General features: G+C 45.9%; 4 protein-coding genes across 8 annotated transcripts; 2 read left to right on the forward strand and 2 right to left on the reverse strand.

Moving 5' to 3' along the window:
- Positions 1–68,029: 68,029 nt before the first annotated feature.
- Positions 68,030–146,902, reverse strand: ADCK1 (aarF domain containing kinase 1). Of its 3 annotated transcripts, none has more exons than XM_080395270.1 (11): positions 146,208–146,338; positions 143,133–143,270; positions 138,712–138,795; positions 115,204–115,407; positions 92,401–92,559; positions 88,563–88,721; positions 85,223–85,339; positions 75,399–75,548; positions 74,951–75,148; positions 70,458–70,651; positions 68,030–69,054 (listed from the first exon to the last, which is right to left on the reverse strand). In XM_080395270.1, the coding sequence occupies exons 2-11, from the start codon at positions 143,256–143,258 to the stop codon at positions 68,883–68,885; spliced, it is 1,563 nt and encodes a 520-aa protein (XP_080251396.1). In that variant the 5' UTR covers positions 143,259–143,270; positions 146,208–146,338; the 3' UTR covers positions 68,030–68,882. The 3 variants fall into 3 exon arrangements, with proteins under 3 accessions (XP_080251396.1, XP_080251394.1, XP_080251395.1); XM_080395268.1 differs by lacking the exon at positions 146,208–146,338 and adding an exon at positions 145,552–145,690; XM_080395269.1 differs by lacking the exon at positions 115,204–115,407 and having other exon boundaries at positions 146,208–146,902.
- Positions 146,903–155,522: 8,620 nt separating this feature from the next.
- Positions 155,523–173,589, forward strand: SNW1 (SNW domain containing 1). The gene is made up of 14 exons (XM_080395267.1): positions 155,523–155,704; positions 156,670–156,823; positions 159,279–159,440; positions 164,817–164,912; positions 165,004–165,110; positions 165,962–166,066; positions 166,159–166,228; positions 166,900–166,965; positions 168,212–168,328; positions 168,680–168,821; positions 170,526–170,622; positions 171,431–171,548; positions 172,576–172,739; positions 172,818–173,589. Exons 1-14 carry the CDS (start codon positions 155,538–155,540, stop codon positions 173,020–173,022), a joined length of 1,770 nt encoding a protein of 589 aa, XP_080251393.1. The 5' UTR covers positions 155,523–155,537; the 3' UTR covers positions 173,023–173,589.
- Positions 173,522–177,652, reverse strand: SLIRP (SRA stem-loop interacting RNA binding protein). The gene is made up of 4 exons (XM_080395284.1): positions 177,523–177,652; positions 177,317–177,375; positions 175,436–175,543; positions 173,522–173,646 (listed from the first exon to the last, which is right to left on the reverse strand). Exons 1-4 carry the CDS (start codon positions 177,611–177,613, stop codon positions 173,587–173,589), a joined length of 318 nt encoding a protein of 105 aa, XP_080251410.1. The 5' UTR covers positions 177,614–177,652; the 3' UTR covers positions 173,522–173,586.
- A 35-nt stretch (positions 177,653–177,687) lies between these two features.
- ALKBH1 (alkB homolog 1, histone H2A dioxygenase) lies at positions 177,688–191,981 on the forward strand (the record flags this gene model as incomplete). Of its 3 annotated transcripts, XM_080395282.1 has the most annotated exons (7): positions 177,695–177,820; positions 178,427–178,492; positions 180,353–180,461; positions 184,888–185,050; positions 188,508–188,598; positions 189,736–189,929; positions 190,469–191,981. In XM_080395282.1, 7 exons carry the CDS (start codon positions 177,695–177,697, stop codon positions 190,890–190,892), a joined length of 1,173 nt encoding a protein of 390 aa, XP_080251408.1. In that variant the 3' UTR covers positions 190,893–191,981. The 3 variants fall into 3 exon arrangements, with proteins under 3 accessions (XP_080251409.1, XP_080251408.1, XP_080251407.1); XM_080395283.1 differs by lacking the exon at positions 178,427–178,492 and having other exon boundaries at positions 177,688–177,820; XM_080395281.1 differs by lacking the exons at positions 177,695–177,820; positions 178,427–178,492 and adding an exon at positions 179,780–179,934.
- Positions 191,982–211,204: the final 19,223 nt, after the last annotated feature.

Genomic DNA, 211,204 nt, shown 5'->3' on the forward strand with positions numbered 1-211,204 from the left:
CCTCTCCTGCCTCCGGCCCCGCCAGCCTCCCTCTCCTCGGGAGCTGCCTCGCCGGCACGGCACGGCCGTATTTTTGCCCCTCTGCTCCCAGCACGGGGTGACGGGAGATACAGCTTGTTTTTACCTTCTAGAGTTTGCCAACACTACCCAAGCAAGCAGGGAGCTGCCCTCTGAGCAGCAGGTAACGCCTTCCTCTTGCGATCCCCACAACACTTAAAGTCCACAAAGATTTTTTTTCTCTCCTAGCTCAGAGTTTGACCCAAACCTACCGGTTGTCTCAGGTCGATTTATACACTGCCCGGCTCATTTAAACCGGCCACTAAGCTTCCCTGTTACCTTGCACAAACCTCTCGAACTTTTTATCCACTCGCTTCCTCACTTGTGAAAGTAGAGACAATAGCACCGACGGGCACCGTTGACTGTGCTGGCACCAGCATTTCATTCAGGCTGTATATCCTAAACACTGTTATTTATCATTTTATCACCATTGGCACTTAGCACAGTTAACAACATAATTCTGAGTGCCTTCCGCGGGGAACTATGTAAAGTTTTTCAATGTGTTATCATGCTGCAAGTCCACCTCAAAAAAGACTAGCAGGCAGGAACATCATGTACATGAAGCATACACAAAACCAAACATGAGAAATCTGATCTTCTGGCCCCTCTCTCCAGACCTTACCATCTTGTAAAGTTTGTGTACAATGCTCACACTGCAATGCCAGACACTTAGAAATGCATCTGCCCTAGGGACAGACTGGAGAGCTATTTGCCTTTCCTTCCTCTTCTGATCATGTATTCAAAGGTTTTTGTCTTTTTCTACATTTCGTATAGCAGACAGCCTACTCACAGCACTCGATAAATAATAAATAATAATTATTTTATACAGTATGTATTGATCACTTTGCCCACTATCAAAATGCAGCTGTGTCTGAGGTGGATAATAGCCACACAGAAACACTAAATAATAGTTTCAAGTAGTGTTAGGAGCCCCCTGGGAAGTTTCTCTGGAAAACACAGTCCTTCGCATCCCCTAACAAATTCAGATACATGCACAGAGAGGGTAATGGAGACCTATTTCAACAAGGTGACAATGGTCCTGCAAAGAGGCATCTTCCAGACTCAAAATCAGCATCCCCAAGAGCAAGAATTTATCCCTTTAGATGTCTGTGCAAAGGCCAGTTATTGTTAAGCTTCCTGTTTTGTATGGACAATATAACAGCAGTGAGAACTATCAATCCCTCCTCAGGGCATGGGATTAGATCCCAGTCTCAATTACTGTGAAGAAAATCAGGTATTACTTCATTTACTTCAATAGTTAACTCCAGATTTAAAATGTGCAACTGGCAATAAAATCTGGCTTCTAGTACGTTTCTTCCCCTGCTGATAGTTCTGGCAATCTAGTATTTTGTAGCTTGCAGTTTATCAAAGTAATGATTTGATGAGGTAGTCATCTGAAACTGCACCACCACTGGCCCTTCAGTCTCTGAGGTCTTCTAAGACCATGTACGTGCTTGCATCATATTTTCATCTGGCTGCCTATCATCAGAGCATCTTCCATGTAAAATCAATGGCAACAGCAGTCTCCACTTCTAGTTCCAACCTAAACCTCTTCAGTTTAGCAGACAGAAAGCAGCATGTACCCTGAGACAAAAACAAACTAGCAATGGCAGCTTACAGCCTGCTTAATCACAAAGGATGAAGTGAGCCCAAGAAGATTTGGGGAAAACAAGCTAGTTTTCATCCACACACCGTTCTTTCAACTTGAAAAAAAAAAAAAAAACCTAGGACCCCCACATACAAAATAGTTGTAAATCAGAAAGAAGCACAGAAGACTTCATCTAACTGAGGAACTTCTGTTCAGAGTGCTATATATGAACCAAAGAAGATAATAACTACTTTGGGAAAAAACCTTAATGTGCATAACTCGGACACACAGACCTCTATTTCTGAAAAATTGTTACAGTTCGGCACCAAAATAGCAGACATTTTATAAATAGGTAGAGAGTAGTGAGAAAATATTAGAAGAGCAAGGAAGTTTCTTTAAGGTTGCAAGGCACATCTTTGCTAGAGCGTGGAGCTAAGTGGAATGAAGAGGAAACCAGTGCAGTATAAGGAGAAGTTCTTTGTCCAGGAAGCAATACTCTAATTGCTCAATAGGGGAGTGGATTTTTCTGACTAATTGCTCTAATTCTTTCTTTCACATCTCTAGCTCTAGCCCTGCAGTTTGCAAACAAATTGTGTGGAGAGAAAGGAAAAAAAAAATTGTTACCAGTGAGACGAGCACCAGCCCCCTCTGATACTCCTCCCCTCCGCTGCACGTGCCCTGGCATTCCAGTGAGACTTTCAAAAATGTGTGACACGCTCTAGATAAAGTATTTTATCCCCATATTTAAGATGATCAGTAGATACATCAGCCTTTTCTGGTGTTTTCATTAAGAAGTTCCCTTTCCAAGGGGCCTTGTAAATTAGTGTCACAGATTTATACACTTGGACACCTGGCCACTGCCTCCTGACATAGGCGCTGTGCTTTCTGCTCCCACCACCAGAGAGAAGAGGCAAAAGGCAAGAATGCACAGGCACAGACACGTTATTAATCTTCTTTTGCTGGTTCCCTTCAAAATGAATTTCCAAAACTTTTTACCACGCTCACATGTTTGTTTTAACTAAAAGATGTAATACTGTCAATAACCCGGGGCAGTTCAGTTCATACAATTTTCAATAAATAGCTAAGTGGGAATGTTCATCTTCAAGGTACTTATCCTACTCTGAGATCTGAGCTTGCTAATTCAGGACAGCAGCTGTAGTACCCACAAGACATAGCTTTTGCTTACATCTTGCTGGAGCAGTGATCTGGCTCACAGGAGCTACCTAACTCCCTGATGCACTAGAAACTATGTGTACCATTTTCATCAGTTCCAGATCCCCCCCTTTTCTGTTAAGCAGGGATGATGAGAGAGATCGAGATCAGAGCCTAGAATAGGCTCTGGAGACAGAACAGGCAGGAGTTAGAGGCATCATCCATCATGCCAGGATGTCCAAATGCTGCAACACAAGACCTAGAAGATTCCATCTAATAATGCCCCAAGTATGGCATCAGGGGATGGGAACAAAGGCTGCACTGCAATATTGTCCCATGGAATGTAATCTCCTGGGCTTTTTCCTCAGGTTCTCGGAATGGTATTGACCAAATAAGGCTCAAGGGGAATTTGCCATTGAAACAGTGGCAGGGAATTCTGTGCGACAAGGCAAGAAGGCAATTTATCTCTGGCTTTTTTTCTCCCCCCCCCCCTTTTTTTTTTTTTTTTTTTTTGCCATGTTAGCACTTTCAGTGTCTTTTTGCCCGAAGTTAATACCCAAGGTGAATTTAGAAGCTGCAGTCCAAACTGCGATCAGACCATCTTGGTTGTGCCAAACGAAACTGATGTTATCTCACTGGTGACCTTATCCTACTTGAGCAAGCAAAACTCATTACAATAATAAGAAATAACAGAGATGGGAAAAGAGTAATCATGACAGTGCCTGGTCAGAACTCCCTTTACCATCATTCCAGAGGATTAGTTCTAAGTCCTTCTCCTGCAAACGCCATTTTTCACTCCAGTGGAAGGTTCAACCTCCAAAGTTATTCTGGCCATTTGCAGGACGTATCTGTTTATTCTTGATTCACAGACCTTTTCTTCCTCCTAGCATGTTCCATTGCATTTATTTAATAGCTACAGAGAAACTCTATACAGTGTACGCAGGAAGCGATTTTCTGAGCACCGCTTTTTTTAGCTGAGTGTACAGGGGACAGAAACTACACACACGCGCACATTTGTGTGTGTGGCAGTGTATGAATAGAAGAGCATATGTCAAAAAAACCTGATGTGTTTACCCAGAGGATTCCTTGTAGGAGTATGTAAGAGGACTTAAGTAAGAGTGGTGTGCATGCAAACACTGCAGGGGTATGTTCAGGGCAAAACATGTAGGGAAATGGAATATGTTTCATTACACCAACTAATATATTTGGGGAAAAAATAATGCAAACCTTTCTCCAAGTCATGGACAGTGTTTTCCGCTATCTCTAAGAGTGTCATTGTGAAAGGCTGTCTTGTACATGTGTGTTTATACTTAGGAATACATAAGCATAACAACAACAGATGAGACAGATGCGTGTGCACACTTAAGTGTGCAAGGGAAGAAGAAAAAAAAAAGCTGTACATTCTTTCAGCCAGCAATATAAAATTTGATGGTTGTCACATTGGCTCTATGACCCACACTACCACTTATTACATTAGACACATATCTACATCTCATTCTAAGACAGAAAAAACATCCATTACTATCTGTCATTATCAACAATCCCACTGTGACCCTGACTGGCCCAAAAGGAAGAGACCACTTCTACAGGCAGCAGGTAGCATCCAGTGAAATGGTCAAAACCAAAGCGACAGTTCAGAGTTAATGCACAAACCTTCCAACAAGTATTTCCATCAGCTTTGAACTCCACCCTTTCCTGCTTCTTAAGTCTTCTAACTCTGTGGGATCACTCCAGTTTCTGAGATGTTATCAACCCCCTTTGCAGTAAGACTCAGCAGATCCTTATTACTTTCTACATCTTCCACTTGAACTCTGCCTCCTCTTCTTGTTTCTGAATCCTCAGATGGATCCATGAAAATGAAATAATGACATCACAGTGTGCTTCCCTGCTGACAACATACCGTATCATACCTGCTTGTCCATCAGCAGGATTGGGCAAGAATAGAAATTGATGAGTACTAAGAGAGCAAGAGTATGGATAAGCCTGTGATCAGAAAAGCTGAATTTAACATGACTGAAAGATATAAACCTCTCTTTAATAAGATGCTCAGCCAATGCATTTACAGGAGCTACTGCTTGAAGAGCTCCAGCAAGTCCTCAAAATTAATTACCATTTCCACTTTGCCCTTGACCCCTTCAGTGACCCCGAAGTACATACACCTAGATTGCTCAAGGCCAGCGGTACAAGATAGGGACAGTTCCTGCTGTAACCACTAGATAACACTCCTAACAATGCAGGAAACACGGTTTGGGATTTTGTACCTAAAGTTGTGTTCATTCTTCAGAACAATCCCTGGCAATCCCATGTCAAACACTTACCTGTAGCTGGCTGCTTATCCACACAAGACAGAAACCCTCCCCAGCCAACACGAGCAGGTGAAATAAGGACATCAGTGCTGGACAGGACAGGCTCCCTTCTCTTCCTCTCAAAAAGCAGCCCCTCACACCCACTATAGCACCCAACTCATGACTGAGATCAGATCTGCTCCACAGTCACTGCTTTTCCCAGTTTCTGTCACTCACAAGTTTTCCCAGGAGAATTCCTGAGCTCCTGAAAAATGCTTGCATCTTTATAACTAACTGATCAGCTGGGAACCTCTCAGGACAAGGAGCAACTGCTGCAGCCAGTGCCCTTCTAATGTTTGGGCCATCTCATTTTTAAACCTTATATATAATTTTGGATAAAGACGATTAAATGAAACAATCTGTTATTTTCTCTACTCACACACAAAGCGAACACAGCGCCATCAAAGATCGTTCTGCCCATGCGAGGAAGTACTTCTCATTCACAATCAGATTACAATAGACATCTTATTTTTGCACGAGTCTATAACTTGAAGTTTTAAGGTGAGATGGTGAACCCCAAACAGGACTCCAATAAAACTGAGTCAAGGGGAAAAGTTCTCTCCCTGCTGCTATAAAACACTGGGGAATGGGAATTTTCTAGCATAAGCAAAATTCTCCAATGAGCAAAACATACCTTCTTTCCACTTAGTGAACACTATTTTTGACAAAAGCCTTTTAGCCTGCATTTAATGATAGGTGTGGCGTATCTCCAGGGCAAGCTTAAAGTATTGTTTTTGACCTTTAAAGCACTATATGCTCCTTTTTCAAAGTTAATAGGCATTAGATTTCCATGCTATTTAAGTACTTTCTGAAAATTATACTGGACATCTATCTTGGAAAATCCAACACTGAGTTTTGAAAACCCAACCCAAAGTGGCTTGGGTCTCATATCACCTGTTTTCTCAAAGGAGGTTAAGCCAGTACTGACTCCCAATCACACAAACATGACCATAAAGAACTAATAGCCAGGACTCTGCCCTCCAACACTGCTTGCAGCACTGTGTCCTCCTACGTGTCTCCCCTCCTCACCTACTGGAAGGCTCTGACTGATGCCGTGAGCCTGGCAGCAGGCCTCTTTTGTCCAGTTACAGGTTCTGCACCCATCACTGTGTATCAAAGCATATTCTTGCATTTCCTGGGCTCAGTCTAAGCTTTAAGACAGGCAAGTTGGAAAGCTAGACAAATGCATATATTCGAAAAAGGGACAGCAAGAAAATGGAGAGCAGTTCCTCTTCTATAGCCTGGCCCCTGTGTCCCAGAGCAAATACAAAGCTTGCTTTAGGGCACCATATAAATTGGTATTATAAATTCAGATGGTGCACCAGGGAGTGCCTCATTCTGTATGATTGGAGTCATTCTCAGGAGCAGTTCAGGCACTCAGCCTGCCACATGCGACTGCTGCCCCAAGGGCTGCCATTACAGATGCATTATTACAAAGCGCTGCAATAAAGCATGAACTAAAACAACTTCATTGAAATGAAGATTAATACGGAACATGTGCTCACCTCCGTACACTCAGAAGGAACAGTCCAGCAAACACAAGCACCACAGCGCTGAAGCTGATGGGCTAGGGGAGCAACAGAACTGGCCAACCACCGCTATTGCTGAAGGCAAGCAATACATTTCCATAGCATCTTTTAAGTGTCCACGGATGGATTTAATGCAGCAGCTGTGAGGCAGAGTGAAGCAAGCAAAACGTGGAGTGATGAAACATGCAGAAAAGTGAGCTGTGTCTAAGGCAGAGAACAGAGAGGGTTGCCTCAAACCTACAGAAGCAATACCACTAGCATAACAATGCAGAATGATCCATGCCCTTAGTTATCACAGATTTCAACAGATATTGATGGATATTCTCAGCACTTCAAAGTGTCATATCCACGTCAGAGTTACAGGTGAGAATGATCAGCCAAGGTGATAGTTCATCCATTCCCCTCACAATCAGAACAGGATTATTGCCTGAGATCTCTATTTGTTGGTGCCATTGCCTCCTCACTTAAACTCTCCCATGCAATACAACACTGTCTACCTCCCCCTTCTGATACCCTTTCAGAGCGTCATACGTTTCACCATTGGCATAAACCGAGGGGCCATTACTTCTATGTATTTCCCTGCTCAAATTAAACTCATGATACCCTGTTATGGTTTAATGGCCCAACTTTCATGCTTCCTTTTCCTGCTGCAGGCTTTTCATTCTTCTTTTCCTTGAAAACAGTATAAGACCCCTATCAAAAACTGGCTGGGACTACTGACTGCAGCCCCCAGTGCATTCCTTTCTTCATTCTATCAACCAAGTCAGCCCTGAAGTTATAGTAGTAAGCATAAAGGCATCCAGGATCGACAGGATCCATCATGTCCAGAATAAATAAATGACTCAGGCCTGGAATGTACTGAATACTCCTAGATCCCTTTGAAGTGTCTCAGACATGATCCTGTATGAAGGCATTGAGGGTGAAAAGCAGCACATCAGGTCTTCTTACTAAGAGGAAAAAAAAGGGGGAGGGCGACATGGCATTTCATGACAGAAAACAAAGGGTTGGAGGTGTAATATAGCAACCAAAGTAATAGATTCATGATTAATTTGCATGATGTTTTTTGGCACTTAAAAGAAAATGCAACAATCTTCCCTGAGGGCACACCTCACCAAACACAAACTTTGACCCTTGGGAACCAACTGCATGCAAAAGCTTTTATCTTTTAGCAGTGCTTTAGACCTCGGAGATGGTCGGTCTGTCTTTGGCTTCACACACAGATAGGTAAGTTGTAATGGATGACAGAGGTAGGTGGTGGGGTTTTTTTTGGTTTTTGGTTTTTTTTAAAAAAAGAAGTCATGCATCTCTGTATATGAGCTGGAAGTGAGTGGGGGAAAAGGACTAATTAAAAGTAGAGAACAGATGCCCCCGTGATGCTGGCATCTCTATTGCTTTCTGTTTCTGGAATGAAAAAAATCATTTGTCATAAAAATAAATGAACTGACATCAAATATTTAAATTAAAAAAAAAGAAAAAAACATTGAAGGGGAGATAAAAATACACAGTAAACAAGCAAAAGCTCCAGTTAGCAGGTTTGCCTTTCCTCCCCAAGCTGACTGGCACTGCATCAATGCAACTCAGAGAGAACAAGATCTGCTGCATGCAAACGATTCCTAGCAGAGCTGGAACTCTGCACTGAACGTGGATGAGCAAAGGTTGGGCAGTTGCCTTTAGACAAGGCTGCCATGTCACTGCCCATTCAAAGGGCAATACTGTAAAGAAATAGGTATGAATTATATTATTTCACAGCAAGGTGCCATCCATTCCTCCTTGCACTGCAATTTCATATCCCAAAAATAGAGTAGCCTTCACAGCCCTCCCACAGCGCACCTCTCACACCACCACAAATACAGCTCTGTAACAGTCCACTGCCATCAATATTCCCCTGACTAAAGATGACTTAATAAAACATTCTTAGAAGCCAATCAACATGGCTTATAATTAAAAAGGAGCCAATGTTAAGCTCTGTTGAATTATTGCTTGCTCTCAGCTCTCTACACCTCTACTAAAACAGACATCATGCTACATCCCAGGATGGATCTATGCTATGTCTAGCTCTCAGTGGAGAGCTCTGTGTATCTCTAAAGTGACAGTTTCTTCTATGATCTTAAAACACAGCTTCAGACCTACAGATCTCTTTGATTTAGACCACAGAGAGAACCCAAAGCTCCATATGTTGATGTCTAAATGCCTGCATAGACCCGATTCCCATCATGCAGAAAGGTATGTGAATCCTTATGCAGGGTTAATGCAGAATGCTCATTAGATATCTCTTAACAATCAGGTTCCTACCACGCAAAATGCTGTTTTGATGCCTATACTTAGCGTTGGAGGCACTGAAACTTTCTGCTCTTCAAATCTAGGTTTATGATGTGAACTGCAACAAAACAATGGGTGTACCTGGTTAAATGGTGAAGCAGTGCCTCTCAGCATTGGCTTCTTGCAAAAAGAAGTCAGAATCATCCTATAGGAACTGATCCCTCAGCTGAAGTGCAGAAATAAAGTCAGATGAGCCACTGGGTCTGCAGTTGCTATATTTCATATTTCCATTGTAATAAAAGAGAAGGTTTCCAACAGGTTCTAATTAACGAAGTTCTGCCTAGCCTGTCAATGTCTTCAGCAAGGGGCCCCAGAGGTTAAGTGTAGGGGACTATTACAACCTGGACACAGCTAGGCAAGTCAGTCACAGCTGAACTGCAGTGTCTTGAACATACCGTGCCCAACTCTATGCAAAGAGCCAGTGATCATAAGCATGATTTATATGATCACCCCATGCACAGGCAAATTCATAACAACAGAAGACTCCATCCTTCCCCCATCCAGCTACAAACCACAGCTGACTGTTAAGATACTGACCTGCAGACAGAAGACATTGATTATCTTGTCCCTTTTTTTCAGGCAGAATCCTAGGGCTATAGCTCAACCTACTTGTGGCACTACACAGAAGCAGCCATGTCGTCTCCGAGTTCATCACAATATCTGCAAGGATGATGCAGAAGTAGTGCATCACAACGAAATTATTCTAGGTTTTGTCTGAAATGGAGTTTTACTGGGATTATCAATATAACTTCAAAAATCTTGTTAAACAAGCAAATGTTATAATTCCCTGTATAGATGCTTGCTGCAGAACAGGAGCTGCTTTTTTGTTTTCCTTAGCTTAAGCTCCTTCCAAAGTGGTGCAAGCTGACCTGTGAAACGTTATTTTATAAAGAAACAATTAAGTTATAGTAGCATATCAATTTCAGTTCACACTTCTACACACGCGTATCACTTCTCCAGACAGACAATGTATTAGATAAGGGACTTTCATAGCATTATCAACAGCAAAATGGAAAGAAGCTACATCAGATACCAGTACTGACAGAGAATTGGGGTCATCATCTGGGTCTCGTCTCCTACCTCTGGAAGGAGAGAGTGGTTTGGTGTCAAGCTGAAATGACTGAGAGCTGGAACCTGACAGTCCAGACACCTGCAACCATGTCTATAAGCCAGTCTCCTTCTCTGTGCCTCATCTTATTCAACTGTAAAATGAAAAGCACCTCACCAATGCCTTCTGATGTATTTTACAGAGGTTAACTATTTAATACTGAAGACAGCCTCTACAAACAAAACTTAATGGAATGCTATATGTGAAAAAATCTTTTGAGAAGATGTATAAGTTGCTACTCTGACCACCAGGTTTTTTTAGTTTTCTTTTTCAAAGAAGTTACTTACAGATATATGCACCAGTTTTACATGTTCTGGGCTCTTTGGCAGTTTTGGAGCCAGAAACCTGACTACATTCCATCTCTAAACACCTCCCGTGTTAATAAAAGTTTCCCTACTGTAAAATATTCTTCTCTCTCCCATTGTCTCAGGAAAAAAAAAGAAAAAAAAGAAAGAAAAAAGAAAAAGAAAAAAAAAGGCTCTTGCAAGGGGTTAAGATGCATCTTTAATGATGGAGCCGAGAGAAGCGCCTGCCATACAAAGAAGCTAATCAGTCAATCAAGAGCCAGCTCACCAGACAGAAGCCGTCAGTGCCTAACTGCTCTGTCTCCACCTGTCCAGGGGAACAACAAAACAGCATGGGACATGCCTGACAATTGAGTGCAAAATAGTACACATATTTATATATATCTAAGCATTAAAGGGGCAAGTTGTTGCTGCAAATTAATGTTTTCAAAAATATGAATAACAAACCCAGCACCACACATGTACTGATGTCCATTTGAAATAAGGCCAGTGACTCTCTTAGCTTTTTGAAAACAGCAGCAATCGTCAGGATACAGAAGGGCAGTAGGTGAGAATTGGTATAATTAGTCTAGCTGGAAAATATTTTGCCATGAGCTTGCCAACCTAGATCAGTTAAGCAAATGGTAGTTTCAAGAAAGAAATACATCTCTTAAAAGCAAAATGGACAGACCTATAGGAGCTGTGTGGCTTTGCATTAGTGAGAGCATAAAAGGTCAATAGTCTTTATTTCCCAGGTCCAATACAGGCTGAGGCAAACCACATTATCCTTATCTGCCTCAGTTTCCCCAACTACAGAAGGATAATGGACCCTACCTAGATTATAAAGGGATGATTGGTTTTGCAGCTGGCTTCATTAATATTCATTAAGTGCTTGGAGACCCTTGCATGAAAAGTGCTGCCCAAGTAGCGACTGTTAAGCTTGCCATTTTGCTGAGTGCTCTCGTAAAGAATTTCGAATTTTTTTTTCCAGTTCTCTTCAGACAGGTGGGTGTTTCGCAAGCACTCGGCATACAAAGAGTTTATAAAAGCATCAAGGGGCTTAAAATAACCGGCGCGTTACCCGGCGGTGGCGTGCGAGCCGGGGGCAGCGCGGCGGCGCGGCGGGCGGGCGGTGCCGCTCTCCGTGGTGCTGAACCCTACCGGGCTGCGGCGCGCCCCCTCCCCGCCGCGCTCCGGGGCTCCCCGCGGCGCCACCGCCCTAACGGGAATCCGCTCCGCCTTACGTGCTGGCCGGGCTGCACCGCAGAGACCCTGCGAATAGCTCCGCGATGTGTTCTTGGATTATTTCAACAGGCAAACCTGAGCTGGGAGTCTAGATCCTGTTGCTTGATAAAGTGCGCTCCAGCCTGCCCTCACCCGCTGGCCTGACGGCCCCCTGATGAGGGGCAGCTCAGGTTATAACTGACCCGTGCTCCCACCGGACTTCACGGTATGGGCATCGTTCCTTCCACTTCAGTCACAGAGTTCTGTGCCGGCACGGGTCTAAATCTTTCCGGGTATGGAAAACCACTGTGGAGTACTTTGAACCCAGCATTACGCACCCTTGAAGTGTGGTCTTGCTTAAAACCTTACTCATTGTCCATTCCTACAACAGGGAAAGGCAAGAGGAATAACTGTGTGCTCTGGGTTGCAAAATAAAAACATAATAATAAAAAATACTACCTGGAGACAGGGAACAGAGAGGGATCTCTGTCCCTAGCTTACCTGCCTTTTCTTTTTGTTCTGGGTCACCACCTATCTAATTATTTCTATGATCACAGGAGCCTGGGGCAGCAGCAGGCCTCAAGGAAACTGTGCAGCTGTTCTACGGGAAATAGTCTGAAAAAACGGGGAAGGGAATGCATTTCATCTCTTTCATCAAAAAGCAACACTTGGGTGAAAGGAAGCGCAGGCTTTCCATGTGCACTCCACAGGTAGGGCTCACATAACAGGAAAACCAACCTGAGCAGAGAATCCTACTGTCAGCCAGGAGGAAGAGAGGACAGACCAGCTGCCTAACATACAATACCCTCTACAAGAACAAACAGTATTTGGTCATTAAATATACAGTGATTGGTCCCTCATTCTGCCCATTCTCTGCACTCATTGTGAGCAAGAACAGCAGTGAGGGGAAATGCTCTCTTTCCCACCAAGTCTTTTGAGGCTCATTAAATTACCAATCGTTTCCTAACCTGAATATTTATGCCCTCTCCTTGTGGAAAAGGACAGCAACTAAAACTGTAGTCCCCAGTGCAAGGAACAAACCAAACCTCCCCAATCTCATACTTCTCCCAGGGACCACTTCCAGGCATGAAAAGGCAGCTGGGAAAGTACTTCCCAGCCTCACAGAGGTGATATTAGACTAAATTCATTCATGTTTGTAACACTTAGATATTACAAGAATGCAGGTCATAGAAAAAGCATATAAAGAAAATGAAATACAAGGTCCTCAGTGCCTACCTCTAATCTTAGGAACTCTCAGGACGGGGAAAGAGATAAATAAAATCATACTTGCTCTGAGGGCTAATTCAGTGTCATGGCTAAAATCCAAATTGAGTAATTACATTCTGTCTCCTGAGTGTGCCCTTGAAGTTTCTGCTAAGCATGTGACTTCACTTCCTGTTGCCAAGTTCTGTGACGTGTGCCTAAGTGTCAGCTGTACCCACCCATATGACCTGACTCATGCTGCAGGAAAAGGAAGGTTTTGTTCATCCGCCACTCTGAAATCTTTTGATGAAAGGTCTTGTTGCACTTACATACCTCACTTGAGTTCCAAAGGCATTTTGCTAGGGCTGTTTCACTACTAGCAGCAATACCATATTTGCTCCATAGCACATTTTATAAATACCCTTTCCCAGCAACAGCAGTACCATAAACGTGCCAAGCCTCTAATACCTACAGCACACCCTTTATACTCCCTTATTTCACAGAGATGCTGAATAGGCTGAGAACACGCCAGCTGTTTGTTTTCGTCATGGGGTTTAAAGGTAAAGTTTGGCATCACAGTCATTCCCTGAACTACAGCAAGGGCCTATAGAAAGCCAAGACAAAAGTCTCCTTGTGATACTAACACAGCCATGAATTGTCTCTCACAGACACTTTTATACATCTGTTTATTGTATATTTACTTAGGCTTCCTACTTCACAGCACATTTTCTCCTAACGGGAAACATGTTTTATACCCCTCCAACATTACTCCAGAGAAGCCAGGATGAAGACGAAGCAAAGACAGCACCTACTTCTCACAGGCTGCTTTATTTTCCTGGAATACATCCTAACCTTAGAAATGCTGGGAAGGCAATTGTGGTTAGGGTCTGCTCAGATCAGGAATCTAGGAACAAAGAATCCTTAATCCATGAGATTTTAAAATGCTACAGGGAGGGGCAGACAGGGACACTACACACAGGCACTGCAAACAAAACTTGCTTCCCCCAGCTAGATCTCAGATCTTAAGGATATACAGGTACCTTATTCAAACTGAAATAGATTACAGTTGGCCACTTGAATATTCAAAAATCTGGGCCCCAAAGGCTCTACTCCCTTTTTCACTTGACATCCTGGACCCTGCTAGCCAAGATACAATATCATCTTCAAAAATCATGAGACTCGCAAGCAGAAAGCTTCCAAAAGATCCCAAAACACATACATCCAAACAGACTACCGGTATTTCCTGGAGGCTGCAAAGCAACAGACCTTCATTCTGAAGTTAAATCAATTACCAAAGCCCTTTTTTTTTTTTTTTTTTTTAAATCTAATATTAAGCAGCAAGTGGGAAAGGTAGCTTTTCACTACCTGAAAAAATAATAACAAATAATGAAGTCTAGTTCTTATAAATGTTTTCCATCCACACATTCAGTAACCTCCATTAACAGAATCGAGGTCTGTCTTATAATATGGCATTCCAAAGTGCTGAAAACCTGCAGCTCCATTTAGCTTTAATAAAAGCCATGGGCAACAAAACAAAAATTAGACCAGAGCTGTCTGATAGTATTTTGCTATACTGGGGGTAAGTAATTGCCTTCATCCATACCTGAAAAGAAGCCAACTGCCATATGTAACTTGGCATCCCAAATGACTTCAAGCTTGAGGTACACAGAAGGATGCTCACCTGCTCTTGAAGGAGCAAGATGAAAAAGGCACTTGAAATCCACCCTTCTGAACACAGGCAGAGCAACAGCTGCAAAAGACCAATCATCACGTTTGAATTTCTTACTTGCAGGAACAGCTACGAAGGAAGAAGAGGCAGCTAGTCCTCTGTGGCTCTTGGAAGTCTTCAACTGAAACCAGTCAAGAGAGGCACTATCTGGACTGTTTAGCATTTATGGTGTGCACTCACTTAGTGACTGGAAGACGGATACTGATAGTGACTAACCACAGTGATTCAGGAGATACATAGACAGCTGACTCCAACGCCTCAGCAGGAAGTCCTACTCCTCTGAATCGTACCTACTTTTTAATAACTTCACCCCCAGGTCACGATGCATGTTTATGCGATCCAGACCCAACGCTGTCATCTGTAAAAATTAAAAACATCTCCCTAGGAAATGCTGGAGATGTCCCACACAGCTGAAATCCTTTGGCAGTGAGAGTAGACGTGCTCAGCTGTTCTAGGACTATAAAGCACAATGACAACAGAGACTGACATGGAACACTCTCTCTCCGAGAGAGCATTTTGCTGCTTTGCAACTTTTTTTCCTATTTGCAATACAACCCACATTCTGTAATCTCAGTAAATGGCCATTTTCCATGCTTGACTCAGACTAGCTACAAAAATGAAAAGGCAGGAGCTACATAACGTAGTGACATAAGCGAATGAGCCATCTGATGACTGCTTACTGAAAGAGAGCAAGGAACCTTGTGATCTCCCCCCACCCCCCAGTTTTGTCACTGTACTATATGGAATGATAGGACAATAGTGTCATAGAACTGCACACTCAGAGGATTAATGTAAAATCCTGCAAGACATCATATAGTCTGTTCATACAGGATAGCTCTCTAACTAGCTTAAAATGGGCTTCAACCTTGCTTTGTTTCCCTGTGTTGCCTCATCTCCCCTGCTGGACTGTGCTTTGCCTCAGTGAACTCCCATTGTTCACAGCAGAACACAAAGGTTGATGAATTTATCCTCACATTACTCTCTGGAAGGCAGAGAAGTGTCAACTTCTCATCTGCAAAAGGGTGATAATTAAATGCTGAGAGAATAAATGACTTGCACAAGGTCACTTGAGAAGTATGTGGCAGAGCTGAAAATTAAATGCAGATCTCCAGAGCTGCAGGTCAAGGCCCAGAACGCAAAATCTTTCTGCCCTGCTGGCACAGTGGTGATCAGACTCCCAGCACATCATAAGGCACTCTGTAGGAATGCGTGTGTTACAGGACATGAACTGAATTTCTTGTGCAGTTTGTCTATAGGAAGAATTGGATAAATTTCAAAGAATCAGGTAAATATCAGAGATCAAAGAAACAGGAAAGCAACACAGAATCTACCTGAAGAGCTAGGAAATGCCTTTTTGACATCTTGTATAAGACAAAGATGCCCTTGTAGGCTTCTTCTATTTGGCGTATTAGTAGCCCAGAGGAAGATCTGACATTAAGACCGTGTTTAGTATACAGAAGTCACAAAATGCAGCCATGGAGTTATCTTTCCAATTTAACATAAGGCTTGTTAACAGATTAAAGATTTTGGTAGTGCTACACTTTGTGTCACAGTTACAGTATAATAACTATTTATCTACAACTTCTTGTCTTCTTGCTTGCTATGCAAACTCCTGCCAAGCACCCCCTTTTAACCTTCCCTCTCTTCTTTCATTTGCAGATGCTTCCCACTGATCCACATGATCAGATTTATGCCCATGCATGTAGCATGTTTCCTTCATTTCTCTGCCTAAAAAGCTTTCTATTCCTAAGGCTTTCAAAAGGAAACAATCATCTTAGCTGGGAGTTAAGCCTGTCCTTCTTGTGTTTTTTGAAGCTAGGAGTGACACAACACGCATTCCCACTGCATCCAAAGAACTATAGAGGAAATGTAGGGGCACTATAACCCATAAAATCTCCTTAGGAAAGCAATACGATGTCAGGAAGATGACCAGGCAGCAGCAGAGGACTGAGCTGCTATGAAAGTGGTGCTGGGCAGGGCGAATGAGTTTTTGAAGGCACCAAGAAGAGAGCAGGTAAAAGAAACAGTAGACAGCTGGGAGAGGAAAGGAGAAACTCACCCACCTGGAAACCTGCACAGCTGGATTCCAGTCTCATTTTTGATTTCAGAGCAACCAGGCACAGCATAACACTATTCTGTAATTCTCTGATTGTTGGTGCTGCTTTTTGAAAGGTATCAGTACCACGATGGATTTTAGTGGCCCTGCCCATCACTAATCCCAGGTGTATGCCTCATCTCAGCAGTGAATCTTGCTCATGTCTAATGCATGTACCTACACTGCTTGGCTGCTGCCTGAACTCTGCTGTGAAGTCCCAGCATGGCCTTTGTTCTTAATGTGTGCACAAAAGAAAGCAGATGGGTAAAGCTTAACTGACAATAATAATAATAGTTGGGGTAATAGTAATAAATCAAATGCTGTCCTCACAGTTCTGGCAAATTTCTACCGATTTCATAAAATTTGTGTTTGTATTAAAAAAAATCCTAACCTCAAATCACAGAGTTGCGGCATTAATTGCCATCTTCGCCTGGACAGCTCAGCTTTTCATATTACACCCCAGTTTCTACATAATTTCAAGGTGTTTCATCAGACAAAATATTTGGAAAAAAATTCTAGCTATAATATTTTTGTTCCAAACATACTCCACCATCCAAATAAGTGGCCATTTGTTTTGTTTTTTTAAAGCAATATAAGCATTTATGGTCAGGAGAAGTATCAGGAGTAAAGAAAAAGATCAAATGGCTGTAAATTATAGCCCAAAGGAGATCTCAACAACTGCAGTTCAATTTTCCTAGTAAATTAAAGTATTGAGGAAAATTTCCACCTTGAAACAATGCATTTATTGCTCTAAAATAACTGAAGAAAACAAATTTTAATGTTCCTGGACTTTTTTTTTAAAACTGTTGCTTAATACTCTTAACCCGGTCACTAGAGGGTGTCAAATTACAGCTTTGGAAATATGATCAAGTTAAGATCATCCCAAAGGCTTAATTCATCCTAAAGAGCATCCCCAGATGATACACCCAACTGTTCTGTACAACACTTCACCCTCTATGCGCGTGTGAATATTGCAGAGTGTCCGTAGACAAAACTCTGCTTTACTGCCAGGGAAGAGTACATGCTGCTGTCACATAGAGGTTTTGGTTAAAATGAATATAAACAAAGTCAATATCCCTAAAGCTTTTCTTGCCCCGTTCTTGGGGGATGTATATGCTGGTACACGAGGATAATCTCAGATATTTTTATTAATGTTTCAGCAGTACAGCACTGCATCCCTGTCAGTTCTACGTAACCACTGCACACTGACTCCAACTGACTACACCTGTTCACAGAGCCTATACACAGAAAACTTTATAGATCTTACAGACAAGAACAGCCAACAGCCCAAAGGTGATCGGTGGATTTTGCTGTTAGAATCAAAGCCACAAACCCCCTTTACAGTAACATCTCTACTAATAAGAAAGGTAAGAGAGGCTCACCAAGCTGGTAGCATTAGGGAACACGTGCCCTGCCCCGCCCCCCCCGCCCCTTAACAAATATTTCCTTTTTGTCCTTTCTTCTCCTCCAAATCCACTGCCCTTAGCCCAAAGAGACAAATTTCTATAAGCCTCCACATAATAGCTATCCAAAATTAATAGGAAAAGCTAAAGCCAGTAAGTCTTGGTCAGCAGCTAGGTCAGGAGTAAACCTCCATGTAAGAAGAAAACTAAATTATTTTCAGTATTGGTAGGGCAACTGGGAGTAAGGACCACTGGTAAGGGCTCAGGTGCAGTAGATCTCTGTGCGTAAGTCACAAATGACAGCTCTGGTTACCCACTGCAGACACTACCCCAGTGGATCTTACAGCCGTGACTGACAATAATAATGAAACAGGACATCCCTCCCTGCAGGCTGCTACTTCAACTGTCCTAACAACAGTATGCCTACCATAATGGGACAGCATAAACATTAACAAGAGAGGAGCTGTGGGAGACAAGCTGAACGCAGGCATATGCTGCCTGAGAGACCACCAGATGCAATGCAATGAAGGGTCCTGCTCGGTTCAGAAAGAAGTGTTCCCAAGCATGTGAAACAGACCCAGAAATGGACACAGCCTCATGCACGCGCTGATTTTGTGCCCATGAACACATTTGCACTGTGATAAAAGGAGGGAGATACTGCAGAGACAGTAAACAAAGTCTCCACATTTCCATGGAACATTGGTTTGAGGGGTCCCACAGGCAAGCCTGCATCATTTTCAACCTGTCAACCCCAAACATGGAAAGCATTGGGTGATAGAGACCCAAAACCAGGCATATAAAAATGATTAACTTTCAAATCCTGGGGGTTTCTCCCTTTGGTGTAAACAGGTCTTCAATTGCTGCAGCTTCATTATTCTTTGCTTTCAAGGGAAACAGATTTTGATGACTCCAGTGGAAGAACACCAAACTTTGAACGGGAGTCAGAGCTTTGAAACCAAAGTGAGCAATGCCCTTGCAAAATGAGGTACATCTGAGAAGCACAGGCACAGTCACAGCCCCCTTTTCTTTTGCAATTTCACCTTAAAGTGCTCACCCTTTCCAGAGAGGAGGGAAGGTGCACAACCATGGCATCACCATGGCCTTGCTGGGATTAGCAGCTTCACGCTACAAGAATACCACCTTCCTCTCTCCTTGATCTTTCACTTAGCACCATTCAGTTAAACACCATCCCTGCTCTCCCCACCACTTTCCCTCTCAGTTGCACTTCGCCATCTCAGCCTTTTCCTTACCTTCTGCCCTCCATGCAAACCCATTCCCAGCCCTACTCAGCCACTCTCATCCACACAGTTCTTTGCTCACCTCCTCTTCAGCCTTAATCCCTCTCTTTCTAACCCTTTACCCCTAACACCTTTCTCCGCTCTCCTCACACCTACAGTTGTAATCCCCTTGTCTGACCTCCTCCTCCCATCAGCTTTACTCCACTCCTCAGCCCCTGTTCCCTGCCCCACACCTCGCTTTCCCTCCACAGTTCCCATGCAGGTGTTCCTCAGGCTCTCCCCACTTCACTCTGGGATCATCCCTCCCACCAGGCCCAGCATGTCACCTTTTGTTTACACAGAGTCAGGTCTTCCCTTCCCAGCTTTGCTTCTAGATCTGCCACATTTAGAGAGTCACCATGACCTACTTAAGCTCCCTGACCTAGTTATAACAGAAATACCAACTCTAAACACTCAAGAAAAAAGGGCAGCAGGAGGAAGGAAATACTATCATTATTGTTTGGAATGAAAACAAACCCACCAGCGCAGGGCTGCTGAGTTATTCCAGATCTGGCCATTTCCCAAGGAAGCAAGATCAGCAGTTCACTTGATAATGCAATACCAGCATGGCCATGGATAACACAGGTCTAGAAATTACCTGGGAAAATGGCCTTTGGCCTTTTGCCAGCATCCCATTTTCTTCTCTTTTCCTTATTCCAACCTCTTTCTACCTGGCTTTGCTCACCCAGGTATTCCACAGCAAATCTGATTTTACCCACTACTCCCACCAGTCCTCCTGGCCTGTGAATCCAGGCTACAGCAGCACCCATTTGCTTAAGAACACCATTTCTGCAGCTGAGCTTCATTTAGAAATCAAGCAATGCTCTGCATCTGTTTGGCTGACCTCCTGAGCCCTTCTATTCTACTTCAGCTATTGCCACAGCTGTCTTCTCCCTTCCCCTCCAACCTGTGCTATTCAAACACCTTGCTTCGCTTACCTGGCTTGGTGTTGCAGTGCTGTCTCCTCTTTTCTTTACGAGCTCTGGAGGTGGTGTCAGCAGTGTCAACACTGACACTGAGCTAGTAAAGCTGACTAGAAATAGCAAATGTTCTCCAGAACTAGCCAGGGGTCTTTGGGTTAGCAATGCCCATTCACTTGAGTGCTGTGTACTGGGCTCATGGCTTAGAAGACAGGAACCACTGCTCTGTGACAGCTGGTCCTGTGATTCACACTCAGCTCAGCTTTTATTTTAGTCATTGTTAATAGATTCTCCCATAGCATTTGTGTTTTAGGAATCATGTTGGCCCCATAGTTCCATGGATGAGTTCACTAAATCGAATTATGTCTCCATACAGCTGATATTTTGTGGTGCTGAACCCCCCTGTATAGGGCCAGTATCGTGACTGACACTGGAAGCAGCATGCTTTGCACCCCGAGCTCACATGGTACTCCTACCACCACTGCTTAAAACCCTGCCAAGTGGTCCAGCAGAGGCTCCCCCTCCATAGCCAAAGTCCCATCAGAAAAATGTAGCTGAGTGTACTGTAGCCCTCCCACAATTTCACCAGAAATATTTATACAGACATGAGAGTGGTCATTCTGCATCCATTTACTGTGATTTTGTACCTGTTTGCCAGCTTCAGCATAAAACATACTTTTTGGCTATTGATTTCCTGGGTCACATGCTAATCTACTGTGCAAATGGCTTTGGAAATTTACTGTGGAGCCCCCAAATCCCTATGTTGTCATCAACCACTGCCTGCTAAATGTGCACTTGTGCATATACTAAACTGCAGCTTTAGCTCCTGTATTTCCTTTGTAACTGATTTCTCAGATCTGTCCCCCTCCCATTGGTTTTCCACTCCTCCCTGTGCTGTCTACGCTTGGGCATGGTCCTACAAAGACACTGCTAACCCACAGTCACTTCAACCACCCTCCGTTTTGACTAACAGCATCACTTGCCTCTCTGCTGTATCTTCCCATACAGCTGTGCTCTCCCAGCCAGCCCAGACACAGCCCTCCACACTGCTCTGATAATGCCTCAGTCCCCTGACCTGCATCACATCACGTTTAGTCAGATCAGGACTGAATTCTTCTAGCATGCAGGGCTGATATGTAAGGTCTGTGATTTCAGCAAGTCCTGGATCCTGAATACACTGAGAAAGTGCCTCACACTTACAGCCATGGGCATGAACACCTTGCGTTAGCATCACCCCCTACCTCCATTTATAAGTACCGAGAAGTGGTAAGAGGACTGGAAAAGGACAAAGTTGTGCCTGCACAAGCTATGTGCGGAGGATCCCTGGCAGCTTCTCAAGACAATATAAACCCAATGAATTAAGACAATTCCAGACATGCTGATTACATTTGCCGTTTCAATTTCTGATGGGATTTTCAGATGTCTCTGAACATTCTCTACCTGGCATGTGTCAGCCACACTTCACTGCTGCTTTTACGTTATTAGTATTGACAGCCACTCAGTTTAAATGCAGGTTAGGATTGAAATCCTGTCTGTTTGCTTATCACTGCCTTTTTATCTTGTTTGTTTCCATTCATTATGGAGAAATCCTCCTTTTCATAAAGCTCCTTTGAATACCTCAGCAAACATGCAAACACAATGCTAAATGGATTAACTGGGAGGTACTGGGGTCTGAAGCCTGCCTGAATAAATGCTTCTGGATCGATCAGTTCTGCATACAAATGCTAATGGTCCAAGTTTCTCATGATATTTCTGGGGGTTCAGCACAGGTCCAGTGGCATGTTGGGGATAACTCTTCCCTTTCAGGAAAGGCAGAAGGGGAGAAGAACATCTGGTCTGTAAGAGAGAGCTAGTTACTCAGGAACATTATGAACCACTGCAGGATTTTAACACATGGCAAGAGAGTGGGTGTGTCACGACTGCAGATTATTATGCCAAATTTTATCACCTCACTTTTACCTTGTCCTCTCCCCCATTTTCTGGTTAATAGCCACATGCTGGGACCTGTCATATTGTTCTTTTGAAAGGTGTTTGGGGCAGGGACTTCCTTTCTTTTATGTGCATACAGGGAGCTTAGCACAGTGGCACTCAGGTCCTAGAATGAGACCTCTGAGACGTTACTGCAATATCAATAACAGCAATATCGCTCTTCCATCTTTAGGTCCTTACAGCATGTTTTCCAGACATGAATTTAGCCTCCAAACATCCCCTGTCTGTTGCTGTTATTGTCATAATATCCATCTATATTATACCATTTACTTTAGTATCTAGTTCATTGTAAAGCTGAGACACCCGAGGCAGAGAGATGCTAAGGCATCCCTATACCACAGCACTCTGCACAGCCAGAAAACTCTGTGTCTGTGCTGGCACCAAGCACAGGCTCGGACGTCCAGCTGGCTGGGAGGTCTTAGAGCTGGGCTGCAGTGCCCTCCACAGAGCTGTTCTGTGCCCCAGCCCAAGCAGCACAGGCTGGCAGCGCTGTTGGTGGCTCTACAGCCCGCACAGCAAAGAACTGCTCTCAAAGACTCCCACGCAGACTGGCAGCAAACAGCAGAGGCAAGGGGAGGCATTTTGATTCAGGCCTCAGAGATGGGTGGTGGGATCACCTCTGCTACTTGAAATTTTCTCTGTGGACTAAAAGTGGTAAGGGACAGAGCATCTAAATTTTCTTTATGGCAATGGAAACCCTACAGAACCAGCAGCAAGGTCTATGCAGCCCCTTTTTATCTTTGCTAATACGGACAAGGAGGTACATTGCACCGGTTTGTGAGGGCTTTGACACACTGGACACACAATGAGACACCTCTCCATCAGCTGGCTCCTGAACCAGTCATGCATTCTGATGGAGTCTACAATAAGAGCTGGGCCAAGGCTTGCCTCAGCACATGCTGCCCCTGTTTCTTGTGAGGACATAGTAAGGATGGAAACCCTCACCAGAGCCACTAGGTTAAGCATACAGTCACACTTTATCTATGGTGGGTGACAGATCAGAAATTCAGCTTTTCAGGGAAAGGAAAGAGAACAATATCACTGGTTTGCTCATCACAATGATGTTAAGTCAGATACCAGATGCCTACTGTGGCTGGTAGCATATTCCACCTTCTGAATGCCCACACATGATGCTATCAGCCCTAGCAGAAAACAATTTTGCCTCAAAATACACAAAAGGAGATGGTTAATGACAGAGAATAAAACAACCCATTACAAGGAAGTATGCTTGCACTTAGACTGCTTAAGAGCTATACAAAGGGTCAAAGATTAAGTACAAGGCCAGCATAGGTACTTCTATCTAAACAAACCTCCTCTCTAAACAAAAGACTTGATCTAAACCAAAGCTACATTAATGTTGATGCTCTCTAGGTCTTTGATTACTACCAAACACCAATTATGCACCAACCTGTCCAGATTGCAGGTGAATCTCTTTTAGGTTTTAAAGCTAACAACTTTCTGTAAGTCAGAATAAGGCACAGACCACCCACTCCAGGAACCCAAACCACTGGATGTGACAGTCCACTGCATATTTTTTTCTAAAGCATGGGTTAAGCAGGCAAAGTGTTAATTTAGTGCTTACAGTAATATAACTCATGAATGCTATCTGCAGGCTCACCCAGCAACACAGAACTTGCTTGCTTTCTTCCAGCAGCTGAATATGCACATCTGTCTCTGAAAGACTGGTACATGCCAAAAAAACTATAAACTGCATTGAATGAAAACTGTCAGCACATCACTTAATGCCACAGGCCAACTCGTGTGAACCACAACTCGTGTACACCCCTGCCTGGAGCAGGCAACTGGATGTAAGGAGAGCAGTTCCAGGTAATACGAAAGTCATGTAACAAAGCAAAAACATGTGGCATTCAGGATATAGACACACTGCAGCTGTCGGCCAAGTGAAATGCCCCCAAAGCTTTCTTGCTACAACACCTATTTAAAAGCCCAAGAAAGGCAACACAATTAGAAACATGCCATTCACAATTCAAAGTGTTTAATGAGGGCCTGGTAATGAGCACCGAAGCTGCCTAGGGGCATGGGAACAGAATAACCAAACTGGAGATCTTGAATCATCTTTTAGAAGAGTAGACATAACAAAGCTGATACAAGAAGAGGGGTTTACTCAAACAGGAATGAAACACGCAAGTGTAGGAAAACACAGATGATGATCTGTGAGCTCTAGGAGGAGCTACAGAACACAGAAGACTCAGCCATGGTTACTCATCAGAGCACAGCATTTCCTAGCTTTGACATATTAGATGGGTTGTGAAGGAAGGACACAAAAAGCGGTTGTTTGTACTCTGTACAAGCAGTAATTGTTGAGGTGTGTGGTCAGGCTAGAAGATGTGACCTTGCATTTCAAAAGCAACCAGGACAGACACAGGCCACCTTGGATTTTACCTTGAGTAGTCCCTCCAACCTTGATCAGCTATTTTGATTGTTCTTGAAGTTCTCTTTCTTCTACATGTTAGCGTCTTGATGATGAAAAGTGACAAGCTGTCTGATGAACAAAAGCAAGAGTAGATCCCGTCAGAGCAGAAGGAAGATGCCTGTTAAATGCCCATTTCCTATGTCTGAGGGTAAAAACCCGTCCCTGAAGTGTTTGATTTCTGTCCGCTAATAGACACATTTTGTTATTGCGGGCAAAAAGAGTTTACTGATTTGCGGGGTGGGTGGGGTGGGATTTTCAACCAATTTAATTTACTGCCAATGAACAAAGTTCCAGTTGTTGATTCTGGTACCAGAATAAAAAGGCACACAGCAAAGACGCTCCTTGCCTCTTCCAAACCTCTCCTCCTTACTTTTTGCTTCCCAGTGCCCTCCCCACACATTATACTCTTGTCTCCCTGACAGGGACTGCCCCTGAGCCCAGGGGCAATGCAGGAAAATGGGGTCAGTGCCTCGCGCCTCCTCCAACAGCAGCAGCAGCCACTTCAGAGCCGTACCCGCCAGCCGCAGCCCAGCCTGCCTGCTCAGGGCTGCTCGCCTCCCCCCGCCTGCTCCGGCGCGGTCCTTGGCTCTTCTGTCCCCTCCCGCTCCAGCCTCCCTGCCCCCAGAGCTTGGCACTTACCACCCTTTCTAAAATATGCTTTCACAGAGCTGCCACCGCCTCTGCTGAGCGCCTAGCCTTGTCCTGCCCGGGCACTACCTCAGAGCTGGCTGGGACCGGCTGGAGCCGGCTGGAACCGGCTGGAAGCGGCACAGGGCGGCCCCAGCCTCCACCCACAGGGGCGCCCTGCAGCCCCGCCCCACGCTGAGGGGTGGGCCCCGCGGGGCTGAGGAGCCGCTCTCCTGAGCCCTTAGCAAGGCCGAGCGGGGGTCCCTGTGGGGAGCCACCAGCCCCCCGCGGACCCACTCCCCTCTTCCCTGGGGCCTCGCAGCCCCTGGCCCCCCACAGCCGCCCGCGGGGGTGGATTTCAGGAGCAGCCCTCTGGGCCGCTGGTCACTCCTGCTTTGACTGATACATACATTTTCTGCCTATTATATGTATATATTGGTTTTCAGGGGGAAAAGCATTTATTGCTTTTAGCACACTTAGGAGTTTAAATAAAAACAAATATATCTATATTGACTGTAGTTATTATGCTTGGTTTCATACAGCATAAGTGGTTCAAATAAAAATAGATTGGTTGGAGTGAACGTGCATCAGTTCCAATAATAACACAGGCAGCTTCAAGAAGCATAGAAGTTTCATTTAATGTGCACTGGGCTTACAAAGAAGAGGGAAGAAACATTGGTTTAGAGCAGCTTTTAGTCTACATTTTCTGTCTAAAGGCTTCTGTATTTACCAGATTTCTGGAACTGAATGGAGTCCATGAACAAGTGGTGAGAGAGGTTTATTAGGAAGCCCAGAGGGGTATTACAAAGGGAGAAAGTGATCTACAATAAAACATGGCTCTGAGGTAAAAATTCCCAACTACATTACCTCTCAACAGTTAGTCCCCTATCTGTGGTGTTATCTCCCCCCTGGAAGGCTGGGCTTCAAGCTGGAGCAAACAACGCAGCACCACAAAGGATTGCAGTTTTTGAGAAAACCGCACTAGCCGAGGGCTACTGTTCAAAGGGAGAATGAAGAACAAATAGGAACAGGGAACGTAACAGTCTTGTTGGGTCTAGGCCATATACTTCAAGAAAAGGCTACAGGAAACTAGCGTAGAGGAGGAGAGGGGGTGCCTTGGGTAGGATGCAGCCAGAAACTTTCTGTCCCAGCTGTTAGGAATCCAGCAGCTACTATGATCATAGTAGCTCCAGAAACAGAAAAGACATCTCTTTGAGATATCAGATGTTCTATGGAAAGCATCTAGGAAACCATCTCGGAGGCAGTGATTCATTTCCAGGAATGTGTGCTGATGGTGAAAGAATCAGTTCAACCCTGCACCTCTGTTCCCCGAGATGATAAGAGAGCAAAGCTGGGACTGTAACTTAAGGGCAAATATTGAAACAAAGCTTGTTCAGATCAGAGTTGACTCACAACAGTCTCTTCAAGCCATGGATTTACACCCCAGTCTCCAATCATGATGGAGATCTGCAATGGTCTTATCCTGGGTAGTGCAGGAGGCATATTTGGGGGCAAGAAACAGTTTGGGAGGTACCAAAGGAAAAAGCCCTCATTTCATGGTCTTTGAGTCTTTGTATTTTACCTATTTCCCTCTTCACTCTTCAGATTTCTTGTATGTCCAGCAGAAAGGAGGACACTGCCTGTATGTTGGACCCCCCTACTTCAGCATGGGCTATGGCGGTGACCTACGTGCTCACACCTGATAGCAATGAAGAGGGATTTTTCATGCAGTTAGAAATGTACTAGAGGAGAATGCTCTCACTGTGCCTTTAGGATGGGCCTTTGAGGTTCAAAGGATGGGATCCCATCTCCCTCCAAAAGCCCTTGGAAGTTCCCAACTCTGGGGCCATCTGTCCTCCATGGGACCATCTGTTCCCAGTGAGCAACACCCCAGAAGAGCGTGTTTATTAAGAGTAGCAGATTGAAGCTTGGCAGGGTCTGCAAGAAAGCAATAGGAGGCCTTTAAATGCAGACTTTCTATTTGCAGTATGTGAAGCGTGCATGTGTGTGTTTCCTTCAACCACCCATATTCCACAGGGGAAAGCATTCAAAAACAGGACCCAAAAATAGAAGAAACTGTGTGACTCACAGCCCTGCCACCCTGAGTTGTACACTCACCAGAAATCCCAAGCAAAGCAGTGTTAGGTGTTACACATCCTCCACGCTCATAGCTGCAAGTGACCCCAAAGGAAAACTTACACTATATACATATAACGAGTCATCATGTGCTAAAGCATCTTGCCTCCAAAGGGGTGCTGCTCCAACACCACACCAAGAAGGTTTGGTTCTGCTGGCTTCACAGGTCTGGTAAGAAATTGCTGAGAGAACCAGCCCCCCCTGTGCAAAGTGCAGGCCTGGCTGCCTCCAAGGATTAAGGCACGACACATAAATATAGAAATATTAATACCACTGTCCTCGGCCACATTTCTATTTCCCTGGGATTTTCAACTAAGAAAGTTATTCTTTGCTTCTGCTTTTAAAACATGTTGTGTTCAATAGTCACCATAGTCCTTCCACAGATGTTCACATTTCAGAGGTAACTGAAGTGGGTTTTTGTCTAGAGACAAAAAGGTACATGAGAATTACCAGGTTTTGCCTGGGTTATATCCACTTGCTCATGAGATTAACAGCAACCAGCTGAAAATTTTCTCTAGAAATATATTACTAATAAAAATATTTTTGTTAAGTTCCTTGATTTTTTTTGTAAGACTGTCCAATATTCGAATATATTTTGGCTTCTACTGAAAGAACTATAAACAATAGAACAATATTTTTTTAAAGCAAGAATGAGAAAAATGAGGATTTTTCTTTGTCAAAACAAGAAAGTCTTGAAGATAAGCATCAGTCTGAAAAGAGAAGTAAAAATTTTAGTATGGGGAAAAAGCTCATCTCATGGTCAGCTCCAGCCATTCCCTTTTGCACCATGTTGGCCAGGTGGGCTGTGTGGTACAAATAGCAAACAGGTTCTCTGTGTGTACTCATGTCTCTCTCTAGTGGAAAGCCCTCATCACTACACAAATACAGATAAGAGACACGGGATCTTCGGTTCAAGCGTGGGAGACCTGCTCCCCACCAATGCCCTGCATCTCGGGGGCTGATCCTGCCCTGTGGCTGGGACAGAGCTTTCCTGCCCTGCACAGCAACCCATTGCCCCCAGGCAGGGCTATGCTAAGGTTTAACATAACCACAGTATTTTGGAGAAGGGGAGATTTTAGCATTGCACCCGGAGCTAAATTGGTACCCAAAAAGTGTTGGCATTAAGCCATATCCATTTGCACTGTGAAGAAGGACAATAATTAAGAAATCTTCAAATGCCTCATTAAATGCATTTCCAGGTAGGAGCTACCCCACAGAAAGAGAGAGGCATCATCCAGATTTTCGTGGCATGCCCTTGGAAATATAGCCAAACACCCTGCCAGCTACCAGCCCACTCTGCCTAACTCCTCCTAATCCCTAGGGACAGGGAGGAGACATGTCCCAGGAGGGCCCACTGGCCTCAGTTTGCCAGTCCCTACTCACATTCCTCCACAGCCACCTGGAGGCTTTGCTCTAGGCTTGGTTGCAGCAGTTCGGAGCCCACTGGTGGGAGGCACATGCACCCCTGACTCTTATTGCACTGCAGCCAGCGCTGCAGCAGAGCACCCAGGGCAAGTGGTGCAGGGTCCAGCAAACAGCATTGTGCTATATGCTGGCAAGTGCCAAGCAGAGGCAGCCCGCTGAGCAGATGTCACACTTGGACATGGCTGGGTTTTCCTTTCCATGGTGACAAATAAGCACCATTAGACTGGTGGAGATGAGAGCTGTACAGCATGGAGAAGGTGGATCCAACTTTGCCTCCTCCCTCTGCAGAGCTGGGGTAAGCCAGGTGCTCTCTTCTTGCCAGGGAATTGCTCCCTGCACTGCTGCCCTCAGCTCAAACATGCTGCCCCCGTTTATTCACAAAGGGGCCAGCAGCTGCATTTGCACAGGATGACTGTAGAGCACTATTGATCTGGAAGCCATAGAGCCAGCAGAAGGCATCCAGGGGCCCTATGGGCAGCCTGCGTTTGGACTGGCCACAGATTGCTTTTTGACACCCAGGGATTTTCTCGATGGCAGCACTGGGGTCCATCCCTGTGTTGTGCTGGGATGGAGAGCACTGTTCCAGAGAAACCAGGGGATGGCCAGAGGCTGCAGGAATCGGCAAGGGCTTAGCCACACAGCTGGGGTGAGCAGATGTCCTGATGACCCAGGTTTCCTTAGGAGTACCAAGTCACCCAAGGTTTCCCTGCTGCCACGTAGTGCAAACAGGCTATTCTGTCCTGGAGGCTTCCAAAAAGCTGTACATCTCCTGCAGCATTGCCTTTGTTTCACAGAGGTGGAAGCTGAGAGGTGCTGAATGCAGAAAACCTCCATTATAACTGCGAGATGCCTAACTGCAAGCTGACTTGATGAGCAGTTGTGCAGAGCCTTGCTAGATCCTGCTGAGGGAGGGACATTTGCAGGTACTCCACACTTGGGTTGTCACTAATGTGGCACTCCAAATGGCTGGGCAGTTTTGAAAAATCTGGCCTAAATGATGTGCCTGGGGTGGCAAGGCATGTGCGAGGTATAGCTGGAAGCAGCAGCAGCCTTCAGGCAGTTTCCCAGGTCTAACCCCTTTTCCTTTAGCCTTCTTTTCCTGTGAATCCACCTTTGACTGAAGACCCTGTTATCAGTGGTTTCCATGCTTACACTAATCTCCATTTTAATTCTATATAAATATATTAACACAGATTTCACGATAGAGATCAGTATTATGTTCCTAAGTAATTGTACGGATTTCTAAGTATTTGATATATGTTGGGAAGAGGGCAGGGGGTGCAAATGGGTAGTACAGGCACCAAGGCCCTTGAACAAAGCAGCACCCATAACGCCCTCTGCTTACACCCAGCAAAGCTGAAGACTAATATGTTTTACATGGAAGAGATGGCTGTCACAAATCAAACATGAGCTTTGCATCAGGGAGTAACAGGCATAAAGCTATTTTACTCATTTCATTTGAGATATAACATCAAGGGGCTACTCAAAACAAAAATATTTCAGAGAAGTCTTGAAACTCCTCTTGCCTCATCTGTCAAAAATTGGCAGAAAATCTAAGTAGTGCCTTTGATTGCTTAATTTGTAATATGCCCCTAACATAGGATGACAGCAGTGACTGTCAAGGTAAGTGCCTCTTTTTTTTTGTCTTTTACTAATAAGCTAATTGAGCTTGGCTGTTGGAAGCCCTGAGTTTTGTCCACAAGGAACCCTGTATGTATTCAATACCTATCAGCTAGAGGTCAAAAATGAAAGGTATTTTGTCTCCTCTTTTCCTTCCCAGTCAGAACAATTTTGAAGTGATGGGTTTAAAGGCCCACATCAATTCTATTCGCTAAACAATGTTTTCCCCACATTCTTTCAGTTACACTTTCCTATCTCCAGCAGGATCTAAGAGCCTGACTTTAAATCTCACCCAGCCCTAGCTTTCCCTGTGGCCACAGAAGGAAATCTTTTGTGCCAGCCGCTCTGCCGCTCCACCTCCTGACACAATATTGTTTCATCATAACCTGTCCACCGAGCAAATTGCCTCTTTGGCCCCCTCGCCGTCTCTGCACGGGGCTGGGCTATTGATTGTGACAGTGTGCCGGTGTGCACGGGGCGATTCCTGGAGAGGAGGGGTCGATGGCAGCATAATTGCTACCTCACCAGCAGTGATCAGGACAGGGGGCTGAAGCACAGCTCAGCGGCAGAAAAAAGCTGACGCTGCTGCTGGAGCATCTTCCTTCTGGCTGTGGGGTGTTGGAGTACCTGCCACGGGGCAGGAGACACAGCTACGCTGCTGCCAAAGGAACAGGCAGCGGTTATTCCCACAGCAGTGGTTTTGCAGCCACTTATTGAGAAGCAGAGAACGGCAGGCAAGGGGAGAGAATGGATGAGGGCTTTGCATCCAGAAAGAAGGGAAAGGGTTGGTGGAGAATGACGTGAAGCTGCAGGTTGGTTATTCCACTAAGGTGCATTGCATTGTCACTACAGAAATTAGGTCTGGAAGGGAGACTTCAAGCATTATCCATCCCCCTGCCCCAAGGCATGACTGACTGTACTTACACCATTGCAAGGTGGCAACCCTGGCTTAGGACAGCACAGAATATAAAATGGACCAGAAACCAGCACTCTCACTTTTAAGAAAAGACCGTAAGCTTCAAAGACTGTAGCATACAGTGACCAAAATCATGACAACATACTACATGTTGGAGCGATTCATTTTATAGGCAGCACCTCTGCATTAAAGAACACACAGGAATCTTCATATCTAATGGGTCCATTGGTTCGTGTTATTCATACCTTCTATGTTTGTAAATATCAGATGCTTCAGAGGAAACTTCATCAAGTAAAGAATAACTGTTTAACAAGGTGCCTATCAGGAAATTCTTAACACTAAACAACAGCTAACCAATGAATATTTTTAATATACTGTGACTGCTAATATTTCCATTATCCAGATAGGCAACTAGCACCTTTCAGTATTCTGCTAAAATCTTGCTCAGACCTTTCATAGCAAAGCAGCTGAATGTCACCAACACAAAACTGGCCTGGAGTATAAAATAAGGAATAATTTTCTGATGACTTGGAAGATGAGGAATCCATAGTGCTGATCAGAGCAGTGACAGTGACTCAGTGGGTAATGCCAGGGGCCTTATTTCTCCACTCTGTGCCTCAGTTTCTCCACCAAGTAAAGAGGAAAACCAGCACTTATCAGTTAAAAGGAAATACCCCAAATGGTTAAGTTCTAATAAACACAAAAGGCTCATACTTCCTGATTTTACTATCCAAATTAATATAGATGACCATAGATTTTTCTAGAACGGCCTGACATGTGACATCAGCCAAAGAAGGAGCTGATTTAATCCTGGATATGGCTGTATTACAACACACCAGAAAGAAATTCTACTCAAGGGGAAGTGAGCAGCCTTTGGAAAAGACTACTTTTCCTTGTGTAGTAGGTATCACAAGCTAGTTAAGAGAAAATGTTGGCTGGGTTTTAATTTTTCTCATATCTTGTCATATCTATCCTCTTAATTTTCATTCCTGCCTATCAACAGAAGACTCTCACTCAATAAATAACAATAACATTAAACATTTACTATAGAACTGTCAAAGTCCATCATATTAATAGACAGTGTCTTATTCTCGCCATCGGCCAAATAGGGAAACTAAGACATGCATAGAGGGGAAATATCCATTTGGCGGCAGAGGCAAGCATGGAGTTCAACAATGCAGGGAGATTTATTTGAACAATACTTCTGAACTGGTATGAAGATGAAAAGTCCTAGATGCTATCTTTTTTTGTTTGATGCTTGGCTCGCTGGCTTCAGATTCAAAGGCTTTTGAGAAGGCAGGCTTGCAAGCAGTGGTTCCTGCACTCTGCACCACTGCCACCTCTGCTGAGCTTTCCAAACACAGACACAAACTCAGACCTGCCAAACACGTCAAACTCTGGACAAACTTAGCTACAGCCAACTCCAGCATATCCCCTACCTCAGAGACACCGGCTGTGGCAGCCACGACTGATAGCTTCTCCTCCCCATTTAACACCTTTCCACATGTTGGCTTGGACGTTACTAAAGCTTAAGAAGAAAATTTGACATGGTGCTCTCATTGTATCCATATTTGTGGGTGACTCTCCATCACTGACAGAGCCTCCTGTTCCAATTCCAGCTTTACAGACTCATCCAGGGAGTAAATGCAGGTGATTTATTGTCTGAACACCTGGTGACAGCTGGGTGCCCTCATGCACTAACACAGCCAGGGATGGAGTATTTTGTCTCACCTCCAATCAATCAACAAAAATCTCTGTTGCAGGCTTGCACCAGTGATGCCCAGACAGGAGCAATGGTGGTGCAGAACAGGGCAGCCCGGTACAAGTAGGATTATGAAAATCACTTCTCGCTCAGCGTAGTCCTGCAGCAAGGAGTGATTGAGGCACAGTGTGGACTCAAAGGCATCCTGAAAATTAGATTTCCTGAGACCAAAATAAAGCTGAATTCAAACTTCTTCAGCATACAGTGTTAGATTTGGGGATCCAAACTTGGCCTGTTTTTGGCAGCGCTTACAGTCATTAGATTTTTGATTGCAAACACCAGGGCATTTCCACATCAGGAAGTCCCCTCTCAAGCTGCTGCTATTTTCAGAGCCTGAGTGGAACACCTTAAAGACTTTGCCTCAGAGATAGGTGTAAGCCCAGGGGAGCTTCCACTGGAAGCAGAGCCTTGCAGAATCGAAGCCTGTTTTCAAAACTTGGGCACACTGGGCTAGCCCACTTCCTTTGTTTTCAATTCCATTGCAACGTCACAAATTCATTTCTGCCACACTGATGATGCAAAATCATGGTATTAGTAGCACAATGCCAAAACTCTGAGGCCAGACCATTGTAGCAGCTCTCAAATCTGTATGGAAAACCATGTCTTCAAAACTCAACAGTGACCTCATGCCAGCAAGCAGACATCCAGCTGGCCAAGGGCCTGAGGTGACAGCCCTTTTTTCTTCCAGTTCACATTACTGCTTTTCTCACGAGTACTATCCCAACTTTTCAGAGCGCCACGTATTGCAAAAGCCAACATTTGCTCTAAGTGCTGCCTCTGTTTCCCTGGCAGGGACTGGGTGGGAGAGAGCCAACACACTGCTGGTACCTCCAGCTCCACCTGGAAGTGGCAGCACCAGCAGTCCTGCCATGGAGTGTCAGGCTTGGCAGAGAGCAGGAAAGCCGTGTTGGGCTCTAACCACCCGTGGCAGGAGACACAGAAGAAGCTAAGCCAGGAAGGCCAGTACTGAAACAGCAGCAGGGGGCTGAAGGAAAGCACCAAAGCCCAGCTTTTTTCCAACATAATGTGCAGCAAGCACTGAAGAAAACAGGAGCCAGCTGAACCTGAGCTCTGCCATCCCTCTGCTGGAGAGCCTGTCTGCAGTACAGCTCGCTCCACATACACTGGGAAAGAAAGACAGAAATTGCACATGGTCTCTTGTGTGAGGTTTAGAGATCTTTTGTCTCATCACTTGTCACGTGATGTATCCCCATACATGGAGATGCAAAGTCACTTGCTAAAAAAGAATTCTTAACTCCACAACTTCCCCAAGCTTCATCTATGTCTGGCAGCAGGGAGGGGAAGGAGGCAGGCATGCCAGTTCATGTTTTGATCAAAGATTCGAATTTGTTATTGCTTCATCCAAGCCCATTTACGTCCTCCTACCCCTGAACTATTCCCAGCATCACTGACTGTCTCCAGTACTTAAACATCAAGCTAAAGAAATTCCTCCTCAAAACTCTGTGCTGTGAGAAAGCAAAAGCAATGTATCGCTCTGAGAAGCTCCATCTTTTCCATCACACACTGGCCTTCTGCCTTCAGGCTCAGCTTGCAGCAGAGAACAACTTTGTCATCACTTGTAAACGAAGTGCTTTAATGTAGATATCACCGAGGGAGAATAAACACAAACCACAGTGCTGTTTCACAGTTACATCTCTGATGTTCCCAACAGAATGTAGCACTTACGTGGTGCTTTGTCTCCTAAGATCTCAAGGCAGCAGACTTGCTGTCAACTTGATGGTAAAAAGGGCTTCTCCCCACACCTCAGTCCCGGAATGAGATTAACAGCTTAGAATGGGCTTCGGAAAAGAGCAATCAGTGATGATGGGACTAAAGCAGCTGATTTCTAAGTTGAAATAAAATGAGCTTGAAATAGCTATAAAGCTCATTTGGTGTACCCATGCTACAAGATATTTGTGATAGCAGTTAATAATATTACCATTAGCTAACCATGCATTATAACCATATGATAGAAGAATGGAAAGACAATCTTCTTCAAATCTTGGCAGGCTCTCTGAAGAGATAAGTTGTTATAAGAGGGTAAATCTAAATGGAAAATAACAAAAAGGTCATAAAATAAACCTAGGATGAATATTACCATATATTTATTAGAAATTAATCTAGTCCAGTAATCAGAACTGGAGCACTTGTTTCCTTTATCTGCTACAAATACTTGTAGTTTCTGAAGCTAAATCCAGAGGAAGATGCCCATGGTGAAACAACTGCCCATGCTGGAGGGGACTGTATGCTTCACCTATTAATGGGGTGACCAAGCTGCATCGGTCTTCTAGAGAAACCAAGCATAATTCTTCATGGACATTTGGAAGTGATCTCATACTCAATATCACATCAAGTTTAGAGAAAAAAATCCAAATTGATTGCTATTCATATATCAGATGGGCAAACAGACACCAGCTGCAGTGTCGCCCACTTACTCTGAATTAGCAACGACTGTATTGCAATTCAGCCTTTGAGCTTTTCTAAAATACAAGCAGGGAGAGACCATCATAATGTCTGTGATAATGACTGGGTGTGTGGATCATGGAGCTGAAAATTATTTCTCCTAAACTCCTTTCTTAGAAGAGGACATGTGTTCAGATTTGGCTGGTTGGTCTGAAACCGTGCGTGTGTTCATTCATCTCTGCTACATATCCAGTTTGTTCACTGGGACATATCACAATGCTGATTTCAGTTTGACAATATCGCATCAAAGAGATAAAAATCACACCATAACCTTAAACTAACCTTCCACTGCTACATTATTTAATAACGATTATAGTCTTGAAGTTACAATTATACCACGTAGAAGCCTGGATAAGAATGCCAATATGATTCCACACTCAAAATATCTCCGCTTTTCAGGAACAGAAGTTTCTACTATGGATTAACGTTATAGGCCAGATCCTCACCTAGCATAAATTGGCAGCACCACTGTGCTGCACCAGTTGATATCTGCTGCAGAAGTTGTAGCCCAGTGACTTTAAAATAATCAGATCAGCAATCCCATCCACAGTGCTTAGCAGAACCATACACAGGTATATATTACACATGCCCGCTCACTGTGGGTTATATATTTATAGAGCAAGCTAACTGAAAGGAGTTAAGACTGCGCACTGTGATGCATTCAGTCCTTTGATGTGAGCAACAGGGGTTATGGCATTGTTATATTGGAATTGAATACGAAGGCATGAACACGCAGACGTGGGTAAGCATGACAGCTGTGCTAATACTCGGAGTTCTGCGTAGTGCAGGATGTATGAGAATTTGTAGGTTTCTTGCACTGAGAAGATTTTCATCAGTCTCAGCTGAAGGCTATAGGGGTCTGAGGGTAAGGTGGAACATATGCCTGTTCATATAACACCCTTCTTTGCAGACTGCACGTGGATTTAGTATAAAGGCTGGTATGTCCCCATAACCCTATGGGCCAAAGCAGCAGTTTTAATGGATGCTGAGTCAGATGAAAAAGAGTACCCTGGTCTTCTTCCACATTCAGGATCAACATCCTAGCCTCATGGGAAAAAGCTACAGACACAGCAGGAACTAGATTTTTCCTTGTGCAGTTAAACAAGCTGAACAAGAGAAGACCAAGCCTGCATCAGCAGACCACACATCGGCTCCAGCTCTTAGCCAGCCTCCCACTCTCCCTTCCCATCCCACACAAGCAGTCTAGCACCTACAAATAACTACACGAGGCAAAACCACAGCTTGTAGCATTTGTGCAAGCTGCCCAATCCAGTCAAACACTCAGCTGCTCCAAGAGTATGAGCAGGTACAATCAGGAGCGCTGAGCATTGAGAGTAAAGCTTTGCCTTCACACCTGATTAGCAATGCAAAGTTGCACCCACAGCAGAGTCTGCCTAACATACCAAAAAAAAAAAAAAAAAATTGGCTTATTTTTTAATGCTCTTATTAGCACTGAATGCCTTCTCTCCCTACCCAGACACATAGTTGGGAGAGCAAAAGACAAGGGCTCTAGCCTTTGTGCATAATCAGGCCGGGCAAGTTATCTGACCCACGTGTGCCTCTGCCTCCCCCCTTCCAGTTAGTGCTTTCGTCACGCTGAGCTCCTGTGCTGTGGTTTCCAGGCGAATTTCTACTCGGTGCTCAGAGAGCTGAAACCTTTAGATTAATCCCAGATCTGTCAGCCTCCATCATTTTCAAGCAGGGCTGTGAGCTCCAGGGCACTCTGTTACTTTCTCTAGCACTGAGGAGCCTTAAGCTTCTTGCTCTCACTCTCCTGGAGAGTGGGCAGCCCCATTCCTCTCCCTCACCAACCTGAGATGACCCTGAGTCTGTGCCCAGTCTGGTTGCAGCAGGATTCTCCATGAATCAGGTGATTAGTTGGTTTCCTTTCCCTTAATGAATGTCAACTTGATCTGCAAAGTTCAAGCCAAGTAGGAGCCAGATGCTGCCAGCAATCCCCTTTCTCCCTTACACATGGCTGCCCCAGCCCCTGAGCTGCAGCCACTCTGGCTGGTACCGTAATCCTGCTTGTTTGCTGCAGGTGTGGAAATGAGCCCCAGTACCCCACACAGAAACTCTTCAGCCGTTTCAGTGACAGATCAGCACTACTCCTAGGCTAAACTTGAGATTTCGTTCAGCTCTGGCTTTGGTTAGACTGAACCTCTCTGATTTGTCTGCTGGTGATCAACTGCTGGGGAAATTTCTTTCCCCTGCTCTAGCAGACCATCATTGCCAGTTATCTGCCCCCCATCTCTAAAACAATGTTCCCCAGTCATGCAGGGACTTTGCGTCCTTCTCTCCTGCTTACCTGTCTTGTTCATTTTGCTCTGCTGCAGGCAGCAGCAGCGATTGCTGACCTGAGGCTGCAGTGTCTATGACTGATGCCTAAGACCATATAGCATTGTCCTCAAGATCTTTGTGCTCACAAATCATGTATGAACCATGGGGACCACGGAGAACACTTCCACCAAGCTCTTACCCTGCTGGAGATGCTGTATAGTTAATCCAGCACCAGCAGGACCCTTGTAAAGTGGCAGGCATGGCCATCTGGAGCAAGCAGAAAGGAAAGAAGATTTGTAAAATTACTCAGTAATAACTACATTCTGGGCTTGTTGCTGTACAAAGCACAGGCCAGGAACTGGTCTTTACCCCACTGACCTATAATCTACCACATTTCTTTTCAGCCTGGCCCAGTCTATGGAAGTGGGCTATGCTTACTCAACCTGCAGCTGGCTCTGCTGGATTTCCTCCCTTACTCTCGAGTGTGGCATGGGGATGGAAGCATTCTGCAAGAGGCCGAGCCCTGCAGAAGTCACCACTGGCAGAGCGAAACTGTCCTGGTCCTAGCTGCTAGGTGTTCACTGTGACCCACCATCATTCTGGGAGCTGGGAGGCCAGTGTGAGGAGCTGACTTGAACCAGAGCACGTGCACCCCCATATGAGCTTCCCAAAAGTGTCTCGGTCCCAAGGGCCAAGGCCGCCCATGTCTGTGATACCCCTGTGCTTTGACCCTGCAATGATAGGGAAGTGCTGGGCAAAGAGAAGAGCATGATGCTGAAGCCCATTGAGGAGGCAGGAAATGAAGCAGAAATAAAACACAGTGAAGAGCTGAAAAGTCTGTCCCTAAGAAAAATTCTTGCAGATGCTAAGAAAGCCAGATAGTGTGAGCAGAGCAGTGCTGGTAGCCACTGCCCAGGACTCCAGGACTTTTAGTGAACTCCTTCCCTCCACACAGGTGCTCTGAGATGGGCTAAGGAAAGCTGGGAGAGGCCCCATGTGCTGGACCAGGCCATGTCCCCACCATCCAGCACCCCTAGGAAGAAGAGCAATCCCAGCCAAGGGCTTTGACAGGGAATATTTGAAGCTCCAGGTACAATGCAGGAAGCAAAGCCCCATGCATGCTATCTGGATGCTGCCAGTCTGCAGCCCCTACAAGCCAGCCATGGGCAGCTGTGATCCTGCCCTCCGCAGTACTGCCAAGCAGGGACAGGAGAGCTCCTTGAGGTACCAGGCTCACTGCTTAAGCAATTATCCTTCCTGTGAATATCTCTTTGTGTGTGGAAAGGGGAGATACTTGGTGCTGGGTGCTATGAAAAGAGTTTAACTCTTCACCACGTAACAAATAAATCCCATTGTTCCAGCTCCCTGGCTAGCACTCCCTCCAGGCTGTGCTCCCCGAATCCCTTTCAAGAGCAGCTGAATCAATGTTTGACTTGTACAAACAGCCGCCTGCCTGCAATTTGGAAGGGATTCAGATGGGGATTACGGCAAGGCAGTGGATAAAAATCTATTACATGGCAGTATTTATTCTAGATCCCTGTGGCACTCAGTGTGAACTCTGGCAGCATCTCCTGTTCCTTATTCAGTGGCACATGTGCAGGGGATTGAGAAGAATCACTATCAGGAGAGCGTGCTACAGAGCAGTCAGAGGAGAGGACCAGAATCTGGACTGAGTACACATCTTCAAGTCAGACTGACTTGGCTCTGTAGTGCATCCCCCCAGGGGGTGGGAACATCTTTAGTTTTGAGGAGAATTTGATATTGCTGAAATTGTATTGTTTTGATAGCCGTAAGGACCTGCTTCAGCTCCGGTTTACCAAAGACCAATGGTTCTGGCTCAGTGCAGCTGTACCTGAGATCAAAATCCAATCCTGCCTTCTCCCTTTGGGCACAGAAAAGCTCCAAGCCCTGAGCCAGCAGCAGGAGCTCCTTGGGTGCCGGGAGGCTGCCTGATGTCAAACCACAAGAGTGATGTTGCAGCAAGCCCCACACTGCTGCTCCCCACTAGTAGGCTAGCAATCAGGGGAGCAGTTCAGGCAAGGGTTGAGGGGGGGCTATAGGTGGCAGTCTCTGAGATGAGGTGACCCAGGAACAGGACTGCAAACAGCCTGCTCATTGCCCGCAGGGCTCACCACCAAACCACTGCTGCTGGCCCAGACTGGCCAAGCTAGACAGGAATAGTCTCCCAGGACAGGCATCTGGCCTGAGTACCCTCAGTCCTTTTCCAGCACACACACACACATATTCCGCCGGCATGAGGGAGCACGAGGAGCACCAGGGCATTACTGCGAGATGCTGCTGACTTAACAGGCTTTGACAGGGCTGTCCAGCAGCAAAGGGAGGCAGAGGAGCCACCACTCTCAAAAAAGAGAGCTAGGGGAAGGGTCCGAAGGGACTGAATTACCCATCCCCAGCTTCGCCTTTTCTTGTGTTGAAAGTACCAAATTTTCATCTGCCGGAAGCACATCACATGTCGAGGGAGACAGACCTCTCTACATCAGCGCAGCAATATTTTCTCTGCCAAGTGATAGCGCTAAGAGCAAAATAAGCGCTGGCCAAGGCCCCCTTGCCTTGCTGCCACCGACAAGACAGTGTGTGCAAGCACCCCACTCCCTGGCAGCAGCGTTTCTGGGCTGAGCAACACGGAGATGACAGGAACAAATGGACTGGAGAAGGGCTGGAGGAGCCAGAGCCAGTTCGGGCAGCCCCAGCTATGAGGGACCAGCCCTAAGCACAGCCACAGACTTCAAAGCCCAAATTGGCCATGTCCTAAACACTTAACAGCTCCTTCCGGGGACTGCTCACGTGGCTGGATCTGCACTGGAGTCAGCCCCATGCCAGTGAATGAAGCTCTCCCACAAGGTGCTGACACAAATACAAGGTAGGGGCGCTTGCTAGCAGGGAGCACCACGAGCCTCCTCTTCCTCAGCTCTTCCCTGGGCTCCGAACAAGTCACTGTCCCTCCTGTACAGCGGTACGGGTGACTACCTCGATGGACAGGCTTCAAGTTAACCAGCATTGCTGTGGCCTGAAATAACGGGTCATTTCCTCAGCTTCGCCATTTGCATTTTTAGTTGAAATTTTGCTATATGTAAACCAGAGATAAGCCTGACCTACAGAGGTGCTGGGAAATTTAATGAATGGAAAGCTTGCAATGTGCTTTAAGATCGCCAGGGAGAAGATACAAGAGACATGCAAAATGTTGCAGTACATGTAACATTTCATCAGATTAGAACAAATTTTAAGGTACTTCATGCACCAATCTCATATGAAGATGTGCTTTATCATACAGAACTTCTTACAGGACCCACGCTGCATCCAAAAGAACTAAACTTCTGGAGGGAAACTAGAAAGAGGTCGTAACTCGCAGATTTCTGTCCCCCTGACTTACCCTGTCCACGTGGTCGTCTTTTTCCCCTCACTTCTTCTTTCACTACAATACACACTTTTGTTATCCCCCATTTCACCCTGTCTTCCTCTGTCTGCCGTTGTGAAGTTATTGCTCACTGGGTTTTGCTTTCATGCAGAAGACAAAAAGCATCAGAAGTAACATGGAGCCCCAGAGGCAAACACACCGGGGCCGCAGCATTCACATCTCCTCCTATGGCCGCCCCGACTGCCCCCAGCAGTTGCACCAGGGCTGTGGATCTGAGACTCTCCCACCTTTGTGTGTCATTTCTGCGGCCACGTAGGTTTTCTGCAGGGACCAGGCTGAAGCCCCCCTCAAGAAGAGCTTCGCTTTCATGCCGCAGGAGAGCCTCCTTCCTCGTGAGTGTAATTTGGTTCATCCCGCTCCCCAGAGACCCTGGCTTACCTGAACAAGCCCAGGTCTTCTGCCCAAAGGGATACACGCAGGCATTATGTTATATATTACTGTTAATGAAGTTGCTTTGTTTGTTCTATCGCTTAGGGGAGTAAGTTAATGTCTCAGAATGCCCTTTAACAGTATTTGGCTTTGTTTATTAAATATTTATTTTGCAAGATAAATGTGGATAAGCGGCTCCTATCAGGATTCCTTCTGGGAGGAGAGAGCGTCAAGAGTCTTAGAGGATAAAATGGTTATAAAGAACCAGGTTGGGTTCTTATTCAGAACAGCATACAGCACCCACCCTTTCTAACAGTATAGAAGATAAACTGTTTTGTCTTCCTAATTCTCAGAGTTTATCCCCAGCAGCCAAAAGAAAGTGGATCTGACATGCTTAGGGGTCTTGTGCTCTTCTCTGCCTGGGGCCTGACACTCCTTCCCGCCTACGGGTGTAAAATGACTACGCTTCCCAAAACAGTGAAAGGGAATCCTACCGGTTGCCATATAGTTGCTGCTGCTACAGGAAGGGTTTGGTGGTACAGGAGGGGAAAGCAGGTATAGGAAGCCTTCAGCAGCAGTACAGGGAGAAGGGGAGAGGGGAAAATCACACGGACGGAGCACAGCTAGGATTAGCCTGTTCACTGGTGAGCCTGTGGGCTGCATACACACCTGCTGAGCCTTTCTTTGAGTAAGCAAATGGCAGAGGAAATACAAATAAATGCAACATGTTAAGCAGTTATGACAAGAAGTGAGCACTGTGAGCTATCCTGAAACTTTGCAAGACAGCCTCAAAACTCTTCCCTAGCAATGCCAGCAGAGTTTGGCGGGTCCCTGTAGTCACCGTCTCACAGGATCTGCCTGACAGTGGTTTTAGAAGAGACCTCTCGATGCATCCCAATTCCCCCTTTCTGCCCCTAACACCCAGAGAAGAGTAGGCAGGTGGGAAGTGGTGCTGCTCTCTTGCACAGCTGTGAAGATGCCATCCTCCCTCTGCCCATGCACATGGCTGGCATTTGAATGTGGCCTTTCTGGTCAGATCCCACTGTGGCTGTTTGCAGAGAGATTCACCCCCGTGGCATTCTTCTGCTGGGAGAGTGACTCCCCTGGCTTCTCTCAGCTGGAAAAGAGGAATAGCCATCTCTTCCTGATGTGCACGGGAGTAGAGCTGAGAGGGAATGGTGTGGATTCAGCCTCCAGCCACCTGCTGTACAGAACGGGCAGATCATTACCCAGAGAGCTCTGTAATTTTGCTTTGCAAATGCTTGCCTGCTGGCGCAGAGCCTGAGGAGGCTGCTTGCAGCTCTGCATGCCAAAAAGGCACTTTACCACACATGAGGCCACCAATGCTTCTGCAGCCTGCGACCTTGCAGACTTAACCCTCTCTGCTGCTTCCCAAGCCAGCTTTTTGTGACAGGGGAAGCAGTGGCAAGAGGGGGTAGAGAGGGAAAGGGGCTATTGGAAGGAGAGAAATAAAGAGCAGTGCAGGGAAGGGAAGAAGCCATAATAGCTAGGGAAAGAGGGGTGTGGAGGCCACGGAGGTATGTTGAGACAGAAGTCCCTGTAAGAAGTGACAGCACAAAAGGGAGAAGACTCCATTCCCAAGGTCTCCCAAGCAGGCAAACTGCGAGTACCCTCTGGGAACCAACAGCAAGAGTGAGGAAGAGCCTGCTTGGGACTTTCTGCTAAGCACAGCAAAGCTTTGCAAAGCCTGCTGCCTGGGGAAGCCTGGCTCATGTGCATATACTGCTTGCAACTGCAGCAGCCTGCCATTCCTCCTGCTTCCCCCACCTCCCCACAGCTTTTAAGTTTGTGGGCAAATTTCAGCTAAATCTTTGACACGGCTACATCTCCATCTGGTACTGTATTTTCACAAGTTTCATGAAAACAGGCAAACGGATAGCAGAGAGAAGCCAAGTTTCTAGGAAGGGACATGTGAAATGTGAATTCAACAGTATTATCACTCAGCAGAGAACCAAAACAGGACAGGGCTTCGATGAGTAAGTATCACAACAAAGTTCAAACTCCAACACTCTAAGAACTATTTTTCAGCCAGCAACTGTGCAAAACCATCACGATTTGAGTAAGCTGAACGCCCAGGCTCTGTTCCACACTGAAACCTTCTCTTCTGATTTGGCTTGAGCCCATTCCCCAGTGACGTCCCCCCTGACATGCACATCACAGATGGCAGCAAGCTGAACCTGCTGAGAACAAGCATGAACCCAAGTGCTCAGCGATCACCCCCTTTGAAGAAGCTCTCCCTGCTCTGCAACCACTGAGCCCCCCCCCCCCCCCAACCGCCCAGAGCCGGAGGATGGCTGCATCCTGTGGAGGATCTCTGCAGAGATCTGTGCGGTTTCCCAGGCAGCAGGGCCTTTACTGCCTTGCATCGCACCAAGGATCTGCTGCAGCTTTGACAGAGGTACAGCCCAAGAGGTCATGTGCAGTGCTGCACAGTCAGGGACTCTACTGCTTCCCACATGCCCCAGTTAATCTTCTGTTTTCTGCTTCTAGGCCTATGCCCAGCTGGGAAGAGGGTTTCAGTACAGAAGGGAAATAAGGCTCGATTGCTCACACGCGCATCCAGCTCCCACTTTCCTAGTGATCTGAGAAAGCCTGTCCTGCTAAAGCACCTCTAGATGTTCCTTCTACGTTCAGGTAGGTCCAAAAAGGGCAACCTTTGTGCTTTTCAAATGCCATTCCCCAGCCTTGCCTTAAAGGCTCTGCTAAACTAAGCAATGTGCCAACATCAGAAACATCTAAGAAAAAAAGTGTACGTCACAAACAAGCAGGCATTTGGAATCCATGGCCAGATGCTCTCCTTTTTATAGCAGAACACCTGTTCTCTACTTCAGAAATACTCTCATTTTCTAATAATATAAGCCACAAGAAAACTAGACCCGCTATGGCCACCTGATCTATTGTAGCAGCAAACACGAATCCCAGTTCTGCTGGCACTATTACATGCTCCAGTAGCACCCATGGCTTGCAGGATATTTACTTGGCTTAAAGTTACTTTAAGAAGCAATAGGATAACATTTTTAATGTAATTTCATGACATTTTGATGAGTCACACCATTTTATGACAACTTTGCATCAGCCCTTATTTTTCTAATTATTCCTAAAAGTGTGCTAGGAGTTTTTCAAGCATCTAATTAGGGAATCATTGCCCTGAAAAGCTCCAATCTGACCCCTTGATCCTACACGTATACATGGAGGTTTGCCTTCAGCATCAGGGCTTCAGATGTGAAAATGGACAAGGGACAGGCAGGAAGGGGAAAAAAAGCGAGGATGACTAAAAGAGCATTCTACGTGTTGGTCATTCTGATTTTTCTCTTTTCCTCCCTTTCTCCTGAATTTTCCAGCCAGCTCTCACCCACTTTCAACATGGTGCAGTGACAGATGAGTCTTTTCTTGGCAGAACTGAGAAACTAAAAACCTGAACTTTAGAAAGAGTCCCTTCAGTCACACTAATGCTATCCTGTATGATGCTGGAATACAGCTGGGAATTAATGGGTCAGAACAAAAAAATTTCCCCAAACTGGACAAAATTATATATTGCTGTTGATTGCTTCATTTCTTTCCTAAGTACATGAGGCAGAGTTCTCGTCAATAAGATCTCAAGAAAAGAAAAGGATAAGAAAAACCCTGAGACTTTCTATATTTAGTAGCTTCTGCATTTTGGCAGATTTGCTTGCTAAAAATACTTAAATGCATTTATTGGTGGGGTGGGGGAATCAGTACTTTCTGCCTTTTACCATCCAATTATCCCAGCAACAAGAGAGGTAGACAACTGCAATTTGAGATTTCCTAACAGCTGCCTGCTGAATGTATAGCACTTAAATGCCCGCGTTTGCAGAAGACAGCGAGGAACCCAATCAAGCAGGCTGCCATTGGGGTTAGCACGTAGCTGAAGCGCTCAGCAGCACACCCAGGTGTGCCGATGCCCAGCCCAGAGAGCCAGCGCTCTGGAAATAAGTACCACTCCTCACCTGAGGCAGAGGGATGGTGCCCACAACCCCCTCGGGCAAGGCAGAGTGGATGGGGCCATAGGCCACCAAAGCCAGCAGCAGGGATGCACGGGGCAGGAGGGCATGGCTGGAGCAATGTGCCTGCCCAAACCTCGGCCCAGGACACCCCTGAGCAACCAGGATGTACAACCTGATCCTCATTCCTGGATTAGGATGTAAGTTAATTTTTTAGGGAATGTGGGGCTATGCTTACTCTGTTTCTTTTAAGCACTGCCCCTACATGGTGTCTGTTTGGTAGCCCAGGGTCCGGCACACTTGGCTGAAGAGCCGAGAACCCAAGCCGTGAGCCTTTTCAGCCTGAGGAGGTTTGGTTGTCACAACCAGCCCCATTTGGTGGCTGCATGTCTGAAGAAAGCTACTGATGCTGCCGACATGCATTAGGGCTTGTAACCTGTCTCACTCAAGCTAGTTACATTTTTAAACCAGGACCTAAAGACAAGTTTCCTTAGGTCTGTTCTTAGGTTTTACCTTCTTTGTGTGTGACTGATCAGCAGGGTTTCCTTGGACTCAGTCTTCCCTTCAGTATAAATAAAATCATTAGTAAGTAACTACTTCCAAGCATGAAGTGGATTTTATGAGCAAACATGAAGCTGCTGAAAGCTATTGGTTTGAAGTCTTTTCAATGGGAGAGCCCTGAATCTAAAGTAGAAAATATTCTTAAAGAAAAACATAACAAACAATATGGATTTGCAGCTCTAGTCACAGCGATCTAGTTTCCTTTTCCAACAATTACTCCAACAGAGTAACAGGTCTTGGGAGGCAGCGGGTGCCATGTCTCGACTCTAGTGAAGCTTTTGACACTTTGACATGTGACTCACGATATTCAAGGAAAGATTGTCTAGGTGAACCTACTGTGGGATAATAATATTTGGTTAGAAAAACATTTCTTGAAAATAGTTATTATTATTTCATTGCCAGATGAAAGATGTATTGAGCGGTGTTCATTGGAGGGTCCAGCACTAGTCAATGTTTCCATTAATGATTTGGATAATGGAATAAAGAATATACTTATTAAATCTGCAGATGACATCAAGCTGGGAGGGACTGAATACGCTGGAGGACAGAAATAGAATACAAGACAATCAGAGCAAATTGGACAAATGATCTGAGAACACAAGGTGAAATTCAACCAGGACATATTCGTGTAATTAGACTTAAGCAGGAATAATCAACTTCATAAATACAGAAAAAGGAGCAGCTGTCTAGGTGGCAATTCTACAAAAAGGACTCTGGAAGTTACTGTATAGCACAAGCTGAAAACCAGTAAAAACCACCACAGAACAAGCAAGTATCAGACTGGGACACTGAGGTTAGTCTGAGAGACCTGTGATGGAGGTTTTTCCCTAGAAGATTATGTCCAGTGTTGAGTGTTCCACTCTGAGACAGAGACCCATTGGAGAGAGCCGAGGAGACAAGAAGGGGAAGAGTCAAAGGTTTAGGATCCACGGCCCACAAGAGCAGACAGAACACACAGAGGATGTCTAGATAAAGAAAAGATGACTGGGGGAGGACACAGTAACAGTTTTCAAATATCTGAGCAGCTGCTACAAGGAAAAGAATAATCTGTTTTCCATGCCCATGGTGAATAAGAGGCAATAAATTCAACTTCAGCATGGAAGATTTGGGTTAATCTGTTAAGAATAGGGAAGCACTGGAAGAGATTGCCCACAACTCAGTCAAAATATTGTCAAGGGCAAGGGAGGTGCAGCTGAACATGCCTGGGGCAAGGCGATGGACTAGATGATTTCTCAAAGACCCTTCCAATCCTATTTCCTATAGCTTTTTTGATCAGTAGTAGCAAGTTTAAACAGAAACTGTTCACAGAACTCTGCATTCCCCCTCCTTCTTATCAAGATACGTTCCACAATGAAAGGGGAGAATTTTGAAGCTTTTACAGTACAGCAAAACACACCCACCCCAGTCCCTACCCGGCTTCAGCAAATCTATTTCCTAAATACGCCAGGCACACATTTAGGTGTTCTCAACCCTATGTGGAACAGAGCTTGACACATTAATCTTTCAGCAACAAAACCACAGTCCTTTTCTAACAAGCCTGTGTAACTATTCCTAGGGGTGACTACAGAACCTCAGAACCCTGCGGCTCGCTGCACACGCCTTCGTCATCAGTAGCCACAGCTAAGAAAAGTGTTTACATCCCAGGCTTACTGGTCTGTGCAGTCACAAAAATAAAGGGTTTCCGGGATTTATTTTGATTTTTTTAATATTTTCCTGTGGAAACTTCTCAGATGTTAAATCTTATGCACCCACTCAATAAACTGAGGTCAAGACTAAAAAAGATTCGAAAAACCCTAAAACCAGTGTCAGTCTCAGACTCTGAGCACAAGACCGATGGCAACTAATGTTTGCAGGACCTGTATTTGAAATCAGCCCCCCTTCTCTTTACGGTAAGAGGAGAAGCCCTTCTGCCAAGAGCTAGAGCTGTTGCGGACCCCTTGCGCAGGCAGCTGCCGCACTGTTGTGCTGAGGGCAGATGCAAATGGTCAGGGAGCGTGTGCAGGGAACGCTGCGTCCTGCAGCACTCCTGCATGAACATGATGCGGGCTACAGACCTGTGTATTACCCGGAGGAGGAAAAGCGACCACAGGACTGTAACTAGCAGAATGAAGGCAGAAAAAGACGTATCGATTCCATCTTAAGTGATCGTAAAACTTTTCTGGTATGAAGACGACCGGGAGTGCATGAAACACTCCCTCACAGGCCATAGATGTGCGTCTGTATGGACCCATGGCAACTCCAAATCGAGGTGGTCATGCTCCCTATTCAGTCTGCCAGCGATGAGGATAATTAATACCATTTCTCAGATCAACCATGAAGTTGCAGACCAGCAGCTAGCAAAGTCAACGAGTGACGTTTTTTGACACTAAAGAGCTTCTGAGAGAAGCTGTTGGCTGGCCCCAGTTGTCCCAGCTCCTCCTGCAAGGCCTCAGCTGCTGCAGGGCTTCCCCCCCTGCACTGGCTCTCTGACTGCCCGGCAAGGGGCTAGTGCTGCCACATGTCAGGTGCCCCCCACTCCCAGGGATTTACGGGAAACGAGAGCTTGGGGAGACCCCTTAGGGGCTGCCCAAACACAGCGTGGAGTAATTTTGATGCGAGACAAAACTCCTGCTGCACCTCATGTGGGGAGATGCTTTCCTTGTTGACGCACTCAGGCAGGGAACAGGGACCCGTGGGGCCGAGGATGATCTCCCAGGCTGGCCATCCTTCCTCTCCCATCTCTCGCCCACAGCATCTCTGAGCGATGCTCCCGAGGCTGGCTGTGCCCCTGCTGCTCGAGTTAATTACAGTAATTATACCTGCACTCCTCAGCTCCAGCTCCCTTTTGTTGTCACTTGCCTGCCCATTCATTTGCAAATCTAATCGCTCAGTGGGGTTTTTTAAAGAAAAAAGGGGTAGGGAGGGCAAAGATACAAATGAAGAAAGAAAGTATGATTCCTGCAACACCACCACGAGGGGGTACTGAGGACCCATTGAGCAGCACCAGGTGTTTTATGTAGTGCCCCTGCAAGGGTTGCGTGATGCTCCCGGCTGACAGGCCAGCCTTGCCTTGGCTACAGCACTAAACCAGAGTGAGGAAAAAGGAAAGCATTGCATCAGCCTCCCCCACTGCCTGCCAAATTACCTCAATCAAGGTTCATAGCAGAGCTCAAGATGCTGCCCGGTGGGTCAGAGCTCGCTGGCCCAAGGGCAGGAGAGCTTCCTGGGCACCCAGCATTCCCAGCACGGCACGATGCCCACGCGGCCACCATCAGCCTCCAGCAACTGCTCTTCTCAGCGCTTGGTCCTACCCATTTCTCCAGCAGGTTTCCCGTGGGCAAGGGGTGCTGCAGCATCAGCTGTGGAAATCCAAGTCTCTTTTCACGCCTGGGAGCAGGGGCTCCCCAGCGGTGACCCCGCAAGAGCCATTGCGAGAGGTGAGTACGCAGTTCAGGTCACCAGTCTGGTAAGGATAGATTCGAGGTGAATCCTTAGAACAAAGAGGGGAAAACAGCATAACCAGGAAAAAAATGGGCAGAACTGGCTTCCTAACTGTTTTCAGGTACTCTGAAGAGGAAGCCTGTGATGTCCCCTGCCAGCTAACACTGGGACCGGTGTTATATCACTGCCGCAGCAGCGAAGTAGAGCAGTGGGTTTTGTTCACCCAGTACTGTATACAGTTTCCAAGAGAAAAGTACAAAACTGGTTGGGTTTTTTTTGTCTTTTACTGCCAGTAAGATAGAGGCAGTGAAAGAGAGCAAGGGGCAAAGAGATAGCCTGGTTCCTTTGCACTAAACGCAGCAGTTTAATTACACTGAACTGAAACACTTTCACACCAGCCATTAGACCAGTTCGTCAGTGTAGCCACACACTTTTGAGCTCATTCCCAGTATCACCCCAGACACCAGGATTTCCCACTGTGTGATGTTGCACCACTTCAGCGCTAAGGCCGATTTCTCTCATTGCCCATGCTGGAAAGGCAGCCCAGCTGGCTGCAGAAGTCCAGGAGTCTGAGAAGGCGAGGGTTAAACTAACTCCTCTGATAAAGTATTAGAAGAACAGACTTTTTTTTTTTTTTTTTTTTTTTTGTAAGGCAGCTGAAAATAAGTGATGTTTCTCATAATCGAAGTAGATGTTTCTTGCCATCGTATGCACTGTACAGAAAACATTTATAGTCTTGCATATCTGCATAGGCAAAAAAAACCACTTCTAGAGAGCGGACAGGGGCAGGAGGTAGAGAGCCTTCTGAATCATGGGCAGGCAGAGAGGTAGTCAGGGAAACAGGTCAGAACTGCACAGCATTTGTATTTGCAGGTAATATCCAACTGGAAATTTTTTACTGAAGTGAAAGCAACAAATTCATTTTAGTATAACGGGAAAAAATGCAGACCCACTAAAGTAACGCCCTGTTTCCAGGCAAGAAAAATGAAACACAAGCACTGCACAATCTGAGCGACATGTAACCCCAGCATGGCAAACCAGAGAGTCTCCAAGTCCTGCGGATGACATGCTCAGAAGGGTTTTCCATCTCCCAGGAGGCTGATTGCTGGGGGAGGAGAGAAAGGACCTGCAATTAGGTTGATTAAAATAGTGGTCCCAGTATGGTCTTTTCTTCACCGTTGCCAGGAGACTAGAAGGCTGGGATGAACTGTTCAAACTTTTTGTAACAAAAATAGGTGTTTACTTCCCCACCGTATGATCTTGGCCCTCTCCAAGGCTGCGCATTCTCCATTAGTTCTCCAGAAAAAAATCCCAACCCAACCTCACTTTCGTAGACTTGAGTTAAGATGGATTTACCACATCCAAACCCACATGGATTCTTCTCTGCCTCTGTCTTCCCGACCCAGTGCCCAACTCCAGGCTCTCTGCCAACCATTTGGTGGGTGTTCTTTCACATTTTATAATATTAATCCTGTCTTTCCTTCTTGATCTGGAGCCTAGCCCCACACAGGCAGGTCAATGCCAGGTTACTCGCCCCCATCACAGGATATACATCTGGAGCAAAGGCTGCCTGCGTAGCTCAGCTGGCAGGAGAGGACACCAAGATGAGCAGACACTCACAGGTTATTAAGTGGACACGCACTACCCGCAGTCAGTGACCTACAGAGGATCTTGATACAGAAACCAAGCCAGGCTATCTTAACAACTCACTCCATTTTTTCCCCTCCCTTTTCCCAGCTGATATGGAAGTAAACGATGGTTACAGTCCAAAGTGAAACCCTACTTTTTCCTTCCAGTCCCTTTTGGGGACCATCAAAAGCATACTGAAAAACAAACCAAACCTAAAGTCAGCAGAAGTAGCTATTCTAAAGTTAAAAGCCTGAAGATCTCCATGCATTTGAAGTGCCTCTGTAGCCTGATTTAGGCCATTTGCTTCAAGATAAGTTTCATCTTTCCTAAAGCCAAGTGTATTAATGGAACTGAGCCAATGTGCCTTTTCTGTGACTTTCTCTTGTATCTGCTGCTACGAAGACTGTGCGTGCCAAGCAACGTGCTTGTTTTTTAATGCCCCAATGCCAACATCCTGAGCAGGAGACAAGGGGCTGCAATAGATGGATGGATAGCAGGCACGACACAGTTTTGGAAACGAAGGATAGAGATGACAGTGAAGATAGAAGATTGCAAAAATTGCAGCAAAATTAGCTCAAAGCTTAAGTCTCTGCTACAAATCTGGTAGCATGCATGTGGGGGAAGGGCGCTTGAATTCCAAGAGAGAGGATCCTTGCTCCTGTTAACACAGCAGTAATCAGGCAATAGCTGGAAAGAGCCATTTAAACCTCCCTGTGTCGCTGTGTTGTAACACACCACATAATTACTCATCACGCTCCTTTCCACAGCCTGCGCAGGCTGCCTGCTGGAAAAGCCATACTGTGCATCCATCTCAGCACGGCTCGGCCGCATGACTCCTTGGGTACCCTCCGGATTAGGCAGAGGGGAATTCACATGAGTACCTGAAAGTTTCCCAGCTAAATCCCATAACGTGCACGAGGCTTCCATAGTCACCGCACCCAGCTCTCTGCCTCCTCGCATCTGGGTGGAGAAATGGCACCGTTCACGTGGAAAGGTACCTTGACCATAAGGGCAAAGCACAGGAGCGCTACCAGAAAGCCTGGTTCTGTCCTTAAGTCTTCAGGAACTTCCCCAGACTCAGACTGGACACCAGCCCTGTTAGTAGTGGCCCTTCCCTGCGTTTGCTCCAGCGCACACATTGCTAACAAGGGTCTCTGAAGAGGGCAGCAGGCGCATCCAGAGATGGGGAACAGGCTCGGGTGGGAGCATGAAGGCACAGCTACGTTAGCGGAGGATACAGGGAGCCTCAGGTTTCTCACCGGCATTTTAATAGAAGCGTTTCTGCTTCAAAACCACCTTGACTGGATGTCAAGGGCACGTTATAAAGGCAGGTCAATCTAGGTGTGAAGCAATGTAGCATAGCCATAGCAGTTGGAAGACTGCCAGAAGCAAAAAAATTTAAGAACACACCCAAGAAGCCTAAACCCAGCAAGCTCACTGTGGAATTACTAAATGAATTGCTTCCTGCAACCTCAGATGCTAATTACTTGTGTGTTTTAATTTTTGTACTTAACATTCTTCTGTCCAAATTGAAGTAAATCTAATTTAATGCCCCAACACAAGCAGACTCCAAGTGTCTTTTCCCTTGAAAGCTTTTGCTGCTAGCCGGTACCTAGACACCATATCAGGAATAGCATTATTTTAACTCCTAAGTGGCTTTTGTCTTGGGTGTTGTGAACTGGGAAGACAGAAAAATTGTGCAAGAGGTAGAGAAGGTGCCTTCACTCCTGTCTGTCTACTAGCTGTAGCTATCCAGCCTTCAACAAAGGCTACTGGGAGGGTAACACAGCCCGGAGAGACACACAGCTGTATGTTCCCAGCATCCAACAGACGCTTCCCAGGTTCATTTCCTGGTTCTGCTGGAAGGGAGAGCCAGCCACAGAGCCCAAGGCTGCCTTCCTAGCCTACCTTCCACAATTCCTTTCTATTTACAATCCTTCTTGGATAGCAGTCTCCTAGCCTTGCTTAAACTCCTTCCGTCTTGGATATCACCCCTCTGACATTGTTCGCTCCTCAAGCTTCTAGAGAGGGTCCTTGCTGCTAAGAGAAACACCCATCCCCTTTGTTGCAGCATCCCCAGCCCCAGCAGCCACACCAGCCACACGGCGTCAGGCACGGAGGAACCCAGGGAGGGTGCAGAATGGGTTTTCTACAGAACCTGAAAAAGTCAGAGACTGCTTTGAAAGGTCTGCACAAGCAAAAGCTGTAATTTAGCTTCTTGACAGCGAAGCAGGTGGTGAATTTACAGAACTCCATCTCCCTCCCAAACAGTTTTGCCACAAATTTCTGGCACTTCACGAAAGCTCTTCCCTTCCAACTTGATGATGACCTTTGCCGCTGATGGTAGGAGAGGAACCTGTTTGTCTCAGCAGAGAGCTGGCTTTGCAGCCCCAGAGGAATCAGTGAGGCTAGTGAGTAGCTGATGGGGTGGAGGGCGGATAGCTTAACAAGAGCATGGGTTATCTTCATAAAAAATACAGCCTGCCACAGATCTCCATATTTAAGAACATCCTCTCAGAGTCATTAGGCCTGGTAGCTTTGGTCACAACCTAGTATTAGCCTCAGCAAAAGTGTCAATTCCTGCTTAATAAAACACGGTTTGTGTTTTGAGTCTCCCAGAGACTTTTCTACCTCAAGCTTCTCCGCACATGGCCAAAGCCTTTCAAAGCCCAGGGAGCAAAACAGAGGTGCTGGTGAGCCAACGGGCAGCAACGTTTTGAGCTTGTGTGTGCCACATGTTGGTGCACAAAGTCAAAATTCCCCTCAGTGACATGAGTTGAGGAGGAAAACAGGCAGGTAGGGGCCTCCACAGAACACAGCAGCCCCCAAAAGCCTCAGCACTGCTTTGCTTTTCTCATACCTTCTCCCACCTGTCCTCAGCTGCCATCACACACCGTCCCAGGCCCACAACCTATATAAAAGACATGATGAAAGAGGACCTCTTACGTACTCATTGTCAGGCTTCCAAAGAAGTCCGAGGAGACAGACACTGTCGTGCATTCAAAAGACACCACCATCTCCAGGAACGGGACTTTCCCCAGCCACCCTTCCCTCAACTTTTTCTGCAGACAGAGAAGCAGGGAAATACTTGCCTTCTCCAGATCACCAGGCAAAACAACCCTGCTCCTTGGGACAGCCTCACCGCTCCTGGCTCTGTCCCCTTCTCCCCTTCCTTCTCCACATCACCCACGCGTCACACCCAATGAGCTACCAAAGCCTTCAGCAGGTGCACTCGTTACCTCCAGCAAGAGAAAAAAGTAGCCATGACCCAGAGTTGCAACCTCGTTAGAGTTTGTAATGAGCTGACGGGAAAACATTTCTCCCTGATTAGAATCCTTAACAAGCTCCTGATTATTATGAGTGGAAGTTGGCTGGCTTCCTGCTTTGTCCCATCTGTAATGGCAGGATGGCTTCTAGCATCCCCCATGGATCTCTTCCCCTCAGCCCAGCAGGAAGAAATACAGTCACTCCTTACCGATCTGTACCACACCCTGACAACAGCAAAAGAGAAATACTGCCAGTACTAACATGTCAGCCCTTGCTGTAAATCAAGGGTTAAGCTTTCTGCTGCTTGGGAAAAACCTTTAGTCACCAGTGATGTCACCGAAGAAGCCAGCCAAAGGCACTGAGTCATGTTGCACCCCAGAGAGTGCTGTGGTTGGGGGCTCTAAGACCCTTTAACAAGTGCTTGGAACCAGGATGCTCTTTTTCCGTTGCATTTTATCTATTCAAAAAATTCCCCCCCTCGAGCAATGAGTACTGCCAGGTGATCTGCTAGTGGCAGGAAAACTGCAAAAGATGTATTTCCAAAAGAGGATGCTGTCGGTACTGCACAGTGAGCGCAGGGCTGGGGTCTCCCAAGGCAGACGCGTACAGCAGGTGCTGCCACGCTTCCTGCAGACCTCCTCCCTGCTGGCAGCCTCGGGATGCCAGGACAGGGAATGTCCTGTCGGCCCAGGGGGATCCCTGCAGGGTGGGCTTGTGGTGCATCTGCAAGGCTGCTCTCTGAATCACATTGAGTTTTCTTGTCTTCTTTCTGCCTGGGACCATGGACATCCCCAGGAGACCCTGCCCCCTGGCAGCCTCCACGTTACCCCAGCCCTGCAGGCCCACCAGGCAGTGGTGATCAATACAAGGAGCCAGCCCCTCTCCACCCCACATACAAAGCCTGGTACATGATACTATGGGAAAATCCCCCACCTTCATATCCCATCCATTTGTCTCTATCTCATGGCCCTCCCTGCTTGCCTCCTCCAAATTCTTCTGCCAAAACCCTTGCAGCCCTCATTCTTGACTCCTTCTCCAAAAGCCACAGCAGCCAGCAGGTCCATCAAGCTGCTCCTTTTTCCACAGTGACAGCAATGTCCTTTCTGTAGCTTCCCAACAGTCCTTTCTGCAGCCCAAAAAGCAGGCCAACAAGTAGTAGGGGACAGGAGAGGTTCTCCAAGCCCAGCTTACCTTATAACACAACCGATGCAATGGTCACAGGCAGCATCAGTTTGAGTGGAGGAAAACAAACCCAAACACTAATTGTTCTGATTAAATACAAAAGATGGAGTCTTTACTGTATTTTTTTAAGACTGTCTTTGGAGTTTACTGGAGCAACAGAACTGGGATGCTTCATGTGTTCTTGGTGATTCAACTCCAGCCCACATAAGTACCCAGGATGATCTGGTGATGTGATGGAGCCAGGGGATCCACGTGACTGGGAGGGCTTGCAGAGGACACTCCGGTGACCACTGTGACTCAGTCTTTGCCACTTGTGTCACAAAGAATGGTTCGGCTCAGATAGACACAGCCAACTGGCCAGCCACCGTGCCTTGCACTGGTTACAAAGGTTTCAAGGTACTAATTATTGGAAACAGGCACAGCTGCATTGCATGTAAATACATACATACATATTTATAAATGTTAAGAGGTATAAACTTCCCTGTTAGAAGTTTAGACCTGCTATAAACAGAAGTACGGAGTAGGAAGAAACTTTTCCAGTTGGCAAGTCTTAAGTGTTGTCCCTTTGTGTGGCTTTTCCACCCCCCTCTGGGCCAGCCAGGATGAACTGCTCTTGGAGGCTGCAGACTGGGCTAGATGGAGCATTGGTCTAACATGGCCTTTAAGGTTCCAGTTTCATGTTGGAAATGGTGGCTTTTAATTGTGACTAGTGTTAATATTTTAATGACTTCTTTCTATTCAGACATCACCGTTGCCCTTCAGCCTGTACAATGCTAGATGTTCGGATCTTTTTCCCTGATTCTCCTCCCCATCACACTGGGAGCAGGGGAGGAAGAGTGAGCGAGCGGTTGCGTGGTATTTAGTCGCTGCTTGGGGTTAAACCGTGACATGGGGCATGTGGTTTGCCCTTCCAGCAAAGCAGAACCAGAAGATTTGTGCCTGGGAATGTTCTAAATGTTTTCTTTCTACACGCAGCCCTAGAACAGAGATGGTGAAGAGCCTGCAAGGGCTCTCTTGGGGACCTCAGCCCAGGACTGGCACGGGTTTCCCCTTGAGCTGACATTAATAAAAGACCAAAGCAGAGGAGTGGTGCTTACAAGGCTCTCTCTTTAGGGCCTCTGGCTCTGCCCCAAACCTTGCAAAACCCCTGTGCCATACCACATCCAATTCCATGGCCAAGCATAAGAAAAACAACTTGAAAGACTGTGTGTAGTGGGAGCATCCATTGGCACATGCCTTAACGATATAAACATATCGCGTCTCCTGACACTGGTTATACATTTTTTAACTGGGGCATTAACACTCAGCACTTGTGACACTTTTAATCCATACATATCAAAGCCCTTCTGTGGCAAGAGAGATGCTGCACAGGCTGTTGGGAGCCTAGAGATAACCCATTAAGATTTGGTAATAGTGGCTAATACACTCATTGACCCAGTTGAAGATGTACAGAAAAGTAACAAAACCCTCCGCCCAACATGCAGCTGGTTTGGTGTGAAGCCCAGAATGGCTTCCCTGGAGTAATATAGTGCGGAGTTCAAAAACATCTTTATGTGAATCCTGTAGTAACACAGAGCTGCCTTTTTAAGCTAAATTCTCCCACTTCAAAGTATGGTCTCAAGCAGAATCTGTTGGTCGAATCCATAAGGCATAGAATACCTTGCCTGGGCACTTATCCCTGGCCCAATACAGGCAATGGAGACAGAGATTAAAGGGCGCTCTCTCTGCTCTCCCCACTTCTCCCATTTGTAACCACGTGGCGTGTGTTTCTGGGCAGAGCTTGCAGTGTCCCACTGTGGAGAGATCCTGGGCAGCTGTTTTCCATCAAACACATCAGAAACCAATGCCAAAATGAGGGTGCTGCTGGAGGCTGAGTCCCACCCTGCTGCAACACACTCAGTCCTCTTCTGTCCCTCCCAGCCAGGCGAGAGCCCTTGACTTTTTGCTCTATGCTGTTATTTTCCCTTTTGCTTCTTCTTCCCCTCCAAACCACGCTGTTTGCTCTTAGAGTTGCCCACCCTCTCCCTCTCCAACCACTGCCCATGCTCAAAGCAATTAACTCTGCCACTTTCTCTGCATCTGCTCCTCTGAAGTTTACTGTCTCATGTTCGGAGGGGATAATCCATCGGCCACGCGGCCAGGGGTCTGACGCAGTCCTTTGGCACTCGTGCTGGGAGGTCTCTCCGGATGCATGGTTGTGGAGCATGGAGACGGCGGCGCGCTGGGAGCAAAACCAGTATGGCCTGGAGTTTGGTGTTCCAGCCAGCATGTGCACACATAAGCATAACCACACGTAAGCACGCTCATATGAGCAGCTCCACAGCCTGAAATCTCAGGAAACAGCTGGAAAAAGAGCCCGAGAATCTATTAGCTGTCAGGAGACAACTCGCCTGCTCTCACACTGCAGAGACCTCCCTTTAAATCAGAAAGGAGAACTCTCCTTGCCAAGAGCTGCGAAGGGTCTCCAGATGACTTACGGAACCTGCATAGCGTTATTATCTGAAGGAAACGTGAACGTGAACAGGAGCTGAACACCGTGCCCGTGCTGAGCCCACGGCTGGTGAGCACACAGGGTGCCTTGGGCCCAGGCTGAGCTGAGGTCTGAGTTACACCACTAGGACCAAACCGCTGATCTTTGGAGCGATCTAAAACACACCCAACTTCCCCGCACAACAAGGGCCATTGATAAGCAACATCAGCATCTTCACAATATGGCCTACGCCACAGCCAGGCCTCCTTCAGCCTGCCAAGACACCCTGGAGAGGCAAACCAAGAGTGAGAGAAACATCACTGCGGAGGGGGCTCAGAAGGCAGGGTCCAGCCGGCAAAGCGAGAGGGAAATGCCTCGGCACACGGGTGCGCCACGCCGTCTGCTCTGGGCAGCTGGGCACGGCCCCAACAGCTTCATGCAGCTGAGATGGGGCAGCATCTGCCTCGCAGCTAAAGCACAGACCCCCGGGAAGCTGCGTGCCCCGTGCCAGCCGGCGGTCCCCCCCTGCGCCCCCTTCGCCGTGCCTGCAGCACCAGCCAGCCGTGCTGCCGGGTGATGGCACATGGGCTGTCAGCGCCGCAGGAACTGGGGAGGCACCAGGCTGAGAAAACTGGTCGCAAGTGGGACAAATACGCGAGAAGAGAAGCTGAACAGCTAGATGGAAGCTCCTTGCTGGGAGCGGGGCTAAGCTGGCCAGGCTGCTGGCGGAGTGAACGGAGAGCTGGCTGGTGTGACAAGCCATTTAGGAAGTCCTGTTTCCTCTGCTTTTCACTATCTTTTCTTCCCCTTCTTTCCTTTATGTTTCTGATGTTGGTCATTTTTTTAAGGGCAGACGGCTCATCCCATCAAGCTGCCCTGAGAGGAGGGACCAGGCTGTCCGACCCTCTACCAGTTCCCCGCTGATCAAGCATTTATTCAAATCCTTCTCCAGTTCCAACCAAGAGAGAGGCACGGTGATCCCACAGATAATGAAAGTCTCTTAGATCTAATGAAAATAGGTAGGCGGATAGAGGAAAGAGGACTGCCTGACTGTCCCCGCTGTGGCAGAGATTGCAGTATGAGCTAAAATACCAAGCACCAGGAAACCTTCATGGGAGAAACCATGCAAATATCCCAGGCTGCACGAAACACATTTAATCCGCCTCTGTGCTCAGAAGGGCACTTGCAGCTGGGCACGGCACAGGGAGTCAGCAGGCGATGGAGGCAGGCACAGCCTGTCACGGCTGGATCAGCAGCAGGTCTCCGTTCCGTGGCCTCTGCGCAGAGGGCACGGCTGTCTGGGAGCAGATGCATCCATGGCACCCCGTCTGCTATCGTGCGGGGTGTGGGTTCCCCTCCCAGCACCATTGGCCAGTGCTATGCATTAACGTCCGTGACTACCAAGAGTGTTTAAAAGTCCTCTCCATCTCTCACAAAGGGATGAGCATCCTCATCCCTCTTTACACCTGTCCCAAGGAGACTGTATCCTCTATGCTAACAATGCTGGGCCAGCTCTTTAATGAAGCCACATTGTGCCGCTAATGCTCCTGCATCCTCTAGGCAGAGCGAGGCCAACGAGCTTCCCACACCCTCTCCGCAAATAAGTTCATGCCAGGTCATAGCCTGACTCCACCGCTGACTCGGCTGGCATGTGAGTGCCCGCCAGTTCCTTCAGAAGCTGCTGAACAATGTGAACCAGGCTTAATGATGGATGTGACTCTTGCCCGCTCCCTGCAGATTTTCTGTACTCTGCTTGGGAGCTCCCATTTCCCCGCTGAAGGCACAAGGCAGCAAATGGAAGGGCATTATCCCTCCTATTTGCACTGAAACGTTGGTGGTGCCAGCACACAAAAAGTGGAAGGAACCACACACCTTCCCCTTTCAAAAACCAAAGGGCCAGGATGCTTTCCAAGCCTAGAAACGAACTTAAGGCCAAGGCTGACATTTCAGGGATCATTGCCAATTAACTTAATGAATAAAATTCTCCTCTTCAGCCATGCTTTGTGCATGCAGGAGAGGAGCTGGATTGTTTTCCTGCCCCAGTTCTGGATAATAATTTTCGCTGCATTCACTCGGAGACATCTGTCTGTTTTCATGCCTGCAGTGTAAGCTGGTGTTGAAGTTGCATCTGCTAAGGAGCCTCTCTGCTCCCTATCCTGGGGGCTATTTCAGGGCAAAAATATCCATTAACCGCTCAGACTGAAGCACACACTCAACAAAAGCATGAGCAAATAACATAATGATGCATCAAGCTCCGTATATAACCCATCAGCTGCGGCCGTGCCTGGAGAGACGAGGGAGCGGTGGCCCCGAGCAGGGTGGCTGCCCAGGCCCCCCAGCACTCGCCGGAACCCAGCCCGGCTGCCACGGCTCGCTCCCGGGGCATCGTGGTGCGACTGAAGCCCCCAGCAGCTGCCGGGGTGGCTGGGCTGGCGAGGTGGCTCTCCCCGCCTGGGCCGGCGGTGGGCAGGGGGACACGCACCGCTGCCAGCCCCGTGGTCCCGCTCCTTCCCGGCGGACCCGAATCCACGTCACCTCCACCCTCCTCCCGCCACCACCGAGGCCCTTCCCAGCCTCGCAGGCGGCTCCTTCACCCACCGCAGCTCAGAGACGCTGGGCAAACCAGCGGCGGCTTCCCAAACCCACCATGAAAAGCGAGAAGGAGCCAGACACACGGCTGGGTGCGGTGTGTGTTTCAGGGTGTACGAGTGACTGGAAACCAACCCCAAATCCCTGAAAACTCAAGAGAAAACAGGAAGAAAAGGTGGGAGAAAACCACACAAGCAAGGGGGAGGCGGTGAGGAGAGGGGTATTGATGTTTGAAACGGGCTCTTTAAAATGGGAGATAATGACACTGAAAATTATTCTGAGCTTTTCAAAGGCATAAATGACCAAACTGCCTCCTGACTCCTGACTTACATTATCCAGAAAGAACTTAATAGCATGTTATTATCGCTTCTCCTCGCTGACAGGATTTCGGCACTGAAAAGACAAACAAGCAGCGCATTCATAATTGCAGCCACGTTCACCCCTGCGACGCGCTGGCCGCAGCTCATTTCAGGTAAGTGTCTCAGCGGCCGGCCAGGGGAGCCTGGCGGGGCTCCGTCACCTCTGTCACTGCCCGAGGGGGACCGGCTGGGTGTCCCCAGGGATGGCCGGTGCCCAAAAGCTGCTGTCTAGGGGAGAAAGGCATGGCCTGAGCTGGCCGGTGGCAGCTGATGGGGACCGAACCCAGTGGGTCACGGTGCCCCCCTGTCCCCGCAGGTGCCTGCGAGGGGTGGGGGGCTGTGCAGTGGGTCCCCATGTCTGCTGCCACCACGGCTCTGCGGGCCGGCTGGGGGCTTACAGGAACGGGAGCAAGACAGGAGGACACAGGGATGCACACAAGACAGGAGGACATGTGCGAGGGCTGGGGAGTGTGAGCAAACGAGCCCGAGGTGTGCAGTGACAGCCCCAGCCTTTGGCAGTTGCCACGTACGATGACTTTTTGTGACCGGCAGCCCCAGAAGTAGCAGTGCCGCTGATCCCCACAGCTGGGCAGCCTGGCGAGCCCCTTCCCACTGCCCCCGCCACCCCATCGCCACGTCCCGGTTCGGGGGTTGGAAGGCAGCTCAGCCACACTGTGCTCCCGCCCGAGCCCCGGCCATGCCCTGGGACAGGCTCTGTCTCAGTGTAAGCTGGGCACAACCCTGGCGTCACGCAGCACCACTGTGCCACCGCGCCACCACCTGAGGGGCACCACAACGCAGCAGTTGGCTTTGCACCCATTCCTGAGGCACCTTGCTTTACATTTCCCTTGTGTTGTATCAACATGTGCCACTGCTGTCAAAACACCTCTCTCACAGCAGGTGCCCCATCTCCTCCTGAACCCCCCAGCGCTCCGAGACGGGGCCAGCTGCAGCCCCAGCAGGGTGGCACAGGAGCTCAGCCTGGAGGGAAAGGGACGGGGAAGGGAAAGATGCAGAGAGCCGTTTCGTGGGCTCTGCTTGGCTGCCACTGCCTCGGGATGCATTTGCACAGGCCCACCCGGGATGCAGAGCGTGACCCAGCCCCACGGGCTCCCCGGGCAGAAGACCATCACTGCTACCATGCCGGCGTGATGAGGCTGAGCTAAACCCCAGGGGCAGCCTCGGCACAGCGCTCTGTGGCCTGCCCATGATTTACGACCCAGGTTTAACAACATTTCGTTTTAGCAGCCATGCGCTGATGTCCAACGTGTAGTCGTGATTTTTTTCCCCCGGTAGCACAATATGGCAAATAAATAATCCTTCTCCACTGCCAGCAGAAGACAGGCTGTAGAGAGAGCTTAGGCAGCGTGCCCAGAGCCATCCACATCACCAGGGTGGGACCCCCCAGCCTCAGCCTGAGTGGGAGGCTCTGGGAGAGGGGCCATAGAGGAGCACCCACTCCCTTAGGAAAATTCAGGTGCTGCCAGGGAAGGGCACATGGCACAGGAGCACCCAAGCAGCTTTGCTGCCCTGTATCCTCCTGCAGAGGCTCCTCCAAGGTCTGTCTCTTGCCTGGACACTGCTTGGCAGAAAGCGCAAATGCGGCAACCAAAGAAAACCATGGGGAGAAGACCTGGGACAAAACTCCCGAGAGTGAGGTAAGACCATGGAGCAGTTTCCAAAATAAAGGAGTTGCAAGAACCGCGTAACCTGGGCAGGGTGAGGACAGAGGGACTGACTGCTGGGAACAGCCCCTTGGCCAGCGAGGGCTGCGAGGACAACCTTGCACGGCCTGCACAGCTCTCCGTCCCGCTCCCTGGCTTCAGTCTCCCGTTCTCGGGGTGCACAATGGAACAGGCAAGTGTAATCGCTCCAGGGCGAGACTCTTCTCCCATAAAACTGACTGCTCGGCCTGCCCTGCAAAGTCAGCAGCGGGACCACGATTTTAGCCGCCTGCCCACACCCCATCAATCCGCATTCTTCCCTCTGACATCCTCTGGGGCTCTGTCCAGCTCACGCCAACGGGATTTAGGTGCGCTGATACCCTAAAGTAAATCCCCAGCCCACATCACCTCATTGCTCAGGTCTCCACGCTGGCTGTTGCAGAACAGCTGTTTCCTCGCTGACCTCCCGCTCCCGGTGGCTACGCTGATGGGCTCACCCTGCTCCGGTTTATCCGATAGTCCCACGACGCAGAGGAGCAGCCGCAGTCCCAGCGCAGACTGGGCGCAGCACAGGCGGCCGAGGGACTGGCTGCCCTGTGATATATGCATCTTATATTGCCGAGTTTTCCTCTCAGCCTTATCAGCATGATGGATAGTTTAGCCATGGTGAAGTACAAGACAGTAATAACAACGGCCACGATTACTATTTTTCACGTTTTTTTTTTAAGAGCGATATGATATTCCCAGGTTTTGTGCATGTCTCTGTTTATTAGCTACCATTTGGTTATCTCTTCCATCTAAATCTTTGCTTTATTAAAGTTAGAGGCACCGCTGGGCTGAGGGGAGAGCAGGGGCTCCCGGGGCAGCCACCCCGGGGGGATGCTCGCTGACATCCCCACTGAGCCCAGAGCTGCAGCCTGCAAGCCACCAGCAGCCAACGGGCATTTCACATGCAGACACATCCTGCTGGGTCAGACCGAAGTCTTGGTCCTTTCTTTGCAGCGCTCCAGTTATAGGAAGAGGCTTTATGGGTGTTATTTATGCTTATACATATCAGAGCGAGGAAAAGTAGCCTCAGCAAAAAGAATCCGAATCAAATGAAAATAACAATAAAGTAAAATAAAATGTAGTAGACTACCAGAGCTCCTCTCTACTCCACACTGCTTGTGCGGTCTGGGCGAGCAGTTTTTACCAGCCCACAAGAAATCAAAGCACCTGGGCTGCAGCGAGCAGCTCGTGAGAAGCTGTGCAAGGCGCAGCCAGCGAGCAGACCCTGTGGCTCACCTGGACTGCCGCGGAGGATGGCAAGCACAGCGGTGCTCTCTGGGTCACACAAGCCATCCCAGAAAGGCCATTACCCTTTGACAAGGTCACCCTGAGCTGCACAGGCTCTGCGGGATGCAGGCGGGTAAGTGTGCGAGGAGAGCAGGATTCTGAGGGGCAGCAGGTCTCCTGCAGCAATGGAACCTTCAGAGCTGGAACGGAAGCTGCAGAGATGGCTGCTGGATGCGGAGCACAGCACAGCCCTTCTGCTGCTTTGCTGCTGACATTAAGAAGGTGAAGAGCAAACTCAGGCTCCGGTTGCTCCTTCCCTACACCCCCTCCTCCACCTTAGGCACCTCTGTGTGAGTGGTCAGAGGATCAGCAGCCTCAAGCAGACCCAGATCTGCCCCGAGGGCTGGCATTCCGCCTCCCAGCACAGGGCAGGGCACCAGCCTGCACCCCCTTATCTCGGTGCTGCTGTTTGCTCCGTTTGAAAGCCGTCATGCAGACTTGTCACCATCGCCCAAGACAAGCACGTCCCCTGGCTGAGATGGGGATGGCCAGAGCTTGGGCTGCAGGGGCAGGAGCCAGCCACAGCCTCCTGCTTCTAGAGAGGAGCCAAGGAGGAAGAAATGTCTGTCCCCTGCTTCCTAGCCATCCAGGTGTCGGGGGGCGAAGGGGGAAGGCACTGGCTACCCTGAGGGCTGCACCCCTCCAGGCATCCCCCTCCCTGCTCCTGCCCGCATCCCGGGTGTCCTGGCACAGCCTGCCGCGTGTGACAGCTCCTTGCACGCTCCAGGACCCCGCAGCCTGCCCACACGCCTTTGGACTCAGGGTACAGGGTGGGAGAACGGTGCCGGGGGCACAAAGATACGCAGGGGTGGGGGTGGGGGGAAGAGCCGGGCCAAGCGATGCATTGGAACGTAGCCCCGGTGACCCACCGGGAGTCGTTTGTGAGGGGAATGACTTTGGCGCTGGCCAGGCTGCGTGCCGGTCACGGCTCGTTTGCTCTGGGAAGCAGGGAGTGATTCATTTGGAAAGCTTCTTTGCCGTGACTGCACGAGGTTCATCCGCCCCTGCGAGATGGCAGAGGGCACCATGCAGCCTTGATCTGCAAATCTATATGCCACCCACTTATCACCATTAAAGTTCACTGGATGTGCTACGTAAGGGCTGTGATGTTTAGCCTGGACTCACGCTCTCTCTGGCTCTTTCTTCAGCTGGATGTAAATAAGCCTGTTTACTTCATACCCTGAATTCTTGCAGTTTTGCATGGCAACACCATTTACCCCAACTGCCCCATTTTCTACCTCCAGCCAACCTAAAGATGGCACATTTAGATGCTAGATGAGATGACTGCTGGCTCCCCAACACTTCCAAGAGCACTGAGAACCTTCAGGATGGGAGATGCTCCGAGGCCACAATGTATTCATATTACAGGAGCTGAAAGTTGCCTACCGGTTTTGCACCCCTGGCCCCAGCTCTTATCCCCTACTTGTCAGCCCTGAGAAAGTCGGGGGGTTCAGCAGCCTGCTGGGCGGCCAGCGTTCACTGCCTGCGCCAAACTTCGGCTCACTCACAGCCAAAGCTGGGCAGACAGCAGCCCCGGTGCTGCCGGCAAGGAGAGCGGCAGAGGCTGTGTTTGCTGGTGATGAAAATACCAATAAATGCAGGTTGGAAGGAGAGGCCAAGTGCACAGAGCTGATCCAGGTTACCCATGTTTGACAACCACAAATTGGGATGAGAAAGTGTCTTTTCAAAACCCTTTTAACACATTCACCTTCGAGAGCTTTCAGCAAAAAGACAAGGCAGGAATGTTAAAGGGTCAAACTCCGGGTGTTTGCTCGTTCTTTCCTCAGGCAAACCCTCATCGATTGACTGTGGGAAGGGTGAAAGCTGAGCACAGCTGACGGAGGAGTCCCACTGCTTTACACCGAAGCACGCAGCCTGCCAGCAGAGACTAATGACAATAGACAAAGCTCTTCTAAATACACCTCACTCTCTGCCTGCTGCACGCCGCCAAAAAATGACAGTCCGAGAGGCTGCTGGTTCCCTACCACTTCTGGAGCCAGAACCTTCCCCAGGCAGTGGGACTAGCAGTCACAGGGGGGGATTTTGGAGGGTGAAAGACCAGGCAAGGCTGAGAGTGGGCTGGGGGCTCACCAGTCAATGCAAACACCTGCTGCAGGGAGCCTCTCTGCAAGACAGAAGCCTCTGGAAATAAGGGATAGGTCCAGCGTCTCACTGCGGGATGAGCCTTCATGCACAGATGTTCGTGAGACCCAGGCAGCGCTCTGGCCAGTATATCCAGACATGAATGGGCAAAGGCATTTGCAGGGGCAGCTACAAGATGAGGATGTGCAGCCAGGGACCATTACTAGAGGGTCTCCTGGACTTTACTGGGTACACCAGGCCAATTCCGTGAGTGAAGCTCTACTTGTGAGGCAACCGAGAGAAGCCCACCCACACTGGCCAGCCTACGAGCCGTGTCTCAAGACAGGCACTGATTCAGCCAGACTGCTCACGTGAGCAAAGATTACTCATGCACAGGCTGCAGGACAATACTCCAGGGCCCCTACAATTCCTTGCCAGCTCAGGAGTCTCGTCACTGCAATTACCATTATTCTGTTCTCTGACGCCACCACACAACCCAGAAGTCAGAGGAATCTCTCTGACGTGTCATTGCACAGGTTGGGGACAAGCTTTGCAAGGACAGTCAGTCTTACTGGGGTTTCTTTATTTTTGCTCTTAGCAAGTATGGGAGACCACAGGACTCCTGCGCTGCTGCCCCCACAGTAGGAAGGGCTCAGAGACCGAACACCAGGGTCAGGCGATTGACTGCGCCAGAGACCAAACCCCACATTCAGTAACTCCCCACCTACAATGCTGTCACTCACCACTTCTTGACAGCCCTGAGCCAGCCAGCCGTGCCTACACTCTTGCACATGTACACAGTCGCTGTTCAAAGCCACGCATCCGCAGTCACCAACCCATCATGCTCAAGCACACCTGCACTCCGGTGCCTTTTCTGGATTACATCCCTTCCCTCTCCCACACAGCCAGCAGGAGGATCAGTTCCTCAGGGACTCACACACACTCACACTCTGCTCCCTGCTTCCCTTGCCATGCAAAGGGGCTCACTGCGAGGTGGAGTCTCGCACTCGTACAAGCTGGGAAACTGCACACAAACTGAGAGAGCGCACGGTCTTCTTGTGGATTACTCTCAGGCACAGGCTGGTGCCCGAGTAACGACCCTCAGCTTAGCAAGCTTGCTGGCAGTAGAGGGATGTTCCCATCCTGTCCTTCGTGTTCCCTTTCACCAAGACCGTTTATGAGAAAGCTGAAATGATCTTAGCAGTCACCTCCATCCATCCACCCTTCCCGGCTGCAGGAATCCTCACAAGCAAGCAGGGATGTCTCCCGGGATCCCAAAGACGTCTCACATAAAGGAGGCCTCTGGGTGAGGCTTCCTGGTAACTATCCCACAGCTGCAGAATCAGAGCCATGAGACCTGTCACTTGCACCACCGAGCAAGTGGCAGGTTTTCGTCTGAGGCAAGAGCAGCAAAACCCCACAGGCAGTGACAAGGTGAAACGCTCAGTGTGTGGCACGGGGATGGCGACATCTCACAGATGAGCTGCAGCGCGCAGCCACTGGCAGGGAGGAGGCAGGCTCAGCATGGATCTGGGTGGCAAGGAGTGGTGCGTCCTCCGAGCAGAACGACGCCCACTTCTCCATCCCACCCCAACACACATCTGATGCAGCAGCACCAGAGGACTCAGATGTGGAACAAACCTCCTGGGAAGAGGAAAGACCAAACGGCCATTTCATTTGGCTTGCAAGGAGTTAACAGTGCTGCCTGGCATCACTCCGTGGAGAAATGGAAACAGGACTGAGGTTAGAGGCCCCAGCATCACCCTGAGCACGCAGCCAGGCATCCCTCCCCTGAAGGTCTTTGATACAACACATTTATTTTGCTGTGTGGCAGTACTGTACAGTACACATACATTACCAGCAGTTTCAGAGCCCTGAGTTGTCATTCCTCCTGCCTTCCCTGAATTTCAGAAAAGAGACAGGACCGTTGTCCCTTTCCCCTATTTCACTTGCAAGGGAACAGGCCAGGAAAAGTCCAAAAACAGAGGCACTTGCTGACAGGACTGGAGACAAACCTCAGAAAGCCACACTCCCAGTCCACCACTCTCACCGTTACGGTCCCCTCTCTGCACCAGGTGCCAGCTAGTTTATGAGCCAGCCCTAGTGCCAGCTCTCCACGAGATCCCACTCCTCTGAGAAACTCTCTCCACACCTGAACAGAAATCAGACTAAGGAGACTGCAAAAACTAACATAAACCTCATTGGATTTTAAAGGGGCTTTACCACCTCCCTCTGAGGGTCTGAGAAACGTTTTGGGCAGGGTTGGGATTCTCTTAAATTCTCTATGATTGTTTAAGAAAAAGCCAAGGAGAGGCTTTTGCTTCCAGTGCAGTCCCACTGGAATTTGAGTGGAATTTCCTCTGCTCAGATGGGGAAAGAAAGTACCCTGCCCTTCCAGACGCACGGTATCCCACACCTCCTTTTCCTTACCCCTGAAACGGCAGAGCTCCCGTGCAGACTCCACCTCTCCGTGCCACAGAGAAAGCTAATGCTGTAACAGGCAAGGACAGTGCAGCATGTAACGTGGAACAAGACCCAAAAATAGCCCACAGAATAGACAGAAATAGTCAGAAAGGCAAATGTGCCATGGAGAGTGGAAGGGAGGGAGCGACGGAGGGAGGGAGCACCCGGGCCTCTCCCACTAGTTCATGTCAGTACGTGGAATGGTGCGTCCGGCTCAGGAGAGCAATGACCCAGCTCCCCAGCTGCGACCCCTTCAGCCACAGGAAGAGTTCATACAAGTTGATCTGCCACAGGCTCAGGGCTTCTGTGAATGAGATCTGGACTTTCCTGTAAAACGAGTGACTCTTGCTCCTCTGGTACCTAGAATGAGAGAAACAGCTGCATTAGATCCAGCAGGATGCAGCCTGGTGGGAAGGAGCTCTGTCCTATGTCTTCAGTACAACTGACCCTCCCCAGCAGAGGGGAACATCCCACATGTGGATAAACACCAGCAGTGCAGACCCCTGGGAGCAATGTTCCTGAGGAGCTGGGAACTGCCTTCCTCGCATGAATCCAGACAGCCTGCTCCCCTGCGAGCCCTGTTCTCTCCCCACTGCATGTAGTAACCCTGGGCCATGGCATCCTCTGCTTCTATGCCCAGCTTCCCTTCAGCTAATGGGGACAGATGAATACACCTATAGCCTTTCCTGGTAGCCCATTCGTAAGAGTCTAGCAATCCTGACGCACTGATTCCAGGAAAAGTAATTCTCTACCTTTCTTTAGAAGCAAAGGTTAACTGCGCTTCATAGGTCCCTCATCAGCCAGAGAAATAACTGTTATTTCTTCTGCAAGGAGAAGGAAAAGGAGTGCAGAAGAATGCAGAAGTACATTGACTCATAAGACTCACAGATGGAAATCACTTGCGTGACTCCTGTTCCTGGCTTTTAAACATCAGCCCGATCTTCACAGTCAGCCCTAACCCCTCTATCAGGCTACAGAAACTGGCAACAGTGAACTTTCAGATCTTTCCTACCCACAAATACTTCCTAGAGGTGATGCCTACAATGGGCAGGAAGCCCCTTGCCCTCCTCTGGAGGGGCCAGACCCTAAACCCTTACCCTAAGGCTTCCAACTCCATCCCTGTCCCCACCCCCAGGGTGACAGACCTGTCCTCTGAAGAGGCTGATGGGCATGAGAACAGCACAGACAGTGGCTTAGACATGTAACTGAGCAGGGGTAGGACCACAGCAGATGTGCTAATCAGGCGGAGAGGTCCACAGCTAAGAGTAAGAGGTCAAGCTATGCCTTGTCAGGGCCCTGAGTGGGGGGCTCTAATAAGCTTTAATGGCCCTGACTAACCTGGGACTTCCCCCAATGCTCTGCTCATAGGCCCAGGAGCTCTGGTTAATCTTAGGCCTGCACTTTGAGTCCCTGCCTGAGCTACGCTGGAGGAGCAATGGTCCCCAGCTCATGTCCTGCTGTGAAAGCCCTTGACCTGGACCTCAACTCACGTACTGACCTTTTGGCTTGACCTCAGCCCTGTCTTGTCACCATGGACCTGCTGACAACCACTGGACCTGATCTACAGCTTGACTTTCTGGTTTGACCTTGGACCTGCCCTGCCACCACGATGTTACGTTATGATACAGACTTTTGACTGGGTCTGTCCTGCCCGCCTTGCTTAGCTACTGTGGGACTGGGTCCTGGCTGGCCAGTTGGCCCTGGGATTCCCACCTGCCCCTGCTGCTCCATGCCTGCCTCTGGTGCGTGGAGAAGAGACTCACGTGGAAACAGCTCTGATGCAGCAGCGAGACATGTTGAGAAAGGAGCTGGCACTGGCCCGTGTGTGCAGGGCTGACTCAATCCCCCTTAACAGGTCATTGGTCTTCAGCAGCAGCAGCATCTGGCGGGGGACATTGTTGAGGAGCTGGGTGATCTGGGGTAGGTAAGCAGCAGCGTTGGACCGGATCTCCACGTCCTGCGGCCAGCCGGGTCATGTCAGGGAGAAAAGAGAGAGAAGATGAGGGTGTGTGGGAAACCCAGGCGCAGATGCCGTTGAGCTTTGGCAGGAGGAGACAGTTCTTCCAGATCGTGACTCTAGCCCAGAAGCTAAAGAGCTCTTTGTCCTGCTTTCCTGAAGACCCCTGGCTGTCCCAAGCCCTCACAACCCAGTCACAGATCACTCTTGCCATATCCCACCTGCCCCTCTGTGGGATAAGGCCCTGTCCGCTCACTGGCAGGACCAGCAGCCTCTCAGCAGCGCAGGGCACCCGCGGCTATCTCAGTTCTTGGCCCCAGGCAGCCCACAGCAAGCACGTCTCATTACTGCCCCTGCAGCCTTCCGAGCCTCACCTCAGCACCCCCAAGGCTGGCAGAGCTGCAGGGAGCACAGGGCTGCTCAGAAGGTGGAGGCATGCCGCAGGGACAACCGGGCTGCTCCTTGGTTTGCTGTCCCGTGCAACTGCCGGCTTTATGTTACACCGAAGAAGCTGTTTTCAAGGCCTGGTTTAGTCCTCTGTCCTCAACACAACCCAGCAGCGGAGAGAAAGCATTATGCAGTGAAGCATCATGATAACCCAACAGATCAAAAACTGCCATCTGCCAGATTAAGGGACTGTTTAGACCCATATCCCGTCTGGCAACCACCAGTAGCAAACACTTGAGGAACGAATATAAGACCAAGGCAGGCTGTCGTGGTTTAACCCCAGCCGGTGGCCAAGCACCACGCAGCCGCTTTTGCTCACTGACCCCCAACCCAGAGGGGTAGGGAGGAGAATTGGAAAGGAATGTAAAACCCAAGGGCTGCGATAAGAACAATTTAATAATTTAAATAGAATTAAAAAAGGTAAGAACAACAACAATAACAATAATAATAGTAATAATAATAGCAGTTACAATGAAAAGGTGGGGGAAAGGATAAAATCCAAAGGAAAATGGAGAAAGGAAACCAAGTGATGCACAGTACAACTGCTCACCACCCGCTGACCGGTGCCCAGCCAGTCCCCGAGCAGTGATCCCACCCCGCCAGCTAACCCTCCAAGTTTATACACCAAGCATGACGTCCCGTGGTATGGAATACCTCTTTGGCTGGTTGAGGTCACCTGTCCTGGCTGTGTCCCTTCCCAGCCTCTTGTGCCCCTCCAGCATTCTGGCTGGCAAGGCCCAAGAAACCAAAAAATCCTTGACTTAGCATAAATATTACCCAGCAACAACTAAAACCATCGGTGCGTTATCAGCGTTGTTCTCACATCAGAGCCAAAACACAGCACTGTACTAGCTAGTTTCTTCAAGTTAACTCCATCCCAGCCAAAACCAGGACACAGGCACAGGGTGATCCTTCATGTTCCTTGGTTCCCCAGCTTCCAACAAATACACAGGCCATGGTAAGATCCCAGTGACAACTGATGGGCTACAGCCTGAGCCACTTCAGATGGGCTCCCCTACAAACATGAGCACCATGCAAGACAGCCAGCTCCCACTCTTCTGCCTCTTCTTAGACCTGAGTGTGGTGTGGAGCCGATTCCACACACATACCGTGTCCCTACCTCTTCCTACAGAGGACATGACACATGGAACCTGTAGGATCAGCCTCTGGAACATTTGAAATCTCCAGAATCCAGCAGAACAGATGCGGAGGGCAGCAAATGACTCCTGACAGGAAGGAGGCTCCTCTGTGGGAAAGGACAGTTCTAAAACTTCTCCTCTGGAATGAGGGCTGGCTGGCCTGTATTTCATGATCTCACACTCACTGCGAATTTCAGTCTTATTATAAAGGAACAGACCTGCACAAATCAAGTGTGCAGGCCATGATGGTCAGAGATGTAGACAGCTCACCCACCACCATGGTTGCTTTGCTGCTGACAAATAAATCTTTGTGTCCTCCTGCCTCTGTCACTGACAAAATACACAAAGCTTCAGCAAGAAGACGCTTAGCTCTCCTAAATGTTAAATGTTTTGTTCCATTATTTGGTGGCAGAAAATTCCTCCCTGATTCTCTCTTATCCCAGGCAGCATCACTGCACAGCCTACTTTATTTTCCACACATAGGTTTTCTTTTCTATTTCTTTTCTTTTTATTTTTAGCTCCAGCTGCTTGTCCACATCACAAAACAACCACACGATCTGTCATCAGAACTGTCATTTTCTGTCAAGGGCAAAGCCTGTGTGCAGGGAAAGAAATGAGCTATGCCACAGGACCTGAGAAAAGCCCCTTGGCTGCCGCTGCTGAGGCTGCTGCAGGATGCAGCAAAACACAGTCATAAAATCAGATGAGATGAGGCTAGCAGCCACCCTGAGCGGTCAGCTGCCTGGCCCTTGGCTTAAGGCAGGAACAACTACACCTATGGCAATCCTCACAATTTGCATAGCCTGCTCCTAAAACTCTACAGTGATGTGACTCAAAGTTTCCCCAGACCATCCACACCAGCATTTTACTGGTCTTACCATTAGATCTGGCTTTCCTTATGTTTAAGCCCAATTTCCTTAGTTGAATTTAAACCCGGTTACTTCTTGTCCTGTTGGCAGCACTTTAACAGATTCGAAAATCACTACCGTAAGACTTCTTGACCTGTGCTTTATTCTGGACTTTTTCTGCCCTAACTTGCTCAGACTTACCTCATGGGCTGCATCTGCTTGAGCACTAGCCCTTGTAGCTTCCTACTGGACTTGCCCCATCAAACCCCAGTCTTGAGATGCAGTGCCCCAGGCTGGACACAGCACCACAGGTAAGATTTTGGTCCAGGAGCGTGCTGCCTCGTCTCACAAGCCACCCTCATGTCAATACATCCTCAAGCACACTCTCTGGAGCTCTGTGCTGATGGTACCTGCCTACCCAGTGCTTGGCTCTTGCTGCTGATACAATCTTTCAAATTCACCTCTAAACAAGGGCAGGCAGCAGCTCATTTCCTAATGCCATAGCAAATCTGCTCAGCTCCCCATTATCTGCAGCAGGATTATCCAGTTTCAGCATTAATTGTGTCATGTAGGCAAAGACAACAGAGCTAGTTCCACACACGCAATTCAACCCAATGACAAAGTTCACTAGCCCACACAAGGCACCATGCGGCTGCAGCTACACCTCTGGCATAACCTTTGCAAGCCAGCTGAGGATGAGCAGTGCTTATTAGCTCAGATTCAACACTGGTCTTGTAGTATTGGAGCCAGCTCTGTGTCGGTTTGTCTCGGTGCCTCTGAATTCTTTTATGGAGCTATGAGCTCCAGGACTCACCAGATCAAGCCTCTATCTGCTAGACAGCCACTATATGTTATTTCCAATATGCAGAAAATTAACTGACATAGGAAGCAATCAAATTACTGGGCAATGGGATCTGTTACCCAAGGTATCTGACCTACTCATCGCCATGGGTGATGGCAATCCAGTGCAGCAAATTCTGCCACTTCCATCAGAATGAAACACCAACCCAAAGGAATTTCCAGAAGAGAATTTCACAGGACAATGCCATAACACTACCTAAATGAGTTTCATCCTCTCTACTACAAATGCGTGCAGAAAAAACCAAACCATAGGATACCACACGTTTCCACCTACAGGCACTAGTCCGTTGGCTGAAATCACATCACTATATGCTCACCTCTACAAACACGACAGTTGTAGGGGCTGCTACTATTCTCAGGGTGGTGTGTGCACGTCAGGAGTGCAAGGAGGCACAAGAAGGATCCCAGCGTGTGTGGACAGGAAAGGGTGGAAAACCTAAGTGACAATTTCCTAGATTTGCAGTGATTGAGTTGACAGGATCTGCAGTTAAGCAACCTTGACTCCAAGTTAATAGGGTTTCTGATTGGGAGGTAATTTCCAAGGGTTTTTAGGAGTTTGTATCAGTGCTGATAGTCATTTACATGCATAGTGATAATGCATTATCCTTCTCGTGTCTTCCCACTAAGCCTTTATGTCTCCTCTACCTTAACCTATCCTCCTTGATGGTTCCCTGCACAGCTGCATTCAACACTTTTTTAAGAAAAGGCTGATCTACAAATGTTTCCCCTGCCAGAACTGGTGAACACTTAGCCATTAAAATATTATACAAAATTTAAGCAGCCCATGACAAGTGAAACTGGGAAATTAAGTTCAGCCACTATAAAATGCGTTGCAGAAGGAGTCCTGGCTTTTTCTAGCTCAGCTGTTAACGCAGAATTTGCTACAGAGCTGCTAGGGGTTGCCCAGCATTGTTGCAGTATCAGTGGTGCAAGTGATTACGAAAAAAGAGAGGTGCCCCAGGAGAAGGAAGGGCCTGTGACAGGGAAGGGCACGCAGGACCTACCTCGCTGGCTGAGACTGGCGACCGGTCAATGCCCCTGTTGACAGACTCCCAGGATCTGGCCGTCAGCATGCAGGCAAAGAGGGGGTACAAATTCCCTGCCCCAAGCCGCTGGCTGTACTTCTGCACCCTTTTCATATCGGCCTTGATGAGGGCCTGCCAAAGGCGGCAGTAGTCCATGCGGAATGACTCGCTCAGCACCTGGGGAGGGAGACATGGTCCTCAGAAGTCCACAGAAAACAGGGAACTGGGGGAAAAGCTTTGTGCCCCCTAGCTGTGCCCCATCCCCCATTTCAGAGCCAGGAAACATCCTTGGAGAGTTATGGGAGTAATAGGAAAACTGTATCCATATGGGTTTAGGAGGGGGAAAGGCTGCAGCTGGCTGTACTCCTTCAGCCTGACGCCCACAGGCAGCCTCACAAGGCCCTGGAAGCCCCCCATAGCTACGTACCTGGTAGAGCCCGTGGTCCAGGAGGATAATGTGGGCCTTGCCAGAGGCTGGGCATTTCTTCACGAGCACGTTGCCCGGGTGCGGGTCACAGTGCACAAAGCCGTTCACAAAGATCATTTCGCTGTAGAGCTTCCCCAGGTTGCGAGAGATCTGTGAGAAGACAGGAGACGGTCACACACTGTGACCCACAGCAGGGCGCCTGCCGGGGAGGGGACACAGCCCCCACACACCAGCACTGCAGGGAGCAAGGGCCTGGCACGTGCCCGTGTCCCCGTGCAGAGCTCTTGCAGCTCCCCGCACTAACAAACGCACAGCGTGGCTGCTGGCATCTGCCATGGGGTGACCCGGGGCATTCCGGGAAGGATCCATACAGGAGGCACTATGAAGCTGTTTGAGGAGTCAGGGGTTATTTAATGACACTTCCCTGGCACAAAAAAGAGAAAAGACCTGTGGGTAGGAATGGGGTTTCTGGTAATGAGGATGAAAGCAAGGCAGCAGTTAGGGGCAGGCAGGCATTCACAGGGAAGGCACGGGAAGAGCTGCTGGGGTGGGTGAGGGGCTGCTCAGAGGAAGACTCGGGTATTTCCATTCGTGGATGGCAGCAGAACCCGGTGGAGGAGGGGAGAAGGTGACTGAGCCTGTCCATCTGCTTACCAGAATGAACACAGGTTCCCTCTCCTCTCCAACACTGTCCCCCACTCTCCCTCTTTCTTCCTTCAGACCCACTCTAATCTGATCTGCGATGTCTATGAAGATGAAGCAGAACAGAAAGGCTCTTTAAATCATCCCGTCACTGCTGTGTCCCTCCATGCCGCTGCTCCTTATCATCAAGAGATGTTATTAAAGTTAAAAACCTCCTAGGAGCAAGCACACATCTGCAGGGCCCGGGATCAATCCCTTGCCATGCACTAACACCGCACCCTCGCCCTGACATCCCACCGCCAGCCCTCCCCACCATCCGAGAGCAGCATGGTGCTCCACAGTTGACTGCTGAATAAGCAACTCCAAGACAACAGTTATGCATGATTCCAAGCATGTCCCCAGGACAGAGTGTAAGCAGCAAACAGGCAGCTGTTCCCATAAGCAGAGGTGGCAGAAGAGGTAACAGGAATACCAACAACAGCTCATCCTGCAGAAAACCCAACAGCCAGGGAAGGGTTTGCCTTACCCCCCTCTGAAATGCAGCCACCTCTGAGAACAGTCTTCGTTACAGAAAGTGCCCAAGTAACTACAAATAAGGAGTTAGGATGGGAACTCTGCAGCACACCAACAGGCACAGCTTTAGGACCAGGTGGGACAACCCTCCATCCCTCAAGTGGGACTTGGAGCCACTCCTGAATCACAGAAAATGCTGCCCCCATGCCAAACCACCCACGCAGGTGGCACAGCCCAGCCCTGTGGTCTCCTGTAGTGCAGTTCCCCTAATGCTACACTGGTGCTACTGGAAGTACTGGCCGAGGGAAATGATGTTTCCCTTCTGAATCACCAGCAGACATCCCTGGAGCAATGAAGTGACTCTTACAGGTCTCCTAGATTAACAAGCTCTAGAATTGAATAGGACCAAAGTACCAGGTGCTGTGACCTAGAACAGCTGAACAGCACTTGCTGACAGTCCAAGGACGTGCCAGCTAGTCATTCACACAGCCTTCCACGCACCCACACACCAGGGGGAATGGACTTGGACATCATGACTGACCACAGCATCAACCACAACACCCATGCACACACACTGAGCAAACTGCATTTTGCCCTCTCTGCCCCTGCTGTTTGTCCTCCAGGGACCTGGAAGAGCACAGAATTGAAGGTGAGGACTTGGGGACAACCTGGGGTGGCAATATAATGCTTCACACCCGTTAAACACAAGTCCAGACAAAGAGCTGGCAGTTCTGTGAACCTGTTGGTTGGTCGTGGCTAAAGCCTGGAAAGCTGTTCATTTGGGGCACGGGAGTATGGGCTGCTTCAAAGAGCCCGGATTCTCCTTCTGTGCTATGGTAATAGCACAGGCTAGGAAAATCAGGCAGTGGAGCAAGTTGCCCAGAGAGGTTGTGCAACCTCCATCCTTGGAAGTTTTAAAGACCTGACTGGGTAACACCCTGAGTAAACTGGTCTGACCTCATAGCTGGCCCTGCCTTAGCAGGAGGTTTGATAGCAGACCTCCTAAAGCCCCTTCCAATTTCAATATATCCTAGGATCCTACAAAAACCCCTCTCACCAAGTTATCCATGCCACCCTCATTACAGGTTCTTATGGTATGGCTGTAGGCTCCTCCGGGTATGGGGAAGGTCTCCCCTCTTGAGTCACCATCAGCAGACAGGTCACTGAACAGATCTGTGGTCATAGCCTTTCGCAGCCCACAATGCAACACAAATAAAACAGCTCAGGATTCATCTTCCCATGAAAACAGAGGGCTTCACAGCCCTGTTCGAACCCACAGGCTGGGCCATGGGTATAAGATAATCCTCACTGCAAGATCCCCATCCTCTCTCCCTTCCCTGCTGTACTTACATTTACCTCTTCCTCAGAAGAAGTACCTTCACTCCTTAATTCACCGAGACTAGACTTTATCGCTTTTTTAAGAAAGAGGAACACATTCTGTATAATTTAGTTAGCATACAGAAGACATGTTACAGGGATTTATGATATAAGCATATAAACAGTCTTTACTTTTGGGAAAAAAAATTACCCAGTGTTAAAGAGATGGAGCTGTGCTGCACATTAAAGTAGTTTCGCATATTTTTGTCTGTTGACATGCCTCTAAAATAGGGTAAAAATTAAATTAAGATAGAAAGCACCAATATTGTTGAATTCTAAACAAAAAAGGAAGGTTATGTTTCTAGGGCTTAGAGTGTAATATGTGAATAGTGACCTAGCATTATAATTTAGAGAAAAGGAGTTCATGTTTCCAGAGAAAAAGTTTAGGAAAAAACCATGAAACCTTTATATACATTAACTGTCCAGTACTGTGCCCCATCACTATGGTCCTTTATTCCACCCATATTGAGAAGGCCACTGGATAAATAACATATACAGGAATCACTTTGGAAGAATGCAGTTAGGTGAAACGAGAAAACAAATGCGTGAAAACCTCCACCCAGGAGAAGGGAGGAATTCAGCGTGCATTTCGGCTGTGGAAGACCTCGAGGTGAAGGTGCACCACAAATTAGACAAAAGGTTGCAATTGTTTACGGAAGCAAAGACAAAAGTAAACACACAGGCATTTTGTCATGACACGGAGAGGTCATCATTCCTTTCCCTGTTTATCATCCAACACAACGAAGCCCTTATCATTACCAGGGTTCCCCAGCATCGTTCTGCGGCACACCATAAAAAAATAATAATCACCCTTGGAATCCTGCACTCACTTCCAGACATCTCATTAACCGACAGTAGCAGACTACACAGAGTGAGTCCAGAGAAAGCAAATAAATGAGCAGGATGCAGGAGGAATTTACTTGGGAAAAAGATAAAAAGAGCTGAAGATTCCAAAGTTGGCTAGGGAATGGCAGAGGAGAGGCAGTCTGCCAATGTTAGGAGGTTTGAATATCAAGGATGCAGAAGCACCTTCTGCATTTCTGTCGCATAATGCAGAGGATCCCAAGCTGCAGTATAGGTAGTACCAGTGATATTTTTCTTCTTGTATAAGTACACAGCTGCAAACTGTTGCTGCCATCAATTTTGAAAGCCTGGACAACCTGTTACCCTCGTATGATCTACTAGGAGCTACTTTTGATGAACCCGTATTATACTCCCTTGTATACAGTACCACAGCTGCAAACTCCTGGGCACACACCAGCCCTTGTACACAACTCTCCTCTTAACAAATCAGCACACCCAGCTGACAGAGCAACCCGACCGGGAAGTCCATCACAAATGAGTATCTTTACAAACACCAATACACAACAGTTAGCAAGAAACCTCTCAGAAAGGAAAGAATGCATGCAAATTTGAGCCTATGAATACTGCCACAGTAAAAAGATGGCACGTATGTTCATGGATAGCTGCACTGTAACAAACCAGCCTGGGTTATCCAGGGAAAGTCCCTGATACTTTACTGGCCTTGTGAGCAAGCTGGAGTAGTCCTGGCTCCGTGCCTCCAACTGCCATGAAGAAAAAAGGCAAAGAAAAAAAATCCTGTGACACGGTCCTGCAGAGCTGATCTCACAGCCTGCCCCTGATAAGTCCCAGATGAAACTGCCTGATAGGGCATCATCCCTTCCCTGTCCCACCTCCATCTGTGACTGTCTCTTTAGATCAGGAGCAGATACGAGTCTCTGGCCTTAATTTGGCTGTAATATTTGCCAATTATTTTAAGAGATGGCGACACTAACTTCTATTGATCTCATTAAAAGTAAAGGTCGTTGTGCAGCTCATTTCTCAGGACTCAATATTACCTCCTCAGGCCAAAATAATAGCATCGATTTTGGAACCTTAATCGAAGGTTAATTGGATTGAAGAGTGCATTGGGTTTTTGCTTTCTTTCGTCATTGTTATTACAGCCACCATCTAAGGGTTTGCTTAATCCTGCTAGGGCAATCCTGCCCAATTAAACTGGTGTCAAATTAGCAAAAGGTGCAGATGGAGAATAGCCACAATTTGGAGCCTGCTCTGTCTGTGCTCTGAAATGGCTCTTCTCCATAGCAGATTAGGATGGTCACGCCCAAGAGATGGGATTTCACGCTCTGTCCTCTGTGATACAGTTGTGAGGATCAAAACACAGAGCTCTGTAAAGCTGCACTATCACTATGCACTGATCTAGCATCACAGCAAGGTGATGTCTGGACACACATGGTGTCATTAAGATACAGGAATAGTTTTTAGGACTCCTGGAGTGTACTCCTAGCATGCCCCATACTCTCTGTTGGGGACTGAGGAAATTATTTTCCTGCTCAATGCCCCATCTTCCACAGCATTTAAGTGGGGAGAAATATTCTGACTCATCCACCCAGGGAACTTGAGGGACTAACTTGATAAGTTTCTACAGATTCTTAAAAGGACACAGGTAGAGAATACCAGCCATTGTTTATTTAATTGTTTCTTGCATCTCTGTCAGACCCAAAATGGCCATGGGGATCATTTTCCCTCGGCTTTAAATGTAGTCATATTTCTTTGGATTTAATGTAAAGCATCTTGATGAGACTTAAGCAATTGATTGACACCGATGTTTAAGACTGACTTCCAGTAAGAAAGGGGTTAGTGTGTAATTTAACTCTTTTACCTGGTGTCTTTGCACAGTTCAGAAGCTGGAAATGCTGGAGGTCACTATTCTTGCTTACCAGTGCCTTGTGAATTTTCATCAAGCTTCAGACAAGAGGAAATGTATGGGAAGCTGCAAGGAAACCTCTCCCCGGACCAAACTGGCAGGTGCAAAGAGCAAGAATAGCCTTTTTCCTCAGAAAGAGTGTTCTTCTCCATGCTCAATTTCATCTAGCACTTGAGTGTTATAAGCACAAATACTTGAGACGTGAAAGGTTTCCACACTTGTGCTGACAAAGGGATCCCATCCTGGGAAATCCCACTGTAATTTGAGCAGTTACAAGGCAGCAGCTATCAACTCTTGGCAGAAGGGTAAATCCCATACTGAAAGCATATTTCAAGTTGCAGAGCTGTCAGCCATGAGAAGGTAGCCGGGTTCTTTATTGAGCTAAGAGATACCGTTCCAGTGCAGAACCCATTTAGTAACAGAAGGAAACAAAAAGCCACAGTAGGCTGGAGTGACAGATGGCAATAATTGCGCACAGTAGCTCATCTTAAGTACCTTAGCTGTTTGCTTTCACTTCTCAGCTGGACAAAACACTTTCCCGACTTCTGAATCATCCATGGCTCATGACCAGCCTTTTAGTGAGCTGAAGTACACGGCATCATTTCCTTTCCCTGACTCAAGTCCAAGTCAGGGCGATCATGGAGGACTCTCCACTTGGCTACCCGAGCTGGCTGGTTAGCTGGAGGTGATACAGCAAATGCCACAAGTGCATCTGTAAACTCCACAGCTCCCACAGCCTGCTGATCCAGCAGCCTCTGTGGAGACAGGCAGAGCATCCACAAGGAAGGACAGGGAGGACCCATGCAGCAGATCAGAGATAATGTTAGGATTTGTATACAGACACGGTCTCTCTAAATGAAACAGGTAAAATCAGGATGGGTGCAAAAGGAACATTTGTGCCATTTGAGATCTTCTTTTAAAAGTCCATGCTCTAGGTAGCCTTACTATCCTTCCTTCCCTCCTGCATACAAACGTCTTGAGAACTCCTCAGTCTGTTTTTCTTCCCTTCCCTGCTCTACCCACCTCTTCCAAATGTATCTTCCCAATCAAGCTCTTCTGTCTGGAAACAGGCACAGCCCAGTTTCCAGGTGCTCCCCCCTTCTTAACCCTGCCATGGCCTGGTCTTCCCTCAGAATTCACGCCAGCTCATTCCTCGGTAACTCCCCTCTCCAGGCTTCCCTCCCACCATCAATATCCTAGCTGCATGCTCATCCTCAGCTACACTTGCACATGAATAAGTAACTGTTCCACGGCCAGATATTTCAGCGTTTGCACTTGTCTTTAGAAATCAAAGCCTTCTCTGATTAAATGCCATTACAATCCAGCACTTGGACGGATCCAGCGAGATTAATGTGCTTTTGGGCAGCTTTAATGATAATCCTGCTACAGACGGTATTAAGTAAATGTCAGTAACCTGGTTTGAAGGGAGCTTTCACCTCAGGGATCCTCTCCATTTAGAGAGGAGAGGCTCAGCTTGCTTTTCAAGGCTGCATTGTCACACAAGAGAAATCCTGCTTAGTGAAGACTCCTCTTCCTCCACCCAGTAAAACAAACTGGAATAAGATGATAGAGGGGTTGATAGATAAATAGATTGGGACGACTTATAGGGAGCTAATGCATCTCTTGAAAGCCAGAACTGGTGTATATAATAAGTCATGCCATGGCTTTGAAACCTGGCTGGCCACCCCCTCCTCGTGCTCCTTTCAGTGTCCGCTGCCTTTTGCTCACCTCACCATCACAATACGCAGCTCTTTACCCAGGGCAGCAGCAGCAGCAGCTAATAAGGGACCTTGGTCATATCTGTCCCCATCTGCTGCACCTTGCCAGGGAGAAGTCTGCTCCTACCTCATCTTACTGTGGCCATAGTAACAGTCCTTACTCCCCATCACATGATTCTGACAGGCTCAGTATTCCTTCCGTTCTGTTGTTGCTTTATGGGCAACAAGTGAAAGTTAATAATTTCAGAAGGTGGGGAGAGAAAAGGAAGAAAGAATAGCTTATCACAGGCACTGAGAGAGTTTGCAGAAATTCAGTCCTACTATGGAGCTGACAGATTGCCAGAACCCTCTGAGACTTACATACAACTTTTTTTAAAACTACGTCTTCGCCATCATTCAGAGACCAGCTCAGAATCAGCAAAATGCATGGTCGCATTGCTGCGTGGAACCTTCCCAAAGGCATGCATAATCAAAAAAAGTGAGCTAAATTTTCATCCTAAATTTCTCCTATCACAAGCAAAAGCCTTTGCAAGTTAGGAAAATGGAAATTAGCTGCTTCTCTACTTTATTTTGGCACACACTGGCAGCAAAATATCCCACTGAAAGGCTAAAGTCATTGAATTTTCCACTCTGGAAAATTGCAAACAGTGTTTTTGCCTGGGCTTCTCCAGACAACTTTGCTATGTCCAGTCGTTTGAGAAAATTCAAAGCAGCAACCAAAGTCCCAGGGGAACTACACTATCCTAGCAACCTCAATCTCGGAATGGATCTGTTTTCCAAGAACTGCGAGGAAGCCCTGCTCCGCATCTGAATGTACATATTGCTCAAGAGTCCTCCTGCTAATGCATCCGAACAAGCCTTTCTGACTATTTCAAGACTTGAGGAATATTTACTGTTGTATCTGAGCACTGTGGGCTAGACTTGAACTTTGCCTTTATAGCAGAAAAGAAGGACAGAATAAACTCACTCAAAGAAACTACTCTCTTGCTTTTGACCAGCTGATTTGTCCAGGTGAATGGAGCTGTGTGTTCTGCCACAGACAAGGCTTTTAAAATCTCTCTTGATAGCAAAGTCCATGAGCTACCATGTTCTCAAGAGTCACACTGTGGTGCTCTTTGCAGACCAGATGCATCATTGAGGCACTTACCTTGGTAAACACAAAGAAAGATCATTGGCACAAAATAAACAGAGAAGGAATTGTGTCTACCTCTGACAATGACCTCTGTGATGCCCTGATGAGAGGGAGGAGGAGGAGAAGTAGTATTCCCAAATGCTCCAAATTCTTCCTGATAGGAGACATGAAAGCAGAGAGTCTGCACTGTCTGTGGGTGAGGTTGTATTCATTTAAGAAGTCACTTGAATGAAAATGGACCAGGCATCTTGCAGGGAAGAGAGAGCATTGTTCGCTGTTACCAATCGACTTTGGCTTGTTTGTCACAATTACAATAGAAAGACAGTCTCAAAATCTACTTCAACCTTAGACCTTCCTTTCCTGTATTTCAGTGGAGAAACATGAAAAGGTGCCCACCTTTCTGCCTGCAGGGGTTACTAGAAAATATCTCGTTGACTTCTGTGGGGTGCAAGAGCAGAGGAAGGGGCGAAGAGAAACAGGCGGAGAAACAGACAGGTTACTCAGTCCTCCTGTAATTTGGCTGAGCTCTTTAGGCAGAGCTGCATGCTGACGTAAGGAGGCAGCTGAGAAGATACACTTAACGTTCTCTCCTTGTGTGGCATACCAAACTCACATTTCCCCTCCCTTGAGAGGTCTTTGACATGTCTCTAATTGATGCCACACGAACTTTGCCATGGATAGAAAGGGAGCAGAGAGGAGGAAGAGCAGAGAGAGGACACGTTCAGATTTCAAAGGTAAGTGGATGGACAGATTAAGTACAATTGATTTTATGCCATAGCTCTCTGATAGCCAGTCAACCAAATGCAGCTTCCAGGCCCACCAACGGGGCATAAGGCGAAAGGCAAGCAGAGGTACCTCAGTCAGCACTCACTGTCTGGGAGGGCTAGCTTGACACACTGTCCAATGGCTCAAAACCCTTTCCCCAGCATCTTCTCAGCCCTTCCGGGAAGTAATACCTTCTTTCCCTCAAGAATCTCTTGGCCACCGAGAATCCAAATCTCCCAACTTCATGCCATGTATACAAACTGCTTCACTCCTCAGGTAAATGTAGCCTCTCCGTAAAGATGAAATCTGGCAGCTGTTTAATGAAGGACTGCAAAACTACACAGTAATGTAGGGTGAGGAAGCAAAGAAGAAAACTGTTGCATCCAGAAGAAAAAGGGAGATTTTGGAAAGCAGAAGAAAACAACCCATGTCAGAATATTACACAAAGCACCATGGCTGAGGCTCCAGCACTCTAGTAACTGTGATCATATAAGATCTATGATTTATATCTCCTGGGTAAGGTGGTAGCTGTTGGGATATAAAAGCTACATCCAATGCATTTATCCAGGAGAAAGTTAATGCAGGAGAAAAAGAGGGAAAGAACAGAAACAGAAAGAGTCAGAAGCTGAAGTTATTCCTTTAGGGTAACAGGATTGCCTTCTTGGCACAAACCGCGGGTGTATGTAATATAAAAGCATGGTCATCTTTCACTACCTGTCTGCGTGAAGATCCCTCTAGCTGTGCAGCCTACAGGAGTGTTCCACACAAGGTGTTATGTACTTTTCCCAGAAGCACAAGAACTGAGATCTCTCAGACTGATTGCTCTGTTCACACCTGCATGTACTCCCTTTTCTGCCCCATCCTGCCCGTTTTGCATCAACATCAGTTGATGTCAACATCAGTTTTGCATTGCCCACCATGCCCAATTCAGAGACGACTGAGAAACTACCTCATTGACATTGATGCCATTCCTCTCCATGTACGCCCTGTCGTTCACCTGTCCCCCTTCCATAAACTCCATGAGAAGGACACGCCTTGTTGAGAGCTCCCAGTAGATCCTGGGGACCTGAAACAGGAACAGATGGGTAGGGTCAAACAACAGGCTGGGAAAGCAAGGAGAATATATCACACACAACCCAGAAAAGGAGCAAAAATGGAAGAGGCTGAAGCAAGGGCTTGTTTTTTTCTGGAGCACAAGGGAGGTAAATCCATCTACCAGCCTCCTCCGCAGGACAGCAGTGATGTGTGCAAGGACAACACACCAATTCAACGGCAGCAGGATCTGTACTTATGTGGCATTTCTGGCCATGTTCTACACGACTCTGACCATCCCACTCCCACTGATGTCTGAGAGCTTTCTTATCTGCTCTGCAGCTCCTGTAGCTGGACTGTTTAACTAGCACCTATTGCAAGTTTCTGAATCACCTACTAAGCTCCTTTAGACAGGAACAGCACCTCGTTCGCTACGCACAGCGCCCACTTATGCAGCTCTAAAAATGATAAGCCATCATCATAAATTGTTTCTCCGCAGCACCCTTTGGAACACAAACACCTTTAGGCTGACAAAACCTGCGTACTTAGGCCATCTGCAATTGAACTGGGAGAAAAATCAAGTGTCACAAATAAGGGGCTTGTCACAGAAACTGTGGGAGACCCTAACTATCTTGTTTTCAATGTGACACAGTAACAAGCGTAAAATGTCAAAGCACTTTTCATTCAATCTGCAGTAAATCAAGCTGAGTGAGGTACCAGTAAGAGACCCTGTGTCACCCGGGGAGGCAGTGACGCAGGCATTGCTCAGGCTGGCTCCCGCTTTCCAGCCTCTCTCTCCAGCCAAATTCTTTTCATGATGAAGTCCCTACTGTCAAGAATCCTTTTGAAGTTCCCTTTGGATATTCCTCACATCACTGTGCTGACCAATCTCCCAAGCTGTCCAGATTTGCCTTTGCGCATGGGTGAAGCCACACAGGTACATTTTACCAAAGATACAAGGGAGTTCCACCATTCCCATTACTACGCCCCAGTACAGAGACACACATTTTGGACCCTGTAAAGAGAAAGCCGGTTGTGCAGCCTCCTCTCCTCACCTGCCTGACTCAGCTGTGGACTGCAAGGTTCCAGGACCTCAGGGCAGGCAGGAAGAGGTGGGAGGTGAAGTCCATCTAGTGCCACCAAAGCCAGGGGAAGCAGTCAGGACACCATAGCTCACCTGAACCATTGAACAAGCAGCATTTGTTTCATACTCTGCTTGTAACTACTGACAGTGTCTCAGTTCCACGCAAACTATCTGCTCCCCCCCTGCTCCTGTCCTAGAGAGACCATTTTCCCAATGTCACCCACTTCTACCTTACCGTGTGTGTGACTCCTTCGCTGAGCAATTCCAATGTCCCTCAGCCCCACCGTTCAACACTCCTACCATACTTTGCACGTTAACCTTGCCCAGGCTTTGACACCGGAGACCCACTGTGGGCACAGGGGATTCAGTTACTCGCAGCCTTCCCTGCTTACCTGGACGTCCATTCTTTGCAGTTAGATTGGTGAGAAAGCCAACCACCTCCAAAACTACGGTTCCCCAGCTCAATTAGCTCACCGATCCCTGCTGCCTTACATCATTTCAGATGACACTCACTCTTGTCTCAATATTTACAGAGGTAAGTCAGTGGGCTTTAAAGCACTATCCATGTTGTCAGAGATGCCCCTCTCACTCACAGCCAAATTCTTCAGTGATTTTTTTTAAATACTCACAGATATTTGGCTGCAATGCTACTGCATGGAAACAATTTATCTCCGGCTTTAAAAGCTCAAACAAGTTCGCAGCACAAAATCTACTTCTCAGCTTTCTAGCTTGTTTAGGAAAATTAATGATACAGGAGCCCAATTCTTCCGTTGCCTCTGGGTGATGAACGTGTCTCTGAATTGGCAGGTCAGACAAGAGGATCCATTATTTAGCCATCTCAAGCCATTTGTTATTGTTACACATATTGATATCATGATAGCTCCTTAACCCAGCCAGGAGGTGATTGGCCGTCTCCATGGGGATTTACTTCACAGTATCCTAGTTACAGCTGCAACGGATACAGCTCTCCAAGGCGCATCACTTCTGATAAGCGCCCACTCAGCAAAATCATTGGCCTTTGGTCTTCTGTAGCCCTGGTTGCTTTTAGCTATCTGTGTCTGAGGAAAGGCCACTGCTGCCACGGGGCTCCAAAAGGACTTCCTCAAACCTGGAGTCGGGTGACAAGGAATTATAGCCCTTGCGTGGAGGAAGCAAGGAAAAAATGGATGCATCAGCCTGTAAAGCCTAACAAAACTCACCTCGTTTCAGACATCTGTCACTTCCATCTTGGGACTTCTGCATAAACGGGAAGTGAAAACCTCATTTTGATGTGTGTATGCAGGAGGGTTCAAAGGGTGCATTTTTTGCTGCCTTTGTGTACGTGCAAATGCAGTTATGTCAGTGACTGCGTCACAGCACCATGTGTGCTTGACCATACTTGTGTATTTCCAGAACGCACACAGTGGAGGCTTGCACCTCTTGTATGTCAGCAAAAGATTTGTGGGTGTGCGAGTCTGAAGATGTGAGCTTATGTCTTTCCAAGAATGCGATGTGTACATGTCTGACCGTACTTAAGACATTTGTCAGTGACCTTAGTTGGTTTGTAGCAGTGGAGGTGGGGTAGGAGTGTTGGTGAGGAACAGCACAATATGGGTGCAGTTGAGCTTGTGTATGAAGGTAACACAAATGCACTAGCCATGGATATGTATGAAGGATGTGTGCTCAACTCCAGAGTGAGAATGTGCCTTTTTGCAGGAGGAAGGATTCATACAAACATGCTTCCTCCTGAGATACAGTGTCCCCAGTCTACTTGACATCATCAGCTTCAGTCTAGCTTCTCTGGTTTATGTCCATTTCTTGGCCTCAGTTGTGAAAAAGCCCAGGAAAAGGTACCGTCAGATGGCTCAGCAAAGAGTGGCAAATTCACAGGTCTCTGGACAAGTTCAGAAACAGTGTTCAGGAAAATGAGTAACAGGCTCCAGAGACTGCTGGCCCCAAGCCACCACTCCTCATCCACTATATGATGCCTACAGTAGGAAACGGACAAGGAGGACGCATGTCTCAAAGCAGTTTCTGGTCCATATCCTTAGAGCAGTCTATGATGAACAACACGGAGGGACCGAACTCCATTCTCCCTCTGTACGGGTTCATCCAGGTGGTGAATGAGGTGCACAAGACACATAAAGTGAGACTATCGATGCACATACATACACGGAAACATGTGTTCCCTCACCTTCAGGAAGTCAAAGTTCTTGAGCATATGAGCAACCTTCTCAGCATTCCTGCCTTCATTGAGGAAATCCAGCTCCAAGGGCAGATTCTTCTTAGCCTCTTCCACCAGCCACATGAACTCAAAATCTGGAAAGATCTGCTTCACAACCAAGAGGAGGACCTGAGAACAAAGAATCAAAGAATCAGCTGTACCCTGGCTCCAAAGCCACACAGCTACACACCGTGCTGTATTGATAGGATCGTTCCAAGTAACTTACAGATAAAAAACCCCAACCTGCATCCCAAGCACTCAAAGGGTTCCTGCAGTATCATAACACAACACATGGTGTCAGGCCTTGGTTCTGCAACACAACTTTTGGCTTGTCCTTCCACACAAGCACATCTAGGAGTTACACGATGGCACAGAAACCAAAGGGAGACTATCTGCCTGCTGCCTAGAAGTAAGAGAACAAAGCCCTGGAAAAAGAGACCACATGGCCAGATCTCACCAAGGGCATGGCCCAGGACTCTCTTCTGAGTCCTATAATTGTACAAGTCACTGTTCGGCTTCACTCGAACAGCCCTCAGATAATGCAGAAGAAAAAGATCTAAAGACTTGTCACCTCTATGTTACTTCTTCCGCTGCTGAGCAAGAATTTTGCTAGCACGGAAAATGGACTGAGCAGTTCAGAGAAGACAGTGGATTTTGGATACAGCGAGTAGGCTAGAGATCTTTAAAGGACACTTCTGGTGGGGCTCAGAGGACAAGGTGCTCCCCAATGTCAGTCACAGCTTCCTCACCAGTCCACCCCCTTCTTCTTAAAGGGATTACGTATTCAGCTGCACAGGGCCTTGCAAAGGCCAACCGAAACGTTCCTGGAAATGTTCGCTTGAAGCAACATTAAAGGGGTAAGAGATGGGCAGTCATTCCTGAAGAAAATCAAGATTATGTGATTGGATAGTATAGTCAAAACTGCACAGTAGCCAAGCATGCCTTCTGTTCAAATGAAAGGCCAGTTTCTCAACCAATGCCACAAATTTACACAAGCTGACAATCTGGACCACATCTTAAAGAAAATAATTCGTTTGTCTTTTTTTAACTACTTGAGTCACAGAACAAAAATAAAGCATAAAAATGCAATCCACTTTGCTGTCTTTATCCGATGATGTTCTGTACATCCATCTGAAAATGAAAACAGACTTGTCAGTGTGTGTTCCTGGACAGTTTCCCTTTCTAGATCTCCACCACTTAGGTGGGAATTCCTGCACTGCAGGAGGAACATTTAAAGCACACACCAGAAAGCTGCTATCACTGAAATGTATGACAAAAAAATAAATTTATGAACCATCACTACTCCTGTTCAGCTGTGTAAAAACGTTTCTTCTCCACCCCTGTCTCTACTTCTCTTATCTACGTGTCAGTTCCAAACTCAATGTTCCTTTAAAAATGTAATCACCAGGTTCCAGACACTATTGAATGATTTTTCTACTGTTATATCTAAAGGCATAAATCCTTTCAAATTTATGTCACCCAAATGAAATGTAACCAGCGATCTTCCTGAATGTGTACATAAACTTTATAGGGGCTGCAGGATTACTTCATTGGTGCCTGATGTGAGAAAATTCATGCATTGTTTTTTCCTTGCTTTAAATACTCTTTTGAATCAATTTGCCAACTTGATGATCAGCAGGGACATACTTAACAAGTATTTGGCCTGTCCCTTTTCTGACATCTGTCTAACATATTGTCTGCAAATAAGTATTGATAAGAGAAGAGCAGTGAGGTATCTCTCTCTGGATTTATCAGATGCTGTACTGATTTTTAAAGAGTCAGCACTGATGCTATGAAACCTCAAGTGAATTCAGGAATTTTCCATCTAGCTTTTCCCATTCAGATTCCTTCCCATCAGTCTCTAAATAAGCCATCAATATTTAAATCAACCTCCTATTTAGCTGCAACGTCTGTCTGATTCTTAAAGGACCAGAACTTCAGTGCACATAGACCAGCTTTCAGTGCAGCTTACACAAAATCAGTCCCACACAAGGATGTGACGATGCATGTAAGACAGCACTCCGCAAGAGACCCTTGAAAACCAAGACTGCATGTGTCCTGTTGTGAGCTGCTTTCCCCTAGCTGTGTGTACACAACAGATCTCGGGGATGCAGACTAGACTGTCTGTAGAAGATGGACAATACTAAATTGCCAAAAGGAAAAGCACTGGTTTAGTTTCAAGTTTCCCAGGAAAGTTAGTCTAAAAACTGAAGACAGCGATCATTCTAAAATTGTCTTTTACCAGTATAACCAGCAATCATGCCAACACAGTATGAGGGGAGATATTTTTGGCAACAGTCACTGTTAAAAGGGAAAATGTCCCAAGGTGGATCTAAGCTTGTTCATACACCATCCTCTTATTGCCCTGGTCTCACCGTCTTTCATTACCTGCCCAGACTTCTTCCTTGATTACTTAGTTTCTGCCATCCTGCCCTGGGCAGGAGTGAAGGATGCCATAAGCCCCCTAAGAACTGCTGTGCATGTGATGACTCACAAAAGCAAACTCATCAAGCAGACCACTGCAGGCAGTCCTGGAGAGGACCTGAACCAAATCCAGATCTACAGATGGACCCAAAGCCAATTCAAACAGTTCTGTGTTCTCAAACCAGCACTGAACCAGACATATCCCATCTTCCTGGGATATCTTTATTGAACCCCAAAATTTCTTTCACTACGAGTTCAAAATAAATATTCAGCTGCAAGCTAATGTGCTTCAGCTAGAACCAGCTGTGCTTCTTTGCAGACTAGCCAGGATTGCTCAAAGCGGGGTGTTTTAGCTGCCTAAAGGAGCTTTAGTTATGTGCTTCTCTGAGAGGGTGCTGGCAAGATCTTTGATTCCTGATCTCCTTTAATGGCTAACTGTGTGTCATTGCATCAGCAGCACCCTCTAAACACTTATCAAACCTCCTCAGCTTAATCTCCCCCTCTTTAGTCCCATGGACATGCCTGTCTGCCAATGGATGTGCACATTACTGTACTGTACATACAGATATATGCTTATTAGAAGAGCTAAAAGGTTTACTGCTACCATTTACAGACCTAATCCTTCCCCTCTCCTCCACCTCAGCCCTGTCTCCATCTCCTGTTCCCCACTACACCACTGGCATCTTTGACTATTGCAACGCAGTGCAGTGCCACAGCTTTTCTCCCTTCAATGGGCTAGACTGAACTTTGGGAGATGTTACAGCATTGCACTGGGAACACAAGTGGTACCCACCGTTCAGGAGAGGAACGGGAGACAGGCATTGAAACTTTTTTCCTAACTGAATCCCTCATTTGTGCATCTGCCCCTGTTAGGTGACCCTCTCCATATTTCAGTGTTTTTGTTTCCAGCATGAATCAGTTCAGTATTAAGGAACTGATCAAGAAACAAAACTGAATCACAGCAACCTCAGCCACTGTTGAATCCACATTGGAATTTAACTGAAAAAACACACACTTATCATGGAGAATGATTTTTTTCTTGGTTACACAGACCTGACTGCCAGGCGAACTGAGAACAGTTTAATCAACCAGTTAATGGGCACACAAGCTGAAGAGAGACATCAGGACTCTACTTCTTAAATCTCACGTGGACTTACTCTGATGCCATTTACATTTACTTGTCTTCTCCTTCTGCCCTCCTTCACTGCTACCCTCTTTTCAGTCTCTCTGTTCACACGATCACCCGCACTGCAACCTTCACCAGCTCTGTATTATTCCTGGTTTCAAAGCTACAGGATGGTGGTGTTATACCTGCTTACACCATGGGTCCCCACTCATTTCAATGGCAATCACTCTGTAAGTCAAAGTCAACGAGTATTTTTACCTCCATAAGCAAAATATCCTTGGAGCTCTGAGCTTGAACCTTTGGGTGCTGGACTTTCACTGCCACCGTTCTTCCATCCTGCAGCACTGCCTTGTGCACCTGGGCTAGCGATGCTGCTCCCAAGGGAGTGTCCTCAAAACTCAGGAAGAGCTCTTTTATCTGCCGGGAGAAGAGAAAGAGGTATCAGCTCGGGATGCCAGAAACTATCCCAAAGAAAACCCTGCCCACAGGCCAGAGATAGCATATGCCAAAGATGGACAGCCTTTCATCCTTCCTCTGTCGCTTGCCTGAGCCTTTTCACTGCTTGGCCTCCCAGTGAAGGAGAATCTCAGCACAGTTAATTAGCTCAGAGCCAGTGCCAACATGGTTATGTGGCTTCAGGCACAGAGCTAGTTCATGTAATGCTAGCAGAGGGGGTTTGTCCTGCTCTGTAGAGTAAGGTGCAGACAAGCTCTGAGGTATCCAGAAGTCAGCAAAGGGAACCTGTCCCACTCCTCCCGCAGGCTGAGCTGATTTCGGGTGAACAGTTGAGAAGCCGTTAATTTATGCAGTAACAAAAAAGAAAGAATGTCACTGCATTTTTATAACCTGCTTTTTAAAAAGTAATTAAAGATGGGAGCTGCAGTGAGCTAGTAATTAAATATGAATAAAGACCTTCTATGCAAAGTCTTCATGCAAACTGTTAAACGAATATTCTTTTTGCTGACAAGGAAGAAAAATACTACACAAGTAGCAGCCTGTTCCCTCCTGCAGCTGCCAGGGAATGAGCCCCCTCCCACACCACCCTACCCTTTCTCTCCCAGCCCCTTCCACGGAAAACTATTGCTAGCAACAAACCCGAGCATTTGCTGCAATTAGATCCAACAGAGACTCAGCTGCCTCCAGTAATTCACAAGGAACGTGCATTTTATTTATTTAATTAATTCCCTTTGGTCCTAGCAGCAAAATCAATTAAGTAGAACAACTGCATTTAAAAACAAGTAGTTATGTGTTTTTTAATTACAGCAGGTCCATAATTCAAACCTATTGACATTCACGTCTCAAGAGAAAAAAGTTTTTTCCCCTCTTTCCCCTCTATCCTTTCTTTCTCTCTCACTTTTAGATTTTGAGATTCTCATTTCAGATTAATATAAAGACAAAAGCACCTACAGGATGACAGATGGCTCAGGGGACATGTATTCAAGACACAGACTTCTATCTATATGTGAAGTTTGTCTATCAGCTGAAGAGAAGACCTGTTAAAGGGAAGACCCTTCAGCCGGCCAGGAGCATGCTGGGCTACGAGACCCCATAAGGAAGGAAAAAATGCAAACAGAGAATTTGCCACATGAAGTTGAGCTGTGGCTTTCTTCAACTCTCTGACTACCCTATACACATCCTCATATTAAAAGGATGTACCCTTTACAGAGCAGCAGCCGATATTACTAGTCTAACTCTCATAAAGGTGGTAACATCCTCCAAAAGTTAAAGCACGGGAGTTCACTGGCCTGAATCCAGTAAGGTACATTTATAGTAAGACCATATATAAAATGAAATTCCATCTGCTTCGGATTTCTAAAGCTCTTAATTGCCTACACTGTCAATCCAACCATTTTCACCGGTATTGAATGCATGCAGGGGAAAAAAAAAGCTGCACACATTGCCTGTGGCAGGAATAATATATACAATATCCTTGTGTGACTAAGTTTTCTACAGCAACACCATTTGAAGAAAGCTGTGTCTAGGAGTTCTTTTGGGCAGAAGGATTTAATTAAAAAAACCTGTTACTCAGAACATGAAAGCCAGGTTAGCGGTCATGTCCATAAGAGCCAGCCGAGTGGCCCTGCTGCGATTCAAGGGGGAATTTGTGTGCACCCACAGGCTGCAGGCAAGGGCAGCAAGGTGAGGGACTGCAACGGGGCCAGAGAATTGATGGCTTCTCCCGGAGCAGAAGGGGAGAGCATGCACATGGGGGAGGGAGCGTATCACAGCCAGGCCATTACATGAGCAGGTGTGAGGCTGAGATAAAGAAGTAGCAGCACAATTACAGCTGGGCTCCAGGACCCCCCACTTAACAAATCACCCTCATTCATTATGAAATTGTCCTTTCGCAGCTCGATGGAGGCAGCTAGCACCTCTGATGCAGGCTGTGTGTCCCAGGCAGGCAAAAGCAAGAGAGAGGCTGCATGACATGAAAGCAGAGAAGAGGTGAGCCAGGGAGCGGGGTACTTCCCAAGGGAAGGTGGCTGCACCCATTTCCTGCAGGCAGGGAGCTCTTGGAGCAGGCTGCAGGCTCACAAGCACACAGCTAATAAGCACCCTTAACAAAACCCCTAACCATCATTTCCAGGATGGATAATTAGCAAGCAAAGGTCTAGGACAGTCTTGGAGCCCACCTGACATGGTATTTAAGGAACCTTCAAGCTTCCTTCAGGCCACAGCTAGCCTCAAAGGGCTTTCTCAAGCTGGCTGTTGCCATCCGTAATCCTGGCATGAGATGAAACATACATAGTTTCCAGACAGGTTTAATAAAGGTTTAAAAGAGAGAAAAGGAACTTTAGGGTTGCTCTTTCAAAGGAGCAGGACAGCCAGCTGCAGGTTTACAGCTGTACAGGTGAGCAGTGTCCCTGCAGGCAGCGGTTTGCCTCACTAGCCTTCCGCACACCCATCGGGCATGTGCTCAACAGCAAATGAACTTATGGATCACTGTACTTCACCTGCTGGAAACACAGCCCTGACTGTTTAATTCTAAAGAGTGAAGCTCATTTGATTTGTAATATGCACAATCTTTTCATGACTGTTGTTATTAGTATTCACACCTCAGGGAGCCGATATAAAAGCTTTTACAGGATCTACCTACTTAGACACTTCTTATGTATTTGTGCTGAGGTTGCACCTAGAGACCACCATTAAGCCCAGAGTGGCACCGTACAAGGTGCACAGCCACTCTGGGCCCTGCACAAACTCCTGCTTTCCAGGAGTCCCCAGTTGTCACCTACGCGATTCCTCATGCTGAAGTGCCCTCCCAAAGCACATACAGCTCTGCCAGAGGTGCATGGCACACGCTGCAATGCTGAGCATCAGCATGCCTCAGTACTTGCTGTGAATCCTGTCCTTAAACACTTAGGAAGTTACTGGAAGTCAATTGGATTTAAGGTCCCAAATCCTGAGTCCTTTCTGAAAGTATTACCTTACACGACCTACCCAGCATGTTCTGAGAAGTCTTTGACAGAGCTGGGATTTAACCCAGACATCCCAAGTTCCAGCCTGATGTCTTAATCTCCAAACCATAAACGTTTAACATGCGTGTCTCGCTAGCTAATTTCTTTTGAAATATACTGCCTCTTAATCCCAACCTTTTTATATCCATGTGCTGCATAAAATGATCAAATATTACCGCCTGGTTTCAATTTGCCCTCTCCACAGAGAGGTATGTTCCCTTCCCTCTCCGGAAAAGCTGCTAACAAGGTGCCCTTGGAGCAGGAGGCCAAGTCAGGGAGCCCCTTCCTGGCCCAGCACTACATAACATCATCCCGAGTGGGATGTGGTGGCTCTGCTCTGTCACAGTGACCAAGCAGATCAACGGTGGCCGTGTGTCAGCAGTGTGCTCAGGACAAATTTAGAGTGTAGTGGGATGCAGGATCACTAATGGAAAGTGTCTCAACAGCCCAGCCCTGTACAGCTGGCAGGCTGAACCCCTTTCAGCATGGTGCTCCAGTGTGTGTGGTGTGGCCAGAATGGGGCCACTGTGGGGGTCTCAGTAAGAATATTTTGCATTACAAGTCCTATCCAGGCACATTCCAGCAGAGTCCAGGACAGTTTGGAAAATTCTGGTTTTCCACAACCACTTACAAAGAACTTTTTCTCAACTCTGCCCGAGCTGCACCAGTCCAGTACAGGTGGTGTCAGTGAGGAGACTTTCAAATGCTCAGCATTTCCCAGGGGAAGAGTCCTTCACCAAAGCATTTCAAAACTGCCTTCAAAAATTTCCCAGGACTTCAAAGGACTCTTCAGCCTGGAAAGAGAGACAATGGGGAGGGAATGTCACAGAACTCTATAAAATCACTTTTGTCACAGAGAACAGGATTGGGAATGCTCGTCTCGTTCACTCCACAGAAGAACTCGAGAGCAGCAAATTGTGGATTAGCACACAAGATTACCAGACAGCAGGATTAAAACAAGCAAAAAGAAATATTTTTTCCCCACACCAATTAAGCTGCGGAACTCATTGCCACAGGACGTTATGAATATCAGAAGTCCAGGTGGGTAGATAGATGGATGAAGAAAATCCATCACCAGGTGGTGTTATTAAACACCAAGATCCAATCTCTGGCCCAGGAAACCTCCAATATTCATATTATTGGAGTTGGGAAGATCATAGAAAGTAAAGCTTAACTGTACGCCTGCCATGCCTTCATAGCCTTTGCCTCTCAGCCAACATTGGCTACAGCTGGAGGCAGAGTGGCGGGCTTCAGCTTTTGTTCTGATCTGTGCAGTCACCCCCTATGTTCTTCAGAAGCTCTTCCTACCAGGCTGAGCGGTCTCAATGCCAGCAGGATGGACAATGCAGGAATTGTTTCACCTGCTGCCAGCCTGGGACTCGGTTGCTGTTTCACAGCCTAGAAAGTTACTGATAGACCCTGTAAGTTTCTGAGTGCAAAAGTTATGGGGGAACCGCAGCTGGAAGTGACCCCGTCTCCAGGGTAAGCCCTGAGCTCTGGTAACAATGCATCTTCATGAAATGTCTGTCATGTAATATTCAGACAATACAGTTGTTTCTGTTACCAAAAGTATGGTAAATATGCCAGAACCAAGTGTAAATATGTCCACGTCAAGAGACTCTGGCACATCTGGGGAACATGCAGCAGGAGCTAAGACCACCTCAGACAGAGGCCATCTCCAGACATTTCACTGTGCTTTGATTTGACAATCACAGCCTCTCAAAATTATTCACAAAAAGGGGCCCAACAAGTATGATGCTATTCTATTACCACCAAAAAAGCAATGCAAACTGAAAGATTCAAAACCTCAACCACAATTTCACAGCAGATCTCCTCTTCTGATCACGGTATCCTATAATTGTTCACGAGTCATGTATTTTGTATTTGGAGATAGCAATCTATGAGGTGACCTGCTATTTCAGAAGGGGCTGACTAGGCAACACAGGATTAACTTGAACTTCTTGCCTCCAAGATCCTCATCACAGGCCATGATACAACCAAGCTCCATTAACAACAGTATTGTGCCGCGATGGCTGGGAGCAGCTTGCAGTCTCCTAGCATTTTGATGCCATGCAGCAGCACCAGAAGATGCACATGGGGAAGCTGGAATCAATCCATTCAAGACAAAACGAATCGCTCAGTTGGGAGACACATCCATGGAGGAAGCCGACAGCCAGAAAGTGATTAAGGGAGGTAAATTTTGCACATCTCCTTGTGCTATGATTCTCCAAGCCGGAATTCCCTTGACAAGGTGACTCAATTCATCTGTTTTTTCCATTCCTGATAGAGACAGCACCGAACAGTCCTTTCTTAATCATGGCTCTATGGATGGCAATTTGCTAAGGTGAGCTCCGTCTGCAGGAGCTTTCAGAGATTTACACAGGGATCATGCTGTCTGGAGCCTCCCAGCCAAGACTGCGTGACACTGTGATAATGGGATTTGTGAGTGTGCTGGAAAACAGACCAACACAACACCACTCTGGAAAGAGAGCAGGTTTCCCAGGGAAGTTTGGGGGGCTGCAGTGGCCATCTTAACACTGCCAAGTACAATGTCCCCTCTATTTCATGTGGCAGAATGGCTGAAGAGTTACACAGTTCTATGTCTGATACAGCATTTCTAAGGCTTGTGGCTCACAGAACTTCTAGAATTCACTTTATTGACACTAGGACCATATTGCTCTCAATTCTGAATGCCTTTCCTGGACTAGGTTTAAGGGATGTGAACCTCATCCTAGGCTGGTTATCTTTTCAAGAACATACACATAACTGTCCGTGGCACCAAGGACTCACTGATCCCCGCAAGTCTGCAAGACCAGAGTTCTAGGTGTGAGAAAATGTTACCTCGGAGTAGAGCGACCTACTTCCCAGACAGCAAATGGAGGGTTTTTTCCATTGTCTCAGCCCTTCTATCCCCTCTACGAAAACAAAATGTCACAGTGTTGCTCCAAGAATTATTAAGACAGCAAAAACTGAAAGATTAGATTTATCGCAGCAGACAGTGGATTATGAAGAATAATTCATCAAACGTCAGAACAAACAGCCTACAATTTATAGGCGGCTTTGTTGAGTCAGTGAAATCTGATTGGACTTCTCCCCACCTAATGAATGCCAAGCCTAATTGATGGTTCCTAAATGTATCTGTCAAGAACATGTATTTATTAACTCAATATTTTTAATAATATTGTAGATATACACAGAATAGTGGTTTTCTAAATGGATTCCGTGGTGTTCATATTACATATACATGTAAGTGTGCACGTACACAGAGGTATCTACGGCATCCAAATTAATACAGGTAAAAGGTACGTGTGTATTCTGATGTGCTGAAACAATTACGTATGGCTTATTACACAAAATCCCTGCATCTTTCAGTGCACAGGATGGCAAAGCAATGAGGTCCATTTCAAGGGGAGATGTGCGTTAAGATGCCTGCCGAGAATTTGGAAGAGCTGAGCTCTAACATTGTCTCTACCTGATATCCCATGCGATGTTGGGCCACACCATGTCACAGCTCATGCATGGAGGAGCAGAATTAGGACTGTCCAGTCAGCTATAAACCCGCCCCTATTTCATTTTTCAGGACCAAATATGTAACTTTAATATCTTTTGAAAAATCTATCTGTATAATACATATAGAGCAGTTATTACATCCACAGCTACACAACTTCATCTGCCAATGGTACCCATTTGCTTGGGGCATGCCAATCACTGCTAACTTGGTTAATCACTGCTAACATTGCACCGCAATAGCGCAAACCAGAGCTGTCCATCAACCACTAGCCTTTCTTCTGGGAAAAGGCTGTGAGCCAGCTGGGGTATGAAGTCCATCTTTTCCTGTCATTTCTACCTGGTATCACCTTGGTACTCTGCAGCCCGCTACCAGCTTCTCTGGGATCCTTCCAACAGCATTTCCCAGTCACAAAGCTATGAATGTTACAGAAAATGAACTCTGCTAAAGGAAAAGTCCTTGATACCATCATCTGGGCACCAAAGCTGGCTCCCTCATTCACTGTCTGATACCTGGGGTCCTGGCTATTCCCTGTTCTGCTCACTTACCAACTTCTGTAGTCTCTTCTGACTAGAAAAGCAGTGGGAAAGCCTACATGAAGCCACCATTGCTGTCATCTCATCCATCCAATAAGCAGTACAACAACTGTATCAGGCTACTTGATATAGTACCTTTAGTTGTTACAGAGCCATACTTTTGAGAAAAGGTGCCTTTTGTTCCATCCCTGATGACTCCTGCTTAATAGTCTGCGCTCAGACACACATATGGTAGCTTCATTTATTTTCCTGAGTAAAGTCAGATCCTTAAGACAAGGCAAAACTATCTGAGAATATCACTCATCCTGGATCGAAACCAATCTCAATGGTGACAGCTACAACAAGCATTAACAGCAAGGAGCAGACAGAGCTGACGTACATCTCCTGAGACCCTACCTGTGAGGCAGATCTCATCTCCCACCTCTCCAAAAGGTGTGCCACTTACCCATGGCTCCCACAAACAAACAATATTCAGTCCAATAAAAGCGAGGATTGTTGTGGACAGACGGGAGCCTAACTGGCTCAGGAACATCCTCCTGATTGGCACAAGGAGATAAATGTTTTTCATCAATTAAGTTATTGGGTGTCCTACTACCTTCCAGAGGCACAGGGTGCTAAGATTAACAGACTGGCTCAGTATTCCAAGACTCAATGCTTTCAACAGTTAAGAGTTCTGCAAGTTTTCATCATCACAGCCTCTTCCATGCTTAGCTTCATTCAGCTGTTCCTCTGTCCAGGTGCTGGCTTCACTAAGCACTCTGAAAGCAGACAGACTGCACATCAGGCTTCTGACGTAAGGCAGGTATCAAGCTGGATAGTAGGAAAGCAGAGTGCAGTCATTACCTGCAGGGCTAGCACAACGCCTTCGGTATACTGCAAGCACACAGGACAAACCAAAGAGAGGAAACAGCAAAGCTGGGATCTCTCAAAATGAACCTCTAACCCATCCATTCAGTGTACTGAATGTACAGTGTACATTCGTATCAAGTGCTCCAGACAACGCAGATAGCTTTTCCCCCTTGCCTATAATCCCATGCTCAGAATTAAATTCCAGGCTCTTTCCTTCCAAATTGTCCATTACCAAAGGAAAGATTTTGCTGTTCAAAGCTGCATGCCCAGTTCACTTCCCTGTAGAGAAGCTGGAAGGTGGAAGAACGTTGCACCACTGAAATCGGTGATTTCCTCAGGATGTCCCTGAGTGATAACAAAGTACCAGTCCCTCTAACCCTGATGTGACCATTGGAAAAATGCTCATTTCCTGTTTCCAGATGCAGTTAATCAGCACAGTGACTTGGCTTGTTCAGTATCCCATTTCTTTCTACCTCAGAATAAACATCTTGTACAGATCACCGCCTTCCCACAGTCCCGAACCACTTCCACAACCCAGTCTGTCTGTGACTGGCCTCCAACAGCAGCCAGTCACAGACTGATCCAGAGAGTCAAGCCAGAGTCCGCACCAGCAATGATGCTTGTGTGGAGATAAATGTCTCAAAGCACACACTAAACAGTGTCACTGTGCACTCTATTTTGCATGATATAAACATCTTATAGTCTATGCAAAATGCACAGACCAAAACAATAAAGCTGAGGCATGTATATACATATATATTCCTGTTCCCTTCTTCCCATTCCATCATGCTGAAAAAGAAAGTAGTGACTTATTCCCCCCAGTAGTGCAGGCTATGGAGGAGATGCTCCAACCTGCCACATGTTCCCTTGCCCTCCCCTTGCACATACCAATGTTTCCCTTTATCTTTATTTGCTCTTTCATCTTGAGCTGTCCCCCACTTGAAAAATGCTCATTAAATTCACTCTTTTCTCTCTGTCTTTTTAGAGAGATATTACTTCACCTGCATCTTTCTTGTCTGTGAGGATGGAGCCACACTTGTCAGTCGTTCAGACTGGAACCACAGTCCTTCAAGACCACACAACTTCTCCACTCCCAGCCATTTTTTGTGTTTTAATTGAAAGCACACTTTCTCTTTCTTTCTTCCCCTGCTAATAAAGAAGGCTTTCACTTGTTTCACAGTGTGCAGCGAGAGCAGCACAGAAGACAACTCTTTGCTGCCAGTAAAATTCTTTCTACACCCCGTTTGTCCAAAGGGACTCCTATTCCATTGTTCAGTAGGAGCAGTGGCTGCTTCTACTGAGATCTTTGAAACTTACCGTGCTCTCTGCAGCTCTTCAGCTCCCAAGCAATAGAGCTGAAAATGCTAACATAGCAGGAACACCCCTGTAGTTCCTAGGGAAGGGAGACATTTCCTCAGCCTTCTGCTCTTCTAATGGTTCTGTTAGCATGTCTGAGCAGCTTCCTTACCCCTTTCCCAGCTTTCTGGAGATGTTCCACAAAGCTCTGCTCACAGCCCCTACCCCCACCACTGCACCTGGATAACTGCTCACATAAAATTTCCACCCTCTTTCTGGTGGCTCCTAGTTCTACCTCTCTACTCTAGTTCAGCCTGCCTCTAGCCAAACTAAAATTTCAGCCTGTCTTTCAGGTAGTCACCTCTCTGTTCACATTCAACAAATCTAAAGCATGGTTTCTAGTCTTCTCACTCAAACCATCCCTCCTGTCTCCTTTCTCCTCACAACTGACAATGTCACCAACCTTCTGTTACACGTGCCTGCAGCCTTGGCTGTGTCATCAACATTGACCTCCTCGAGATATCATTTCCAGGCCAGGTCTGAATCTAGTAGTAGACATGGAGTACTAATGCTCACAAGTGACAGGTGACAAAAAGCCAGCTGTTGTCGTGTCGTCCCCCCTCAAGTTCTCATTTCTCTTGAGCTACACACAAACTAAGACACATGGGGGTCCCTGAACATACTCAGAACCCCTGGGTCAATTCCTGCAGGCATATTCCTAAATAACATATCACCCCTACAGATGCCAGCAGCCTGCTGCAAAGGCAGCACACTTGGAAAGAATCACCAAATCATACAACAGCTCAGACTGAAGAGACCTCAAACGATAATCTCGTCCAACTTCTCATGGGAAAGGGAACCTAGATGAGATTATCATGTCCTGAAAACCTACTGAGATGAGGACTCTACCACATCCCTGAGGAAGGTTGTTCCCATTATTGACAGTTATCTACATAAAAAATTTCATTCTTATATCAAGATAAAACCTATCCCAAAATGCCACAGAGACTGGGCCAGTTGGCACATTTAGGAAGAAGGTAAGACTTAAGGAAGTACCCCACGCAAATGAATTTTCAAGACAATTTTGGCTTCAGGCATAAACACATCCCTGCCACGCACTGGCTGAAACCCAAGTAGGAAAGGGTCAACAAACCCACAACAAACAGGCTCCACATTAGTCACAGCCAGGCAGAGGGAGGCTCTGTTGAGGACTGCAGAGATGCCCCAAGGGCCCTGTCAGCAGCAAGCCTGCACAACAGCAGCAGCCCTGTGAGAAATAACCAGCTACCAGAGCCTGAGGATATATAGGGACCTTCGGGAACACACATCACCTGTGCCTCATCTCAAATGCTTCTGATTCAGCTTTGAAAAGTGTATGAGAGAAGGGGCAGTGGTGGAGAAATGTCTATGGGCAGGTTTATGTGACTATATGGAGTGTAGTGGGGAGATGTCTGGGGGTATGTGTTTAGAAGAGGTGGGCTACAAGCATCTGCTTGACAAGCAAAGTTGTGCTAGGGCTTGCACAGTAAGTTATGGAGGGGGAACGGGGCTGTGCATTTGTGTGTACAGCTTGTGTGGAGAATGATAGGCAAAATCCTCCATCCACAGAGAGGCAGGAGAAGAACAGGGTCAGGACGGGTGTTTGCATGTGAGTGTAGAGGCAGCATGTAGATATATATCCAGCAGGACAGCACTGCATACATGTAAGTATATGCTACATTGACAGACCCTTCTACTTCAGCTCCTAAAATGGAGAGAGAGGCATACTCCCATGAGCATTATGTGGAATGCTTTTATGTGTCTCCTCTGAAAGGGATCAGGACCTAGGACAAAGAACAGGAACAATCTAGCAGTCTGTCACCAAGGTGGACAGAGGCACAGTACAATGAAAACATGCAAAGGGCAAACCCCAGTCCCAGACAGATTCTGCCCAGTTACGTTCCTTCCTCAGGCTTCAGTCATAATTACATTGATGTAAGTGTGATAAAGTTCTATTGAAGCATAGCATTGTCCCAGGGAAGCAGGAGTGAGGATCTGAGGTAGACATGGAAGTACATGTAGCCTAGCAGGTGTGGGCAGCTCTGCCTGAATTGAATTCGTACCAAGAAAGGGATATAATGAAGTCACTACATTAGAAGAAAGATGCTAAAAAGGTAGGAAAAGCCCTGCTGAAGATGTAAAGCTCATAAGCCAGTTACTGGTGATGACTGTACCATGAAGAGATCTTGAAACATCAGCACACCTAGCAGGCCAGTCGATGCAAAGAGGTGCAGCTGTACAGCAGTCCACACCACAGAGAACAAGATGCAGGGACTGAAGAGAAGTCAAGGGAGAATAACTTACAAAAACATCTGGACGGGACCCTGGAGTTCCCACTGTTTGCAGCCTGCTCTCAGAAAAAATGTGTAGAGATCCAGCAAAGTCATTTGAGGGAGACAACTGCATGGCAAATTAAATCCACAACCAACTGCCAACAGCATCATTGGCACCATGCTGGGGAAGGGGTTCTGTATACTCCCTAACAACCAGTCCTATAAACCCTGGAGCCCAGAGCTCTCTGCATCAATCCAGAGAGGAAAGTCCCGTGCTAGGCCAGCCACATCATTACCTGCTTCTTTCTTGTTAATCTCTCCTCTGAGTATCAACCTCTCCTTTCTCCTCCTGCCCATATTTCCTTTATTTTTCATGTCTCTGTTCTGATCCATCTGCTCCTTCTATGGTTTATTATTTATTTATTTATTTATTATTATTATGGTTATTTATTATCTGTCTCTTCGTCCTCTGCCTCCCATGTTTTTTTTTCCTTGCCCCCAGATCTTCTTGGTGGGCTGCCAGGTCCCTGGTTCAGTGGTGTAACTCAGCTGATTTACTCTCCTTAAAGCAGTATCTGCTCTCATGTAAATCACACTCCAAATCCAGCCTGTGAAATGGGCTTGTTCACTAAACTCTATGAATAGGAAAGTAGGCACAGCTGGCCTATTCATAATCAACATAAAAAATAGATTAGCACTTTACAGATTAAACATTATCGTTTCAACAGTTAACATAAATCAACTACACTTACAGGCCCAGCGTTGCTGCTGCCACTGCAGGGTGACAAGCGTTGCAAAAGGAAGGGCTGCCAGTCCGAGCTGCAGTGGGAAACAGCTTGTTTGAACGTAAGTTACCCTCTGGCACCCCCAGGGTGTGCCGCTAGAGGTTGTTACAAGGAGAAAAGTGAGCTAAGGAAACAAAGGTAGGGGGTTAATTTTGATTAATTCACATGCATTTCCATGCAATATAGCAACCTACTATTCTAAAGCCAGAATCCAATTGCCCTGCTTCCCTCCCTATGGCTGATGCAGCTCAAAAACAGATGGAGCAACAGAGTCAGTCTCTGGAATAGGAACAGGACAGGGAGCCTCTAAACACTCACTGGTATTTAGCTCTGTCTCCTACAGTTTAAAATCACTGGGCTCCTGTGGATGAGGTAAAGCAGTCTGGTGGATTCTATCTAATGTAAGCAGGGGCACCTATCCCAAAAAGCATCTCATCATAATCCAGGGAGCCACCTTACCAAAGAAGGGCTGAGGACTGCGATCCACTCCAGACATACCCCACAGAGAGCAAAGTCAGGAGAGAGTAGCCCAGAGCCTGCTACTGGTCAGCCTGCACCTCCTTTTTCATTGGGTACAGGACACTAAGACACCGCAGAAGCTCAACCCAACACACCGTCATCAGTGTGCTACAGTTGTGTAGTCAACAGAGAGGTAAGACCCACAGAACCAGCACAGTCCATACCCTTCCCTTCCTTCCTGCTCACTCACTGAGAACCATCCAGTGTCTCAAATGTTTAGCTTGGAGCAGCCGATTTATAATTCCTGAGCTGGTCCTTATAACTGCAAGGGATTGGCAAAGGCCTTTGACAGGATATGCCATTAAAAACCAGCCTCACAGCTCTTTCAAACAAAAAGAAAAAAATAAAAAAAAGAGGAAGAGGCTAGGTTACAGTCCAAAGGACAAAAGACAGCCTGGGACAGGAGGAGTGGGTTTAGGTGTTTTCTTGGCAGCCAGGGCAAAGATACTAGCAGTTGACAAAGGAAAAGGCAACAGAAGTTACATGAAGAGACTTCTTTAGTATAACCCCTCTTAACAAGCCCTGGTAATTTTAATTGCTCTAGCCTCCTTCTAGCCTTTCTTGATAAATGGGAATAAAAGTCAATAGACCTGAACCAATAAGTTACATCCAATAAGGTGTTTGGCAAAATTAGCTTTGCTCTCCGCTCACAACTGATACCACCTCAGTTTCATTCATTATCTCAGATGAGCCAACTAATGTATATTTTCTACTAATCATTTGAAGTTTGGAAGGGTTGGTGCTGAACAGACTCTTCCAAGAACTTGCCAATTTCAGATGGAGTGGTAATGGGAGCTTTGTAAGGGAGAAACTCACGGGTTTGCTTCAGCTGAGCTCTCCTGGCACAAGCAATATGTCACGTGAGTTTATTGCTTCAGTTGTCACAGACAGCTTCACAGGTTTGGCTCTGAACCATGCATCCTGTAAAACCAAAGCACTGCAAAGCTTACAGAAAATAAGTGCAAAATGTGCTTAATGTTCACAAACATAACTTGATTTCCAAAGGGAACATGAGAAAACTTCCTCTCTCTCAGACTGGCCTGCCTACTAGGGACTGATGTGCTTTCTTTACTAATGGTGGAAAGACCTTTGAGACCTCTTAGGTCCCAATTTTTGCTTCAGTTCTCAAAACATAAAAGCATGTTGAGTGTGAGGCTTCCCATGAGGAGAATTTCCGATGTTCTCACCCACAGCAGCTTTTTCACAGGGAAGAAAACCTAGATTTTTTCCTCTAGGAAACCTAGGCAGGGTTGAAGTGCTTTCTATGGTTCAGCAACCGTACATGGAATCAGGAGTTGTCTCAGACAGATCCCAGAAGTGCCATAAAGCAGAGCTTATTAGATCACTGTATATCTTAAAAATCCATAAAAACGCTGTGTCTCTTCTGCATGTTAGGAAAATGCAGATATGTCAAGGTCAGACCCTGTAACTCATTTCACCTTATGTCATCTGTTTCATCTACAAATAACATTCTGCCATGCCGAAAGTTGCCAGACTCACTGCATCATGTGTTCATGTTCCTGATGGGTCAAGAGCCAACTGGGTAGATGTAAAATTCTGAAAGCAAACAGGAGATGCTAACCAGGCAGGATCAAGCAGGATATTAAAAGATCAGTGAGCAAGCAGATGACAGGATTCCCTGCTCTCTCAGAGAAAAATCAGGAATACTAAACTCAGCCTGAGTCTAGATCAGAGCATCAAGTGAGAGTATTTCTGAGTGTATCAGCAGCAGGCTTTGAAACAGAAGCCAGTCCCGCCACATGGCAGCTCAGTGTTTCTGCCCCTGCCCAGATCCTGCTGTGTCATAAACACACAGACACTGCTGAACAAACGAGACACACACTATGTTTGAAAAAAAAAAAAAAAAGTCTCCATATGCAAGAAGGCTACATAAGGACTATTAATCCCAGTTACAGATAGTGATTTCCAGTGATTTGTTTGGAACTGGAAGGGTTACCCATGCGCTGAGAGGTGGTTCCTGCCGATGGCTAGAGCACTGTTACGCAGCACATCCACCACCTCTGCAAAACGTGGACACTGAACACAGCCTGACACAGCTGAGGTGTGCATTGCCAGCCAAGTTTTATTTGCATCAGAGCAACACTTCAGGTGTCATCAAAACTCTGAGATAAACCGTACCGAAGAGAGCGTACCATCTGCACACAAGACACTGTGAGCCAACGAATTCCATGCAGGTATGTCATACACTAACCCTCAGGCACCTAAAGAATTTGTAAATTAAAGAAAAAAATGTCACTAAGCATGCAGATGGGAACTACTCACTAGGCCATTCCCCATCGCACCTTCTGATCTCAAACCTTCCACTTCCTTGCAGAAGGCCCTCCAAGAAATCCTTCAGAAAATCCACCATCCAACCTCCTGTATCGTAAATCTTATTAACTTGAAGGAAGCCAAAGGAGATTATCCCCTAATCTAGCCACAAAACCTTCCCTCTCTTAGGCAACGGGGCTTTGAGCACCCAGGAAGAGGCTGCCATGAGCAGGGCTCAGCCAGATTCTCTCCCAGCAGCTGTGAGCGGAGAGAAAACACATGGAACGAGGGAACAGCCTGTCCCAAAGCTCCCGGGGCAATAAAGACACCAGCTTGTCCTTGGCATGACTCTAAGGGTCAGTAACACCAGAGCTTGCAAATGGAGCGAGCAAGAGGACACAAGGAACCAAGCAAGGTGGACCACCCAAGCCACACAAAGCTCCCCACTTTCCCCACCTGCCCTTGACAGCGGAGCAGCGGTGCTGGGCAGCTACTGCCCGCACACGGGCTGGGTGTGGGGGCAGCCACGCTGCGATCTGTCAGCAGCTGGGGCCTTTCACCCGAGGCAGGGCAGGCAGAGCACGGAGGAGGCTGTAGCAGCAGCGGGACCCACACAGGCAGCTGCTCTTGCCTTTCAGTTGAGTAATGCAGGCCCATTTGTTCTGGGTGACATTAATGCTATTCACCATCCATCTCAGACTCTTTAAATTACCTTTTTATGGCCAAAATCCTTTTCGTAATTGATAAAAATCTCTTTTTTATATCCTGAGTTATTGAAAAAAATGTGAACTTTTTTTATTCCTCATTATAGTTTTAATACAAATGTGTTTTTTATTGACGGCTGCTTGGAAGCCCTGACGAGCCTACTGAGAGAGGCTTAGGGGGCGGGAGAAGGGCCAAATCCTCCTGTCCCACTTCCCAGCCCCTCACACTGTCAGACTAACAGCCACCATAGCCCAGCCTCCCCTCTGGTGGGTAATGTCATGCAGGAAGAGATTTCCTGTGATGGCCATACCACCCACAGCAGGCAGAAGAAGCTCTTGCTGACCTAAATCGACTTTCCCCATGTATGTTAACGATGTATGAGAGATCCAACTTCACAGAGCACCCCAGCACAGCACTGCTGGAGTGGACAAGCTACGTGAGACCCTCGTGTTCAGCAGAGCCACGTAGCATCGGTCCCACAGCCCCCCAAGCAACCACGAGAGCAGCCGTGCACTGACTGTGCCACACATCAGTGCTTTTGGGAAGAACACTTGACCACAAGTTTGTGCAACACTGGAGGGAGTAGGCACATGTCCTGGCATCCTGCATGGGTTGAGACAACACTGCCAGCTTGGGAAGAGGCCTTCTGGGGCCATAACAGGATCTGCAGCATCGTGACCTGAAGACCTTGTGATCTAGCCGGGTAAATGAATCTTCTATAGGGCAACATATGGAGCCAGCTACAGAAAGTGGCTCCTACTCCCTTGGGAACAACTTGGATGCTGTAGGACATGCACTGTAATACCCAACAGCCTACTGAAGGCCTAGCTGCTTTCCCACAGGGCTCAGCGCTGCTTCAATAGTTCTGCAAATCAGAAGTAAGCATATGTCTTGCCAGAGCTTAAAATGCTAATTAACAGTTCCAGAAGGAAAGGAATCAGTCCGTCCTTCTCCCGTCTCTGACACAGCAGAGGCTGCCATGCTGTACCAAGAATGCATACAGAAATAGGAGTAAAAAGAGGAGCCTTTTCTATTCCGTCTGTCTTTTCCCATACTTCAACAGTTCCAGGGCAGGGAAGTCTCTTGCTGTGGGGATTAGCACCTTGCTGCGGTCTCATTCTAAATCTTTCCCATGGCAGGTTCACATGGGCATGTGATTTTTGTCCCTCCCTGTCAAACGACCGCATGGCATTGCTGCACATCACTGCAGTGACCATGCTCCCAGGTGTACCATCAACAGTGGATGAATAATGTGTACCCGACCTAGAAGACACTTTGGGAACCTTGGGAGCAATTTAAAATAGAGGGACAAAGGGCAGTAACCTTATTAGCCACAGTTTTGCTGCAGGGACAATGAGTTCTCAGACAAGGAGTATCTGTTTCTTACTGCATAGCACTGGGGCCATGCCAGGTACAATGGTAGGAATCCAAGGAGAGCAAAGCCCTTTAACCTAAGGCTGAGTCCTCCAAACATCTCTGTGAAAATGCATCTTGCCTCACAAACCTCAGCACAGGAGGTTCCTCTACCACACGTGCTTTGCTTACAAATCACAGTCAAACCGTTGACATACCCTGCCCTGCTCAAACAGCAAGCTCCATTACTGTATGGCTGCAGGAGGTTTCTTGCAAATGGCAAAATAGTCCTTGAAAAACAGGTAAAAGCTGCAATTAAATGTGGATGAAAAGGATGGTCTCCTTGGAGGTGCTGGCTAATAAAGCAATTAGACACTACTTCCCATTACCTGCACTCCCACAAAGCAGAGCTAGACTGACATCCTTCCAAATGACTGTCTTTCCAACTATTTAAGCCCTTCATACAATTTGGCTTCAGCAAAGACAAGCCTTGACCTCTGGGGTCTCCCCAGCCCTTTCTCCCAGCTTTGAACACAGCAAGCACTGGAACCAACACACTCAATCACTGCTGGGTTCTCCCTACGGGACCCTGTTTTGCCTCTCAGCCTTCCTGAAGCACAGCAGACTGGTGGTATAAGTATGTATGCAGATGTGGATACCTGAGGTCAGCATTTCTTGGGGTCCCTCAACAGCATCTGAGACTACTCAGCTTCAGCAATTTCCACTCATCTCTGTGACAGCTTCAACAACTGTTAGCAAGAGGCCAGAGATGTGAGGATAAATCAAGGGGCAAGGAGGAAGGAGAGACCCTCACTCCCATGGCAGGCGAGACAGGCCCAATGCCCTGCACCAGCCCCTCGCCCCCCAGGCAAAGACACAACCTGGACAGAGAGCACCTGGGCAGCCGTGCCACACAGGCGCCCTACCAGCACGGGAAAGACCCTACCTGGGACCACACTGGCCTCAAGGAGATGCTAATTTTATCCTGGTCCTAATCCCCAGCTGCACAACCTCAGACCAGACACAGGAGCAGAAACCCGAGAACCAGCCTGATGGGAACCAGCCAGAAAGGAGCACAGGTGGGGGAACTGAGGTATTTCTGAAAGGACAGTGCTGAGAGATGTGTAGGGAAGGAGTGTCTCCCCTCAGGAAAAATTACCTTCAATGTGAGTTAAAGCCTGGGTAGAGTATGGAGTACACAAACACACCAAGAGGGACAATAAGGAGTCTTGGGGGGAAAAGTCATAAAGTTGATTACAAGATGCCAGTGTGTGAGGATGGGCTGGAAGGTGATGAGCAATGGGCTCTGGAAAATGATGTCTTGCTGTATACAACAGAGGGATTACAGTGGTGATGAGGGGGTAGAGCTATGCTGTGGCCTACTGGGATGTGCAATATGACTGCAAACAAGGAGGTATTTTAGGACTAGAAAGAGGTAAAAGAGCATGTTGGCATAGATAGGAGTATACAATGAAGTGAGGAGATGTCACAGTATCTAAACTCATTATCATTGCATGGCAGCAGAGAAGCAAGACCCACAGAGCCATATGAGGGACTGCACTGGACAGTACCAGAGCCAGACAACAGAAAGGCACAACAATATTTAGAAAACCAGGGCTGTAAAGGCTGCCAAGTCATTCTGCAGCTATTCAGTCCTATGAGGAGGGATGCTCTGGAATAGCCTTGATCAGAGCAGAGAGAAGCAGATTTACTTTTGAAAGGGGAGAGTTTCACAACAGTCTGACCAGTCTTTAGCAATGAGCAATTAGCTCCTCTGGGCACCCTGTCCATGGAAATCACATACAGAAAGACCTACAGGAAGCCGTTCTGACAGACACCAAAGGGCTGTCAGCTGGAACTGGCTTGGCCAAACTCAGAGATGCCCTGAGTTCTGCATCTCTGCTCTGGGACTGAACTGGCATCGCCTCCCCAGTATCCCTGTATCCCATAGCCACAAACCAGTCCCTTCCAACAGACCTGCCAGAGGGAGGAAATGCCCTTAATCCCAGTGCTGGTAAAACATTACTTCCATCATTTCTAGTTTCTAAACACAACGATTTTGTGCTTTTAAGGTGCAGCCACTCTGAAAGATTTATCTTCCAGAGCCCCTCATCAGTCTTTCTCCCTGAATCTCTGGTGTCCACATTTCACCAGAAGTTGCCTGGCTCTGCTCACAATGCACTTTGTTGAGTTAGAGAGCTCAGCTGAGCCAGCCATCTTTATCTGTGTCATTAATAGCTCTGCAGAGAAAAATACAGTTGTGGGGTAGGGAACATACACATTTCGATTTCATTTTCCACACTTGACACCTTTTCATTTTCAGAACCTTGTTCAAGCAAGGAAGATGAAAATAGAGTAGGAAAGACTCTTTTATTCATATCTCATCACCCATTTTATGCACCCATATGCTTTTCCCAATTGCTTCAAGGAATCCAGAACAAGCCCAACCTGCAGTATCTCCACTGTCTCCCCAGAAGATTCTTACTCTATGATCTTGCTAGTGATCCAGAAGTCATTGTAAAAATTTCTTTCTGCAGCCTCTCCCACTGCTGCTACTCGTGTTGCCCTCAGAATCCCACCCTCCATCTCAACCTCTTGCATACAACACTCAAGAGAATGATCACTGCCCATCACCACTTAGCCAAACCACTGTGGCCAAGATTAGAAAGACAGCATCTGCTCACTACTGATTATTTTTATCCCAATGATCCCTGATAGCTACATGGATTCCCACTAGACTTAAAACAGGGTTTGACAGGTTGCCCTAGTCAGCATATATGATGCACCTTTTACGTCAGATCAGCACACCTGCCATTTGCCTTTAAATCAGTCCATTAGCTCATATGGCAGAGCTCCATGCTGCAGCTCCCAGTCTCCAGCCATGATGCTGGCCAAGAATGGGAGATCCACGATCACTAGGGTGTCACGCAAGTCTGCAGGGTGACAACAACCACATTGAACTGCTGTAAATCTACCTCACAAGCCCTCTGTCTTTGCTCAAAGATCAGTCCCATTGGCATGGTCTCCAGTTATGCCAGTTTTCCCATAAAACCGCTTCATTTGTCAAATATCCAAGCCTCTGATATGATTCTCCGGCATAGGTCACATCAGAAAACAGACTGTTCCTAATTGACTGAAGACACAATGCTTCTACACATAAAATTGGCTTTTTTTGATCTTCAAGCCCTTTTGGAAGCTCTTGCCTAATTTGTCGGCTTGTCACATTCCTCCCTAGGTATCTCTGTATTTCCAGTTGCAATTTCTTCCATTTGTTCTGCATGGATCCAAACCGTATGTAATTACTTCTTGCCTACACTTGAGATTCATGTGAGGAGCCAGCTCTTGCACCTGATGGGGGAACTGGAAGTCTTACCACTGAATTCGAGAGCAGCAGGGTTAGGCCTAAGTGCCCTGGGAAGCTTCCCTCACTGTCATTTTCTCTTCTATTTTAATTCATCTGCAAGCTCCCAGGTGAGATGCTGGCCCCAAGGGGGAAGATTTCAGGATCCATCTTTCCACTCTCCTCTACCCTGACACTCCACCTTGCCCTTCTGCCATCTATATTTCAGCTAAGTACATCATATTTAAAATGTACTGAGGATGTAGCTACGTGGGAATTAAATTTGTTGCTGAAGTAACCCTATTAAATCCTCTGGGCTCCAGCAAAGACAACTTTGGTGCATTAGGATCCCCCAATCCTTTTTGTTTTTTAAATACCTTGCAACTGATGAACATGGGCATTTACCTCAGCTTTTAATACTGCCCAGTTTCAACAGCTCCTTTATGTCTATACATGTCATTCTCTTCATTTGTGTCTTTTATCACCACTCTCTTTCTCTCATTAGCGTTTCCCTCTATCTCCTTCTTCCCATTTCTACCTTTTTTTCTCCCCCTCTTTGTCTCTTCAAAATTAAATATTGCCCAGCACTGCCCATGTGGGTGAAATGAATGCTAAGAGGGAAGGCTGCTGTGGAGACTGATTTTGAGCTGCCTCGCTGGGAGTCAATGAGGCATGGAGGGTTCATCTAGCTCCCAAAAAGCTGAAAGAAACCAGGGCATATCAGTGGCAGCTGAACACGCACTTCAGAGAAAAGAAAAGGGCCCGTCTCCGAGCACCTGCCTCAGCCTCTGAGAGACACCACACAAACTGAGCCATAGGTGGCTGCTCTGGTAATTTAATGGGGTCTAATCCTGGGGTGGCTTTCCACAGCTCCTGCAGAGGAGAGGCTGCCGGATGGAGGCTCACAGAGCAGCAGGGAGCCTGCAGGGAGCAGCCAGCCTGCCCTGCTCCATCTATCCACTGAGCTATGAAACACAGCTGGTACCGGCCAGGCTACAAGGCTGCAGTGCAGAGAGAGGGAGCATCTTGCAGGTCAGGGGCTGACATTAACCCTGCCGTTAAACTTCAGGGGAATATTAATTGTCATTGCTGACTGGACAATACCTAGACCCTTAAACTACACATGGGCAGACCCACCCCATCCAAATCTGCCCATAATATACCCACTAGGTGCAGATACTTCAGTTACCCCCTCACATTCCCCACATACCTCCTTACCACACAGTCAGACAGACCAGAACAACCCAAAACAGCCCCACAAACCTCTACATATGAGCAATAACAGATGTACACACTGCTTGCCTTCTTCAGCCCCCTGTCTTCCTCCCACTCACACGCACCTTCTCTACCACTGCCTTCACACACTGTTGCCTCCTGCCTCTCTCTTACCATGTCAGTTGTGATCCTTGAAATATCTCTCCTCAACATGGGCTGGATTGAGGGGATATCTTCTTGCAAAGGGCAAGATGCAAAACATCAGAACATCCTCTCTACTGCAGTTACTTCCCTTATATCTAATGAACACAGGCACCTACATCTGATATCAGTGCTATGGGTTGCTGAGGGTTAATGGTGACACAGACTTCTGGGCTACTGTGTTACCTGACTGTAAGCACCAAAAGTGATTTATGCTATTATTTTCTTTGGGGGTTAATTAGGGGCTTGAGAAAGTAAAGGGCTGTCACTGTTAGATGGAATTGGTCTAGTGCAGCCAGAGGAGAGCAGTCCCTCACAGAGCTCTGCTAACATATCTTCGCCCTGAACACGAATACCTCCAGCTCCCACCCCTCAGTGTGGCAGATGGCCCTCCACCCTGAACTCCAGCAGCCCTGTGAGGCTCGGCATAACCTCGGGGTACGCTGCTCTGCTGAGTCCTGCCATTTCCACCTGCAGCTTTCACATCCTTAATCCACTCTTACCTTCTCCTTTCCTAAACTTGCTAATAATGCCCAGCAATGGACCGGGAAAATTCACATGGCCTTCTCCCAGGGGCAAGGAGGAGATACCTCCTGCTTGGTACCTCTTGCCACTGAGAACTACCAGGGACTTCCTTGCTCCTGTTTTCCTTCCTCTAGCTGCCCAGGGCTTGCTGAGGCCTGAGAGCCAACACAGGCTGTGGCTGCCCCTACCTCTTTGCCCAGATCCTCACGAATAACTTGCTCAATCTCCTGCCTGGTGCTCTGCGGGGCCTGGCTGTGCAGCACTTTGAGGGTGCGAGTGTACTCCTCAGGTAGCAGGTAATCAAGCGCTCCCAGGTGCTGTCCCACTTTGATGAAGGTGCCTCTGTTGGTGCAGCACAGGTCCCGGAGGCGCTCAGCAGAGCGCAGATGCACCTGCAGAGAGACCAGAACATGAGCCAAGCCCTTCTACTGTCTGTTACATGCACACATCCATATATATATACCTTTATATGTCCAGTATTCACACAGCCCAGGAATTTCCGTTCTTGATTTTGGGCATCATCATCAAATGTGTCAGCTAAATATTAGGACTCTGGCTTGATTTAGAGGGGCTGAACCAGACCGGGACAAGATGCTCCAGAGTATAAGGGGCTTCAACACTTGTTTGCACAGGCACCACGATCAGTGACAGCACATTACTTTTTGGCTCTGTCCACACTACCTCCTTACACAGAATAAGATGTCTAACCATGGGACAGCATTGGTTTGTCACTGTGCTCCACCGCTATGATGCACAGATTGGGAACCCTTGTCAACAGGCAAAAGTCAGGACCAAAACCATGTATGTTAGACTCTTAGTATGAGTGCCGTTAATTAAAGCAAGAAAATGAGATACCATTCCAGAAACTTCCAGGAACTTGGAAGCAGAATCTGTTAAAAATCAAAACTACAGGTGTCTATTTGGCAGTGAGGACGACAGTACGCAGGCAATCCTTCATCCTTCTCAGCTCACTGACACACCACAAGGGGAAATCACATCCCTTCAGTCCACCCAGGTCTTGGTCTTACTGTTTACATTGCCAGCAAAGTCTGCAGTGACAGTGGTTTTAGAAACTAAGAATTAGAAGACTTCCCAGCTTTGCTCACATTGGCCAAAATGCAGCCATCAAATTACAAAACCTATCACCAACCATTTGCCTGGCCTGGATTTCAGCTCCTGAGGTTCATTCCGCCTTTCAAGAACAGGCCAGCCACCACATCCTTCAGTGACAATGATTTATTCTGCCTTTATTACTCTCACTAGACAAACCTCCTGCCAAGGACACAGCTACACTCAATATTCTTTAATAAACTTCAGATAAGTTTACCCTGATACATTAATAAAATCTAAGCACATCAATGATGAAAAATAACTCCGCACCCATCTCCCATTAATGCCTGACACCTATCTGCATGGAGGCTCCTAAGTCCTCTCGCTTCTGTGTCAGAAGTCATTGAAGGTCAAATCCTGTATCTGCAGACCTCATCTGCCCAAGACCCTGTGGTGTCGGACTCCACCAAAAGCCTCAAAATATACGGCAGAAAGGAACACCACCACAAAGAACACCACACACACCCCATTCCGTGGCTATCTTTGACTTCTGTGCAAAGCAGTGCTGTGTCACATCATGGACAGGGCGAGTGTCTTGCACTGGGGAACATGTCAGGGGAAAGACTGGGTGCTGAGCTGCAAGTGCATGAAACACAGGCCTAGGGGAGTGTGAGGAGAAAGCCTAATGTGCAAGTCTCACACTTAGCATGTGAGACCTGACAGCTTGATGCGCACATACGCACGCGCGCACACACACTTTCCTAGGTGGGCACGCACGGGCAAGCATAACTTGTGCTAGGTGCGTGAGTTTCCCCCAGCGTATTGCCTGCTCAAAAGCACTCACGAATACATAGGCAGAAAATAACATCCACGAGCATACCTGAAGTCTCCCACATTATTGTGCTGCATTTTACACACCAACTCTAAAGCTCCTGCTGTAACAAGCAAGCCTCTGACCCGGCTGTTTCCCTGCTCCCCTCCCCTGTTGTGTGGCAGAGGCAAAAGCAGGCCAGAAGGGGACATGGAAAGGAAGCTGTGAAAGAGGATGAGAGAGCAAGAAAAGCAGGGAGGGAGTATCGGGATGAAAGAGAAAGGCAGCGGGAAGGAGGGAGCCAGAGCAGCTGGGTATTTTGTCACAGCATCAGGAGTGCAGCCCATTACAGGGAAACAGCTTTTATGCAGCTTCAGTACTCACACTCTGCCCGCTGCCTCCAGCCATGGGGGAACTCCTCCACCAGCAGCAATGGGGAAGGGGAGCAGTGGCCGGCCGCGCTCCCCCAGGATAGCCCGGGATACTGGCAGGACACAGTGGCAAGGCTCCTTGCAGATTTGTTCCAAAAACCCCAGCACTGAGCATGAGCCAGCACAGCACCCTGCAATCTCCTGCAGGCACAGCAGGAGCCCCTCAAATGACCCCAGGCTGCAGCACGGCCCAGGGCAGAGCGACAGCAACCCTGGGGCTGCAGCACAGTGCTGGGCATGAGGCTGGGCAGCCAGCTCGGCATAGAGGTGCTGCCTCCAATGTACCTACCCATCCCACACAGATTGCCAAGGGAGATGGAAGAAACAGGATGGAAAACTCATAGCTGACAATGCAACTGGTTGTAGACACACTTGGATGCAGGGTACATCTCCATGTCGGTCACTGCTGAGAAGGAGGGAGAAATAGTCTCTCCTCTAGCACCAAGCGAGAGGAAATTTTGGCTCTTCCAAACGTATCTACCCTGCAGAGAACCTGGTTGGCCTCATAGACACAGCAGTCCCAGCCAGGAGAGACAAGAGCATCCTTACAGAGAGTTCCAGGAACAAAACAGGACAAAACTCCCATGCACAGCATAGGGGGTCTCATGTTCTCACAACTGGCTTGGCTAAAACTCCCAAGAGACAGCTGCCCTGGCTGGCTGTCCAGACCAGGGAACGCCAGCTCCTGCCCCTGCTAGACAGACAGAAGATGACCAGACAACTTGTCTCAGAAGAAGGAAATCTATCTGTAGCCCTACATTTTACAAAACTCCAGTCCACGTTAGAGGCAGAAGTACAGTGAGAATGAGGCAGGACTGTGAATGCAGCTACCAAGGTCTCTTTTCTCACCAACCAGGTCAGGATTTTTAGCAGAAACATCTATAATTAATATCTATTAATTGCCTGGATCTCCCCAAGCTAGGTCATGGTCCAGATGCAGCACTTGTTTCTCTGATAGATGACCTCTCCTAATCATAGGCAAAGCAAGAGTGTCACTTCCCTACAACTGTGTCCAATACTGCTGACAGGTTTCTGTCCTACCTTGGAGAAACTGCAGGGTAAATGGAAACCCATAGAATGGCTCAGAGCTTTTCTCTGAGGAATCTCACAAGATATTGCTCTTGGTTGCACAAGCAATACCTTGAAGACTCTTCTTATCAGGAAAAAGAGCTGGGAACAACAGCTGGTTAGACATGGACCTGCTTGTATCCATCATGCCTAGAAGCACACTGCAGAGAAAGGAAGCATTTCATGTACCGAGGATTACCAAGAATAAGCCTCCCTTGGGAAACACTTCAGATCACAAATGCTGTCTGAGTGTGTATATGGTTCTTCCCTCAGTCCACCTGGGCATCTCCTTCTGTCTCAAATCCCCTCCCCAAATTTCAGCAGGACAAATTCTCCATTGTCCCACAGGATGGCCAACAGACCATCTACCTAAGCCCTGCGTAGACTGGGATTAACATAGATTATTAAAATTGTTCCATACGGGCCACAGTGAAAGTTAACAACTGTCAGGTATGGAGAGGAGGCACCTCTGGAATGAAGCACACACTCAGCAAGCAGAGCTTTAATTTTTCCTTGATGTACAAGCAGAGCTGGCTTCTCAAGACATATTGATGCTTTTGAAGGAGCCTTTATTCACAAAGACCTTGGCAAAGAACTGCTCTTCAGAGCACCAGACATGCAGGTGTCACAAATTGGCAGATACTAATCTGGTCTTAAAAACAAAGGATTAATTTAGAAGGAAATAAATACCAAAGTTAAAATAGGCTCGTGAAAGCTTGACTATCTGCTGTCTGGTGACAGACCTGGTGACAAAAGGGCTCAGAAGAAAGGCCACTAAAGACAGTAAGGTATGTGGTGGAAGCCACTCGTATCAAAAATCCTTCAGAAAAGTCATTCCAGCCCTGAAGGGCATGCTCATAGCTGGCAAAATGTGAAATGAGGATTAGGAATGCAGAGAGAAAATTTGAAATTCAATTAGTCAAAGACATAACAAACAAGTCACCACAAATTCCTGGTGATGAGTGCTGCCTCCAGGAACACTGCAAACATAGACATCTCACAAAGGACATCAGGCTGGATTTCACCCAGAGGACAGGGCTAGAAGGGCTGCTCCTCTTCCCACCTCCATACTGGACAGCACTCTTGTACAGGGGAGCAGGAACAGCTCCACACCACGTGGTGCCTGCTCGCATCCCACCTACTTCCAAACTGAGCAAGGGAAAGGAGGCGCATTCTCCTTCTGCAAGCAATTCCCTGAACAGAGCAGGATGCTGAAAAGAAGCCTGGCCATCACTGCTTACAATGGAGTTACACTCTCCTAGACAGTATTTCAAGGAAGATGTCTTCAGAAAATACCTTGAAAACTTCAATCATATAACAATTACAGATTAATTCAAAAAGTAGCTGAGATGCTAATAATCATAATAAAATGGTGATCGCACATTAAAACCATTAGCTTCCAGAGGACTGAAGGGGAATGAAAGTTACCCTGTTTTTAAGAAAAATCCAGAGTAATCTGGGGAATTATAGTCCTGCAAGCTTTTATTCTGTATCAATTAAATTAGTTGAGATAATAATTATAGAGTCCTAAAAATCATCTAGCGAAATGTGATATGACTGAAAACAGCCAAGAGGAATTTTAAGAGGAAAAAAATCATTCTTCACCAGTCCGCTAAAATACTCTAAGCATGTTAATGCAACGGTCAATAGAAGAGAAAAGGGGGATATCTACTGGGACTTTCAAGTGGCTTTCAACAAACTCCCACACAAAGAGTGAAAAGAAAACTGAGTAATTATCGGAGAAGATGTGACATCACTTGCTCATTTTATCCCATTCCCAGCTCAGCATTCCCTCTCTGCAACACCAAGCCCAGCACTACAGACGTCAGCAGTGGGGGACTCTAGTTAGGACAAGGCTGCAACATTTAGTGATGTTTTTACCACAGCTTGATTTCAACCTGCTCTGAGCTCTTTTAGACAAGGTGATACTGCGGAAGCCTTGCCTACGTTAGCACTTGCAATGTTGTTACATCCAGTGAGGCTGAACCAGCACTGGAAACACTGAGAAATGTGATGGAAAAGCAAACAGGTCTGGGTAGCACCCACAAGGCAGAAGGGTGCTAAATGAGGTGATACTGCAGAAGCCCTGTCCATGTTAGCACCTGCAATGTTGTTACTTCCAGGGAGGCTGAACTAGCGCTGGAAATACTGAGAAATGTGATGAGAAGGCAAGCAGGTCCAGGTAGCACCCACAAGGCAGCAGGGGCTCTCTACTACAAATAGACTGACCCACATCACTGTCAAGAATAAAGAGCAGTGTCCCATTAAAACCTTTCTTACACCAAGATTTAATTTCCCTGCTAGTGATCTGGCAAAGGAGACAGTGGTGCAGTGACAAAAATTCCATGAGATGCAACAGAAATTATTCACCGCTATGGAAAAATAAGCCCTGCCAAGTCCCTACCAAAGATAAGTGAACAATCAATAGACTGGCAGCTCACCCTCAGCATAGATGGCTGCAAGGTTACACATATTGGAAGGTGCAATTTATCCTCCCTGCACACACTGATGGGTGCTCTAAATTAACTGTAGCCACCCAACACTTGCATCACATTGTTGTGGATGGCTCAGTGAAGGTACATGCTCAATGCACAGTGGGGGTCAGGAAAACCACGACAAGCTGTTTGACTGTATAAAGAAAGGAAAAGAGAAAAACATTAAAAATATTAAAATGTCATTATTTAAACTGAAAGCACAACCTCACCTTGGATTCTGGACATCCCATCACAAAAAGAGGTACAGAAGAAAAAGAAGAGGGCAGAGAAGAACAAGGAAAAAATTATCATGGACTTGAAAAGAGTCTATGAAAAAAAGAGATCTGAAATGCTAGAGGACTGTTTAGATTAAAGGGAGCTGATGCATAAGAAAGAAGAGTTCTATGAAATAATAAAATATCCCATTCCTATTTCCAGCTCTCACAAAATGGCCAATAGTCGGGCATTCCACAAAGCAACAACCTTTTCAAAGTTTTTTTTACATGCCATTTTACACAGTACAGCATTAACCAGTGGCACTCACTGTCAGAGGACAAAGAAGCCAAGAGCTTAATGGACTTCAGAAAGACTTTAGACATTTATGATAAAACAACCATACCTGACTTTATATGGAGCTTTTCATCTCTACAAGTGCTTTTACAAAGCTCTTTACAAAACTCAGGATTGCTATCCCCCATTTTACAGAACCATAAGAACATTACATGTAATAAAATGTCTAAAGGGCTTTAAACACTCTTGCTCAAGGCATCAAGAAAAAAAATTACCCTATTGATTGGCCACAGCGAGAGGCAGAATGCAAACAGGGTGCACCATCAAAATCTTTAAAGAACTTATTTGGTGTATCCAGCTCCTACATTGCAGTTAAATTGGTCACCCCTGCTGCTGCAGTTCAACCTGCTTCCAGGGGTCTTCTGTATTTACTAAATTACCTGCCATTGCAAGGACTTGGGACATTGGTGATGGACTCTTGCCTTCTTCCCACGGCACTGCAGAACTGCTGCTTATGGTCTTTCATATTAAGCCTTTGCGATGCTGGGAAGTATCTTGTGGCACACAGTCTGTGAGAGCGTCCCAGGCATATATGCTGTCAGCCATCCTGGATGAGACAGCTCTTCCAGGAATACCTGCAGCAGCAAGAGACTGGACTGGAAAAGCATGGCTGTCCCTCGGACTCCATACAGAGGGAAGAGAGGATGTCATCATACCTCTGTAGCGGGTATCCCCAAAACACAGTAAGTCAGGGAGGGAGAAAAGACATGTCAGAGAAGATAGGAAAGGAATCTGGTCTTTTTCCATCCCAAATCATGACAGGGCCATATGCACACGACTGGTAAAACTACAGAACAGTTTTAGATGACCCAGGACAGCACAAACCAGAGAGGAACAAAAGGATGCCCACCTCATTTTAACACAGTGAGAGCCTGAAATCGAGTGTCAAGCCAAAAAATCTGTGAAGATGTTTAGGGAGGATGCAGGCTGGTGAAGTGACTAGGGTACTCGGGTGCTTTAAGAACAGCAATAGAAAACCTAGAACCTGTTACAATGACAGTGTACTTGTGTCTAAGGGGCCGTTATCTCCTCTTTCAACAAATTTGAATAAGCATACAGTTAATATAAACTACTATAGCCTTCATTACCACTATCAGCCTGGTAATCAAACTGACTGACAGCAGGGATGCTGCAGGGAGACACACAAATCTATGGAATTGTTATTGCCTCCTTTTTGTATTATCCTTCCTGCCTACCTTTTACAACAGCTCGTTCCTAGGCACACCAGGTATTTCCCATTCAAATGCTTCCTTATACCAATACCATCTGATCATACTGCCGATCATGGACAGATCCCTGTCTTTGGAACTGGGATAACTCCTGGTGCAATGTACCCCACTAGGTAATAATTCATTATTTGTGTAAGTTATATATAACATTCCTAAAGATCTTCCTACGGGTCTCTGCCAGCCCACATGAGAGTAGGGCATTCCATATGTTCCCATATTATCTTTTCAGATCTTTTTAGTTAGTTCCCCTTGGTGTAAATGCTGTCAAAAAGGCATCTCCCTAATTCTGTTGACTTCCATAGCTCAAAATAGTCCAAGCAGAGATTGATATCCTTCAGAAATTCTGGCACAACAGTTGGTTGCCAGTGGGACAGGCAGACGTGAGAAAAACAGCTTTACAGCTTGCAAAGGATAAAAGACAGAGATGATCCCCTAGACTAAAGCAATGTTTCTTAGCTTCAAAGTTTCACAAACATGGCAACAAGGAGTCACACAACTAGCAAGATAGCCAGTGAACCCTGGATAAATGGAAGTATATACATAGGGACCCTGCATAAGGCAGCTGAAATCTGGTGTTGGTGCTGTGGCATTGTATCACCAGTGCTAAAGGCAGCTGAAATTAAAGCAAACACATTTCACGATTTGTGCAAAATTTCCCTGGAGATCACAAGGGACTTTTCCAAACCTAGGTCAGCCCATTTCACACCAAACAGACACACAAGCTTCCACCCTCCAAGCCATCAGGACTCTGAATTTCAACACACAAGCACACACAGATATTGACCTCCCCCCCCATGATCTTCCCACTAATACCCTGATTCACAACATCGTTCCTCACAATCCGTACAGGTGACTAAGGGGTAGCCTAGCAACAAACCCTTAGCTTGAGATGCCACTTGGTTCAGGAAATATTTACGCTGGGCTGAGGTCCATCTCTTCAGCCAGTCACTTCCCAAGCTGCTCTGAAAAGCAGGGAGCAGCATTGCTCAACCACAGCACAGAGCACCAGCAGTCACCTTGCTGAACCCTGCACTTGCTGGCTGGTGTATGCACAACCAGCACCGATTGCCTGCTCCGTGTTCCATCTTCATTTTGCTCCAAGCTCGGTCATTTGTGCTCTGATTATCTCTCATTACTGACGACCTTGCTGTAATGAGTTTTAATCTGCCTCGTATTAATTAGAAACATTTTCATTAGCCAGCTCAATTTTAGGTAAATAGCTAATAGAACCAACTGAGCTGCAATTAGTTATCTGTGGGGCAGTTCAGGAGAAAAATCAGAAGGGAGCAGCTGTTTCCCCTCTAGACACCTCTGTGATATAATGCACTATTCTGTCTAAGTCTCCTGAGTACGGAGACGAAGGAGCACAGGGAAGGGATGGTCGGAGACAAGGGGAAAATAACATGCTAAAATAACTGGGGTGTAGCACTTCTATAGCTACAGCATTACCTGTCTATTCTCCCCATTAACAGTTCCACATCCAACTGTTGAATATAGGAATTTGAGAGTCAAGCTGAGAGCTTTACACTTACAGACAGCACCTCCAGTGAACAAGGTTCTGCTCTTGAAGCTGCTTTGCCCTGTTACTCTACAACAGGTCCTTGACAGGCTCTAATTTGGGGTGTGTACACTTACATGAATGGTACTTACACGTGTGGATAAGATCAGACCAGATTTGCATGAGAAGGAAGGACCAGACCTATGTATACACAGATGTATAACACCTGCAAAGTCAGCAGGTTCTCAAAAGTGCCCTCAGTGTCTTGTTGTCCTGATAGGGCTACTATACAAAGAGATCTGTCCTGCGCTTCATTGCAGAGCACCCACAGAGGACAGGATTCAACAGCATGGCTGCAGAAGGCACAGGGTTACAGAAGCTGCAGTGAAATTAGGCACGTGTCTCGATCCATTGATCACAGTGCCTGCAGCTCCTGTTCAGAGGCAGGTGAAATGATAATAAATTTGACACGGCATCTCTCAAAATCTTGCTAACAAAATTAATTCAGCTCAGCTTGGATCAGACTATGTGGGATGACAATGAAAAAAAAAACCTGAGGGCTGAAAGACACCATCTTATATGGCCTTGTCTTTAGCTGTAGTGGGGGACTCCCAACCATCAGTCCTATTAAGCCCTATTTTATTTGCTATTTCCAGTAGCTATAAAGAATAAGATCACCCAAGATGTGTGTTACATTCAGCAGCGTTCCCTAAACAGAAGCTGCTGACAGACCCTACAGAAACTGCACAGGCGATGATGCTGTGCAGTAAAAATGACCTTAAGGGAGAACACCCCCCCGGACAGCTATGTCCAGGTAAGGAGACCCTGGGAAGACAGTAGCATGTGAGGGAATAGCATCAGTAGGAAATGAGGGCTGGTCCTGGGCCATGGGGAGGGTGGGGGGAAGAGCTCAAACAAGGCCACATTAGGAATTAGCTCTCACTGAAGCTCATGCAGTTATGGCTATGCGTAGGGAGGCTTCACACTGGGGAGAGAGGTGTAGGGATGGCCTCTTCACTTTAAGAAAGGTCTGAAGTTCCAGATAAAGAAAGCAAAACAAACAAGGAAGAGTACATCAGGAGCCACTGCAAGACAGATGAACTGGTATGGTATGAAAGAGAAAAATTTTTGTGGTGTGTCCTCAATAATAAAATGCGATTCTCCCAAGAAGGCTGACCTGGTAACATTTTCTAATTAAACAAGAGGTCAGACACTGTAAACAGGAAAGGAAACATACAGGGTGTTACTAGGGTTAGTGAAGAGGTGGAAGACGAGATGAAACGAGTACCAAAGGAATCTGTTCAATACTGAATATTCCTGGACTTCAAAGCAAAGTGAAGGATCCTAGCAGCACAGATGAGGATAGACATCTGACAGCCTGATCCCTTAGTCCCCACACCCCACCCTGCAATAAAATGGAGCTAGAAAAGTCACGGACCCCACAGGAAACACCGACAGACAGAAGATACACTGAAAGACATACTGAAAGATAGGTTTATCAGGATCAATGGCCCAAGAACTGAAGGAAAGATGGAGAAAGCTCAGCTAAGTCTCATCTACTTCAACAGCTGAGGGTCAAGACAGGGTAGCTTCACAGTCTGCTCTCCTAGTGTGGGTGTGCAGGGAAGAAGGAAGCACAAAGGCAGCCGTTGCAGCTGGAGGGGAGAAATCATCACATCCACTTTGTCAACGCCGAAGAATTTGGGCTGACATTTTTCTCTTCCCCAACAGTCAAATCCCACCCTACCAGCTGCACGTCACAGCTGACCTCCAGTCAGGACCTATCTGAGTCAACGTCAGACTATTAAACCATGCAACAGCAGCTTCTCCCTCCTTGTACATATGCAACTTCTCCCCTGGCAGGTCACTCCAATCGCCAGGGAAGCAGAGTAAGTGGGCTCCCTCTCTTACAGCCACGCAGACAAGCACCAGCATTGAGCTTTGTTACAGAATCCAGAAGGAAGGGTTTCCATTGCAATCTCTCTAGAGATCTCAATACAGCCCCTTACCAAACTGAGAGGCAGATTCCTTTCCCCTTCTTTAATCTGAGAAGCTCTGACCTTTAAAGAACAGACCCTTCCCACAGGAACAGGATGCCTGAAGAGGAGAGACACGGTAACACATGAAATACCTAGAAGTGATTAAATTAGATTGACGAAGAAGTCAGGAAAGATAACAACCATGGATTATGCTGTCAATTCCAAAAACCTGCAGTGACTGTCATAGCCCCATATCCAACAGACAGAGAGAGGCTGTGGTGCCAGTAAGTCACCATCAATGGCAAAGTGCAGTTCTACTTTTAAAAGTGCCTATGTTGAAAAAGAACCCAAAACTCAAGAAATGTCCCCTTGTCACTCAGCAGGTCTGTTCCCTTCTAAGTACCAGAGTTGCTGACCTCAGTGAAAAAAAAAAATATATAAATTACTGCAGCTTTTTCATCCAGTTAACATCACACAGCTCCACACCAAGAAAGGCAGCCAGTGTCTATTAGCATCCCAGCAATGTCACCACTGTGGGAGAGTGAGCTGGTGTCTCTTTTGATTCATACACAATCAATAGACTTGTTAAACTGCAATTAGAAGGTCAGATCCTTCCTTGCAGCCACTCTTGTGCTTCCTCATTGAAAACAGTAGTTTTATGCAGGTGCCAATGGAAGCATAAGCAATGAGCTTATGGGGATGTCCGTGAAGGTAGCATTTGGTCTACTGAATCCTTACAGGTGCTAGGAACACAAGCAACAGATATAACCTATATTAGCTTTGAGTGTGTCACTTTAAAATAGCATGAGATAGCAGTTTAATAAAGAAAAACGTGAATATTTGACATGGCACTAAACTGAGATGAACAAAAGGAGAGCCCAGGTGAAGCCATGTGTTGGTTATTCATTATCCAGAGTAGATTACTTTTGTTCCCACAATAAGCAGAAAGAATTACCTCCAGCAGTACCAGAGGCAATTCTCATTATTGCAGCTGGTATCACAATGAACAATATTGTATATGTCTCTCCTGCACTTGGCTGTGGCTCACCAAGGTTGTGAAGGGAATAAAACTGAGATCATCTTTATATACAATTACGTGTTCAACATTTTGCCCTTTCCATTGCCAGTTGTTGAGTCTTCCCTCTCATCTAAGAGATGAATGAGCATCCACGAGGCAGGGGTGCTGCATTTGTAAATGTCAAACATATTGTAAGAACCTAGAGTAAAACAGTCAGTTAAGCTGTTGGATGTCTGGTCTCATTCTAATTTTAAGAAAACGGAGTGTCCCTCCACCTACAGACTCACTGTCAGCCATTACTTTATTTACGAAGAAGTGGGTGCAACAGGAAACATCATCAATGTATGGAGAGCTGGGCACACAGCCAAGAAGAAAAGCAGCAGAAAGCCTCCACCGCCAGGTTACCTGTTCCATCCAGGATCAACGTAGCTAGTCAATATTTAAGAGTGGTTCAGCCTAGGACATTATAAAATAGATTTCTGTACAATTGCCTGTGAAGGAACATCCCTACCCTTATCCCCCATCCTTCCAAAGAAGCAATTACAAATAGCAGGAAATGGGCTTTATCAAGCAGAAATCTGGGGTGGATTTTATCTTCATTTAAAAGACACTGATTACCATAAATCACCTATGCACGTATCTCAAGGGGCAGGGTAAGGGAAGCCTGGTCCATCACTACCCAGTTACAACCTCCTTGTGGAGAAAACTGCAAATCAGGCAGCACTTGCCACAATTTGAAAAAGAATGTACCATATAGGAGGCCAGGTTTCAGTCTGAAACTCTCATAAACAAAAGTCAAGGCTCCTTTGTCAAAAGGGGGAGAATCTGGTATAAGAGGCTAACATGGGACAAGAAAAAACGAAGATGACGCTGCACTGGAGATAATAGGCAAGAGGCAATCTCCATCAACAGGCTAGTCAAAGATAAATGATTTCTAACCTTGGCTAGAAGGTAAATAGTAAACTCAAGACAAAAGGCTTATCACAAAGGCAATCAGCACAAAACCTGACAGAAAAAATCATACTGACAAAGATCCTCCAAACAATCAGACCTTGCTGGCAAAATACAGTCACTGCGGACAGTCCCAAAGACAAAATTTGCATGCCAAAAAGGCCCATAGAGAATCAACACTACACAAGATGGACATGAAGCAAAGCAATGAAATCAGATGCTATTAATTCAAAAGTAATGCTATCTGTGACTTCTAGCCTCAAATATTTAATATTAAAGCACTTACACACTCCATACAGAGATACAGAGATACAGAGATCCCATGAAGAAGGATGAAGTCACAGTGAAACTGGGAGTTGACATTAGCAGGCAGGAGAAGATGGAAAATGGGATAAACGTGGTCTTGATTCAGTTTCTGGAAAAGAGTGGAGCTTCACTGTTCTCCCATTATGGAGATCAAGGCACGAAGCGGCGTTGTGCGTTGATCACCACTGAAGATTTGTTCCTTTCCTGGGCAGGGACAGAGTGCTGCATGTACAAGCACTTGGCTGGAGGTGGTAGGACAGGACTCCAGTCCCAACTAAACAGATCCTTTACCAACACTCTACTGCCTGACGACTTGAGTGAGACAGCAAAGAAGGCAAAGCAGAGAATGTGAACAGGCCTCCTCCAGGAGCTTCTTTAAATCTAGGCCTTCTCCAGGAATTTCTTTAAATCTGTATTATGCCTATTCTGAAGACTAAAATAGGCTCCTTTTTAACCATGTGCTCATCAGCACCTGGGATGCATAGCATCCAATAGTAGCCAGTCAACTATGAGATAGACATCTAACTGCCTCTTTAGGAGCACAATTGCCAAGACTACATGAATTGCTGTCCTGACAACACATACATTGGGTGAGCTTCTAAACACAGCCATGAGTAATCCAGATATTTCAAACTCCTCCTCCCCTGGACCTTGACAGACCACTTCAGGCACAGGGAGGCAGGGTGCCTTAATCACTTCCACAACAGGAAGGCAGTCATCTATGGGCCAAATCACAACAGTCCCCAGAGAGCACCCCACAAGAATAATTTTGGGCAGGTAGTCTGCAAATTCCAGGGGGACACAGAGAGAGAGAACATCATTGGCTACTTAGAACTCCACCAGCACATCAGATCTGACCTCCCTGACACAGGGAATCCTTAGTGGCAATAAAGTAGTCCAGATAATGATTTTGTGTCTTGTTCTAAAATCCATCAAAGCCACAAGTCCAGCATTCCTCACTTCCAAGCCTTCATGATGCTGCTCAACCATGACACAAACAGAAGACATTGGTCCAACACCAACCATGAAGACCTCCCCTCCATATGGCAATGCCCAGATTCAAGCTCATTTTGGCATATGGTATTGGGAAACCAAAAGCTCAGGAAAAGCAAGCTTGGAAACCCACTCTATACTCTAGTTCTGGTTTTGCAAATCCCCCATCTCCAACTAAATATGTGTTGGCTTACAGAGAAGCACATGTTTCTAGCAGTTACACGGAGCTGTTAGATTTTACTATTCAGTTGCCTGGAAGAAGAAAAAGAAATCTCCTCTGTTGCCCTATTAATCTGTCATAACAAGATTCTTCATAATTAATTTGTCCCTAACAGTTGCTTTGTAATGGTAGCGAGAGAATATTTCAGGAATGGCAATTACCTCTGGTGTCAAAATGATGAGGAAAACAAATGTTCAACCATCAACAAAATGCAGTGCCTTTTCCACTCCCACCCGATGGTGGGTGACAGCACTGCACATCAGAATTACAGTGCAGTTAATTACTAGGCATGTTGCAATTGAGAATTCATTTCCCCTCTTGAGATTAAATTTGTTGAGCAACGCAGGTGGAAGGAGAGGCACCTGCCATTGGGACAGGGGTTGTGTGGGGAAGTGGTCTTACCTACACATTGCTGCTGCTTTAATTTACTACACTTATCTCCAACAATTATAAGCTATGAACACTGTTTAAAGGAACTTTTCTTCATTAGCTACACACACATCCCACCATTTCAAAGACGTTGCAAAGGGACAGAGCTTGACTTCTTTGTTGTTGCTTTATTTAAATTTAGTATCCTTCAAAAAAAAAATCACATTTTTCAATACTAATATGAAATATAATGGGCTTCTAGGCTGTTTGTAAATGGAAGAGTTCCCTGGGCTGTGAGCTCATTTGATTTCAGCCTGCTACAGAATCTAACATCTGACTTTTTCTGGAGTGAGATTTCCAGGAATGAAGCTAAGATACACACAGCGTGGAGCTCATCTTTCCAGATGAGGACCAAGCTCTGCCAAAGTTGGGAATCATACTCCAGAAAGGAACTGGGAAGGGGAAACCTGCTGGCTTGGCTGCTATCAACACAGGTGTGCAAAGCCGCAGGCTGGGAGAGCTGTCCTGTCTGGGGCTGGCAATGAATCCACCCAGCACTTGCTACCCTAGAATCAAAACCATGGTTTAAAAGAATCAAACATCACCCTCACTCCTGGTACAAACTCGGCCCCTAACCTGTGGCTTTTGGGGCCAGTGGAGGTTGAGGAAAGTTGCGGTGGGTCTATCCCTGCTGGTCAGGGAGGCAGGAGCTGGTATAGCTCTTGGCAACCCTTCACATGCATCAGGTTGCAGAAACCCCTTGTCTTCAAGCACACAACCTAGTACAAGCACCAGCTCAGAGTGAGGAAAGCACAGTTCCAGCTAACAGCCTTGCTGTTTCTCACCTTCCATCACTCAGGAGCCATCATTTCATTATAAAAATGTTCCCCAGTCAAGGATCACCATCCCATATATTGGCAGCAAGTAACTCCCAATTCAGACTGCCACACCAAAACAGCTTACTGCAAAAAATAGAAGCAGGGAAGCTGTCCAGGAGAGAAAGAGGAGAGACAGAACAGGTGATACCAGGGCTTTGCAGACATCAAACATCTCCTGCTGGGCTCTGGAAATGCCCAACTGTGCTGCCTGACTATGAATACAAAGGAAAGGGCCCAAGAAAGGAAAGTGTATCTTCCCTACTTCTCTTCACACAACAGTTCTACGATAACCAAATGGAAGCGCAAAGCCTGCTGCCCTTCAGCAACCCTGCAAAAACCAACTTGTGTTCAGAGTAACCCTACAATAACAAACAGGCTGTACAGTTACAGAGTTCACAGGCAACTGAAAACAAGTACATTTTCAAACAGAGACTGCAGGGGCAGTAAAGACATTTTAGGAGCTAGCTGTTTTCAAAAAGCAACTCTGCTAGTGACCTTTTCAGTGAATTTACCTCTAAACTCAGCAAAACTGGCAAGACAGTAAAGGGATCCAGGCTTAGCAAGAGGCATTTCACAAAGCACTGTGCATGTGTGTATATGTGCAGGCTCACACGCAGATTCATCATTAAAGTGGATCTAGGAACAGAATGGAGGCTGTATAAAGATGACCCTTGTCACTATGTTTATCTGCTCCCTGTGGGCCCCTTCCAAGTCACATCAGCTCAGTACACTGACAAAAACAAGTTGTTACTGGTGTCAGACCTGCCAAGATGATGCTGCTGCAGAGAAAGGAACAGCAAGCTGCTCTGAATGGTGCACCATCAGCAGAATTTGCAGCTACTGACACGGGACTCTCAAGTCAAAAAAGAAACAAGGAAAAAAAAAAAAAGAGGGGAAAAAAAAAAGCAATCCCAAACCAGTTCTGTGGGACCAAAAGTAGGCTTAACTAGGTTAGCAGTGAATGAGATTACCATCTTGGATTCACTCCTCCAAAGCCATCTTCGAACTTTTGACTCTGTCTTGGAAGTGGTTACTTCAACCGAAGCACTCATATCCGAACACACAGGCACAGGTCTACAGGCAGACAGATGTGCCTGTCCAGATGTGCAAAAATGCAGAATATGCTCACATCAGCAGATTCCTAGTCAGGGCACCTGAACACCCTAGTACATAAAGGGGTAGCTTCCAGACTTGGCATTGAACTTCACATTTTGTTTTGTTCCTAGACTAAATCAGCAACTGCTCCAACTGAAGAGAAACAGCTTCCTTTCTTCCTAATTCCCAGGGCTTCCTCAGCCTGCCTGAGTCCTGCCTCATCCTGGGGCACCAGATGGAGCAAGAGAGACACCTTTCCCTCAAGTATGCAAACGACCCCCCCCCCACATAAGGAAAAGGGTTTGCCTGGAACCCACTAAGATGCCTTCAACATTGCCAAGAATTCCAGAAAAGGGTTTGCAAGACACCACTCACCACAGCAATTCCCTCAACACTGCCTTAACAGACTAAATGAAGACACTGGCTTGACAGGTAAGGTAATTGTGTGCTACCCTCCAGCACATTCTTTTATCAGTTACACTTTGGGGAGAATGTGATAAGGTCACTGGTTTAGCAGAGCAAATCTACAGTATTCAGTCCTACTCTGAAATTCCAGCTCAGCCTGATACATGAAATACTCTCTGCACGCCATGCTAGTCTTCTCACTCCTGTTTTTACATCTCTGTACTCCTAATTTGGGGTCCTTCACTTTTGTGTTTTGGTGTTTCACTGCAGGCTGACTATAACAAACTTAGGAAGGGGAACAGAATCCACACTATGGGTCTTGTTAAGGACTCAAAGGACAAACAAAACATTTGAGCAGCCCGGTTTGCCATAACAAGTACTGATATGTCCCTATCCCCAAATGAATATTATTTTCCTAGTCTCAGATAAGATTATTTCAATTCTCAAGCCAGTTGTCTTCCTATTCTTAAAACAGGGAAAGCATCAGCTACCTGTCAGCTTTATTGATTTTACAGGTGGCCTCCAACAACCAAGCCATATAAACTGGCCAGTAGTTCAAGGCTACATAGTCCTTCATTAAGAAAATATCCTTGATTAGAGCCTGATCCAAAGTCAATTGGACCAGGCTTAAGTTACTTACAGTGGTATCATAAGCAATTCCCACTTTTTGTTTCCCCTTCCCTCTTTACAGAGACATTCAACCCTCTAAGAAATCCTACATTCGTATCTATTTCCACCGCTCTCATCCAGGGTGAAAATTCAGGCAAATAAATAAATCTCAACCATGAGCTCTTCAGAGAAGATACCATCTCTTGCCATATGTCTTGGCTTTGCACTGCTGAGTGTTCATTTCACACTGAGACTCGAGGCGTAGTCCAAACACTAAATAAAATTATTTCTTCACTTTCCATTTGCTCTTTTTATAGTGCTCCTCATGGTGCAGGCTCCTTGTAGCCTACATCCTTCAAGGGCTTCCTAATGGTTTCCTCACTGTACCGGTTGAGATGTTCTTCAGATACTCCTCTGGCTATTATACCTCCTCCGCAGCTCTAAGGAAGAAAAGTAATGAGGTCTTCAGGGATTCAAATTAAAAGGGATAGCCCCACCTGGAGGAGAGAAGGCTGAACGTTCCCAAGGCACACAGTTTCACTTCTGCTGGAGAGGTGCAAGAAAGATGCAGCACTCCATCAGAGTGCTGTGCCTGGCACCTCACACCCTTGCTCCTGGAGTGAAGCACTTCAGGGACAAAGGTGCACAGTCAGGGAAAAAGGCGCAATAAATGAGACGCTGCCTCTCTCCCCTCACTTCTCTCCTTCTTCCTCTTCAAAAAATGCCACAGTGAGATGGCTTGTTTCTCTGAATATATCACTGCAGAGGTCTGAAGAACATCTTGTTTCATAGGCACACATTCCCAAAAAAATGGACCTTCGTGATGCTCCAAAATTAAAACCTAGAGATGCTATGGCCACAATGTCCAGCTGACACCACTCTAGAAAGCAGGAGGAAAAGGAAGTGTCTTATAATTATAAGATTTATTTTACAGCTTGTTACGTGTTTTCAGTGCAAAGCTTTCATGCTTTATGTGTTGGCAGGAAGTTTGCTAGACAGCAGCGCTCAAATGTAGTCATCAAGCCACCAGCTGGCCCTGCTAGTAGCTTTTTTAGACTGCATTAGTGTCGACCATGCCTTTTAGATGAAGAGATATCCTGGGGAGTACATAATAGGGCAACCAAACATGATCAGCTCAGGGACTGTAGATGGGCTGTGAAGCTCTTCACCTCTGTATTACTGGTTCCCATTTAGCTTGGTGACAGAAAGTCACTGCCACCTAATGGCTATTCCATGTCTCATAGACAAGTTAATTTGCCTTTCTAGTTCACCACAGGCTGAAGCACAAGCAAAAAGAGCCACCACCACACGCACTGGCTGTGGTGCAGAACAGCCTACCATTCCCCATATACAGGCACCTTTTTGAAGGAACTCAATGGAGAGCCCCTGGGGATTTCTCTTTGCAGCTGCAGTCCATTTCCATCATGAAAAAGCTGGTTTAGGACATCGCTTCCTATTATTTAAGGCACATAGTGCTACTGAATCATGAGAAAAGTCCAAAGACATGGGCTATTTCGTTGGTCTGAACTATCCAGAAACTGTGGGTTATTTTTTAAAAACACACATACACATACACCCACTCTTTTTCTTTCCAGGATCCTTCAGCTGGGCAACTTCACTGTGAGATGCAGCTCATTTTGAAAACACCCACCCCACCATGAGAAGCAAACACAACGACCGCCAGGAAAAGCCTCCAAGGACCAAGAAACCATATCTGTGTAATGATGGCACAAGGTTACACCTTCCAAATATTTGCCCAGATACTGACAGCCCAATAACCAGGAGTTTGAATGAGGAGAACATCCTCATTCTGCTCTCAAAAGGAGGAAAGTTAATTAACCTCCCCAAATGGCTTCTCCCTGACAAAGCAATTCTGTAGCCAACAAAGTTAATTCAAGAATGGATTCCCACTGTCTCCGGAGACACCTTGAGCACAGATCCCTTCTCTCCTTGCTGTCTCCTATCCATTAAAAAACCAAACCTGTATCCACATTCACAGCAGTAACCTTTTGTCTTACAGAGGAAAATGACAAAAAAATGCCCTGCTCAGGATTTTCAAGAGTGGCCACTTGTGTGGAAATCTGCAAGATGACCAACCCATTGCAATCTTCTTACTATACTGACAACAACTCAGAAACCCATTGATGCCAGCCCTTAAACAAATTGCATGTTGTGCAATACCTCCTGACTGACAGCAGGATCAACAGAACGCCAGCAATAAGGAAGTGTCAACCAAAACATCCAGGTGCTACGATGAGAGGCACACGGGAAATGTCACAGGGTAGGCTGACTGGAGACTGAGCAGACAAATACTCAAGGAGGCAGAAGAATGTCAGAGAAATGCAACTCTCTACAGAATAAAATGGTTTGCTGAGAAAGCAATAGATAAGGAAATGGCACTGAGCAGGCTGCCTGCCTTCCTCCTCTGACCCAGTACAAGCAGGGGCAGAAATGGGAAGAAATACCCAAGTTTACATGTGCAAAGATGGCCAGAATAATTGAATGCAACAGACGTGAAATGAAGAAAGCTATCTCCCCTAATGTGCCTGACACCAGCCCTACAGACATCTGATGTCTTGGGGCTAACCATGACTACCACTAGCCTTGACATCAGTACACTGGCATTATCATCACAGGCAGAAACAGGGCAGACACCCCAGGAAAGGGTCCTTCACTCAGGAGAAAGATCAAGTTATCCACCTGGTCCAGCCACCAGTGGTGAGATGAAGCAACCACTGGGATGGACATAAAGCCTGACCATAAGCAGTTTTATCCCCGTTACAGGCAGGGGCAGGAATGGAAAACTTAAGACATTTCTTTCTCGTGCCTGTTGCTGAGGAAGCTGTGTGTTGCTGTGAGTGCCATCAGGAAGGTGGGATTTTCATATCTCCTGGCTGAGGCAAGAATCAGAGAGAAGCAAACCGAATTCCCAGCTACTGCTTCCGGCCTCATGGGAAGTAGTAAAACACCCCCAATCTTCTGGCCTTAAAAAGGTGCTGAGAAGTGAGGGACTGAGAGCATTAGCACCAAAAGTGGTCCATGAGGGACAGAAAAACAGAGTAAGATTGAAGAGAATTCCTTGGAGCTAAGCAGGAACCTGGCTAAAAGCCCCTGGGAACCCATTTCCTTCTCAATCTGCTTTGCATTTAATTGTTTCCTAATGACTATGTTCCTGTTTGGCCCCAACAGGCTCAGTGACTGGCACTGCCACTGAGACTTCCCATCTCTCATCTGAGGCCATGAGTAATTTAGAGGCTCCAGTTTAATGGCTAATTGTGACTCCATGGAGAGCAAGTTAAGCATTATTTGCACTGGAGTAGCACCCACCAGTATGCTGAGTACAAGGAGGAGATGAACAGAAAAAGTGTTTTTCCACTCCCAGCTGCAAGTCTGTCCCAGACACACATGCAGTTACACCTCCTCACCAGGGACAGAGGCACAGCAGCTGCACCCAGACCCGCTGGCACTGACTGCAGTCCCAGGGTCACCAAATCGCTGCCTCACAAAATCTCTCCTCTAGGCATAGTACCAAAAGTGAGGCTGGAAATCAGTAACAAACTCATACACATGCTTAAAAGAAAATTCCAGACTCTCAGCATACAAAGAGGATGTTAAGCTGGCCTCACTAGAAGGACAGAAAGCAAAGAAAGCACAACGCATGGCTAAGAGCACCAGAGATCTCTCCAGGACCGAGGCTAGCAGAAGCAACATCTGGTTAAGTATCCTTCACACACAACACTTACTTGGAAGGAGCATTCACATCCTCTTGGCCCCATCCAGTGACTAATCTTTAGTAACAACTCCAATGGGGCAACTTTTTACAGGTCATTCCGAGTTAGTTCAAGACTAGCAAAATGAGCTCCCACAGTGTTAAAAGAGCTGCAAGATGGTAAAGACTTGGTTGCCATCCACTTAGAGCTGCACCAAGATAAAGAGTATGGCATCTAACTGCCCAGGCCCAAAAAATTGCCCCATGCCAAACTGACGCTTTGCTAGCACAAGCTCCACAGGGATATTGCTGAGGAAGCCACAAGTGCTGTCCCAGGCTCACTGGTGGCCCTCCATAACACCTTCCAACAGCAGGACTGGTCTCCAGAGGCCAACAAGTTTTACTAACTCATGCTATACCCATACCTACTTCCTCCTGTCTCCCAGTCTCCCAGTTCATTCCCCTTCATACAGCCAAAGGCTTGTGCTGGCCATGCCACAGAGTCCTTGTGTCACGCTGACATGCTGTGCTTGCCACTGGCTCTGCCATGCGCAGAGGCTGACTCAGCTAGTCTTAGCTGCCAAGCAGGGAGACCACAGCTCTGTGCAGCGCCAGCAAACAGGGCCCTTTCTGGCTGCTTGGGGCATGAATTGACAAACCATCAAAAACTGCATGACAGAGGTTAATGAAGCCACAAAAAGACATGGCAAAAGGTCAAGAATTTGCAAGGGCTGCTGCAAGCTACTGCCAAATGACAAGCTGTCCACAGCACTGATAACTCCATAACTTGGGTGTCGCTCAAGAAAGCTACAAGCAGCCCTTCTGCAAATGAGGTTTCAAAGGCATGTGGCAGAGACATGGGCAGATGGAAGGTGAAGCTCCAGACTCCGACACATCTATCTCCATTTATGCCAGGGCTCAGTGCCCCTCACCTGGGATGAGATGTTACAGCATAACAGCTTGGCATCTTTAGACAGGAAAGGACGAGAACAAGCCCAAGGAAGCCACTCTGCAAACTATGCCAAATACTCTAAGACTGTACTGATGATGTGGATTTTCTGCCAGAGCAATACTAAAGCATGCTGGAGTCCAATGCCACTGATTTCTACCTGCCTCACCACTGTTTCCAGCTTTAAAGACCCTCCAGTTTGGGAGTTCCTGGAGAGTACCACCCCATGCATTACAATCATATCAGTGGCCTAAATCCTACATGCACTAAGAAGACAATTTAGGTTAAAGACCTTACTTCAAACACACTATGCAGACTGGCCTAATTTGGCACAAGCCGTTACTTCCCACTCCAAAGAGGCCTTCAGCTGGAATAGCAGAGAGACCCTGCCTACATACACCACACACACACACACACTAAAACTCAAGGTATTGCACCCACAGCCCAAAGTATTGTAGGGCTGTAGGCTAGAAAGGTGCACCCCAAGACTGAGAGGAGCAATAGGGATGCCTTAGCTTCCTTCTCACTATAAATGCTTTTTCTATTAATGTTCATTACTGATATCAAAACACAACAATGTGTTTTGCAATGAGATGTACATTTCTTTGACCAATTCTTACTTCTTGAGAGATCTACAAGCTTGATTCATCCCTATCACTTCCCCTCCAACACACTTCTTTTACTTAAATCCATCAGCCTTCATGTCATGGCCATTACCAACCAATAAGCAAGGTAAAAAAACACTGCCAGGCCCCTCTCAGCAGCTGACCTCCACACAACCAGTCTGGACAGCACAGAACCAGTGACAGAGCCTAAATGCATCTTATCCCATACACCAAGCCCTTGAATCTCTAATGGACACACATGAGTACTGGTTGCATGTAGCTGCTCTTGACAAGGGACCTTCTCCACTGGGCCACGCATGTCCTGCAAGAATCTTATCTAACATGCAGCACAGTTTGCTGTTAACGAATTGGTAGAAGGCATATTGAATTATTAATGGTTTGCTTTACAGCAATGGCTTTTTAAACACACCTGTGCCTTGCAGAGTTTCAAAGGAACACAGTCCAGTGCTATCACCTACCTGTGATTTGAGGAAGTCATACTCCTCTGATCCATATGGGACACTCCGAAGAGAGGTGAGGTAGTCATAAGTGATAACTGCCGTCTGCAAATGAAACCAGAAACATTTAGCAAGCTCTACAGTTATCAAAACAACAAAACTTCTGTTAAGGAGAACGTGTTAGCTTAGGCTCCACAGTTTAGGCTCCACAGTGAAGTTAACGGTAACAGACTCATACGAAATTAAATGAAAAGTTTTTAATTTCAATGAACATTTATAGAAAGCAGTGCAGGGACCTCATTGACACGGAGCTATTAAAAATAAGCAACACTTGGCACCACTCCTATACTACCTTCTATTTGAGAAGCTCAAAGCATTTTCATCATCTCTGTACAGCGCCTTGCACAGCAGATTCCCATTCTCAGTCAGCCATCCGGGGCTTCCACAATAAGGGCTGCTGCTAGTAACAGCGGTCGTGCAGACCCTGTTTGTGCCCCGAGAGTCGTCCCACACTTCATCTTCACACCTCCAACCTGCCTAACCACATCAGTGCACAGTGAGCTCAGTCTGGGTAGATGGCTCAGCAGGGAGCAGAGTGACTGAAGGCAAGCTCACCAATTAGCACAAGCAGCAGTATTTTTGGGGATATTCAACTGCACAAAGGACTAGAGGGCCAAAGGGTCAGATAGCCAATTTCAAAACAACAATATGGGTTATCCAGCTAAAGCTTGTTAGCTAGACATAGCCACAAACAATAGCTAAGTGCCTTAATGATTTCTGAAAATGGATCTAGGGTACTTTACAATTTTATCCTGTGACTGAAGTTCCTCTCTTTCCACAGTCAGAACACCAGCAAATGGAACAGAAACATACAGGTCATGTTTATTAATTTTACTTGGAAGGAGAGAAGGGAACATACATCTAAATGAGCCTGTTCACTAATTTGCTGTTTGAATTTCAACTGATAATTCGGATCTGAAGTCAGATTTCCTAAAATCCCCCTACTGAAGGGGTAGCATCCCATGCTGGGACAGGATACTAGCCCCACCTTTCACCGCAAGCATGTCTAGGAAGGGCATAAAGCAGAGCTGATGTATCGCAAAAGCCAGGGAGGCAAGGGGATCAAATCTGGTTTGAGACAAGGTCACTGGAACTGACAACAGGGAAAAAATCAAACGCTCAGAGTTGCATCCAAGAGGGAACCAAGCTGGGAATCAGTTACGGATACAGTCCTTCTTTGTGGAGGTTACGTTTCTCATGTTTCCCATCTTGCACAGCAAATTTTTTTTCTCGCTTTTCAGGCTCTCTTGCCCCTGGTGAACTCAGGAACTGCACAGCTACACAGAGACCCATTCAGAAGAAAAATTTTTCAAAGCATCTTCACAACCTCAAAGAACAACTTTGAAATGGAGGGAGGTTTGAATCGGCCTTGCATGAAGGCTTGAGCTGGTTCTTATTTTATCTCTGGTCCATGAGGGTAATTATCACCTCCAACTTGAAAAGAAGCAGCTAACAGATTGGCCTGTATTACAGAGGAAGAGGGAATTAATTAAGCGGTTGCTAATTACATCGTAATCTTAAACACTAAATTAGTGTTATGATGATCCTGATAGGCAACTCTGACATTGCCAAATGCCTGCTAGTGTCTGAGATGTATTGTAGCTACTGCACAGAACGTTCCTTCCACATACCCAAAACAACTGGGATACTCTCAAAGAAACACAGCAAACGCACAACTGCTCTGCCAGGTTCCTAATTCTACCAGAACACAGAAACTGTCTGAAACATGATGCTGTCCATGCCACTGGCTTTGTTCTCATCCAAGACTAGTGTTGTCATTCACGTTACAGTGTGAGACTGAATCTTGGAGACATAAAAAGACCTACAAGGTTAACTAGTCCCCTCCCTTACAAATGCCAGATTACTTCTTTCACTGATCTTGTGACAGTCCAGTGTTAAATGTCCCAAAGACTTGAGCTACACTTCGTATCAATGAATTCTCAATATTTTACACTCTTCCACCACTCCTAAAACTATCCTCAGATCTTACCAAGTCATGGAACAACATTCCCTCTGAATAGTTGTCTACCCACACATAAGCGAGAGACAGTTCCCTAAACTGAGGCTCAAGAAGAAATCTTCTGCTGGTGCACATCAAAGTCTGCAAAGGACTACCAAACCAGTATGCTTAAAATACAAGCAGACTCAAATCCTTCTAATCAAACTCAGATGAAATCTGTCCAGAGCCATGTAGTTCTTGACCTCCATGTGTTCTTTTCTCTGGGCTTTTGTTTTGTTTTGCTCGCTACACCATAAGTTGTCTTAATTTCTTGTGTGTGCTGCTGCTGCTGAACTTAGCTTTTAAGAATTACAGCCTCTTCATTACAGCATGCTCTTTCCTGGCTATGGTCCAATGATTGAATCAAGCATCCAGGTAAAAAGCCTGGGCAAGGCTAGATTGAAGGACAGACACTTTAGGTCCACCTAGATGCCACCAATATCCAAAGTTGCTTGTTTGCTACAGTATCAGCTTTCATTTACAAAAACAGCAAGTCTGAGAAGCTCAGCTTCTTAGAAATGAACATGTCTAATTGCTCTATTGGCTTCATCTGGTTCATAGCTAAGGAATAAGAGCAGTTTGGGCTGCCAGTGCTCAGATGAGAGCTGGCCTCTGAGAAGGCAGAGGTCACTGCTGCAGCAGGACTAAAGAATCTCTCAGAAGCAACTCAACCATACACAGTCCTATGTATTAGAGGGAACACAGAATTCAAAAAGAGACAGAAAATTCTTGTTTGAAAAGTACACAGACACACAGAAATAAACAAGTGCTGCCATCACCTACAGGAGACCAAGCATTGGTAGCTTGGTTTTGGAGGTCACTGCTTGCAACTATGGGTGCAGAACCCTCTAATGCATTTAAGAGCAGGGCTAGTGAAGTGCTTTACAGCCCACAACTTCTGACTTCCCTGAAGGCAGAGGATACGAAAGTCAAGCATGTCTTCAGATTTGCCAGCATCTAGAGCAAGGAAAATCTCCTTTCCCCTACTTCCTATTCATCAGGAAAGTAATCTCTCACTGTCACTCAAAGCACAGCTTTGTCACTGCACTTCTCACTTATTGTCTTTAAACAGAAGATAGCCACAAAAACACTGGCTTCAAGAAAGACTGAGAAACACCAGTCAAGCAGGCAGAACTCAAGGGCAGACTGGAGAGCCCAAACACCCTGAATAGCAGATTCCCCTCCAGCCACAATAAGCTGTGCTCCCTCTCCATGCTTCAGCTTCCTGTGCAGTAAGAGGGAAATAGCTGCTCCCTGCCACCAGGCAGCACTGCCTTATGGTCAGTGACAGAGCTCGAAGCTTAGCACTTACTAGGTAAGAAAGAAAGACTAGAGTTTGTATTTCTGCCCTTACCCTTTCAAAATGAACACTCATTTTTCACAATAGTTCATGGTGTAGCTTGCACATATAAACAGCACGGCACCTGAGCCAACCCACAGAGCTTGTTTCTTATTGCATCTGCCCTCAGGAGCTGACTCCCTGTAAAACCCATTAATGAAGTGCTTAGAAGTCATAGAATATGCAGACAGACAGCTGCTTACCACTGGGGGTCTGTAAATGGTGGAGATTGTGGCCTGAAGTGACAGATGTATAATGCAAGTGAGGTATAGAGAGACTGATACCCCCTCCAGAGTCTCTGTCCTCCTTGTTCCTGGCTGTTTATGGATTCATCAGTGAATATCCTCAAGGATAAGGCAGAAACCTGTTTGGCTGGCAGTCTCGATTCTCAGGTTTTCTGGAGCAGTGATCAACGCAAGGGTGAATGATGCTAGGCAGATGAAGCATTTATTTTACGATTCTGGAAACTAATCCAATCTCAGAACTACATCATCTCCCATCCTCACTTTATTCTTGCTTTGAGAATGATCCTCAAAACACCTTCCCTCCTCCTCCCAAATCTCACATACTAAGGGTTACAGGGCAATGGCTACTGTAGCATATCAATACAACAACCATGATCCTTAAAACAAAATGTTCCAATGTAAAAAACGGTATATGTAGACAAGACAATTTGAACTAGGTCACTGTTAAAGGCAGCAGGACAGTGTACCTGGGTGACTGGTGGCTGATGATGTGGGCCCAGAGTGAGCCCTTGCTCTTAAAGGTCCTACCCTATTCAGGGAAGCAGAGACAGTTATCTGCAGCCCACTATCTCTGGGTCTTTCCAAAATGTGCAAGCGACAGCTCTGTTCCTTATATGCTTTCACCTCTTTTCTCCCCACTGTCAGAAACTTGAAGAGCTCCCTATTGACCTTCTGACTTCCAGAGCCAGCTGCCAACTGGAAATGCTGAGAGGGAATGCAAGAAATCCAAAGTTCTGGTGAAGTCCGGTTCCCTTACCCACCTAGAAATCTTCCTGCACATTACTAGGGTGACACTTACTGTGGCAATGGCTCGGCCCACACGAACAACTCCAAAATCATTGGGATCCACGAACTTGTTTCCATACAGATAGATGCCAGAAGCAGCTGCTGCCAATGAGGCCAGTTTCAAGGCCCTCCGTGCCATGACTGATGAACCCTGCCGAGACACAAAACAGCAACTGTAACGTCTGAGAAGGACGTAGTGATCTGATGCCTATAGCCCCAAGGGACCTGACAATCCAAGTTTTAATTGCTCCTTTGCTAATGATGTATCACTAGCACTGCCCCCAGCCAAGAGCTCAAGCAATCACACAGCAAACGAACATAAGCTGTTCTGCTGTGGTTCCATTGCTGTTCCTAATTCAACAGTGTCTATGGGTCACAAACCCAATAGTAACTCACCACTAGACCTTGTGCCCCCACAATATTTGTTTGTGGTCCCAAAGGCTTTACAAGGAAGAACAGGTGGACAAAAAGAAGGGAGTACAAGCTCACCAAAAGTCAATTCTGATCAGAGCAATAGGCCACCCCTTCAATGCAAATGTTTTGAAGACATCACAGGATAGGCAGATTGCAGGGGGATAACAGAAGATATAAAAAAGCAGCGTTTACAAAGAGCTCCTGCAACATCAAGAGCACCCAAAACTTGTTGGAAACTCTGCCAGACTAGTGAAAGTGCCTCACTGCTGATGAGTGGTAGGAGAAAAGGGGATGCATCCCTGGAGGCTGCATGCGACTCCAGCATCTGGTGGCAGACAGCCACACACAGTGCAGGGGATGGGGGACAAGATCAGAGTGACCAAGCAAGGCTTGTTTTCTCATCATCACCATCCTGTCCAAGGGCCAAGCAGGGATTGCACTGGTAGAATGGACATCTGCAGAAATCAGCCACCTAATCCTGGCTCTGTCACAGGACAAGCACAGGCCTGGGGTGAGACACTTCTCAGTTTTTCTCTGGGAGACAAGAGTGGGGAACAAATGCATTTCCCACACTAAGCACTCTGAGGCACTGCATTCCTTGCTTACGGTACATATAGTGTAAACATATAATTCAATATATGTGACATATATATATTAAAATTCTTCATGTCACTTCAGAGGATTCAGACCTGAAAAAAAATACAATTTAGGTATATTTTTCTTTCCTTTCCCTTTGGCTGGTATTGTATAGAAAATATGATTGACCTTTTTTTCTGCTTACACCACAAATCAAGAGCCATGGTTCACCTACTCTGCAAGGTCTCAAAACCACCCTTGACAGTGTGGGCTTTTACCCCATCAAGATGGAGTCCACTAATCCTCCCACTCTTAGACATGATTGAGAAACTTTCCTACTTCTCACTGTGAAGCTTTAGCAGGGTCAGCCTTTTCTCTCAGAAGCCTTGTAACTAAAAAACACATGGAGTGACACAGGTCAAGCCTTTCAAAGTAGTTCACAAGGACACAATTGGCAAAATAGGCTAATATAACACAAGAGACCTCTGCACATGAACCTTAGCAAAACTTTATTATTTCCTTTTATTCCCTTATAAGCCCTTGGTAACTCTGAGGCAGAAAAGCTGAGACATTCAGTCAGCACCTGTCAGAGCTGCCTGCAGCATCCCAGCTCCTTCCCCTGTTGGAAGGGGTAGCTGACTGATCAGGACTCCTCTGAATCTGATATGATCAAACACAAAAGAGAATAAACCTGGCCCCTTGACTGCAGCCATATGAACACACATTTCCCCAAAGCAAAGCTGCCCTCCTCCCCCTGCCTCAATGAAATTCTAGAAATCTGGGGGCTTCTTTCTGGAAGACTGATGTCTTTTGTACAGAAAACTCTTGTATCCTCTCTCACCTTCAAAAGACATTTTCTGCAACGCATTTTAATTAAACCATTCCTGCTCCTTGTACATTTCTGTAAAATTTCATTTATTCGAAAGCGAAAGGTGCAGGCAGTGACTTTTTTTTAACACAGAAGATATGCCTCTCTCTTTCATTATTTTTTCCTTCACTTTCTTTATTACTAAAAGAACATTTGCTTGAAAGCAGGATGCAAGTCCATCTGTTCTTGCATCTTATTCCTACCTGCAGCTATAATCTGCAGTTCGTGACATCACATCTATTGCCATACCCGCCAGCTGTACGTCATGAACAGAAGATGGGAACTTTAGGTAGCAAATAACCAGGCAGAGCAGTTGAGCTCTTTTAGCAACAAAGTTTTTTCACGCTTAATGTGTTGTACCAATAAAAAGGGGAAAATTAAAACCCCTTCAATATAAGGTGCAGAAATGGAATTGTCAGAAATCAATTGTATTACGAAGTTTTGCATAAGGTGTCAAGGAGCCTTTTCCATGTAAATGAGCCACCCTAGCGGTATCTTAAAGACCCTGTCAGCTGTGACACACAGCTCAGGATGTCACCGCCTCTCCTTATTAAGGCCTGCGTTGATGAATCACCTCCAGCTCTTCTTTGGCCGAGCTGAGCCGGCTGTTTCGCCTTTCACACGGCTTCGCACACGCAGGGCTCCCTCCCCTCCCGCCGGGCTGCTCCCACTCCTGCTCGGGGGAGCCGGGCTGTGCGTTCACCGGCTCCTCCCGGCGCCCAGGGGTGACAGCCTGGGGGCCCAGGGGTGACAGCCTGGGGGCCCAGGGCCGTCCCCGCAGCGAGCGCTGCCCACCCCCGCGGGCGGCGGGGACGACGCGGCCGGGGCCGCCACCAAGCCCAAGCCGGGCCGATCCGATCCGCCCCTCAGCGCCGCGGCCCGAGGGCTCCCCGTCAAGGACGCGAGAGGCCGGCTCCGGCTGCCTGCGGTTCCCCCTCAGCCGTGCCGTGCCGTAACGTGCCGTGCCCCCCGGCACAGCGCCCGCCCCCCGGGCTGCAGAGACACCCCCGACCCCGCCGAGCCCTACGGCAACCAAATCCCCGAGCCCGCGGCCTGCAACAGCCGCCTGGGCCCTGGCCCCTCTGCCCGGCGGCGCCGAGGGGCCGCACCGGGCCGCGGCGCCCGAGGCCGCGGCGAGGGGTGGGAGGGCAGCGAGGGGCCGGGTCCCCGCCCGCCGGACCCTGCGGCACCGCGCCGAGCCCGCAGCCGGCGCGCGGAGCCGGCACTTACCGCCTCGCCGGCGCGGCGGCACTTCAACTCCCGCGCCCCAGCCGCCTCCCCCCGCTTCGCCGCGCACGTGGTACTGCCCTGCCCGCGTGGCGTGCTGGGACATGGAGTTTCCGGCCGCGGGCGCTGGGAGCGGCGGGGGCGCGGCGGGACTGCAAGGGGCGGCCCTTGGGCGAGCCCACCGGGGAGCGGCGGGGGGGCTGTCACCCCGCGCTGCCCTCACGCCCCGGCCTGCCGCAGGGGTGCGCCCAGCTGCGAGAGAGGGGGTGCATGGGCAGCGCCCCCCGGCCCGGGGTGCAACGGGGTCACACAATCTCCGCTTTAGCAGCGGGGCTCCCGACCTGGCCCCGGCTGCTGAGAAAAGCCATCTCCTGCACTCTTAAAAAAATCTCCAAAAAATACTTCAGTAGGCTTTTGGTGTTTTGTCACTGGAAGTCCTGCAGCTGGGAGAAGGGATGTATACATGTATCCGTATATACATAGATATGTACCAAAACCCATGGGAGAAGGTAGAAACACCACACGCGGATGCCAGGGTGCTCCTTTCCTACATCTATGCAGGTGCTGGACAGGCACTGATGCGCTTTCATTGACTAAAAATCAGAACCGCTCCTTAGCAAAGGGTGCGGATTTGCCCAGGGTGCTGTGCGAGTCTGGCTGTCGTGACACATCAGGGTCAGGTGTGAGCACCGGCACGTGGGCTGGCAACACCGTGTCTGCTCTCACCACTTGTCCTGCTGCTGTTAAACACAAAACAATGTCGTCCATCGAGCGGTCAGATCCTTAAGCAGCATAAATTGATAGCGTAAACTATGCAGCTATACTTAGCTTTTGCCATTCAGGGAAATGCACACATGGCTGCCTAACATCAGCTTACATTTAAGGGTATAATTCCAAAGGCCAAAGAGATGTGCATCATAAATATCTCAGAAACTGCTGTTCTCTGTCCAAGAGGGTGAACCAGCAAAACAACTGTGTTCATCAAGAATAAAAGAGCTGTTGGCGACAAGAAAAATAATTGCAGAATGAAACAAAAAAACACCTTCTCTGCAGCTAACCTTTAGCTCCTTACTATAAGAAATGAAAACGGTAATAAATTTTATCGTATTCAAGGTTCAATGCAAAACCAATCTCTTCACCAAAGTCTTCTGACAATAAAGATGACAATAAAAGAGAGAAAGAACCAAGCAGAGAATGAAAAAAATATTGCTGAATTGTCATAAATAGTGTAAGAGAGACATATTCCCTGAGGTAAATACCTAGGTTGATAGTCACCGACTTAAAACCTAGCATTTCTGATTGAACTTTTCTCCCATTGTGAAAAGAAAGCAGCTCAACATTGTTTCCTGTCAATATCTTTCTGATAAAGAAAACATGCAATTCAATAACACCCAGGAACCTATCATGGAAAACTGGAAGTACTTGGGACAGAATTAAGGACACAGCTACCACAGTTAATCCTGAATACTATAAAAGGATGCCAGAGACCAAAACCAGAATGAGACCAAAAGGAACTTAGTAATTCTTTGAGAGTTACTGTTTCCAGCAGGATGCTGGAAAGACTGAAACAAATCCAGGAAAACATCACCACAAGAAATATCCATTCACATTTGCAGGGATACAGTTGCACGGAAAAAGGTAAGAGATGGGGGGGAAAGGGATCTAGAAACACTTGAAGCAAAAGGTCTCAGCTGCTAGAAGTAATAAACCACGACATGGGGATCAGGGAAAGGTCCTGATGACCAGACTGTCTTCCAGGATGAACAGGTTTTTCATCCAAACTCCTGTGGAAAATGTTGTAAAGGTAACCTGTCCACCTTCTCCCCAACAGTGGGACAATAGTATATTAAAGATTTTCCTAAAAGATCAACATAATATTGGGAATCTTTGCTGGGTACCCCTTTTGTTTCCATCTGGCTTCGCTTCACTTTTGTTTTCCTCCCTTGTCCCCTGCAGCAGATATTAACATAAATACCTGCATAATGTGGGCTTCCTGCTAAATATTATCTCCAAGAAACAATGCAGCTACAAATTACGAAGGGCAGAGTTAAGGGCGATTACCCTGCCAGCACACTGAGGGTACAGGGCTCACATGGCCAGTTGCTGCATCAGCCATATGATGGCAAAACTGCCTACAATCCCATAAGTTTCTTTCTCTTCTTGGACAGATGGGAGCTTTTGAACTGATGGGGGGCAGTGAAGCATCCCAGCTCAGTCCTGGACCATTACCAGTTGTGTAGGAAAGACTATTTTTGGAAGGAAGCTTTACAGTTTAGAGGGTGATGTTAAAAGAGGAAGAAAATAAAAACTCAGGGAGATGTGCACATGAAGTACTACTGAGAAAATGAGAGAGAAATGCGTGCAGTTTGCGTGAACGTGAAGTAACCGCTCTGAACCACAGAATAAATAAGAAATACAGGAAAAAGATCTACTACTCCTGTATTTACTACAGACTGTGGAAGTTTTGCTGTAGATTTTTGTGTTTGCAAATTCATGACCTCCACAGCTCAGGCTGATACTGAGCGTAATAGCAGGGCATCCATTTAAAGCTACTGTGCTACTGCATATAATAATCCAAAATAGAGAATGTAACCTCAGCACAGCCACTGATTCCTGATCACAGCTCGCTGCTTCTACCCGGCATACTTAAGACTGCGGCCCAGGCTATCAATCCCCTGCTTTAATCTCTAGACAACACATGTTGGCAAAGCTCCCAGCAAAGGGAGCAGGTCAGTATCTGATTTTTGCTGGCCTCTCCTGGAAAAGCTATGGGAGGTTGCATCACATTAATTCTGTTCCTCGCAGCTCTAAGTTAAACAGGCTGATGCTGGGTCTGCTGCGGAAGGGGGGCGAAGGAGGGGGGGAAAGAGGCTTTTGTAGTATAACAATGCCGTGTGCCTATGTGCAGTGGGCAATTATGTAACCAACGCTAGATCTTTCTATAATTGGAACAAGCACCTAGTTAGAGTGATCAGAGCTCTTTTGTGTGAGGCTGCACGGGGGTAGGCAAGAAAAAACTTGGCTCAAAAGAAAGATGCTGGCTTGATTTCCCTTTCCCTTTCAACTGGTGAATAAATTCAATCTCAGATTGCCCCAAATTGCTGTGAAAGACGAAAATCGGAAAGTGTTTCCTTTTCATTCTTGTTGAAGACATTTGCATCCCAGGTGTGAATCTCATGAAATGCAGAAACAAACCCAAAGACTCAGGCCTCTCTGGCCCAAGCACCAGAGCGGGAAGAGCAGCCTGACTGCCTGAACAGAGGACAGAAGGTCAGTATCAGCCCTCCCCAATGAGAATCAAACTCTTTTAGATTCACTTAGAAGAACATGGCAAGATATCTGGTGGGTCTCACTTATACTGGATATTCCTCATGTATGGGAGGAGACATGGGAAAAGAGATCAAAACAGTCCCAGAAAGCAGGTCATCCTATGATTTTGCGGACTCAGGGAACCCAGTTTAACAAGGAAATATGAAAATATATAGGGAGAAAATGCTACCAGTGCAGCAGGAAGAACAGCTTGACCCAGCAGGTCCTTCACTTTTCTGATCTGTCCAGCCATTCTGTGGATGGTCGGCAACACAAATATTGAAGCAGATCCATCTTCTGCAGCTATAAACTAGTTCAACTATAAAAGTCGCTGTAGCAATGCCAGTTCGTACAAGTTGAAGGTCTGGCGGGTGGGATCTCTGCTGCTAGAGGTCTGTACTTCTGAAATTACTTCTGGTTAGTTCAGGTCACCAGAAGAAATATTACAAATACCTGTGTATAAGGATTGACAGTTGTGCAAATCAACATGGAAGACAGGAGGCAAAACAACCTACTTGGAGCTAATTCCAGAAGATAGCTTAACATCCTCCCACAGGTCTCCTGCTAGGCCAAACCCACCCAAGTTCTTGGTCCGACTTCAAACGAAGATTGGCAGGTTTTGCCTCTCAGCAATGGAAAGCTCAGAGTTGACTCTGGGAGCCATCAAATTTTAGAATAAGATCTTCTGACCAATCCTACTGTACAGAGCCAATATTTGGATAAGACATCTCTTGAAAGAAACATGCCCATTGCCCCAGGTCATTCAGTCTCTTCCAGTCAGTAGTGACCAATGTTTGAATGTGACAACAAAAAGTGATGTGCTGCTTGGAAAGCTGTGCTTTAGGTGAGCTGCAAAGTCCATTTCTACTAGTATTTTGTTCCTTTAAGGCCTCTGCTCAACCTTGTTGCCCAATATCAGTTTGGACAAATGCACACTGCCTCCATAGTGCTCTCTTGTAATTTCTGTTGGCAAAAAAATTCCCCTTTGCTAAAGCTGTTGGTGACTACAGGATACTCCACTTCTTCTAGCAGGTCACGGAGAAGTGTCAGTAGGCCACAACCTCCTGCGTGAAAAGAAGTTTATCAAGCAGGAGTGGAATGTATCCAAAACCATGGCAAAACACCCTGGAATATGGAAAGTGTTACAGAAGTACAAAAGACCATTTTTGCCTATCTGAGAAAGTTGACTTCTCTACAAAGTACAACAAATAATAGAAATTAAACCAGCCTCCCTTTCAGTCTTTCCAGAGAATACAGATAGGGCTTGAAAAATTTAAAGATTTTTACAAAAGCATTAATAGACTTCCTGATCTTTTTTCCCCCAGCTATAATTATTCCTCCTCAATGCCGCCTGTAACCCGTAAGAGAATATGAAGTGCAGGGGTTGCTGATGTGGCTGAACCTTTCCATCAAGGTAAATCTCTTCTTTTTCACTGTTTAGCATCTTACCTGTGGCATAATTTATCCCCTGAGTTGAGAAGTGTCATTTATTTTGAACATTTTTTATTCCGCAATGTGCAGTGACTGTTAGGCATGCAGATATCTGATATTAACAATAGCTTATTCCATTACTTTGTATTGTCATCTTCATTTCTTACAAGATATTTCATGAACCATTTAATTCTGCCTTAGCAAATGTGAAAAGTGCTGAAGCAGATTAAAAAGGTGCAGAGGATTTAACAGCCTAAATCTACCCCAAAAGACTTCTTGGAATGCATCAGAAATATGCTCTCAAAACCAGCTGTGGTATCCGCATCAAACTAAAAATGTCCCTGCTGGCAGCCATGCCAAGGATTAAGTCCTCCACAGAGCCTGAACTCCTTACTCACCATACAGAGGACCATTTTGGCGTGATCATTTTGTGAAAAAGAGATGTATGTGGAAACCTGATAGCATTATTGTCCAGAAATGTTTAGAAAAAAATATCATGGTAAGAACAAAAAGGAATTCATCCTTCTTTCTTTGAGACAGATTTCTATTTGGGGAAAATGTGTTTAAGGATCTCAAAACCATTCCTTGCCTAATGTTTCTTTTTATCAAGGCTCTGCCAGAGCTGGCATCTTTGAACCATTACCAGGTCTGTTCAGAAAAAGTCCCAAACTGGGAGAAACATGAAGATGCACAAAGGTATAAATTCAGAAGAGAATATTATCTTTTCTTGTCTGATGCTGTATATACTGTGGGTCATTAAGTTTCATCTGGCTATGGGCCCTGTTTGCTTGGGCTTGCCCAAAGCAGATCTTCAATAATGAAACCATTTCTTCCTGAGACTTCAGCTTTGATTAGAAGATAACAAGGGATTGAAAAGTGAGCACCTCCCACGGTCTCCACAGGTTAATCACTCCCATTGTTAAATATTTCTGCCTAATTTCTCATTTGAATTTCCCTAATTTCTACTTCCAGTCACTGGTTCTTGTATTGTCTTCCTCTAAGAGACTAAAGCATACTTCCAGATTTTGCATTTTTAACTTGTACCAGTACACATACAGGATGGTCAAATTCTTCTTAATCTTTTGGTAATGAGAAAAACATACTAAATGTTTTACTTTGCTCGCTCAGATCATTTATATTTGTAATGTAATTGACAATAAGGATAGATAAATAGAGTTCACCTAATTCTAATCCGGCGATGTAACATTTACCTCTTAACATTTCACCACAAAACAAGTTTTCTTATTTTATTTCCCCTATACTTGCAATTAACGCTAGCCTTATATTATCTTTGTAGTCTTCTAACTCTATCTTCCAGTATTGTTTTAGAAACCTGAACACCAGGACAACACAGGGTCCCTCTGGAGTTCACCATATCCCTACTTCTACATCCATAGGCTGCATGAGAATTTTTGTTACTTCACAGCACAAGAAACTCATGTTAGGCTGCTTCTTTCTCATAAACCTCCTGGATCCTTTTCAGAGTCACTGTTGGCCAGGACAGTCTGTACTTAACCCCCCCACTTCTTACTTCCAGATATAGAAGTTTGCACAATGTGATATTAAAACATGTCTCATTTAAATGGGCTCTACTTACCAAGTAATCTAGCTCACCCTGGATGACTTTCCTCTCAGTATTACTGAACATTTTGCCATTCATTTTTAAATCTATGAATTTTATGAATAGCAATTTCATATTGATTGGGAACTGATGAAAATGGTGACTAGTATAAGTGTCCCTTCCTCTGTAACTTCGTCAGAAATACCTTTATGTAGCACTGATCCACCACTGGTGATTGCTTTTTGAGATGCCAGCCAGTTCTCCATCCAGGTAGCATAAGTCTTCAGGTGTTGCATAGTGCTAATTTGTTAAGCAAAACAACATGAGAAGTAGAAGCAGAAGTAATGGGTGGTGTACCGGGTCAGGTTTGAGGACAACTATGTGAATAAATTATTTCTTTGGTCTGGTGGCTAACCTAACATAAAAAATAAATTGTTTTCTCACTTCAAGAAGAAAATGGAAAAAAAAAAAACCAAAAAAAAAACAACAACCCCAAACCAAAATATGGTTCTATGTTGGGAAAAAAAATTATTAGCTCAGAAATTAAACACGTTCTGGTTTTAAAAATTTTACCACTTTCAAAAAAAGTAAGCTCATTTGGACTATACTTGGCCAACAAACATTGCTTTCTACCAAAGCTTGAGTAGTTCACTTTGCAAATGTTTAAAAAGGTTTAAACTTTCTAAACTCCCCAGTTTTTGAGTTCAGAACTTCTCAAAAAAAACACCCTTTTTTTACGCCAGCAAATATTTTTGACCAGTTAAACCATACATGTAAACATTTTCTACATTTGATACATGATAGGTAATGCAGAGCAGGGACAAGAAGTTATTCACAGCTGGATTAGCAGCATGTGCATAAAATAAAAGCTGCGATATGTTTCCAGAGCCATATGGTATTGAATAAGCTTGTACAGTCCCTTTGTACCATATGGTCCACTCTACCCATATTCACAAACTCAAGATTAGCCACCTCAGACATAAAAATTAAACCACAAAAGGAAAGACGTTCAAGAGAAAGAAAAAAGTATTAAAAAGAACCAGTTTTCCTTATAACCAGGCAGCCATAAACATCTGCAATCACGAACAGCTTACTGTCTGCAAAGAGGAAGCAACTGCACAGTTCTCAGAACAAGCCATGAGACTGAGGAAACCAAAGGAGTATCTCCCTAGTGCAGGAGCTGAAGGAGATTGTTTACCTACAACTTTACCTGCTTATCAAGAATTTTGTATCATGGCTGTCATATGAACTGTGTTGCAAAATAGTTCACAAAGTTGTATATTCGCCATACAGCATTAAATATTGCATCACAGCAAAGGAAGAAGGAGAAATGTCAAGGTAGGAGGGAGAAAAGATAATTTTTCAGCTGAGACCAGTATAAAAGCTGGAGATAAGTGACCCTGGCAACTTCTGACTGTGAGAGGAGGCTCCTGAATCAGGAGGTAATATTGCCAGACGTGACAACAGCAATTCTGTTGCTAAATGACTGACAGAAATGGGTAGGAGAGATGACTGATGAGTTTTGCTTAGGAAAATTATTGATAAATGATACATGTCAAAGTCTTATATCTTTAGCTTTGTCTAAAGTGCTCATAAGAGGCCAGCTGTCTTGGAGAGAAGGGGAAGTATCTGTCATTCATAGAGCTGATGACAGAGCTGCTGTCACCTCAATGCAAAGCCAAAGTCTGATTCACACTGGAGATTACAAGAGTTTTGGCGTAGAAAGACTGCACCAAGACTGTCCGTATCTTCCACCAAACCTCCACCATCCTAGAAACTGTAGCAGACTAATTCAGTCTGCAGGGTTACTCTGCCTTGCAGATTAGATGATAAGACAGACAAAATTACTAGAAGACTGCAAGACAGACATTTAGTCTGCCTTACAGTCTTCCTGCCTCTTACAGTAATTTTTTCCCTTTCTAATAGACTGTGTTTGTTTCTTAATCGTTCTACCCTTTTCTCCTCTGGGCAGCTTCTGTTTCTTTTCTAGATGAACTATGCCTAGCACAATGGGAGTCTTCTCCCTTTGATTCACTAGATGCAAATGTAACAGTGGCAGTTACTAATTAATAACTAAATTTCTTTGTTTATATATGATACCATATACTGTCAGTTCAACATAAATAGCAACTTATTCATGTAAAGCTCCAGCTAGTTCCCATCTACTACAACTTCCTGAGAAGTGTTTTTCCCTCTTTCACACCTTAACTGTAGAGTACATCTTTGCTTGATTGTAAAAAAATTTCTATGTAACATTATGGATGCCCATTAAACATAGACAGTACAATTCCTGGCATTTAATGCAGTTAAATCTATTAATTTTTATATCACTTTCAATTTTTTTCCTGCTTTCTCATGTGCCAATTTTTAAAATGGCACCTAAGTAGCAAATATCAGAATAAGAAATTTTGTTTCAATGAATCTGCTCTGTATGTTCTGCTTTTGACTTGGGATAACTTCAGCTGGATGCATGCAGTTACTGAACTCACTGGAACTTACCTGAATGTCTGAGGGGAAAAAAATAAAAGAATACTGTACTGAGCTCCTTTTTCTTCCAACCGTGCCTAAGGGATTTGTATAGCTCTTGCTTTCCCGGCACAGCCTTGTTGGGATTGGCACCATTGCCACTGGGTCCACCTCCTCTGCCCAAGTGAGGCCAGCGATGGCTGGGGAGCTATCCAAGTGTGACAGACACACAGTACAGAAGTCACCATGCACGTCGCTTGCAGGAGTTCATTAGACAGTGGCTGTCCGGGTTCGGCAGTAGATAGGGGACTGGGGCCACGGGCGGTGGACAGCTCAGCTGACTGTGTGCCCACGGGTGGCTGCGGCCTGCCCCAACCCACCCATTGCAGCGGCCAGGAGGCCAGCCCGCCCGGACAGAGCCGTCCTCCTGCGCGCCCTAGCTCGGCTCTGAAGGAGACAAACGGCCCTTGGGTCCCTCCGAAAGGCCGTGCAGCCCGAGGGCGCAGCCGCTCCCTCGACGCCGCGCCCCTGAGCGCCGCCTGGGCGGGAAAACGACATCTCCCACGATGGCCAGCGGCCCGCCCGCCCTGCAGCGCGCCCGCGGTGACGTCATCCCGACTACAAGTCCCAGGGACGCGCGGCGGGGCGTGGCGCATGCGCGCGGCTGCCACCGGTCCGGCCCCCGCGGCCCCGCTCCCGAGGAGGACGAAGGCGGCAAGATGGCGCTCACCAGGTGGGTCGGGTAGGCCCCGTCCGGCTGGCCGCGCTCCCCCGGCCTGCCTGCGGTTTCTCGGCCGCTTGCGAGAGGCTCCGACCGGCGAGGGAGGCCGCGCTGCAGGGCAGCGGCCTCTCCTGGGCAGCGGGCCCGCCGGGCAGGCAGGAGGCCCGGCCGCGGCCGGAGGGAGGGCGGTGAGGGCCGGGCCGGGGCGGGGGGCTGCCCTGCCCTACCCTGGCGGGAGGGGGGGGTTGGTTCAGGGTGCTGTTGGTTGAGGGCTCTGCCTCCTAAGCGTGTTTTCTGTGGGAGGAAGGAGCTGCCCCTGCTCGGCTGGACGTGATCGGTTCCAGGGGGGGTTTGTCAGGGTTTCCTTAACCGTGAGTGAGGGCGAGAGGTCTTTGTTGTGAGTTACCGGGCCTCTCGCAGGGATCAGGAGTGCAGCTCTGGAATGCCAACTTTCTCGGAGGTGGACACTGGCTTAATAAAAGTGTAAAAGAGCTCCACAGTCTAGACGAGCTAGAAAAGGGGAAGTCACGAAATTGGGGTTTGACTTCTGGGCTTTGGCTGGGAGGTATGTGACATTAGGGGGGAGGTCGGACAAGTGGAGTATTTTCTGTTTCTGCTCTGTAGCGGTGGAAAGAATACACAGTGGGATGTGACCCTCCTGTTGGAGAATGGGCATTGTCACTGTCCTGTTCAAACATGATGTGAATGTGGATGAATTTACTGTCAGTTTTCATAGGAATCTTCCAAAATGCTGAGAAAACACACATTGCTTTTCCCTTTGTAACTTCAGAAGTTATTGCCCTCAGGTTTATGAATGCAGTACTCGCGTTTCATAAATTCTTTCTTAATCTGTATAAAGTGTAAAGAAACTAATAATATAGTCATGGACTCAAGCATAGTTGAGTGTCGCTGAGTGAAATGATCAGAACTAACCTTTTATGTCTTTCTGGTTTTGGTGGCTGTCTGTGGACATGCAGCTTTCTACCAGCTCCAACCCAGCTGTCTCAAGATCAGCTAGAACTAGAAGAAAGAGCAAGAGCTCAAAGATCTAGGCAGACTGCTCTGGTCTCATCACGAAGGGAACCTCCCCCATATGGTTACCGAAAAGGATGGATACCACGGGCGCTAGAGGTAGGTATTTAAATTCACACTTTAGTAGTGTGTCTGCTGATGGGAAAAAGAAGTATATTTTCTGAAGCAGAAATAAACTTCAAGCATCTTGAGTGTAGCTCAGAATTGTGCAAAGCCTTACCACATGCACCATTTCCATCCAGACAGCTCAGTATATTCTTGGGTTGAGGGAAGATGTTGTAATTCACCAAACTCCTTCAAATGTTTGATGGTAAACAGGATAAGGATTCTTCCATTCAGAGGTTGTTGTGTTGTAACATGGAAATGGTCTTTTCAGTTTACAGTCTGCGAATGCAGGGTTTCTCTGAGAAAGACATCTATATTATTTCTCAGTTGTTACTTGTTAAATGAACATTCCGGATTATAACTTGAAGAAGTGAACATGTGTATGTCAGAAGAGAGTGCTCAGGTGTATTCTGTTCTTAGCATAATAAAAGATAGCTGCTATTGGGGGAGGTTGTTAGGCTTGGAAGGAAACTTAATTTGTTAGATACTCATTGATAAGTGCGTTACTGGCAGAAGGGTTTTGGACAGTGCTGTGTGTATTTAGCCATAATCCTTGACACTTTAATTTCAATTGGCAATGATAAAAGGTAGAAGGGTAAATACAGATCTGTAGCTCTGATTACAAAACTGTTTTAGTACAGCTTCTCACTGTGAGCCACAAAAGCTTGCAGATTTTGAAATGGCACTTAACATCTGAGACCTTCTTTGATGAGTCACGAGCCAGTGCTCTTGGGACAAAGTGTGCTGTTGAGGTTTTGATATGGTATTTCATGTGTGATCCTGCCTTGTTCCAAATACCATAATTTCATGAACTAGTAACAGCCTTGCCCTCATTTATGTTTAAGTCCCATTTATGTAAAGATGGATCCAACACTACCCTGGTGATTCTTTAGTGCTAGGTAAGGTGACTTCAAATAGCAGTTCCAGTGGTTCTCTAGAAGAAAACGTTTTTGTATGGGTTCAGTATTTAATAAAGTCTATGATGTTAAAAATTATACCTTTGTTATATCCAGTATAGGGTTTCCTCCCTACACTGTTGATTACTAAGTTAGTATTCTAGTGCTTATTCTTTCTGAGCGTTAGTAAAAGAACTTCTTAACAGGTCATGGAAGGTTTTCAAAGTTTCCAGCATCACTGAGCCATAAAGTGATGCACATTTCCAAAAGACTGATAAGGACTCCTTTCTGCCTCAAACAAATGCAAATTCTTCAAGAGCAGTAAATTCTTCCAAAGCATAACTGTTGTCCAGTGATGCTGGAATTCCATTGTTAGAAGAACCAAGTTTGTTCTTAATAGATCATTTCATAGTTATGCAAAAAATTTTGAGGAATGACTGACTTTTGTTCTGGCTAATACTTCAGCATTATTCTGTACCTAATTGTTGAACGCAGGTCATGCAGTGGAAGACTTCAAATAATGGAAGCAGTATTTCAGTGAGCGCTTAAAGATGGTGTAAGCATGTTCTTTTTTAGAAGGAAGTGTTCTGCTTGTTCATGCCAGCCTCACTCCACGCCCTCTTTGCAGTGGTGTTAACTATTTGGTCATGTGGTGAGCGTGGAGGGAGATCAGTCTGCCCAAGACACCCATTATTCTTCTTTGATCTGGTTCATTATCAGACCCCATGTAAGCAGTGCCATTGCAACAGGGGGAGGGGGAGATGCTTATGCTGCTTTAAGCAACTGCTTTCTCTGAAGAATTGCATTTGAAACTGTAGCCTGATGCTGGTTTATCAATCATACCGATTCTGTGTGCATCTTCAGCGTTACTGAGACTAGTTACTGGTCTGCTTTAAGAGGGCTTTTCGTTATCTGCTCATTAAATGCTTTTACAGCAACGTGTTGAATGAGAGAGTAAGTACCTGTGAAGAGTATTGGGCTGTTGGGTGATGGCCCAGTTTTCAGTATATTCACGTGTTGAAGTAAGGAAACAGGATAGCTTGCTATCTGTACCATTGTAAACCTATGAGCTACAGTTTTTGAAAGGAACGGAAAGCTTTTTCTTCATTATGGTATGAAAAGCAACGAATAATGAGTAGAAATTTTCATCAAAAAATGCTGCGCTTGTAATTTTAGTTTTTCCACAGTTGCGTTATTGCAGAAGGTAAATTTTGGGGGTTCTAATTAATAATTTGCATATGAATTAAATACTTAATCATGTGTTTTCTGTAGCATAGTAGTGCTTGCACATTCGTCAGTGATAAGGGCTCTTGCTCTGTGCAGGGAGTAAGTGCTGCAAGATGTCTATGCACTTCAGTGTCTTTTAGTAAGTGTAAGTTCTATAGCCCATTGCTGTCTTACCCAGCTAAAACTATAATAAAGTTACTGGAGCGTTCTGGCCATGTTTGATTTTGTTAAAATCAATCCACTCTTCTCATTCCATTTCCCACCCTTGCAATTGTTAATACCATGTTTTTGTCTTTCAGTCATTCACTACTTTTTCTTTTATGCAGGATTTTGGAGATGGAGGTGCTTTCCCAGAAATTCATGTGGCCCAATATCCATTGGATATGGGCCGAAAGAAGAAAATGTCCAATGCTTTGGCTGTTCAGGTGGATGCAGAAGGAAAAATAAAATACGATGCAATTGCTCGACAAGGACAATCAAAGGACAAGGTAATATTTCTTCAAATATGTAGACTGGCATGTATACCTGGAAAAGTAAGTATATGCAGTGTATACATACAAAACTCACTGGTCTGGCATTAGCCAAATGGATTGTGTCCTGTTTCCTTAAGGTTTAAGAACTGAAAGTGTCAGACAAACATGAACATTTTGACTGGGATCACTGTGTGATCTTCTCTGTTATGTAATTAAAAGCTGAGGCAAAAATAGTGAGTCTACACAAAACTTACTTGATAGCTTAGCAGCTTTTGTTAGAGAGCTTTCCAGTGAAGGCAAGAAACTGAGAACAGGCCTGATTACAGGCAGCCTTATTTCAGTGTGTAGAAAGAGGGAGCAAAAAAAAAAGTCAAAACACAGTTCAGCTTTCAGAATACTACACCTTGAGCCTTACTAAGTTAACATTTGACTCTCTTGGCTGTTTTCAATATTGTTGGGTGCTTTTTTTTCCTCTGTTCAGTTGCCCCAGAAAGTATTGCCAGTGCTTATACTCCAAAATTTTTGTGCTGAGTTCAGTGATGGCAAGATTCTCACTGAATTTAATGGGAATCAACTTCAGTTTCCTGTGTACAGCAGCCTTTCTAAAACCAGATGACACCTTATGTTGACATCCTACCTAGTATTGAGGAGATCAGATACTTGGGTCTCCTAAGTCCACATTGAGGAGTATTTGCATGTGCCTTTTCAAATGTAACAAAATGGACTACATGGAAACTTTAATTCACTTAAGCAAGTGTTGGAGACTGGAAAACTGCTGAGGCATGACCAAATGTATGACCAGCTGCTTGTTACAGCAAGCATCTCCTGTAAAGGATAGGGTAATCCTAAGAATATCTTAGAAGAGGGTTAACTACATGGGGTGTTTTACCTGATAGTTATGAGTAGTTGCTTTCAAAATAATTTGACTTCTCCTGCTGTAATTTAGTGTCATGGTTTAACCCCAGCTGACAACGAAGCACCACACAGCTGCTTGCTCACTCACCCCTGCAGTGGGATGGGGGAGTGGATCATGAAGACTAGAAGTGGGAAAACTTGTGGGCTGACATGAAGACAGTTTAATGAGTAAAGCAAAAGCTGTGCACGCAAGCAGGGCGAAACGAAGAATTGATTCACCACTTCCAATTGGCAGGCAGGTGTCCAGCCATCTCCAGGAAAGCAGGACTCCCATCATGTTACTCAGGAAGACAAACTCCGTAACTCTGAACATGCCCTCTTCCTTCTTATTCCCCCAGTTTACATACTAAGCATGATGTTCTATGGTATGGAATATCCCTTTGGCCACTTCAGGTCAGCTGTCCTGGCTCTGTCCCCTCCCAGTTTCTTGTGCACCTGCCCAGTTGGCAGAGCGTGGGGAACTGAGAAGTCCTTCACTTAGGGTAAACACTGCTTAGCAACAACTAGAACGTCAGTGTGTTACCAACATTATTTTCATACTAAATCCAAAACACAACACTGTACTAGCTACTAGGAAGAAAATTAATTCTGTGCCAGCCAAACCCAGGATATTTAGAATGCCTTGAAAAGCTTATGGATGTGTAATATGCCCAATGTCAGAAAGGTGGTATATCTTCATCCTGTGCATCGTGTTACTGCAGTACTTCTGGAAAAAAAGAAGTTACTTCAATAGAGACTCTGTTGTCATGTGGTAGAATGTAGTCAGACTCAACAGAAACCACAACAGTAGCAATATTTTCATTGAGGAGACTTTCACTGGGGTTCCATTAGACTTTATGTAGTGTCTTGAATTATTTGTCAAGAAGAAGGTACTGAAATACTAATTACACTTAAAAGAATTCTGTGACAAAATATTTGGTACTGATACTAAATGCTTGATACAAAATAGAAATTTGTCTTACCCCAAAGCATAAAAAATAATTTGGAGCAGATCAGTAGACAAGAAGTAGACATACTGATTTTGGAGAAGCTGTAGGACAAATAAGAAACAAAAAAAAAATTTAAATGAGAGTTTAACTACACTAATTTACAACTTGCCAGGTATGTCTTTACTTACTGTGGGATCAGATTTAGCTTTCTTACAATAGAACGTTCAGATAGGCATCTAAGTATATTTGGAGAAGAACTAGAAGAGATAGTAGGCTTTCGGCAAGAATTTTCCATATGGCATCTATAATAAAGTACTAATATTCTCATGTATGCTCATGTGTGGCTCCTTCATAAGCCATACTTACATGATGGAAGAGATGTGTGTTTTTTCCAAAACTGAGGTCTGTAGAACTGGAATTAGGGTTTCATAACACTAAGCTCTGCCTTATGGGTCAGCTTGAATCTGAGTGCATCCAGCTGGCTTTAAATGTTGAGATTAAAGATTATGTGGTTCAAGGGGGAGTAAAAGTGGGGGAAAGTTAGGTACTGGAAAAAAATTCCACTGGAAGTAGCAGAACTACTTTTTCTTGATTTGTATTGCAGGAGATGTACTGGCACAGATGTCATAGGGAGTAGCTCTTCAGTGATCTGTGTTGAGTTGAATAATGTGCAATATTTTCTGTAAGAGAATTTCTGATAGTACAGTGTCAGTAGGATTACTTACAGAAATTTCATTATCCTGAGAGCTGCAGTCATAATTCAAATACTTCTCCAATCTTAATACTTAAGAGAAACAGATACTTAGCAGCCTGCCAGAAATGAGATGGAATTTCTGATCCTATTCTATGAACTTTGGTTTGGTCTAGGTTAAGAAGCAAATTTTGCTTTTGCTACAGCTTATGGATTTTTTGGAAGTTGAATTTAGTATTCCGCCACCTTGTAGAGGCAGCACTCCCATCACCTAGACCCTGTCTCTGGATGGCTTGTCAGCAGTTTCTACTATTGCAGTGGTTCATCTCTCTTGCATCTGTTCCCTTACATAGTTGCTTCAGAGAATTTTCCTTGAAAAATGCAGACATAAATGAGAGAGTCTGACAAGCCTCCTGTCTGGGGCTGGCAGAAAGTCTCCTAGACATGAAATGCTGGGTAACGTTGATGAACCTGGATGCGTGACCTTATAGATCCAAGGGTAGAGTTCCGTCTGGTTGTCCCGATGAAGGATTTCCAGCATTAGCTGTGTGGTTAGCTCTTGTGCTGGTATAGATTCTTCCCGTACTTTCTCTACTCACATTACTAAAAGCCAGGCTACAATAATGCATCAATATTGATATATTTTGGTGAGACTGATGCTCTGTCTCCTTATTAGGAAAATAAGGACATATAATTGTTTCCTGAGTTTTTATTAAGACAGAAGAGAGTGAAATCAAGGAGGGGAACTATTATGTCCATTACTTTTTTTCTGGCAAGGATGATTTTTCTGTGCAAGGGTCGGATTTTTTGGTGACCCAAGGCTGTGGCTTAGAAGTTAAAGGAGGAAAAAAAGAACCACAAATCTTTCCTACAGTTGTTTTCTCAAGATAGTGAATTCAGCTGAAACATACAAGAGGAGAGTAGTTCCACTGTTGAAGGAACTCCTGTCACAGTGGTAGAACTGGTCAAGAGAATGTGAATATAACTAAAATAACCAAAAGTGGTTTTTTACTCATAATGTATTTGCCTTTGTGGTAGAATTTGGTTTGATTGCTTATTGTCAGGTTTTTTTCTCTGGTGTATGTGCCAGGCTTACAACCACATAATTTGTAGAAACCATTCTTTGATGAGGAAGGAATTCATCCTGCAATGCTTGATGGTAGCTTCTTGATTTACATGCTGCTCTGGATATACAGAATAAAATATGTTGAGGGGAGGGATTTATATGTTACAAACTAAGAAATTTCTGTCAAGACATCTGTGGCTGTTGGGTGTCTTGTGAAACTCTGAATGTGATTGATGTCTAAATCCTACCATGAGCTACAGTATATTATAAAAGTACTTAAGTAAAAATGTTTTTTCTGATGACAGTGGCACACAGACTTCTAATTGCTGCCTGTTAAGGCTGCCCCAGCCAGAAAGGGAATCATGTAGCTGTCCCAAAAATTGAGCATTTTGTTTCTGCCTGGGAGATTCTGCTTTTCAGTAGCAATCGAAATGAAATATCTGAAACACAGGCTGATGCTTCCTCTTAAATTTTGTAGATGAAAAATGTTAGTGGGTGGGCATACTACAATATCAAACAATCTGAGTCTCTGCTTTATCTTAGATTAATAAAATGTCTCAGTATTACTGTTAAAATAAGGTAGATATGTAGAAAAACAACACAGTGCAACATCTTTATCTGCCTATCTCCTCTAAAAAGGACTCCAGTTAGAACATGCAACTCTATCAAGTTTTTGATGGAGACAAATTTTTTTGTATTTTCAGGCTAGTTTAATCTATATATTAGCTTGCCATTTGCATGCAATACTTTAGGGTTTAAATAGTTCATGTAGTTCATTTGTATCTTGGTGTACTGTAGTTCTTAGAGCACCTCTTAGACTCTTTTTTATTTTCTCTTTTTGTCTTCTGAGATACTCGCAGCTCTTTTGGCGTACTTTGTTCTTCCTGCAGCAAGGCAGTTGTCCTTGGTTAGTTACCTTAGAGGAACAGTGCTCTTCAGATGTCCTTCATTCAGCATCTGAGAAGCTAGGATATTTTTTATACTAATTCAGAGGTTTAAAATTTTAGGAGTGAAGGCTGAGAAGCGGTAAATGGCTCTTGTGTGACAAATTAATGCTGAGGGTAATAGGTCAGTTTCGTAGTTGGACATGCACTTTATAATGAACTTGAAATAATAGCTGTAATGACTTTTAACCCTTTGAACTAAGACTTTCTGATGTTATTTTGTTGAACAATTGTGAAGCATTAATGCAATAGAATAAATTTTTCCCTGTAGTCATCTAATGGTGTTCTTTGCCTATATTTAAAATTGGAGCTTAAAGCTACTGACAGCTAGCTGCATGTTGTATGAAGACTGAAGTACATACGTAACAGAAAGCATCAAGAACAGATTTCTGAAACATTTACTTTTTTCAAGAAAACCGCAAACATAATGAAATGAAAAAAATCTAGATGTTGAAAAAGACTTGTATCAAATTCTTAAGTAATCCGTGAAAACAAAAGTACAGATGTAGATATTTTTTTTGTTGGTCTGTCTTGGGGACCCTGAAAAAGGAAAAGAATATGGAAGGGAAGTAGGAAACTAGCATCTAATCCCAACTCTGAGAGTGATTAACATCATCATATTTTATCAAATTGCTTCTTTTCTTCAATTATTCCATCTGTAAATTGGGGTCCCAGGTGTATCCTTGTTCTGTGGGAGTCATTGAAGAATATGTAATTGTAATGCATTTAGAGTTGTATACAAGTTTTATTTAGTACCTGAAGTGTAATCTAAGCCTGAAATGTTTCCTTTGATATATGTACAGTTATTCCTGTTTGCCAGCACTAATAAAATAAAATGTTTTCCAGGTTATTTACAGCAAATACACAGATCTTGTGCCAAAAGAGGTCATGAATGTGGATGATCCTGAACTGCAAAGACCAGACGAGGAGGCAATCAGAGAGGTATTTTATGCACTGATGTGCATAGCTATTGGTGGCATATTGTATGGTTTGCGTATATGATGAATGCACACTGTGGTATTTTTGTCTTCAGATAACAGAGAAAACAAGAGCAGCCTTGGAGAAATCAGTTTCCCAAAAAGTTGCAGCAGCAATGCCAGTTCGAGCAGCTGACAAACTGGCTCCTGCACAGTACATTCGGTATGTAGCACTGGGGGTGTGTGTGTACATGTAAGATGTGGTTACATATAAAATTGATTAAAATTGGGATATTCCTTGAATTTCTGAGAACAGAAATTGCTCTTGAATTCTGTTTTCCTGGAAGTAATATGAAACTGGCTTGCGTATTTTGAATTTATCCACTGATGATAAGCTAATTTGAAGTGGGTTGAACTATGCCTTAACATGTCATGAGTTGTGGCATTTTGTGGAGGGGTTATTGTTTTAGCAACAAAATACAGATTTGTCAGGGGCCACTAGTAATAATGCTGCCCTAAAAATAGTCTTTACTGGGAGTTTCAAGCCAAGGCAAGGCATGTAACAAAGTTCTTCCCTTATATAAAATGAGCAGCTAGAAAGAATTGGGATTACTAGGAGGCTGAAACCCATTTTATGATGATTTTCTGCTGTAAATGCAGAAAAATTCCATGGCAGGGTTAGACTTGGCCTGAGGTGAATTCTGAAAAAAGTATGTGAAGAGGTTCTTAATAACCAGTAAGTAGTCACCAGGGATTCACAGACATAGGTAAAGAGTATTGGGACATGCTTAGTGTACTCTATTAGTTTGTTTCTTCTACTTCAGAATCTAGGTTAAAATAGGAGAATGTCGCCCTGGGAAGATATATTCTGTCTGGTGTCATTGAGTCTCTACATTCAGTAGAGTATCTTCTGTGCAGTTACCTGCTCATGGTGTTCACAGTGGAAAAGTCTTAAACTGGCGTAGATAAAATGAAAATGCAGCTGGAGCAGTGCACTGAGTAAAAATGGAGCTGGGCAAGGAATATCTAGCAGTTTGCAGAGAGAGAACTGAGCAATTTGATTGTTTTATTCAGGTACACACCCTCTCAGCAAGGTGTTGCCTTCAACTCTGGAGCAAAACAGAGAGTTATTCGGATGGTGGAAATGCAGAAGGACCCTATGGAGCCTCCAAGATTCAAGTAATTTCAAAACTTTTTCATGGCAAATACAAGATTCTGAGGTGTATTTCCATAAAATGTGCTGATTAGTAATTGTTTTCTTAATTGTTCAGAATTAACAAGAAGATTCCACGTGGACCACCTTCTCCTCCAGCACCTGTAATGCACTCTCCTAGCAGAAAGGTATGAAATGCCATAGCTGTTCAGAGTTTTGAATTCTAGATGTATTCACAAGTTCTAATTTGATCTCGTTCATTTCTGTGCACCTTCCCCTTACTGTTCTTTTGATGTGATGTTAAGTTATAAACTTGGTGCCCAGTGCAGTCTTTTTGGTTTTTTCCTATGTACCTTGTCAAAAGTTGAATAGATTTCTCATTTTATGCAGGGCTGTGTTGTTGGATTTATTCATGGCATGGATGAGTTGACTGAGGCTTTAGCCTTGGTACGCTGGTGCTGCTTTTAGACAACAACTATTAAGCTAATCCGTAATGATGCTAATTTGTGTTACTAAGCATTAGCTCCTTCTGAGAGATGAGTGGAGGGGTGGTTCATCAGTTTCCTACAACTTGGACTGCTATTAAATGTGCAAAAGTTAACAAGCCGGCTGTGAGTTCCCGTCTGTGTGAAAGAAGTTTTAAGAGGATGGCTGAAAAGCTGTTGTGATTTCATTCAATGTTGGCAAAGGTGCAGTGCGGAAATTAACATCTTATTGCTGCTGAGAAGAGTCGAGGGTTTTTTTGTAGTGGTGTCCTGAACTTTGTACTTTTAATTTATTTCAGAAGTTTCAGAGAAAGAAAACAGTATTTCCTTTTGCTGTAACTCTAAAGATTACTTTGCTTCTTTTCTTAAATCAGATGACTGTGAAAGAGCAGCAAGAGTGGAAAATTCCTCCGTGCATTTCAAACTGGAAAAATGCAAAGGTAATTAGGTTGTCATAAATTCATCTTTCTAATGTTGCACCCTGCTGGGAGACTTCTGTAAATGATTTAAGCTTGAATAGTACTGGTTTTAAACCTCTATAGGTTTAGGTAAACTGGTTGCTTCCAGCGTGGAGAACACATGATGTTACAACTTGTTTTTTCTCTGTTTGGCATATAAAGGGTTGTCAAACTGACAGGACTATAAAACTGAGAAAGAATGTGTTACTTCATGGCAGAGATTATGCATTCAGAGAGGAAAAGATGGCATTAGTTAAAATCTCCATAATAGTGCAGTGTGTGAAGTCTGAAACCAAAGTCTCTGGAGCTTGCAAAGTGAAGTCATCTAAACTGAAAAAGGAAAGGGTAATTCACAGAGAACTGAGCATGTTTCTTTTTAATACTGCAGTCCAGATTTCTGGAAAGTTCTCCTTGTTGCATTCTTTCACTAGTTAGTTTTCATCACTGGTTAGCTTAGCTATTTTTACTCCTTGTTTGCATAGGTATGTCCTGTCCCTTGGATTTTTATCAGCCAGTAAGTTTATGTTTAGAGAGAAAGGAGTATTTATAATTTGCTGCAGTAATTGGTCTAAGAGACAGCCTCTTCAAATGGAGGAAGGAAAAGCTGCATGTTTGGATGGGTTTTTTTCTACCCCAACACAGCTGTATAACTGGGACTGATGCTAATCAGTAGATCAAATTTTAGGTTACAGATGCTAAAACCAAAGCAAAAATTTTGTAGAGTTCACTAAATCTTAAAATATCGTCTATAAATAATGATAGGTTTCAGCTTTTGAAAGCAAAATCGGCGTTCAGTGTCTCTTACTTTTGCTGGCGGCCTTGCCCCTTACTTTCTCATTTTGAGTCAGCTAACCTCTTAACAGGTATGAAAACAGTTTAGGGAAAACAGTTTTTAGGCACAAGTGGTAAAACAGACTGGGAAAGCTATTATCTGTAGTTCTTAATACAAAGCAGAGTGGTCCTCATCAATCAAAAACTGTCATTTGTACTAAGATGTAACTTGAAGGGAAATTGTGACACAGATTTGGGGAGAGTGTGGAATTGGAGCAAAGCTTATTACTACCTGCTATAAATTTGAAGTACATATAAAGGAGGGCCATCGGGGTGTATTAATGATGGGCTGTGAGTTTTGTGTGCGTTCTTGTGTTCTTACGCAATAAATATAGCAATGTTCATTATTACAAACAATGTTAGTTTCTGTGGTTAACTGCCTTCGTTTTCTCTGTAGGGTTACACCATTCCATTAGATAAGCGCCTGGCTGCAGATGGCAGAGGATTGCAGACTGTTCATATTAATGAAAATTTTGCCAAGCTTGCTGAGGCTCTCTATATAGCTGACAGAAAGGTCAGGTGGTTGTTTAAACTATTTTGTTCCATGTGGTTTTACCTTCTTTTGCTTATTTCCTTGGGAAAATCAACAATGAATAGGGTATAGCTTTTTGATTTGTCTTACTTCTTGACTAACATAAGACGTAAGGTCTTACTCCCACTATCTTCGAATCAGTGGCTCAGTGTGGGCTAAATTATTGGCGGTGATGGGTCTTGTTTCTCTCAGCTCTACATGCTGTGGTTGTCTGGCTTTGAACTTTCTTTTTGTGGCTTGATTCCTGCCCTGTTTACTGAGTAACTCCAGGACAGAAGATCTGCTTGTATCCCAGGTGCTAGCTTTCTTTTTAACTGTGTTTTATGTGTGCAGGCTCGTGAGGCAGTAGAGATGCGTGCCCAGGTGGAGAGGAAGATGGCTCAGAAAGAAAAGGAGAAACATGAGGAAAAGCTCCGAGAAATGGCTCAGAAAGCCAGAGAGAGAAGAGCTGGGATCAAAACCCATGTTGAAAAAGGTACATTTCTTTGTTTTTAAGATGCTATGGGGTTTTTTTAGCACTCTCTGAAGTATGGGTTTGGAGAAATAACCTGAGAACTTAAAATACCTAAATATCAACTGTAATTTCTAAGCATGACGTCTGTTCTTCATGTCTTTACTTGATCAGCTAGTGAATTTGTTTAATTCACTGGCTGGTTTGATGGGATCTGGATTTGAACCTCACAGTAGTTTGTGTATGCAGATTTAGGACGCTGTTGAGAGTTTCAGAGTTGTTAATAATCAGTGAAAGGAATGGCTTTCATGGACTGTTCTAAACGAATTAATATGTTATGTTTTTATAATAGGCTTGTTGCAGATGAAGAGTGACTTTGTTTACAAGAATTAAACCATCTTGTTAAGTTTTCAGAGATGGTAAATGCAATATTCTGTCTCTTGTACTGTTATAACTGGTCTTGCAGAACTGTAGTTCTGTTGGCCTCAAGGCCCAATACCTGCTAACCTAACTAAATCATACCATTGTGATAACTGTTATATTTTGAACTAAATGACACTTCAGAGATCAAGACGCTGAACTTACAGAGCAGTTACCACCTCTCTAAAAGCTGGAGGGATATGGTCATACGGTGCCAAATGCTGTAGCTGGGATGGCCTAACCTGTTGCCAACAGGCTGGGGACTGGCTGGCTGGAGAGCCGCTCTGTTGAAAAGGACCTGGGAGCCCTGGTGGACAAGCCGGCAGTGTGCCCTGGCAGCAATAATGCCAAGGGCATATTAAGCTGCATCTGCAGGTGTAACCAGTAGGTCAAGGGAAGTAATCAGTTCCTTTTACTGGTGACCAGTTAAGACTGTGTCTGGAATACTGTGTCCGGTTATGGACCCCCAGGTACAAGACAGATGGTGGTAAAAAACTGGAGAGGGTTCAGTGGAGGGCCATCAAAATGGTTCAAGGGGCCAGAGTATCTGCCTCATCAGGAGATGCCGAGGAAGGAAGCTTGTTCTGCCAGGAGATGTGGCTTTAGGGGATGCTTTAGGGACTCGGGAGCTTTCCTGAATGTACAAGGAGATCGTTAGAGCTCTTCACTAAGCTGTACAGTGGGAGAATGAGACAGTGGTCAAAAATTAAAGCAGGAGGTTCCAATTACGTGTGTGGAGAAAAATGTTCACCATGAGGATGAGCAGCAGTGAAAAGGCTGCCCAGGGAGGGTGGAGATCTCTGTCCATGGAGGTTTTCCCCACCTGAGTGGACAAAGCCCTGAACAACCTGGTTTGAATTCAGCATTGATCCTGCTTTCAGCAGGAGCTTGAACTAGAGACTCTCTTCCAACCTGAGTGATTCTCTGATACTGAGTGTTCTTCAAAGCACTTAGATGCCTGTGTGTTTGAACAGTATTTTTACACTTCAGAGATAGAAGTATGATAATGATGATCTGTAGGTGTTTTAGGATATTAACTTCTAGATGGACAAGTATTCTAAGCTCTTGAAAGCTGAGACAATGTAGTTACTGGCTATGTCTGCTTTATCTGTCTTGTCAAGGACAGTTAATCGCTTGTGGCACGAGAAGGCTGTGGTTTTCCATGTGTTCTGTTTGTTTAAAGTGTAACATTTTAAACAGTGCTAAGGGTCACATCTCTTCTGTAAAACACTGAATTGAATCACTGTGCCACTGTCTGTGGCATAGTTAATTCAAACTTCAACTATGAGCAATCTTGCATTTGTTCAGAGGATGGAGAAGCTAGAGAAAGAGATGAAATCAGACATGACCGGCGCAAAGAGAGACAGCATGACAGAAATCTTTCCAGGGCAGCCCCTGACAAAAGGTGAGTCACAAAGGAAAGCTGCTTTATTCCTCCACTGGCGCCGGCTTGCCCACCAGGGAAGCTGTTACACAGAGCTTCCTCTTGCTTGATACGAGTGCCTGAACGTTACTTTGGGGAGATACTGGTATGAAGCACTGTTCATTCATTGCATGCAATGGTGTTACTGTGCTAGCGTGTTGCTGTACTCGTCTACATTTAGAATTTTCCAGATGAAAGGAGGAGGGGGCACTGCTGGCTTTGGGTAGGTTTTCCTTTAGCAGAACTTCAGTATATTGAGATTTAATTAATATGTTGACCGCAAAGGTTGAAACCTGGATCCTGTAACTTCAGTGAGACCAGAGTATCATTAGTGGCTTTGTTTCTTGAAGCTGTTCATTTGAAGGAAGCTTGGATTTATGAGTGTAGGCTGAAGTATCTTGTTTGCCCAAGCTAGTGAGATTTCTGAGCACAAGTGGTTTCTGGAGGCTTAAAATCTCTAATATCTTAAAATTAGATTGCTTTGCCTTCCCAGAATATAATTACACTGGTTCTTGCAAAAAATAAATATGACATTTTAGACTAAGTCAGCTTGATATAAATTGCAGATAGTGGAAAGCAAATTTAAATGTCATGCCCAGCTGAACATAACTTTCCCAAATGTTTCCTTTGCCAGGAGACAAATTTTAAATGTTACCTAGTAAGGAAGGGCAACAGTCAAAATCTGGCTCCTGAGGCAAAGATTTAGCAACTAATACAGGATCAGGTTGCAGCTGAGCATGTCAACAAATACGGTTTACTGACCTAATAAAACTTAACATTTTTAATTCAGGTCAAAGCTGCAGAGAAATGAGAACAGAGATATCAGTGAAGTTATTGCCCTGGGGGTACCCAACCCCAGGCCATCCAATGAAATCCAGTATGACCAGAGGCTGTTCAACCAGAGCAAGGTAAAAATACCTTTTCACATCTGTGTAGCTTTCTGTGAGAGCATGCTCATCCTTCCTTAGTGGGTATGGCTAGAATACTGAAGGGACCCTGTTTGCATGGCTGGTGTGGATATACTTTGAAAGAAGTCTCTACACAACTGGTCAGAAAACTATTGATCTCCTTTATCCATAGCTGATGCAACAAAAATGGAATATTCTGAATGTGTAAGTGGATTAAAGTGTTTTTGTTGTGGTTTTCCTCATTGGGGTGCGGGGAGAAAAAAGCTAATTTGCCTTCAAGCTGCAGTGACCTCCTTTTCTTCTTATGTATGAATGTACTGACTGAATAAGGGAAATCTGCTCAGAGAGAGAAGCAAGTAAATACTTTCTATTCCCATTATTGCTTATGTTAAAAATCCTTCTGAAGATATAAATAGTTAACAGCAACATTTATATTCCCTGAGCTTCATACTATTCAGAGATGAAAAAGTAGATTAGGCTTCAGAAAGTCCCTGAATAGATCTGCAGTTTGTCAATCGTTCTTTTTCACATCTCCAGTGAAAGACTTGCAGGCAGAAGGGAAAGCTGATGAATCAAAAGTGAACGAGCAGGCGCTTCTACTTTCAGAGTTTACATAAGCCTCTATGTGATTTGGATCAATTGGCTTAAATCATGTTTTCCAGAAATTCTGAGTAATACACTTTTTTGTAGGGTTGTACTTGGCTATTATAGACAGCTGTACTTGCAGGGCAGACTGAAATGATCCGTTATTCTGAAACATTAGTGGCCTGTAATCCTTCCTCTTGCTCTCTGGGAGAGCAGAAGTGGCCCTGAGTGAGGCTTGCAGTGATTGTGTCACATCCTCTGGACCTGACCCCAGATCCAGAACCGCTCATATCCTAATGAAGTGCTTAAACTCATTTGAAATCAGTAGTAAATGACACAATACCATCTTTTGTGTATCTGTGACACTGTCAGTGTATCCTGATGTTAAAACAAATTGAGCTGAAGTTGTGCAGACTCACTGCTGTTCTTTTCTTCTTTACAGGGTATGGACAGTGGCTTTGCTGGAGGAGAGGATGAAATTTATAATGTTTATGACCAGCCCTGGAGAAGTGGCAAGGATATGGCCCAAAACATCTACAGGCCAAGTAAAAATGTGGATAAGGACATGTACGGTGATGATTTAGAGGCTCGAATAAAGACCAACAGGTAAGAAAATAAAGTTAAGAAATAGTCTTAATTTGTAACCAGAGTACTATCAACTGAGTATCACCTCTTCTTCTGCAGGTTTGTTCCTGACAAGGAATTTTCTAATTCGGATCGTAACACAAGAGGGAGGGGCAGAGATGGACCAGTCCAATTTGAGGAGGATCCATTTGGTTTGGACAAGTTTCTGGAAGAAGCTAAGCAACACGGTGGTTCTAAACGGCCATCAGACAGCAGCCGCCCTAAAGAACATGAGCATGAGAGCAAAAAGAGGAGGAAGGACTGAATGCCTCTGCTCGTGAGAGGTAAAGAAATGGACTAGACACTTGGACTTCATGCAGAAGGCGTTTTTAGTATCAGAGGTGTATAGGGGGATGGCACTGTAATGCAGCAGTTCACGACTCTTGTCACAGCTCTGGTGTGGATATATACACACACTAATTCTTCTACATAGGACAGCTACCCCTGGAGAGTGGAGAAATGGTGACCACTTTGAAGCATTTCACAAGGGAATTATTCTTTAGCAGGTGTTCTGACTTTTGATTCCCTGTTGCCCAGCATCTCAGGGTAAGAATGTAGCCTCTCCCTTCAGCTTTTAGGTTTTGTAGGTAGCTAAAGCTTTTACTTCATCTGTTTGAAGCTTTCCTGCTGTATATAATTACTGTTCTATGCTGTCATGAACGCTAGGGAGTTTACGACTCAGTGTTTCTTTAGTGCGTCTATACAGTTTATTTGAACAAGGAGGGGAACCAGCTTGATTCTGTTTAAAAACAAATACTCACTCATAGTTTCTCAGTAACCTTTATTTTAGTTCCTTTACATTTAGTGAAATAAAGCCTCCTTCCACCGCTCATTCACTTTGGTTCTTTCTTTGACTGTGTCTTCCATAGGGCAGCTGTTTGAGAGTAAGCTGAAAACAATGGAAATTATTTAAATTAGCCAGGAAAACAGGTTTGATATTTTTCATTTCTGATCTTCTAAAACATTCGTATGGAAAGTGGAAGATGGGTTTATAACCGGTTCAGTTTCATGCGCCATAACCCCAAAAGCTAAGCTCCTGTTGGGAGAGCTGAATATAATTTGCACAGCAATTGCTAGTTGTATCAGCAAAACGCATCTTAAAAGCTTGGGCTTTCAAGTGGAACTAATAGAAGGTAACTGTCTAAACCTAACCTGGAACGAAGTGGGGAAAGTGCTCCTGTATTTTGGTTCTAGAGAAGCTTGAATTTTTGAAGAAATTAAGCAAGCTAACTACTACCTACCTTCTGCTTTTTATTTTGCTATAAAGAAGTCTCTTAGCTCTTGCACCTTTTGTGTGGGTATAGTCTTCAAACCCTAGGCAGTTAAGTGAAGGCTATCTTACAGCTTCAGGAATAAAAAGCAGCAAAGTAATTTCCAAGAAACTGACACTAAATACTTATCTGTGCTATTCCCACTACTTAATTTGATAACTGCATACAGGTAAGTTTTTTTTAGTTGCAGCCCAGTTCAGGAGGGATCAGCCCCATTGCCTGGCTCGTCACAGTTTACAACTGAAGTTGGCAAATGACTCCTTCATTTCCCCTTCCATTTTCTAACTCTGAGGTCAGTTCTTCTTAGGAATAGGTACCAAAGTAACCACAACCAATGATGTACGAACCATGTCAAGCATAATACTTTTTATCACAGACCACATCCTGAATCCCTGAAGTCTCTTGCCAATTCATTTTACTCTTAGTACTTCCTAGCAGTGGAAGCCTCAAAATGAGAAAAGTTGTCAGAAAGATACTGAAGAATTCTTAGTAATTACTCAAAGATGAGAGTTGATCATATCTGTCATAACAGCCTCCTTGTTGCTTATGGTTATGGTTTCACTCTGTACTACTGAGTGAGTAGCTAGGTCAGCCGAAGCACATGTAAGTCTACAAGAAAATCCCCTTAGTAATTTGCCTCTATTTAGCGAGCATTTTAAGATGCAAGTTTCTAATGGCTTTGCGCAGCCACTGACTCACTGTCCTTTCTCCCTTACCTGTCAACACCACTGCATATTAAAGGTTTGGAAAGTGGTAGGATGGTCATTTCCATGCTCTTGTTTTGCTGTGGTGAAGCTAGATGATACAGCTGTCTGGCTCTAACTGACCAGTCAATGACAGACACCTTTGTATAGGTACTAGACCAAATGTTTTTAACTGATGGAGATGGCAAGCTAAAAAAAAGCTGCACTGAAGCTAATTTAAAGTTACCTTGAACACATGAAAGTGGGCAGCTGATTTTTCCAGTACAAAATGATGGCTGAAGAAAAACTTTCACTAAAGCTCAAAGCTTAGCTTTACATTGTTTGTCATCTTCCCCATGCCACTCAGCATCCAAATTAGATGCTGGAATCTACCTGCACAGAAATCTGTATTACAAATAACAGCTAGTTGTATGGCAGTTCCTGAACCGTTTTACTGCATTCATATTCCTTTAGCTTAGCGTAGGAAGAGGTTTTGATTTCTGGTATGTGATCTCTCTGATACCTGTATGATCTCAGACCCTAATGAATTGAGAGGGATGAAAAAGCAAAAATATTGATTATTTAAAAAGCACACTAAGTGACAAAATGCTTAATCACACTTGGAATGAATATGGCAATATTTTGATGTTACTATGTCCAACCAAAGGCAGAATTAAAGAGCTCAAATCATTACATTACTTCAATAAAGGAATTGGCACATTACCCTGGCACCTTCAAGTATGTGGGAGTCCTGCTGAAACACATTCTGAAGGTCGCTGCGAGTTGAGAATTTAATCCAGCAATAACGTCTGTGAAAGCCTGTATCTTTATCCTAGTCAGCAGTGTAAAAAAAAAAAAAATCCAGTTACTATAGAAAACACTCACATAGGCTATTAAAAACTTTCCATGGATATTCAATTTGACAATTTGGAAGTTATCAGAGAAATCAGTACACCTACTATTTCAGAAGCCTGTTTCACACTTTAAGACATGTATTCTCATTGACAGCATGCAGGGGCCTAGCAGAGGCTGTTCTGCATCCCCTTCTCTCCATTTGAGTCCAGCAATCATAAAAAAATTAAACTATAACTTAAAGACTAGAATAACGCATAGCTGGTTGCTTTAAACTGCAGTAGTTACCTACTCTTAGGGCAGTCACAACAGAACTGACATATAAATGGCTGCCTGATTTGAAAATAAGCCTGCCACAGTACTTGAAAAGCACTGAAGAAGATAAAGCAGCTGCTTAAGATACTAAGAAAAGAGGCTGCAATTCAAGATGACAAGCACTAACTGCACTGAAAAGAAAAAAAAAGTTTAACTTTTAAGAATAATTTGGCAGTGGGAAAAGACAGTTGTCAATAGAGAGAAGATAATGCTGAAAAGCCAGATGTACCAGAGTGGCTTTTAACCCAGCTCTGATCCCCAGAGTTCACAACAGCTCTGCCGCTCTGATCATCAGGCATGACTGGCTGCACTTCCAAACACCAGTGAAGTTTTCACACACAAGGCACTGTAGTCACACTGCCCTGTTTCAGTATCCCAGTAATGTCTTAATTAGGGTTTCTTACACTGCTGGCAGATTTTTGTACCTCTGGCAGTTTTAAGCATTAACAAACACTCCTAAAGTAATCACTGAATCAAAACAAATAGACATGCACCAGTTAGGCTTTAATCAGTGATGGAGGCAGGTTTTTGGTAAGCTGCCAGCCTTTGCAATGAAGCAATGCGTTCCGTCCTGCGCCTGAGGAATAGAGCATGGCAGGCACACACCGACGCTTGAGCATTCAGACCGTTTCAAACTATCTTTCTCCACTTCCAAACTAGTCCTCAGCTGGCAGGGAAACCATCAGCTTGCTAACTGGAGTTCAGTACACACTAATCATTGCTCCGCATGGAGAAACAGGAGCAGGCAGAACCTCTACTCCTTAGCAATGACCTGCAACTTACCCGTAACAGTGGGAAAGGAACGCTTTTTTTTCTCCTTTACTTTTCTAAGAAGTTGCACTAGATAATATTATCCCTAACCTACATGCTCAGAAGATAAATAACCTAAACAGCAGAGGCATGAACAGCTTGGGAGCATCCTGAAATGGTAGACTTTGTGTTAGTCCCGCGCTCCAGATGGGGTATGAGCGCACAGCAGGAAAAGACTGCAGGTTCATACCCACACCTTTACATTTGTTAGGCCTGCGAGACCAGGCACACGAACACTTTCTTGCCTGTCAAAATAAAGACAACGTGACAGAGAAGTTCAAATCACTTTTAGGTTATTTTTCCAGAAACAGCAGCACCAACAGGATCTGAGGGATGCGCTTTTCTGAAGCTCTTTCAAAGCCAGTGGCAAGCAGGAGGCCTCAGCGAGGCCTGCAGGAGGCCCGCAGCTCACGGACAGGGGAGGCACCCGCCGGGGTGAGGAGCCACCAGGGGGCGCTCCCAGCGCCCGCCCCGAGCGCCGGGGGGCTGCAGGCCGCGGCGCGGCGGGAGCAGCGGAGCCGCCTCCGGGGCCGGGCCCATCCTGCGGGACGGGAACCCGCCGGCCGCTCTTCCTCGCTTTACCGAGAAGCCACGAACAGCGGCCCGGAGAGAACGCCCGGGTACTCACAAACGGCAGCTGGCACCTCTGCACCGACCCGAACTGGGAGAAGTACTCCTTCAGCTCCTCTGTGGGGGAAACGCGCGCTGGGTTACACGGGCCCGGCCCCCCCGCGGCCCCACGGCCTGTGCCGGCACACGCGGCGGGGCCGCCTCCCTGCCTGCCTGCCTGCCTCCCTCCCACCGGCGGGGGCGAGGCGGGTGGCGCTGACTCACTGTTCGACACCGTCCAGGGAACATCAGTCACGAAAAGATCGAACAGCCTCCGGGAGCGGCGCACCACCCGCACGGCGCTGGCCGCCGCCATCTTGGGAGCCGCAGCGGAAGGGGGCGCCCGGCCCGGCCCGCCCCGGCAGTGAGCGGCGCCGCCCGCCGCGGCCTGGCCAAAATGGCGGCGGCGGCCCTGACGCGGGAGGGCGGGGAGGACGCCTTCCGCCGGCTTTTTCGCTTCTATCGGCAACGCGACGCGTCGGATCTGCGGGGCGTGGTAGACTTCTCGGTGCCGGGGGGCCAGGTAACGCTGGGCGGCTGCTGTCCTTGCGGGCCGGCGCGGCGCGCTGCGGCCCTGCGAGCGCTGTGGTGGCGGTGCTGCCGCCCGTGCTCCGCGCCGGCCGCTTCCCCTCCTGCTCAGCGCCGTCTCTCCTGCCGCGCCCTTAGCGGCTGGAAGACGCTGCCGTGCGGCGCGGAGCCTCCTCGCGGGCCGCTGTAGCGTTTAGAAACGAGCTGGGTGGCCGCAGAGGAGCCCGCCAGGCCCCTGGGGCCCGGCGCCCTCGGCCAGCACGCCGCCTAGCCACGCATTTACTGCTTTTCTTTATGTTTATTTACTCCCGTAGTGTTTAATTGTCACTCTACGCAGCAGTAAGGTGTCCCCAGAGCCTCTGTTGAAGCCACGTGTTACTGAAGGGACGTGCAGGTACACGTGGGTGGCAAAAAGCAAATGTCGCTCTTGGAGCTGATGCTGTTTCCCGGCCTGCTGGCCCTTGTCTTGGCCATGAAATAGCTGGGTGAGCCAGCATCAGCCTCTCCCCGCTGTGCAGTGGGTGCCCAGAGTCCTTGTTGTCTTCCCCTTGGGAAATTTTCTTCGCTTTTCTTATTCCCATATAATACCCACTTGGCTTAGCCCTCAGGTCCAGCTGTTGCAGCGGCTGTGCAGTCAGGAGCACATCTGAAAGCGGCAGCCATCGTGGTTAGTAGCTTACTGTGTCTTGAGTGATGGAGAAGTGACCTTTAAACTCATCTTCTGTTTTGTCACATCACAAAATGAACTGTTGTTAACCAGGAATTTTCTGCGTATGAGCCTGTATGAGGAAAAAAAAGGAGTAGGGAACATAGTTAAAATGAAACTTTGCCTAATTTTTCGTAGTTCAATGCTTAGTGTTTTCCTTTTACTCTTCTCTTAGAATATATATTTTTCTATCTTTTCAGACAGTAATTTTGATACTGTTAATGGGACAGAAAACCAGACCCATCTGAAATCGTTCAAGGCATTAGCATTAAACAAGGGAGTTGTTCAGCCTTTCTTGATCTTGGAGCAATCCTTTATCAAATAGGATTCCAACATCACTGCCCTTGTGAGAAATTCAAAGTACTTGAAAGCATCACAAGTATCTGTCCCCTCTCCATATCATTCTTTTTGTGGCTGTTACCTTCTAAGATCAGTTGATAGCTTACTAGCGAAAGCACCTTTTTATTCCTCTTTCCCTCAGGTTAAAAACATTTGGCTTTTCCCTTTATGAAGGCGTACAGGCCAGGCAGATTGGCCCAGATACTTCTGTTCCTTTTCTCTCAGAAAACTTTCAAGTGATTGAGTTCTTCAGTGAAGTGTGAGGTACCGCAGCTGCCCTGCTACCAGGCTAATTTAACTGATTCAGCTCATGTAATTTTTTAGCACAGAAACAGCTCCCGCTTTCCACAAGCCCTGGCAGCAGCTGATGTGTAAGCAGTTTGAGAAGGCAAAGAGGTGGCAGAGTCTTAGTGAAAGGCAGAGCCTTCCTGGGGATGTTCTGCAGACAGGACTATGGACTAAGCTCTTCAAGGCTGGCAGTCACAACACTGCTTTTGGCGGAGAGCTGAACAATTGGTAAAACTGAGCACGTTGCCAGAGGCTGCTGCCCAACGCTAGTTTAGAGCTTTCTTACAAATTCTGTGTACATATTTTAGACACATTGCTCAGGAGGTGTTAACCAGAGCTGTCAGCCTGCAGAAAGACTGATTTTTACGCATTTGCCGCTGCAGAGTCTGTGTGCAAAGGCCTTAATTTAATATACGCTTTATCATAAACAAAGCCTTGCCTGTCTCTGCCTGCTTGTGACCAGCTCTTTCCTTATATGAGCCTGTACTTACTGTGCACAGCCCACATGGAGAGCTGGGCTGGGGAACCAGGCCAGAACAAAATCAACCTGCCTCTACCCTGCCGTTCCTAAGACAGTTCCCAATCCTCAGGGAAGAAGGGAGCGAGAACACAGTGGATGAGTTTGGTTCTTTGCAGCAGGAGTTGGCTTATTGCAGCTTAAATGCAAGCGTTACTGCGACCCAAGAGAGTTCCTCAAGAAAACGTATCTTGCTAAGCCTTGAGCTGTTGACCCTGCTGTTGGAAACAGAAGTGGCAACATGGTGTTCAGTTTGAAGGTATAAAATGTTACAGGTATATTGCTGTCTAATGGAGATGATAATTACCAGAATATTTTATAATGATGAGGCTGCACTGTAGAAATGGACAAATAGTGCATTTTTTTTTCTCATTGGTATAAATTGATGGGGTTTTTTATGAATGGAGGACATCTCTCCTGATCCGTAAGTATTGTATAAACTGCAGGTACCTTTTGATTGTTGTATTGAGTACGTACTAGCTCTGTTAGCAGCATGCCCTGTTCTGGTCACAGTTGCTTAGACAGTAGTTCTGTGTTACAACTGGCATTTTCACAAAACTTACCTTGGAATATGGTAACACCTTTTCTTATAGGTGGTATATTTGGATGAGTTCTTCATGTCTTCCTTTTTTTCTCTCTTTTTTTTTTTTAAAACCAGATTTGTTTTCTTTTGCCAGGTGTTCAGATCACAGCTCAGTATTTCTTCTGTCAGTGATCAAGATGCCTACAGAGCAGGATTGCAGCCAGTTAGCCAGTGGAAAGCCTATGGCCTCAATGGGTATCCAGGTAGGTACCTCTGATTTAAAGAAAAAAATAAACACAACCTTGTTGCTTGGGATTTGAGCATCTTCCATCTTAGCCTCCTTGCCTTGCCTGGAAAAGCTATTTTGGTTTATCTAAGTGTAGTTTAGTGTTATTTTAAGGGCGGGAGAACAAAAGAGTCAGCTAAAGAGTAGGATAACAGCAATAAATATGAAGGTGAGTACAGAAGGGCCAGTTGTTTCACTGTCTCTGATCAACCAGACCATCCCTCATAAGAATGGATTTGCCTTTGATAGAGATTTTGCATTTCTGTAGCATCTGTTTTTCCTCAGCATATATCATGAAAATTAGATAAGTGACTGAAATACAGTGATTTCAGGGCTGAAGTGTGGCATCTACTTGCTAGTGTAGAACACTGAGTACAATAAGTGAATAAGAACCTGTTGTCCTGTTCAAGGTACAGAATAATTTCATTAGGCAGGTTATTTCAAAAGCTGAAATGGATTTTAGGCTTGCAGGTCACCTGGTAGAACCACAGAAAGATGTTAGGTTGGAAGGGACCTCTAGAGTCCTGGTCCAACTCCCTGCTTAAAGCGAGGACAAGCTGAAAGTTAGATCATATTGCTCAGAACTTTGTACAGGGGAGTTCTGGAAATCTCCAAGGATAAGAAATTACATACCCTTTCTGGGCACCTCCAGTGTCTGGCCACTTTTGTGAGTTTTTTTTACCTTGTATCTAACCAAAATTTGCCTTGCTGTAATTTGTGACTTACCTCTCATAATCTTGCTATGCATCTCTGAGAAGAATCTGGTTCCACTTTCTGCATAGTGCCCCTTTTACTAATATAGAGCAGCGTGTAACCAGCCTTTATTGCCGCAAGCGTGCACTACTGACTCGTGCTTAATTTGTCCTCCAAGACCCCCTGGTCCTTTGATTCAGAGCTGCTCCCTGGTCCTCAGGCTGTATGGTGCATGGGGTTATTCTGCCCCAGGTGCAGCATTACCACTGTTGAACTTCCTGAGGTTCTTGTTGGCCCATTCCTTCGGTTTGTCAAAGTCCCTTTCAGTGGCAGCAGTAGCCTCCAGCATATCCACTGCTGCTCCAATTTAGTGTGATCTCTGTGATGATGATGGACATCCTGTTGTCCCGTTGTTGATGTAGATGTAGTTATCAGTCTTGGCCCTGGTATCAGCCCGAGGAACACAGCCTGTAACAGCCACCAGTTAGACTCTGAACCATCAAATCACTGTTCTTTAAGCCTGGTGGCCCAGCCAGCTTTTGCTCACCCTTTTAGTTTACCTGTAAAATCCATAAGCCCCCAGTTTGGCTGCGATAATGCTGCAGGAGACTGACTGGAAAACTCACATTTAGCAGGCAGGAGGGCTGATTAGACAAAATTTACCTTCAGTAAGTCCATGCTGGCTGTTTCCAACCACCTTGTGTCTGGAAATGGCTGTTATGAAGGCTTGCTCCATAACCTTACCAGGGATTTTGGTAAGGCTGATGAGCTTGTAGTTCCCCATATCCTCCTTATTTCAGTGGAGTTTTTTTGTTCTGTTTTGGTTTTTCTCATGTTTCGTTTGGTTCATAGGAACTGCAGTCAGTGTCTGTGTGGGTTGCTATGAAGCCAGCCTACCACTTCTGAAACTAAGGCAGCCACGCTAGCCATCTGGCACAGTCAATACACAGGGAATAACTGTAGGAGAAAGGCTTCCACCTCTTCTTGCCTCTCTCAATTGTTTTGTTCCACTTAACCTGTCATATTATAGCTGCCCTTGCTTGGTTTCAAGCATTTTATGTCTGTGTAAATGTCCTTCCTAGCAATTACATGGGGAGGGATCACAAGTGTTCCACTCAACTGCGTTTTTCTTCTGCTTTGACAAAGAAAACCTTTCACTAAAATAAAATGCAAATACATTAAGAAATTCTCTTTCCTGTTTAGCATCAAGTCATGTGTGGACAAGAATAATATTTTAACCTTTTCCAGCTACCTATATCTGGACACCCTAAAGCACTATAGGATATTTAACTGCCCTAATAGCCCTCTAAAGTAAGTTAGAATTTCTTTGGTTTGTCTATGGGCAAATGAAAGGGAAGTAATTTGGTTTTGTCCCCACAGTGAGCAATGAAATACAAGACTAAGGAAGCTGGGTGAATTTCTGTTGCATTGTCCCGAGTTCTGTGAGATGTGGGTGATGCTGTCTTCGGATCTTTGTAACTGACACAAATTGGGTTTACGATGGGTTGTTCTTGTTGCTAGACATCTGTATGTCTTATGCTTCCTTTGACTGAGGCTGGAGACCACTTCCACCAGGTGTAAATTAATTCCTAGTGTGCCGTAACATCTTGCTGCAACAAGAGAACAAGCTTCTGCTTCCTCAAGGCAAATTCCTTTAGTATACAGATCCCCAAAGAGTTCATCATTTGCCCGTTCCACTCAGACCAGCTCTTTCAAGGCCAAGAGGTTCAATTGTGTTGACTTCAAAGCTTGTCTGTGGTGTTCTTTAGTCAGCTCAGAAAGACTGCTACAGAAATAAATCTTGTTCTTTTCCCTCACATGTCTGGCAAGTCACTGATTTCTAGCACTGCTGGCGCTCCCAGGAACTATTAGTCTTGACTCTTAGCGTAGAATTTTACAGTAAAACTCTGCAACTGTTAGAAATTACAAGTTTTCTGCCTTTCTTGACATCAGCAGCATAGCGGCAACCCACTTTTTAGTTGTTTTCACTTCTGTAAATCTAGACTAACCCAGTGTCTTAAGAGTAAGCAATGAAAGGTTTGGAGAGACAGGAGCATGTTCTAAGCTTCTGTTACAAGTAGGGTCATAAAATTTGGATTCTTGTTCTCAGCTCTGTGTGAAACTAGCCCTCCAGGCTTTTAATTCCTTCATTAATACCTGGAGATTATACACACATAGTAGAGTGTAATTCCATGAATGTAGTAAAGCGCTTTGAGGACCCCACATCAAAAGCTGTAGACGGGAAGGACAATATTATTATTCTGTTCTATGCAGAGGCCAACAAAAAATAAATGTAATGCTTCTGGCAAAGTAACTTCTTGTAACCAAACCTGTCTGAAGGTGCAGGGAATGGAGTGAAATGAATGACAGTATATTATTAATACACTGAAGGCTCTTTTTCTAACCAGTTAATTTAATCTTGTGAGGTCTGTGAGATATGCTGGCAGGAAGCTTTTCTTGTGATTTTATTACCACTTTCATAAGGCCACAAGGCAAGTTTGTATCCTACTGAGACTCCTAGCCTTGTTTCTTCCTTTTCTTCTATTTTTGTCTGTTTAACTTGATTTGACTGAGAAGTTCAAAAAGACACAGTAGGGCAAAACCTTGAAACCTCCTTTTCCTTTGTTCCTCCTATACCCTTATCTCTCTTTGTATGTGTATTTTGTGTTGGCGAGTCTCACTGAATTGACAGCCTTTGAGAGAGCGCCTTGATTCTCAGAGTAGGTACAATACAGATTAATAGCATCTTCCCATCAGACACTCATTCATCAGTGCCATTGACCCTGGCCTGCAAGGAGACACCCCTGGGGTGCTGGGGAGAAAATTCCAGTGAAGAATCTTGTTAGCACTCCTGCTGATGGCAGATCTTATGTCAAGGACTTTTGTCTGTTAAGATATAGACCAAATCAATCCGTTACATCTCTGCTAACCCTCTTATATGAGCTGCTGCTTGAACTCCGCCTGAGGTGCACAGCTAAATGAGTGTGCAGACTAGTTACACATTTATGTTGTTTTGCCAATTAAAAATGACTGCACAGTATTTGCGGTCATCAACAAGAAGTTTGGGATATAATTTGGCTTTCATGCCCTTTGAGTATTACCATACCAAAATGCAGGGACGGATACAACCAGACTTACCTGGAAATAAGCATGAAGCAAAAGAGAGGACAGTTTGCATTGCTAGAGACTTGCTCAGCCCATGGACTGATCTCTGCATTTCATGATACTGAAGTAACAAGAAGATAGTATGAGTTCAGAGACAGCAACGAAGTTAGTTTGAAATCTAGAAAAACTGGGCCAGAATTACTTCAGCTTTGCAGGGTTCAAGAGAAAAGTCTCTCTGAATCATTTAAAAATCGGATATACTCCAGAGCAATTGGCTTTGCAAGTTCTTACTCCTTTATCTGCTTGTAGTCAATATGCCTTACACAGGTATGTCCTTCATGATCATTTTTTACTTTGACCAGAGTTGGCTGCCCTGTCTGCCTTGTACTTTATGGCCACCATTTGTAGTGAAAAAAAATCACTAGATTTTAACAGTTCAGACCCGGCAATAGATCCAACAGCTTACATGCAAAGTCAGTGGTTGTAGGTCTAAGGTGTTTTTTCAGTACTTCTGACCCCTGTCCTTTGCTCTAGTTTTAGAAAAACACAGGAAAATGCCTAATCATACTTTTCTTCCCACCCTCTCCCTTTTTCTCTGTGATCAGGGTTTATTTTCATACCAAACCCTTTCCTCCCGGGCTGCCAGCGTCACTGGGTGAAACAGTGTCTCAAGCTATACCCCCAGAAACCCAGTGTCTGCAACCTGGACCTGCACATGGCTCCTGAGAAGACTATTGACCTGTGGGGACAAAGCAAGGAGCAGTTGAAGTAAGTCCACAGTAACCTTTGGTGGTCAAAACTAACGGAGCCAGAAGTTGTTCTTAGCCCTGAGAAAGTCTAAGAAAAATGAGCAGGGAAGGGAAGCTGAAAAAGATTGTGTATATGTTGGCAGTATACAGATGGTGTCAGACATGCCAAGTTAAAGATGGATTTTTCATGGCTTGATGTGGATCCTGATGAATGCCCTGCTTTCACACTCAAAATGGGATTTTCTAGTAGCAAATTATTCCAAAGTGATCAGTCAAATGTAAAATAGTGACCCTGGCTGATATCATGGTGCTTGGAAGCTTGCTAAGCTCAGCTGCGAGGGGAACCATGAGGTCCTTCTAGGCTTCAGTTTTCCTGAGGAAAAAGGGATCCTTTCCAAACATCCTGCTCATGCTAGCTCTTCTTCCCAGTCAGCTGTCAGACCTAGCATACTGTAATTGAAAGGCTGCTGTCTGCACTTTTATTTTTTTAACTTCTCAAGTTGGCTAGTTTCTGTGGGTTTATTTTCCAATGTATTTCTTTGGTTTGGTTTAGGGTGTTTTTTTTTTATTCAGTCTGAGGTGGCAATTAAATGTACAGTTTTAATGGCAATCCTATCTGCTCTGTAAGATTGCCACAGGTTCAGAGTTCTGTGGCTGATGCAGCTGCCTTTCCTCTACCTGATTTGAAAGTTACTGGAGGATTTACTCAAGTTTTGAAGTCAAGCAGAAAGTTTTAAAGTCCAAGTTTTAAAGACTTTTTTGTTGTTGTTAATTGGTCACCTGTAAAAATACATACAGGATAGATGCTTGTTTACAGTACACAATGTTTTAGTCATTTGGGTATTCGTCATTACCTTGTCGATTTGACTGATGAAATCAGTGATTGAGTGACCAAAGTTCCCTACAACTCTCATCTTGCACCACAGTAAAATTGACATGTTGAGATTTTTCTTTGGAAATGCTCTTAACATCTACAAGATAAGGAAAGGCAAGAGCAAGGTTTGGACTTCTAAGTATTTGAACCTAGGAGAGAAGTTATGCCTCCACTTGTGTTTTCCAGGCTCAGTCAGAATTATTTACAGAAATTCAGACACCTTTTTTGTGTTCCATCAAGGATGAAAAATTGTTCTTTAAAAGTATTGTGAACTGTGCCCTACAGCTGAAAAAAGTGGGGTACTGTTCCAGCTTGACAGGCCTTTCCCAGCAGCACCTCCTGCACACAGAGAGAACGATCAGAACAGAGGTTAATTTGCAGCTGAATCCAGTTCACTTGAAAACAGTGTTTGGAAGAGTGATGGCTGGCAGAAACACAGGCACTTGTCTGAGTCTTCAAGTGAGCAAACTGGTGTATTTGTGCTTTTACCTAGGCAGATCAAACTAGCCAACTTCTCTAGGAGTGAGAACCTTTCAGGGAGGGGAGAAATAGGGTGCTTAACTAAAAAGAGGTGTACTTCCAAGATTGGACACGACTTTAATGCTATTTAAAGCCATCAGGAATACGCATAAATGTGCTTATCTGCTCTTTTCAGCATGCAGGAATCACAAGGTAGGGAGAGTCCACACAATTGCTAGAAATGTATGCTATGCTTTCCCCACAAAGTGAGGAAAAAGTATTTTCTTTAGTGCTGGGGACAATTAAAAGCATAAAAGGGGGTAAAGCATCCCTACAAGGGAGATACATATGTACTCTTGTGTGTAAGGAAAAGGGCGGGGGCAGTTATAGAATGCGATCTAGTGAATCTAGACCAGTGAATACAGAAAAAAGGGAGCTTCACACCAGAGCTCCCCTGTTGTTCAGTCTTGTTATTTTTAACCTAGTTATACCAGAATTTCTCTGTGCTTTCTTGTAGGAGCATCTGTTGCTACAGCTCTAAGAACTCGCTGATTTCAGATATGTAACAATCAGACTTTGCTCTCCTTAGCAATCACATGTGAAATCACATGCAAAATACTAAGTTGTGGGAATAAGGACCTACTGAGCCTACTGGGGTTCCTGCTGTTGTGCAAACACCCTAGCGCTGTAGCAAATGAATGGCCCTTTCAAAAAGCATGTGCTAAAAATGTTTAATTATGAACATCAGATCTACCAGTTGAAAGATTTAGAGGAACGAGTTGTGGGCTCTCCCTTATCTAGATGCTGTTACCTGCTTGTAGGCTCCATAAATTGTTCCAAGCAGCACATATTTGGCAGTTACTGTGTTACTGCATTATGGTAATAGCAGTTGCTATTGCCTTATGACAAAGATGGAAACTGGAAAGATGACTCAATAATCAGTGAGTTGTGAAAAATTATTAAAGGTAAAGAAACTGGCCTTTAACTCCTGTGCCTGGTTTAGCTTAGGAGCTATCAGTACAGTATAGGTGAAGGGCAGAAACAAGGCGTGTGTCTGGGTAGAAATGCATATTAAATGCAGGTGCTTGGCTGAGACTTGACCATGGCAGCACAAATATAAATCCTGTTTTGTAAAAGAGAGCATGTCTTACAAAACTAATGAGGCTATAAATCAGAACCAACAATCTGGTGGTACTGTTTATCATGGTGTTCTGAATGCGTTTCCCTTTTCTTTCTTTATTTACCATAACACATGATTTAGCTTGAGAAAAGAAGCTGAAGTTGCTGGAGTAAGTGGACTAGAAGATATATGTGTGCCTTTCTGTATTTGTCACTAGCATGTTTCTGTCTGATTTACTATAGTAATACTCTTGGTAACTTTTAAAGGACTTTTCCATAGCCATAGTAAAAGCCCAACCCTGAGGTCTCTTCCTGCCATCGCCACCTTCAAGTAAGAATGGTAAACTGGTGTGTGGCTTCAGACCACTGAGTCCCTTTGCATTAGGGTTGTCACTTGAGAATAGTTTTTTGTCCTGCAGAGCAGTCTGGATAGGAGACATCTGCAGTCTAGACTTTTTGACATTACAAGAAACATACGGTCATAGCTAGAGCAGTCTTGGTTCTTACTGAACAAAGGACTCCTTGTAAAAGTACCAGGTAGTAGAATTGACAGTCCTTTGCAGTATTATGCAGCTTGATACACTTCACTGTCAGGTGAAGCATTTTCCGGCTCTTGTCATTTTCCATTAAGTGCCTAGAATGTTTTTTTCCTTCTATTTGCGGCTTTTAGATCTTCATAGATTCTGTTCTTTCACTTTCGGTGCTTAAATAGTACATGCTTAATTTTGAGTTCTAAATCCGCACCAGTTAATTGTGTTGTCTCCATCTGATAACCCATTATGTACCCCGTTGAAAATACAAGCTGACAGCAGTTGGCAGTAGACCCTATAGCTTGCACAAATTGCATGAAGTAAATTTCCAAGGTCTTTGGAGGAAAAAGATAATGACACTGAAAGAAGTTTAGCATTGATGGTTTTAATAGGCTGTCGTGTGGGTAAGTGAATCTCATTACTGTGTGCTGCACTACCAGAGGACCCCTCAGAAACTAACACATATCTGATTTCTTTCCATTTTGTCTTTGCAGAAGGAAAGGTTCCAGTAAAGGGGAGCCTAGAAGCTTATTGGAGAAGCTGCGCTGGGTGACTCTTGGTTACCATTATAACTGGGATACTAAGGTACTGAAACAAAATTCTTCATTTTTCTTAGCTGTAAGCAGTCAGAATGGCAGGCAGAGGAGGGTATCATGGAATAAAATGCTTATGATCCTATGAGACGGCCTTGAGGAAAGGCTGTAACAAACCATGCTTGTAAGAATGTTTTAATCTCCATTAGCTTACTGTGAAACATTTAACAGCAAAAGTCCATTGCTGCATTCTTTCCTTTGAAAGGTAATGTGGTAGCATATACTTGGCTCTAGACCTGTGACTCTGTTTCAGAGTAAGAGCATTTTTACCCTACCAAAGGGCATGGTCACAAAAGTGGTGTTAACTACCGAAGATGAGAATGACCTTGAATGCTTGAAGACAGCTGCTTCTCAGAAACTAGTCCTCTTTGGAGGGGTGAGCGAGAGCAGGAAGAGACTGCTGCTGGTGTGACTTTGAACGTGAGAGTCTGAACCAGTATAGTACACTCTCACCAACTAACAGCTATTTTGGGGCTCCTGACCAAAATAAACTTTTTCATAAGACTGAATCAGATGGAGGCTGAGAAAAGATGACAGTGAATATGCAGTATATTGCAGATACTTAACCAAATCTGCTTGCAGCCTTATATTTACCAGGTCAGCCTATTATTGGGTAGCCTTAATAAAAACTTGGTTATTGCTTTCCAGTCCTCTCAGAATCACTCATGGGAGAGAGAAAAAGTAGGTTTGCAATTGATTCCTGTTCCTTACTTTCCAAAGAAGGAACAAAGATGCTTGTTTCAGAGCCTTGTTGAGATACAGAACTGTCTTTCCTTTGGCAGCTTTACACAGTGACCAAGTAGATCCTCAGGATGTTGGTACTAACCTTAGGCATTAATCTTACAGACTTCGAGCTTGCCATCCAGATATGATGATGAACTCCATGATTAATTGAATCTCTGGCAGTCTCAGCATAGGCACAGAATTAAATGATGGGAGGTAAATGCGCTGTGGGTCCACCTATGTCGTAGTCATTTTTCCAGATGAATATGATGCCCTTCTCCCTGACTATCAGCCAAACTTCTGAGTTCTCTTTCAATGTTTGTTTCCAGTTGTATTTGCTGCTCTGATGTTCTGGGTGTGGTTTGTTTTGTTTTGTGTTTTTTTTTCCCCGCTCTCCTTCCTCCAGAAGTACTCAGCAAATCACCACACTCCTTTCCCCTCAGACCTTGCATTCCTGTCAGAACAAGTGGCTGCAGCCTGCGGATTCCGGGGTTTCCAAGCCCAAGCAGGCATCTTGAACTATTATCATTTTGACTCTTCACTGGGAATTCATGTGGATGAGTCTGAACTGGACCATTCTCGGCCCCTTTTATCATTCAGGTGAGTTGAGGAAAGCACTTGAGTGTTGTGGAGGGGTTGATGGCTTTATTATATGGTTGCATACGGTTATAGGAAGTCAGTATTATGTAGTTTGCTAATTGAGTATATAATCCTCAATCTCTGAAGACACGAACGGTAGGAAGGTGTAGTTCAAGGGCATAGGTTTTTCTTTGAAGACTGGTTGAATAGCATGGATGCAGCGCCTGGAGTGGAAGAGCTCTTAGCACAGAATGCAGTTCTGTTCTAAAGCAGCAGAGTGTCAGCTGGGTACTAGCAGGCAAGGATGAAATACCTCAGCAGAGTTTCAAGCCTGGCAGGACAGCTGCTCACACTGTGCCTACCTTGAACTAGAACCAGGTATCTTAGTCTGTTCTCCATGTTCTCATTGTGAAGTTGTTACTAGGAGTCCATCTGGTTTTCTTGTTTGGGTTTGTTTTTTTATAAAGGGATTTAGCTGCTAATATTTTCTTACTGCACATGTAATTGTTCTCTACCTGAATTTTCTTTCTCTTCTCTCTCCATCCTCTTACCATCTCTAGTTTTGGGCAATCCTCGATATTTTTGCTTGGGGGCCTGAGGCGGGAGGAGGCCCCAACAGCCATGTTCATGCACAGTGGAGATATCATGGTGATGTCTGGCTTCAGCCGTCTGTTCTACCATGCTGTGCCCCGCGTCCTCCCCAACCCTGAAGGGACAGCTTTGCCTTCGTGTCTGGACCAGGCACTTGCTTCAGACCTTCCTGTTGGCTCAGTCGTTGAGCACAGCTCTGATGAGGATTGGCAGGTGTGTGCCAAGTACTTGCAGTCTTCCCGCATCAATATGACTATTCGGCAGGTGTTGGCTGAGGGTCAGAAATTTCCTGAGGAATCTGGGACAAACAGAAAGGGCCAAGCACCCTCTGAAGAGAGTCACCGTAAGGAGAACAGTAGAACCAAGAGGCATAAACCGAATACAGATAGCTGAGACCAGTAGATCATGCTGACATGGACTGGACAGGCAGTCTCCATATGGAATCATATTAAAGTCACTTGTCTGTATTGGGATTAATAAACTTCTACAGAATAACTGTAGTCCTTCTCGCTGTAAGAAACAGGTTGGGGGAGAAAAAGGATTTAGAAGTAAGAGAAGGATAAGTTCAGGACTGAGACTCAGGAGATGAATTCTATTGCCACTTTGTTGCAGACATTTACTGTACTCTGTTCCCTTTAAAATACCTGTATGTCAGAGAATTTCAAGCTTGGTTCAGTGATGCTCATAAAGTATTTTGAAATCATTGGGCAGAAAGTGCTGTGTATCTTTATACATAATTACTGTGTGTTAAAGAATCCTGTTGGGCTTGTAAAGCTCAGCTGAAGTGTAGTAACAAGTACGAATGAGAATAGGCTGCTGTGGGTGTGAGATCTACCTGCAGCATTTCCAAGAGAATTACTTCTACAGCAAAAACTGGTTCAGTGATCAGAAACTAGCAGCTCTCTCAAGCAACACCTGCTGCAGTCTTGTGCTCTCCTTTTGCCTGCTTGCACCCACTCAGCTGCAGCAGAAACTGCTCTTCTGACTGGAATAGGACTTCTTTTTGCATACCTCAAATTTTGGAGAGAAACAAATGGGAACAATATGTACTTGTTGGAATATCTAGTAGCTCCCAGCAGGGTCTCCTGCCCACAGTAAGTACGTGACAGACCTCTATCCCCATTCTTTCAAAACTGCCTCCTCTTAAGTGCCTGCAGATTATGGTCCTCCAGTCCCAAGCTAGCGTCTTTAAGGAACAGAATGACTTGCAAGTAGAAGCAATGAAGTTGTAAATCAAGTACCTAAAAAAAAAAAAAAGAATTGGTGACTATCTCTGTCACCCAAAGATAAATATATTGAAACAAACAACAAAAAAAAAGCACTAGCTTTTGTGCCAGTTTTCTTTAAGACTCAGACCTTCTTATCTGCTTTTTAATGCAATTTTAATTGTTGGAGTGGAATGCACTATCCCTGGGGTATCTTGTTGCACTTTCCCAATGAATAAACTGACTCGGTTTTTAAATTAAAGATCTCTATCAGGTTTGGGCTGGCTCTTTTCTTTTTCTCCTTCTTAGTTATTTCTGCATATTGTTAATGCTGCCGCATTCCCTGTACTGTCCCTTCTAGGCTTCTTTTGGATCTCCTGACTGCGCCAGCTCAGGTGGAGGAGACCTGCATATGTCCGCAGGGCTGCTTTGCTTATGGGCAGTTCAGGGTTTGTTGGGCAGTTTCAGAGAGGTGTTGCCTGCAGTATGAAAGTATGTATGTGGCAGCTTTTCCTCATGGGGAAAGTATGCCTAGTCTACTTATTTCGTAGCAGGTAGATCTGTGTATGTGCACAATTAATTCCTTATACAACACTGCAAAGAGCTCCAGTAATTTAATCTCTAAAATAATCAGTTGTGGGTTTTAATATCTTATTCTATGCCAGAAATATGTGTCCTTTCTGTATCCTAGGCCTGGTGTATTTACAGCAGAGCCCTGGGAGAGTGAATTACTATAATGCAGGGAGGTTACAACATGAGCAGAAAGGCAAGTTGACTGAGTAAGTCTCAGAAAACAGCAAAGCTCCCTTAGTAGCACCTGTAGGTGGGGAAGGGGAGAGCAGTATTTCTTCTCCTGACAGTGAGAAGGCAGACTGTTCTTCACTCTCAAGAGGGAAGCAAAAATCTGCCAGCTCACTCAGCACTGAAGATGAGAGAAGAGTCATGGATCTAGACGGTCACAAACTAGAGCTGGTTTCCTCATGTTGCAGGCTGCGATTTAAGTCCATCAGTTCCCTACAAATACATAACAAATGACTGCTTGTCACTTATTCCACGATTCAGTTGTTCCTGTGAAGAAGGACAAGAAACCATACTATTTATCCTTTGCAGTTTAAAATTGCAGCAAATGCTGCAAACTACTAACAGCAATTGGTCATGGGAAGTATCCAGTCCATTGGAGCTTTCTGTTTAGATGCAGCTGAGTTGACAATTTGCTGAGTTACTGACTTGCAGTCAAGCTTGTTCTGTAACACCATTGTGAGTGAGATAGTGCTGATCTAGTTCTGTATCAGGCACCCAGAAAATAAAAATTCTATGACCCAGAAATGGGCGTATGGGAAATGACCCAGGAAAAAAAAGCGTCATCCATGTACAAAGAGAAACCACTATAAGAAGGGAGAATTTCCTGAAGTGCCAGCCTGGCAGAAGCATTGGTTCTGTGACTGCAGAAGAGCAGAGTGCAAATGAGCAAACCACAGGACTTCAGCGGGCTCTGCAAATGGTGCTTCCGGACCATGATTTTGAAGAGGCAGCAACAGCTGCGGGAAGAGGTTGTGAAGGGGGCTGCATCCAGTGATACGCTCCCTACACTCTTGCTGATGTTCCTCCTAGGACAGAAGGATAGGGAACCATTTACCTACTCTATATAGCACTCGGGCTGTGATGTTGCACCTCACTTTTTAGGTTTGTGATGATGCAACAGGATTTTTCATAGTATTGATCAAATGTTTGTATCTGTAGGTACCACAAATATTTGCTTGTGTTCATATAGGTACATGCTGAGATAATCTCTGTATGTAGCTTTTAATTCCTCCAGAGGAAAAACACTGTCCAAGGGCCACAAGCACAAAATTGCATCAATGGCACAGGCCGCAGTCTTTGAGGATGTCCTGCTGTGCACAGCTGAGGGGAGGGAAAGAAGAGGTCTCTGGACCAATTCTGCAAGAAAATTAATGTAATGAGTTGATTACAGGAAGATTTAATTCAAAGCCACCTGGAAATGAAGCATGTTGTTTACTACATGTACTCTGTTCATTATGTGATCTATAGATAAAGCTAACTGTCCAACAGAGTTGAAACAATTACTGGGGTTTTTTTATAATCAATAGTAAAGTGAAAATGAAATATCTAGCTAAATCAGAATCAAAGCACAGTGGGATGAATACTGGGTGCAGAAGAGGAAACTACCTGTACAAACAAAAGGGAATACCCAGACAGCAGCACAGTATCTCACTGCCATGGCTGCAGGTCCAGGTTGAAGCTGGCTTGCATTTTGTGGAGTACAGACAAGAGCTTGGATCTGTGTTCATCTATTCGTGTAAGTCATTGTCATTCTTTGCATCACACCTGAAGCAGGGTAGATTTAACACGGAAAAGAGACCTGTCAGTGACAGGATTGTCTTCCGCTTAATTAGGATGCAAAATTAATTGAGCTATAATCCAGTGTACTCTAAGCATACTTAAGTTCTGATGAAATCATAAAACTTGCCTGGATCTGAACACATTACCTCAAAAAGTTAACAGAAGTACATGGACTGCAGACTTCAATGATTCAGAAAAATAAGTTGCTGAAGGCCTCAGAAGACCCATATATAAAAGGTCTTTTTTTGGATACTCTATGCAAAAAGAGACTTTTGAGAGAAAACCATGCGAGTCATCTGCAGTCTGCTGATGCCTCTGTAAATCCTAATAACCAAAGCTGGTTGAAAACAATCTGTAGCATAACGCTATAGATCTGGCACAAGATGTGGCTGACACAAGTTTAGCACAGTACAAAATAAGTTCTGCTATTTATACTTAGCAAATGGTAATCACAAATATCTTAATAAAACCATTTTTCTATACAAAGAATTCAACATTGACTAAGAATATCTTCACATACGCTCTGGTAAAGTTGCAGTGAGATGAAAGTCACCACTGTGCAAGTTACAGCTTAGCTCATACAGCTCTTTCCTTGCATCATCTTCTGATATCTGTAGTCACAGGCTCACAAAAACAGTGGTTGAAGGGACCTCTGGAGCGGCCAGTCCACCCTCCCCCTAGGAACAGTGCTGTTGCCACAAGGCTACCCACGCGAGACAGAAACCTTCCCCAATGGGTGTAGAGGAATGAAGCTGGGTTAATTAGCATTGATGATATACAGCTGTGGGCTGGCTTCAGGGGTGGTGGGTTGGTCAATGTAGATAAGGTGCAGCTGTGGCTGGTCAAGGTAAGTGGTTGAGAGGCAGTGAAGAGGGAGCAGCCGAGGCAGAAGCAAGAGGAGAGGGCACACATACCCTGGATAAGGTGAGATGAGGAGAAAGCAACAGAGGGACTGTAGGAAGAGTGTGCTGGTATGAGATGGTAAAAGACCTTGTTGCAGCTTGGTAGTTTGGAGAGTGCTGTGACAGATGGAGACTCTACCATTTCACTTGGTAACCTGCGCCAGTACTCCTCTGCTTGCATCATGCAGAAATTTTGCCTTATGTCCTGCCCGAGTTTCCCAAAATACAACTTGTAACCATTCCCTCTGCCTCCTTTTTACCATCTGTAACTAGCAAGAGTTTGGTTCCATTGTCTTTGTAACTCTCCTTCAAATAATTGAAGTCTACAGTTAGACCCACTCCCCCTTTGTCTCCTCTGTGCCACATGAAAGGACCCCAGGAACCACATTTCCCCATAGATCACATGCCCTGGGCCCCTGACATTGCTCTCTAGCCCTCTTCAGCACCTTTTCTTATTTCAGGTGGTACACTGCTCTCTCTGCTAGTGCTGGTTTCTGTTACAAACAGGATGCCAACAACAAATGGACTACTGAATCCTTGTTCCTAAACCCACTAGACCCACCAGATTCGCTTAAAACCACTGGATCTTAGGCTATGGGGTTATTTTTATGGTTTTTCCTAAATTAAATAACTTTTTCCTTCCCATCTACATCACAATAAACCAAAAGCAGTAGTTTTGTGAGGTGCAGAGTGAATGTACCATGGCTCCCTATGGATTTATGTTCCTGAAAAATCGTGAGCTCTCACTGAAGCTTTTCTTCCAGCCGAGCATCTATAAGTGATTTTTTCCATGTGATCTCTCCAGTGTTTAATACATGCACGGTGCACCCTTTTCCTGAACTATAGGGTCCCTCTCCACCTACTGACTACCTACTAAGCTTGCAGAAACTTAATTAGCTGTGAAATTTATGCCATCTATCAAATCTAACTGAAATAAACCGACAGGTTTCAAAGTTACCAGACAGAAATGTGAGGACAGAGAGTTTAACACATGTGCACAAACCATGAGAAAATAAACCTTACTCCCTTAGGAAGCCAGGCTCAAAAGTCTACTTTCATGCTCTTAACGCAGACTTGTCTGGACTTTTATAGCAGGTCTTGCTCTGAGGGGTTTTGCTCTTGGGGTCCCAGTCAAGACAAGAACAAACCAGAATACCAGAATAATTTTAGCCCAGTGAGCACCATCCCCATCCAGTTTCTGCTATTTTAAGAGTATGACACCTCTTAGGAGGAGCCAGCTACGCACAGAAACTCAAAACAGGTTAATCAGCTAAATGCTTCTCTCTCCAAGACAGTAAATAAGTGTCTGGAGTACAACAGGGAGCCAGATCTGATTTTTGTTTGCAGCTAGGGCTTGTATTCAGATAGGCATCACAGAAGGCATCCACCACTTCTCTATACCAGGGGAGGGGGGAGAAGGAAGGAGGGGATAAAATCTGGACAAGCCTGCAGTAGCTCTTCCTCTCTGCAGAATACAGGAGATGTTTATTTCTCTGAACAGGGAAAGCTTTAACCTTGCGGAGGCACCTCCCATCTCGTTTTTCCCAAGTCAGCAGAACTATTCCATCTCTGACCTTCTCCTATGGTGCTGTTGATGTCCTCTTCAACAAAACACCCACACGCAGGGGACTTTCCCCTGAGCTTCTCTTTCTGTGTCTGCACTCACACATCTTAGCACTGAGGTTGTGCCCTCCTTCACCATCACTCAATGCTCATTTCCTTAACTCGGATGCTCAGTGCTGCTGGCTGGGCTGAAGGAGGCCACCTGCCCACAATACAGCTTTTCTGTCAAATGTTTCATGAAACAGATGTTTCATGATCTCAAAGCAATTCCAAAAGGTAGGTCAAGATCCTTACCCCCTGAAAGGTCAGAGGCAAGGCCAGTTTACACCAAAATATGGGGAAACAAATAGAAGTAAGGTGAGGTGGCGCTCACACTTACATATTAGGTTTACAGTTGGACTCAATGATCTTAAAGGTCTTTTCCAACCTAAATGATTCTATGAGGTACAACAAAACATTCTCCAGATATTCTTGTTGAGACTATGTATAGACAGCAAAAAGCGAATCAGCCTAGAAGACACACTGCCTCTTTCCTGTCTGATGTTGGGAAGTCAGCACTTTACATTAGCTTTTAGCTTCCTTCCAGGTGAATTTAAAACTCATTCTTATTTACTGAGAAAGGCCAGAAGAATCAATAAAGGCCTTGGCTTTCTAGAGGTGATCATCTCACCAATCATTTCTTCTCTGTTCTGCACTAAGGGCTTAGATAAGGAGAAAGAAAACAAAAACAAAACCTTCTTAACAGAAAGGTTTCTTAATTAGGATGGGGGAAAAATGACTGCAATTTTGCTGTGGCAAATTAAAACCAAAATGAGGTAGCAAAGAGCAGGGTCTGGAAGGGAGGGGGGCAATCAGAGACAGCTATTGATTTTGAAATGATGGAGGAGCCAAAGGAGAGCGCACAGCCTGGGAAGGAGACTCATCTTTCAAAGCACTGTTCTTGCTTAAAAACAATCAGTCCAGGCAGAGGTGTTGGTTGTTGCTGAAGCTTCAGAGTTAGCTTTGTTTTCAGACAGAATTTAAATTTTGGAAAGACTCACTGGTTCATAAGGGGATGGCTCCTGAGGCAAATCTTGAGATTGTGGAGCTAGGAATCATGGGATGGAGCTGAACAAAGCAAACCTGACTGAAGTATCAGGAAATTCTTAGCAGTAGTGGTAACAGAAAGAGTGTTCAGAAATAGTTTCTTCCAAGGACAAAGAAAAATGTCACTGCTCACAGCCAATGCAGGCAGAGAAAAAAAGGAACAAACCCACACTGAATATGGGGCAAGCACCAAGATCTAACACCCTTCTCACTCCCAGTTGTTGCATAGCATGTCTCTTCTTTTCTAGAACAGAGAGAACTGATCTGGCATTGCCTTACCTTGTCCCAGTGGCTGAGATCAAGCTTAGGTACAGCTTTCTGCCACTCCAGGCAGCACACTTTCATATACACTGGCCTTTTCCCCCTTGGCTTTTCAGACGGCACTCCTCTAAGATTAAAGTCAGATGTCAGTCTGACCTTTTGTCAAATACAGCCAGCACCTGAAAAGACTGTCAGAGAACAGCACCAATCTCGTAATGACTGGTTTGAGTTTGTCAGCTTGTCGTCATTGCTGTGATGAAACCTGACTTTCCAAAAGTGCTGTCAGGTGTCTATGATGGGGGGGCAGGAAGATTGTAGCTGCAGTACTGCGAATAATCTGCAGCCATTCTAAACCCAGCTGAATGCTGTGTGCAGGTAAGCTCCTTTTCAGCCCAGACAGCAGAAAACATGCCACAGGCCCTTTTAAAGCAAGGGGTTTGTTCCACCACATAGGAGACCTATCTTCTGTTCTTCACACTGGCATTACTCCATCAGATCCTCATCACGATGCTGGTGACAAAGTGGCATCTCTTTTGCTCCCCATAGGACTAGCAGTTTGTTGGAGATAGCATATCCTTGTCCACAATCCATTTCCCCCCCTCTTCCTCTTGCCTCCAAGCAGTGCTAGAACAAGTGCAACAAAAATCTGTCCTTTCCCTGTCACCTCCTCTGTCTTTGTAGCTCAGATGCTGGCATGTCACCTGTTCCCTGCCTGAATCTCAACTGTAGGCAACACATGTAATTAGCTGGCAGAGAGACCTCTTCATCCCCTCCTAATGCCCGATCCGCACGTGTCAACAGCAGGAGCGCATCTCTCCAACAACTGTTTCTGCGGCTGCTCCTGCCATTGACAGCTGCTGCTGGGTGTCAAACATGAGTGTAGGGGTATGATCTCCTCCAAGCCCTTCCTGAACCACTTCTGTGATTGTGCTCCAGGAGGGATTAGTCTGGCATGCTGTTTTGCTGCTTCAGCACTTACCTGGGCTGAAAGTGGAACCAGCCTGCAGACATCTCCTGGCTTGCACTGGGGTCTTATATAGCAAGGCGTAGTCTTATTACTATCCTTGTCTAATCCACCAGCGCTTCTTCCCTTCTCCTAGGGCAAAATGATAAGGGAGAAATTAAAGGAAAGAAGGATCCCAGGTCAGCAAGCATAAAGAAGTGATGATATGGCATGGTCTTTCTGATCCCCCAGGACCCTCCCCTGTAGCTACAAGCATCACTGCACACAGTTCTGGAACAGCAGAGGCTGCTCAATGCTGAAGGCTGCAAACCCTGGCTCTGCAGATCTTTGATAATTCCTTTCCCTGGAATTCACACAAGGAATGCTGTCTTTTCAGGTGATATGGAACCTACTGAGAAACCATGGGTCTCATCCGGAGAGTAAGTGTGCAGGTACTCAGTATTTGATTTGTTTAATATTATTTTCTGCAGCAGAAAAGCGGGAGAGCGAGAAACATTAGTCACATACTTGCTTAATTGAGATCTAATAGCCAAGGTCAGCGCTCAGCCAAGAATAGATAGCAGAAGCCTCCCATGATGTATTTTTTCAATGAGCTGTTCATAGCACACAGACTGATCTATTGTCAGTTTTCACTATGAAAAATTTAACTATCTCCTGGAATATGCTCAAATCCATTTTGCATCATTTCCTTGCTTTTTCATTTAAAAATATCTTTCCAATAAGACCTCATGACCGTGCAAATTAGCAAATCTCTGCTGTGTGGAGAGATTGCTTCACCTCCACTGAAGTGCAGCTATTTGTTCTTTTGCCAGCCCTCTGCAAGATGACGATACCTGTTTGTCAGTGTCTCACATGCTTTTCTGTGCTTTAAACAAAAAACTCTTAAAGGGAAAAGATGAGTACTCAAGGGAAGATGCTGCAATGGGCACATCAGTAAGGAGGAACACCGGACCTTTGCCTCGAGCTGTATTCTGCATGTCTGCAATGTTCCAGTGCAGCACAGGTAGGTACCTGCTGGTCTACAGCACCTCTCTGGTCTCCTGTGGCACTTCAACCTACAGGACCCAGCACGACCATCTACTTGGTTCATTCCTTCTAGCTTTTGCGTATGGGTCTGTGCAATGTTCCTCCCCAAACCAAGCATTTCCAAACATTTTAGGCCAGAAAACCTCTCCTCCTCCAAGTTTTCCCCATAGACCACAAAGCAAGCATCTCTCCAAAGCCTTAACTGAGAGCACAGAAGAGATAAAATTTATATGGCCTCACAGATCACTGATCACTAAACCTAGAGAGCTGATGGAAGAAATAAGGCCTCTGAAAATGAAAGGAGTAAGGTCTCTGAAGAAGAAGAGAATATGGTCCCCGAGGAACACACCTTAACTCCTGTGGTACCCAAAGGATGCGGCTGTATTTGCTTTGCCAGGGGCCAACGCACAGGACATGATCTGATCCAACTAAGAACAGAAAACATACTCTGTGTGGGCACTAACAGCAAGTGTGAATACACTAGCTGCAAGGGGGCTTTCTGTTCTGGTGCATATCTGCCTTCTGTCTATCTTTGGAGTCTCGCAGTACGTATTACTGGTGAGCTCCAAGCCCCTCGTGGTGCGAGTGTTGAAGTTGTTCACTGTGATGCTCCCCAGACCACCTCTCTTGCAGCATGGGTGCAAGGTCCTCCTACAGACAGCTCTCTGCACATGCACGGTAGAGTACCTAAGAACTGGCAGCTGACTCAGAGTTCACTGCTCCTGAGGACACTGTGTGGATATACAGTGCAAGAACCATAATGTATCGATAGTAATTCAAACCACAGTCCCTCTGTCTTTGCACTGCAGCAGCCACCAGCACAGGAGGTGCCCAGACAGTGGCCCCCTTCTGCTGAAAGATGGAATGTGCGGAAGCCACCACCATATCCCAGTGTATACCACTCTCCCAGTCTGGAGAGAGTACAGCATGGTCCTCACCCATTCTCAAAACAGGGAGGGTGAGTTAGGGGCTTTTAGAACAACTCTCAAACATTACTGCCAGGCATCTGGCCGGGAGAGGAGAGTGTGGTCGCCATGGTAATTCTTCACCTCATTTAACTGCGAAGTAACCTCTTGCATCCTTACATGCAGCCGTTCCCAGCACATCTGCCCTGCACACAGCACAGGCAGCACGCTGCCCAGGGTATCCACATGCAGAGCAACCCCCTGCCTGGAGCCCACACACACACACATCCCCTGCAGTGCAACACTCTTGCCCATATATGATACATAACATGTATGTGCTGAGCAATACACATTCCCCCAGCTCTCTCCACTCATATCACCTATGCCTGTAGATAACCAGGCAGGCTTACAGCCCCTGCTTCTACAGCTATAGGTCCCTCTGCTGCACAGGCATAAGATGCTTTAGAAGCACAAGATCAACACATGCTCAGCCAGCCATCAAAACACTTACCTGTCCTGTCTCCCCAGCCTTGCCACAACACCTGCCTACAGCTCTTGTACAGTTTATTCTTGGATGCATTTTGGTTTTATGCTGTGGCATGAACAAGGAATAAATTCAGTTCTGTCCCACTCATTTTCCTCTTTCTGCCTCCGAGGATAAAAAGTCCCCAAGAAGCACATCTATATGACTGTGTGCCTCTCTGCAGAGCCACTCATGGGAAGCTGGTGGTCACATCATTGGGTGCTCCTGACAGGACCCTGCTGTTCACATTTCTGGCAGGTAACTATAGGAAATCAGTCTCGGTTTCATTTCTCCTCAAAGCACCCTGTGGGTCCCTGCAGGAGGGCTCTGTTCCCTGCTGATAGCAGGGGAACGGAATTCCAGAACATCAGTGACTGATTTTATAGCATAGTAGATAGGAGCCGTGAGCTGAGTCCCTGACTCCCCTGCTACACAACAGCCAGGTATCACTTCATATCAAAAGACAAAACTCAGCTCCCACTTACACCACCAGACACGGCCTGGGGACCTCTCTCACTGTCACATCAGGTTCCCTCAGCTCTTCCAGAAGGTGCTGGTGTGAGACCTTAGGTAATGTTACTAGGATGGGCACAGACCTGCCCTCAGCCAGGCCAGGTGACAAATAGAAACCCCTCAGCCACACGTATGTGACAGCTCCAGCTAACAGGGCCCACAAAAGCCAGCAGGCATAGACTCGGTGGAGCCTCAAGTTCCCGTATCTGGTGCAAGTGTCCTTTTCTGCCTTGTGCGGTAGTGAATTTTAACTAGCATGTAGCAAAAGCAGACAGTCAGGGATGGCCCATATTGTCAGGGTGACAGTCACCTGAGTCTGATGGTGTTGCTAACAACCACATCCCACTTGTTACTGCTATATAGCTTGCATTGCTCTATACACGTGGCCTAACAAATGCTCTGAGAAGTGCTAGAGGCAAAACATCTTTAGAGAGCTGGCAGCAATGCCTGCCCATATCCTTTTGGGCTCATCCTCCTCTTTGTAAACCTTCCAAGCTCACCTTGAAGACCTCAGCTCTCTCTTGAGGACCCCTACCCCTCCTAAAATCACCTCAACATCACCATCCTCAAGCCTGAATGCCCTAATCAGAGTATGATTCAGCTAATACAACCAGTGATTTGATGTACGTGGGCGAGGATACAGCTGAAATGAGATTTGCCCAACTGGCTGCCCAGCATCTCTGGACAAGACAGTCCCTGTTCACCCAGGACTGGTCAGGGTCCCACATCTCATCCTCCCCCATCTCCAGGAAGCGAAAGGCACACACACATGGCAATTCACCTTCCCATCCCCATCATCGCTACCTGCACGCCTGGCTGTGGCTGAGCCCAGGTGCCTCCAGAGGCACAGGCCCGGCTTGAAGCCCTGCACAGGAGGTGACCCAGGCAGAGCTGCTTGCAGAGAGCACAACCAACCCAGCTGGGCTTGCTCCAGCACGGAGAAACACCTAATGCCTGAGCACACACTTACCTCTTGTGGCCATGCTTGATACAGCAGCCACTCAGGCCGGCAGCATCTTCACTGGAAATGCGATTTTTCTGCGAGTTCTGCCATTTCCCGTAGCTGCCGCTTATGCTTGTCGGGCAGAGACGTCTCTCCCCTGCACTTGGGGGGGTGAGCACAGAGCCAGCTTTGCCGCCCCGTTTGCCTGATGCTGATCAATACACACACACTTGTGAGTGGGAAAGACAACTTGAGCGCTCGGCACGTGTCCTGCCCAGGCGTCACACCATCTCTTGGATGGAAGGCCAAGTATCCATCTCTGTTCCTGGGGCAGATTTCCCCTATGGTAGGGCACAGCCTCTAACATCTTTCCTTTCCTCAAGTTAAGCATGGCTTTCACTTCCTTAGATTTTGAAGGGAAAGTTTTTATCTACCTAGTTAGGGGTAGTTCAGGATTCTGTTCAATTTCTCCCTCAATCCATTGCCCTGTATGGCAAAGCCTCTCCCTCCTCTATCCGAATAATAACATCCTTGCCAAAAGCAGAGGCAGCATGTAGAAGGAATGGCTGCAGAAGCGTGGCCTTAGAATCTCTGAAGATCTGCACAATCCAGGCCTGGTATTAGAATAGGCCTGTAATCAGAATGGTACTGAAGTTGCTGTGCTGAAGTTAACAAGAAAGGTAGCCTTGAGCTATTCGTGAATCCTGAGACCAAGTAATTATGTTGTGCCAACAGGCCGTGGCTGTAACAAGCTACAGCTGCTGGGAAAGCAGGTGCAGGGCCGAGAAAGACAGGGACCGGTATGGGAATATAGGGACTAACAAACTACAAGGCTGAAGCACAGCGACACAATTAGCTACATGGATAGAATGCTTATTTTAGTCATGCTAATTAGGGGTGTGAGAACCGTGCACGTTTAGAGACTACTAACCAATTATATTTCTGCTTTACGAATATGCATGTGTATCGGTTCTATATAAGTAGTGCTAGAAACTAATAAAGTTGAGCAAGATGCGTAACTCATATTGAGCGTCTTCTTGACTCCGGCAAACCCTTCTTCCAACAGCAGCAGCCTTCCATTTTCCTGTACTGACCCTTTTCTCTGGACTGAACTTCAGGTAGCTGATTCTTTCTGTGCTCCCATCACCCCTAATACTAGATCTGTAATTCAAGAGCAGCTACTGCACAGAACAGGTTGTTTCCCCTTACATCTAATCTATGACCACCTTCCCTTAGCCACCAAGTCAGTTCAGTTCACCAGTCCGAAGGAAATCCAGTCAATTTTCCACAGGATAATTTTCTGTTGGATCAGCAAGCTGAACTGACTCACTCTGCAGGTAGAAAGCAGAGCATTAAAAAAAAAAAAAAGCCCCTTTAGCAACATCTTCTGTCAATTTGTCTATCCCCCTTCATCCAGTTTTTCTAAAGAGGAGAGGCATGAGAATGAGAATCTGTAAAACTGTGCTTAGTACCTGAATGGTAACAAACTGCTCCTTCCTCCCTTCTCCAGGCTAAGGTTTGGCCATTGCTCAGGTGCTAGAGTGCTGTCCTCACCATCTCTCCTCTTCTCTACAGCACGCTGCCTTCTCATGTGCCACCTTTGTAACAGCATCAGTAAGGGATGAAATTAGAACTATCAACAAAGACACACTTTCAAGGGAATGCTGATTTTAGTTCTGTTTTTCACAAAGGACCAAATGAATAAGAAGGAACCTGTCCAGTCTCCGCAGTACCAACAATGTTGTCAGAAACAGCAGCAACAGTTGTGGTCCTCCCTGGAGTTAGCCATAGCAGCCTGATCGCACTCTGCTGGGCTCAGTGCCCTTTACCAGAGCTTCTCAGAGCGCTCTGCGGCAGCTGATAAAGTAAGACCACCCCTGCTTGCCAGGGTACTGGTGGGAGGAGGATTTGGGGTCACTTCCATAGTGCCAAAAGTCATAGGCCCAGATGCTCAAAGGTATTTAAGCACCTAAAAAGAAGTTAGGAATTAAAATATCATGGGGCTCTGGATCCTAATGAGGATGCAGTTATATTGGCATTCAATGTTTCTGCTGATACAGCTGATAGTGCTTGGAAAAGTTCTGCTCAAAAAAGAGCGCTATTCTGCTGACATAAGCTGCCTGCACACAAGGAGGGCTTCACTGGTACAACTCTGCTGCTACAGCGATATCACACGCATTTACATGTAAATTAGGGTTTTGTTTATACCGCACAGATGCAGCCTTTCACTTCATCCTGGATGGGGAGGGGAGAGGGAGGGTAACAGTCTCACTACTCTCATTTTATGGACTAAGAAAGCAAGGCACAAATGAAATTATCTTACTGGCTCAATATCACCCAACATGGGTGACAGAAAAGGCAGAGACCCTGGTCATAGGTTACAGCCACAGGACTTTCTTCGCTGCTAGAAATAGGGAAACAAATGAGCGAGTCATTAAATAGGAGCCTTATCACATCAACCATGCAAGGTCAAATCCCTGATGTGTTTGAGATGGAGGGGCTAGTAATGAATCCACTAGGGAGCCCTGAACCTGGGGGACCGAGGCCTGTTTAGGTCCACGAAGCACTGTTAGAAAGCAACGGAACTTGAGACCTAAAGAAACTACTACACTACTTCACCACTCGCCAACCCGAGCAGCAATAGGCATGACTGCCAACAAATGTCCATGGAAGATGGACATGAAACCAACAACATATCACAGGAACCAAGTAGGGGATCAGAAGTTACTGAGATTACCTTGCTTCCAACCACTGTTGCCCAAATAAATATGCACTAAATGTACTTCCATTCTGCCAATACTCCTGTATCTTGACCACAGACTCTACCAGGCCATACTTCCACTTACACAAGCCAACATAAGCCAAGAATGATAAAATAACTGGGTCTACCTCAGCTATTCATTCTCAGACCTGCCTCTCCCGCTCAACTAAACCACATATCTGACACGGATACAGGGTGAATTGCACAGGAGGACCAAACTCATCATTTTTGCTAGGAAAGTTTTAACCCATATCAGCTTCTCACAGTGGCAAATACAGAGGTTCCTGGAGCTACAGCCTTTGTTTGTCCCACAGTGCCAGTAAGTGACCTGAAAAGACACATCACCACACAGTTCCACTGTGATGGTATAAAGATACATCCAAAACTCAGGCTCCAGATAAAGCAGGTGTGGCCATGTGTTGGGTGAAACATAGTCAAAGCGAGTGGATGTTACTGCCGGCCTTAAGTTAGCTATAAGATACGGTCTAGCTCCATTGCAGAGAAACAGCAGCCTCCATTCCAAAACACTGCCCAAGTCACTGCCCAGAGGAGAGGCAAACATCCAGAAATTTGAAGTGGAGGGTGGGAGGTGGGAATAGTGTGACAAACAGAAACATGACTTTCTGAGTAGTGTTTTGCACAGGAGTCTTGGGGACAGGGAACATGAGGAAAAGCAGACAAAGCATAGAGAAGGCGGCTTCAAACAAACCAAGGGCGATCTTGGTAGTCAGCTCTGACTGAAACATAGAGAAAAACAGCTCTTAGTACTAGCTGAAAGGTGGCTAGAGCCACAAGCACGGAAATAGCGTCCTGCTGCTCAATTCCCTCATACCATTGAAAACATAACCTTATATTTTGGAACTTTAAGAAAAAAGGTAAATACAGTTATCTACCTCTCTCCTAAATGAAGGATTAAATTTTTGGCCAGCTGTATGTATCAAAAGGAGCAATAACTGCAGGAAGTTAAGTCAGTCTGTTATTAATTCCCTGTTCTGCTGGCCAACACCCTGATTCTAGACATATCATCCCACCCTCTCTCACATATCTTTTCTTGTAGCTCATCAGACATATTCACACACATCTTTCAGTCCCTGGTATATATATCTCCAGTTACAAACCTTCTGTCCTGACTCTTCTCATCACAAAAAAGTTATGCAACCCTGGCTGGTTTCTCCAGGCAAACACACCAAACAGCAAACAATTCATGAAGTTTACAAACTGGTTCAAATCAGTGCCCAGAGATAGGTTCAGTCAAGGCTTCATTGCAAAAAAAAAAAAAAAAAAAAAAAAAAAAAAAAAAAGAGAGAGAGAGAGAAACAGTCTGAATGGAGTCTTTTCAGCACTGTATAGCTTTAGAGGTTATTTCCAAAATAATGTTGTCCTCCGAGCCAAGAAACAGAAGCTGTGGCAAGCCTAGAGCTGTATCATTCACAGCAGAAAGTGTTAATGTCAGGGAGGGTCTCTCCTGGAGCAGAAGCACAATTCTCAACTTAGCTAAACTTAAACCAACCAACTCCGTTCTTTAGAAAGATAAACCTGCCTCCCCTTGCTTCCACCAGAAGGAAGCAATCTGCTGTGGGTGTTCACAGGTTATCAAGATACGCTGAGAACAAATGATGGTCATTTCTACACCATACTAGCCAACCTTCCAAGCATCACTCTCTTAAGAATTATGCTAAGGCCTCACCAGCTTTCCACAAAATTTAGCTAGGGATTTGATAAATTCTCCTGAGGCACCCTCATAGCTATCTGCTTTCTTCAAAGGCTAAGAAGTTGCCAAAGAGCTTTCCACACTTCTGCTAATTCTTCTCCTATGCTTCAGAAAGGCATTCTGCCATCAGGCCCAAGCTAAAAACCAAGAGTCACTGCTCCCCCGAGTAATTTCCCAGCACGGTCCCTGCAGTTTACATACTAGGTTGCTATAACTGCGAAAGGGAAACAGAAACAACACTCACCTCACAGCACTGCCCAAACTGCAGCCTTTCCAATTAAACCTTCAGCACTCATTTTGTGCTTACTTCAGCCTACACCTGAGACTGAAAATGAAGAGGAAAGGCACATGAAGAATGTAGACTTTTCCCTCTCGGAGCAGCCTGCCTGCTATTAACTGCCTTGAATACAATGGCTGAGCCGCTGCTCATTCTGTCTCTGCACTGCAAATATAAAAGTCAGAGGCTTAAGTTTATTTCTGCCTACAGCTGCCTTGAGACCTTCCATCAAGACTCTCTGCATAGCCGGCATCATCCATGTACCCAAGTTTGTCTCAGTTATCAACTCTCGCCTTTCTTGAAGGAAATTCTTCCCCTCAGTCACATCTCAGTGACGAGTTCTGATTACCTCCTAAAAGTGCAGAAAGCTCTTGTTCTCTCAGCTCTCCTACGCTTCTCTGTCCCAGTGGTTATCCAATTGTTCCTTCCTGAATTTGCTCTTTTTGCTGTCCCCAAACTTCACAACTCTACTCTGTGATCCCCAGACCTACAGACAGTTAGAAACAGTATCCATTGACTCACATCAGTGATGTAAGCTCTCTGGTGAGATGAGCCTGCTGTGCAGCAATTCCTGCCTGTCTGACTTGTTACTTGTGGTTCACTCTTCCTTTTGAGTCATTAAATTTAGTTTTTCATACAGTTCCTTTGCTTCACTGAGTTAGCTAAGTAAGGATGTTCGCTCTGCCAGCTCATAGGAATAGTATTCTTGAGATCTAAAAGGAAACTAAGAACTGGAATTTGCTGTTCTGAGTTTGTTTGGCTCCTCTGTTTTGCAACTTAGTCCAGAGACACAAGCTGCAGCTGCCTGTGTACACAGGTGTCTTGTGTGTTACACAGAGCCGTATCAGAGCTGTCTGCAAATGTGACTCCAGGAGCTCTGGGGAGTGTGCTTGGTGCTGCCCATGGCAGCCGCTGCACCCTGGGATGGCACCCCCATGCTGGGCCTTGTCTCCACAGACACCCTGGATTCTTCTGTCACTGCAGCTCCAGGGTTAGTGTGGCCTTCCTTGCCCCCTGTGCTGTGCCAGAATTGTCCAGGTGCCCCTCAAACACCAGGTTGTGCTGGCCCCACACCGACGGCAGGGCAGGTACTGGCAACACAAGGAGGTCCCATGTGCAGGGGAAGCACCGCAGCCACTGTGTGAGATCTCTGTCCTGCACAAGTTAACCGGTGGGTACCTTGATGTTTTTTCTTCCTGTGTTTCCTAAACCAAAACTGAAACCATTGCATTGTAAGGGTTTGTGCTAGTTGAGTTTAAGGACAGATGAGGTAGCCAGTTTGCAGGTACCTACATGTGGAAGGGGTTTGGGTTCTAATTGAGCAGATAACATGGCAGTGAGATCCCGTGCCTGGCAGGTGAAGCAGCTTATCCTCTCTAGAAGTAAGGCATTAGTAGATGAAACTCCTCCATATGCAGGTGTGCAGGGAATGGAAGGTGTTGTCCTACAGACACCCTGTGAGCATAGGCTGGTGGACCATCTGCACCCCATGGCACAAACTGGTCGGGGAGAGGAGACAGGAGGAAAAGGCCAACAGCCAACTATGGCAGCAGGGGAAAAAATCCCACAAAAAAAGTTCTACGTGATGTGGTCCCCTAGTACTTTTCTTTCTCATTTTCTTTTTTCATTATAGTATTTGTTCATTTCCTCATAGATCTCTTCAACAGCCTTCCCCTCCTTATCCAGAAAAAGCTCAGCAGCAAGAGGGGTCCCTGTGCCTCTTCTCCACCAGCATTCCTAATGGCAGCCACACTGAAGCAAGTCCACTTGCACAAGCACTCAAATGCTGAACAGGAGTGTTTGCTGCTTTGATCGTTAGGTCCTTCCTAGCAACACCAGTCTCCCCCATGCTCCCTTCCCGTGACATGAGAGGGGGCACAGCCCATCCTATCTTAGCTGATAGCTCTGTCTCACTGCATACCGAAACCAGATGAAGAAAGAACACTTCCCAGGCAAGTCCATACCTGCTTCAGTGGCAGTCACGATATGGGAGCGCCCGCAGACAGCATGAAAAGGAACAAGGCCTCACACCCAGCCCATGCTTGTTACCCCTGAGCCTGTGTTTGTATACCTCATTACAACAAGCTCTCTTGTTCAAAGGTCACCCAGAGATATGAAGTGTACTGGATGCATACTGCTGCCTACAAATAGGCTGGAACCAGGCTGTGAAGCTCTCCCAGGTTTTCTTGAGGGGAGAACAATGACTATCTTTCAAAGACACTAATTCACTTTTGTTAGGAACTCTATGATCATATCGAATTTGCAATGAGATTCATGACAGAGCCTCCAAGATGCAACTGTAATACAGAAAAAAAACCTGTCAAGAGTAGCAAATCACAAAGGAAAGGATAAGACCATTCTCTCAAATTCAACTGCTTAAACTTGTTAACTTTCCATTAACTGAGATTTGTTCTCATTGTTTCAAGTTACCTTCTAAGAAACACCGCAGCCCACCCTTATCAATTACGCTGGAGAAATCAAAGGTCATACTCTGCCATCTCTTCAGTATGTAATTAAGCATGTTAGGCTGTTTCCTTTCCACCAGTTAACACTCCTGCAATTCAGAAACCTCTGGATGCCTTCCCCTTCCCAATCCCTCACCAAGATGTATACAAAGTTGTATAATAGTGCACAAATACAGATGCTTTGTGGTTTGCGGAGCACCTTTCCTCTGGTGTTGCCTGTGCATTTGGTAACCCAAATGTTACTAAGGTTGTTAATACCTATCCCTGAACTAAACAGTCTTTATTTTACGGGTCTTTGAATGAAACATGTTATTTCCAAAGCCTGTCAGAGAACACTTAAATTCATAGCCAAATATATGATGATTTTTAAACACTGCCGCAGGCAGAGTTAACAGACTGACAACTTCAGCTGTTAGGGATACTAGCTCAGCAAGGCAGCCATGCATATACCTATCTTTAAGCCCAAATTTAAAACCTGTTGGCTCAAGCTCTGCCTGGAGCTTGTCTGCAGGGCTTCCCATCGGGTCCTTCATTACCCAGGTGGACCTGAGCCAAGATACACCTCTCCCAGGTCGATCCTAGGCAGGAAAGGGCATTACTGTAATTAGCCCTGACCTCGCAAAAAGCCGTTCAGTTTCACCCAGGGATTCTCCCAGCAGCCTGCGGGGGTTGCTTTGATCTCTCTCACACAGCCCACCAGGCCACAGCCCCAGACCTGCGCGCCCCCGGGCACCCCCCCGGGGCCTGAGGGAACCGCTTCGCCCGTCAGCTCCCTCAGCTCAGAGCAGCAAGGGCAGGCGAGGGGCTCCCCGGCTGCCTCACCCCACCCTGGCCCTCCCAACGCTCCAGCGACTGGGGTGCCGTCTGGGGTGCCCGCGGGGAAGAAGGGCCGCCGGCGGAAACAGGAACAGTGCCAGCCCGTACCCCGCCGCGCTGCCCCCTTCGCGTCAGTGATAGCGTTTGCGGATGCAGGGTGTCCCCGCCGGCAGGGCAGGGCCGGGCCGGGCCGGGCCGGGCAGCCTCACACGGCCAGAGCCCAGCCGGGCGCAGCGCACACCCCGCGGCCGCCTCACGGCCGCCACCTCACACCCTACCCCACCAGCCCGCCCCACCACCCAGCCCATTGGCTGCTGCCTCAGCCACCGCCCTGCTCCTCCCTCCTGTCATTGGACAAACCCTGCCATTCACTCGCTCCCCTTCCCTCCACCTCGCTCTGCGATTGGCTAGCTCATCTCGTTC

The sequence above is a fragment of the Falco punctatus genome, assembly GCF_963210335.1.
Source record: "Falco punctatus genome assembly, chromosome: 7".
Classification (NCBI taxonomy): Eukaryota; Metazoa; Chordata; class Aves; order Falconiformes; family Falconidae; genus Falco; species Falco punctatus.

What these genes read in the sequence shown, in the direction of transcription:
- ADCK1 (XM_080395270.1), bottom strand. Translation starts at nt 143,258, where the DNA reads ATGGCACGGAGGGCCTTGAAACTGGCCTCATTGGCAGCAGCTGCTTCT. An exon ending in TGGGCCGAGCCATTGCCACA is followed by an intron (nt 138,796 to 143,132) that starts GTAAGTGTCACC and finishes TTTCATTTGCAG; the next exon opens with ACGGCAGTTATCACTTATGA. An exon ending in ATGACTTCCTCAAATCACAG is followed by an intron (nt 115,408 to 138,711) that starts GTAGGTGATAGC and finishes GTCTCTCTGCAG; the next exon opens with GTGCATCTGCGCTCTGCTGA.
- SNW1 (XM_080395267.1), top strand. Translation starts at nt 155,538, where the DNA reads ATGGCCAGCGGCCCGCCCGCCCTGCAGCGCGCCCGCGGTGACGTCATC. An exon ending in CAAACTGGAAAAATGCAAAG is followed by an intron (nt 166,966 to 168,211) that starts GTAATTAGGTTG and finishes TTTTCTCTGTAG; the next exon opens with GGTTACACCATTCCATTAGA. An exon ending in CAAAACCCATGTTGAAAAAG is followed by an intron (nt 168,822 to 170,525) that starts GTACATTTCTTT and finishes GCATTTGTTCAG; the next exon opens with AGGATGGAGAAGCTAGAGAA.
- SLIRP (XM_080395284.1), bottom strand. Translation starts at nt 177,613, where the DNA reads ATGGCGGCGGCCAGCGCCGTGCGGGTGGTGCGCCGCTCCCGGAGGCTG. An exon ending in AGAGGTGCCAGCTGCCGTTT is followed by an intron (nt 175,544 to 177,316) that starts GTGAGTACCCGG and finishes ACTGCTGACTAG; the next exon opens with GATAAAGATACAGGCTTTCA. An exon ending in ACATACTTGAAGGTGCCAGG is followed by an intron (nt 173,647 to 175,435) that starts GTAATGTGCCAA and finishes CATTGTTTTCAG; the next exon opens with CTTACTCTCAAACAGCTGCC.